The sequence below is a fragment of the Mesocricetus auratus genome, unplaced genomic scaffold (genome assembly GCF_017639785.1).
Source record: "Mesocricetus auratus isolate SY011 unplaced genomic scaffold, BCM_Maur_2.0 Super-Scaffold_100007, whole genome shotgun sequence".
In the NCBI taxonomy this organism is placed as follows: domain Eukaryota; kingdom Metazoa; phylum Chordata; class Mammalia; order Rodentia; family Cricetidae; genus Mesocricetus; species Mesocricetus auratus.
Window position 1 is genome coordinate 61,610,964 of NW_024429191.1, and position 284,807 is coordinate 61,895,770.

Below are 284,807 nucleotides of genomic sequence, written 5' to 3' on the forward strand. Positions count from 1 at the left end.
TCGGAGCCGATGCCCAGCACCTGTTACCCAGGATGTCTCTCTCATTACTAGGTGCAAAAGCCACTTGCACCCGGTGTCCACATGTTCCCAAGCAAATGGGATAGCTGCTGCTTTGAAGAGATCAGCCCACGAAGTCCAGAACCATTTTGTATTGCCCCTGGCAAGTCCCCAATCTCACAAGCATAGTCAGTGATGAGTTTTCATCACTTAGTCACCCAGAGCAGTTGCTTTTGGTGTTGGTGTTGAGACAATGCACTGCCTTTGGCAACTAGGGCCCTCTGCTGGGCTTCCAAGCTCTAGGGGATCCCTGGGAAAGAACAGGTCACGCTACTGAAGACTAGTCTTAAGATCTATCTGGGATAAGGTCACGCAAAGCCCCCCAGAGGGACTCAGCTCAGGTGCAGGTGACCTGCAGAGCTTTCAATGAGTGAGTCAAGGGGAAGGTGAGATGACCCAGTGGTAAAGGGCACCTGGCTGTCTGAGTCACATCCCTGGAACCCACATGTGGGGAGGAGAGAACCAACTCCCAGAAGTTGCCCACTGACCTACACACACACACACACACACACACACACACACACACACACACACACACACACACGGTAGCATGCCTGTATCCCACACATACAAAGACACACTAAATCTTTAAAAATTTAATACCTAAGGTTAATATGGAACCAGACTTGTGCCTGTTCATCTGCTCTCATCTACAGGAGTGCTCGGGTTGCTGTGGTAGATAAAGCTCTCGGTGCCTATAATACTTGTTTATCCTGTTCCCCTGCCCCTCAGAATTCAGCATCACCTGCTTTTCAGGGGAGATATGGCACCACATCTGACTGCATGGCAGTTTCCTCTTTGACTCCATAAAAGGTTCTCCCTCCTACTCACTATATCCGGCTTTGCTGAGCCCTGAGGATGACCATATGCTCAAGAGCAGCTGACCATCCCCCACCCACTCGTCCAATTTAAACCCCAGATTACACTGTTCTCTGCCCCTGGAATGGGTGCTGGGTGCGTTGTTTCTGTGGACTCTCCGGTCTGGGCCTTCCTCCTCCCACTGCATGCGTTAGTACTTCCGGTCTTGCTTGGACCCTGATTTTTCCCTGCCACCCTCAGCTCTTAGAAGCAAGAGCCGGTATATTTTAATAGCTGGTATGGCACTTGGGAAAGATCACACCTCCCCCGTTGTTACCCATTTCTATCTCCTGAACACTAATCCTAGAATCCTAGCCAACCCCCAGACATGGTATTAGCAGCAAGGATGTTTCTTGAAAAGTTTCATGCCTTCTCAATTTCTCATTTAGCTTTTGCCCTGCCATGCTCGATAGCTGCCAACCAGACAAGGTTGGGGTTTGATCAGACTTAGATTCTTGGTTGGAGAAGTGGCTTGGGAGCATTTATTTGGGAACAACACTGCCATTTCTGGGATCTCAGGCTGAACCCCAACACCTTAACTGAGAAAGTACCTGTTGATATAGAAGATGAAGGGTGAATTTCAGGGTTAGTTGACTCTCCTTCCAACACACAGCAGGCCTCTGACATCTCAGTGGGAGTCCTCGGCTCTGATGGGACAGGGATGGGTGTGACCTTTGCCCCTTCCATGCTCTGGCTTCAGATGCTACAGAGGGCGCTTGCTCACCTAGAACCTGCATTTGTGAGATTGCCCCTCAGCCACCAGGTATCTTCAGCTGAACCACAGCCACAAGATCCACAAAGCCAAACCTATCCAAGGACCAAACCCCTTGAGCTTTCCCAACAAGATAATCCTAGTTACACAGAAGAGCAAACAGGTCCAAATAGGCTTTCAGCAAAGCTAAATGAATTAGTTTCAATTCAGGGAAAATGCACTATTTTACAAAGATCTAACTACCACTGTTTCTTAAATAGAAAACAAGCAGCTGGGTGTTGGTGGCACACACCTTTAATCCCAGCACTCGGGAGGCAGAGGCAGGCAGATCTCTGTGAGTTCGAGGCCAGCCTGGTCTACAAGAGCAAGTTCCAGGACAGCCTCCAAAACAATACAGAAAAACCCTGTCTTGAAAAACCAAAAATTAATAACAAATAATAATAATAATAATAAGCAATGCTTTAAATGACATTCCACTGAGGGATAGTATGAGGTCCCATAATCTGTAGGAAAGAGCCTTGCTGGATTTCTTATTTCTAGTCCCACTTAAGCTAAAATGGACCTGTGTCCTGGGGGAATAACAGAAAGCTTCAATCCTCAGGCAAGATGGGGATGGAGGATTTTTGAGATGCAGCAGGAAAGTATCCTGTGTGATTTAATCAAGCTAAGAGGATATCAGTGATTCTACTGGAATCCCTTGGGCTCAGTCACATCTGATTCCCACCCAGCCCCAAAATACTGCTCTAAGAGAGGGGTCCTGACCTTCCCAGTCCTAATCTTGTTCCAGGTACTACCTCAGCCCTTCTCAAACCCACATCCTAACCCTAGGAGCCCACCTAGAATAAGTGGAAATGCTGTCCCCCAGTGGTGTTCATCCTAAAAGATAAGACCACACTGGGACTCCATACCATGCATTGTGTAAGAGGTCACACACCTTGGCTCTGCAACAGTGGGGGAAGGAACAATTTCATAGATATGGATTTCTTCTCACCTTGATCCCACGGTACAGGGCAGGGCTGGGATCAAATACAGAGCTGTCTGACTGGGAAGCCAGGCTTATGACCACTGCTCTTTCTGCCCAGCAGAGATGGGGACAGCAGTTGGGAAAATGCCCAAAATACAGAGCCCAAATGGAGAAGGGAAAGGGACTGTGAGGTAGCTGGAGCCCAACAGAAAGCTTGGGAGGCGGATGAAATCCCAACCAGAAAACCCTTGGCAGATAGACACAAACCAGTTTCTCCTCGCCACCCTAGAGGCATTTAATGCCTGACTGTGATGCCCCGCTCTCCAGTACAGAACTGAGAAGACCTCCTGTGGTTTGGGTCAGTGATAGTTAATTTTCATTGTCAACTTCACTGGATTTGAAATCACCCAGGAAACACATCCCTGGGTGTGCCTTTGAGGGTGTTTCCAGAGAAGTTTAACTGAAGGGGGAGCTCACCTGAATGTAGGCGGCACCATCCCTGCACTAGATAAAAAGGCAAAGGGGAAAAGTGAGCTTTACCTATCCTTAACCTCTGCTTCCTGGTGGCCCACATAGTACCAGCCACCTCTCATTCATGCCACTTTGCCTTCTGGTCACAAGAGACTGTCTCCATAAACCACAGCCAAAATAAGCCACAGCCAAAATAAGCCACTTTTGTCGGGTATTTGCCACATCAAGGGAAGAACTAGAGCAGGGTCTTTGAGACTCTTAGGGGAGCAGGAAGCAGTCAAGAAGGCTTACAAGCCACAGCATGAGGTCAGAAGATGTGTGGGAGTTCTCCCCTTCCAATCCCAGGGGCCAAACCCAGGTCCTCAAACTTAGCAGTAGGCGCCTGCACTGGCGGACATCTTGCAGCTACAGACCTTGTCTTAACCTCTCCCGACATCTTCTGACCCCATTCTTCCAGCCTGTGGGGTTCTGTCAGGTCTCTGGACTCTCTCCTCAAGCCGTACAATTGCTCTGCTGACCTCTCTAAAGACTGGCTGGCCTGCTCAGCCCTCCCAGACACCTTCCTTGACTTAGAACACAGAGCGATTTGTCTTTGGCTCCCCCCCTGGACTGTGAGCCCTCTGCTGAGCTTTTCCGTAGCTGCCTACCTAGTGACTCAGCCTTTGTATTCCACATTTTGCGTTGAAGTACGAGGAGTTACTCATCTTTCTCAACCTCAGTAATCTCATCTGTAAAATGGGGGAAACAAAACCTACTTCATAGAATTAACTTGAGTATTTAGGCAAAGCTCTTGCCACACTGGGATGTTACCTACTGATAAAAGCATGTTGGTGAGGAATGTTTGAGAATAAATACAAGAGAAACTGCGCCCTCAAGCCTGGCAAATGCTGGGAGCTCACAGAGAGGGACTGCAGTTTTAGAGGAGTGGAGGTCATGCTTTGGCAGGGGACCAGCTTTGCTTGGCGCTAGCTTGGCCTGCTGTTCCCTGCCGCAGTGAACGGCGAGAGTGACCACCCTCTATTCCGTCCTCCAGGGGTGGAGGAGCAAGAACCTGGATGTCAGCACCCAGAGCAGGACACACGCTGGGTACCTGCCAGTCTCTGACTGACTAGACCGGTAAGGGTCAGAAGGACACAACGCGGGGAGGAGGGGGATCAAGAACCCAGCCTGGGGGCGGGGATGGTGGGGTGGGGGTGGCAGGGTGAGTGGCTTTGAGAGCTGGGAATCGCAATGAAACCACAAGCTCGGGGGCCTTTCCGGTCCCCGCCTCCAACTCCACCAGGTTCGAGCCACATTTTCCCAGGGGAAGAGTCGGGAGGGAGATGAAGGTCGAGGCTAGGAACTGGGGAGCTGGTCCCGCGGCGCCCGAGTGAATCTGTCGGGCTCGGGGACCCAGCGGAACCCCCCTGCTCCCGCCTCCCCCTCCGCCGGTGCGAGTGGGGCGGCGCGCTCCGCAGGGCGAGCAGCTGAGCGACCCTCGGTGCTGCGGCCCCCCGCGCCCCAGCCCGCCGCGCCCGGGCCGCGGGCGGCGCCCCTCACTCTCCCCCCGGGCGGGGGAGCCCAAGGCAGCGCCGGAGCCCGGGGGGAGCGCGGCCCCGCCGGCCAGGGCAGGGGACAGGCAGCCGGGACGGCCCCGGGTAAGCGGGAGGAGGAGGAGCGGGGCCGAGGGGTGAGGGGCGGCCTGGGAGGTGGGGGTGGCGGAGAAGCGGCCGCGGGAGTGGAGCTGGGGCCGGAAGCTAGAGGGGTTCCTGCAGCCCCCACACCTGCCACCGATCGGGTCATCGGGAGCCCGGCATCCGCCGGTGCCCCCACCCCCACGCGAACGTGGTGGGGACACACGGTGCGAGGACGTATGACCCGGCCTTTAGGATCCCCAGAAGCCCCTGACCTCCCCTGTGTGAGGTAGAGACCCAAGTCTAGGCCGGGGAAGGGACTGGAAAGAGGCTGTGGCCCGAGTGTGTGACCCCTGTCTCTTGCCGGGAGCCGTCTGCAGAATCACTGCAGAATGCAGGCCCTGGGGAAGCTCAGGGGGTCTGAGCCCTGCTTCCTGGGACAGACCTTTTACTCCCATATAACTAGGCATGTAAAACACAGCTTGGACCCAGGATCTGTGCCTGGAAGAAGGAGGGGATATCTTTCCCCTTTGAGTTGGGGACAGGGCCAACTTAGGCCTGGTAGTTCCAGAGGCTGACCCATGCCTAGGGGGTTGTTCTTGCACACACTCCTTGGCTTCCAGACCGTACTTGGTTTTTGTTTCTGCTACTACTAAGAAAGAGTTGGTTTTGGGGCTTGAGAATCTGCAGGTAGGATACATCCTGAAACCTCCAAGCTGCCACACCCAGCGTGACTCCAGAAGCTTCCTTGTTCTTTGCCCTCTCTTAGTGCCCAGGACTCCCCCATCCCCACCTGCCTGTGCTGTTATGTAATTAACCCAGCTGAGTCTCTTTGCCAAGCTGGCAGCATCCAGGGAGGCCCCAGGGGCCTAAGGACTTGAAGGGATGCATTGGTGGGAGGGTTGGTCCTGTCTCAGCAGATGAGCACCTGTTGGGGAAGGGACATGCATGAGGCACATAGGAGGTTAGAGTCCTAGACTTAGCTAGCTTCCCTGACACTCCGGGGTCTTGTTTCGGTGGAGGTGGTTTATTTCTTCAATAAAATGAAAGGCGTCATATACATGCACATGGGTGCCCAGGCACACACACTACAAGTATGTGAGTCCACGCAACAGTAAATAGTGACCTCTTCCAAGATTGCCAGTAGGTCCATCAGAGCATCTGCAAAAACCTTAGATGACCAGTAGCCACTGTTCATGGCATACCTATTCTATGACAGGCACCGGGCTTTCCACAAACAACCTCACAATACCTAGGAAGTTTCTTGGACAAGGTCATACTTCAGGTGAAAGGCAGAGCTGGGAATCAAACCTTGATGGTTCTTACTCCAAGCCCTGTCTTTTATTTATCATTGTGCACACATACATACCTATAGATTGAGTGCTTTGAACCAGGACAACCTAGGGGACATTCAGCTATGAATCATGCATATATGAAAGGAGCATGCTCCTAGCAGAACACACACACACACACACACACACACACACACACACACACACACACGAGAGAGAGAGAGAGAGAGAGAGAGAGAGAGAGAGAGAGAGAGAGAGAGAGAGAGAGAGAGAGAGAGAGAGAGAGAGACTGATAGCCACAGCACTATCAGAACCTAGTAAACCCACCTCCCTGTACCCATTTACTAACTGTGGTTATCATTCAACCCAGGAGGAAGAATGTCTCCTTCCGGCTAAGAGATTTACTTAGGTTGTCTTGGAAGGAGGGGCTGTTGATGCCACTTTACATGTGTGCAGAGCTTGGCTCCAAAGCAGGTGTTTTACCTACAGACCTACAGCTAAAAAAAATCACCAAAGCTGGGGTTTATGTCCAAGCTCTAAAAGTCACAGGCACTGAGCAAGCAGAAAGCTAATGAATTCATCTCAAAGTCCAGCCCCTTCCTGGGCAGCAGCTGTGTGCTGCCAGGCCCTCTGAGCTCCAAGGGATGTCAGAGACTCAAACCCTGTTTTTAGCCTGTCACTGTTTAGAATCCCTAAGCTTAAACATGTTAAGCCCCACAACCTGTAGAAAGTAGCTGTGTGGTTTGGGGCCCACAGAGCTGCTTCTCTGAAGTGCAAATAGGAATACTTTTCCCTTAGGGGTGTTGTATTGACCGAGGATAACCGTGTGGGCGGGCTAGCAGCCAGTGCTCAACTGTGTTGCTCTCCAGAGTCAATGCAATCATCTAGTTCAGTGGGACTTTGGGAAATACTAGGAGCATTTTGGGTCATCGTGGTACCTTGGAGGCTGCTGTGGGCAGTTATCTCCTGAGAGCCATAAAATTAAGATGTCTGGAATATGAGCCCCGCACAAAAAGAGCTACCTCCCTTGAGGATGCCAAGAGGGCCTGCACTGAAATGCATTTGTTCTTCAAGATGTGACCGAAAATAAGAGGTGTTGCCATATACCGCAGACTTGGGGCTGGGACTGGAATTTGAATCCAAGTCTAGTGCTGTCTCCACTGTGCAACACAGCCAGCTTTGGCTGAGGGGAATCAGGCCACAGTGCACAGCTTGGGGACAGATTGAGATAGGGGCTCTGGAAAAGGAAGACTTTCCAAGTGGCAAGTACAGCTTCAGCAAAGGTGCAGAGGTGAAAAATAACAGCACAGGTCTAGGCGTGAGCCAGAGAACTGAGTCCACCTCTTGTCCCCCAGTCTAGGTGGTGGCCGAAGAGTGCCAGAGGCAAGCAGAGGGAGCAATGGTTGGTCCTGACGGTGGCTGAGCCCCCAGCCCCTGGAATATGCAGCCCGGAGGAGCCCCAGGCAAGGACGCGGTGGCGGAGTGGGGCGGGAGGCATGGTCTCCACCTACCGGGTGGCCGTGCTGGGGGCGCGAGGCGTGGGCAAGAGTGCCATTGTGCGCCAATTCTTATACAACGAGTTCAGCGAGGTCTGTGTGCCCACCACCACCCGCCGCCTCTACCTGCCTGCTGTGGTCATGAACGGCCATGTGCACGACCTCCAGATCCTGGACTTTCCACCCATCAGCGCCTTCCCTGTCAACACACTGCAGGTAAGCTGCCCACGTAGGCAGTCAGGCAACCGGGGCGGGCGGAGGACACTCCAAGCCTCTCTAGCTCTCCAGCTCTGGCTCCACTTCCAGGAGCTCTACCCTATGCCCTGGGCCTCCCTCCTTAAAGCCATCCCAAGAAGCTGCTCGGATGTATGCTAGTGAATTTCGAAGCTGTTTGACGGTTGTTTAATGTGTGCCAGGCCTTGCACTGGGCACCAGGACTGAATGGTCAGCACAAATCAGATATGGAATTTGCTTTCAAGGAACTCGTGGTCTGGTGAGGAAAGATAACAGGCAGTTGTTACACAATGTACTGAAGGAGACGACAGAGCTGAAGCAGCCCGGGCTGGAAGGGTCTCACATACTCAGGCGTATGGGGTCACGGAAGGTGAGGTCTCAACAAAATAGAGAAAGAAGAGCAAACGACACCGTTTATACACTGAGTCTGTGTATGCACTGAGCTCTCTCGCCATGGCCTCGCACCCTCATTTTCATCTGTAGAGGGGGAGCAGGACAGACCGAGACCTGAGAAGGGATGTTCTCAATGACTCTGGAGACCCCAATCAGATCTTTGGCCCAAGTCCTCTTCTCTCAGGTACCCTATTCCCCAGCTTCAGGACTGCCTCTGGGCCCCTTGCAGAATTGTATTTAACCATCTCCATTGCCTGTGTCCCCCAGACACCTTCCCCCGTTTTTAGAACCAGGGCCTCTACACCTCTGTCTCCCTCTTGAGAGGAAGTTGGCTGCAGGGGAAGCTGAGCTCCCAGATGTGTTTGCTCGCTGCAGAATTCTCTGGCCAGAGAGGTAGAAAGAAGCTTGTGGGCACATCATAGAGACAGGGACGAGCCATCTCTGGGGGGGCCTGATGGAGCTCAGCAGTGTCTCAGCTATCCTAGGGCCTTGGTCCATCATGCTGCTAGTATTTGACTCAGCACCAGAGAAACCTGACCCAGGCATGTGGTCCTCCGTATGCCTGAGAGGTAAGGGCGGTGAGTCCCAGGCCAGCATCTTCTGCTTCTCACTTGGAAACATTGGTGGAATCTGGTTCCAAGCCCAAGTTACTCTTTTCACTTTCAGCTGTATATTTATCTTTACTAATTTCAGAGTGGGTCAGAGGAAGTTTAAATGTCTGAACTGTGGCCTAGAGCAATCTGTGTCCTGCCTCTGCCCCTTCATCCTATGATTTCTCTCCCTAGCCATTCTCACTGATGGTTCATTGGCACTCCAGTAAGAAACCACATTTTCTTTTTTTTATAATTTATTTTTTAAATTTTATTTGCATTGGTGTTTTGTCTGCGTGTGTGTCTATGTGAAGGTGTCAGATCTTGGAGCTACAGTCAGTTGATAGCTGCCATGTGGGTGCTGGGAATTGAGCCCAGGTCCTTTGGAAGAGCAGCCAGTGCTCTTAACCACTGATCCATCTCTCAAGCCCCAAGAAACCATATTTTCATTCCATTTCCCCATTTCCATAAAAATAAACTCCATGTCCTGAGTCTTGTTCAGGACTATGGTTGTTGTTTGATACTAGGATAGAACCCAGAGTCTAAGTTAGCACTCAACTGCCAAGCTACACGCCCAGATTTTTACCTTGTTCTTGTTGTTCTTATTAAGAGACAAGCAGAGGTGCTATGTTGTCCAGGCTGGCCTTGAATTTGAGTAGCTGGGATTAAAGGCATGCATCTCCAAGCAGGGCCTGTGCTTCTTCAACTTAACATTTTGGTTTTTGTTTGTTTTGTTTTTGTATTTGTTGGGGTTTTGTTGTTTTGTTTTGTTTTTGAAATATGGTCTTTCTATGTAGCCTTGACTGTCCTGGTGCTCATTATGTAGACCAGGCTCAAAGAGATCCATCTGCCTCTGCTTTCCAATCATGGGATTAAAGGTATTTGCCACCACACCTAATATTACAACTGGAGCTACTGTTTCCTGTCCCTGTCTGAAGGACATCCTCATTCTCCTCTCATGACTACTCAAAACTCCACTATGAAGTTTCACAAATCCCCTCTTATGGACAAATTGGTGGGTTTCAATCTTATACTATTTGGCTCAATGCCAAAATGAATAAACAGCCTCATCTGTAAGTCAGTTTGCACGAAAGTCACTATATTTGCAGGATCAGTTGCTGGAAATGGCATTGCAAGTTCAAAATATAAATAGACATGGAATTTGGGAGGTGTCTCCAAAGTCCTGTCTCTGAAAGTTGTATGTGTATCCTATGAAATTCTGGGATTTTTGACACTCTAGAACAGTGGTTTTTCAACCACTGAGAATATGGTAGCATATTAGTTATTCTGCATAACAGATATTGATATTATGATTTATAGCAAAATTACAGTTATGAAGTAGCAACAAAATAACTTTATGGTTGGGGGTCACAACAACATGAGAAACTGTTTTTTTGTTTTTGTTTTTGTTTTTTTTGTTTTTTGTTTTTTCGAGACGGGGTTTCTCTGTGGCTTTAGAGGCTGTCCTGGAACTAGCTCTTATAGACCAGGCTGGTCTCAAACTCACAAAGATCTGCCTGTCTCTGCCTCCCGAGTGCTGGGATTAAAGGCGTGCACCACCAATGCCCGGCATAAGAAACTGTTTTAAGGGGTCGCAGCACCAATGCCCGGCATAAGAAACTGTTTTAAGGGGTCACAGCATTAGGAAGGTTGAGAACCACTGGTCTAGAAGATGAGAGAAGACATTCTTGTCTGTATTTGTACTTCTGATACTGAGTGAAGTTGTGCATTTTTCTATATAATTAAGGCTTTTATGATTCCGGCTTTGGTCCTTTTTATCTGGGAACTGTTAATATCATTTACCTGTTTGGGGTTTTTATTATTGGGACTTTGTTTTTGTTTTTGAGACAGGGTCTTGCATGGCTCAAACTGACCTGGAACTTTTTCTATAGCCAAGGATGACCTTGAACTCCTAAACCTCCAACCTCTACCTCCCAAGTGCTAGGATGAAAGGCATGCTTGTATGATCCTCCTCCTCCTGTTTTTGAGACAGGGTCTCTCTCTACATTCATAGCCCTGGATATCCTGGAGCTCAATATATGGACCAGGCTGGCCTCCAACTCTGACGTGCTGGGCTTAAAGGCATGTGCCTCCACACCTGGTGACCCTTTTCTTCTTGATTGACTCTTATATTAGATGCTAAAATCTCAAAGATTCCACTCCTGGAGCACAGTTACGGGGCTTGGAGTACAGAAGTCCTAAGAAGGGACCTGGAAAGCTCTGTGATCAAATATCAGCCTTCAGAATCTTGATGGCCGCTTTCTAGGAATAGAATAAAGTAATACTTCCCTGAGTCTGAGCCTGTTACCTTCCATAGTCCCTTCTCCTTCAGAGTGAGAAGCTGAAGCTAAAGGGCATGTACTCACTGCCGAGGGAGATGCCCAAAAACACACCAGGTGACTGAGCCCCTCAAGCTGTCTCCCTGGAGCTACTCAATAGCCATTTCTCCTCCTCTGTCCCTGTCTTTGTCAGCTATGGGCTGGGCCCGCCCGAGGCTTTGTGTGGGATAAACACATTTGTCATCACTGGGCTGTGTGTTCAGTTCATCCCTTGACTCCATACAGCCCAGAGGTGGCCTGTTGGTGAACAAATTAGAATGCTACACGGAATACCCTGAGCTTTCTCTGCTCCTCCCTTCAGTGAAGGAGTGGAGAGACAGCCCAGCCAATCTGGAGATTTCTTCTGTTCCCTTTTAGAAGCCTCCTGAAAGGAGTGAGTGGGAGGCATCCTGGGGTCTCCTTGAGGAGGAGGAGGAGGGTGGGGCTGTCACCCTCAGAGTCTGGCAGCCTGTCTCCAGCAGCCCAGCAGAGGGCTTACAGAATGGAGCCTATCCTCCCTCTCCCTTCCCAGGGGTCTCCAGTCCTCATATGGGGTGAGAGAGAAGTTGCATAGGCATGCAGGCCTCTGAATCCCCCTCTGAAGGTAATAATGGTGTCCCACCAAATCCAGTGTTCCCTGGTCTGGGAGGAAACAGGTTTATAATTTCTTACATTTTTAGATCTGTCCTCTGCATCCTGCTTCTGCACCAAAAATTAAAACCTCAGCACAAAAATGCCACATCATCTCCCCAGGGAAACCCAGTGCAGCATCTCCCAAGCCTTTGAGCTGGAAGTGCAGTTCTGAAGTCAGACTTCACAATCCACAGCTGCCACCCAAGTCTGCCCCCTTCTACTTCAGCGGAAACTCTTACCTCGACCGCATGCAAGCTGTGCCCAGAGCTATGCCTCGCATCCTTCTGGTCTTCCTTTTTGTGTGTACTGGAGGTGGAGCTCAGGGCCCCACACATGCCAGGCTGTACCTTGGGGCTGCACTGCGCCCCTTTCCTCCCCTTCTTTTCTGGGGGCTCTCATGAGAAGAGACCCTGGTTTCCTTTGCTCCCACAAGGCCTCCCTGAAGCTTCAGGGACCTCCTTTCTGCACACTGTCTTCCTGAACACCCTTTTGCAATTACATGTGTTGGCAGATTAACTATCTAATTAATCCTTAGGGAACCTTCTCGTTAGCACATTTAGCCTTTCCAAAGTCCTATTCATCTTGAGCTGAAGCCCCTCCATGAAAAGTTCTCCCAGACAAAAATATTTTTAAAGATATTCAGATAGCTAAGCTAGGCATGGTGATGAATGCTTGTAGTCCCAGCGTTTGGGAGGCAGAGGTGGGAGGATCAAGAGTTCAGGGCCAGTTTGGATTACATAGGAAGATTAGTCGTTAAAACAAAACAAAAAAGCAAAACAAAAGCAATCACATGTTTCTGGAACCCCTTAGGCCTCACTCTGCCCCCTTATGCTTCCACACTCTCTCTGTGTGTGTCTCTGTCTCTTCCCTCCCTCTCTCCCTCCCTCCCTCCCTCCCTCCCTCCCTCCCTCCCTCCCTACTCCTGGTTGCTTGTGCTGTGGGGTTCAGCACCATGGAGAGAGCTAAAACAGCAGGATTACTGCAGTTAAGAAGCTAAAAACTCACTAAACAAGGGACAGAAGGAGGGAGTGTGGAAAAAGAAAAACAGGGTCCTGGCCCTCTTGGGTGCTCACTACAGTTGTGAAGAACCAGAAATAGGATAGCTGTAACCAGGGTATAATCCAGGACCTCAGGAGAGGAGGCACAGGAGAGGATGGGCATAGTCCTCCGCTTGCAGCAAGGGTGGCAAATCTTCTGAGCCTTGGAAAGTCGGTACAACCACTAGGTCAGGCCTGTGCTCTTAGGGGGAATTCATAAATGCACTTTGAACAAAGGACTGGATGGATGGATCAGACTGGACAGATGTAATCTCCAGATCCTCACAAGATAGTGTGGTGGGCCAGGAAGTCAGTCAGCCTGTGACTTGTTCTCTCCTGGCTAGGGAGAGCGAGTTACAGCTCTGAGCACCTGGGTCATGGGGATCCTGGCCTTCTGCGGGGGAGGGAATAAAAACTCCGGTGTGGTGGTAGGTGAGAACAGTCTGTTTGGCAGGGTGGTTGGGGGCTGGGAGGCCTTGTGGCTGCTCTGACTGGTACTGGCCGGGGGTGTTGCAGGAGTGGGCAGATGCCTGCTGCAGGGGACTCCGGAGCGTCCACGCCTACATCCTGGTCTATGACATCTGCTGCTTTGACAGCTTTGAGTACGTCAAGACTATCCGTCAGCAGATCCTGGAGACAAGGTGAGGAGCTGTGACAGTCTATTGCTGCCCCTGTGGAGGCCCTAATGCAACCTGTCTCCAAAAAAGGGGGACAGGGGCAAGGGGGGGGGACTTGGGTCACAGGTGAAATGTATGCATTTTCTGGTTCCTTTTTTTTTTTTTTTTTTGGACAGGGTTTCACTATGTAGCCAGGCTGGTTTTAAATTCAAACTCTCCCTGCCTCAGGCCACCTAGTGCTGTAATTACAGGTGTGGGTCACATACCCTCCTTCTGTTGACTCATTTTGGGACCTCTCCTTATGAAGTAGCTACATTAATGATGAAGAGCTGGGGGTACATGGCCTCGTATCAATTGACATAAAGCCTCAGTTTCCTTGTCTGTAAAATAGACCTTTTTGGATCCAAAGACGTGCTCTTTAGAGATGTAACCTTCCCCCAAGGGACTGGGGCTGCAACTGGAACAGAGTCCACGTTAGCGCGGAGTCCAGTGGTTTCTACACTGGCACAATCTTCAGATTTCTGCTTCGACCCGCAGGGTGATCGGCACCTCGGAGACACCCATCATCATCGTGGGCAACAAGCGTGACCTGCAACGCGGACGCGTGATTCCGCGCTGGAACGTGTCGCACTTGGTGCGAAAGACCTGGAAGTGCGGCTACGTGGAGTGCTCGGCCAAGTACAACTGGCACATCCTGCTGCTCTTCAGCGAGCTGCTCAAGAGTGTGGGCTGCGCCCGCTGCAAACACGTGCACGCCGCCCTGCGCTTCCAGGGCGCGCTGCGCCGCAACCGCTGCGCCATCATGTGACGCCGCGTGCGCCCTGCTGCAGCACTGTCCCAGCCGAAGGGAGGGCAGGGCGGGGCCGGCCTTCCTCGGGGACACCTGGGCTAGAGCGGGGACCCCACCCCCCCCACCGAGGAGAACTCTAGGCTCCCGGCCTGAAGCACTCCGGCAGCCACACACCTCCCCACGAGAATCAGAGGGCGAGAGGGAGCCTCCCCGCCACTCCCCAGTCCTTCCCTCCCACGCGGGTCTTCCTGGACAGCCACCTTCAGTGCTATAGTGTAGTGCCCGGCCCCAGGGGGCGCCACAGTCTGTGGGCTGAGGGGTGAGCTTACGCAATGGGGGTGGGGTGAGGAGGTGCTGTCTTGGCCGGGCCCCTGCTCATCTTCCCCACAGTGTGTCTGTCTTTGCCCCGTGTCCCCTTTTCCAATGTCTGTCCTCTCAAGTGTCTGTCCATCCTCATTTGCTCTGTCTTCCCTCCAGTGTCCCTCCCTGTCACCCAGCTCCGCTCACAGGGCTCTCATTTCGTTCATCCCTTTGTCCCAGGTCCTGGCAACTTTGTGAGGCCAGGCCTTCTCACCGGCAGCACCACCGGCACAGGGCAGAGAGATGCAAGTGGCCCAAGGACCGAAGCCAAGGGGTCCGAGGGCTGAGGTCCCACAGCCGTCAGGGAGAGAAGGCAGAGTTCTTCCTCATCCAGGGAGACCTCCCTGCCCAGCAGCCCCCAGAGACGCAACCACCTACCTTCCAGCCTTAACTCAATGGTCCCTGCCGGGTGCCCCCTCACCTCTCCTGACTCCAAAGCCAGATGGCCCCCGGGCTAAAATTCCTTTTGTTGTGTTTGACAGTGTGGAGAGGAAAATTTCCCAAGGGATGATTTTTCTCTCCATGATGCTAGGTCCTATTTCTCTGTTAACTCCTGCACTGGGATGGTCTGCTATCTGTGGGATGTTGAGTTGTGCGGGACTGGTGGTGGTGAGCAAGGTGGTACCCAGGTCAGGTTATGCCGGTGATAGGTGATAATTCTGTGTCCCGGTCCCGCCTCAGTCCTACTGCCTAAGACTCTGCCTCCATCAGGTCTCAGGCTGTCTCGATCAGTCTGCATAGGGGCAGAGCCAAGAAAAGAATAAGGAAGGTTCTTGTGCCTGGGGGAGATAGGCATGCATCCCCACCCTTAGGTGGAGGCCCTCAGGATCTGACCCCTTGTCCCAAAACCAGGTTGGCCCTATGCCCTAACTCACCCACCCCATTTTCCCCGGCTGCCTGGCCGGGTTTCTACCTCTCGTCACCGGAGCTGATCACTGTCAGTTTTGTACCGATTTAGAAATAATAATAATGAAGATTCTAGGAATGGCCTGAGGGATTGATGGGGGACTTGGAGGGAGGGAGGAAGGAAGGAAGTGGTGCCACGTCCCCTGCCCCGGCCCAAGAGAGTTCTTGAGGCTGAACCCTCAGCCTCAGCCCTGGTCCAGTTGGGAGGATAATAAGGACCCTTTGTTAAGAGGGGTACATAGGATGCCCAGCCTTTTCCAGGGCTGCAATTACACAGACCAGGAAATCAGGTACCCAGAGAGGTGATGGGGAGGAATCTGGGGGCAGGGGTGTGGGTGGGGAATTTACAGTGTTCCCATGGGGGTAGGGAATTTATGGTGTTCCCGTGTGGGAGGGAATCCATGATTCTCTGTTCTGCTTCCCCTACTGGATCTCACTCCCTCCACCCAGCGGGGGCACAGCAGTACAACAGCAGCCCTGATGTGGCAGCCCAGCCTTCTGGGTTCCAGTCCTTGCTGTCCTGCACAATTTTGGGCTAGTGACTTGCCCTCTCTGAGCCTCCCTCTGACACAGAGGTGGTGGCTCCCCTTCCCCACACTGCGGAGTGGCTGGGAGGGTAAGGAGGAGAGATGCCCACTTTCCTCTCCTGCAACTCCACCCCTGGTTCCACGGGGCGTGGGGTAAAGATGGCAGCATCTCATGTGCCCGATCACCCCCCAACTCTGAGGCACTTGAGGTGAGGGTGGGGAATCCCAAGCCTCTGGCTGCCCTCCCCACTGGGGGAGCCATTGGAATGTAGCCGCCCTCACCCTAGCCTCTTCATTCCAGGTCTTGGATTTCAGGTCCCTCCACCCACATTCTGAGTGTCTGTCCTTCCCCTCCCCAACCAGGGTTTCCCACACAGGGTCTGGAAGTGTGTGTGACACCCATTGAGCTGTTATCGGAAGTCAGATTAAAAATCAGGGAGTGTTTTCCCTCGTTTCTCTACCTCAGTGTCAGCTCTGTTGCTCGTGGAGGGAGGAGTGGGTCCCTGCAGTCACCTGTGCTGTGTGGAAAGAGTGGGGCGCCCCACCCGGAAGTCCTGGCCAACCCAGGGATCAGAGGGAAACGGTATTGGACATAGCTGTTTTCCCTCCAGCTAATCACAGACACAGAGAAGGCACCATCGCCTGCCTTCACAGCTGTCTGGATGTCTTGACCCTAACAGCTTCTGCCTCTTTCTCCCAGTCAGGGGTCAAATTTAGGACCTCCGAACATAGCTTCTTAGACACAGAAGTGTGATGGATGCTGTCAACCAGCTCTCTTCACCCTAAAGTGACCCCTGTTCTCAAGACCAGAGGCAAATCTTTGAAGTGCACTGCCAGGGTGGCCTTCAGGAGCCTGTGCGAAACTGCACTCGTCGCTGTCCACGGTCCTGACTACCAGGGGCTGGTAGGAAGCCTCCCTTGCTGACAGCTCCCTCACCTCCAGCAGGGACAGTGTTTGAAGCTGCACCTCTACACTTCTACAGCCTTAGGGAAAGGACCCCCAAAAAAGCTGAGACTCAAGGACAGACCCATGTGTGTTTAATAACTTAAGACTGTGGAAATGTTCAGAGGTCGAGGAGCTGTTCAGGGGGCCAACAATAAGATGATATGGGCTCTCCCCACGGCCGCTGGCCTGACTCTGACTTGCAGTGGATGGTGTGGGCTGCCTTTTTGCCCAGCGGAAGAGATGGGGTTTTCAAACCCACTCCTGACCAAGGCCCTGTGCTGAGTGAGGGGCCGTCCTTTCTCACACATACACTGCACTGCATATGTTTTGCAGTGGCCCTCCCCATCTTCAGATCCAAGACTCCTCCTCAGGTGGGAGTGGGGTTCCCTCAGGCTGCTGAGGCTCCTGGCTCTCTGAAGCTTGGGAGCTCTTCTCCAATGAGATTCTGGTTTCTTCCTTTTTCTTTTCCTCCTTTTCACCTGCCCGATCCACCTGGCAGGCGCTCCCTCTCTTGCCACCCAATGTAGCTTTCAATAGCCTGCTTCCTGGGGCTGTCCTGGCTGGACCCAGGCAGAGGTAGGTCAGTGGCTTGGGAATCCTGGAAGGTCTTTTCTCAGGCCTGTGGTCTCTGCGGGGCCGGATCCTGGGTCTCAGCTTCAGCTTGTAAATGGATGGGATCTTCTGGGGCTTCCGGAGGATTCTCTTGCCTTTGCCCTGGCAGACCCTGGCTTTGTCGGAACTGGGGTCTGAGCATGAACGTGTGGGAGCCTCCAGGGCGGCCGGCGCAGTTAGGGTGGATGACACAGTTCTTACTGGGGTTCCCTTGGCAGTCAGGCTTGCCTCTGTCCTTGGCCCACTCTCTCTGGATCCTAGCTCTTCTTTGGGGCTTCTTGGGTCCACAGCTGGCTTAGGAGGAGCTTTGGAGCCTACATTCCAGGCTCTCAGATCCACTTTAAGGAGAGATGGAGGCCCCTGAACTAGTTCTTGGATAACTTTATCATAAGGACCCCCGGACTCAGGCCACCTCCCACCCAGGCTAGGAACATAGACTCCACTTCGAGGGATAACGTGAGACCTTGCACCCTGATTACAGGCATCCCCCACCTCCAGCAGCTTCATGTTGGCCACAATCTCCTCTTCAAGGCTATGGTAGAGGGCTTGCTCTTTAGTCCTGTCTAGCGGCAGAGGGGTGTGCCTCCCTTTCCACTTTTGTGTGCCCAGGCTTCTGGGATCCTCAGTCTCTGAAGGGATCTGGATGTCCCCCTGGTGGTCCCCGTGGCTTTCTTCCACAGGGTGATGCCCATGTCTGGATCTATCCAGGTTCCCTGTGATTACCCTTGATGGGGTGGGTCCTCTCTCCGTGGAACCTCCACCTTCAGTACCCCAAACACTACTTCCTGGAGTTGGGGGTCTAGCAGGGGACAGCCGGATGGGGATCTTGGTGAACCCTTTACTGGGGCATGGGGACTGAATAGACATGGGTTCACTGAGCTGTGGGGAAGCTCCCCGACACAGGAGCCAGAATCTGTGAGGATTGGCTAGGCTGGAGGAACGAGGTGGGGGAGAGGGTTCTCTTGTTGATATCCCTTTACTGGTGGCCTTAGGGATTTGGAGCCTCTGAGGCATGAGAGCCCTGGTATGTGTTCCTCGGCTGTCTGTTTCCTCGTGAACCCAAGATGTGGGAGTCCTTCCTCTGGGAAGTCCACCTGGGCATCTATTCTCTCTCTTTCCTGACAGGGGACTTCGTAGGTCAGGGCTCCTACAGGTAGATATGAATTGGGGATTGGGTGACAACGTCCTCTGAGATTGGGTCATTGGCCTCTCTTGGAACCTGAAAAGGAGAAAAAACAGTCTAGAAAGAGAGACTCGAGGCCATCAGAGGCATTTCCCCTGGGAACACCATTGGGTACTAGAGAACCAGTGTTCTTCCCTAGGACGGACCATGAGGTCCCTATGCAGCTGTTTTTCCTGTCTGTTCTCCCTCGTTCCCTGTGTAGCAGACAGAAGGTGACCTCAGAGGAAGATTCCATCCCCGAAGACTGATGATCAGAGGCTATCCATATTTGAGGCTGGCCTCAGTCTTAATCATGAAACGGAAGGACAGTGAATACGGCCATTCCTTTACTGGGCCTCAGTCTCCTTGGCTGCAAAATGGGTAGCTATTTGGAGAAGCTAGATGATCCTTAAGCCCTGGGTACTGTTTTGATCACAAACGCCTGAAGCTTTGTCTTGTTCTGTGGCCCTGGGCTGTGGAGTCCATGATCTTGTGCACACTTGGGGAGCATTGTCCCATTGGGCTATATAACCCTTCTCTTTTAAATTTGGTTTTGTGATATGGTCTCCTGAAGTAGCCCAGGAAGGACCCAAATTCACAATCCTCCTGCCTTGGCTACCTGAATACCAGACAGCAGGCATATGCTGCCATACCCGGCATATGTGAAGTCTTGTTGGGGTAGGACATTGTTCCCTATATCTTGGTGAATGGGCCACTGAGACTATGGAGGAGACCCTTACATGTCCCTCTCTTGTACCTTAGCAATGGGGCTGTTTACCTGAGGGTCCTACCCCCTGCTCCCCGTTCACCATGGGGTAAGGGAGAAGAGGGAGTGGGAGGCCTCAGCTTTCGGCTGGAAGAGGTGTATGTCTTCCAGTCCACTGGAGGCAGTGGGCTCTGCGAGCGGCTGATGGTCATTGTAGGCTGGGGCTGTGAGGGCCCATCCTGCACCTTCACTTCATGCTGCACCGGTGGCCCCGGGGGCTTCAGGAAGCTGCCTGGTTTGTGGGCTACCAACAAAGGCCCCCGGAGAAAGCAGAAGAAAGAGAGGTTCATTTCCTGCTTATGAAACTCATTGCCCCTCCTCTTCATGCTGCCCAATTCTCCTTATTCCTTCTCATAAGCCCCAGAACCTACAGTGGCAGTCCCAATTTCTATAAAGGGGCTCCAGGGACACAATCTGGTCAGAAAGTCCAATATCAGGATTTGCTGAAAGCTATGATGTATTGCGGATCTGTAGCTTTTATTCAAATTGTGTACTTATTCGGGGTTACTTGACGTACTGAAGAGGATTGGGGAAGGACTAAAAACCTTCCAAGTCAGACTTCAGGCCACCTTGTGGTGGATTCCAGGCCAGGCTCTACTGAACTTGACCTATGCTGTCTCTGCGTGCCTTGCGCGACACCTTGTGCTTATTTGTAGTATTGCACCACGTCCGCCCCCTCTGTCTTAGCCCACAGTTCCTGTACAGCTGGAGTCTCCAGAGATCAGGCCGTCTTCCACAGATGGCCTCCCAATCAGGGGCTATATCTCTCTAACCAATCCCACAGACAAAAACCCTTGGGGAACTCACATAGGGACGTACACCTGCAGGGGTCATGTTTGTCCAGATAATGGCCCAGCGTGTCCCAGCCACCCCCAACACGCACCATCACGTGGCTCCGGAGGATCTGAGGGGGCAAAGGTGAGATTAAGAGCTGAGTGGAGGGTATCCCCTGTTCCTGTGTACTACTTTACACACGTTCGTGATTGGGAGAAAGTCTATTTTTCTGTTTAGTCTTACCCATGACTGCATCCAACAACACTTGTCAAGGGTGAGAGGCAAACTTGCAAACAAGAAGCTGTGCTCGCACAACTGGGGGCACTCTCTTTGCTACACAAGGATTTGCACTTGTCTCTGCTTGCAATTGATATGGGACCGTCATGCCTCTGTGATGTGTGACACAGACAGTGTGAGTTCTGCCCGACTCTGCAATGAGACAGGTCCCATAGTCTTTCCAGACTTTGACTTCCACAGTTCAAAAGCGGGACCACAAATCTCTGGCCCATAACCACATCACAAGACTAGTCTCAGCATCTGAGGGGGGCTCAGGTTGCTGGCTCTGCTAAAGGCCTTAGTCATGCCCAACTGTTGACCACATCCCTGAGTACAGACCATCTCTAGGGAGGCGAAGCCAGGCACGGAGAAGGGCTAGTGGTAAGCCTGTCCCAACCCTGACTGCTGCTTACTCTACGGAATGGACAGGTCCAGGATCTGAGTCGTGTGCTTTGAGATCCACGTGGCTGGGGCCACACGCTGAACACAAACCCAGGTTTTTAGGTCCCTCGCTCTGTCCTATCCTGTGGAATTGGAAAGTGGGGGTACCCTTTTTAGACACCCTATTTTTGCCTGGGGACATCCTGTAGACTCAGCTCTGATGCAGGTGGTGGAGAGTGGTGGGTCCAGGTACATTGATGGGAGGATGGGATAAGCTTGTCAACTTTGTCTGGAATCTCCTGGAAAATTCCAAGGGAGGGGAGAGCCCCAAGGTCTGGAGACTTGGGGTGTATGGTGACTGGCTTCCTGTCCTTGTCCTGGGGCTTAGTCAAGGTTCTATGGAAGGAAACCCTATTTCACTGACACCGGATGTCCCTCCACCTTAGGTCCTACTTACCCTGATGAAGATGAGAGTGTTAGAGTCCCCTACTCGGTACTTCCCCTCAGATATCTTGACCATGGAGAATTGCACTGGGCATGTGCAATGGCTCACGAGGTTCTGCACCTGTGGGCAATGGCGGAGACTCGGCTCTCTTCTCTACCCAAGCACCCAAATCCATTCACATGCTGGATCATACTAAATGGGGTGCCCTTCTGCCTCTAGACAGTCTTTCTGGAGGCTGGAGCTGAAGTCAGGGCTGGGGGCTGAGGGGCGAGTAGGAAGTGGGAGGTTAAAGAACCCATAAGAACAACACTTCTCCTTCTGACAGCGGGAAACTGGACTGCGCTGTTTGACCAGCAGGGGGCAGAGTCCTGTGGCCACTATATTACAGGCCTTCAGCTAAGAAACCTTCCCGGAGGACCGCTTGGGCTCATGAGTTTGAGACCACGTTTGGCAACTTAGCAAGAGAAGGGAAAGAAAAGAGCAAAACAGAATAGGAGAAGAGGCAAAGGGGAGGAGAGAAATAGGGATGGGGCTGGCTTCAGGGAAGTGCCTCCTCCTATGATGGGATTCCACTCTGGAAACTGCTCCACGCAATTGATGTCGATTCACTTAATTCTCACAGCAGTCACAGAAAATGGCTACTGTGCCTCAGTACGCGACAAGCCATGAATGGAAGATCAGAAAAGTTAAAATGATTTGCCCAAAGTCACACGGTGGGTGTTAGCTGTTAACGAGGATGCCATGTCCTTGGCACCTAGCCTACAGGACTAAAAGAGGTGTTCGGTGAAGGGCTTGCGCAAAGGGGGTAAGTGGCAATAGTCACTGTCACATGTGGTAAGGGTGGGGGCCTGGAGTGGAGCAGGGCCGTGAGACTGGGGGAGAAGAGGGCAGGGCACAGGCCGGGCCTGAGGGCGTGGCCGGGCGCCTCACCATCTGGTCCAGGTTGTGGAAGTGGCAAGGCCTGCGGACAGGGGGTGCGGGTGGCGGCGGATCCGGCGAGGGCAGGGCCAGCTCACGCCGCAGCTCCTCATCTATTTCCTCTTCCAGATGCACCAGGGCCGGCGCTGCCACACCGAAGCGCCAGGCGCGGCGGCCCAGCTCCATCAGACACAATAGCACGTTCTTCTCGTTCTTGCGCAGCACAAGGTCCTCTGTCTCGAACATCAGCACCTCTGGTGTGGACAAAGGAGAGAAGGGGACACCGGTGGTTTAAGTCCCCCGCTAGAGACCATCCTGAGATAGACACAGATGGCTCGGGTTTCAGCATCTCAATTGAAGATGCCCCTGGAAGGGGTCCACGCTAAGCAGCCAGACTAACTGCAGAAGCTGGTGAGTGGGCAAAAGTATTTGAAGCCTGACCGATCCTAGGGTAGGGAAGACGACTTTCTCTACCGGCTCTCCTCTGGTCCACTAAGTCACCAAGAAGATCCCAGGAGCAGGAAGCAGTTTCTTCCTCTTCCTACCCATCCTCAGCTCTAGAGAATTGGGCGACTTGACTATGGACTCTGGTACCTCACCATAGAAGGTTCAGTCCTAGCCTGAGGCTGGTGGCGCATGCCTTTAATCCCAGCACTCAGGAGGCAGAGGCAGGCGGATCTCTGTGAGTTCTAGGTCAGCCTAGTCTACAAGAGCGAGTTCCAGGACAGCCTCCAAAGCCACCTGTTTTGAGAAACCCTGTCTCGAAAAACAAAAACAAAACAAACAAACAAACAAAAAAAGGTTCAGTCCTGGAATCTCCCAGTTGCTATGTGACGTCCAGTTAACTCCAGTGTCCCAGTTTTTATCTTCTCAAAAATAGGGGTGAAGCCTGTCTCAACAGGAAGCAGCAGTTGTTTGGGACTTTGGTGCCTGAAACGGTACATCAGCCTCATCTCCAGATAGATCATTAGCTTGAATAACCTCTGACCCAGCCCCTCACCTCCTCTGCCACCATTCAGGAGTCCAAACCTGATCATTTCCCTGTCCCATCCCAGTTACCTTTGGTCTGGAGGATTGTGCAATCACACCTAATCCCATTCCTGGGTTCAAGTCAAACAGCCGTCACTCCCTGAGCCCTACAAATCCCTGCAGGACTGTGTTCCTCCTATAGAGTAATCCCCCCCTCCCCTAACTCCCTACCCAGCCTCTAGACAAGTGGTTCTCAACCTGTGGGTCACAACCCCACTGGAGTTGCACATCAGATATTTGTGTTACTATTCATAACTGTAGCAAAATTACAGTCATGAAATAGCCACAAAGTAATTTTATGGTTGGGGAGTCACCACAACATGAGGAATTGTATCAAAAGGAAGGCTGAGACCCCACTTTAGTCCCTCTTGTTCACTCCCAGTTTCCTGTCTTTCTTGTGTTTTGCCGCCCCCCCCCCCCCAGTTAATTCCCTTCCCCAAACTTCTCTCCTTATCCCAAATCTCCTCCCTCTTGATGCCCTTGCCGGTGCCCACTACTCTATCATTAAGCTGCTGGTTCCCATTCTGGGTCCTATGTGATACACTTGACTTTGAAGCACACGTGCCCCTGGGCTGTAGTTTCTGAACCTATCCATCTATCCATCCTTCCTCGGCCATGCATTCCTGGGCACTGGACCCTATTCGTCTCAGCCCCTGGTACCCAGCATGCACTGGAAACAGAAAAGGTGATTCATCTGTCTTTGTGGACTCATTAATGATGTGAATTTATAATGAGGATTCGCTATGAGGTGACGAGACCAGTGCACAAGAACTGCAGCTACCCATTGGAAAATCTAGAAGACTACCTCAACTCCTGACCCCCAGATCTAGCTTAGCCCCCAAGTCATGCATGCCCCTACAAGACAAGATACATGTGTTACCTTGGATGCCCATCTCCTTGCGACACCACTGGATGAAGTTGGAGATGTTGTCCCTGGCCTGGAAGGTACCTGGCTGAGCAGCCCCATTGCAGAAAACCCCAGCCTGGGGCATGGGAATCTTTTGAGCTCGGTCAGGTGCCTCAGCCAGGAAGGCCAGAGCAGCCTCTGTGACAGTGTTGGCATGCCGGCACAGCACCAGACCAGTCTCCAGCACCTGTAGGAAGTTGGCTGCATCAATGTCCAGCCCGTACAGATCCCGAAGCCACTCAGCCAGGTCTTCCTTCATGGCCTCCAGGTACTGCTCGCTGGACTTGAAGGACCGGATGCTGCGCACAGGAGGCCCTGGGGTCCTGGGCCTCCTCCTGTGTCCCCTGTGCTGAGACATGGCTGGAACTGAAGTACAGGAGGAAGCAAGAGCCTCCTGTCCCCTACTGCTGCCTCTCTACCCCTGCTACCTGCTAGGTCAAGGTCCTGACCCACTTCTCCTTGACTCAATGGGTCCCTTTCTCCCCTCTGAGAGCCCAGGGCTTCTGACTCTGCAGCATGCTGATAGCTTCAGCCTCTGGGCCAGGCCCAGCCCCCACTGCCCACATTCCTCAGTCCCTGCCTGAGCTTTCTGTTTGGTGGCCCTGCAAGCGACCTCACTCTCAGCTGCCCGGTCCACTCAGTTCAACACTTCCCCGGACTGGTGGAAGTGAGAGCACTCCTCTCTCCCCAGGGTCGGGTGGGTCATCTGCTGCCTCCCACCCGCCACTGTCACCGGCCAGGGAGCCCGGAAAAGCATCGAAGCTGTGGCCTCTCGGCTCTGCTTTCCTTCCTCTCCTTGGAGACAGCAGCTGCTACAAACACTCCTTGTTAACTCTTCCTTCCAGCAGCCAAGTGCCTCTGTCCTGCTGTGAGGCCTGAGCAGAGGGAGCAGGACAGAAAGGGCAGAACAGGGTTCTTGAACCCACTGATTCCTTGTGGGGGTGGGGGATTAAGGGAGGTGAGGGAGAAGTGAGGAGTTAGGAGCTTTGAGATCAATGAGCACTGGAGAATAAATAAACATGAGAGAGACATGGCACTCAAGACAGAAGATGAGAGTTTTGCCCTAAATCCCTTTGGGGGTGGCATACGCTCCCTGTATTCTCTGTGCCTTAGTTTCTCAACTGTCAAATGAGAAGGACAATATCTACCCTTCCGGGGTGTTGTGAAAGCTCGAGACCCTCAGAACACACAGGCACAGCCTGGTGAGCCCCAGCAGACCTGTCTACACACTGGGGAATCTGTTTCAGCCATGTAATCCTTCTAGAAGAGTCTCATATCCTAGTCACAGCAATATATTCATTCAATAAAGATTTCTTTTTGTTGTTGTTGCTATTGTTTCATCTTTCGAGACAGGGTTTCTTTGTATAGCTTTGGCTGTCCTGGAACTGGCTATGTAGACCAGGCTGGCCCTGAACTCACAGACATCTGTCTGCTTCTGTATCCCGAATGCTGGGATTAAAGGCATGCACCATCACTGCCTGGCTCAACAAAGGTTTCCTTTTTTTTAATTTATTGTTACTATTTTTTATTTTATTTGAGATTTTGCCTGTGTAAGGGTGTTGAATTTTGAAGTTGTAGACAGTTGATAGCTGCCATATGGGTACTGGGAATTGAACCCGGGTCCTTTGGGAGAGCAGTCAGTGCTCTTAACCACTGAGCCATCTCTCCAGTCCCTCAACAAAGGTTTCTTAAGCCACTACTATGTACCAAGCACTATCATGAGACTGAGAATACAGCAATAAACAAAAATATCACTGCCTGAACTCTAGAAACTACTTATATGTTACCAGGTGATGGGTGGTAGATGAACAAATACGTCTGGTTAGGGGTGCTGTCACACACTGTAATTTCTGTAATTTCAGCAGCTGGGAAGCTGAGGCAGGAGGGTTGAGAGTTCAAGGCCAGCCTACAGAGCAAACTCAGGTCTAGATCGGAATACATGGTAAGACCCCGTCTCAAAAATCAAAAGACGAAACAAATAACAGCAAAACAAATGTGTAGTCAGTCAGGTAGTGATAAATATTGGGGGAATAGTACAGGAAAGAGAGGGTTACTTTATAGGTGGGGATACCTTCCATAAAGGCAGGGCCTTGATGCCAAGGTGTCATCTGGGCAGAGATCTGAGAGAAGTGAGATGTGAGCCCACATGAGGAATAGGAGCAGCCAGTACACTGGCTTGGAGGCAGGAACATGCTTAGTATGTTCTAAGAATAGCAATACTAAAAAAAGAAAGAAAGAACAGCAAAAAGAGGCGGTCGGATAGATGGTTCAGCAGCTCTTCCAGAGGACCTGGGTTTGGTCCCCAGTATCCACATAACAACCAAGCCTGGGGATCTGATGCCCTCTTCTGGCCTCCAAGGGTGTCTGCACACACATGGCATACAGACACACATATATACATAATTTTAAACAACTGTTTTAAGAAAGTGAAGCAGGCTTGAGAGACAGCTCAGCAGTTAAGAGCACTGGCTCTTGGGAGCTTCTACTCTAGGTAAGCATATGAATTATCCACACAGAGCCCTATCTGTGGGTAAAAATAAACTGTCAAAATTTATTTTATCCATTTAATGTATGTTTTGTCTGCATGTATACATGTGCATACCTGGCGCACATATGTGCATACCTGGTGCCCTTTAGGCTGAAGAGGGTATCAAATCCCCTTGGGCTGGAGTTACAGAGGGTCTGAGACACCATATGAGTGCTAGAAATTGAACTCAAGTCCTCTAGAAAAGCATCCAGTGTTCTTAACTGCTGAGACATCTCCCTGGCCCCTTCTCTGTGGTTTCTGAATTGGAACTACAATGACAAGTTCTTTTCCCAAGTGGATGTTAGGGTTTTAGGGATGCAGATGTGAAGCCATGTTCCCTGCACACCAAAAGATTCCTATTGCAATGGGGGGGAGGAATCTGGCACATAAACAGAGACAGAGGGACAGAGGACTTTAGGGTACTGGAGTTATTGCTTTTGTTATCTAGAGGCCAACCTCTTGTCTACCTAGCTGCCTGCCAGTAAACAGGCCAGACAGAAAGCAAAAAGACCACCTAAAGCAGTGTCTCAGACAGAAGGAAAGACACCCGCCCCTAGAGCTTGGCAAATGGTTCTAGGTAGATGAATGGCCCTGTCCATTTCATTGTCCAAAGATCTTTCTAGCTTGTGGCTCCCTTCAGCTATTGCCAGCAGTTACAGGATCAGTCCTGGCTTCCCAGTACTTTGCCTTCTCCAGATTTGTAGGAAGAAGATGCAGAGGTGGTGTGTGCTCTGACAGCTTCCTTTTTAAGGATGTGAAGTGTCGGTTAAACACATAATTTTTTTTTCACATGATTTGGGCCAAGGTTTAGGCATTTGGCTTGCAAGGGAGGCTGAAACTGTAGCCGGTGGTCATGTGTTCTGTCACTATTCTGTGATGGTTCTTTATTAAAAGGAAGAAGAGGAGAATGGAGATAGGGAACAATTTATAGTCCAAACCATACAATAGTCCCACAAACAAAGTCTTTATGAGTCTTGGCCTTATAGTTTGTGTAAAAAGTCAGATAGCAAATCTTTTGACTTTAGATGCCATGTGCTATTATCCTTTGTTTTATTTTATTTTTTACAACTCATGAATATGTAATGCAACATTTGTACAAAATCAGACTGTATATTAATATAGGATCCAACCCTTAAATTACATGAACTAATTTTTAAAGAAATTGTAGTCTTTTTCAGTTCAAAATAATTTTTACCTTAATGCCATATTGAATAGGACATGATTTATTATGAAGATTGAATTCAGAGTCCTATACATGTCAGGCAAATGCCTGACCACGGAGCTGTACTCCCTAACTCCAGAAAATTTTAACCTTTTATTCATTTATTTGTTTTTTATTTATTTATTTGTGTGTGTGTGTGTGTGTGCAAACATGCATACCATAACGTACATGCAGAAGTCAGAGGGCAACTTGCAGGGGTCAGTTCTATTCCTCTACCATGTGGGCTCTAGGGATCCAACTCAAGTCCCTAGGCTTGTCCACAAGTTCTCTTACCCCCTGAACCATGAGCCATCTTGCTGGCCTGACCTCAGAGGTTTAAACCTACCCACAAAACAGCAGAGAATTGTAGTAGACATTTAGTTAAGTGTGAAAGGCAATTGAGTAGACTTATGTTCCAACTGTAAGATTCAAGGATGCAAGTAAAATGTGAGCCAAGTTTTAAGAAAGAAATGAGAAGATTGGAGAGGTTCTTTGTCCCAGCTGGGTTCCGTTGCCGCTTCAGCCCCAAATGAACACACGGATGCTATATTAGTTATAAAATTGTTGGTCGGTGACTTTGGCTTCTTATTGGCTAGCTCTATCTTAATTATTAACCCCTTTATATAAGTCTATGTATTTCTACATGGTCTTGGCTTACTGGAGAAGAGTCTGGACCTGCTACTCCTTTGGCAGGCTACATGGTGACTGCGTCTGCCTGTGTTTCCCAGAATTCTCCTCATCTCCTAGTCCTGCCTGTCTCCTTGCCTCTATTGGCCACAGTGTTTTATTCATGAATCAATAATAGAAACGTAATACAGAAGGACAACCCCCCCATCATAGCTCAGTGGTTAAGAGCATTGTCACTCTTGTAGAGGACCTGGGTTTGGTTCCTAGTACCCACATTCCTAACTCCAGAGGATCCAAACACCCTCTTCTGGCCTCCATTGGCATAAGGGATGCATATGGTGCACACATATACATGGAGGCAAAGCACTCATACATATAAAAGAAAAATTAATAAATCTAGCTGGGCAGTGGTGGTGCATGCCTTTTTAAAAAATGAATACAACATTCTGCCTCCATGTATGCCTGCACTCCAAAAGAGGGCACCAGATCTCTTTATAGATGCTTGTAAGCCACCATGTGGTTGCTGGGAATTGAACTCAGGACCTCTGGAAGAGCAGTCAGTGCTCTTAACCTCTGAGCCATCTCTCCAGCCCATAGTGGAGCACGCCTTTAATCCCAGCACTCAGGAGGTAGAGGCAGAAGGATCTCTGTGAATTTGAGGCCAACCTGGTCTACAGAGCGAGTTCCAGGACAGCCAGGACTACACAAGGAAACTGTCTTGAAAAACCAAACCAAACTAATCTTGTGTTTAAAAAAGAAAGAAATGAGAAATTCTGTCAGAGGGCATGTTGATTCATAGAAATGGGATTAAGACACAGACCCCCATCTGTGACAAAGAAAGGGCACACTCACCCTTTTATCTTAAGTTAATGTAAACTGGTCTGATGTCACTTACAGCCACAACTGTTTTGGAAGCCACAAGTCTACTAGAGGACAAAGTAGCACTCTTCCTGTCTGTGCACAGGCAGCTGGGAAGAACCCTGAATCTCACAGTCTGGGTCAGGATGCTTCTGTGGTGCATCCCCTACCCAGAAGGCACCTGGTCCCATCTTTGGGAGTTCAACGTGCTCTAGTCACTTTTGGTTGGTTCATGAGCATGTGACCTTAGTTGAAACCAATCATACTCATTAATGGGGCCAGTGGTGCCCAGAAGCAGTGAAGAGCTCATTCTTAGGGCAGCTGTGATGGCACACTACATTTGAATCATGGAGCCCTGGGTACAATGCTTCACAATTTTCCTTCTGTGGTAGAAACTTAGCTGTGTTGCCGGGCTCCAAAATTTCCTTCATCCCAACTGGTTGGTAGGTCTATGGACTCTCCCATAACCTCTATTGATTTCCCTATAACCAGAAAAATCCTTTTCCAGCTTGCTTTAGTCAGGCCTGTTTTCTGTTGCTGATGGCTAAAACCCCTATTGACATACTCAGGCATCATTCAATCCCAGAAGACTGGTCTTGTCCTGAATCCCTTTCCTGATCTCCCCCTAGAAGCCACATGTTCCTCTCCCCAGCACTCCAGCTCACCTCAGGGCCAGTTAGCCGGTGATTTTAGTGCAACTCTACCTTAAGAATGGGGACAGCTGACTGTGCTAAAATCACAGGCCGTTTGAGCCATTGATAGGAAGTATGTGCTTGTTTGCTAGTACCACATGTGTCTGGGAGGATGGAGAGATGGTGTCTCAGATCTTGTTCAGTGGATCCTCCTAGAAAGCAAACAGGCTTACCACAGGAACCCTAGGGATCATGGAAGGAACGGGTGATCCCCCAGAATTCATTGTAATTGGATCTAAGGAAGTGCCTGGGTTGGGCCACAGAAGGAGAGGTCAGTGGCTGGCCAGCTGAGGGGGAGAGAAGGCAAGGGAAGAGAGAAAGGGGAGAGAGTCTCCGGCACCCACACCAGCCCATGGCAGAAGAAGGAACTTCAGTGACAGAAGGTTTTCCATTTCCAGAGAGTTCTCAGAACAAGACATAGAGTCTGATGAAGCTTGTGGCCACAGAAGCAGTCCTGCATCCCTGTAACTTTGGCTTATTAAATGAATAAGTGGTATGAAATTACTGGTTAGCCATGCTAATCTTTGACCAGCCAGATACATTTTAGCTGACGTATGTGCAACCTTCCAAAGTCCCACTCCCTTTCTCTACTCAAGTTAGGATGTCCCAGATAGTTCCAACAGAAGCAACTACGACCCTACTGGATAATTTCTAGCTATCTGTATTGCCAAGTAAGATAGATAATGTACGGACTCATCCTCCCACCCCATCCCCTCCACACACACATCAGGGTCTCATATATAGCCCAGGCTGGCCTCAAACTCACACTCACTCTGTATCAGATTCCCGCATGCTGGAATTACAGATGTGCATCTCCTTTTGGTATCCGGCCTCACTTTGCTCTTTGGGCATAAATTTTGAACAGCAGGAAGCGGTGCTTGTGCTTGCTGATAAACGCAGCTCATTCTTTTCCCTGTCTTTGGATGGAGATCAGCCCCTTCCAAGTTTCCAGTCATTCCCAATGGAGGTCTCCCCTCCAGGGGCCTTCTGAGTGTCACTTAGGTGCAGGAGGCATCCAGCCCACATTCTGGTAATATTGCTTGCTCACACACTTTCACTGAAGGCTGTTTTTATTTTGTGACCGTTTTTGTTCTGAGAACAGGTCCTGATATGATTTTATGCTAGCGTTATTTTTATGACACTCTAAAAATTTTTTTAAAGATTTATTTATATCTTAAGAGCATGTGTTTTTCCTGCAATCTGCACACCATGTGCACGCCTGGTGGCCGCAGAGGTCAGAGGGTGGTGCCAGATTCCCTAGAACTGGAGTTGCAGATGGCTGTGAGGCACCACGTGGGTGCTGGGAACCAAACAGGGCCCTCTACAAGAACAACGAGCGCTCTTACTGGCTGAGCCATCTCGTCAGCCCCCTCCCCCCATTAAAAATAAAATTCCAGAAACCCCAGAATTACCCTGAGAAAAGTGAAGGACAAAGGCCTGTTGGGCAGTTGGGCTTGGGGAAGCATGTGAGATGAACAACCAGGCCTTGGGATATTTGTGTCTTAGTAGAATGTTTCCTAAGTCACAGGCTAGGTTTTGTTGGTTCAGGTGTGCCTGCTAAGGGCTACTGGGCCTTAGGGAATGACTCAAGAAGATGATTCCTGGGGCTCATATCTAGGTGTCCTGCCCCCCCCAAGCAATGGCCTAACTGAGCTGTTCCTGTAAAAATGGTTTTTACTGAAGGCCTGACAGGTTTTATATTTATGCAGTAGAGCTGAGATTTGAACCTAGTTGATGTGGGGACAAAGCTATCTTCTATTCTCCATTGAAATCCTCCTTGCAGCAAGGTAGGGGAGAGCTTTGAGTCTGGAAATTCTGGAAAAGGCATCAGTCTCTAAGCAGAGCCCTATGTGCAGTTGAGATTCTAGCCCCATCCCCCACCCCCTGTGATCCAACAGAGGTCCTGGAAACCATATGGAGTTCTATACACACAGGGCATCCCTTACATCCCAGTCCCTGACCAGAGGGAACAGACAGTACAACGTTAGGAAGGATGGATAAGCATGGTGAGTCGCCTTGAAAAGGTGTGAACCAAGATAGGACCACTTGACCCATCTTGGACCAACTCTCCCATCACCATGGTGATAGTAGAAAACTGAACCTTTTCTCGATTACTCATTCAAATTGTTACAAGCACTCTACTTTCTCCTTCCTAAATATTCTTGCCATCTACCATTAATTCTTTTATCTTCACTGGTTTCTGTTCAGACCTCGCTTTGTCTTCTCTGGCCTGGGAGTAAGTGTAAGCATTGTAGCTCAGACAGAAAAGTATCCTGGTAGTCAGGAGCCAAGGAATACCATGAAACCACTATAAGCATAGCAGCTTACAGTTCTGCTCCAGGGAAAAATTTTCCAATGAGAGTATAACAACTCTAGCAGGAGAGGGTTTCCAGGTCGAAGTTGTTACAGCTCTGGTGAAGTGTTTCAGCTCTGCTCCACTAGGAGAAACTTTTGCAGCTCTGTTCAGCTCCACTCTGCTCCAGCTCCAGAGAAAGTTGTTACATCTGGGCCCACTCCCTGGAAAATAGCACATCGTGCAACAAACCTCACTCAATAGATTTATTTGGAAGGAAGAATCCAGGAGGGTGGCTGCCTCTAGGGTGAGAAGCAGCAGCAAATGGACCTGGGTACAGAGATTATATAGGGTTTCTTAGGGGGCTGAGGGTGGAGCTTTCCAGGGTGGCTTTAGATTGGTGGGATTTTGTGGTCTGATTCTTGGGCAAGCTCAAGGATTGGTGGAAATCTATGCTCAGGCCTGGGTGGGATTCTGCAGCCTGATTGGTTCTGGGGTCAAGTCAAGGTCAGTGAGTTTTTCCTTGGCCCAGGTCTCGGTTCTAGTCAGGGGCCGGGTGTTTTTTCCTTGGCCCTCTTCACCCTACAGTAAGGGCCTGTTTCAGAGTAGAAGAAGGCCAGGTGGCACATGCTTTTGATCCCAGCACTCAGGAGGTAGAGGCAGGTAGATCTCTATGAGTTGGAAGTCAGTCTTGTCTACATAATGAGTCTGGTCTACATAATAAGTTTCAGAGCTGCACAGTGAGACTGTCTCAAAAATAAATAAAAATATTTTAAAAATTAAAAAAACCAAACAAACAAAAAAAAAGAGTGCAGGGGGTGGAGACAGGGACTCAGATTGTAGCCCAGGCTGTCCGGGGACCCACTAGATAGCACAGGCTGCTGGTCTGAATTCTCAGTAATCCCCTCGCTGCAGCCTCTCTAACGATGACATTATCAGTATGAGCCACCACCTTGATTGTAATGATCCTTAAAGTCCGCTATCCTGTTGGAGGGAACATTGTACAGTACAGCTCTGAGCATGACTCTGTCAGAACACTCATAGTGACAAACAGCTCCAAGTCCTAACCTCCCTTTCCAACCCCATTCCCTAGCCCCGCTACCGACCCTTCCCAGCATCTCCTTCTGCCTGGCCTTTCAAAACAGAGTCTCCATCTGTTTCCCTGGGTCGTCACCTGTGGCAAGCCCAAGAATGGGCACTTTCTGATACTCTCAGTCACATTTACAGAACCCCACCACGGTCCACCACACTGCCCACATTACAGGTGCCGGGATGACGCAGCCCTGTGAAGAGCTGAACATGTGGGCTGCATGTACTTGGTGCCTAGTAATCTTTTGCTTTTCTCCTTGACAGCATACCCAACACAAGCAAGCAGCTTAAGGAGGGAAAGGTTTGTTCTGACTCCCAGTTTGAGGTGCAGTCTCTTGTGGTGGGGAAATCGCGGAGGCGGGAGCAAGAGCTCACACTGCATTTGCACCCAGGAAACAGTTTACCTTGCTTTCTCCTCTGTGTTTAGTCCCCGACTAGCCCATGGGATGGCTTCACTCATACTCAGGGTGGGTCTTCACATATCAATTAAACCAACCTAGAAACCCCTCACACAAACTCTGTGTTTGATCCTGTCAATTTAACAGTTAAGATCAACCAGCACAACAGTACCCAACACACACACACACACACACACACACACACACACACACACACACACACCTTCTTGCCTGTTACTATCAGTCTATTCAATTCATAACTTGAGAAACAAATGGCCAGTGATCTATAGAAATGGTTCTTGATCTTTCCAGGGCAAACCCCAACGCCCCCCCCTTCTTTGCATTTTAAATCTAGCTGTCTCGGGGTTGCCTATGTGCTAGGTGAATGTCTACTAATGGAATGGATACCTCCCAGGGAAGACCTGCTTAGTTTCAGCCGAGGAACCTGCTTGAGGCCCTGATGTACTACTTGCAGTTATGATGTCTGGGAGCTGAACAAAGTGTCAGTCAGCTAGAGAGGGGGCCATGTGGCTAAAATCCACTTGCAATTGGTCAAGCCCGGGACCAGTTTCTGGTTTGGTCAGCTACATCTGTCCATCCCGCCTCCAGTGACACTGGGTTTCCTACCACCAGGGAAAGACAAAATTAAAAAATATTCAGAAGGCAGAGGCAGGCAGGTATCTGAGAGTTTCAGGCTGGCCTGGTTTATATAGTGAGTTTCCTAGTCAGAGCTGTATAGTGAGACCGTGTCTCAATAATAATAAATATATATATAGGGGTTTTTTTTGTTTTTGTTTTTGGTTTTTCGAGACAGGGTTTCCCTGTATTGTTTTGGAGATTGTCCTGGAACTCGCTCTGTAGACTGGGCTGGCCTGGAAACTCACAGAGATCCACCTGCCTCTGCCTCCCGAGTGCTGGGATTAAAGGTGTGCACCACCAACACCCGGCAATAATGATAATTTTTAAAAACAATCCATAAGCGACCACCTATTGAAATGACAATTGATGTTTATTAACATTGGGCAACCCTCCTTCTTCCGTGTTGGCAATATATGTTCGTTGATTGCTTGCACAACGGCAAGCAGGAAACTGTGTTTCACTCAGACACTATCTAGAGTCAGCCTCACAACCACTCTTGAGGTAGGTGCCACTTTTCCCGCTTCAGAGACGGAAAAATGGAGCTTGGTGGAAGCGAGGTGACTTGCTTAGAATCCTTAGCAAGGAAGCTCAGGAGGGCGGGAACTCCACAGCCCTCCGGGAATCTAGGACTCCGAAGCCCTTTGGCAGGCAACAACTGGCCGGCGGCATCTCCCCCACGCATGCTGGATTCAGGCTCCAGCAGCAAGCTGCCAGGGCAGCGGGCTGCGCTAACCCCCTCCCCGCCTGTAGGCGTGAAGGCCCCTCTGTGGAGGAAGGAGGTGGAGGAGCCTGAGGCCAGGGAGGAGGAGCTGGAGGATGAGTCGTCCTCGTCTTCATCGTCGGAGGTGGAGAGGCCGGACCCGGAGAGCGCTGCAGCAGCGGAGGTCGAGGAGGACGCCTGTGATGCGGAGGAGCGCGAGGCTCGCTCTGTGTCCTACTGCCCTCTGCGCCAGGAGTCCAGTAGCCAGCAGGTGGCGCTGCTGCGACGCTCGGACAGCAGTTTCTGGGGCTGGCTAAGCCCGTTCGCGCTGCTGGGTGGCCTAGCGGGCCCCGCGGACAGGTGAGACGCAAGCACCCTGGGCCGACCTTTAGGGAGGAGAGCCGCAGGGCCACTGAGCACTGACGTCCCCGGTCCGTAGGAAGCGTGGTGCCCCGGAAGAACGGTGTGTGTTGGAGACGCGGCGGCGACCACCGCGCCGAGGGGGCTGTGCGCGCTGCGAGATCCTGTTCTGTAAGAAATGCAAGAGCTTGCATAGCCACCCGACCTACATAGAGCACTGTATTCTGGAGCACCCTGACCCGGGTAATGCGGAGGCCGCTGGGAGTTCTGAGCTCATCTTCTCCCAACCTCTGGGCCCGCAATGCTCCAAACTCTTCTATCTCTAGTGCGGCCCGCAGAGCTGTCCTTTCAAGCCGACGGCCCTAGCGCCTCCTTCCGTTAAGAAGGCCCACTGTCGGTTCACGGTTCCACCTGTTGTCTCTCCGAACTACAACAGAACCTGGCCACTACTCCCCCAGACAATACCCATCACCTACAGCCCTCCTGACCCACGCCTCCAACACAGCCTCACGTGCATTTTTTTCAGGTCCGTCGGAACAGGCGAATAGAGGCATCGCCTGGAGAAAAATAGCCTCGGAATTCCCTCAGCCCTCTAAGAAATTGTTTCTTTCCCTCAAACCCCTCAATAAAGTCTTGAATCAGAGTCGCCTGAGGTGGAGTGGAGTGATAAAGACGGGACTTCTCTCTCTTGAGTACAACCCAGAAAGCAGCGGGCTAGCAGGGAGGTTCCTTCATGGTCTCCTCGGGACAGGGCAAAGCAACTGGTAGTCAAAGGCCATTCTGTCCACCGCACAGAGAAGAAAGGAGGGCACAGGGCCAGCAATGCCTCTGGGAAACTGCAGGCTACTCCCATGCCAAATCATTCTCCCCTCCCTGAGAGCTGGCTCGCGGTGGTCACTGTGTGTATACAGAGGCACTGGGAGGTGGAGGAGGAGGAGGCAGGGCGGGATGCAGACCCAGATGCTAAAATTAATACAGAGACTGGCTCAGACAAAAGGGGGAAAGCTGGGGAGCTGGTTCCTTCTCCAGGAATCCCAGCTATTCTTGGCCAGACAGTGTGCGCTTCGGAATGCTGCTGCGTGTGTGGCCTGGAGAATGGGGCCATTGAGAGCAAACAGGCCTCACCCAACCTGCAGAACACTACGGAGGGTTGCATTCCTAGTGCCTGCGATGGGCAGACCCCCGAAGGGCCCTCTGCCATCTTCCTGCTGCACGAGTCGTCCATCTGGAAGGCAAACTGGGTGAAGACGGTCTGCTTTTGGAAGAGAGATGCACCCCCCCCATGACAACCATACACAGCCGCTGTCCCTTAGTTGAATGTAAGAGCATGGCCCTTGTGTCTCAAGCACTCTGAACCTATCTGAGAGGGAGGAAGAGTCTGCCCAGAGAAGACTGCTACACCTCTAGGCTGGCCAGCTGAGGGGTGATTCTTCATCACCCCAGACAAAATGTCAGGCCCAGTAGGACCACATTCCGCTCTGCTCAGCTCCTTAATTCAACAAAGAGCCTCAGAGTGGAGAGGAGCCTTCACCACACCCAACTTGCCGAGGGTGGGAGGTAGGGTGGAGTCTCGTGGTATAATTCGTGATTTCCCAAGAGCTGGGCCTGAAAGGCATAGAACGGGGAGGGTCCTGCGGAGTAGTCCTCACCCCAGTTGAGATTTGCATCTTCTCTGGGACTCGGCACTGTGGGCGTGGGACTGCACCTTCATCAGAACAGAATGCCCTCGGGAGTGGAAAGGAAAGAGGTCCTTGAGGGGAGAGGCTATGGCAGCCCTATTTTTGTTTCTCCTTCGACCACGGAAATAAATGCAGGCTTCCTGCTGGAGCCGGTGCTATAGGGAAGTTCCTGCGAGGTTCAAGGACTTCCTAGACAGACCCCGCCCCTCAGGCGGGGGCAACCACTGTTCATTCAGTATGGGGAGCCTTCAGAACAGGGCACCTCCCGAGTTGGCATTCCAACAGCCCATCCAGGACAGCTCTGTAGCCCAGCGGCCAGATCTGGTCACCCGCAGTTTGGCTTGATCCAGGTGCCAGTAGTGGTCATCTCTGAAGAAGACGACGGAGCCATCCGGCCTTGGCAGGGCACCGCTGACCTCCTCAGGGACCCCGGCCCAGTCCCTCAGGCTGCGGGGATAGTAGGGCTCCACTTGCTTCCCCCCTCGAGCCAGCACGTAGTAGCGGGCGCCCTTGAAGAGGATAAGGCGGCGCAGAGGCGGGAAGAAGAGAGCAGCGTCCGGGTGTCTGGGCAGACCTCCACTCCGGCACAGCTGTGAGTGCCCCCCCACAGACTTCGCGCCCTGGAACCTCCAACATCGACTCCCTGTGGGGCATTGAGAGAGCCAGGGTGAGCTGGAGGCGCTCACTCATCGGCCTTCCACTCAATCTCTGTCCACTTGGTCCCTACCCTTTCTCAGAGCCAGTCAAAGTGTGGCTAAGAACTAGAAGTACACCGTTGAGGGGAACCGGCTATGGCCTAGACTCCCAGCAGGTGCCAGCATAGAGCAGACTGAACGAACCCATCTATCCCAGGCTGGGGAGGGTAGGAGGGTGTTGGGGAAGAGGGTGTGTGTGTGGGGGGGGGTGGAGGCAGGACAGGAATGGAAGATTGAGAAGGCTTGAATTTTTCATCACTCCCGACTACTAATAGTTCCCCGAGGGAAAAGGTGTCTGTTTTGCTGACCACTGTGTCTCCAGTCCATCGCTCTCCCTGTGCCTAGGACACGAGGTTCTCAGCACTGGTTGAGGGAGCGCTGCTCAACACAGTATACCAGGCGTCCAGTTTTGTGCTCTCCACCCTTGAGTCATTGACTTTTATCTAGCCTCCCCATCACGCCTGCGCATTGCCCCTCTCCCTAGGCAGGGAATGCAAGTTCCAGAAGCTACGTGGCACGCCATCCTCACACTGCCAGCATGCCAGGGCAGACACCTCCGGATTTTCTGCAGACCTGCAGACCGGAGAGCTTTCCTCCCGCTACACGTGTCTACATGGGACAACTTGGACACCTGCTACTTCTAACTCCATCCCCGAAAGGAGTCCTTCCTGGGCCACAGGCTCAACAGCGAGTTCCACTAAGGACTCATTGTTGGGGACACCCTCCCCCATCTCAGTCTTAGCTGACTCAGGCTGATACCTTTGAAGAAGTAGAAGTCTCCATCTTCCAGTGACACTGCAGCAGCCTCAATATTGGGGGGCAGCCCAGGCCACCTTTTCTGGAGTGGACGGGGCTCTGAAACATTGCCATCAGCTGTGACTTCCCAGAAGTGGCTCCCTTTGAAGACGTACAGTCGCCATTGCCCATCTGTCCCGAGACAAGAGATGTGAAGAAAGGCCTTTGGCCTCCCTGCCGACTTTGAGGAGGGGGTGCTGCTCTGGATCCGATTTTCTAGACAAGCTGAAGGAGGAGGGCTGAGGAAAGCATGAGTTCTGTGCTGGGCCTGAGCTTGACCCCGCCCGCCACTCCAGAAAAGCACGTAATTCCCGATATCTATATTCAAGATACCTCCATTCTCCACACCTTGTACTTCAGTTCTGGGAGCCCTAGAGATGTGGAGGAGGAAAAAAAGACACCAGGCATGGCTGGGACCATCTTACCTGCTGTGATGGCATCGAAGGAAGAGTGACAGTATTTAGGACTTCTGGTTTCCGGGCGTATCCTCCGGGAGTTGTGAGGGTCCCAGGCCTCAAAGTCAGTGTATAGCTTTCCGGGGAGTTGGGTGGCCACTGAGCGTCCTATAGGCTTCCCTTAGGAATAAAGAAGAGAGATGGCTGACATGGGTGGGGTACATGGAGGGCTCAAAACCCTTCCCTCTGCTCTGCCCATGATCTGAGACCCAAGGAAGGAGAGAGAAGGGGCAAGTGCAGCCCTGACTGTTGGGTTTCAGCAAGAGCGCACTAACCCAGCAATCTCCTCTCCCACCCAACAGCCCAGGAAAGAGATAACGTGAGATTGGGAGACCAAACAAGCATTCTGAGCTAAAGACAGAGTTTTGCACTCATGAGTTGCTTGGAACTGATGGAGAAAATGGGGGAAAAGCAGAGCCTGCGTATATTCCGATTTCAAGGACGTCTGGGGCTTTAGGACAGAGAAGGACTGATAGGAACAAGGAAGTGACGGGGGAATCCTATTTGAGGAGCCAGAGTCCGAGAACTGAAGACCCTATGGGGAAAGGGTAGAGCCAGTAGCGGGCTGGGGTGCTCACCATACAGGCTCTGTACCGCCAGCACGTCGTCCCAGCTGAGCAGGGCGTCGCGGCCCAACTTCTTATAGTAGGGCGCCATGAGCGCGCGCGGTGCTGGCGAGTGCGCGAGGCCGAGCGTGTGGCCGATCTCGTGCGCCAGCACCACGAACAGGTTGCGCCCAAGGCGACGACGACTCAGGGACCAACGCTCATCTAGGTCGAAATGCGCTTCGCCCCTGCGGGGCAGGAAGGCGTGCGCCAGAGCGCCCCCTGCGAGCGTGACACGAAGGGTTGGGGCGAGCAGGGACCAGGGGCTCCCTCCCGCAGGCACCCTGCCCCCACGTGGGGGGTGTGGCTGCCATCTACTATCCTCCCTAGTATGATAGGTGCAGGAGTGCCGGCAGGTGAGCAGATGACTAAGCAGTGGACTTGTACCAGAAGTGCACTGTAGACTCGCCTAGGGGCCAAACTGCCTGGTTTCCAATACTAAAATTACCATTTACTAGCCGTGTGGTCTTGGGCAGACAGCTTAATCTCCCTGTGTTAAACTTCCTGATCGAAAAATGGGCATGGCGATGAAGAGCTTCTTCCTCATAGGAACAAGCGTGTGTCACACTTGATTCTTAAAACAGTGCCTCGTCTAGGCGCTATTAATATAGGTCACCTCTGGAAGAGGGATGGTAAGGCTTTGTGCTGTTTCCTGACCTGCGCTTGCTGTGTTATGTTCAGGAGTCGGGAAACTGAACACTATGTACTTCTATGTGTATGCACATTTTCTTTTTTTTTTTTAAAGTGGTTTATTTTTTTTAAAAAAAGGTGGTTTATGAGCTGGGCAATGGCGGCCCAAGCCTTTAATCCCAGCACTTGGGAGGCAGAGACAGGTGGATCTTTGTGAGTTCGAGGCCAGCCTGGTCTATGAGACCAACCTGGTCTACAGAGTGAACTTCAAGGCAACCAGGGCTACACAGAGAAACCCTATCTCAAAACAAAAACAAAAATGAAAGCAAAAACAAAGGGGCTTTTATGGCTGGGCATGGCGATGCATGCCTCTAATCTCTGGCTCTCAGGTGGCAAAGGCAGATGATCTCTTCAAGTTCCAGGCCAGTCTGGTCTACAAAGGGAATTCAAGGCCAGCCCGGATTATGTAGTGAGACCCTGTTTTTTGTTTTTGTTTTTTAAAGTATGTGTGTCAAGTGTATCATATGGAAGACAACTTGAGGGACTCAGGTCTTACATTCTGCCACTTGGGTCCCAGGGATCAAACAGTCTGCATGCAGGCTGGAGAGTGAGGGCAAGCATCTTTACCCACTGAGCCATCTCACCCCCCCCACTTCTTTTGGACAGGGTCTTATGCTGACCTGGTGTGTGTGTGTGTGTGTGTGTGTGTGTGTGTGTGTGTGTGTGTGCGTGTGCGCGCGCTCGCGTGTGTCCATTTGTGCAGGCCAGAGGTTGATGGTTGATGTTGGGATGTCTTTCCTCAGTCACTTTTCTACCTTTAAAACTTTTGCCAGTGTCTCTATGTAGCCCCGCCTGTCCTGGAACTCATGTAGACCAGGCTGGGCTCTGCCTGCCTCAGCCTCCCAAGTGCTGGAATTAAAGGTGTGCATCACCACACTCAGCTAAATTATCTTATTATGTGTATGAGTATTTTACCTGCATGTATGTCTGTGGAACACATATGTGCCTGGTACCCTCAGATGCCAGAAGAGGGCATCAGATACCCTAGAACTAGAGTTACAAAATGAGCCATCATGAGATGATAAGAACCAAACTCAGGTTGTTTGGAAGAGCAGCCATACCATTGAGCACTTAAGAGTGTTCTTAACCATTGAAACACCTCCTCTTTTTTTCTTTTTCTTTCTTTCTTTTTCATTTTTTTTGAGACAGGGCCTCTCATTGAACCCAAAGCTTGCTTTCCTGGCTAGATTGGCTGGCCAATGAGCCCCCAAGATTTTCCTGCCTCCACACCCCAGCGCTGAGAATCTGAACTCGGCCCTCACACTGGCACAGCACTGAGCCATCCCTCCAGTTTCACCAGACTGCTGGGGTTACAGGAGTGTGTCACCACACCTGGCTGATATATATGGCTTTATATAAACATATATATCCCTGTGCTCCTGTCTTCTGTCAGGGCTGGTCCGTGGTCCTCTCGCCTGGCTATAATAGGAGCCAGCAGAACTTAAGCACCTCAGTGATTCTCACAGGTGTATATCTGTCCCCACAAAAATGATTAGATATGTAGCTCCCAGGGCCTTCCCCTCATATACACCCACACTAAGGCAGGAGACCCCGACGGAAGCTAGCAAACAACTCTGTGATAATGTTAGCCTAGAAGGCTCATCATGACTCCTTCAGCATTGCCTTCCAGGAGCCCAGGTCGGCAGGGGCTGACAAGGGTGGAGGCAGAGTCCGTTAAATGCAGGAGTTAATTGGTGTTTCCTGAATGTGCTCCAGTACTATCCACTCTGCCCATGTTCAGATTCTGAAGGTCAGCGTTGAGCACAATGGAAGAATGACTTACACTGCAGGAAGCCTGCAGGCTGGGGACAAATGGAAGCCCTGGGAATGCCAGAGTAAAGGCCTCTTGCACTGGCTGTCTGGGGCAGGGGAGGGAAGGGCTGATGGTGGCCTCTGGATATCTTAGGGTCTACTCTGGAGAACAACAGAAGCACAGGCCTGTCTAGAAGCAGGGGTAGACAATCTCAGAATGTTCTCCAAGGATCCAGCCCACTCTAGCGTTACCAAGGTGCTTGCCACACCAAACCTCTGGCTGTCCTTTCAGCCATGTGGTGCATTTTGGACAGAGCTTTTTGTCCCCATTTTACAGATGAGGAGATGGGGGGGGTCCTTTGGAGGAGAAACCTGGCTTGGCCATGGTTTCAAGGAGAATAGAAACTCCACTGCCACCCCTAGGCTGCCTCTCCTAGTCAAATGTGTGGAAAGAGGCTTTGGGGCAGCACCTGGGCCATCGAAGGCGTTGGCCAGCCCATCATTGTGGTCCCCTTGGAAGAAGGTGAGGCGGATATCAGCAGGGCCTGTGGCTGGGGCCTCCCAGAACTCCAACGCTGACACGTTGCTCCACAACTCAAAGGCGGCTCGCACGGCCCCTCGCACAGCTGGCTCAGGCAGGCGCTCAGGCCAGTTCACCAGGCGGTAGGAAAGATGCTGCTTGTACCATTTGTTACCTGTTACCCAGAAAGGCAGTGTGAGTCACACCGGCTGTTGAAGCTAGTCCCCACAGGCTCAGTAGGATGGGTGGGCCCAGCCCCAAGGAGCCCCTGATCTGACGGGGAACAGCAGACTACCCTTCTCCTGGAGAGTCTCCAATCTAGTTGCCTGAGAGCCACCATTTGACGACAGAGACATAGCTTCTGCCAGGAAAAGACCCCCTTCGAGGATCAGTCTGGACCCCTGGTCTTGGGTCTTATTCTTTCCCACAGCCTAGACTGAGCCTGAGAAAACTTCATGCCACTTGCTGACACTCTGAGGCCCATCCTCAATGTGTCCAGATGGAGAGTCAGTGGGGCCACTAAGGTCACAGCTGTACCTGCCCCAGGCGCTCCCTCCACCCTGATGGTCTCCTGTTACCTCCCAGAGACTGAACTCTGCATTTACCAGAACCTAGAGCCTGTGGATGGTCAACAACCACAGAAACCATACATGTGAGGTCTTTCCCTGCCCCCCACCTCATCCCCACCTCCTTAGGAACTCTGGAGACCTCTGAGTTGAAGACAAGAACAAAGGGTGTGTTTTGTCACAGGCCCAGGAAAAGTTTTCCATTTCTTCTTACTTAAGCTTCTTTCCCTTTGCCCCAACCGCCGTTCCTCCCCGAGGACCGGGACTCTGGCCTCTGCCATAGCCCCGGGTCACTCATTACATTGGACCCATCTGCAGTTTGCTGTGCAGCCAGGGACAGAGCTGCCAGAAAGTCTGGCTTTGAGTTTGTCAGGGACGGCCTCTGAGCCCTGTTACTCAGAGACTAAAACCCCAAGTGGAAGCTTCATAGCTTGCAGGCAAGATTCCCCAGGCCCAGATGACTGTGACCCAGGGGAAGGACCCTGCACACAGCTTCGGAGTGTGAGAGGGGCTGAGCTGGGGTCCGACCCCTGGCCCAGTGCTCCTTCTACAGTCCATACAGAGAAGTAGTCCTCCCTGCAGGGACGCCAGGCCTATAAATCTGCCTAAACATTAGGGTCAGCGAGTGAGCGCTGAGATTTCCCCAGATGGGAGGGAGGTTCATCCTGGCCCTCTCCACCCATGGAAGTGGGGGTGGGGTGTGCCCCACTCCATTCAAGGCAATGTATCTCCTTGGGCTTGTTTGGCCGGGCAACAACCCAACCACTGCTTCTCAGCCAGTGACCAGTCAGTGAAGAGGGAGTTATTTTGAGGAAGGGAGGGAGACAGGGAAGGTGGAGGCAAGGGCCAGTGGCCAGTCCTTAGGGAGCTGAAGAGGGGACTATTTTAGGGAGGGGAGGGAGACAAAGGGGCTAAGGCTGGAGTGCAGAGGTGTCCACCCAGGTCGGTTGACTCCTTACCAAGAACACTCTGCTGCTTGCTCTTCCCAGGGCACAGAGCAGCATGCATTGGGTTCTCCTATATCCTGATGTGAGTGACCGAACCTCAGACTCTGCCTGACCACCATCACTATCAAGTGGTATAGGGTGGCTCCTTCTGCAGTCATGGACTGTCACCCCCCCACACCCTCCACCAGGAAAGAAGGAGGTGGTAGCCATTTTAGTAGCCAGCGAAGGTGATAGGTCTCAAGACAAAATCCTCTGTGGTGTGGGGTGAGGTGGGATGGGGGAAGGGTAGGATGAATAGGAACAGGAATTGAGAAGAAACTAGCCCTCTCCGCTGTCCTCTTTACCTTGGCCCCCAGGAGAGGGTGACTGTTTCAGGCCCTAATCTCAAGTCCAGCCTGGGCAGGGCTGCTTTTCATAGTAACTGCAAGCCCCCAGCATGTGGTATTGCCCTCTCTCCAGGATCCCAAAGGGAAGAGGGAAGAGAAGGAGCTAAGGAGGGCAGGGACAGGAAAGCTATAAGTATGGGCTAGAAGGACTATGGAGTCCTGACTCCCAGCAGGAAACTGATGACAGGAATAGGGTATAGGCTGAAATTATAGTCCTGGGCATGCAAGCTCTCAGGAATTGTGGAATGTCTCCAAGCCTCGGTTTCCCCCTCTGTATAGTGGGGTTGGTAATGCTTACCTTTTGGAATAGCATTGTGAAACTGCCTGAAATGTGGTGGAGGCTTAGAAATGCACATTTGCTTTGATTTCCTTTTTCAGCTCAGATGCATACCCTGCTCCCCCCAACCCACCAGCTCTGTGAAGAGACAGGGGAATCATAAATCAGCCCCGTAGGCACAGAGGGGAGCAGGTACTTGGCCTGAGGTTGGCAGATGTAGCACATGTGAGTCCAGGATGCCCAGTCAAATTTGAATAAGAAAACACAAATGCAATTACTTATTGTTTATCTGAAGTTTAACTAGGCATTCTGGCAATCAAGTACTCAAATGGCTAGCTACGAACGCACTCGGTTAGATTCCACCTTGGGGCTGGAGAAGATGGGCTGCAGTCAGAAGGAAGCCTCCCAGAGCTCAGGCTCAAGTGTTGCTGGGCCTGCTCGTTTCCCACTGTGTTCTCATGGGCCCCTTGTGCTCAGTAGCCCTGGATGGTGCTCCTTCACAACCTAAGAAGGTCTGACTCCTACATGAGGGAGGATGAGGGATCAGAACCAAGTGGCATGACTTGGTCACAACAGCTGATATTTGAACCCAGTGCCTCGAGCTCCAAGGTAGGGTTCTCTCTGTTCTGGCCTGTCCTGTGTACCTCTCCTTTCCTGCTCACTCTTCATCTATGCTGCCCAGAAACACAATGGGATATACAGTCTGCTGACACCAGGGACATCTTGACCCCAGTGCTAGGACCCCAGAGCTGACTGTGGATGAATACGGTCTTTCAGAACAGGGCGGCCAGGGTGGATGGACATGTAAATGCAGCAGAAATGGACTAGTGTGTGCTTGGGAACAGATGCAGCTGCCCACAACCTCCTTGCCCATTAACTAAAAAATGAAAACAAATTCTGTGCATTCAATCCCGTGTACAGTGGGTGAGGTCGGTAAAAGCAGCCCAATTAAAAGTGGCCACAATCCAATGTGTACACAGTAAAATTAATTATACTTGAGAATCAGACAGAAAAACATCATCTTGTGAGCAACCTCGAAGGCTGTAAAAATTTATCAAAGAAAAGCTAACTTAGTCAAAACAATCATGATACCATAAATTCTACACAGCAAAACTTATTATTTGTGGAAAATTAACAAAAGAAATTTAATCTTACAAACTGTAGAAGAGTAGCAATGACCCTGGAATTTTGGGGGAAGGGGAGGAGCAGGAGAAAGAAGAGGAAGAGAGAGAAGGAAGAGGAGATGAGGAGGAGGGAGAGGAGAAAATTTTCAATGTAGGTCAGTGGCATCACTCATGGCCCTGGGTTCCAATCCCAGCACTGGAAAGAAAGAAGCAGGAAGGGAGGAGAGGGGAGGGAAAGAGAAGAGAAGGAAACATCCCAACAGGAGAAACCGTACAGCATATACAATGGGCTGTGATGAAATGTTCAACACGGGCGGATCCCTTGAGACACGAAGCAAATTAGTGGTTGCCAGGGCTGGCAGCAGGGCACAATGGGGAGATAAGTGATAATAGGCATGGGGTTTCTTCAGAGGATAATGAAAACGTTCTGGAAGGAAGAATTAGCTTGTGGCAATGGTTGCACAATTCAAATATATACTAAACCCCTCTAATTGGATATTTCCGATGGTAAATTGCATAGCATGTGAATTCCATCTAAATAAAACCTTTTTTTAAAAATAAAAAGGTGCTATAAAAAATAAAACTCATCAACGGATCACATCTTGGTTGAATAAGAGTTATGAAAAGAATCAATTCTTACAGAAATAACTTCAATAGAATATAAACAAAAACTATTGACAACTGTCCTGCATTGAAAACTGATCAGAGAATTAAGTGGACTTGATGGGGCTTAATCTCGAGAATACATGTACAATAAAAATTCATCGGCCGGGCATTGGTGGCGCACACCTTTAATCCCAGCACTCGGGAGGCAGAGGCAGGCGGATCTCTGTGAGTTCGAGGCCAGCCTGGTCTACAGAGCAAGTTCCAGGACAGCCTCCAAAGCCACAGAGAAACCCTGTCTCGAAAAAAAAAATTCATCAATGCAGATAGAATTTAGAGTTAAATATCTGCATTCATGACTATGGTTCTTGAGTCAAAAGATCTGGCCCTTCTCTGCCCGAGGCAAGAGAGGCTTCTCCTGGAGTCCCTGCTCAGCTCAGCCTCTTTTTGTGGTCATGGGCTCTTCTGGGCCCTGCCCTGGGGAATCCCAGACTAATTGGATTCAATGCACTTACCTGGCTTTGCAAAGCGTTTCTTACGTCTCCTTTTGGCCCGGTGTCCAGCAAACAGGGCACTGATCCTCTCTGCCCAAGCTGCATGACTGTCAGTATCTGCAACCCCGCATCGTGGAAGTGTCATCTGGCGCAGTGTGGCCTGGTCCAGCACACCACTGATGGGCAGCTGGGACACCCACTGGAACTCTCTGCCGGGAGGAATTGAGAGAAAGGAATACAGAGGGATGGGAGAGGGCGGACACAGTTGGAGTTATATATCTTGTACCCCTTCACATCCCTCCATCGTACCTGATGGCATTGCTCAACTGAGTGGAGGCTGGAGCTTTGGAGCCCTGCTCACTGAAGTACCCATACTTCTCCAGGAATGCCTGGGGGAGAGAGGACCATGCAGCATCTTAAGAATGTTTGTAAACTACAGCAGGAAAAGTTCTGGGATTAAAGTCAAAAGGCCACCATGACTAGCTGGAGGGTTGCGGGCAAGCTCTTCAATATATCTGAACATCGAGCTTTCTTTAGTATTTCCAACAGGGTGTGCTGGACAGTGACGGGCTCTGGAGGCAGGCTCTAGATTTGAATCCCAGCTCTCAAGTTACTTCTTGCCTATACAGGGAGTTCAAGGCCAGCCTGGAATGAGTGAGACCCAAGAAGAAAGAAAAGGAGAGTGTGAGGCGGGAAGGAGGGATTTGTTTTTCATATCCAAGGTGCTGTTGTGGGGCTTTGTCACCTACCAACTGAGCTTCCTCCCTGCCCTCAGCTGCTTGACTTAAGCTACGTATTTCTCAGCTACAGAGTAGTTATTATTAAGAACTTACTCTCTTATGAGGGCTAGCCACAAAAGCACTCAAAAGGTGCCTGACACACAGGAGGGACCCCACACGAGCAACTAGGATATGTCCTATGCAGCACACACCATTTGCACGCATTACATTTGCTTGGAAACATCTAATGCTCTAGGAGCTGATAAACTAACTGCTGGCTCTGCCCTGCTTGGTCTTGCATAACATTATTCCTCTGATTTTTAGCTTCTTTTTAATTATCCTCTCCCAAAGGCAGAGTCCATTTGATACCAAATGTACTTACCACCAACTTTTTAGCTGGTATAAAAATATGACTTTCTAGAAATGTGTATTTTGAATTAGAAATCTGCTCTTGCCTCTGGGGAAATGAACACAATTGGAAAATGTCCCGTGGTCCCCCAGCCTTTTATTGCCTGCATGCCCTTACATATACAAAAGACAGATTCCCAGTGACCAAATTCTTGGTGCCAGTTGAGAGAAGAGGGTGACTCATTATCCTTATCCATCACTAGTTCAAACCTTTGGGGAGTTGGTACACTTGGTTTCCTGCTTGCCCAGAGCATTGATTAAAGCCCAATAAAACATACCTTGAATATGAAAACAAAAAAAGTCCCTCCTTCTCTCTCCTTTTCTTCCTTCTCAGGTCTCATTTATCCCAGGCTGGCCCTGAACTTCCCATGTCGGCAAGAATGAGCTCGAATGAAGATAAATGACCTCATCTTCTGGCTTTGCCTCCTGGGTGCAGGGATTACGGACACACACCACCATGGCTGGTCTGTGTGGTGCTGACACTTGAATACAGGTCATTGTTCATACTAGGCAAGCATCCTACCAACTGAGCCTCATCCCCCGCCCTTCAACAGCTTGACTCCAACACACAGTGTTTTAAACTTTTGTTTGTTTTGAGACAGGGTCTCACTATGCAGCTCTGGCTCACTCAGAACTTACTATGTAGACCAGGATGGCCTTGAATTTACACAGATCTGGCTGTCCCTGCCTCTTGGGTGCTAGGATTAAAGGGGTGTGCCACCACAACCAGCCCCAATGTCTTCTTTGTTGACTTATCTATACAGAAATAATTTTCTGATTTCCTTGTTCTCTTGTCCCCACCTTTCTTTGCTGTATTTACTAACTCAAAGTAATTCCAGTCATAGCTGCTGCCTCAAGTTAAACACACAGGTGGAAGAGACCAGACCCTCAAAGGACTGGCAAGCTTCCTCAATAGATTTCAGTTACATTCATTTTCCATTTTCCACGTTAGTGCACCCTTGTGATCCCCAGAACTTGGGAAACAGGGGAAGGATCAGAAGGTCAGGGACAGCATCAGCTACATAGCAAGTTTGAGGTCAACAAGGGTTGTATGAACCCTGTACCAAAAAACAAAACAGGAGCTGGAGAGATGGCTCAGTGGTCAAGAGACTTATTGTTCTTTCAGGGGACTCAGGCTCTGTTCCCAGTGCCCATATGGTGGTCCATACCACCTGTAACTCCAGAGGCCTTGATTCCCTTTTCTGACTCCTGTGGGCTTCTGCATGTGTGTGGTGAGCAGCCATGTGCATATACATAAAAGAAGTATTAAAAAAAAAAAACAACGAACAAGCCAGGTGGTGGTGCACGCCTTTAATCCCAGCACTCAGAAGGCAGAGGCTGGCAGAGTTCTCTGAGTTCAAGGGCAGCCTGGTCTACAGAGTGAATCTTAGGGCAACCAGGGTTAAACAGAGAAGCACTGTCTCAAAGAAAAAAAAGATAAACAAAAGTAAGGTAAAAAATGTAAAAACCAACAAAACTCTAGGTGGTGGTAGTGCACACCTTTAATCCCAGCACTCTGAACATGGAGGCGGGCAGATCTCTGTGAGTTTCAGGCCAGCCTGTCTACAGAATGAGTTCCAGGACAGCCAGGGCTACACAGAGAAAGCCTGCCTTGAGAAAAACATCAAACAAACAAACAAAGCAAAACAAAGCAAACAAAACATTTGCATCCATCTTTGGCAACGTCTACTGTAAGACTTCAATAAACAGACACTCTCTGTAAGGAGCCCTTGTTCTGGACGGCAGACCACTTCCCAGACCAGCCTTGCTGTTTCTCTGCTGGTTTAGTAGCTTCTGGGCACCCTTGCTTTCTTCTTTCCCTTTGTTCAGACACTTAGGGGATTAAAGGGCCCTTAGTGTCTCAATCACGAAAATCATGTACTGCTCACGGGACTTGAGGTAGAGAGTATTTCTAACCCTGACCCTACTAGGTGACAGGACATTGGGCATCTTTGGACCTCAGACCCCTCCACCCTTGTGAAAATAAGAGGGACCTCACAGGATCTTACAGGACACAGTGTGGCGGCGCATGCCTGTGGTCCCAGCACTCAGGAGGATGAGGCTGGAATGTCTTTGGCTCAAGACCAGCGTAGGATCATGAGTTCAAGGCCACTTAGAGTTACACTGTAAGACACTACCTCAAACATAAATAACAAATAGAGCAATGCATATCTGGCTCAGTGCCAGGCACACTGTAAATTCCTAGCAAGTACTGATTTCATTGGTTAGCAGGGAAAATTAATCACATTTTGGCATGCAACCAACCCACCTACCTGTTCCTCTTTGTCTGGCCAGGGGCTGCTACCTGGCATTTGCCTCACATCATCCAGATTCAGGTTCTCTTCCTTGCCACTTCCCTTTCCCTTGGTGAGGCTGGGAAGAGGACTTTAGAAAGGAAGCCCTTTAACTGGACCAATGACTTTCAAGAGACCAGGTCACAGGTCAGGCAGGCTGGCACTCCCTTGTTTCTCTCCCCACGAAGCCGCCCAGACTTTATCAAGGAGTTGGCTGAGGTTCTGGGACAGGGGTGGGGGGGTGCGGGGTGGGAAGAGGGGAAGTTGTGTGGTGGGGCCCCTGTTTCCTGGCTGGGCTGCGTTGCCTGGAACTCTGGCAACAAGTTGAGGCAGAGACCAGTTCAGGGGTCGTCAGAGGGGAAGTGCTGGCCTCTGCAGTGGCTTAGCAGATCTGAATTCCCAGGGAACAGAAAGAATGCCCTGCCCAGGCCACCAGCACCAGAGAATGAGAGAAAGGCACGTTAAGAATTTGACATTTTATATTTCCATAACAGTACTCAAATATCATAATGCGGATCATCTAGATTTATGGACTTATGCATAATAATGCATACTTAGACATTTAAAATGACCTACGGGAAGGGCCCTTGCTGCTGTCAGCACTCTGAAGTTCTGGGCAGCAGAGGATTGAGGAGGTAACAAGTTAGACTCCTGCATCTGTAACTAACCTTAACCCTTTGCTATTTTTCTGTGCCCCAGTCTCTCTCTGCCTCACTTTGCATGCGGAAAAAGAGCAGGTGTGGGGTGGGTAGGTAATGGCTTGACAGCGGGGAGCAGAGGAATCTTACAAGACCCAGACTAGTGGCCGAGCACCAGACCTCACCTTTGCCCACCACTGCTCCTTTACGCGAGGCATTTCTCCCACGACTTCCATTTTCCAAGGCTTGGCTTGCCTGTCTTAGGAACTCTGAGCTCCATCTAGGGTCACACAGTTCTGGCTTTATGGAAGGTGGTGCCAGGCAATTCCTCTCTACCTTGAAGTTCAAGTGAATGTCTATCTCTCTTTCCTGGTCTCTACCTGCCTGCTCTCTCTCCTGGGGAGCCCAAGGCTACCTGTAAAGCGAGAGGAAGCCGAGGACCTTGCCCTTTGGGTGACTCACACTGTTTTGGCCTAAAAACCTGTGCCAACATGCCTGGCCCATCCTGAGCAAGGATGGGGTCACTTCCCTGGGGAGTCATCTCTGAAAGTCCCTGGGAGTGGCTGTGGTGCCTGAGTAAAATGAGCATGCTCATAGGCTAAGCAAGCTGGGTGGGACCACTGCTCTACAGGATCCCATCCAGCATGGGTCTCTACTTGCCATGTGAGGGTGTGTGTGTGTCTAGCTTAATCTGTTTCATGCTAGAGGGAAGGGATAATTCTGGCCATTTCTGAGCAGGGTAACTGGGCAGAGTGAAGAAATGAGTCACTGGCTTTTGAATGAGGTGGGTTCCTGCTGCTGCTGCTGCTGCGTCCCCAGGCCTGCTATTCTCTGAGCCTTGGGGTCCTCTTCCATAAAATGAGGGACTGGATTAAATCCCTAGGACTCCAACCCTTCTGTCATTGTAGATAAATGGCCAGTGTGTACATTCTGACAGAACTACCTGACATCAGGTAGAAGGCCATTCACTGCCTGACCTCACCACAGCATCCCCAAATTCAGTAAGGTGCCCCAGGAAAGCTTCAGGGAAACCATCCTGCTAAGAATGTTATTTTAACTTCTGTAGTCACAGGGCTTTATGGCCAGAAGGAACCTTTGCCAGGTGACTCTAGTAACCGGTTTCTTAAACACTCTGTGCATCAATTTCAAAAGCAAAAATAAAGCAAAGAGATTGCCAAGGTGGTTCAGCATTTAAAGGCACTTACCACCGAATTGGATAACCTGGGTTTGATTCCCAGGACCTACATGATAGAAGGAAAGAACTGACTCCTACAGGTTGTTCTGGACCTGCACAAGTGCATAGTGGCACACAGTAGCATGAACACACACACACACACACACACACACACACACACACACACACACACACACCACCACCACCACCACCACCACCATCACCAATAATAATAGTAACACAGCATTTAGAAATTGCAAAATACAAACTCATGCAGAAACCATGTTGTTTTACTCATGATACAGGCCATCTATTTTTCTCCCTTTTCTTTTTCTTGTCATTTCCTTCCTTCCTTCCTTCCTTCCTTCCTTCCTTCCTTCCTTCCTTCCTTCCTTCCTTTCTTCCCTCTTCCCTTCCTATCCCCCTTTTTCAAGATGCTGCTTGCCATGAAACCTGCAGCAATCTTCCTGCCTCTGTCTCTGAGTGCTTGAACCACTACACTGTCACTACACTGGGCCCCATGCCATGTTTTAGTTCATGGTTTCTGTCTCCACATCGGCACACTGCGGGTTCCACTTACTTCTCAAATTATACCTCTATCTATTAACCAAGTTAAGATGTAAGGGACAGCAGCTGGTGTTCTGCCTTGACCTGCTCGCTATATAAAGAGGTTTCTCTGGTGAACAGGAGCACAAGCAGTCCTTCAAATACGTGGAGCTTTCTAGACATATGCCTCCTGTGAACCTTACAACTACCTTGCAGGAATGCAGCCAGAGCAGGTGAAGTTATTCTCATGTTAAGACAGTTAGTGCCAGGGGAGCACAGTGTCCTGTTGAAATGTCCCAGTGAGAGTAGAACCAGTGATGGAATCCAGACCCCTTGACAACTAGCCCAGGCGTTTTGTTAACATCTGCATTAGTGATTCTGCAGCTTTCATGGTGGGGGAGGGGAGACTAATGGGGGAGGGCTGGGCAAGCTGCTATCTCAACCTGAACCTAGGAGCAGTAGCTCCCAGCTACACCAGAGATGAAGCTGGAGTTTTCCTCTGCAGGAAGTGGGGCCAGGGCAGAGAGGAGAAGCTACTTGCTCAATGAACTTCTTGGTTATCAGATGGAGCCCAGGATGGTCCTTCTTTTCACACCCTAGCAGACCAGCTGACAAGCCATAGGTTCCCAGCTGCATGGGCCATGTTCCTTCAAAAAGACCCACATCTGTTCCAGAATGTTCTACTTTCCTGGCTCCAGGGGACTAGGCAAGGCCTTGCAGTTGGGATCAGCCCAACCTTTCTCCTGTAGATTGGACCTAGGTTTCCCCTTTCCATCTGTCTGACTCCTTTCCTTCCTGCCCCAGTCAGGCCATTCACAAGGTTCTGTGGGGGGGGGGGGTAGCCTAGATAACACCTGAGGTTTTCTTTCTTTTTCTTTCTTTCTCTCTTTCTTTCTTTCTTTCTTTCTTTCTTTCTTTCTTTCTTTCCTTCCTTCCTTCTTTCTTCTCCTTCCTTCCTTCTTTTTGTTCTTTGGCAAGATGGAAACCATTGGCTGGCTAATCTCCATCAAGATTCCATTTTATTCCTTCCCTTTCTTAGGGACAAAATCTCACTCTGTAGCTAGGTGGACCTTGAACTATAGATCCTCTTGCCTAATCCCCCAAGGGGTTGGGATTACACTCTTTCTAATGCAGAATTACCTTTTGTGTGGACATGGTTCTTATACTAGGCTTCTGGGGCTAAATTTAGGGTGCCAGGCAATGCCCTGCCATGACTGAGTTAAAGGAGAATCAACAGATTCTCCTCTTTGGTGTGACACTTCCATTACACAGCTTTTACTAGATTTCTTTATTCTCAAACTGGGCTGATAAATGCTTTTCCACCAACTTGTGGTCGTCTGTGACCTTGGAACCTCTCCTTATATTTCACCCTCTCTCTACTCATGAGTCACTATACTGAGTTCCTGGGAATGGCTTCCCCGCCCAGGCTCCTGGCTTCTGACTCACAAAAAAGCAGAGGAATGGCCCAGGGGTATGCGAAAGAGACACTACATCTTGGCATGGACACTCCACAGAAGCCCAAGAGAGTCTCTGGAGAAATAAACAGTGCAGCTTCTTGCATTGTACACTGGGGGAGGCTGTGCGAATATGGGTAGGTCACTGAGTGGAAGGCGGGTCCTGGAACCACTTAGTAGTCTGGTTGTTGTAAAAAGACTTAGTAGTCTGGTTGTTGTAAAAAGACTTAGTAGTCTGGTTGTTGTAAAAAGACGCAAACAAAGCTAAGGGTAGATAGATAGATCTCTTGGGACAGTTTGTCGCCCAACATAGGACAGAACCTGACTGGGAATAGGGGCCAGGGTGGTGATGCCATTCATTAACCACATATTGCAACTCAGCGCTGGGGTTTTTTCCTACTTAGGAGTATTGTTGAGTGGCTCTGGTTTTCCTAAATGCACAACAATGAACTTGTTCATAACGCTTTGGAAGCTGTAAATCTCTGTCCAGGCAAAACCTACCCTGGAAAGCCCTCGACGACGTTATCACTCAGCACACAAAGGAAACATAGACCCAGGCACACTGGATACAGAAACAAATGTGACAATTTAAGAATACAGACACAAAGAGATGGACATGACCTACAATCCCAGCACTGGGAATGCTAATGCAGGAGGATCACAACCTTGAGGCAGCCTGGGATACAAAGCAAGACTCTGTCTCAACAAAAAACAAAACAAAAACTCCAAACTAAACAAAGCTATAGACACAGATATGAACACACAGGCAGATGCTTGCCGTGCCCACACACACACACACACACACACACACACACACACAGCCACACAGGCACAGACAAACACTGAAGTCAAACAACATTTTGGTTAGAGAGAATATCAGAAGTCTTTTGAATATTTTATCTCCTGATTTCACTGCAGCCCAGAGAAGAGAAGGAATTAGCTGATGATCACATATTTTATTTTATCCTTTTTTTTTCCTATTCTTTCAGACAGGGTTTCTCTGTGTAGCTTTAGAGTTTGCCCTGGAACTTACTCTGTAGATAAGACTGGCCTCAAACTTACAGATATTCACCTGCCTTTGCCTCCCGAGTGCTGGGATTAAAGATGTGCACCACGACTTCCTGGGTATTTTTTTCCTTTCTTTCCTCCTTACCCTCCTGTTCTTTTCCTACCTTCTCTAGACTGTAAGTCTAGATCACTGATCTAAAACCCTTTTTCTTAGACTGAGCATGGAAATGTATTCCTTTAATCCCACCACTTGGGAGGCAGAAACAGGTGGATTTCTGTGAGTTCATGGCCAGCCTGGTATTTAGAACGAGGTCCAGGATAGCCAGGGCTACAATGAAAAATCCAGTTTCAATACCCTCTCAAGCCCAAGGAATGCTTTCTTGTACTCTGTGGACATTTTTAAGTTTTACATTTTACTAAGTGAATATTGCTTTAGGGATATCCCTAAATATTGCTGTGCATTGTGTTTTTCAGTTTTTCTTGTGATTCCATTGACTTGTGGGTAATTCAGAAGCATGTTGTCTAATTTTTAAATATTTAGAGCTCTATTGGATATCTTGTCATCGATTCCTAATTTAGTTCTGCATTAACCAGGAGGCATAACCTGCAATACTCCTGCTTGCAAATCCACTTGGACTTACTTTATATCCCCGTGTATCAGCCATCTTGGTGACTAATTCACATGCACTTGAAAAGATTTTGTATTCTGGGGTTTCCAGGGGGGTGTTTTTCCAACAGTATCAGTTAGGTCAGCAAGCACAGTTGACACTGTTGCTTAAGTCTTCTACATTTAATCATTCCTTAGCCTTTTTAATTTATTGTTTGTGAGTGTGTGTGTGTGTGTGTGCACGCACACCCACACACAGTGCCATTAGCATGTATGTGTGGATATCAGAGAACAACTTTCTAAAGTTGTTTCCTTCCACTTTGGGTTTTGGGGATTGAACTGAGGCAGTCAGGCTGTCAGACTTGCTCAGCAAGTGCATTTACCTATTGAGCCATCTTAACATTCTGATATATAATCAAATTCTGATATATAATCAAACCCAGGACCCCATGCTATACCAGCACTTTACCGCCACTTCAAATGTCCAGCTGTTTTTATTTTTATTTATTTACTTTATTTTTTTGAAACCTATTTTATTTTTTAGGGTCTCTTATAACCTTGGCTGTCCTAGAACTCTCTATGTAGCCTTGAACTTACAGAGATACACATGCCTATACCTCCCTAGTGCTGGGAATAAAGGTGTGTGCCATGAGGAGGCCATTGTTTTTTGTTTGAAAAGTATATTTATTCTGCTCTGTTTCGTTTTGGTTTTTTGGGGCAGGATTTCTCTGTGTAGCTCTGACTGTCTGGGAACTTGCTCTGTGGACCAGGCTGGCCTTAAACTCAGAAATCTGCCTGCCTCTGCCTCTGAGTGCTAGGATTAAATGTGTGCATCACCATGCCTGGCTTTGTCTGCTCTTTATTGGATTAGGGATGTTCTAACTCTCCAACTCTCCACAAAATACCACATTTTAGGCAGTGGATACTGACTTATGTCTGTAATCCCAGCCTTGGGGGAGGCAAAGGCAGAGGGTCACCACAAATCTGAAGCCTGGCTGAGCTACACAGTGAATTGAAGGCAGCCTGGAGCTACAGAGTGAGGCTTTGTCTTAAAAAGCAAAGTAAAAATTTAAAAAGCCCCCAACTCCCCCTTCAAAAGGAAAAAAATTCCACCACATTGTATATGATTCCATTTATTCAGAATGTCCAGAATATGCAAATATGCAGAGGCAGATGTTTGCAAGACTTGGCTTTGTTCTGTGGGTGTGGGTGGGGGCATATGTATGACTTCCTTAACCTGTCTCAGCACATCCCTGACCTATTTCAGTCTACTCGCAGTCCCTATTACACCAGTATAGCACTTCCCACTTCCCACTTGACACATCCCATTGTCTGCTTCACACCAGATACTTCCAATTCACAAACCTACTAATCCAGGACAGCACAATTTCATTTTCCTACCCTGTCATTTCTTGTGCAATTGTCAAACATCTTGAATGTGTTACCCAGCCCAACGTACAGGATTATTTTTCCTTAGTCGATTGTCTTTTATAGAAATTCCAGAGAGGGACAACACATTCTATGTTCTCACTAGACTACCTTTTAACACTAAAACATGGCATCACAGCCACTGTAGTTTTTTGTCTGGGCCAGATCTCTCACATCTTCCAGACCTGCTCAGTTTCCAGAATTTTGTTTTTCTGTTCCCAGTCATATAGCTGTTGTCCTCCAGTAAGCCCACATTATCTCGACTTGCACATGCCAGGGAAGTCCTCAGGCCAAAGCTTGCAGTGAGTCCACCTACAGACTATGGCATACCCTTAAGCCTGGTTCCCTTGTCAGCGGTACAGTGCTCCAATCATTCGCGCCGCTTCAACAGCCCTGAACTCTGGATTTTGCCACTTCAGTCCAGCAGAGCTCTGTTCTCTGCTTTTGGTCCTCTTCCCTGCACTGCTGCCATGGAACTGTGTCCCAGCCAAGAACCGGGGATGTGGTGGGCTCGCCCTCAGAGCTGTGATGACCGCATTTCCCTCAGTCACCCAGTGCTCTGGTTGAGAGCCAGGGTCCACTGCCAGCTATGTGAGAGAACTGTCCCAGACATCGTGGAGTGGGGAGAAGCTACCCTGATGTGCCTTAGCTGAAATTTAAATCCACAGTATCTGTGAACTTAATAAAGTGTTGTTTTATTTCACCAAACCTTGGAGGGTAGGTTTTTTTTGTGGGGGTGTTGTTTTGTTTTGTTTGCTTGGTTGGTTTGGTTTTTACTTTTTTATACAGGGTCTCCTGTGTCCCAGGCTGACCTCAAATTCACTATGTTGCCAAAGATGACCCGAACTTCTGATCCTCCTGCTTAGACCTCCCAAGTGCTGGGGTTACAGGTGTGTGCCAGGGTGCTTGATTTTATGAGACATAACTTGTCATAGCCATAGTCACTGCCACACACTTAGGAGCTGCAATCCTCGGCTGCCTGTTGGACATGCTGGAAATAACTGTTTTACATGCTTTGTTCTATGCTATTGTTGGCGAGCTAGACTCCTGGCCAGGAGCAGATAATTCTAACATCAACATTAGAACAACTTCTTTGTACAGACTGCTTTCCACGTACTAGGTACCAGGCTGAGCATTTTAGATACACAATTTCAGTGAAACCATATGACTATCTTGTGATACAGGCATTTTGAGTGCCAACTGATTAAGTGATTTGCCCTGGTGTACATGCAGGTCTGGAAGTCCATGTAAGTCATGGACATTGTAACCATGCACAGAGACACAGATAGATTCTCACACACAACTGTATACACTCACATGTGCTGTTGCATAGACACACAGAGATGTACACCCACTACACATTTCCTGAGCATTTATGATTTTAAAACATATCTAATGCCCAGAGTTTAAAATTCCCTCCCCCCAATATGTTAAACAGATTGGAAGGGACTCAATATGCTGGATATTAAGTTTCCCAAGAATACCCCAAGATGAAATTATCTCCATCTGGGGCCACCACAAGCATGGGCGGCAGAGATACTGTCTCTGTTCCTCTGCCAGGGATTGCCTAGGGGAAGGCGGGGTGGGACTCTTAGCAAGACTTGGCTTTGTAGGCGGAAGCCTACTTCTGGGACCTCATGACTGCACTTGGTGCTGTAAGAGTAAATCCAGAGAGACAAGCAAATCCTTATTTTCGAAACCGGAGAGTGCCTCCTCTTTTGCAAAGCTGACTGAGTTGGACAGTCGATTGCCTGTTAGGACAAGGTCACTTCCAGATTTCCCAAGCTGTGATGGGAGCTAGAGAATGGAAGGAAGCAGGGCAGGGGCGCAAGTACCGGCACAGAACCTGGATTCGAATGTGAAAACTTATTTCCATCTCGTCTTACAATAGCGGAGATCTACGTCCTTTCTTGAGAGGTGAAAAGAACAGATCTTTGTGTGTGTGTGTGTGTGTGTGTGTGTACAATCAAAGTCGAAAACAGACCCCTTTCACCGATTCCCATTCCACCTCACAAAGGTTGAGAAAAGTAAAATGAGGAATCGTTTGAGGTTTACCTCTGTCTCCTTTCCTTACTTTCGGTCCTAAAACACTATTTAAAGCTCCCTAATACCGAGTCTCTACAGATTGTCCCGGTTTAACAGATTAAGCTAGTTCTCAGCAGCTTAAAAGACTTGCTTTTGTTAGGCAGGGCAGTGCAAGCCAGGAGGTCGAGCTTGCTCTGGCCATTGAGCAGTACCCTCTGCACTACACTCAAGGAGCGGGACATTCCGTGGGTTAGCGTCTTAGTCTCCCCGAAGCAGTGACTAAGGTAGGGTTCTCTCTAGGCTCCAGCTTGCCTGCCTGTCCAGTCTGGTCGCTGACTCTTGACCCTGATAGTCAATGCGGGATCGTAAGCCTGTGTGGTCCCACACAGCTCTGGCACAGGGGAAAATCCTGTCTCGTCTCTTTGTGTACAAGTTATCAGAGCGAGGGCACTCAGCTGGTCTCTCGGAGGGGACCGCGGTCGGCGACCCCCTCTCCGCCAGGCACACACCGTACCTCCGCCTCCTGGCGCAGCTCCCGGGGTCCTAGCCGAGCGGGCTGTGCATCCCGGCAGCCCCACAGCAGCAGCGGCAGGGCGCGCAGCAGGAGGCTCACGCCAGCCACCATCGCGGAGAGCTGTGGGGCACTTGGTGGTCAGCTGCGCTCGACACCCTCGAATGCCAGCTCGTCGTGGTCCACGAGCGGACCTGCCAGATCCCGGGGCTCTCTAGAGCCCTGCTCCGCCGGCGCCCGAGGTCGTCCCGCACCCGCGATGCCTGCTGGCCAGTTGGCCGGCCAGAGGATCGAGGGGGAGGAGAGGGGAGGGAGTGCCGGGCGCCGCCCCACCCACCAGCCTAGCAGCTCTTTGGAGCCTCTTCCGCCCGCGGGGCAGCCTCGCTCGGCGCTCGCTGCCACTCTCCTCCTTGGTCCCGGTCTTTCCAGGAAGGTCCGGGGCGGACAGATCTCCTAGTCCATCACTTACCTAGGTCTTTGGAAAAAAGGGGTCCTGGCCTAGGCGAGGCTTGTGGTTTCAGTCAGGTGCCAGGCAAGGTTCTTGATTGAGGGAGGAGAAGCCAGGACTGGGATCAGGGAGCTGGGGGCTTGAGTTTGAGATAGGCTCTGAGACCAGCCCCAGTCACAGCAGGCTGTGAAGACTTGGGCTAAGTAAGCATGGTGCTGGCATCATGTAGAACATAATAAATGGCAGGATGCAGTGGTGTCACCTTTGGCCAAGGATCATCTGTTTCAAGTACCACTTTCTTCATCAGTAGGAGAGTAAATGACAGTTCCCCGAATAGCAGAAAATGAAGGGCATACATAGCAAAATATTCCATATAGTCTATACAGTGTAAGAATGCAATGGGGCCGAGCGGTGGTGGCGTACGCCTTTAATCCCAGCACTCAGGAGGCAGAGGCAGGTGGATCTCTGTGAGTTCAAGACCAGCCTGATCTACAAGAGCTAGTTCCAAAGCCACAGAGAAACCCTGTCTCTAAAAACAAAACAAAACAAAACAGAATGGAATGGAATGGGAAGATTTCTCTGACAGCCTTTGCAACAGTACACATACTGAGCAAGTGAATTCCTTCATGTCTACCTTTGAGAGTGAGCGCAGGTTGCTTTGTCAGTCCATTCATCTGGAAAAAGTAAAATGGGACCCGGACTTAGTCCTTCTGGGATTAGGTGTGGGTTGCAAAAATAATCTGGAATCTATTAAATGCTAAACAAAAGTAACGCAGTGTTCTAAACCTTGAGGCTCAGGGCCTCAATTGCCCTGGAAATTTTGTGCTATTAGAAAAAGACACTACTGGGGTAGAGGAATTGGAAAGAAGTTCTTTGAATACACATCCCCATCTTACAAACAGGCATTCCTTGTGTGGCATTAATCAGAAACAGCATGCTCTTCCACAAATGAAAAAGGGGGCACACATCTCTGGAGAGATCGATTAAAACGCCTCTGGGAAGACATGAGAAAACCCCCCCTTCTGGGGCAGACAGTCCCTGTGCCAGGGAGCAGCTGGGGGCAGAGTTGAAGGTGGGTTTCTTTGCTTAACTATCATGCAGGGGACCCACCTCAGAAGTGCTGCCTGGGGCTTGAGCCTTGTCCTCAGAGAACTTCCAGCCTATCTACATGGCCTACAGTGTAAATTCTCAGTTAAGAACAAAACAAGGGGATGGAGAGATGGCTTAGAGGTTAAGAGCACTGGCTGCTCTTTCAGAGGTCCTGAGTTCAATTCCCAGCACCCACATGGTGGCTCACAACCATCTGCAATTCAATCTGGTGCTCTCTTCTGGCATGTAGACAGAACACTGTATATGTAATAAATAAATAAATCTTTAAAAAAAGAACAAAACAAATGGTGGACAAGCTTTGGTGGCCCACAGGAGAGGTTCTGAAGGGGAATGGGGCAGAGTTGCTAAAGACAGCACAAACCAAATAAACAGACCCCACAATCCTGTTAAACTTCAGTATTACATTGATAGTTGTTTAATATAGGTGGGTGTCATTTGGGACAGGCATACTAAAAATGATTAGACAAAGTTCAACTGGGGATCTTATAATTTAACTGGCAACTGTAGGGTGTATTTATGAATTTTGGGTGTAACAATGGTACGTGGTAGCCTTGACTAATGGGTGGGTTCTGATAGGTCTGAAAGCAATTCTCTGGATGAGGGAGCTTTGGGAATTATCAGAAAGGGACACCTATCTGAGAGTAGACTCCTAAGAGGAGTCAGGTCTGAGCTTGCCAATTCTTCTCCAGTTAGTCTCTCCATTGTCTCTTCTAGTACATGAGTCCATTTCAGCTGCACTATTGAGAAAGAGGAAGAGGGAGCTGTGGGTCTCTAGATAACCAAGCATCTGGAAGAATACAGGCCTGGCCTCACAGACAGCTGATTCTACCTTTCTGTGAATTCCAGGTCAATCCCACCCATGACCTTTCACACTAGTACCACTGCTGAGTCTGGGAGCTACCTTGTTCCATTGTTCCTTGTGCTATTAGGGGAACAAACAAACAACAGCAACAACCTCCCCCCCCAAGTCCCAAACACATCAGGGGCTAGAGTAATGGCTCAGTGGTTAAGAGCACTTGTTGTTCTTGCGAAAGACAGTAGTTTAACTTCCACACTGGGTAGGGCTCACAACTACCTATAAGTGAAGCTCGAGGGAACATGATGCCCTCTTCTGACCTTTGAGGGTATTAGCATCCATGTGCATACACACCTTCACACACAACTAAAAATTAAATGCTGGTCCACAGAGTCATTTCTTGGACAGCCAGGGCTTCAAAGGAAGACCTCGTGACTCCCTTATGAGAAAGCTACTATTCTATGCATTCTTGTTTTAAAGGATGAAGAAAATGAGGCTCTAACATTCCATTATTTGTCCAAGGTCACAGTTCTAATAACGGAGACAGGATTGAAACCTCAACATTGCACTATCATTCATCCAGTGAAATGCATAAAATGTGGTCTTCAGGTTCCTCATAGAAACACTCGCTAAAAATTCCGATTCCTGGGCTGAGCTATAGCTCAGAGGTCAAGTGCTTGCCCAGCAAGCACAAGGCCCTGGGTTCAGTCTCCAGAACACAGCCCCCCTCCTCCCTTCCAGAAACATTCAGATTCCTGAGGATTACTGCAAACTTAAAGAATCACTAAACACTAAATACCAGCGTACAAGAGGAAATCAGCTCTGAGTTTTCCTATGGTCTTGTTTCTGTTTTCCTTCCTACCCCCTCCCATCTCGGCTTGCTGGGTGGTTTCTGTTTCTGAGCCAGCAGTGCTGGTAGCATTCACCACGTGTCCTCTTCAAAGAGAGCTGCATCCCCTCCCTTCCTCCTGCAGAACTTGGGGTTTGGCTCAGCTCCTTAAAGCCTCCCAATCCTCCCAGAGTGGACAACTTGGGCATGCTGTGTGCCAAGGGGTGTAGCTGTCAGTGGCCATTCCTCCTGTTCCGGGAGAAGGTCACAGCAGGTCTCTTGAATCAGGCAATATGTATAAACCTGGACACAGAACCGTTATGCATCAGTTTCCCTCTGTATAATTACAGGAACAACTGCGTTGTCTTTGCCCTTTCCTCCTTCCCAGGAAGGGTACAGAACACAAAGTAGGATTCTATCAGAAGAGATTCTGAGCTCCCCAGTAAGGCATTCATTCACAGGAGGGCCAGCCTCAAGGAACCCCAAGAATAGGAAAATCTAAGGACTAATGAGGACAGGAGGAGCTGGAGAGACTTCCCCTGGGTGGTGAGGGCTGTGATGGAGGATAGACTTATCACTGGCAGTGACCTCTGAGCTTTTAGTGATGCACTTCCCCCACTTTCTAGCAATCACCTCTGCCTATAACAGAGGAAGGTCCCCTCTCTCCAGCACAGTGTCATGGCCTTCTCAGTCTGGGGCACCTGCATAAGTGCTCCTGTCTATATATCTTTGGATCTCTCGCTCCCCTTTCCCCTCCTCCCATCTCTGATTTGGGAAAAGCAAGACATCTGAAAAGAGATAGACCTGGCTTTGAATCTTGGCTTTTTTCACATTGTGTGACCTTTGTAAATTAACTAACAACTCCGAGTTTCTCAAGTAGGACAAGGAGAATTTTTTTCTTCCATGCCCCTGACAAGCAATGAGGAGTGAGCAAGATGAATAGTAACCTGAATCCTGTCAAGTACTGGCGATGGGTTGCCCAGACACATTCGCCCCTGTACTGTGAAGTTTCCACACCTGGCCCTCTCATATTCCAGAGGACACACTGCAGAGCAGTCACAGAACTCACTCCCTAAGTAGTGCACCAGTCTGGAGCAGCCCCACTACCCCATCCCTCATCACAGCTCAGCAAAAGCATCAGCCTCTTCTTGATTTGTTTTTTACTCACACCAGGACCCTGGGGATACATGAGGAACACAATAAAAGCTGGGCCAATCTGGCACTGCGCCTCACTTCCCTTCCACATCAAGGCTGTCTGCCCGCCAGGCATCTGGCCGGCAACACTGGGCTGTGATTTGCTCAGCATCTGCAGCTTTGCTTAAGAGACCTGCTAACAGGAAAGTGTCTGGTTCCTTTCCACCCTAAACAGGAAGCTCCTGCCACGGTGGGAGGACTGGGTAGCCTGGTCATGTATAAGGAGTCTCCTGTTGCAGCTGGAAGGCCTGCTCTCGAGGAAGGCCGGAGGAACTGGGCCCCAGGGACACCACCCTTGCAAGGGTGGAGTGCTGACAACGGCTACACACACTGCTTGTGGCACTTGGCACAGGACAACCATCATTCTTTCAGCACTCAGGAGACATTCACTAGTGCCTCCTGGGAGACATAGGACAGTTCTAGATAAGCTCTTCAAGTTTGAGGAGTTAATATACAAGCCAGAAAGGCAGGCCATTTTTGTGTGGTGCATTCATTGTACACAGGATACCCCCCCCCCCCGACTTCCTTTTAAAAAATGTATACTGTTGGAGCCGGAGAAATGGATGGTTTTAGTTGTTAAGAGTACTTGTTGCTCTTCCAGAGGACCCTGATGCAGCACCCAAGTGGTAGCTCACATTCGTCTATAACTCCCCAGTTCTAGGAGATCCAGTGCTCTATTCTGACTTCTGCAGGCACAGGCACTCACATTATGCACATGCATACATGTGGGCAAAACATTCAATACACACAAAATCAAAATAAATAAGCTTAAAAGTATTTTATGTCTACTGTTTTAGGTATTGTGGTGGAATGCTGTAGGTTGGGAGAGAAATATGCCACATATCACAGAAAAAAAAAAAACTAAAAAAATTGGAAAGCCTCTGTAACTGCCACAGGATCTCACTGTGGCCTAGGTTTGACTCTGTTTTGAGCAATTATTTTGCTCAGCTTCTCTTTGTTTTGTGTCCTGGAGTCTACTGTGTTTTCCAAAAAGCAACCAGAAAAATCCTGGTCAAACGGTCCCACCTCTGCTCAAATAGCTCCCCCTGGCAGCTTCTCCTCTCACCCTACTTAAATCTACAGCCCTAAAAATGTTCTCGCAAGCTTGAACCAATGCTGGGAGAGCTGGGGATCTAGCCTAGCAGTGGAGGCAACTCTGAAGTTGTCAGTGTTAACAGGACTATAGGAGTCATGAACTGGAAGGATAAAGGGAGGGGATGGTTTTTTGGAGCCAGGGATCAGGGCTCTCAACATTCCCCTCCTCCTGGAGGCAGGTGCTAGAGCTCAGGTCACCAGTGGAACCTGGAGCTGTGGTAACTCCCTGTGGAGTGACCTCCATTTCTCCTATCAGTTTCTCATTGGCGAATTCTATTATTACCAATTCCAGTGGGAGCAATCACACAATTTTTTTTTTTTTTTGGCTTTTCGAGACAGGGTTTCTCTGTGGCTTTGGAGGCTGTCCTGGAACTCGCTTGGTAGTCCAGGCTGGTCTCGAACTCACAGAGATTCGCCTGCCTCTGCCTCCCGAGTGCTGGGATTAAAGGCGTGAGCCACCAACGCCCGGCAATCACACAATTTTTAATTTAAGATTTTTTTTTTGCATGGCCGAGGATTAAACCTAGGGCCTATAGCTTGCTGGGCATACAGCCAACCCAATACCCACCCCCATGGGATGGGGGTAGGATGAGGGGTTGCAGAGGACAGTACCTCCTGTGAGGTCATGGGGAATGGATTAGGGGCAAACAGGCCTAGAAAGATGGCTTCCCCAGAAACATTCTGCTAGAGCTGTTTGGATCAAATGTTCCTGCTCTCTTCTCTCAATGTGTACACCGAGGCCAGGTGAGCGAACATCACTAGAGCAGGAACAGTCACCATAAAGCCTTATTTGCCTGGTCTACAAGAGCTAGTTCCAGGACAGCCTCCAAAGCCACAGAGAAACCCTGTCTCTAAAAAGCCAAAAAAAAAAAGCTTGGAAGGAAGGCAGAGGGCACAGGGCTCTATCTGTGGTGGAGAAGGACCTGGAACAGTGTAGACATGGGAGGAGTTTCAAGTTTGGAGAGCGGGAGTCTGTGCACAGATCACTGACCTTAGTTCAAAGGCCTGTAGGAGCTCTGCTTCTATCCCTAATTGGCCATGTGAACTTGATTAAAGTGTTCTCCTCTCTGAGTTTCAGGGTTATCATCCACAAAATATAGATCCCTATTTCACAAGCCTGTCCAGATAATTAGAGATAATGGATATAGAAGACTTATTTGTCACTCCTAAATTAGCTTCCTCAGAAGCTCCTACTTTTCTTCTTTAATTAACTAATTAATGCATGCAGAGGTCAGAGGACAACATGCCAGTCAATTCTCTTCTTCTACCATGCAGGTTCCAAGGATGGAACTTACATTGTCAGGTTTGGCAGCAAGTGTCTTCCTGATGAGCCATTTCACTGCCCTGAAGCACCGTGTTTAAAATTGTGATGTCCAAAGTCATCCACAAAGCATACAAGGCCTTTCAGAGTAGCTTCTGCTTTTTTTTTTTTTTTTCCAGACAGCATCTTTGTCATCCAGGTTGGCCTCACACGTAGGATCCTCTTTGTCTGAGCTTTCTGTGTACTGGGATGCATCTCCAAGTCCACATGTCTACTTCTGTCATGATATTTCTTACCATCCCCCATCCCTGCACCTCCATTGACAAGTCAATCAGGGCTACTTACTGTGCCTTGAAGTGCTCTCTCACAATCACCAATGCGGCCCTTTTTGCTTGAATACCACTGGCTAATGCCTCTTCTTTCTTCAAAGCTCAGTTTAGGAGGCACCTCACACAGGATATCTCCTTGATAATCCTACCTTCCTATGGATGAAGCGCCCTATTTTTAGAACATCTTCCAAGCTTAGAACATTCAAATCCAGTAACTGGTAGGAACCACGGGTCCGCATCATGCCTATTATGTGGCTGCAGTTTCTGGAGGGAAGCAGCTGGGTTTGTTTCTCTATTTTTAGGACTTCCCAGGTGCTACACACAGAACAGGTCTTAGGAAAAGGAAACTGAGGTAAATAAGGCAATAAATAATGATATAAATGTAAGCAGTCAAAGATGAGCAACATTGTTTTTTTTCTTTAAAATTAAAAACAAAACAAAAAACTAAGCCAGGAGACCTTTTTCTTCCTTCTGCAACTTGATTCTCCACTGCTATTGCACAAGCTCTCTCTGGGGTATTTTCCTCAATACACGTGCTAAAGTCATATGGCTTGCAGTGGTGAAAGACTTTTTATTTCTTTAGCCTTGGTTGTTTGGAGAATTCTATCATCTTCTGTCAATACAGTTGAGGGCATAATGAGAAGAAATGACCTCATGCCCTTTTCTGACCTGAAGTATCAATTCTGAACCTTATCTCATCACTCCATCCCAAAGTGTTCCTCTTGGTGTCTATCACCGTGAGTGACACCTCCATCTGGCCATCTGTGTACACAGGAAACCTAGAACTAACCTCACACACAGACTGATCACCAGGCTTTCATATCCTCCTAAGTAAGTGTGCCTATGATTTCTGCACTTACCTCCACAGCTACTTTAAGTCCAGTGCACTATGAGCGCTCACTGTCATCATTGCACTGGTCAATCACATGATCTGTCTGCTTAAAATACTTGTTTTGAGACAAGGTCTCTTTTTGTAGCCCTGTGTCCTGGAACTATGTATACCAGGTTGGCCTGGAATTCAGAGGTCTGCCTAATTTTGCCCCATGACTGCTGGGATTAATAGACCTTGATTGGCTAAATTTTTTTTTAACCAGTGCTGGGTCTTGAACCCAGCAACTCAAGCATGCTAGGCTAGGCTTTAATCACTGAGCAATAGTCTCAGCTCCCCTTTCTCCCCCCACAACAAACATTAGGCATCTCTCCTCTCCAACCTGTTCTTCATTCTGCAGCTGGAAAATACAGATCTGATCTCACCCTTCTGAAGTTCTCCAGTGGGTGGATCCGCTGCCTTCAGGATAAAGTTCAAACTATAAGACCTCAGCTATTTAGCCTCCTATCTTTCCGGCATGTTCTAGTATTCTCCCCTGGAGGTTATGCTCCAAACATACCAAGTTACTTGTTCCACAAGTAGTTTGGACAGATCTTTGGCCCACTTCTTCAACTCATCACGCAGGCTTTGGTTCAGGTGTCACTCACTCCGGGAAATGTATTCACTGATTCTATTTAATTTTCCAAGTCCTTTCTCCAAGTGAGTTTGCTGTACAGCTTTACGGTTAAAGCCCTCAGCAGTGGGGGTGGGGTACTACACTTCCAGATTCCACCTTTGCCCTTTATTAGCACAGGACTTCAGCCTGTTCGGCTTTATCCGCAACCAGGGGGAAATATTTCATCAGTCTGTTCTGCGAATGATGTAAGATGCCGACAATTAGCTGGTTATTATTAGGGCTGAGAAAGCTCGATTCCCGCAGTCAGGTTTGCGCGTGATTTAGACTGAACTCACATTTTTGTCCTCGTCTCACCTTGATTTTTACTGGACAAGGCAGTTACAGCAAGCCTGGAGATGATCGGGTACCGAGCTCGTCACGACTTTCGTGCCGCGCGCTCCTCAAGGCTCGGAACGCCCCCAAGTGGTTCAAGCTCAGCAGCAAGAGCCGGAGCGAAACCGGCCACACCATTCTCGATTTTAGAGGTAGAAACCAGTTTTCCAGGCCAATAGTTCCTACTTTTAAACGGGGAGCCTTCTCTTTCGCTTTTATAGCTTCAAATTCTACCTGACCCAATACAATTAGAACCGGGGTTGTAAATGGGGCGGAGCGAGCCGGCCGGGCTTTCTCCCCTAGTCCCTCGAGGGCATTGGTACTTTCCTTTCTCAATTCCCTCTCAATAATGGTACCGTCGCGGAGGGGAGTACCCGGAGGGACTCCGCGGTCGGAGGACCGGAGGGACGTAGAACCACCCCTCCGGCTTTGGCGCGGTGGTATCGTCCGCCGTGCGCTGATTGGCTGCCGAGGTCCCGCAGTCGGCCTCAGCCCGCCGCGCCGCCCTCAGAACAGCTCCGGCCGCCGCGCCGCCTGGCTTTTCGTTTTCCTTGTTCTCCGCGGGCCGTGGGGGCTCCGCGCCGCGGCTCTTAGTCATGTCGGGTAGGTGACTCCTTCAGCGAGCAGCGGCAGCGGCGAGAAGGGGGCCCGGCGGGTTCGGGAGGTCTTCCCGCCCACCGGAGGGCGGCGAGGGAAAGCCTCCGGCCTGAGGGAGGCTCGGGTGGGGGGGCGGCCGCGTCGCCGCCATGTTGGACCGGAGGCACGCACGCTCCCAACGCTCTCTGGCTACAAATCACCGCGGGAGCTTCCTGGAGCTCTGTCTTTTGACCCTGCCCTTGGAACCCGAGGAGATGTGCAGCTCCCCGGGAAGGGGGTGTGTGAGTTGGGGGGCGGAGGCCCGTCTGCACCATCGTAGGGGGGCGGGGGGAGTCGAGATCTGAGCATCAGCCTGAGGACTGGGGCTTTTGGTCCTCCGCTCCGCCTCAGATCTCTCAGCGAGGCCTCTGGCCGGTCGTCTCGCCGCCTCGTTCCTCAGTTTCCCCATCCGAGAAGTGGAGCTGGGCCTTCCTGACTCACCCATTCATCAGGTGGGGGTCTTAAGCCCTGGGAGTCCTTTTCAAAGCACATTGCCTTCCACGAAGTCGCACTTCCAGTCATTCCCTCGGCTGTAACCACCGGGATTGATTGGGGTTGGGGGTGTCTGTGTATTCGGCTTCACCTTTGTACTTGTTAATCTCCTGGACTTAAGTGAGCCCTGACAGTAACTGATGAGCACTTTTAGGCTTTCGTGGCATTTTCCTTAGAGAGACCAAAGGGAAGACAGCGTCTTCCTGAAAGTGATATATATAGGAGCTACTGATGAGTGGGAGAGAGGGTTTAACCCCTCCTGGACAGCCAGTTTGGATCCTGGTAAACCAGAAAAAGTCCTCTTGATTCTCACAGTTACAGTTGATCGCACAGGTCCTTTATTGTTTGACTACATTTACAGGTGGCAAAGACAGACCCAGATAAGCACTTGATCGATCTTAGAAGCCTTGCCTGAAGCCATATGGCTGGAATAAAATGTGCCTTTTGGTAGTTTTACATTTACTTACTTAATGGAGACAGTGTCCCATTACGTATCCTTGGCTGGACTGGAACTCGCTGTGTAAACCACGCTGGCTTCTAACTCACTGGTATTAAAGGCGTGAACCACTACAACCGTCAGTTTTACGCCTGTATTAATTGGCAGACCTTTTAAAAAGGTACCCCCAGAGGCCGGGCGTTGGTGGTGCATGCATTTAATCCCAGCACTCGGGAGGCAGAAGCAGGCAGATCTCTGTGAGTTCGAGGCCAGGCTGGACCGACAGCCTCCAAAACAATACAGAGAAACCCTGTCTCGTAAAACAAAAACAAAACAAAACAAAAAAAAGGTACCCCCAGTCCACCAAGAGAGGGGGGGTGTGGTTGGGTAAGAAAGACTGGGCAAGGGAAGATTGTCTTTAGAGTAGCATTGCTACTAAGGATCTGGAAAGCTTAGAGGAGGGGGCGTGGCGTACCTGTCTGCTGGAAAAGGCTAAAGCTGCACTGCAGTTAGTTCTTCAAATTCTGTTTCATTCTTTTTCAAGCAAGGGATTTTTCCAGAGTAGGCATTGATATGTCTTCTACCAGGTACATAATTCGTCATGGTGTCTGGTGAAGGTATAGGAGAATATGTACAAATGCTTCCTTAGGAAGGGTATATGTAGGTTAAACATGACTTTAAAAAAATTAAAATTCTACCCTCATGTAGACATTACCAAAATTTAGTGCAAGCAGTGCTCAGTAAAAACTCATGGAGTTGTTTGGAAAGGGGTTTCCAGCGTATCTCCAGACTGACCTTGAATTTATCATCCTAAGCAACCTCTTGAGTGGAATTACAGGCTTGTTGCGCCTTGCCCAAACTGCTCGTTTTTGAGGTTTCAATGGAAAATTTAAATTTAGAGGCATAAGTAAAATCTTTCAGATTCTTTTTTTTAAATATTTTATTTATTTATTGTGTATACAGTCTTCTGCCTGCATGCCAGTGGAGGGCACCAGATCTTATTCAAGGTGGTTGTGAGCCACCATGTGGTTGCTGGGAATTGAACTCAGGATCTCTGGAAGAACAGCCAGTGCTCTTAACCGATGAGCCATCTCTCCAGCCCCTTTCAGATTCTTTTTAGTATTATATACAACTTAACATGTTTTGTGATGTGTGTATAAAATACGTTGACTTTTGTATAAAAGTAATGCTTTTGACTTTTTTTAAAAAATATTTTATTTATTTATTGTGTATACAGCCTTCTGCCTGCAGGCCAGCAGAGGGTACCAGATCTTATTCAAGGTGGTTGTGAGCCACCATGTGGTTGCTGGGAATTTAACTCAGGATCTCTGGAAGAACAGTCAGTGCTCTTAACCGCTGAGCCATCTCTCCAGCCCCTTGACTTGTTTTTTAATGCATGTTTAAATTAAAGTTAACAGAATAAATTCCCCCCAAGAAACTAGTGCCATTAATAAGTTACAGTCTTTAAACATTTCAGAGCACACTTAGACATTTAATTGACTCAACTAATCTAGATACTTGCCGTGTCAGACATACAAACCTATTAAAATATAAGCATTTGGGCTGGAATTAATGCTTAACATGCACAAAACTTAAGGATTTGATTCCCTGCATCAGGGGAAAGAGTTATATACATAGGTTTTTGTCAATAAGTCAAAATTATTGTCAGTCTGACATTTAAGAGTTATTTGCAGGCTGGGTGGCGCACGCCTTTAATCCCGGCACTCGGGAGGTAGAGGCAGGTGGATCTCTGTGAGTTCGAGGCCAGCCTGGTCTACTGAGCGAGTTCCAGGACAGGCTCCAATACAGAGAAACCCTGTCTCGAAAAACAAAAAAACAAACAAAAAAGAGTTATTTGCAGAATCGAGTTACCAGAGCTTTTGAATTAAAATCATGAGTAAAGTATTAGTTACATATAAAATAAGTCAGGCTATTTCTCATTTTGGTAATTAGGACAAATCAAGGTATCTTCTACATACACCTCAAAAAATAGGCAAAAATTTGGGAAAGCTAAGACCCATAGAAAAACAAAGTAGAAGCCAGTATGATATGCATTGATCTATTTTGGCAATTACCCTGCAGAAAGTATAGGTCTTGTGTAGAGTGGTTTTATTATCTAAGGATGGGTGATAAAACCTCGAACTGGTAGCCAGATAATGGAAACTGAAACCCTTATAAATCTTGGATTTACAGATTATAAATTTGAAGGACTGTGTCTTCAGTGAAGAAATGAACAAAGAGGGAAAAAATCCTAGTGTAAGCTGACAAGGAAGTTCAGACACAGTAGAATCTTAGAATTTGTAACCTGGAGCCTCTTCTTTTAGGTACTCATTTAGCCTTTAGGAAACCTTAAAATGATTTAACATAAAAATAAAAAACTGGGCTTATTAATATCTTTGGGTTCCTGGTTTAAAAAAAAAACTGGAGTAATTTTCACAACATAGATCACAAAGAATCTGTGGAAATCCAGACCTTTCAAAGGGTGAGTTCATGGTAAAAACTGAATGAGTCAAATGACAAACTGGATTAGAGCAAATGTTATGTTGAGGGTTAAAAACATGAGTCAACTTTAAGACCAACATTATGTGAAAGACCACATAGATTTGAAAAAGGAACGAAATAATTTAAAAATTACATTAATGTGTGGGTGTGTGTTCTGGTATACCTATGAAAGTCAGAACAAAAGCGTTTCTTGCCTTTTCACCATGTAGGTACAAGATATTGGGTTGTCAAGCTTATGTCAGGCATCTTTACCTACTGAGCCATGTCATCTCTCTCCTTCCCTCCCCCAAATAAAATTTTCAAAAGTGGGAAAAGTGAAATAGCAAACCTAGCAGAATTATAGATGTAGTTATAGTCTGTCTTTCAAAACATTTAGAAGGATAGAGATGAAAATGAAAGTCGGTGGGTATGGAGGTATATGCACTTAGGAAGCTCAGTTGGGAAGATCTCTAGTTTTATACCCAGCATGAGCAACAAAGGGCATTCTTGCCTTAAAAAATATCTAGGAAAGTTGAATTTTTTTTGTCTTTTTTTTTTTTGAGACATGGTCTTGCCAGCTCTAGATGGCCAAGACTCACAGAGATCTACCTGCCTCAAGAGTGTTGGAATTAATGGTGGATAAGCCCAACGAGTTGAAATGTTTAATTAATCATTAGTTTCAAACAGATGGCTAAAAATTTCAAGTAATTATCTGTAGAATTACAGATTATAAAATAATAACCCATAAACAGTTTAAGAAGGGTCATGGAACTGTGGCCAATGCTCTTGGTACAGAGTTGGTTACCAGCACCCACATCTAGGACTCCACAATTACCTGGTATCTCCAGCTTTAGAGCATCTTACACCAATGACCTCTCCTTGCCTCTCACAGTAACTCTCTGACCTCTTTATGCCTTCAAAACTAGTACTGGGAGACTCTAAACAGTACCAAATTCAGCTGCCAGCACAAGATACGACCCAGCCCACCTCTAGAGCACAGCTTATGTTTGTTAACTGGAGAACCACTTTCTAGTTGGTCATTTAATCACAACAAATTTCTTAGCTGACCAGCATCAATTATCCCATTAAAGGAAAGGTTTTACTTTAGTGGTTCTGGTCTCTTGTTAATCACAGCTGACTCTTTAGCCCTAGCTGACTCAAACCACAGATTGTTCACACAAAAGCTCAGCAGAACCTTTGCTTCCCTTCCAAACTTTCCAAGCCAGGCCTCCATCATCTGAATTGCCCTCAATATAATTGTCTTCCAAGTTACAGAAGAACAGCTCACTGAGCTCTTAACACTCAATGGCTTTTCTAGTTCAAAGTTACAAAGTCCTTCTACAATCCTCCCCAAAACACATGGTCAGGTCTGTCACAGCAATACCCCACTGTCCTGGTACCATTTGTTGTTACTCTGGTTGTGATGATCGCCAAAGCAACTTGGGGAGGGTTTATTTAGCTTACTCTAAATGTGTTCATTGAAGAAGTCAGAACAGGAACTCAAACAGGGCAGGTAGCACCTGGAAGCAGGAGCTGATGCAGTAGCCATGGAGGAGTGCTGCCTACTGGTTTGCTACTTATGGCTTGCTGAGCCTGCTTTCTTATAGAATTCAGGACCACCACCCACAAAGTGCTGGGCCTTCCCCCATCAATCATCAATAAGAAAATTCCTTATAGCTTTTCTTAGGGAGGTATTTTCTCAATTGAAGTTGCCTCCTTTCAGATGATTCTAGCTTGTGTCAAGTTGACAAAATAGCCAGTACACTGGTACACTTCAGTAATTTAGAAACATTTCTAAATAGTGAGCAGGTTCAGACACAAGACTCAAGTGTCAGGTTATCTTGACAAGGACTTATTTGAGTTGCCCTAAGTGGCATTTATAAACTGACTTTTAAAAAAAACTGAAAATAATACCTGTATTTTTACTACTGAAATACATATTTTCTGGAGGCTGTGCTTTTTTGTCTACCTTGAAATTTTAATTCAGCTGAAGGTTTATAGTTTCAGAGGACTGTAATTTTTTAGGCTAAAGTAGGACAGGCATAAATACTAGATTTTGAGAGGTCAGAAAATTTAAATGCTATATACTTAAATGGTTTTGTCTGGACCAAAAGGAAATGCTGAGGTATTATAGACTGTTGATAGAGGAATACCTGTGTTTTCAAGTGTTTAAATACCTATCCACCCCCAATATTTTTAACTGTGATTTGGGTGGCTTTCCTTTGCTGTTTGATAGGTATATCTATTTGTGGTTCTGGTAAAATCTGTTCTTTCCCTATTTTCCTTTGGTTGCTAGCTGCAACTCTTATCAGTTATGGAAATAGCTGTAACATGTAAGCTATCCCTCTTCATTTCATGTAACCTGTGTCCTTAGTTTCATAGAAATAATTTATTAGAATCCATTTAATAGTCTTAAGGATTTTAAAAGAAATGTCATGTTGGAGATATTTGCAGCAGAGTGGTGATGTAGCTTTATATGATAATGATATAAATTGACTGAAAAAATAAGCTATTGATTTTACAGAATTGCTCATTTTAAAGATTTTATGATTAGGTAAGGTTGGTAAGGTAAGTGTCAATTTGACACTCCTGTTTCGTAGTTGTAATATTTTATATAACTTCTATCTTATTCATCACAAATTAAGACACTTCATTTGACATTGGATATAAACCTAAAGGGTAGTGTCTCCAACAATTTTTGGTATGACTTACACTTTGAACTATAGAGAAAAGTTTCAAGTCTACCCTCTACTGCCCTCTTTACATAACACATTTGCGTAGGCTTTTTTTCTAAGGTAGTTTTTGTTATTAAAATGCAGGCTAGAAGCAGGTATCATTGCTGGCTGATTGCTTGGAAGTTTGGTAAAATAAACAGTTTTTTTTTTCTTAAGCAAGTCTTAGGAGGTCTTAAGCAAGTCTTGTTGGTGCTGTCAGCCACAGTAGTCCAAGAATGGTTTATATGTGAAAATGATAGTGAGTGTGATTCTGTAGATTAATCATATCAGAGTGCATGTTTCTTCCTTTTTTTGGCCCTGATTGGTTTAAGCATTTTTTGTTTGCTTTTATTAATGTAATGCTACATATATGTAGCTTAAACTTTTGAGGGGTGGGTTGTTGGCTTTTTTCCTTTGAAGCAAGGTGTCACTAGTCCATCATCCAGCCTGGTCTGGAAGTCTGTACCTAGCATAGGCTGGTCTTGAGCCAAGTGCTGGGATGACAGGCATGAGCAACCACGCCTGGTTGAGTTTTTTGTTTTATTTTTAAATGATGAATTTTCACTGATTTCATATTTGTTCTCTTTCTTGTGACCACCAGCAATTTTGAACAGTGGTTTAACAATGTTGTTACTTTAAAAAAAAAAAGTAGTTATTGTTTAAAAAATACACTTTGTAAACCTCATCATGGTTTTCTTTTGGGTATGTGGGTTTTTTTTTCCTTTTTTTGTGTGTGTTTTTGTTTTTTTTTTTTTGTTTTGTTTTTTGAGACAGGGCCTCACTGCAGCTCTGGCTGGCCTGGAACTCACTATGTAATCTAAGCTGGCCTTGAACTCAGAAATCCACCTGCCTTTGCCTTTTGAGTGCTGGAATTAAAGGTGTGTGCCACCATGCCTGGCTTCTAGTTTTTCTTACGTAACTTTTGACAGTTTCTAGCAGTATTTTCATTTGTGTAAACTAAAGTTAGTCTTAGGGTAAAGCATAATTTTAAATATGATTTAAAATTCTTTTTATGTGTTTTAGATTCTGGAAGTTACAGTCAGTCTGGGGGTGAGCAGCAAAGGTAAAGTATACATATGTTTTCATAATATCATGAGGCCAAAATTGAGAAAAATAATACAATTTTCTCTCTAAAATTTGCTATCTGGATGTCTTAAGATAATAAGGCTAGATGTGGTAGTTCAGGCTTGTAATCCCAGCATTCAGGAGCTTGAGATAGGACTCAGAAATTCGAGGCCAGCTTGGGCTACATAGAAAGACCCTATCTCTTAAAAAATTGGGGGGGGAGTTGTAACTAAATAATTAAAACTTGCTAACAAGGAAAGAGCTTGCCTTTATAAAGTAGTCTTGCCTTTTTAAATAGTCTTTTGATTAATATGCCTTGAAGATCAAGACAAATCCTAGGTATTATAAAGATTTTTTTCTTTAGAAATTAAGAGAATTTTAAAAAATTATTGCTATTTTTCAATTATGTGTATGTTTGCATGTGACTGTGCATATTGAGTACTGGTGCCTCTGGAGGTCAGAGGTATCAGATCTCCTGGAGCTGTGGCTACAGACTTTTGTGATCTACCTGATGTGGGTGCTGGGAGTTGAACCCAGGTCAACTGGAAGAGCTGGCAGTGCTCTTAACCTCTGAGCCATCGCTCTGCCTGGAGAATGTCTTAAAACTCACATCAAACTAGTTGTAGAAAAAGCATTTTACTCTTTGATGATATATAATATGCCAATGTGATTTTTAAAAAAAAGTTTATTTGTATGGAGTTCTGAAGAAGGCATTGGATCCCTGTAGAACTGGTGTTAGAGATGGTGGTGACCTAATATGTGAATGCCGGGAATCAAATTTAGGTCCTCTGGAAGAGTAGCGAGTGTTTTTAACCACTGAACCATTTCTCCAGCCCCTAGAGCAGATTTTCTTTTCTTTCTCTCTTTCTTCCTCTCCTTCCTTCCTTCCTTCCTTCCTTCCTTCCTTCCTTCCTTCCTTTTTTTAAAATTAAGCCATTTATTTGAACAACAAGGACAACTGAATCCTGTCGTCCTCAAGTTCAATTGGCAGCCTCCAGTTCCACTGGAACTTGAGTCAGAAAACAGCACTGCACATTAAGGAAGATCTAGAGCTAGAGCAGATTGTCTTACTATTAATTTACTATTAATACAAAGTTTAGCCGGGTGTTGGTGGCGCACGCCTTTAATCCCAGCACTCGGGAGGCAGAGGCAGGCGGATCTCTGTAAGTTCGAGACCAGCCTGGACTACCAAGCGAGTTCCAGGACAGCCTCCAAAGCCACAGAGAAACCCTGTATCGAAAAAAACAAACAAACAAAAAACAACAACAACAACAAAAAAACCAAAGTTTAGCAGTTCAGAAAAATTCTAATATGCTTACAGTGAAAGTTTGTTTTTATGTTTCTATGATGGTCGCTGTTCTTGCTTACCAGAAGTAACAGCTTTCAACCTAACACTACAACTATTGCTGGAAGCATATCAGAAAGAAAACTGATGTGATTTTGTTCTTATAAGATAGTATTAGCCTCTTAGTAGGTACCTGGCAAGTGTCTCTTTATTGCTTGTATTTTTAAAAGTTTGGGATTCTGAAAAAAAAAAGTTGAGGAATTTTAGTATTAGATTGCTCTAAAATAAAAGGTTTTATTTCAGAGAGTTGTTTTTTGACTTGCTAATACTTAGATGATATAATTTTAAAAGGTTAAGTCTTAGGAAGGTACATTTTATTCAAGAACACAATGCATATTTATCAAAATACATGGCAGTTCTGATACAGTATATTTTCTTTCTTTGTTGGGAGTTTGGATCTAATTACTGAAGCATTTAGGCTGAACTTTTGTTCCATATTGTGCCTTTTCTGGGAAGTTCAAGACATTCACTTCAAACAAATAGTATAAAGAAATTCATGTTTCCATAAAGCTTAAAATGTTACATTTTCAACCCAGGCATGGTAGCATATGCATTTAATCCCAGCACTGGGGGAATCTCTGAGTTATAGACTACCTTTGTCTACAGAGGGAAGATAGCCAGAGAAACCCTGTCTCAAAAGACAAACAAAAAAGTTACCTTTTTTCTTTTTCAGATAATTATTATGGATCTTACCATGCATTTTTTGGAAATAGCACTTTCTTAGGAATGGCTGATTGTTCTTGTTTTGAGACAGGCTCTTACTGTGTAGCTTTGACAAGCTTGGAATTGCTATGTAGATCAGGCTAGGCTCAGACTCAACAAAGGTCTGCCAGCTTCTGTCTTTTGAGTGATGGGATTGAAGTCATGGGCTACCATGTGGTCATCAGAACGGTTATTTGTATACACATTTTTAGCTGCAAACAACTGTCTATGCTTTAAGTATTAGAAATCTGTGTATCTGATATTAAATAAAAACCTGTTTATGGAATGATACTGTTCAATGCCTTTTTTTGTTGTTATTTATTCCAAAGCATAATTTTCTTAGTTTTGTAGTTCTAGTGAAATATTTGAGAAATTGTCACAGCAACCTTTGGTACTGACATTCAAGAGGTCTGGGAGTGACTTTTTATATCTTTAGTTGTTGGTCATCAATTTAGATTCTAAGAGATAGGCAGAATTGTTGTTTAGATGTAAATAGTTTTTTATTTTGAATCACTCACTAAGAATAACCGAAACTTTAGTAGCCAGAAAACAATTCAGATGTAAACAGGACAAATACTAGGTTCAGTTGAAGACAGAGTTTTTCATTTAAGCTTTTTAATTTCTTTAAACATATATCTTTCAAGTATTACAATTTTCTTTTACAGTTATTCTTCCTATGGAAATCAAGGCAGTCAAGGCTATGGACAAACATCACAAGTAGGTCTAAAAATCAGTTGTTTTCCTTATAAATGGTTATTTTATTTACTAAGTATAGTTATTTCATTTAGTAAATAATAAAGTTTGAGTGTTTACCTGAATTTCAGAGTTATTCTGGCTATGGGCAAACGACTGATTCTTCGTATGGACAAAACTATGGTGGTTACTCCGGTTATGGACAAAATCAATCAGGTTGGACTGGTTTATTAAATTGCTATTTTAGAGAGTCAGGAATCAGAGCCTTCACTAAATAGTATTCTTATCTAATTTTTAGGTTATTCACAGTCCTATGGTAGTTACGATAATCAAAAGCAGAGCTCATATGGCCAACAATATAATAACCAGGGACAACAAAACACGGAATCATCAGGAGGGTAAGGAAACAGTAAACTATTGAAATTGTATTGGGTATACCTGCCTTTGTAGTTCAATTTAATTATTTCGTAGTGCTGGAAATAGAACCCAGAGCTTTGTATATGCTACATAAGTGAGTACTCTACCACTGAGCTATGTGCCCAAATCCTTTATTTTGTTTTTGTGCCACTTGGATGCATTACCTTTAAAAATATTTTTTAGATACATCTATTTTGATTTGTGAGTATTATGTGCATTCTGTGTACCATGTGTGCTGATGTCTCTGAAGCTGGAGACAGAAGGTAGAGGCCAGAAGGGGGCAGCATTGCATCTTTTAAAACTGGAGTTGCAGCTGATTTTGAGCTACCATGTGGGTGTTGGGAATTGACTTTGGGTCCTCTGCAAAAACAAGTGTTCTCAAACACTGAGCCATCTCTCTAGCTCTTCCTTCCCTTTTTTGTTTGGAATAGTGTTTCACTATGTAGCCATAGTTGGCCTAAAACTATATAGGCCTCTACTACTAGTATTTCATAGTGGAGTTTTTATTGTGATTTATTTGGTGAACTAATCGATATTCCCTAATGTACTTGGTCCTCAGACACCACTGTGAAACAGCACTAGTGGTTACTTCTATTTTGTAGAGGTAAAGAAGGTTAAAAGAACCAGAGCCTGAGGTCTCTAGTCATCTGTCTTTGGCTACAGTGATAGAAGTACTTAAGTGAAGTGTAAATGGCACTGGGGAAAGAACTCGGGGGTCAGATTATTGGTATTAGAGTTACAAAAGTAAGTAGAAGTGCATATGTAGGGAATAATATCTGGAAGCCATGCTGCATTAGGAAAAATCTTTAAGCCTTATTGCTAAGTTTAATGATAAGGGAAATGCTTTTGTAAAGGCTGTATGTTTAAAAAATGAAATAAATGTAAAGCAAAGGGAAATACTTTTGACTATTTTAAAGTAAATAATTAGTGTTCAAACTAGTTTTGTGGTGCTTTGAGTTGGGAGTTGGAATAGATTGTTGTGGTATTTTTCAGAGTTAGATGTGACTGTTGATTTGAGACAATTCCTCCCCCCCTTTTGAGACCAATATCTACGTAACCTAGGTTGGCTTTGAGGTCATGATGCACCTGTCTTCCTCAGTACCAAAAGAATAGGCATCATGCCTAGCTACAAATACAAAAGACATGATGTTGAAAAGTAGTGACATAGAGCCTTGTTTGCTAAAGCATCATACATATTTTACTTTTTTCTTTAAGCTCAAGAAAGTGAAAACTAGATATTTTGTTAATGGTATTTAAAGGTGCTAGTTTTTGTTGTTGGTCCCCAGTGTAGTGCAACAACCCCTTTTCTCCCCTTCAGCATTGTTTTTTAGTGTTTGTGAAATTGTTTTTGGAGTGTGTTCTGTTGATGAGTTTTCATAGATTGAAGAACCAAATAATTAACTATAAGAGCATAGTACTAGACACTGCTGAGGTCTAGCTGATTAGGCCTTTTATATTCGTGTTCTTTAACTTGCTACAGTCAACACAGTTCTGTAAGATCTTATGTTCTTGATTTCTGTTTAGCCAAGGTGGAAGAGCACCTTCATATGGCCAGTCTGACTATGGTCAGCAAGATTCTTATGACCAGCAGTCAGGCTATGATCAGCATCAAGGCTCATACGATGAGCAGTCAAATTATCAGCAACATGATTCCTATAATCAAAACCAGCAGTCTTACCATTCACAAAGGGAAAACTACAGCCACCACGCACAAGGTAAGATTATAATGGCCTCTAAACTTTTTCTTTAGATTATTTGTTAGATTTTACTTGTTGATAAAACTTGGAGATGATTGGACATAGATTTCTCATAGCCATCAAACTACTACTTTCCTTTTTTTAACTTTCTCGAGATTGTCATGTCATGGGACTTTTTGTTTACCTTTCCTTTGTTGTCTTAAACCCTGAGCATTGATTTGGCATTGCTATTGCCAGTTCTTTTTTTTCTTGGTCTCTTTTTTTTTTTTTTTTTTGAGAAGTGTTTCTCTGTGTAACTACCCTGACTGTCCTGGAACTCGCTCAGTAGACTAGGCTGGCCTCAAATTCAGAGATCTGCCCGCCTTTGCCTTCCCAGTGCTGAGATTAAAGACCCCGTGCCGCCGCCACCCAGCTTGTTTGTTGTCCTTCTGTCCTTCCTTCTTTCCTTTCTTCCTTCTTTCCTTTATCTCTCTCTTTCCTTTTCATAATCTTTTAAGGTTTATTCTATGTATATGGTGCTCTATCTGCATGTACACCTGCATGCCAGAAGAGGGCATTGAATCTCATTATAGATGGTGATGAGCCATCATATGGTTGCTAGGAATTGAACTGAAAAAGCTGCTAATGCTCTTCACAGAGCCATCTCTCCAGCTCCTGTTGTCAGTTCTTTTGGTGGTGGTTTACTTGATTTGGGAAAGTTGTCCTATCCTAGCCTTCTCTAATCATGTAAGAAGGTACAGTCATTAATTTTTCTTGTTCCATAGCACTTTATATATATTACTGATATAGGAGTCAGACCACACCATGAAACTCAGTGGCTTAAGGACAAAAGTCTGCCTTCCCACCCATAATGCATTTATTGTCTAGATAGGACCTGGCTCCTATTAAATGGTTACTAAACATTTTTGCTGGAAAAATTATTTTGGTGGTGCTAGGAATTGAATCCCACCCAGGGCCTTTGTATATGTTACGTTAACAAAGACTTCATCACTGAACTTAAAGCACTAGCCATATTGATAATAGAGTGAATGAGTAAAAGCAGAATGTCATTTTCTGAATAACTCTCTTCTCAGTTTGAGAATGTGTGGTGGCTGTGGTTATGCCTGACCTATGCTTGACACATTTAATCTGACGTAGATATAATTCTCAAGCACATTTCTAGAATGTTGTGTGATGGCTTGCATTTTGTTGTATTTGTGTCCTTCTCTGAGGGACATACTATGTGTCTTAAGGTGACAGTTAAAATTATTCTTTGAAACATTTAATCAGAAACGACAATAGATGCTTGGTATGGTGGTATATATCTGTATTCCTATATGAGAGTTAGACAGGAGAATTGTTTTAAGCTTAAGAATTCAATGTCAGCCTAATGTAGGGAGTTGTTTGTTGCAACAGCATAAAATATTGAAGTGACAGTATTATTATGTGTTATATTTTCCTTTTTATAGATGACCGTCGTGATGTGAGTAGGTATGGAGAAGATAATAGAGGATATGGCGGGTCACAGGGAGGAGGTAGAGGGCGTGGGGGATATGACAAGGATGGAAGAGGTCCTATGACAGGATCAAGGTAAGTATTTAGATAGATACCCTCATTTTCTTTCTCTTAGTTTTTTCCTTATTTTGTTCTGGCATTTAATGAGGAGGTATTCAGATATTATGTTGTAGAAAAGAAGAACAAATTAAAACTTTATTTTGAAATCTTTGTCATAAATCACTTCAGAAGAGGCTATGTTGATAGTATTTCATATGGTGTATATTAATGTAAACACCATTAAAGCTCCCTACCATGGTTATGATTCAGTTAAATTACTTGATTGGTTTTCCTGCTGGAGCTAGACTCAAAACTCCTTTGAAATATAACTCTGGAAACCAAAGTATGTTAGCAATGAAAAGGTAAGTTAATCTTTATGGAAGACAGAGTTCCCTTGGACAGGGAAAATATTAGTGAGTAGCAGAGTAGAAAGATGGGATAGACATGTAAGAAAATTTTAAAATATGTCTCTCCTTAAACATAATTATTGAAATAATTAGTATAACATGACATTCTGTAATTTTTCTGATGTAGCCTTAGTGTGTGAAGCCTTTAATTTAGCTTTTCTCATTGCTATTTTTAAATTATTAATGTTTATTCCATGTTTACAGCATAGGTTATAAAAGCTGATTTTAGCATAATTTTTAAATATATCTATAAAGTTAGTACATTGGTCTTGAAAATGGGATGAAAAACTAATTGGTCTATGCCCTAAGAAGAAATTTGTAGATTGTAAATTTGTGAACTACACAGGCTTTAAAATAATTTATGTTTACTGGGAATTGAAATTGTCATTGTCCTGATATTTAATGCTATGGCAATAGCAGTTCAGTCCTCTCATGTCCCTTAAGATGACATGAAAAACAACTTATATATATATATATACTCTTGTTTCAAGTGAGCCATAAATTTGCTTTTATATGTTTTTAATGTACTATATTTTTTGATATTATGGAAATTCCAAAGTCTAATAATTTTGAAAATTTTCGTAAGAGGCATTAAAGGCTGTTTTAAAAAATGAGTTTTTTTGATTGATAGTCATTCACTTTGTCAAGATAAATGATATATGTGTCTTCATTATCAAAAGAGTAGTCAGTTACTATCATTTATTATTTTTATATAAATTAACAGTATAAAGTGAAATGGTACATAATTTTTACATAGTAACCTCTCCCCAACCTAAAACTGAATCCCTGAGACAACAACTGTTAGATACTTAATTTACCAATGGAGTTGTTTTATATAATTGACTATCTGGAATGCTATTGATGTTATATGTGCCATAAGTTTAATTTTCTACATAAGGAAGTTACAGTCTAATAGATTATCTGTTAAAACTGTCTAATTGAATAATGGAGTCCCACTTTTTAGGAGGAAGGCGATGGGTATGGAGTCTATAAATAACATTTAGTTTGTGAGTGAACACCTATCTTAGAACCACAGGGTTGAAAAGGATGTTGAATGATTCTTCCCTGCTGAGGCAAAAGGACCTTAAACAGCCTGGGTCTTTTTTTTTTTTTTTTAATAAAGCAACAACTTCCATACAAACTCCATACAAAGATCCATACAAAGAGCTTGTACAAAAGCCTGGTATATATTAGGTCAAAGTGATGCTGATCTTGTTTAAATGATGGAGAGTGTTTTAGTCTTGACTACTTCCTCTTCCCCCAGTAAATTAGTTTCTAAACATAAAGTCTCTTTAGAAGTCTGGGTAGCTATTACCCTTTGTATTGAGGTAGCAAACTTTTTGTTTTTTGTTTTTTTGTTTGTTTGTTTGTTTTTGTTTTTGCCAAAGGCAAGGTGGTAATGTTTTAGGCTTTGCAGCTCTTCAGACTTGCCCTTAGAGCACCCAAGTAGTCATAAGTGAATGTAAACAAACTAGGCTGTGTTCTAATAAAACTTTATTTGTGAATACTGAAATTAGAACTCTGGGCTGAGTGTGGTGATGCATGCCTTTAATACCAGCACCCTGGAGGCAGGCAGATCTCTGAGTTCAAGGCCAGCTTAGTCTACATAGAATTCCAGGACTACCCTCTCTGAAAAAAACAAATGAAGGTTCATATAATTTTCATGTGCATCTTTAAGATGTGTGCTTTAGCTTATTCATTGGGGTACAGCATTGTGAATTTGATCATAAATGCCCAGTTTTATATATCTCTTTTTTTGAAACACACTTGGTTTTGTGCTTAAATACCAAAATACACAGGAGTTTTAATTAGTCTTTAGCACCGTTATTTGTGTTTCTAATTATCTTAGTATGTTGAAACCTTTATCTGTGGGGGTATAGAAGGGTAGAGGGACAGAATGATTTGAAGACTACCTGGGATTAATTAGGTTTATCATCTTTAAAAAAGGGCCATAGTTTTGAGGGTGAGGTTTGGATATATGGTAACGAATGGGATGTTCTTATTCTGTGATTGGTTGGCTGGAGGGAGACTTCAAGCCAAAAAAGAAGTCATTGACTTAATTTGGAGAGAGATATGTGAAGTTCATTGGAACTACAGGAAACAATCTTTTCATTGAAAAGCAATTGTTGCAATGGGAACTGAATTTTTTACTGTCCTCTGATGTAGACAACTTAGTGGGCTAGAAGCTAAGATAAAAATGTTCCAGGACCCTTTTTTTAGGATTGATTACTATCTTGCAGAATATCTTCTTTTTTCATTGTTTGTATGTAATCAAGTATTTCAAGTTCTTATGGGTAAATTCCAAAGTTGTTCAGAAATTTTGAGTATTTTCTCCCTCTTGCAAGAGAATTTTAATTAGCTCCCTTAAAAAAAAAATGCGTTATGTCCAGCCGGGCATGGTGGTACCTGGTAGCTTAGTGGTAAAGTGTTTGCTAAGCATGGTTGAAAAATGTTGAACCTGCTGTGGTTGCACACATCTTTAATGGCAGGCAGAGTCAGGTGGATCTCTGAGTTCAAGGCCGGCCTAGTCAACAGAGTGAGTTCCAGGGCAGCCAGGGCTACACAGAGAAACTGAGTCTCAAAAAACCAAAAAATAATAAATAAAAGTTGGATTCTATTCCCAGCACTTGGATATGATGGACACTATTTATGGCCTACCTATAGTCTAGAACCGCACTTCATAGAAAACTGTGGGTCATAAATTGGAACTATGTATGCTGTTTTAAATTTCCTAGTAGCCACACTGAAAAGGAAACAAAGCCCAAAGCTATAGCCTCTTGGGTTCAGTTTCCAGAACTGCTGAAGAAAGAGGAAACAGTGAATTATCAATGAAATCAGTTTAATATACTTTATTTAACCCAGTTCTTCTGAAATATACCATGTAATAGATAAGGTATGATGCTAGAACTAGAACTTCATTTCATTTTTGATATTTAAAGGTCATTGCATTTTTGTCTACTTACATTTTATACACTTGTACTAACTATATATTGGACATTACAGCTCTAGAAAGAGAAGATTCTTCTTGAAGTTAATTTATAAATCTTGATTCTGAAAGACTTTTTTTTGCCACATATATAGGACATAGAGGGAAGTCAGACTCTTAAGAATCATTCACATACGATATTGTTGGCCTTTTACTCCCACTTCCAAAATGTGTGTTCTAGATTTATTAGTATGAAAACTCAAGTACAGTGCAAGGTTTTAAATTATTTTATTGCTTTTTAGCTATGCCCTTTTTTCTAAGTTGAGCTTTCTAAGATAAAAGACTCCTGCAGCCCAGTTCATACCTAAGCCCTGCTACTTGGGAGGTAAAGGCAAAAGAATCTAGAGCTTGAGCTGTAGACTGGATAACTTAACAACATTGTTCTGGGCTTATTTCCTAGTGCTAATAAGTTGGTGGTCTGGTATTATTTCTGCATCATGTGACTTCCTAGGAATTTTAGAAGCATGTAGTTGTTGGGCTTTTTGCTTTGTTTTTTAAATTATAAATTGAGAGCTTAATGTGATGACTTACGTTTGCTATCAGTCCCAGTACTTGGGAGCATTGCCATGAGTTTGAAGCCAGCTTGGGCCCCATTGTACTAGCTGATACAAGTTATATAAAATAGGAAACTCTGCCTTCAAACAAGAAAATAATACAAGCCCCTAAAACAAAAACTTAAGCTGGGCTTGGTGGCATGCACCTTTAATCCCAACACTCCAGAGGCAGAGATGGATGGATCTCTGTGAATTTGAGGCCAGCCTGATCTACAAAGCAAGTTCCAAGAGAGCCAGGGTTGTTAGACAAAGAAACCCTGTCTTGGGAGGAAAGAAAAACTCTAAACCTTTTATTTATATGTATGGATATTCTTCCTGCATGTATGCTTGTACACTGCATGCATACATTGCCCATGAAGCCTGAAGAGAGTGTTGGATCCCCTAAGACTGCAATTCCAGATGGCTGTGAGTTATGTGGGTGCTGGGAATTGAATACGATTCTCTGGAAGAGCAGATAGTGCTCTCAACCACCAAGCCATCTTTCCCACCCCAGGCTTTCTTTTCTTCTGAATTTGCCTTTTCTAAATATATGACAATAATACCTACCCTAGAGTCCTCTGTTTCCTTTTGATTTTGAATTTGGAAGACCCATCTCTTTATGTTTCCTTATGTAGGGATTCTCAGCCAGTTAAGTTGAAGATGCATCATCTTATACATATCTCTACTACTTTACCTTCAAATGGCCTTGGGATAGTCTTTCGGGTACATGTTTGTTTCTATTTCTGGGATTGAAAACAAATTTGTGCATCTTGACTCAGCTGTTGAGATATCTTTCTGTTTGAATTTGCTAATGAGACCTTAATGGGTATAAGAAAAAACTTTGTAACTTAACTGCAAGTTTGAAAGAAACATTTGCCACAGGAATATCTCTTTTAGTACTAGTGAATACCCTATGAGGTCTATTTCTGTAGTTAATACAATAAGTTTCTTAGTAAAGAGAGTGTAATATAATTAACAGAAAATTTACTTGAGAAAAAAATGGTTGAATGTCATTTGAATGTACAGGTAAACATTTAGATTAGTACTTCTCAGGTTTAAATACACATATGATTTATCCGGGGCTCTTAATGAAATGCAGATTGTTATTGTATGGAGACTGAGAGACTGAATTTTTCTGAGAAGCTCTTGATATGTTTATGCTTGTGCTAACCCTTTGAATAGTAAGGATATAGAACTGAGTTTTGTAAACAGGGAAGCTCAACCTTAATATCCTTTTAGAGGATGCATCTTTAAAATTTTATTTATTTATTTGTGTTTATCTGTGTAAATATTTGCTACGAGGGTTGTCTTCATACAGAAGAGGTTATTGGATTCTCTGGAGCTAGAGTTATAGACTGTTATATGCAACTGCTGAACATGGGTGCTGGGAAATCAAACTTGGGTCTCTGAAAGTAGCAAGTGCTCTTAACCACTGAGTCATCTCTACCTTTTGTTGTTATTCAGCCATACCACATAATGGCGCACACCTTTAATCTTGTACTTGGGAGTCAGAGGCAGGTGGCTCTCTGACTTTGAGGCCAGCCTGGTCTATAGAGTAAGCTCCAGAACAGCTAGGGCTATGTAGAGAGACATCACCAAAATTGTTCAAAGTTATATCGTTGGCTAGCATGGAAATGAGAGAGTCTATCTCATGTATAAAATTGCATATTTTCCTTAAATTATGGGCCAAATCAGCAGTTTTGTTGACTGCAAAGCAGTTAGGATATATCTTATGAACATCTAGCTTCTAGTTTCCTTAAACAGCCTAACCTCCTAACATGATGTGATGGCACACACCTGTAACCTCAGTGCTGGATAAGTAACTAGCCATTCTAGTTTATCCATGAACTTCAGGTTCAGTGAAAAATCCTATCCTATCTCAAAATACAAGGTGGTGAGCAGAAGAAGACACTAGATGTCTGGCTGCCACATGCAGGCACAGCTGCATACACACACACATGGGTGTATTATATATAAGAAAATAAAGAAATTAAACATTAAACAATTTTTAAGAAATGTGGGTTTGAAATTTTCAAGAATTCTTGTCTGTCATTGGGATTCTGCGGTTTATCTTTGAGGGAACCTTGACTTCTAATATTTTCAAGGGACTTGGAGTATAGCTTAATGGTAGACCACCTACTCAAGCAAGCATGGGACTCTATGTTCAATCCCCAGTACTGCAAAAGAAAGGAAACATTTGTTTTTAACAGTTTGACCTAGTTTATTGGGCTCTTCATGGCAAATGCACTTGAGGAAGAATTCAAGGGCATTTTTATGTACATAGCAAATTCACGATCATTATTAAGACCCTGTCTCAAAATGAAAATGACTAGCTTCTCTTTCTTACAGAGGTAGCAGTGATATACCTGTTATTTAAAGTATAGGGAAGACATAGGTACTGTGCTGAAATAATAATTTCAAATACAAAGCTGTATCTATGAAGGACTTCAGTTTAATATTGTCTCCATAGCCCTGAACTAACCTTATTCTTCTGTTGGAAAAGTTTTCTGTGATTTACACAACAAAAGCAAAGTAAACACATGTATCTTTATGTCAGGGTAATAAAATACAAAAGAGAAAGCTTTCTCATTTAGTCAGTAATTTTCATTGGATGACTTAGAAAAGCCTTCTAGAGTTGGGTAATCACTAGAGCAGAAATTTGTAAGCAGATAGCTTCTATCATGATAAGATGAGCAGCAAATCAGAGACCAGGAAATTTTGTGTTATTTATCAGCACCTGCATTTTAGAAGAATTATGTATTTCAGTCAAGAGAAACAGACTTATGGGTAAATAGAATTTTTTTGTTTTAATTTCTTGATTAGTATGAGCTACTTAGATTTGTTACATAAAGCTGTGTGTATAAGGATCATTGACTTAACTGATACTGTAAATTTGCCAAGTAAAGTCATTTTATGGGCAGCTATAATGTTGGAGTATTTGTATTCTCTAACATATTCTGTTGCTTTGATACTTAGAGCATGTGGTAGCATTTTACCTTAGCTGTGATATGAAAAGATGTTATATTACAATGGATAATGGAGAAGAACAGTTTTGAGTTAAGCTGTTTTTAGTCCTCATTTTATCAATTTTCTCAGAAAAATTCAAATATTGAGACTACTTTCATTCAGGCTCATTTTTGTTTAAATTTATGTATCATTTTAAAGAAGCTCATCTCATAAAACCTATAATTTAATATCAGAGCAGAATCTATACTCAGGTTTTACCTTTCCTGTTCTGCTATCAAAGTTTAACTTTACTTTTTATTATCTCTGGTCTTTTACCTTTTTCCTGTATTTCAAAAATACCCCTTGGAAAAGAATACTTGCTCAAATTTCACATTCTTCATGCTTTTTAAGTTATGGTTTGAGTAGTAATCTTTTGGCCTGGGGTTGGGAAGTGCCTTTTTTTAACATAAAAAGCACATCATAATAAATGCAAACAGATAACTTGTAGAAATAAATCCTAGAGAAAACACTTAGATTGAATCATTGAACTCTGAAATGGAATTTACTGGAAAGTTAGTGGTGCTACTATTTTCCTAGGCACTCTACTTGTGACAGTTAAGTGTAGATTGAGCCCAGGGCTCAGCACATTAGAGACTTAAGGAAGAAATCATTTCTTCAATTTTTCCTCTGCAGTGGTGGTGACCGCGGTGGCTTCAAAAATTTTGGTGGTAAGTGCTGAGTATCCCAAAATGTTTCAGTGGAAATGCTATATAAATCTAAAAGCCACCAATATCTTGCAGATGCAGTCTAAGCCCTTTCTTACTTTGTTGAGGCTGGTGTGTTGTGTGCATTAAAAAAATACTCTGTATACACGTTTATATCAAAGTAAATATTAAAAGCCAAATCTGATCTTCAATAGTCCAGTAGGTTTCTACACAGTGCATTTGCATGAAAGCGTCTGTAACCAATGAATGAGGATTTTACTGGGTTTTGACAGTAGGTTTTTTCTTTCATAAAGGTAGTTGACACGGTGTTTTTAAATTATTAGGCGTTTCCAGTTAGTCTTTTACAATCAGTGTTTGACAAAAGCAATACAAAAATAATGACAAGTAGTAGGTACCATCTTGGACAAGTTTAAGGAAATGTTGATATTCATCTTGATTTCTTAGACTTTTAATAATAAAAATTATTTAAGTAGTTATTTTATGAACCTGTGATGGTTAACTTTCAATGATTTGGAAGTATTGACTTTACATGCTTGGTTATTATCGTCTTTCAATTTCAAAAGAGTTGCCTTAGACAGCCTTGTCTTTTCTTCTCTTGTAGGCCACAGGGATTATGGACCCAGACCAGATGCTGGTAAGATTCTTGATAGTTTGGTTTTGCAGTTACAAAATGTCAGTTTTTCACCCCTTAAAGAGGAAAATGTGTTGGAGGAGAAAATACTAGAGGGAGAGTTAATTTAATGGTGCTTCCAGATCTGGGCAATTTGATTCCTAAAAAAATACCAAAAACTAAAAATTCAGGGCGTTTGATTAGAAAGTTTTCTAGAGAAATTGCCATGTTTGTGTTGTTCTGTACTAATGCTTTTTCTTATTTGAAGAAACATTCAAATTTTTGCTGTTACTAGCATTAATACAGTCCAATTTAAGAGAAGTGTACTACCTTAGCAACATAGAGATAAAAAAATGCTGTGCTTAAAAAACTTTTTCAGCTGGGGAGTGGTGGTGCATACATTTAATACCAGCATTCAGAGGCACAGGCAGGCGGATCTCTGAGTTTAAACCAGCCTGGTTTAGAGTGAGTTCCAGAACAACCAGGGCTATCCAGAGAAACCCTGTCTAGAAAAACAAAAAAATAATAATAGTAATAAAATAAAAGGTTCTTACATTAGATTGGTTTTAGTGAGCATAAGAAATTTAAGTTCATATATAAGAGAATTGTCTTTCTCTGGGCGAAAGGCACTAATTTTAAGTGGCTTTTCATTTTTAGATGAATTCCAGGCTGTAGATTTGCTTTTGGAGCATTTTGAAGTTATGGTTTAGAGGTTAAAATCTATTTGAGTAAAAAATATTTAAAATATATTGAAATCAGAACTTTTGTTTTTATTAAGATGCCAAAGTATTCTATATGGATGGCAATTTCTGAATTATCCCTTGATGGACTGAATTTTTATACAACTTTCTTACTTTGTTGTACTAATCCAAAAGTGTGCGTGTAAGGTAAGGTGTGTGTACCAGGTGCTCTTACCTTCTGATATATATAAGGCTTTTTTTTTTGCAGTGAATGGGAAACCAGCTTGACTATCTGGCTTGAAAGTCAAGTGTCCAGATTGGGGGAATTTTGTACTAGAAAGCCTTTTAAAAGTATTGATTAGTCATTCGAATGACTATATGCAATTGAAAATTCTTCAGAGAAAGGTGTGCTAATTAACTTTTTTCATCTCTTCATGAGCTTTAGTCCTGGATCTGAAGAGCAATACTTTTAACATCTCCCTTAATTTGTCCGTATGTATTTCAGAGTGTAACCTGCATTTTACTGAAGTTTTGTTGTAAGAATTGATTTTCCATACAACTACTATGTATACTTTGCATGTTTATATAAGATTTCATATTGGCCCTTCTATTGGGGCTTAGAAGCAACCTAATACTAGCCAATAAATGGTTTTGATTACTGAACAGGAATAGTAAAACCAAGGAATATGTACGTGAAATTGATTGTAATTTTTTCCCCTTAGATTCAGAATCTGATAATTCAGATAACAACACAATCTTTGTGCAAGGACTTGGGGAGGGTGTATCTACAGATCAAGTAGGAGAGTTCTTTAAGCAAATAGGAATTATCAAGGTAAGTAAAAAGTGTCACATTAAAGATTTCATAATTATTCTAATTAGGATACATGTGTTCCATTGTGAGTCTGTATACTATTTAGTAAGCATTATCTAAATCTTGTAAGGCACATGCTCCTCTATGTCTATAGGCCTTTGCTAAGTGTCTTATTTAGATTTCTATTGCTGTGATAGACTATTTTGACAAAAAACAAAAAACAAACAAACTTGGGAAGGAAAGGATTTATTTTATTTGGCTAATCATGGAGTGAGTTCCAGGACAGACAGCCCCCAAAACAATACAGAAAAATTATGTCTCGAAAAACCAAAAAAAAAAAAAAAAAAAAAATCCATCATCGAGGGAAGTCAGGGCAGGAATTGAAGTAGAGACCATGGAGGAATACTACTTGCTTGCTCCCCACAGTTTGTTTGCTCAGCCTGCTTTCATACACTACTGAGGACCACCTGCTCAGAGGTGGCAAATCCTCCAGTAGGTTGAGTCCTCTCACATGAGTCATTGACCAATCTGACCATTTTCTCAATTGAGATTCTCTTCCCAGATGACTTTAGCTAGAGTCGCTTGCCCCTCCCCCAAAAAACACCCAAAACTAAGGAGCACACTAAGTGCATTTTGTTTCTTGTTCATGTTTATCTTTCTCTGCCTGTGCCTAAGCTTCATTCCTGGATTCTGAAACTCCAGTATATGCAAACTAAAGTTATTACTAATAACTTCGTTTAATGTCTGTACTATATTAGTCCATTATCTTGTAATTGGTTTGTTATGTTGTTCATTTAATTGTTACTTAATTTTGTGCATGTACCTCTCATCTTGAACTGAAAAGTAGCCTTTAGAGCAGAGTTAGGTAGAAAATACTTGGTTGACATTATTGCATTCATTATACCTTACTTTGGCTGTTGAAAAAATTACTCATTTTCCTTGTTGAGGAATTATTGGTTTTTTTTTTTGTTGTTGTTGCTTTTTAAATTTATACATGAAGCACATACAAATTCATAGTTTTTTTTGTTTGTTTGTTTGAGATAAAGTTTCCCATTGTGCCCAGGCGCAATCTATCTGCTTTAGCCTCCTGAGTACTGGGATTTAGAGGAGCAAGACACCATGGATATCCACTCTTTTTTTTTTTTTTTTTTTTTTTTTTTTTAGTTTTTCAAGACAGGGTTTCTCTGTAGCTTTGGAACCATTCTAGACCTCACTGGTAGACCGGGCTGGCCTTGAACTCATAGAAATTCACCTGCCTCTGCCCCTCACCCCCACCCCTTCTGCTGGGATTAAAGGTTTGCGCCACCAGCATCTCAGCCAAAGCCGAATGTATTGCTTAATAACATTGCTTTTTTTGAAAGTTTCTTCCTGGCTTTTAAATGTTTTACGAAATATATATTTTTTATGAAACATTATCCACATAGAAATCCACTTGGTTTTTATGGGTTTAAATAAGTTACACATAAAGAGCATACTATTTTTTAGGGGTTTTGTTTTTGTTTTGGGGGGTTTTTTGCTTTGTTTTGTTTTTGCTGGTCCTGGAAGTGGGATCCAGACCCTCATATGTGCTAACCCTTAATAGACTTTTTAAAAGTCCTGTCTGTTGTGGAACTCACTAGGTAGACCCAAGCTGATCTCAGACTCTTAAGGTTGACCTTGCCTCTGCCTCCAAAGTACTAGGATTAAAGGCATATACCACCATACCTGGCCCTTACAAGGTTTTTATAGTTTGTTTTCACTTAACTATAGCATGGAAAGTTTTCATTGCCCACACCTACAGATAACTTCATTTTCATATTAAGTATATAATATTTTGTAGTATGAATGTGTGGATGCCTTTTAAGAAAATCTTTACCTGGCTAGAGAGATGGCTCTGTACTGTTCTTCCAGAGGACCTGAGTTTGTTTTCAGCACCCTTGCTTGTGCTGCTTACCCCATCCTGTAGTTTTTAGCTACAGGGAATCTAAAGGGTTTCTGAAGGGACTTGAACTCTCATATGCATGCTGCATATATATATATAAATAATCTTTGAAAAAAATCTGCCTGATTGATACATGATCACTTATTCCTGAAATACAACACCAATTTGGTCATTTTCTTTTCTTAGACTAACAAAAAGACTGGAAAACCAATGATAAATCTTTACACAGACAAAGACACGGGAAAGCCAAAAGGGGAAGCAACAGTGTCATTTGATGACCCTCCATCAGCTAAGGCGGCCATTGATTGGTTTGATGGTATGCTTCATTCCTATATTTGAAATTATATATGTGTTTGGTTGTTTTGCCTGCATGTATGTCTGTGCATACAGACATTTGCTCCCAGCTGGTGCCTTTGGATGCCTAAAGAGTACATCACATGGAAATGGAGGTATAGATGACTGTAAGAGGCCATGTGGGTACTGGGAATTGAACCAGGGCCCTTGAAGAACAGCCAGTGCTCTTAACTGCTTAGTATTTCTCTAGCTCCATTCTTATACTTCAGATATGCTGTCTGTCTACTCTGGAAGACAAAACATACTCTGTGAGACAATGGTTATTTTTCCATTTTAAGTGGTCAAGAATACAAGCTTGTGCTTTTATGTGCTTATAGAAATGAGATGAACTGTGTCTTTGCTTGTTTATACTATTTCCTTGTTACCTTGCACATTAATTCTAACCCTGATACAAGTATAGAAAGTTGGCTTAATTGACATCTGCCAGCTAGGTACCTTGTTCAAAACATGCTCCAACCTTCCAAAACAGTGCCATGAGCTGAGGACCAAGTATTCAAATATGATCCTGTTGTGGACAATTTTACATTCAAACTGAGCCCCAACCTTGCTCCCCCACCTGTTTGTTTATTTTTAATTATAAGCACATTAGGAAGCCCATGTACACGCATGTATGTGGAGATTTTATATATATATATGTGCATATACTAGTTCTCTTTAAGAAATAAATGATGACATAGTTGACAATTCTACAAATAGATCTTTATATAAAGTATTAAACATCAATTAGGAGTGTAGGTCAGTGCTGTGTAGAGTGTTTGCATTGGGCCTTGGGTTCAACCTTCAACACTGGAAAACAAACTTACCTGCACTTAGTATTAAAAATATTAGTTTTTTTTTTGTCTTTTAGTAAGAAACAACTATTTCCCTATGGAAGGTCTGTTCTGTTGAGTACATTATGGGTTATATTTTAGCACTATTGAACTGTTTGGAACACACAGCACTAGTTTGGGTTTCTGCAGGGGTGTCTTTATTCTTGTGAAACTAAAAATAGCCAAGATGGTTTGTTTTTTTCTGGAGGTAGAGGTATAGTGTGGGATTGTAGCATTTATTTAAAACTCTCCTCTTCCCTCCATTTCTTTTGAAGAAAGGGTCTTAATTGTTAGCTGAAGCCAGGACCTCAAAATCTCAGTGATCCTCTTGCCTCAGCCTCTTGAGTATTGAGATTATAAGTATGTACCACCTTGTTCAGCCTCAGAAACTTTTTTTTTCTTCTTAGGAAAGGAATTCCATGGAAATATCATTAAAGTCTCGTTTGCCACCAGAAGGCCTGAATTCATGAGAGGTGGTGGAAGTGGAGGTGGACGAAGAGGTATGATTCTTGGCGTTGACTCCCAGCACTGTGTAAATAAATAAAAAGGCCCAAATGCTATACAGAGTTTGAATTTGTGTCTTGATCTGTCCTTGCTTGCATAGAATTGCTTGCTATCCTTTTTTATTTTAAAAACATTTATTTATGTATTTTATGTATATAAGTGCTCTCTCTGTATGTACACCTGCGTGTCAGAAGAGGACATCAGATCCCTTTGTAGATGGTTGTGAGCCACCATGTGGTTGCTAGTAATTGAATTCAGGAGCTCTGGAAGAGTAGCCAGTGCTCTTAACCCCTGAGCCATCTCTCCAGCCCCATAAATTTTACTTTTTTTTATATTTTGGTTTTTAAAGACGTGATTTCTCTGTAGCCTAGGTATTTTGGACCTTGCTCTTTAGACCAGACTGGCCTCAACTCAGAGATCCACTAGCCTCTTGCCATCCCCCCACCCCCATTCCAAGGCTTTTGCATAAGTGGTTTGCTTGCATGTATGTATATGCACCAAGGATGCCCGAAAGGGCTGTTGGATTCCCCTAGAACTGGAGTTACAGATGGTTGTGAGCTATGATGTGGGTGCTGGGAATCAGACCCTGATCTGCAAGAGTACATAGTACTCTAAACCACTGAGGCATCTCTCCAAGTCTACTGCCTTTCATCTTAAAATGAGAATGTTCCAGTCGTTAAGAAAGTGGTAGGAAAGGTTGTAGAAATGCCTTTGCAGTGCTTTTACAGCAGTGTTAAAGGCTCTGGAACAATTGTCTAAATGAAAACTAGTTAGGTAGTTGGTCTAACTTTTTTAAAGCATTTATTTGTGTGGGCATATGCACAAACTCAGTTTTTCAGGCTTAGAACAAGTTCTTTGCCTGCTGAGTTTCACTGCCAGAGCTGACCCAGTTTTAAACTCCAATGCAGCTTCTTGATTTTTTAAAAATCGGGTCCATTTCGCAACTTTGGAATCTACTACTTAATTTTTATAACTGAGGTTCGCAAACTATGTCAACTATTTTGAAAGTAGACTTTGAAGGGTTTTTACTGTAGTATTTATATTGTAATATATACCAGGTCCATTTTTTTTTTTTTTTTTTTTTTTTTGAGACAGGGTTTTTCTGTGGCTTTGGTAGCTGTCCTGGAACTAGCTCTTGTAGACCACGTTGGTCTCGAACTCAGAGACCCACCTGCCTCTGCCTCCCAAGTGCTGGGATTAAAGGCGTGTGCCACCACTGCCCGGCTACCAGGTCCATTCTTAATGTTTGCTGTATTTCTTAAGTGGAGCCTCCAAAAATTAGTCTTGCTGTAATGGAAATTAAGTTTGAAGGGACCTGTCCAGGTATTAATGGGTACTTTATTCTTTTATTTCTTTTCCTTTTTGTTTTTTGTTTTTTGTTTTTTTTTTTGAGACAGGGTTTCTCTGTAGGTTTGGAGACTGTCTTGGAACTCTCTTTGAAGACCAGTCTGGCCTCGAACTCTCTTATTTCTGTCATCTTGTGTTTTTCCTATATATTGTTAATGCCTGATGTTGATTTTTCACTTCTGTCTTGTCCCCAGGCCGTGGAGGATATAGAGGCCGTGGAGGTTTTCAGGGGCGAGGTGGAGACCCTAAGAATGGGGACTGGGTTTGCCCTAATCCGTAAGTATGCCATTACTTTGGTGGGTGTATAGAGATAGTTGGAGGGTATAAGGAAGGATTCCGGGTTTTTTGGAATCTTAGGAACACTTTATTTTCCTCCTTCAGGTCATGTGGAAATATGAACTTTGCTCGAAGGAATTCCTGCAATCAGTGCAATGAGCCTAGACCAGAGGACTCTCGTCCCTCAGGGGGAGGTAGGCCAGCTCTTTCTTTAGTTAGTCCTTTAACTGCATGTATAAGGTACTTATCTTCTAACTAGCATTGGGGAGACTTTGCATTATTAATACTGGTCTTAATTGGTTTGTTATTTTACCTTGCAGATTTCCGGGGGAGAGGCTACGGTGGAGAAAGGGGCTACAGAGGCCGTGGGGGCAGAGGTGGAGACCGAGGTGGCTACGGTGGAGACAGAAGTGGGGGTGGCTATGGTGGAGACAGAAGTGGGGGTGGCTATGGTGGGGATAGAGGAGGTGGCTATGGTGGAGACAGAGGTGGTGGCTATGGTGGAGACCGAGGAGGTGGCTATGGAGGAGACAGAGGTGGTTATGGTGGAGACCGAGGGGGAGGCTATGGAGGAGATAGAGGCGGTTACGGAGGTGATCGAGGAGGCTATGGAGGCGATCGAGGAGGCTATGGAGGTGATCGAGGAGGATATGGAGGAGACCGAAGCCGGGGGGGCTATGGAGGAGACCGTGGTGGTGGTGGTGGCAGCAGTGGAGGCTACGGAGGAGACCGAAGTGGAGGCTACGGAGGAGACCGAAGTGGTGGCTATGGAGGAGACCGAGGTGGGGGTTATGGAGGAGACCGAGGTGGCTATGGAGGAGACCGAGGTGGCTATGGAGGCAAAATGGGAGGAAGGTGAGTATTCAAATGTACTTGTGAACTCTTGCCTCACTGCTTCCAGGTTCTAGGGTTCAAGCCATTTTGTGTTACTTGTTTTTCTTCTTTAACCCTATTGAATCTTTCAGGAAAATGTTTAGTTCTCTGCTTAATAATTTCAAGTTTTGGTTTTATTTTGCAAATAATAAATCTATATTTTTTTACTTTTCTTATGGCTAAAGAAAATTGGGATGAAGAGATAACTTGATAAAATTTAAAGTATCTTGGAGGATTTTCAAAGCCTGTATTTGTTCCTTATATTACTGAAGGTAGTATAAACTAGTGAATTCTAGACAGCCAGCGCTATGAAGAGACCCTGTCAAAAAAATACTTTCTTGGGATACAGAAATAAGTTGTATTGCCAACTTTTATAGAAAGTATCTAGCTGGTACTTGTCACCAGTACTCTGAAGAAATACCTAATGTACCATTGGTTAAAAAAAAAAACAAACCAAATTTATTTTGGTTCTTTGTTTTTCATCCCTAGAAACGACTACAGAAATGATCAGCGCAATCGACCATACTGATGACTGTTTTGAATATTCCTTTGTCTCTGACATGATTCATAATGGAGTTGTCAAGAGTTTGCCTGCTGCTTTCCTCATGGCCTCTTGGGTAGTGAAATTGACATTTGGGTTTTTATTCAGGTGGGAGGGCTGGGGACAGTTTTCCTTTTAGAAATGTCTGTTGAAATTTTTCCTTTTAAGTTTCCCACCTTCTCTTTCCCAACCCTTAAAGCTAAGTGCGTTGTAAAATATTGCCAAAATGGAAAGTGTTTTGTAATACTACAATAAAAGCTGCTTGTTTTTTGTGGACATTGAGTGCATTGTTTATCACACTTAGGACTCAGTACAGCAAACTAACCCTACAGTATTAGAAAATTACTATTACCCAAGTAAATTTAAATATAATTTTGTTATTTCTATTAGTTATTGAGCTCCTGCTTTGTTTAGAATAGTGGTTCTCCAGGATGAGTCATAATCACCCGAGGAATTTAAGATTATAGTCTTAAAATTTAAACTAGTACTGAATAGAATATTTGATCCTCCATATCACCTTCTTAGTCTTCCTCATCTAATATCTTTACCAGCCCACCCAGATCAGATCTAAATTTAGGCTTTTTTGTTTTCTTACATCCTGTATTTATGTAGGCCTTTTGATTCTGCCTTCAAAATATACCCTAAAACAATCTATACTCTAGTTCTGATAATAAGCTACATTTGTTTCTTTATGACAGTTGTTATAGTGTGTTCTCAAGTCTCCCTATACAACTAGATGATGTAAAGATGTAAGTTATACTGTATGTCACTATTTTTTAAAACTTTCAAGTGACTTTAATTTTTTTAATGTTTATTTAATTTTATGTGTATATATCTGCACCATATGTGCAGAGGAGCCTGTGGAAGTCAGAAGAGGGCTTTGGGTCCCCTGGAACTTGATTGTGAGCTGCTATGTGGGTGCTGGGAACCAAACCAAGGTCTTCTACAAGAACAGTAAGCACTCTTTACTGCTGAGCCATCTCTCTTCAACGCTTTTGAATTGCTTTATATTCCATACAGGCTATACCCTAAATTTTTCACTCCAATTTACAAGATACTATAAGATTTGTCTTTCACCAACTTATTACTATAACATCCTTTCGTGCTATTTTTGTTCAGCCACAGTGTTCATTCCTCCCCCCCTTTTCTTTCTTTTGTTTCTTTGATGGGTTGGCAGTATTGAACCAAGAGCTCTATTCATGTTGGTCAAGCATTCTTATCACTGAGCTATATCAACCTTTGGCTCTATAATTCTTGGTCATATTAAATAGGCTTCTGCTTCTGTATCTTAGCATATCTTCTTTGTGTGGTATTTTCAGATACTCATATGACCTACTCCTTTTTCAATATTGCATTAGATTATGGTCTACCATTTTCTTGTTTTTTTTTTAAATCATAGCACACATCCATCCATTCATTTTAGGTAGTGTTCTGCCTGTTTATGTGCTCACCAGAAGAGGGCACCAGATCTCATTATAGATGGCCTTCAGCTACCATGTGGTTGCTGGGAATTGAACTCAGGACCTCTGGAAGAGCAGCCAGTGCTCTTAACCTCTGAGCCATCTCTCCAGCCCATTTTCTTGTTTTTCCTGGCCATTTTATCTAAAATACTGCCCCCACTTAGCCATTTCCATATCACCTTTTGTAACATCTTCATTATACATATTTTCAAGTTATCAATCACCTAATAAGTGGGAATTGAAGAAGTTGTCTGGAACACTTGTTTTCCATGTTAGCTGTATATAAAAGCTAGAAATTTTGAAAATAAAGATGTTTAGGCTCTACTCCAAACATCTGAATGAAGCCTAGGCATTTGAAAAGTCACCCATGGTACTAGTTTGGGGAAGACAGTGTGTAGAGAAAGGCGTTTAGTACAACTCAGACACATTTAATAGATGAGTAGAAGAGGATCCTGGAACTACGAGATAACCTGTATGGCTAATGAGACCCAAGGGAAGAAAGAACTTTTTTTCATCTCTTGTGGTCCCTTTGTAGCTTCAGAGCCTGTACTAATATTCACTTCCACTTACATACCGTACTTTGTGAACTGTACCTACATTTGAGAAGGAACATGATTTTTGTCTAAGTTAATGTAATACTAGGAAGAGTGAATTTCAAGAATTGAAAAGCTGCTAATGTGTTTGTGGTACATCTAATGTTAATACTTGGGAGGCTGAGACAGGAGGGTCACAAGTTCAGAGCCAGTGTGGGCTACATATAGTGTAAGATTCTCTCTAAAGATAGTTCAGTCATGAAGATCACTTGCTGCTTTTTCAGAGAACCCAAGTTCAGTTCCTAGTACCCACATCAGGCGGTTACAACCACCTCTTAACTAGCTTCAAGGGATCTGATACCCTCTTCTGATCGCCACAGATATTCCACACACTGGTATTCACTTACACAAAAAAGTAAATTAACAAAGTGGGTTATATATTCTCTCCACACCCTTGTTTTTTAAACAGGGTCTTGGTATGTAGTAAAAGTCTGAACACTTCTCTTTCCTTAGCCTCATAAGTGCTGACTTTATAGACATACATCCTGATACCATGTTATGTCTTTTTTTTTTTTTTTCTGAGACAGGCTCTGTAAGTAGCATGACTTAGAATTTAAGAGAGCCTCCAGCCTCTGCCTCCTGAGTGATGGATTTAGAGGTGCTTGCCACTACACCCAGGTGGATATTTTTCTTTTGGGGGTTGTCGTATGCATCCCTGATAGCTGCTCACTAGAAGATAATAATAGCCCTTCTGAAGCCGGGCGTTGGTGGTGCACGCCTTTAATCCCAGCACTCGGGAGGCAGAGGCAGGCGGATCTCTGTGAGTTCCAGGCCAGCCTGGTCTACAGAGCGAGTTCCAGGACAGCCTCCAAAGCCACAGAGAAACCCTGTCTCGAAAAACCAAGAAAAAAAAAATAGCCCTTCTGCACACCAAGTCCTGACAACTAAAGGTGTGCAGACACTGCCAGAAGCCTTAGGGCAGAATTGCCCCTTGTTGGGAACTACTTACTGCCTTAGTAAAAATTCTAGTAGAGAATTGAATTCTGAATGCAAAGTAAAATCGGATAATTAATTATAGAGAGTGTAGTTTCCCTCTTCTGGAATATAAGCACTTCCTAGGATCTCTCCTGACAGTGGCACAATGTTCAAAGACAGGAAAGATGTTCTTTCCTTGGCCATTGTGGTTTTGGATACATGAGCAATGTAATTCTTTTTTTTTTTTTTCAAGACAGAGTTTCTCTGGCTTTGGAGGCTGTCCTGAAACTAGCTCTTGTAGACCAGGCTAGTCTTGTCAGAGATCCACCTGCCTCTGCTTCCCAAGTGCTGGGATTAAAGCCGTGTGCTACCAGCTGCCTGGCGAGCAATGTAATTCTTAATTCTCTGGGTTTCAACAGTCTACAGGCACAAACACTGTGTTCTTAAACTATGTTGTTTAAGCTTTCAACTTGTGTAAAACCCTGCCCAAATCCTTAACCCCTTTTTTCCATATATGTGGTGTCTTAGGAGGTATGTCTTCTTACTTAACTAGATAACCAGTCTCCGCATGGTAACATCTTGACCTAATTTCACCAATCCTCAGTAGCAGACTTGATAGCACTGAGCATACATGTCTTCACATAGCACCTACCGTCTGGGTCTATCACCAGTGTGTCAGAGCCTTCTCATTACCTCCTCTCAGAGTTCCAAGATGCCCCCTCAACCATCAGACTCTCTATTAGAACTGATTCTAGGACAACATCAAAATATAACATACCCCTCTGTAACAAATCTTTGAAATGGGATCTCTGCATGCTCCTTAATAAAGTGTATCAATGAGCTCCACTTCTTCAAACATTCTCATCTCTTTGCTTATCTGAAATCTTGTCTTGATTTAGCTACCTGCCAGAGTTCTCAGATGTTGATCATTCTTTGTATTGTATTGTCAACCATTGTACTGCATTTAAAAAAAAATCAGTATTTACATGCTGGGCTTTGGTGACCCACTTTAATCCCAGCACTCAGGAGGTAGAGACAGGCAGATCTCTGTGAGTTCGAGGCCAGTCTGGTCTACAGAGTGAGTTCCAGGACATCAAAGGCTACACAGAGAAATACTGTCTGGAAAAAAAAATCAGTATTTCTTCAAAGGTTTCACACTCCAACCAGCTATATTACCTTCCTCATTTCTTCTCTCTCCCTCCCTTTCACCACTTTTTTTTTTTTCTTGCTGTATATAGTTCAGGCTAGCATTAAACTCACTGTATAGGGCTATAGATATGGCTTGGTGGTTAAAGCCTTGTTGCTCTTGAAGAGGACCTGGGTTTGGTTAAATATTAACAACCCACTCTGTAGAACAGGCTGACCACAAACCTATTATTCTCTTGCTAGCCTCCCAAATGCTGGGATTGTGGGTATTCACTACCACCATATCTGGCAACCTTTTAATATGGTTGTACCTTGTTGAGATTGGTATACTCTCACCAATTGTTGACAAAGGGAAATCCAAATGTCGATAGAAATAAGAAAAACTAAGGCAATTTTACAGTTAATGGGGTCTTTTTAAGTGAGTGAGTGTGAGGTACAGAGGCCGCAGAAAGTTTGATTGGCTTTGACTAAAGCTGAGTATCAGAACTAGTCTGGGATACATAGCTAGATGCTGGCTCAGAAAAACCAATTTTTTTCGAGATTAAAAAAAAAAAAGTCTCAGCATATAAGGGCACTTTTTGTCAACAACTTGAATTGGATACTTGGAACCCGCATGCTGTATGGAGAGAACTGACTTTTCCACGTTATGCTATGGTGCATGGAATCATACATACACAAACAGGTACTCACCAGTGAATGAATAAAAGAAATTTAAAATTTAAAATTCTCACCATTTTAAAGAGATGAATGAGGTTGGGGCAAAGCTAATAAAACAATCTGAGAAGCAAACTTCACAAGATCTCTGCATTTTCTTTTGGCAGAGGCCCAGCTCTGTAGTTTTGTTGGCAGATACTGGGCACTAACAAGGGACTTGATTTAGGGAAGTGTCCTGCTTTTTTTTTTTTTTGTCAACTTGACACAATCTTAGTCTCCTGGGAAGAGAAAACTTCAATTAAGGCATTACCTACATCTGATTGGACTGTGGGCACGTCTATGGGGGGATTGTATGGATTCCAAATTGATATAGGAAGGCCCATTTCACTGTGGGTGGTATCATCCCCATGAACATATAGGAGAGCTGCAGATAGTGTTCCCACATAGTTCATGCCTTCAAGCTCCTGCTTTTAAATCCCTGCACAGATGTCCCGCAATGATGGACTGTGACCTGGAAGTATAAGCCAAATAAATCCTTTCCTCCCAGAGTTGTTTCTGGTAATGGTATTCATCACAGGGCAGAATGAAGCCATAACAAGAAGAAAGCTAGCCACAGAGAAAACTTTTGACTGTCCTTCCCCCTTTGCTCTGATGAAAGGACATGTGACTGCATAGAAACTATGGGAAGGAGTCTGTTCCAGGCCAGCCTTGGGAGTGAATAGCAGTGGTGCTTCAGAAACTAGGTAAAATGACAAGTATTTACTCATGAAAGAACAAACGAAAGTTATGAGGAAGCCATCCTGAAGGAGAGAGTAGGAATTAGGCCCAAATATTAAACCTATTTTGAGGCCTCACCAAGTTGCGGAGTTGTTCCCTGATTTTTGGCTCCCAAGGCCCTGTGACCTGTGGTCTTTGCTTTCTTGGTTTGGAGAAATAGAATGAGAAAGCAGGTGCCTCTTGCTTTTCGCCTTGCTTGTTGCAGGACTTTGTGATGAACAAGGGGCTCAGCTTAGCACGTCGAAAGTCTTTGATACATAAGTCATCTAGGTCCTCAGGCTCCTTCCTGAACCTTGTAGGCTCTACCTTCACAGTTTTAGGTACGTCATACACAAAGAAAACCTTGTTCTGCAGCTTTTTTTGTACCCAGGGGTTGCTTGAGGCCCAAACAAGTAATGTTTCTTGTATCTGCAAGAAAACAAAGACCCTGAGGCTGACTCACTTTGGGCTGGGGCTGGGAAAGGAGGTAGCACTTGGGAGAGGAAATTCTAGACATAGTTACTATGACTCCAAGGAATTAAGCCAAGGGACAGTGTCTGAGGACTTTTGCCCCAATTCCCCATTGTTGACTGTGAACAAATAGTAAGGTGAATGGGAGGGGTATGTGACAGGGATGTCTTACACTCTTCTTCACAGCCTGGGTCTCTTCTGCATCTAGCATGTCCAGCAGCAAGTGGAATACCTGTTGGTTACGGATCCCCAGGGCACCCTGGACAGAGAATGAGTAAGTCTGCCTAAGTAGCCAGCAGGAAGGTAAGATGCCCCATTCTCTCCCATTTTACTCCCTTTGAGGTGACCCTATGGCCTACAGAGAGATTTGGTTTTCCTTTCCTTTGGGGATTTAGATCCCATTATCAGTGAGTCAGTACCTTTTCGGTAATACCTAATAGCGTCCTTTATACCCATCTCTCATTTACCCTACTCTTTCCAAGGCTTAAACCTTCAACAGAACTTGAATTCTGAAATAATCTTCCCAAACCACAGTTCTTTCTTATCCTCAGTAGCTGCTAAATCATCTACTCCCCCATCAACATCAGTATACCTCAAGAACTGAATCAAAAAATAGCCCATCTTACTAAAGAGATGATTGCTTCCTGGCGGTCACTGGCATCTGGACTCATCAGTTGCCTGTGTAGAAGGGATTATGTTGTTCAGTTACAGGGAAGGGAGAGTGACAGGGAGGCTGGTTACATCTCAGTTCCAGAGTAAGTAGGCATAATGGTGGATGGTGAGTGCTGCTAATTTCATTTCCTTCTCTTGTTTCTCAAATCAGAGATGCTGGGATGGACAGATATTATAGTTCACCATGAAACACTAAAATGATCAGGGTTTGTTTGATCGTCACCATAACTCTTGGTCTTCTAAAAATTCCCTTGGGGTTATAGGACTTTTTTTTTTTTTTGGTTTTTATGAGACAGGGTTTCTCTGTATTGGTCCAGCCCGGCCTCGAACTCACAGAGATCTGCCTGCCTCTGCCTCCCGAGTGCTGGGATTAAAGGCGTGCGCCACCACCGCCCGGCTATAGGACTTTTTATAGCAACCCTGAGTGGTATTACTAGCTTTTTTTTTTTTTTTTTTTAACAGATAAAAGCCTAGAGTCAGAATGACCTGCCCCAGAAATCCAGAAATAGAGATAAGGTTTTCAGCCGACCCCTTGGTTGCCTTCTGGCTCTATCTAGTCCAACTCACGCCTCCATCAGCTTCATTATTAAAGGCTTCATCTTGAGAACTTCTGCTGTTTCAGACACAGCCTGCCTCATTGCCTGCAGAGTGGGAAAACAGAAGGAATGCAGGGATATACCATTGCACTACTTCATACACCTTTGTTAAACACTCAGTTTTTGTTCCAAAAGGTATCTGCCTTGAACAACTGAATAGGTAAAGGATAAGCAAACAGGTAACTACAGTACTCTGACAGGTGCACATATTTGATCTTGGGTTCTGGGATATTTCCCTGGAGGAAGTGTTGCCTCAGTTTGTCGTTGAAGAATGAGTGGAAGGATGAGATGGGGGACAGTTTATTTATTGAGGTGGTCAGACCAGGGCTTTTCAGAACGCACTCAGTAATTATACTGGTATATGAGGGCAAATCAGGATATAGCCACTGGTATGTGGCTCTGAGAAGTAAAACTGGAGAGGCTCTGAGCGGGGTAGTGAACACCTATAATCTCAGCCCTTGGGAGGCAGAGGGAGGAGGACTTCGAGTTTGAGGTCAGCTATAATGAGTCTTCAAAGAATCAAGGCCTGGAGACATAGTTCAGTAGCAGAGCACTTGCCTCCCATATGCAGGGGCCTGGGTTTGGTTCTTAGCCCTGGAGGAAAAAAACTATAAAGAGGTAAGTAGGGCTTGAGATAGGATACAAAGTAAGCCATCCTGAGGGCACTGGAAACCACTGAGAAGTTTTATGAACAGGTGAGACAATCTACATTTTAGAACAACGTGGACATGCCAGGGTTCTGTAATATGCAGGGGCCTGGGTTTGGTTCTTAGCCCTGGAGGAAAAAAACTATAAAGAGGTAAGTAGGGCTTGAGATAGGATACAAAGTAAGCCATCCTGAGGGCACTGGAAACCACTGAGAAGTTTTATGAACAGGTGAGACAATCTACATTTTAGAACAACGTGGACATGCCAGGGTTCTGTAAAGTTAAATGCAATGGATGTGAGAAAGGCAGATGCTATTTGGACTATCCTTGCTTATCCCAACTCATGTTGCCCACAGGGTCCTCAAACTTGATAAGTAGTTGAGACTGGCTTTGAATTCCTGATCATCCAAGTACTAGGATTATGGGTGTATACTACCACACTGGGCTTAGAATAGTTTGGAAGGAACAATTGCATTTTCATAGAAAGGAGAAGAAATGAGTAGAAGGAAGCAGTTTGGGTGGCATTTTTGTGCTGAGGAACTGCTTGACCAGACAAGGTAGATTAAAAACATGGACTACATGAGAGGAATAGGGTAAAACCAGTTTGATAACTAGGGTGTGGGGTTTGTTGGGAATCATCACCTCAAGAGAATAAAGAGGAGACAGATTTGGGACTGAGAGCTATGGTCTTACTAGGAAGGGGTCATTGTGTATCTTCCTCTTGAGCAGGTCAAATGTGAGTTCCTCCAGCCCCTGTGCCTGGATCTTTTCCAGCCCAATGGTCTTGAGCATCTGGGTAGCTTCAAAGCGATCCTAAGGGAAGGGACAGGTAGGTGTGAAAGATGATGTATATTTGCACTCTCCAACTCTCCTATGCTAAGGAAGGTAGCCTAGAGCTTACGTTAAGGACATCAGAGTGTAGTTGTTCCAGAATGGCCCTGGTGACCGCAGCTGAGTGAACATTCATCATCTTGACCAGCATCCTAAGTGCCTGTGAAGGATGGAATAGGGTAGGGTATATGGTGTGACCAGAGGTGTGTTGACAGCAAAGCAGACTTTAGGGCTGGGCTTAGAACTCATTTGGGAACCAAAAGAGAGTGCTTCTTTCTGCCCCTTGGCCTTTTGAATAAGAGTACAAGTGGATATGTGCACACATAAATGAAAACTCATATATCAAATATATGTATATGTGCACTTGTCCATATATCCTCATAGTCACATGTTTACATATTCATAAACACACAGAGAACTGTGCTGTGCACCCAGCTGAAGCTTGTTTTCTTTGGGATGTGATGGTAGGACCATACTCCACTCAAGTCAACACTGGCCGTTGTTTGCCAAGCATGCACTTCGCAGGGAAACTGGCTTTCTGCCTCTTTTACCTTCATCCTCTGAGACATAGGCCCTTGGCACAGAAATTGCAGCAAGAACTCTTGTACCATGCTGTTGCTAGGCCTCAGGAAACCTAAGCACAGGGCTGCCTCTAAAGACACTTCGTTCAATGACTTGTCTGTCAGCTTCTGCAGCACAGACACCAGCTCTTCCTCGTTTCCAACTTCAGGTCTCTTAAAGGGAAAAAGTATATGAAATGAGCAGTAGGAGGTGCTGTATCTTCATCTGGCAATCACCTTTTAATTTTTTCTTTTTTTGTGATAGGATCTCATTTCATTTTATAGGTGACCCCAAATTCAGGATCTTGTTGCCTCAGTCTCACAAGAGCTGGGATTTCAGGCACATGCTGCTTGCTATTCCTGGCTCAGGCTTCATGTTTTCTATACTACTTCTCTCTAAGCCTCAGGCCATCACATGGTTTTTGTACTCTTTCCCTTATTTTTTGGCTACCACCTACTTTCTCCTAAGCCATCATTTAGAGTGAATTTTTTTTCTTTAAGACAGGGTTTCTCTGTGTTGCCCTGGTTGTCCTGGAAGTTACTCTGTAGACTAGGCTGGCCTTGAACTCACAAGGGACCTACCTGTTAGAATGAACTTTTAAAATGAAAATTACATTTTGGTTAAGACCTCTAAAAGTCCCTTATATAGAGTAAGAGCCCAGGTATTTAAAAAGCCCACAAAGCCACATACAATCTAATCTGTTAACTTTTTTGACTAGCCCTTCATTTCTGGTTGATTTTTCTATTCTGATTCCACTTCAACAACACTGGCCTTTCTTGCTGATCCTTGACCATGGCAATCATGTTCCTGCCTTTGTGCTGACTAGTCTTCCTGTTGGGAATATCCTCTCTTAGGTAGCTATAAAGCATCTTCATGTCTTACTCAAGTTCACTCACTGTTCATATTGAACCTTCTCTGTTACTGTGTCTAAATTACAGCTCATCTTCATCCCTACTTTGCAATCTTGATGCTACTTACTTCCTCTCACCACACTTGTGATCTCTAACATACTATATACTTTCATAATTAAATTATTTTGTGAGTCTCACAACAAAGGCAGGGCGCTTTGCCTTTTTGTTGTTTTTGCTACTCTCAAGGGACCAACAGTACCTGGCACATGGAAACTGTTTAATATGTATTTGCTGAATAAATGGATGAGTAATGGATTCTTTGAAGCACTGTTGGAATTAGAGAGTGAGGGCTCTAAAAGGGGAAATAAGCAAGAGCTGTATCAGTGGACTCCCTTATTCTCTGTTCCTTTTTGACAGAGATGTTGCTTCAGTGGGCTGCTTTAGAGGTGATGAAAATGATGGCTCCCACTTAAAGGGCATAGGCATGCTGGTTTCTTACGGAATCTCATTTACTCTTTTTCTTTTCAGCTTTACAGAGTTTGTCTAATGGTAGTATATCAGCCTATACTTCTGTTCAACTTTAGAGGGAACTCCAAAATGACAGTGTCTTCTAATACAGGCTACCTTCTTCTGGACTCAAGTCCCAGCCCAAATCACCAATTACCTTGACCTTTCCCCAATTACAGATTATCTTTCCAATCACCTTGCTATTCCGCACAGCAGCCCAGGAGTTCAGAGCTACTCGTAGCCCCATCAGGGTCTCTATCCTTTGACTCTGATTTTGTTTCTTCAACTGTTTGATGAGAGCCCGGATCACAGACTTATTCAAGCAGCCTGGACAGGGAAAGTGCTCAGGTCAGGTCAGGGCCTCAAGAACTGCTCCTCTCTGTAAGGACCCATTTAAAGCCACTTTACTCTTAAGACAGGAGGTCCAAGTACTGGTTTCCAAGGGGTTTCCCATCCTCTCATTGTGTCAGAGAGCAGGCTAAGCGTGAATGCAACTTGTAGAGGCCGCCTTGTCCCTCCCACACGTCTGTTTTCCCTTTTCATCCTGCCTTCTCTCTGCCCAACAGTACCTAGGGTAGTTCCCAGACCCTGCAGAATGCTAGGTTAGAGTGGGCTCATACCCACTTCTCTTCTACCCACCCTCATAGAAGAAAGTGATTGTACTTTAATACCTTCCCAACTCCCTACAAAGGGTGAGAACATACCTAGGATAGCCAGGGCTCTATAGGCCTCATCCTTCACTTTTGCTGAACCAGTTTGAGCCTGATTTAAGAAGGAAATAGTGAAAACATACCATAAAGTGATAGGTAGTCAAAGCTTTAAGGATTGCTTCAGTGTAACTTCCACAAAATAGAAGTCAGAGAACTAGATAGTGACTTGTTTATGTTCATACAGAGTATACTGGCAGGATGATACAATGGGAGCAACACCAAGCCAGGGAATTGACTTCTTGTAGTCACTTGCCTTGGCAAGTACTTGTAGTCTCAGAACTTCTATTTGTGAGATTCTATTTGAGAGTTCTGTAAGATTGTAGGTGTGACTATAAAGAGTGACTAGGGCTCAGGCTGGGTGTGGTGACTCATGCCTGTAATTCCAACACTTGGGGGTTGGAGGCAGGAGGATTGCCCATGGGTTCAAAATCTAGGCAACATAGTAAAAATCTGTCTACAAACACACACACACACACACACACACATACACACACACACAATTACTACCATCAATAATGATAGCAGGGATGCTTAGCTTAATATATGTAAGCCTGGAGTAATGTTTTAAGTCAGAGGTTGGTATATGTTTAAGTCCCAGGGTGGTGTATGTTTCCATATGTGATAATAGAACTCAAAGGCCTAGTATATGCTAGCCAAGGCTTTACTACCAAGCTACCTCCCCAGTCCTTAGTGTTTCTTGCTATGCAACCCAGGCTAGTCATGTAACTCAAGCTCTCATGGAACTTGCAGTCTTCCTGCCTCCAACTCCTGAGTTCTAGTGTTACAGGCATGAGCCACCAATTCTTTTTTGGCTTTTTAGTCCAAAGTGTTTTCATAAACTAGGAGGATTGTAAGATTCTCACTCCTCTCAAGCTGCAGTCTAAAGAGGCCAAAGGCACAAGATGGGGACTTCACCATACAACAGTGGACCTGACTTTTCTTGGTGCTCTGGGAAAAGCATGTACCCATGCTCCCACCCTCTACAAACCTCACACCCTCTTTCCTCTTTCCCTGAACTCCATGCAGCCCCCAGACTCACCACCTGCCACAGCGCTTCTATGACAAACTTGCTATTGATGCCCAGATGGCCTAAAGCCTGCAGGAAGACAGATAGAGGAAAGGAAAAAGACCTTGGATACCAGCTCAAGAGTTATTGTCTTCTGGACACAGCTGAAATTTATACCTGGGGTGTCTCCCACCCCCCCACATCCACCTTTAACTGTTTTTCCCTTTCCATCTCAGCTACCACCCCTGGAAGCTGCCCTCTCAGCATCCCCTTGCTGCTTCTCACATAGGCTGCATAGCACTGTTCATCCTCTCTTGGAGATTTCAGGCTGTTTGTGAGTTCCTGCTCATCCAAGGTTGGCCAGTTCAATGGAAGAAAAAAGCAGAACTCCAAATTGGAATGAGTACAGTCAACCCTGTCCCCATCCTCCCTTCCCTCCATATTGCAGAGAAGGACTCAGGGCTGAAGGGTAGGTATTCTGAACCCAAGGTAAAGGTATCCAAAGGAAAGGAGTGCTCACAGTCCTCATCCCACCATGGTCCTGACCTTTATTCTTTGCAACTTCAGAGGGTCCTTGGTGGGATCTAACAACCTGGGTCCCAACTTAGGTTTTAAAGTCAAGTTGCTGATAGAGACATGGAGGTTTTGTATTTGGGCACTGTCTTTGAAGTACCTGTGTGAGAAATTGCACAGACAGCCTTCTTCCTCTCCTCCTCAGGCCACAACCCCAGCTGTACCACAGAGCCTCAGAGAAGAGACCAGGGAAAGACTGATATCAAAGTGGTCAATGATACCCACTTGATGGAGCTGCTCTTCTAGAACCCCAGGGTCCTCTCTAGCACCTGACTTGGTCCCATTCTTGACCCAAACCATCTTGATTCTTGTCTTTTCCTGGAGGAGTTGTACGGTATAGAGTATGGAGATGGGCAAAGCACACCTTGGGAGCGTTCTCCTTTTCCAAAACACCTTCTGTGATTCCCGTTCCTTGCGTTGATCATACAGGGTGCGCCAATGTATGAAGAGTTCAGGCTTCTTAGTATAGAAGACAGGGGTTGATTTTGGCCTGCTTGGATGAACCCTCCAGCACTCTGGACTTGGGGGAAATGCCTCCTTTGGCAACTGGTAGGGAGAGAAAGTGGCAGAGCAGTCAGAGGGCTCCCCTAGACCATTACTGGAGTGCTAGGGCCAGAGAAGGGGTATTGAAGGGAAGAAAAGGAAACATGAGAGATACCACTTTAAGCCTCTCATCTAGTCTGGAGCCACAACTACCATCTCCCCCATTATATGACTTGGAAAAGTTTACTTTATCAAGGCTTCAGTCTTCTCTGTAAAATGAGTCTAATTTCTTGTTCTGTTCCTCTCCCAAGATAGTTGTGATGCTCAAAGTCACTCTAGATCTTGAAAGGATTTGTAATTGATCTGAGTTCACAGTTTGTTTACTTGAGTATCTCAAAGCCTTTGAAAGGTCACATGGGCAAAGGGGATGGAGGTCAGGGCTGGGGGAATATAGAAAGCTAGGGAAAAGAACTATGTATACTACATAGTTCTCCGCCTCCATGAATTTCATAGGCTTCCTTCAAATACTCTTAACTGTATGACTATTCTGTTGTGTGTATTGCTGAGACTACATGTAGAACCTCGTGCAATTAGATCCCAAGCCTTTAACTTCGTGGTACAGTTATGACTGTAGCAGAGGGGTTCATGTAGGCCAGTGGTTTTCTGAGGATCTGGCCAAGATTCTGCCATCTCTCAAACTTTTCTATCTTTACAACAGATCTCTCTGGGCAAAAGGGAACAATGGACTTCAGCCAGTAAGTCCCAACTTAGTGACTGATAGGATCTTAAGGGTTTCCCAATGATTATCGTGACTTCAATATAGGTTTTCTATATTTAGAAACTTCAAAATAAGAAACTTCAAAAGACTGTCAGCTTAAATTTGAATTTCAGGTGATGAATAAAATATTTGGGGTGTTTATATATTAAATAAACCCATGCATTGCTAATGGGATATTTAAATTTAATTGGGCAGTCTGTTTTACCTGGCAACCCCAAGTAAGGATTGCTGCATTAACAAAATGATTTCTTTTAGCAAGCATTCTGCACAGCCCAGGCCTTGCAGACACAAGGAGGCCAGCACTGTTGACCAAAACGAGGAGACTGTGAAGGCTCTCTCAGAGAAAGAAAGTAACTTGCCCAAGATCACACAGTATTAATGGCAGACTCATAAGAGAATGTCAGTAGTTTTGTGAGCTAGCTTGAATTGGGAGTGAGTTTGGTGCTCTTCCTACTTTGACACAGTTCCGAAGGTAACAAAAGTTACTTACCTTGTAACAGGACAAGGGCAGGTGAACAGGAGCCATGGCTCTTTTGAATTCTGGCAAGAGGAGCAAGGATATATGTGTGGTACAGATGAGACAGTAGTTTAAAAATGTGGGTTCAAATGCTTGTTGAGGCATTCATTTGTTCTGCAGTTAGTAAATGCTAGCACTAGGGATTTTCCCAGAAACCAGGGTGGCCCTTTCCCTTCAGTGTCGTATGGTCTTCTGTTACTGTGCCTACAAGCCTCTCAGAAATGCCACCAGGAACTTCAACCAGATCCCTGGTGCCTTCCATGTCATTGACATTTAAGTAATTCCATGTCAGAATTACTGTAATGATAGTTGAACACACTTAGGCCTTGTATCAGACTAACTTGAGTCAGGTTTGTGGTAATAGAGCCTAGGCATTTTGGGAAGCTCTCCTGGAGATCCAATAGTTTGTTAAAGGTGACAACTGTTGGTTTCATTCGTTTTCTTAGATGGGAATTTGCATTAAACTCATCTGGAAAGCATGTTAAAACCCAGATTTCTGGGATTCATCTCCCTAGTATCTGATTCTCGAGGCTTTGATCTGATCATTCTGGGACGTTGTGAGAACCACCTAGCATTCGATGCAGAAATTCTGGTCTGTGATGATTTACAAAGGGAAACTAATGTGGAAATGAATATACACAGGCAGTGAGGCTGAGAGGCACATTGGGAGCTGGGGATGAAAAATTATATTCCTGAGAAGATGATACAGACCAAGTCTTGTATATAAGCAAGAGTTAGCCAGGTAGTGGTGGTGACTGTCTTTAATCGAAGCTCTCAGGAGGCAGAGGCAGGCAGATCTCTTGAGTTCAAGGCCAGCCTGGTCTATAGAGCAAGTTCCAAGACAGGCAGGGCTACACAAAAACCCTGTCTCTAAAAATTCAAAATTAAAAAAAGAGTTAATCAGAAAAGTCAGGGGTAAGAGCAGTGGACTTAGGGAAGACCTTATGCCAAAGCTGGAGGTGCGAGAGCTGGTGCAGAGAAAAGGCACAGGCAGGCATGGGAAAAGCTGGGGAACACACAGGTGTCCGAACTTGAGATAATCCAGTAAGTCCTACTGAAGAAATAGACTTACTGTGAGGCTGTGGGGGAACCATCAACTGCTCAAAGGCCTACCCTGGCCTTTCCCATGGATTTGTTAAACCCAGGGCTTAACAATCTGGAGTTGGGTCTGGGTAGCTAGCTTTGCTTTAGCACACCCTGCCCCTGACTCCAGTCCTTTCCACCCATCCTCACTTTTGTTCCTGTTTCGATATTCCAGCCATGGATAGTTGAACATTGACTTGGGCATTTGAGAGAAACTGGCCTGTTTTTCATGATCCATCGTTTTTAGTGTAGGCCGGAGGTGAACTAGGACAGCCAAAAATTCAAGGATGTGAAGCAAAGGGGGCAGGGCTTGACAAGGCCCCTTCCTCTGGCACAAGAGAAACCAGGGAGGCACTGGGACTGACTTCTGGAGATGGAAGCTTCCAAGCGCCAACCAGGTTGCCTATGGAAACAGAACTCATTTCCATTGTTGAGCCCCACTGCTGGCCTCTGCTGGCCTGCTGGCTGAGCTGCTCATCACACTTCATTTCCTTCAGCAGAAAAGTGGCTAAGTCACATGTTTGCTGGACTCCAGTGGCTTTGGTGGGGCGCAAAGTGTTTGTGAACCATCCAGCTCAAGTCAGCCCATGCTAGGGACAGGGGTTGTTCACAGGATTGGGCATCAGGAAAGTGACAGGGATAGGAAACCTCTGTTATACGCATGCACATCCCTCCTTGCTGATAGAAGGGAGGGTGTGGGGTAAGAAGCTGCTGTTCAGATCTCTTTTGTTTACTTATGTTGTTCCATCTGCCTTGTAGCCTTTCCCCTCCCCTCCTACCTGACTCAGTTCCTTCAACTACATATCAATGATGTAATTTCTGAAGGCTTTCCTCCCCAAGCTTGCTTCCCCACACGGCTCTGACGTAATCCCTTTCTTCACTCCACTCCAGTGTCTAACAGTATTGGTCAACACACAGCAGGAAGCCTACTGTGTGTCTTTTTCTTTTCTGTTGCTGTGATTAAAATACTCTGACAAAAGTAACTTATGTATGAAAGGGTTTATTTTAGTTCAGGTTATAATCCACTATGGCAGGGAAGTCACAGTAGCCTGTCAGGCATGGTGAGAACACTTTGTGCTTAGCACATACTTTTTTCAGTCCAGGGTCTGGTCCTGTGATGCTGTCCGCATTAAAGGTAGATCTTCCTACTACTGCTAAACTGATCAAGGGGCTGGAGAGGTAGTTCATCAGTTAAGATTATTAATAAAGACCTGAGTTTGGTTCCTGGCACCTACATGGCAACTCACAATTGTTTAAAACTCCATTCCAGGAGATCTAATGTCTCTTCTGACCTGTATGGGCACTAAGAACACACATGGTACACAAACATGCAGGTAAATATTTATACATAAAATAAAAATTTTTAATTTATGTTTGAAAAAAGAAAAAGAATATCCCTTCCAGGTATGACAGTGGTCTAGTTGATCCCAGACTCATTCAGGGTTTCTGTGTGTAACAGCTCTGGCTATCCAGGAACTTGCTTTTTAGACCAGGCTGGCCTCCAGCTCACAGAGATCCGCCTGTCTCTGCCTCCCTAGTGCTGGAATTAAAGGTGTGTGGCACTACTGCTGGGCCAGACTCATTCAGTCTTTCAACCAAGATTAGCTATGACACAGTGTATCAAGAAAATATGGATCATTGGGCTAGAGAAGTGACTCTGGTTAGCACTTGTTGCTTTTACAGAAGACCTGAGCTCAATTCCCAGCACACTCATGGTAACTGACAACCATCTATTATCCCAGTTACAAGGGATCCAGCAGACATACATGTGGTGAACATACATGCATGTTTGCAAAACACTCATATACATAAAGTGGAATAAACAAATCTAAAAACTATTAAAATATGGATCATTAAGTTATCTGTCTTAATATAAGTAAACTGACATTCTATGCTTTCATATGCTACATAGATGAAGATAACATTACTCAACTGGAATTCCTATCAAAATTACTTAATCTGAGTCCAATTATAAGGAAATAAGAAAATCTAAATGACCAAATACAAAAATATAAACATCTAACAATTTCAATGCTCTTAAGGACCAAAAAAAAAAATGTTGTTCAGCTAGGCGATGTAGCACACACTAATTCCAGCCTGAAAGTTCAAGGCCAGTTTGGACTATATATTGAGATCCTGACAAATGACTGGACATGGTGGATCAGCTGTGTAAGCTCAGCACTGGAGAGATGGAGGGAATTATCTTAAGTTCCATGCCACCCTCATCTATATAGGGAGTTCCAGGCAACTTAGGGCAACATAGAAAACCACCCCCCACTCCCCAGCCAAAAGCCAAAACGTGTGTTAAGGAACACTGAAAAGGCCAGTTTTGGTAGCACATGCCTTTAATCCCAGCACTCTGGAGGCAGAAGCAGATGAATCCAAGAGAATTCCAGGCCACCCTGATTTACATAGCCAGTTCTAGGCAGCCAGGGCTACACAGTGAGATCCTATTATGCTTTTAAAAAAATTAATACTAAAAAGATATATCTCTAAATACCATTTATATACTGAATTAGCCCCTCCCCGCTACTGCTCCAGGCAGGGTTTATCTGTGTAGTCTTGGTTGTCCTGGAACTCACTCTGTAGATCAGATTGCACTCAAACTCACAAAGATATGCCTATCTCTGCCTCCCTAGTGCTAGGATCAAAGGTGTGCACCACCACTTTCTGGCCTGACTTAGATTCTTAATTAAAGAGAAATAGCCATCGAGGGCATTGCTGGGACAGTGAGAGGATATGATAATACATATTTGATGATTATGCATTAGGAAATAGTAGTGTCATTGTTAAGTTTCCTGTGTTTTTCACTTTGTAGCTATATAAAATGTTCTTGTTATTAGTAGATAATACTGAAACCCTTAGGGGTGTAGTGATATTGCATTGGCAGCTTTGAGGGGCTCAGAAAAAAATGTATATACCAGAGAATTTTAAAAATTTGTTTGCAAATTTTTGTGTTTAAAAAATTGTAATTTGAAGCTGGGCAAGCATGTAGGAATTTATGTTAGATCTAATGGGTTTGGAAACTTTTAAAACTTGTTTTCCTTTTGTTGTGGAGCTCCATTTTACCATGAGTTTTACTGAGTGTTGAGCTGGTGACATGGCTTAGTGAGTAAAGATGTTTGCTACACAAGCTTGGTTACCTGATTTTTACTCCTGGGCCCCACGAGAAGATAAAAGGAGAGGATGGAACCCATTCACTGTGCGCCATGGCACATATGTCCATTCTCCTAATCCTGTGTGTGTGTGTGTGTGTGTGTGTGTGTGTGTGTGTGTGTGTGTTCAGGTGTGTATGTCTGTCTGTCTCATATACACACATACTTTAAAAATGAAAATAATAAACATCTAATATTAATACCCATTCTAAGGTTATAAAGCAAAAGAGGGCGATGAATGTGAGGAGCTGAGTCAATTCTTGGCACATAGTGCTCAACTAATGTTATCTATAACTATGACTACATCTGTTATCTATATGTGTTCACCTGAAGGGACACATAGGTGGGAAAGGTGGGCTACCCCCCACCCCAATGTGCTGGTACAGTTATCAAAAACTTTAAAACCTTATCCGAAATAATGTAGGCCTCTGAAATTGTCCTTAAGTCCTGTCCTAGGGACAATATAATAGTGTTAGAGGAACCCACTGGAGATAAGGTATGGGTCAGGCTAAGGTAGAAGGGTCATTAAAAGCCTGAGGAAGCAGGCAGGGAGGTGTTGTGATAGGTATCCATATAAATTCTTATAGGTAGTAGTACATCATGATACTTAGATTTTAATCCTAGTAGATAGGCCACTGGTTACTTTACCAGCTTTGCCTATCTATTTTCAGAGGGTGCTTGCTCCCAGACCTGCTAACTGCACAGGCCTAAATTTGATGTTGATACCAGGTATGTGTCTAGATCTCTGCATGCTTAATGCTTGTAGGGAAGAGGGTTTCTTAGAAAGAAATCAAATCAGGAGCCAGCTTTGTCCTTGCATCAGAATTTTAATGAAGTGCTGGTTTCTTGGGTTTGCTGTGCAGAGCCTGTGAGGGCCTAAGGTATGAATATTTGCAAATGGGTCTCCATTTGCTTTCCTTGCTTGAGAGATACACAGGCTTTTTGCTGTTGTTGTTGTTGCTCCCAAACCAAGCTGAGGAGCCTGAAACTCAGAGCCTGGTTACTTCCTGTTGTCACAGGGCAGGGCCTCAGCAGATCTCCCAGGCTCTAGAAGAGAACGTTGTTACAATCTCTATGGTATGGTAGCATCTATGCCCTCCCAGGAATGAGTGGGAGCAGGGGGTTGCTGAGTGGCATCCCCAAGCTGGTTATTACTAGAGCAAGCAATGATAGGTAAGTTATACAGGATGAAGCTGGAGAAACCCTCTATTCTACTTCATCTCCAAATAGTTGATGTATTCTTGAACCCACTTCTTCTTTGGGTTGGCACACACTTGACGGTTCCTTCGGGTGACAAAACTGTAGAAGAGAAAAAGAGGTTAATAGTGGGGCAGCTTTTGGTGTAAGGAGACTGAAAAGCATAAAGGGGAATGATTACAGGGTTATTAGGGCATTTTTGTAGCTCAGAACTGTTTTCTTCCTTTCAGAAGACATTTCTTTTTCTGCTGTAGCTAAAGGCACCAAGCTACAGGCAGAGTTTCATGCATGTTAATTCCCTACAAAAACACACAAATCTGGAACTCAGCATTGAGAAGGCCAAGCACTGGCCTTTTTTTTTTTTTTGGCCCTTGACTTATGCGGAGTGCTGAATTTAATGAAATTGAGTATTGATTGTACTTATATCAGAACCTGAGTTGAGGAAATTAAGTGGGAACCCTAAGATTGGCTAATCGCTCTTCTAGGCACTCTCAGCCTGTAGCTAGCTAGTGAGTCAAAAGACCAGGGTGCCAACTCCTGCAGTCAGGATTGCTCAGACCTCCATTTCCTCTTCCTTTATACAGTATGTGATACCAAGAACAAGTCATCTTGGCTAATTCTTCCCTTCCTTCCTTCCTTCCTTCCTTCCTTCCTTCCTTCCTTCCTTCCTTCCTCCATTTTTGGGACCCTTTGCTCATCTGATTTCCCTTTCTACCTGTCTCTTAAGAGCAGGCGCCCTCAAAGACACTGCCCTTTTGAGTTCTCTTCTTTCCTTCTTTGACCCCAGGCCTCACATATAGTTGATGCTTGGTAACATTTATTGAATGAATGATTAGATGAATGAATTTCATTCATTCCTAACATATGTATGCACACCCACACACCATTTAGATAACAACAATAGCAGGTTAATACTTCTTTATCCTATTATGTGCCAAGGGATGGTCTAAGGACTGTTATTCTCTCTGCAACCTAGTGAAAAAAAGTGCCTTAATTACCTTCTTTTGGAACCACCTCAGAGAGGCTGAGGGGCCCTGCTTACCAAACGGCATAACTAGGATTCTAACATGGCAGACCAGCTCTGTAGCAGGGATGACTAAGACAATATGACATAGCTTCTTTTTATTGGCAGTTCCTGGACTCTCTCCTCAGCCTCTTGCTTACACTCCATCCAACATCTCTTATACTTTTGGTTGTGAGCATAGCCTTTAACGACTGAGCTATCTATCCCTCCAGCCCTCCATCCAACATCTCAATGGATTGTCTTGCTGGAACTTTGCTTGGTTCCTTCCTCCTTTTTCCAATTTGCCCTCTAGATCCATGTTGTGGAATATTACTTTAACTGGGTAAAGATGTGTTACATTTGTTTATGCTGTGGAATATTACTTTAACTATGTGAACGTATGTTGCATTTGTTTATGCTGCATTGTTTATGTAAAGATGTGTTGCATTTGTTTTATCTTGCCTGAGTAAGTTACTTGATTGGTCTAATAAAGAGCTGAATGGCCAGTAGCTAGGCAGAGAAAAGATAGTTGGGGCCAGCAGGCAGAGAGAAAAATAAGTAGAAGGAGAAATCTAGGCTCAAGGAAGGAGAAGGAGAAGAAAACAAGTGAGAAAGAGAGGGACATGCCTGGGGCCAGAAACTAGGCATCCACCAGACAGGAGAAACAGTGAAAGTAAGATATACAGAAGGAAAGAAAGGCAAAAAGCCCAAGGCACATAGATGAAGAGAAACAGGTTAAATTAAGTTGTAAGAACTAGTGGGCCAAGCATAAGACAAGACCGAGCATTCATAACTAATAAGAAATCTCTGCATCTTGATTTTGGAGCTGGTTAGTGGCCCAAAAGAAAAAGCCTGTTACAGACCTGCACACCTGCATACCTCTCCGTCTTTGCCTAGAAAGCTCATTACGTTTATCTCTTGCTCCTGACCATAAATCTCTTATCCTGGCTGATTCATCCTCCTAAGCTCCTGACTTTTGCTCCTTCTTGCCTCTGGGTACCACTCAGCCGATGATAACTACACATGTGGGTGACTTCAACAGCCTCCTGTCTAGATCCCTTCTTCCTAGGCTTTCCCTGATCCAGGCCATTTTACTCTTACCAACTCTGAGTTTTTCTTTAGTTTTGTGACACTCAAGGTACTCTCTGCTTTCCTTCACATGTCCCTACTTAGTAAAGTAGAAGCCTGTGAGCATGTTCTCAGATACATCCCATCCTCCACACACACTTCTCCATGCCTCTCCACTAACAACATCTTTTATAGTAATCACCTCTGAATTCCTCCCCCCCACCTTTGAAGCTAGACACACCTTCTCCTCTGTGTTTTAGTCATTCTGCGTCTCACTTACCACTCTTACTATATAAAATCTCCATAGCCAAGGATGGCAATTTTACTAATCTCTTCCTGCTCCTAAGGTTCAAGGAATGGTTTCAAAAATACTAATTTTTAGAGATAATTTAGTAATACTAAATATTAATATTATACTTTCAGTAATTCACCAGGGCCCAAATTCAACTTTGCCAGGGTCACAAAAGTCTTTGGATTGGAGCTGGAGAAATGACTGAGTGGTTAAGAGCACTGACTGCTCTTCCAGAGGTACTGAGTTCAATATCCAGCAACCACATGGTAGCTCACAACCATCCATAATGAGATCTGGTGCCTTCTTTTGGCCTGCAGGCATAATGCAGGCAGAACACTATGTAAATAATAAATAAAATCTTAATTTTTTTGATTAACACTTCAATCTTTTTTGTTCCATTTTCCTTTTTTTAGACATATGTGTATATTTCATTGCATGTATGTATGTATACCATATATGTATGTGCCTGATGCCTGAGGAGGTCAGAAGAGAGGGCATTGGATCCCCTGGATCTGGAGTTGCAGATAATTGTGAGCCATCATGTGAATGCTGGGAATTGAACCTGGATCCTCTGCAAGAGCAGCCAGTGCTCTTAATCACTGAGCCATTTCTATAGCTCTTTATTTTCATTCTCTAAATCATTAGCATCTTAACTCTCTTAAGCTGTTGTCACTATTGACTTTGTTTTATAACAGAGGGAACCTCAGAGACAGGCTTCAACCCTCACTTGCTATGCAGCATTGAGTAAGTCAGAAAACGCCTCTGAATTTCAGTTTTATTATATGAGAGACTTGTGCATACCAGGCAGGGCTATGCACAATTTAGAGACAGTGCACATAGACACAACACTCCAGTAAGTACTCCCTGTGTGGCAGAGATTATTATAGTTCCCCAAATCTATCCATATGCATACTTAAAGCTGAATCTCATTTTGACTTCTTAAATGGATAGATTTTTATATTTTATTTACTTGACTGAAATTAGGGTTCTGACCTTGACCTGTTCTGAACTTGACTCATCTTGACCTTGACCCTGCCTAGTTCCTTAGAGGATTCGCTGAGCTGGATTGGGTGTGAAATAGGAACTTTTGGGCTCTTAACTGGAGAGGGATGATGGAGTGGATCTTCTCCAGGGCATTTCAACCTGTGCTCAAGTAAAAGTTGGGCTAGCAAAAGTTGCTGTCCTAGGAACTGTGCCTGTCAGGATAGGCAGGATCCTTTAAGGCAGTGGTTCTCAACCTTCCTAATGCTGTGACCCTTTAATACAGTTCCCATGTTGTGGTGACCCCCAATCATAAAATTATTTTTGTTGTTACTTCATAACTGTAATGTTGCTACTGTTATGAACCGCAATGTAAATATTTTTGAGATAGAGGTTTGCTAAAGGGGTCATGGCCCATAGATTGAGAAACACTGCTCTAAGGATACTGTGTCTAGTTCTTTTTATGTTAAGGTTGGGAACTCTGAGCTGGAGATGAGGAGCCATGGCTATCTGAAGTGCCTAGAGAGTGAATGGGGGTGATAGGGGTCACTCTCCCAGAAAGATCATGCAGGGCTGTAGTCAGGGCATGGTGGGGTGGGGTGTTGGCTTCTATACCCCAAAGAAGAACCCGTGGGGTTGAGACTTACACGACTGCAAAGTTGGAGCATTTGCTGCTAGTGTAGAAATACTCCTTGATGTGAACACGAGGCAGTGTAAAGGAGAGGTAGTCAAAGCAGCAGGGAGTGGTGTCCGAGCCACCTGGGAGAAGGAGGAGGAGAAGGAGAGTCTTTTATTAATTGCCAGTTATGTTGGGCATTGTTCTGGGCTCTTTACATGCTTTATCTTGAAAGCAGTGTCCATTGTCTTCTCTCTTGGCAGAAATGGAGGCTCAGCGGACACAGTTGCCACAGTGGAGATTTTTCAGGAGCCTGAAAGGGTCTGTCCAAACCCTATGTGGTCCTAGAGCCTAGCACATGCTTTATGCTCTGTACATAACACTTGCTGGGCTCTTTATCCACTCTGGACCTTCTGCCATGTTCTTTCAGCTCCCCTAGTTGATTTAAAGCTAGGTTTCTTTGAGGTGTAGAATAAGAGCTAGGGAAGCATCCAAAGCCGAGCTCTATAAAAGGCTTCTAAATGGGGCCTGAAAGTACCTCTCACATCCTGGGGCCTGGCTGGACTGTAGTGAAGCACCCTGAACAGAGAATCTCTGGGTGGTCTGTTAATTCAAGATGCCATTAAGTTGTCATCCCACAGCAGAGCTGCGATACTAATTTCCCATCCAGATAGGGTTAATAGGAATACCAGTTTCCACACTCTAATAGTGTGCACCCTTAGAAAAGAATTTGTCTCCTTGGGCCTGTGTTTTCCACCATAAGTCAAGAACAGCCATTGAAAGACCAGTCATATTAAATAGGATGGCACAAGTAACAAGTAAAGGAATCTGCATGATGTCTGACCTGAATAGGCATGTAATTCCCTTCCTTCCTTCCTTCCTTCCTTCCTTCCTTCCTTCCTTCCTTCCTTCCTTCCTTCCTCCCTCCTTCCTTCTTCCCTTCCTTCCTTTCTTCCTTTTTTACAAGCCCCATTTCTTTTTTATGAAAAGAGAGACTATCACACCTCAGGCACTTTAGAAAGTATTAGACGTATCTTAGAAACCATACTGGTTGACAGATATGAGTGAGTCACTTTTCAAAGTCAGTTCGAGCTACCCTGCCTTACGATATACCCAGCACCAGTCCACACTTAAGAAGAGCCTGCACAGTTCATAGTGTAGACTTTGGAGACACAGTTCATCAGGGGGATCCTGCAATAATGTGGCTTAGAGATCTAGTAGGGATGACAGGACACTGTCAATGATACTTAAGAATGTACATGGGGTTGAGGCAGTATACATACTATGATTGAAAAGAGGGGATGGTCTGGGGTGACAGGATGGAGTGGGCATCTAGACAGAGTGTCAACTGTAGTGATCAGAACCCTGGACTTACGTGGGGAGGCAGATGAAGGAGCGTAGAGGGTGGCAGCAGTGAGGATGACAGTGAGGACAGCTGTGGAGATCTTCATGGTACCTGGGGCAGAGATTGTGAGAGATGCAATTGTTGTCTCAGGATCCTCTGCAGGGATGTTCTGCAGCTCAGACACCTTTTATAGGGAGCCAGGGCAGCAGAGGAAGTGCCCCCCCTCCCCGACTGGGGGAATTTCCACAATAGACATGAAACATTAGCTGCTGTCACAAATGAACATACACAAAATGGAAAATGAAACTGAAATCACCTTCTACTGGCCTACAGTCCAAGCATCACTTACCAGCTCCCTCTCTGGCCAAACACAATAGGGGAAAAATCCCTTCCTCTGCTGCATCCTCAGATCTTCCCTTCCCAAGCAGGCCCTCCCCAGATAGCAGGAAGATGCTGCCTTAAGGAAAATGGGGGTCAGTTAAGTTAAGGTGGAGATACAGTGATCTTTACTTGGCAACTTCCCAAGTTCTAGTCCAGGCTTGGTTTTGTTTTCCTGTTTTCTCCATGGAAGGATATTTGTCATGAACACACTATATCAGAAACATAGAACACACTTGTGCCTTTCTACAATGTCAGACTTTATTGATAACAACAAATTAACAAGGGGTAGTGGATTTGTTGACAGCAATTTGCCAAGTAATCCTGATTCCCTTGATAACCAGGAAGATATAGAGATATTTACTGTGTGATGTGTGATCTGAGAGTTAATTTTAGTAATTAAGATAGGAATAAAAGAACTGTATCCTATATATCTACTATCTATCTATCATATTTATCATTATCATCTATATATCTATCATTTATCTATCTAGGAGCTAGAGGAACTGATAGGGAATCCCATAGGCTGCAAAAGAGTCTCTATAGGATTAAAAATTGGAAACTATTGAGATCTGCTGGAGGTCCCTACTGCTTCAGGGTCACAGGTCAGAGCTGAACCTCAGAGTCTAGTCCCAGCTATAGGAGCAAAATGTAAGAACATGGGTTAGAGATAGGGACCTCACTCCATTCAAAAGGATTTGATGCATCATCAATTCAGAATTAGGGACAATTTAGCCAGGGAATAGGGGCTGAAATTGGTTTCTGAATAAGCGATAAGTATTTATCAGCAATGATCAAACATTATTGAAGAGTAACCATACACTGAAAACACTCTTTCCTTTTGTTATTTCCTTCCTTCCTTCCTTCCTTCCTTCCTTCCTTCCTTCCTTCCTTCCTTCCTCCCTCCCTCCCTCCCTCCCTCCCTCCCTTCTTTTTCTTTTTTCCCCCCTCTCCTTTTCATTTTTCTTTTTGAGGCAGACAGCTTCTTTCTATGTAGCCATGACTGTACTAAACTTGTTTTATGGGTGAGACTGGGCTTGAACTTGCAGCAATCCTCCTGCCTGTGCCCCCTGAATACTGGGATTTACAAATGTGTACAGCCACATCCACCATGTAGTCTCAAAACTTGGGAGGCTGAGGTAGGAGGATCTTGAGTTTGAGCCTTTGAGGGGATTGGTTAAGTTTGAAGAGGTTGATTGTGTAGCTTATGGTCATAACTTGCAATGATAAATCTCACTGAATTAGTGATCACTTTCTACCACCCTTCATTGTTGCTCTTGTTAAGGCTCTGAGATGAAGTGGGAGGAGGGAGACAGACAACACACAAGTAAATATATACTTCTTAATTGTGAACCACCTCTTCACTTCCTTGTCTCCTGTCTTTTGTGTTGAGAAAGGGCTCACACTGTGATTCAAGTTGACTTTAAACTTCTTAATTCTCTGCTGTGCTTGTCTCTTAACTCTGTGTTCATGTGACCTTTTACAAATTTATTTATTTTCTCTTATATGTATATGTGTGCACCTGCTGACAAGTATGCACACATACAGTACACATACTGACAAGGGGGTGTTGGATCCCCTGGAATGGAGTTACAGACAGTTGTGAGCTTCCCATTGTAGGATCTAGGAATCAAACCTAGGTCTCCCGTAAGAGCAGCCAGTGTTCTTAACTACTAAGCCATCTGTCTAGTCCTGAGCACAGTATCTTATCATGTTTGTCTTCTATTTGTCTTTTGTATTCTTCCCCTTCTTTTCAGCAAATGTTTTGGATAGGATAGATACTAAATCAATGGTGAATTAGTCTTAATCATTTCTTATGGTATATTTACTAAGTACCTGGACTCCCTAGAGTTGAAAATCCAGATATATTGTTTATTTTACATTTTAAAAATAAAATAATGTATATTTATGGTTTGCCATGAAGTTTTGACACAGTGACATGTTTACAGCAGACATATGAACACACTTGTCTCCTCATATAGCTACCACTTTGTATTTTTGTGTTATGAGCATCTGAAATATCTCAGCAATTTTCCAGCACCAGACATGGTATGACTAATTGCAATTCCCATACTGTGTTTTAGATCCACAGCCTTATTCATCCCGGATTGCTGCAGCTTTGTGTACCCCTGAGCCACCATCCCTCCATGCCCCCACCTCCCTGCCTCTTATAACCGCAAATCTATTCCTTGTTTCTTAAGACTGTACATGTTCATGAAGCCATGCAACATTGTTTTCCCTGTGTGCTCTCTATTGCTTATTAGTGACTTTGAGCAACTTGCTATTTCCTTTGGCCCTAAGTCTTCCTCTATGAATTGAGAGACTGCACAGAATCTGTGTTGGTTAATCAAGCCATTTAAGACAAAATGAAAGCTGTGATCATTTTTTATTATTATTAATTTTTAGAGACCTGAACAGATACACTTGTAGGCTTCTGAGTTCTTGGTGCCAGCTCTTATCAACCTTCACAACTGTGGTGTGTGTTTGCATTAGCCTCACTGATAGGCACACAGCCCTCCAGCTATATGCTACCCATTTCTCTGGCCTGGCCTAGAATTTGTTTTGTTTCCCTTCTTTCATTGACTCCTTTCCTAAGCTTAGCTGGCACTTGGCCCAGTCAAGTTGACAATATGAATTCAGTTGCAGCCAAAGAAAATGAAACTCATTTCACACGAACTCCAGTGCTTTAGTCAGACATGGGGTTTCCCCATGACTGTGTGGATCAGTGCTGGCTCTTCTGGCCATTCCTATCAAAGTGTCAGAAGCAGGAAAAATCCAGTTTCTAGGCATCTGAGCTCCCAGGAAAGTCAGAAACAAAGTCATTTCCTCCCATGGGCTTTTGCTTCTCCATATGCAAATTGAGTATGGTTCTTGATTGGATCTGTTTCTCCTTCCTTACATCTGAGACGGCAAGTTGCTGGCTTTCACCCTCTGCTTCCACAGGGCCTTGTCTCTAATGCCTGTTGTCATAACATTTCCAACCACATTCAGACTCAATGCTTGTCACCTAGCTCCACCAGCTCTTCTCACCTTCACCACACAGGACAGTGGCTCTGAACACCACTTGATCTGCAACTGGAGGCCACATACGGTGTGGTGTTGACGAGAACTGTGCTTGGGTCATAGAGGACCCCCCACCAGGGTCACAGGAATGAGGCTGGGATGGTGGGGAGCATGTGTTCTCCCAAAATTGCTCATCAACAGATAACTGTAGGTCATTTGCATTGTTTTCTTAGGCATGTTGCTTCAAGGATTCCCTTTTTTGTTTCATACCCTCATGAACTTCTTTATCCTTTACTCTTTGGGAAAACTTACTGCCCTTGGTTCAGCTGCTGTCCCCTCCAGAAGGAAGTCAAATGGAGCAAGGGCAGACCTGATTTGAAATCAGATAGCACTTGCAGTCTCTTCACCTTTTGTTAAATCTACCTTTGGTTTTTTGTATGGAAACTGGGTTTCTGACACCAGGATGACCAAATAGAGGCAGTCAGGAAATGGCCTATTTCTGGTTCTAAGTGGGTACTTAGAAACCAGTCCCCAAACTTCTAAGCTCTGGCATTTCTTTCCTTACTCTTCTCTCCTCCCCAATAAAGAAATCATTCCAGTTGAGACTTTGGAGGCACAGGGTGAAAAGTGGAAAGCAGAAAGTGATGGCCCATCAACTCCAAGCCTCAGTCTAGACCCTTGAGTTGGCTCCAAGACTCAGGCTGGACCTTTGATAGATTATTCTACCTAGGGAGAAACCAGTTGTGACTCAAACCAGTCCTCAATACTCTTCCACCATGCCTCTTCTTCCTGGTTGCCTCACCCCCACAGGCCAGCACACAGACCCTTTAGACGACTTTGACGGGCTTCTGAAGGAAGTGAGAAAAGCTCCTGGATTCTGTTCCCTTTTTTATCTGTCCCCACAAAGTCCCTTGTTCTTTATGTTTTTCTTCCAGTCTCATAGATGGGGGTCTTTGATTCCTGGTTTTTCTATGCTGTGTCCCCTTCCTCCACTACCCACCCCTCAGCCCTGAAGCCTTCAGAGTCTTCTGCCCTCAGAGCCTTCCTAGGTTTGTAGTGTTAGGAATGCCAGGATGGGTAGGGAAGTCCTCTTGGGGAGTTTCGTTAGGTTGGAGTTTGGAAATTTGACGCCTTAGTCATTTCTCCTAAAATCAGCTTTGGATGTGAAGCAAGCAGAGGACCTGAATGTAGGGGCATGGATTCTAGTCCCACTCCAGTGCTAAACCCAGCTGTGAGAAGCTGTGAGATTTGGCAAAGCTTTTGTGAAACTTGTGTCTTCAACAGAGAAGTAGAGGTATAACGAGACCACCTTGAGGCCCATTCCTTCTCATTTAAGAAATAAAGTAATAGGAAATTTCTGGTTTCATTTCTGATCTCATTTTCCCTAAAGTCAGCACATAGTACTCCTCTTGTGGGTAAGGCTGGAAGGGTTTTCTGCTCCTTCGTATTCTGGGGCCTGGGGACTCACTGTACCTCTTGACTCATGCACTTCTTCCATAGGCAGTTCTGGTTCCTCCATTTAGCCATGTACCATTCAACCACTGAGCTACTCCCAGCCTCCACCGGTCTATTTTCCATCTACTCAGTCAATTCCACATCTCCCGTCTGTTAACATGCATTGTTCATAAATGATAAAGCAACAGTTGTTGACTCAGTCAAGAAGGTGATGTACTGGGGGTGATGTGGAGTGGTTTGTAGAAAGGTCAGAACACAGGAGATGTAGCTTGGAAGAGGGTCAGATGTCAGAATGCTGTTTAACTGGATATACTCTGGTCTTGTAACAGTAAGGCTCCCCAGTTCTAGGAGAGGAAGCACCAGCTTTGCCATTTGCTTGCTGACAAAAGGCACCTGATTTATAGGATCATTGAGAACAAATACCTTGGGAAGGAGGGATGATCCCATGAAAGAGTGCCAAGTTGACCCTTGAGACTGAAGCATGTATGCTATGTAGAAAAACTAATCCATACCCCACTCACTCACCATCCCTGTATCCATCCACTCTCATCCATCTATTCATCTGTTTCATAGCCAAAGACTATACTTTTACTGAGTTCCCATCATGTTCCCAAAATGAGCTCAGCACTTAGATACAATAAATTTGCTTTCTGTTGCTGTGATAAACACCACAACCAAAGTGACTTGGGGAGGAGATAGCATATTTAATCTTACAACTTAAGATCCATCATGAAAGGAATTTAGGGCAGTAACTCAAGGCAGGAACAAAAACCAATACTCGGGAGGAGTGCTACTTACTAGCCTGCTCTTTTTATGGCTGCTCAGCTTTGTTTTGTACAGCTCAGGACAACTTGCCTAGGGGGTGACACCACCCCTAGGTCTCCAGTAAGAAAGATCTAGGATCTCCTCATAAGGGATTCATCAACAGTTAAAACAGAGGACACAGGGAAAGGAATCTATATACTTGTATCAGTTTACTTGGAGGAGGTGTCCAAAAGCCACTTCCTTCTAGCTATGGAACAGTGAGAAATGAACATATCAGACCACCAGAAGTTTGCTTATCATAGGGAAGCATACAATGTAGCTAGGATTCAACACACGGTGGACAAGGTGTACCTCACTTTCCACATCCTAAAATGAGAAGTATGAACATAAGAATCTCTTCCTTGACTGCCTTAAAGCACTGCTGTGGAGGTGAAATGAGTTAATAGATGTGGAGTCACTTTCCAAGTGGCAGAAAGAGAAACTGAGTCACCATAGTTACATGTATCCCCAGAGTTGCTCCTGTGTTTCTGGCTTTTCCCATACACTCAATGTCTCCCACCCACCGGTGACATTGAAGAGGATTTGTGAAGTGCTTTTGACCCTTTGGTAGGCAGCATAGAGCGTTCAGTACTACTCACTTCTGAGAAGTGGATGAGCAAGGCTCTGGGGGCCTAAGGTGGGTTGAGAATGGCCACCGGGTAAGGATGTAGGCATGGTACTGGGCTTGGTTCCTTGTGGATTCAAATGGTCTCAGCGATTTGAACTCTGAGGCTTTTGGAGTCTCCAACTGTTTCAGCTCATAATAGGAAGGAGTTGGGTTCTCTAAGTTGTAGCCAAGTCAACACAGTGGCTGACATTGACAGCTGTGAAGGAATTCACCAAGATAAGAGGAGGCAAAAGTAGAATTTGTTAGACATTGGGCAAAAGAATAGAGAGAAGCTCCTGGCACAGAGGGATTCCAAGGGCTATTTTTATTTTAATTAAAAAATTGTGAAAGTACAGCCTCACCGTGTAGTCCTGGTTGCCTTCTAGCTTGCTTTATAAACCAGGCTAGTCTCAAACTCACAGAGATCCATCTGCCTCTGCCTCCCAAGTGCTGGGATTAAAGTCATGTACCACTGTGCCTGGCTGCTTTTATGGCAGGGGGTGGTTCTACAAGAGCAGTCAGGCAGTATTTCAATGTTACAGTGTCTAGGAACAATTGCAGCTGGAGCCCATCACATTAATGATTAATCACAGCCTGGGCTTGAGACAATGATAGCTGAGACCTGAGTCCGAAATGGCTCAGTATCACCGTAAATCCTAAAACGATATTCACAGTTTGCAGCTAGGACTTGTTATGGTTAACTTTCCAATGAAATAATGCTTGCTCATACACCTGTGGCCTGGATGTGAGACAGACTGCTTCAGTAGCAAAGGCAGTCTCATTCTGAGGCTAGACCAGCTTCCCATAGTGATCTGTCCCAAAACAGCACTGAGGCCACTGTGTGTGGAGAGGGGCATAGAGTTTTAGAGGAATTAACCTTGGATTTGCAGGATTTGAGGCCATGACTTAGAGTAAGACAGTTCACTTCTCTGAACTTCAGTTTTCTCATCTGTGAAATGGGCAGCTAGATCATGGAGAACAGCCTATCAATGGCTCTTGCTCATCTTTGATGGGTTTCTGGGCTAAGCACAAGCCTGTCTGGCCCTACTCAACTGATTTCAATAGGAAAAGCATTCCCTTAGCTGCCCTTCATTGGTGGTGAGCTGTATATTGCTATAACATCTGTGGAATTTGGCATAATCTGCTAAAAAATTGGAAAGAGCATATTGTTATTAATAAACACTAGGAATTCTACTTTCAGGGATTTATCTCTCATTTGTATTCACACATTGACAACTTACTCTTTACAAGATACCGTGGTTTGTGTTAATGAAGAGTGGTGACAGCTTCATTGTCTATCATAAAGGACTGATGAAATAATTCTGGCACTCCCATATGGTGGCATGTCAGACACCACCATAAGAAGGAGGCAGATTCCACACACAGAAGTAGAATGAGCTGTAGGAGACAGTAACTGTAAGAAGCAAGAGGGGAAGAATGGCTGATACAATTATGGCAATGTGTGTGTATGCTGGGTAAAATAAAACAAAACCAAGAAGAGTTGGGGATAGCTCAGTGGGAAAGCACTTGCCATGAGGGTAGAAGGACTTACTCTCAGTTCCTACATCAAATAGCTTGTATGTGATGGTGTGTATTTGTACATATACTGGGCAGTCCCTGGGACCCACTGAAAAGTCAGCCTAGCCTAGTCGGCAAGTTCCAGGCTGATGAAAAGACCTTGCCTCAAACAACAAGGTGGACAGTGCTGGAAGACATTATTACAGAAGCAGCAATTAATATTCTAGGTATCAACCCACCAGAATTAACTTCTGATAGAGAAAATATACTGGGTGCTTTATGTTCTCAAAAAGGCCCCAGAGAAAGGAAATTCATTCTCACCAGGGTGTCAGTGGTAAAGCTGCAGCCTCGATCTCATACTATGTATCCTTAGTTTTTCCCTTTGATAGTGCTGAGAAATCAGCCTCTTTAATCAGTTAGCAGCACATTTTACAAGTCCCCTCTGAGACTTAAGTTTGCTTGGACATTTTACAAGTTAAGTCCTCTCTGAGATGTGAAGAGTCTGCTTTTCTCAAGATTTCCTGGCTTGAGATATAGTTATGGCCTATTGTTAGAGAGTTGTTAATTATCTGTGGGTATATAATCTGGAAGCCTTGTGGGAAGAAAAGGAGCTTTTAGAGAATTTTTAGAACTTTCAGAGGATTTTTAAGGAGGAAAATTTTTTTTCTAGACAGGGTTTCTCTGTATTGTTTCGGAGGCTGTCCCGGAACTTGGTCTGTAGACCAGGCTGGCCTCGAACTCACAGAGATTCCCCTGCCTCTGCCTCCCGAGTGCTGGGATTAAAGGCGTGCACCACCAACACCCAGCGACAAGGAGGAGAATTTTTAAGAACTTTTAAAGAGAACCTTAAGAGAGAGCTTTTAGAGGGGAAATTATTAGAACTTTTAAGAAGAAATATTTTTTAATTTTTGTCTTATTAATTTATTTTTTACATTCCAATCCCAGTTCCCCCTCCCTCCTCTCTTCCTGCTCCCTTTACTCCCCCCCCCCCATACCCCCTATCTCCCATCTTCTCCTTGGAGAAGGTAAGGTCTCCTGTAGGAAGTCTACTAAGTCTGTCCCATCATCTCATTGAGGCAGGACCAAGGCACCTCTCCACCCCCCACAAGGTATCTCCCCATATAGAATGGGCTCCACTAAGTCAGTTTGTACATTAGTGTTAGATTTAAGGAGATATCTTTTATTTTATTTTTTATGTTTTTATTTAAATTAGAAACATGCATGCTTCAAATGTCAATCCCAGCTCCCTCTCCCACCCCTTCTCCCGTGTCCCTCCACCAGCTCCCCCCTAACCCAATCCTTACATCATTCCCCAGGGAGGGTGAGGCCCTCCTTGGGGGGATCTTTAAGGAGATATCTTAAAGAGAGCTTTTTGAGGGAGAACTTTTGAGAAGAACATTTCTTGAAGACTAATGAGCCATGAAAATATGTGTATGAACTGAATAATTGGCCCCCAGATCTTATTAGTCAGCCTCAACCTTCCTGCTGTAAGTCTCCTGCCTGAACACTCTTTAGGACACTGAGAAAAGGCACCTAAGGTTGATTTTTTTTGCCTCTACACACTTGTGAGCACATATGTACCTACACATATGCACAAGCATGCACACACACACCCACACACACACACACAGAGACAGAGAGAGAGAGAGAGAGAGAGAGAGAGAGAGAGAGAGAGAGAGAGAGAGAGAGAGAGAGAGAAAATCACCTATCATTAAAAACTAGTAAAGGTGAAGGAGGGAGCATGGGTCATGGTAGGATATCCCCTTCCCTTACATACCATTGCATACCTTTAGAATTTATGTCATCTGAAACTGTTGGCACAAACTTGTAAATCCAGCACTGAGAAGGCTGGGTGAGAGAGGGGGGATCATGAGTTGGAGGCAGGCTTGAATCACACACTGAAAATATGTCTCAAAAAACAACAATAAAAAAAGAGAACACATCCTTTCCCCACCAAGCCTCCCAAACAAACAAACAAATTAAGAACTTCGTGTCAGGTAAGTGTTCAAATGTCTGATCAGTTCTAAGAAGTTGTGGCCAGTGTTAAAGGACGAGCTCCCCATAAAGCTTTGCTCAGGCCTCAGAGTTCACTGAGTCCCCTGAACAGACCTCGCTGCCCTCAGCAAAGGTTCTCTGAGGTGGCCTGTCTCATGCAGGGCCTCCCTATTCCAGCCTCCTCACCTCAGCCCTCACCTCACCCTTCACTGCACCAGGGAAGTGGGCTTTTAGAACCACACTTAAAGCAACCTAGCACTGTGCCTTCCTCTCAGAGCAACAGTCAGGAAGAGAGGGAGAGGCAGACCATCACCTTCTCTGGCTTAGGGTGTTGTGTAGGGGAGAGAGCAGTCCCCAGAGTTGCATATGAAAGGTTCAGGCATTACACTGGCCTGCCCTGTTACCTGGCAGGATACACTCAGGCAGCACTCTGGTCAGCCCAGAGTATTGCGAGAACCATGCAGGTTCAAAGGACCCCTTTAAAGGACTGACCCCTGCCTGCTTACGCTCTCTTTTGCTCTTCTTCTTATCTCTATCTCATCCTCTCTCATCTTCTCTCTCTCATGCCTGGCTCCCTCCTGACTCACACTCTCACCCCAGACCTCACCTACTCTCCCCTGTACCAGGTAATGTATAGTATGAGCATTTCCCTTTCAGTCCTCACAGTTAATAGTAGGTAGTATTATCTTCCCCATGTCACAAACAAGATGACCTGGGCCTGAGTCAGCATAGCTACTGAGTCAGCAGCCCAGTGTTAGTTTCTGTTTCCAGCTGCCTTCTTTGAGCAGTGACAGGGCTGCTGTGTCAGAAATGGGGACAGAAAGTGGCAGGAAGAACCACAGGCTGGAAGAGGGAAAGGGGGGCTCAGAAGGTGTTGGATGACAAGGACTTTCACAAGAATATCCCTGCCATTGCAAAGTGTCCATAGACAAGACTCAGCCAAACCTGAGGTATTCTGGGGCTTTTTCTGACAGGGAAAAGTCCCCCTTCTTTGAGGCTGACAGGAGCTGTAGAGTAGTGAGATACAGGAGGCAGGTGGGCAGCCAGCCCGTCCTGCCACAGCAGGTAGAAGAGCAGCAGGCCAAGGGGAAGCCACTGTGGGAATACCTCAGCTCACAGCTGCCTTCCTCGTGGGCCTCCATCTATGGTTACATAGTCCCAGGGTAAAGACAACAACAGCACAAATGATAATTAGGCAAGAAAGCACAGCCATACACAAAGATTCAAAGGAAAAGATACAAATCCTAAGAAATATAAGGGCTGGGACTGGAGAGCTGCCTTGGCAGTTAAGAGCACTTGTTACTCTTGCAAAGGAACTCAGTTTGATTCCCTGCACCCACATAATGGCTCACAGCCTTTCTTAATTCCAGTTCCAGGGGATCCAATGTCCTCTTGTGACCTCCATGAATGTCAGACACATACATGGAACATAGACACACATGCAGGCAAAACACCATACCTATGAAATAAAATAAATCTTAAAAAAGAATAACAAAGACTCCAGAAGTGCAGAGTCATAGCAAGAATCTAAGTGTGCACACTTAAACTGACAGGAAATGAATGCTTACTCCCATAACTTAATTGGCTATATATTTCCCTTGGTATTTTGAGGGCCTGGTGGAACATCCATTTTCTCCTTTCTGGGCCATGTCCAGGTATTTGGGGGCTCATAGGGTTGTCTATGTCCACAGGTTCTTGTTGAACCACTCTCCCCACAGTAAGCATGGCTGTGAGTCTGTCTGCTGGCTTTCTAGTAGTCTGAGGTTCCCCCATGAGAAAGGACATAACTCATCAGTCTGGGTGGTCCCTGCAGCTCTTCCTATCTGGGCTTTCCCTGGACCCTCTAGCTTACACCAGGATCTCCTGTTGGTTTGGAGGACTTCTGCTTTCTTTAATAATTCTGGCAAAGAGGCTGTATGTTTCCTCTTTGGTCCTTCCTAACAGGGTATGTAGCAAGACTCAGCTCTACCCTCTGCCTGCATCATGAACCCTTAGTGTGCTTGAGTATCAGAAGAGATAAAATAGGAAAATATAATTTCCTATCAGAGAAGGGAGTGGCAGAGACGATCTGACAAGGAGTCCTTTCCCACTGATGACACCACAGACAGTGTGTCTATCTGCATGTGAACTTGGCAACCTGTGCTAATCCCTGAGAGGCAGTATCCTGTTACCCCAGAGAAACTTCTCCACTGCTCCCTAAGACCCCCTTCCCCACTGTTCCAAGGAGTGAACCTAGCAGAGCCCTTGGAGCTGAGTACATCAGCCTTCCTGTGCCTTCACTGCATAACCACACCCGAGGGAAGACACACAGGCACCACTAGCTTTACTTGTCTTGTGCAGAAAACCACAACTGCTGTGAGTTCATGAGAACAACCACTGTGTCATATACAGAAGACAGCATTGCACAACACCTCTCCCCATCCTTCAGCTTTTGTGTTCTTCCCTCCCTCTCCTTCTACCACACTCTCAGAGCATTGCTGGGATTAATATAGGTGTTCCATTTAGGGCTGAGCACACCACAGTCATGTATTCTTAGCTGCTTGACTAATTATGAGTCTCTGCATTAACTCTTGTCCACTGCAAAAAGAAGCTTTTCCAACCAAGATCTAGAACAGTACTATTCTATGGGTATAAATATAAATATATTGGGTTTCCTATACTACAGTCTATAATCTTCTTAGCCTTTAGAAAACAAAAAATAAAATTTACTTTTTATTTTATGTGTGTGAATGTTTTGTTTACCTGTATGTGCACCACATGCATGGGTGGTATCTGAGGAGAACAGAAGATGGCATATAATCTCTCAGAACTGGAGTTACTGATGGTTGTGAGTTGTCTTTGTGGAGTGCTAGGAATCCAACCTAGGATCTCTTCGAAAACAAATGCTCTTAACTGTTGACCCATCTCTCCAGCTCTGCCATAGGTGTCAGTGTTCTGTGTTACATGGGTCAGTGGAAGAAAGAGAGTCACTCCAGCATGTTTTACCGATTATACAGCAGCAGCAGCAGCAGCAGGGAGTCAGCTTCTGATGAACTGACTATCACGTGCGTGGCTTTGCAAAAGCCCCTTTATTGTTACACAGAGACACTTTTGGCAAACCAATTTCTGCATACAAAAACCTCTATCTGGAGTTGTTTGAAGGAACCAGTACATAAGCAATTCTCAGCCACATGAGACTTCCTGTTTGCTAGGTTAGTCTCACGACTAAGTTATGCAAAGGTTCTGAAATTCCTCTACAAAGAGTAATTCAGGTAACAATCACTGACTTCAAACTAAAGGTTGTTTCAAACCCTTGGTGCCATCACTCCAGAATTCATGCTGACACAGTGGATCTGTTGAGTCATTCACTACACTTAGGAGTTTGACCAGGTTTACAATATCAGGTATGAATTCCCTTCTGGAGAGTAAGCCTAAGAGCCAATCAGAAAGCTGTTGGTTACCCCAATAGCACCATGCCACCATTGCACCAATAGCCACATCCTGCCTGCCAGGGTCAGTATTGTATCATTCAGTGTTCAGTGCTGGGTAAGACTTTTGGTGTCTTTTCTCCTGCAGTGGACAGAAGTGAATAGCACCTTCTAGCTCTATGAAAGCTAGCCAATAGGGAGGAAGTTTCCAGCTTAGTTCCCTGTTTATTTCTCTATGTGCCACAACCAAACTTTATATGTCTTTGGCAATATTATCTTGCCATCTAGTAATAATGGCCAGCCAAGAGCATTGCCAGGGTTCTTTTGAGAGCCTGTGGGGATCCCTGATCCCATGCCCAGAACTGAGATTTTTTTATTTAATAACCTTTGTCTTGTGCAGAAATCACCCCCCCCCCACACACACATACACATTCTTTTTACAATCTAATTTTAATCACTGTTTCTTTTGTATGTTGCCTAGGTCACCCCCCACTCCCCAGTGATGGACTTACTTCGTGTAGAGGTTGGTGAAAGGGACAAAACCTCAGGCTAAGTTTTTCATTCTAACTCAGCCAGCCCTAGTAAGATTGAATATCTTTCTTTGTCCCTTAGCAGTCTTGAGATGTGACTCCGTCTGGTCGTGTGTGTGTGTGTGTGTGTGTGTGTGTGTGTGTGTGTGTGTGTGTGTGTGTGTGTGTGTGTGTGTGTGTGTGTAGGCCACATCTGGGACTAATCTTTTTGGTCAGTCAGGCTTGGTAAAAGTCCAGAGACACACACTCTCAGGAAGACTATGTACTGGGCAGACACAGAGCAGCCCATTTCATTGTGAGGAGTGAATGTAGAGCAGGACACACTTCCCTCCACTTTTTTCTAAGAACACATCCAGCCAGCGTGTGGGCACAGGTCCAGCTTCCCCTGTGCTGGGGAAGGGACATTAGGTGGATAAAGAAACCATAATGAATGGCAGACATCTCCAGTCTTTGGTGTCTTCTGGTTTGGGCATCACCTGGGATTTATTTTTGTTGGTCAGTCTCTTGTATTTCTGTCTGATCTTTTGTCCCCTAGATATCTCTTTTACCCTTTCTGTCTTCCTTGTTCATATCTTCTTGCTCACATCATACACAATGTAGTTTTGTTTCTTCTCCCCAGCCAGCACATGCATTAAGATTCCTTTCTTCCATTACCTTTTATTTAACAAAAGAATCCCCCCTTTTAAGATCTGTTGGGGCCGGGCGGTGGTGGCACACGCCTTTAATCCCAGAACTCGGGAGGCAGAGGCAGGCGGATCTCTGTGAGTTCGAGGCCAGGCTGGACCGACAACCTCCAAAACAATACAAAGAAACCCTGTCTCATAAAAACCAAAAAAAAAAAAAAAAAAAAAAAAAAGATCTGTTGGGATTCCTGGAGGTTATTTTCGTCTTACTCATCACCTTCAGATGAGGCAGGTCAGTACCAGGCAAGAACCTGGACCCATCACATTAGTGTCAGGCACACATCTGTGATTGTAATGGAACTCACTTGGAAGAAAGAGCTGGCGGCATTTTAATCTACTACGAAAAATCAGAAACACAGCCACTCCAGGCAGGGGAATTGGCTGAGTTTCAACACTGACTGTGTCTGAATTAAAGATTTGCTTGTCAGACAAGAAGCAAATGCTGCCACCAGCGTGTAGACAACATCCACTTCAAGGGTGGAGATTATTGCATTACTTAGTACCTCAATGATTTGCAAATGCCATTTAAAGATGAACTCAGGAAAAGTTTGGGAGTCTTACTAGATATGAAGTAAGGGATTCAGAAGTCATCTTGTCCTTCCTCACACCTTTTCCCCTGGCCTCCCACAGCTGGACTTGCAGATTTCCACACGCAGTCTTGGTTGCTCCTTGTGGTGCATTTCAAGACTGACTTGAAGATAGCTATGGGTGGTGACAAGCCTTTTGAAAGTTGGCCATGGTTGGCCATGAGTGGCAATACCCTAGTACATATCCTGGAATCCACATTATACAGCTTAACTCCACACTATATACCTAGGGTCACACTGGTATGTAGAAGATTTTTTTCTAAATACATTTTTTCTAAATACATTGCCCATGCCTTCCCTTTTCTCACCATTGATTCCAGTTAAAGAACATGGCTTTGACTTTGATCTTTTGAGTTCCTGTTACTGTTTTTTAGTAAATGAGGTCTGGATTTGCCCTAAATTCTTTAAAACAGAATGGTGGTGGTGAGATGGCTCAGGGGTTAAGAGCACTGACTGCTCTTCCAGAGGACTCGAGTTCAATTCCCAGCACCCACATAACAGCTTACAACTGTCTCCAGTCCCAGGAGATGTTATACCCTCCTCTGACCTCCACAGGCACTTGGCATGCTTGTGGTGCACAGACATATATCCAGGAGGTACAGGTGGTTGTGAGCCATTGAGATAGATACTAGGAACTGAACTTGCATCCTCTGGAAAAGTAGTACTTGCTCTTAGTCACTGAGCCATCTCTCCATTCCCCCTTGCCCTGAGTTCTGACTCCTTTGATATTTGTAGTTCATCTATCAAGTGTGTGTACCATTTTTCAAGGCAGGGGTTCTGATCTTCTCCTTTTTTATAAGAAACCTTTTAAAAAGATTTATTTACTTACATGCGCATGTGTGTGTGTGTGTGTGTGTGTGTGTGTGTGTGTGTGTGTACAGTTGAATGCCTTTTTGTGTCACTCTCCTCCTATTCCTCTTCCTCCTCCTCCTCCTCCTCCTTTTTTTTCTTTTTGTTCTGATTTTTTTTTGAAACAAGGTTTCTCTATGCAGCACTGGTTATCCTGGAGCTTGCTATGTAGAACAAATTGACCTTGAATTTACAGAGGTATTCCTGCCTCTGTCTCCTAAGGGCTGTGATTAAAGGAGTGTACCACCACATCTAAAGATTGATTGACAAGGCCGAGCCATGCTCAGGCTAATGGTCTGATAGCTAATCTAATTATGAGACTGATTTGGAATCACCTAGGAGATTAAGGAGGCACACTTCCGTGTGTGCATTTCCAGAGTTGACTGAGGAGGAAGACCTATTCTGAATGCAGCATCACCATCCCATGAGACTTGAAAGGGGAAGAAGAAAACCCCTAAAAAAGTTTTGAATACAGGATTTGTATTTCAGCTGGGGCTGGGACCCTGTACTCCCTGTCTCTACCTCTTTTGGAGCTGGAGTTATAGGTGTTTGTAGGATACAGGGCTTGTAGGACAGACACACACATACACCCACACCCCCCCCTCCTTAATCTAGGTGATTCCAAATTCAGTCACATTAACAATTAAGATTCACCATCATACATGAGCAGTGTCTTGGCCTTGTCAATCCCACAGTTGCTGGGCTTCATGTCCTGAGTGACAGGGCTGGAATTTGAACTGAGGTTAGTGTGATATATGGCTGCTGTGTTGTGCATCACTGCCTTATGGGAGACAGGTGCAAAAGCAGCACATAGCTCTCTGGCCTCCATCATTGCCTGAGCTGTGTCTTTTGACTTCTGCATTTAACTCTACCTGAAAAACCACATGTCCATGGATATGGAACCTGACCTGGCATGGCAGGTCACTTGACGTTTGGGTTCTTGGATGAGCAAAATTTTAGAGCCTGATCTATATGTTTGATCCCTCAGGAAGGTCTGTAGCAGACTTCAGATGTGAGGGCGACTTTTCACATTTATTTATTTATTTATCTATTTATTTATTTATATCACAGCATATGGAGGACAGAGGACAATTTGCAGGAAGTTGGTTCTCTTCTTCCACTGTGTGGGCTCAAGTGATCGAACTCGGGCTTTTAGGCATGGGGTCAAGTGCCTCAATCCAGAGAACCATCTCACTGATTGGGTTTTTGTTTTTACAGGAGCTGCTTTAAAGTTCTTCTCTGGTGATGCCGTTATCTGGTTCACCTCAGAGCTGGTCTCTACTGCTTCCCGTTGAGTCATTTTGGATTGTGTCTTGCACACTATGAATATTATATTGTGGTGACTCTAGATTCTACCATACTGCTCTAATGAGTTTTCTGTCTTTGTTCCACCAGGCCATGAGCTCAGGTTCAAACTGCAAACTGTTGTGGACAGCTGATCTTAGTTTCATTCTTTAGCTGCCAAATGCTTTTATTCTAACCAAATTTGTTTTGCCAGAACTGTGGACTGAATTTGTACAAAGACTTTGGGATTTCCCTCTGCTGGCTTTCCCCATTTCTGTGGTTCCCCTCTATTCTTCATGGCAACTGTTGCCCAGGCTCGTTCCTCTGCTCCATTGTGCAGAAATACCACATCGTTTCTATTGGGTTTTAATGAGCCATATCCATCCTCAACAGCAGCTTCAGTTGACCTCATGTTACTAGAGGTCAAAGCCTGGGTCCTGACCACCCTAACAAGCTCTCAAGACACTTGGTAAAGAGACAAGCCATAGTGAAAAGCAGAGGAAGGAGATTTATTCAGTGTGGCCACCGTAGGAAGAGATCATCGACAATCCCTCTCAGGTCCTTTTTTGGGAGGGAGGAAGTAGAACTGCTCAAGACAGGATTTCTCTGTGTAGCTTTGACTGTCCTGGAACTTGCTCTGTAGACCAGACTGGACTTGAACTCTGAGATCTGTCTGCTTCTGTCTCCCTGAGTGCTGGAATTAAAGACATGCACCACCACTGCCTGGCCCAAGTCCTTCCTTGGGGTACTGACATGTGATTCAGATTTGAGTAGAGGACAATAGGTGTTGATAACTAAGCAGTCCGCTCAAGGTGTGGTGTGGCCCATCATTGACCCATCATTGGCTCTTGTCTGGCTTGCAAGGTGGCCTGACAAGTTGTCAGAACTGGGAGAAAAATTCCTCCTCTAGTGGCACCGATCTTCTTCAGATTTCCCCCCTATCCCCACCAGATGTCTGGGGAAATTTCATTTCTTCAGGCTCATTATTTCAGTAATTTGATAGCTGAAGGGAGGATGTTATAGTATACTTCCTTGTTGCCATAAATAAACACACTGAGCAAAAGCAACTTGGGGAGGAAAGGTTTTATTTTAGTTTACAGGCTATAGTCCACCATCTAGGGGAGTTGGCAGGAACTCAGGCAGGAGCTTGAAGTAGAAACCAATGGAGGAATACTGCTAATTGGTTTGCTCTCTGGCTTGCTCAGCTAACTTTTTATAGCCCAGGCCCACCTGTCTAGGGGTGGTGCTGACCACAGTGAAGATGGGCCCTCCTACATCAATTAGCTATCAAGAAAATGCCCTACAGACATGCCCATAAACCAATCTGTTGGAGATAATCCCTTAACTGAGGGTCCCTCTTCTTAGGTGTCTCTAGTTTATGACAAAAACCAGCACTGAGGAATATAAGTATCTCTTGAGACTATCTTTTATCTGTCTGTCTATTTATTTTTATTGAGACAAGATTCACTTTGTAGCTCTATCTTTAGATTATCTTCGCTAGGGGCTGCTAACTGCTCTTCCAGAGGACCTGGGCTTGATTCACAGCACCCACATGGCAGCTTGCAGCTCACACACAACTCACAACCATCTGTAACTCCAGTTCCAGAGAATGCCCTTTTCTGGCCTCTCTGGTACACAGACATACATGCAGGTAATGCAAAGGCAAAAGCTAACCTGTAAACCTCACTTGTCCAAGGACAGATAACTTCCTAGAATGCTGGAGGCTGTTGTTTTTATGGGAGATAATAAACCACATGATTTCTATCCCCTCGACAATTTTTTTTTTACTCAGTTCCACCGAATGTGCTTGACTACATGTAGGCAGGAGGTATGTGGGCAGGGAATAAGTCAGAATGTGTATGCTTGCCCCTGATTGGATGTGGGCAGGAGGTACACAGGCAGGAAGCACACCAGGATACATGCTTGCCCCCCGATTGGAAGGATGGAAAATATGGTGGCCTTACAGTTTTGTCTTTTTAAGTCTCTGCAAAATGTGACTCATTTTCTGGTAACCCAGGAATGGACCTGGCCATTATCCCGGCCAATATTTAATTAAAGCTTGCTTCAATTTGACTGAAAATTGTGTAATGTTCTTATTCTCGCCTGGTGGGAGTAACAGTAAAGTACTCATATGCATAAAATAAATCTTTTTATTCTGTTTAAAATATTTTTATTTATTCTTTGAGAGTTTCACACAGTATATTTTGATCATATTCTTTTCCCTCCCCCAACTCCTCTCAGGGTGGGGACTTTGTGCCCACTTTCCCTTCCCTGTTGGGTTTTTCATCTGGTTGGAATCTGTGCAGTCTTGTGAATGCCATCACAGTCTCTCTGAATGCATGTGTGCATCCACTCTGTGTGTCTGGAAAATGCTGTTTCCTTCAAGTCATCCACCACCTCTGGCTCTCCCAGTCTTTCTGTTCCCTCTTTCCCATAGATCCCTGAACCTTGACGGGATGGATGTGAGAAAGACTGAGCACTCCAAAGTTTCTTACTGTCTGAAGGGCTCTAACAGGCCCAAGCATCACAGCAAGCATGATGCTGACAGGTTTTGCCTTTTGCTCTTCACGCCCGTACATCCCTAAAGCTAGTCACTAAGGTCTGTTTCCTTATTTGGCCACTTCCTCCTCCTAACACTGACCACCAAGGTCCAGCTATCAAAGTATTGAAGTCCAGCCATCAAAAGCATCCTTTTGGCTGCCCTAATTAACATACCCCCCCCAAAAACAACTCATCCTAACACAATGTTTTTCCCTTTCCCTTTATAAATTGCCTTTTGCCTATGGGCCACATCTGTCTCCTCTATCTAGAGGCAGCCCTTTGTTTCTCCAGGGCAAATAGCCCTTCCCCTCCCCTCTTCCTTATTCTCTTCCCTTCTCTTTCATCCTCAGTCTCCTGTCTTTGTTTCTTATTCACTGCCCTCCGTCCCTCTGAGGCAAATAAATCTTTGTGCTGAGAACTTGGTCATGGTGTGTCCTGTGCTGACTCCAGTCTTCTCACTGTCTGCAAGTGGTCTAGATTTGAATCTCCGTGGTAATTACCATCTACCACGAGAAGCAGCTTCTCTGATGAGAATAGAGTGATGCACTGATCTGCAGGTGTAGCAATGTGTCATTAGGACTCATTTTATTTCTATGTTTGTTTAACAGAATAGTAGCAATAGGTTTTCCCTATAGTCCATGACCTATCTAGTCTTAGCTTCTTTTTTTTCCTCCCATTTTTTAAGTTAAATTAGAAACAAGCTGCTTTTACATGTCAATTCCAGTTTCCTCTCCCTCCCCTCCTCCCCTGCCCCCCACTAACCCTCTATCCCACCCCCTTTCTGCTCCCCAGGGAGGGTGAGGCCTTCCATGGGGGATCTTCAAAGTCTGTCATATCATTTGGAGCAGGGCCTAGTCCCTCCCCCATGTGTTTAGGCTGAGAGAGTATCCATCTATGTGGAGTGGCCTCCCAAAGTCCATTTGTGTCTGAGGGATAAATACTACCAGAGGCCCCATAGATTACCAGACCTCCAAACTGACATCCTCATTCGGGGAGTCTGGAACAGTTCTATGGCATATAAGGTAGTCATCAATCTCATTATCGGAGAAGGGCATTTAAGGTAGCCTCTCGACTATTGCTTAGATAATTAGTTGTAGATCTCTGGACATTTCCCTAGTGCCAGATTTCTCTTTAAACCTATAATGGCTCCCTCTATTATGGTATCTCTATTCGTCCCATGACTCCATCTTCCTGCTCTCTCCTGTCCTCCTCTCCCCTCCTCTTCTCCTTTTCTTTCTTCTAACTCCCTCTCCCCTCCCCCCATGCTCCCAATTAGTTCAGGAGATCTTATCCCTTTCTCCCTCTGGGGGACCATGTATGTCTCTCTTAGGGTCCTTCTTGTTTCCTAGCTTCTCTGGTGGTGTGGATTGTAGGCTGGTACTCCTTTGCTCTATGTGTAAAATTCATACCATTTTTGTCTTTTTGTGACTGGGTTACCTCACTCAGGATGATTTATTCTAGTTCCATCTATTTGCTTGCGAATTTCAAGAGTCCATTGTTTTTTCCGTTGAGTAGTAAGTACTCCATTGTGTAAATGTACCACATTTTCTCTATCCACTCTTCAGTTGAGGGATATCTAGGTTGCTTCTAGGTTCTGGCTATTACAAATAATGCTGTTATAAACATGGTTGAACAAATGTCCTTGTTGTATGAATGTGCATCTTTTGGGTATATGCCTAAGAGTGGGATTGCTGAATCTTGTAGAAGACTGATTCACATTTTCCTGAGGAACTGCTATACTGATTTCCAAAGTGACTGTACGAGTTTGCACTCCCACCATCAGTGGAGGAGTGTTCCCCTTTCACCACATCCTCCCCAACATTGGCATTTTTTGATTTCAGCCATTCTGACAGGAGTAAAATGGTATCTCAGAGTTGTTTTGATTTGCATTTCCCTGATGGCTAAGGATGTTGAGCACTTTCTTAGGTGTCTCTCAGTCATTTTAAACTCCTCTATTGAGAATTCTCTATTTAGTTCTGTACCCCACTTTTTAATTGGATTATTTGGTGTTTTGGTGACTAGCTTCTTGGGTTCTTTGTATATTTGGAAATCAGCCCTCTATTAGATGTGGGGTTGGTGAATATCTTTTCCCATTCTGTGTTGCATCCTTCCCGTGTGGGGGTCTGTTGACCGCTTGTTACTAGGAGCTTTTAGCAAAACATCTTATCCCCTACTCCCAGTAAGGCCTGCATGCAAGTTCCTGTTTATTGTCTAAATGCTAATTCTTGTTTTTGGCCCACCCCTTTGCTGGAGGGCCCTGGGAACATAGGCTTCTGACTTTGGTGTTTTTTCCACCATACCTGACTTTGGTATATAAGGCTCTACCCTTGTAATAATAAATGCCATTCTCCTTGTAAGAATGAGCCGCTGTCTTTGTCTTTATTTTCATTCTTAGCCCTTAGCCTCGGATCGTTGTGAAGTATGGTAGCACTGTAGCTGCAAACACACTGGCAGCTGGCTACAATTCTGTGGGTTGCCGTTTTGTTTTGTTGACTGTGTCCTTTGCCTTACAAAACCTTCTCAGTTTCAGGAGGTCCCATTTATTAATTGTCAATCTCAATGTCTGTGCTACTGGTGTTATGTTCAGGAAGCAGTCTCCTGTACCAATTCATTCGAGTACCTACCTTCACTTCTAAGAAGTTCAAAGTGTGGCTGGATTTATGTTGAGGTATTTGATTCATTTGGACTTAAGTTTGTTCATGGCAATAGATATGGGTCTATCTGTAGTCTTCTACATGCCAGCATCTAGTTATGCCAGCACCATTTGTCAAAGATGCTTTCTTTTTTCCATTGTATGCTTTCTTTTTTCCATTGTATAGTTTTAGCTTCTTTGTCAAAAATCAGGTATTCATAGGTGTGTGGGTTAATATCAGGGTTTTCAATTTGATTCCATTGGTCTACCTGTCTATTGTTGTGTCAATACCAAGCTGCTTTCAGGACTATAGCTATATAATAGAGCTTGAAGTCAGAGATGGTGATGCCTCCAGACGTTCCTTTATTGTATAGGATGTTTTGGCTATCCTGGATCTTTTGTTTTTCCATAAAAAGCTGAGAATTGTTTTTTCAAGGTCTGTGAAGAATTGTGCTGGGATTTTGATGGGGATTGCATTGAATCTGTAGATTGCTTTTGGCAAGATTGCCTTTTTACTACATTGATCCTACCTATCCAAGAGCATGGGAGGTCTTTTCATTTTCTGGTATCTTCTTTAATTTCTTTCTTTAAAGACTCAAAGGTTCTTGTGATATAGGTCTTTGACTTGTTTGGTTAACGTTACCCCAAGGTATTTTATGTTGTTTGTGGCAATTGTAAAGGGTGATGTTTCTCTGATTTCTTTCTCAGCACATTTATTGTCTGTATATAGTAGGGTACTGAGTTTTTTGAGTTGATCTTGTATCCTGCCACTTTGCTGAAGGTGTTTATCAGCTCTAGGAGTTGCCTGGTAGAGTTTTTCTGGGCACTTAGGTAAACTGCAAATAGTGAAAGTTTGACTTCTTCTTTTCCAATTTGTATCCCCTTGATCTCCTTTTGTTGTCTTACTGCTCCAGCTGGAACTTCAAGTACAATATCGAAGAGGTATGGAGAGAGGGGACAGCCTTGTCTTGTTCCTGATTTTGGAGGAATTGTGTTGAGTTTCTGTCCATTTAGTTTGATGTTGGCTATTGGTTTGCTGTATATAGCTTTTATTATGTTTAGGTATGTTCCTGTTATCCCTGATCTCTTCAAGATCTTTATCATGAAGGGGTATTGGATTTTGTTGAAGGCTTTTTCAACATCTAGTGAAATGATCATGTGATTTTTGTTTCTCAGTTTGTTTTTATGGTGGATTACGTTGATAGATTTTCATATGTTGAACCATCCATGCATTCCTGGGATGAAGTCTACTTGATCATGGTGGATAATTTTTGTGATGTGTTCTTGGATTTGATTTGCCAGTATTTTATTATTTTTGCATCAATGTTCATGAGGGGTATTGGTTTGAAGTTCTCTTTCTTAGTTGTGTCTTTGTGTGGCTTGGGTATCAAGGTTATTGAAGCCTCATAAAAAGAGTTCGGCAAAATGACCCTTCTGCTTCTATTGTGTGGAATTCTTTGAGGCAAATTTGTATTAGCTCTTCTTTGAATTTCTGGTAAAATTCTGCACTGAGGCCATCTGGACCTGGGCTTTTTTTTTTTTCTTGGGAGATTTTTTTTTTCAAGACAGGGTTTCCCTGTATTGTTTTGGAGCCTGTCCTGGAACTTGCTCTGTAGGCCAGGCTGGCCTCGAACTCACAGAGATCCATCTGCCTCTGCCTCCCGAGTGCTGGGATTAAAGGCATGTGCCACCACCGCCTGGCTTGGTTGGGAGACTATTGATGACTGCTTCTATTTCATTAGGGGTTATAGGTCTATTTACATTGCTTATCTGTTCTTTATTTAAATTTTGGTAAGTGATATCTATTCAGAAAATTGTCCATTTCCTTTAGATTTTTGAATTTTGAGGAGTACAGGTTTTCAAAGTATGACCTGATGATTCTCTGGATTTCCTCAGTGTCGGTTGTTATGTCCTCCTTTTAATTTCTGATTTTGTTAATTTGCATGTTCACACTCTGCCATTTGGTAAGTTTGGATAAAGGTTTGTCTATCTTGTTGATTTTCTTGAAGAACCAACTCTTTGTTACATTGCTTCTTTGTATTGTTTTCCTAGTTTCTACTTTATTGATTTCAGCCCTCAATTTGATTATTTTGTGGCATCTACTCCTCTGGGGTGAGTTGCTTCTTTTTGTTCTAGAGCTTTCAATTGTGCTGTTAATTCTCTAGTGTGACTATTCTCCAGTTTCTTCATGTGGTCACTTAGTGCTATGAACTTTCCTCTTAGCACTGCTTTTCAAAGTATCCCATAAGTTTGGGTATGTTGTGTCTTCATTCTCATTGAATTCTAGGAAGTCTTTAATTTCTTTTTTTTATTTCTTCCTTGACCCAGGAATGATGAAACTGTGCATTATTTAATTTCCATGAGCTTGTAGGTTTTCTGCAATTAGTGTTGTTGTTGAATTCTATCTTTAAAGCATGGTTATCTGATAAGATACATATAGTTATTCCAAATTTTTTGTACCTGTTGAGTTTGCTATGTTGTCAAGTATGTGGTAGATTTTTGAGAAGGTTCCATGTGCTGCTGAGAAGGTGTATTCTTTTGTGTTTGGATGGGATGTTCTATAGATGTCTGTTAAACCAAATTGGGTCGTAACTTCTGTTAGTTCCTTTGTTTCTTTGTTAAGTTTCTGTCTGGTGGTCCTGTTTAGTAGTGAGAGTGGGGTATTGAAGTCTCCCACTGTAAGTGTGTGAGGTTTTATGTGTGATTTGAGTTTTAATAATGTTTCTTTTATGAACATGGATGCCTTTGTATTTGGGACATAGATGTTCAGAATTGAGACTTCATCTTGGTGGATTTCTTCTGTGATGAGTATGAAATGACCTCATTTAAATCTCTTTTGATTGATTTTAGTTTAAAGTCTAATTTGTTAGATATTTAGATTGCTACCCCCGCTTGTTTCTTAGGTCCATTTAATTGGAAAGTCTTTTCCCAAACCTTAACTCTAAGGTAATATCTGTCTTTGAAGCTGAGGTGGGTTCCTTGTATGCAGCAGAAGGATGGATTCTGTTTTTGAATTCATTGTGTTAGCCTGTGCCTTTTTATGGATGAGTTAAGATCATTAATATTGAGGGATATTAATGACCATTGATTGTTAATTCTTGTTTGGCTTGGATTTGTTGTTGTTGGTGAGATTGTGTGTGGATTTCCACCCTTTTTTTCTTTTTGGCTGTTAGTAAAGTGGAATTATCTGTTGCCTATGTTATTCTAGTTGTAGTTAACTTCCTTGGGTTGGAGTTTTCCTTCCAGAACCTTCTGTAGGGCTGGATTAATGGATATGTATTGTTTAAATCTGATTTTGCTATGGGATATCTTGTTTTCTCATCTATAGTGATTGAAAGCTTTGCTGGGTATAGTAGTCTGGGCTGGCATCTGTGGTCTCTTAGTGTTGGTAGAATATCTATCCAGGACCTTCTGGCTTTTGGAGTTTCCATGGAGAAGTCAGGTATAATTCTGGTAGATTTACCTTTATATGTTACTTGACCTTTTTCCTTAGCTGCTCTTAGTATTCTTTCTTTATTCTGTATGTTTGGGGTTTTGATTATTATGTGGTGAGAGGACTTTTTTGTGATCTACTTTATTTGGTGTTCTGTAAGCTTTTTGTACTTTCACTGGCTTGTCTTTCTTTAGGTTGGGAAAGTTTTCTTCTGTGATTTCATTGAATATGTTTCCTGCCCCTTTGAGGTGGGTTTTTCACTTCCTTCTATACCTATTATTCTTAGGTTTGGTCTTTTCATGGTGTCCCATATTTCCTGGATATTTTGTGTTAGGGATTTGTTGGACTTAAGATTTTCTTTGGTTGATGAATATATTTCTCCTAATGTATCTTCAACACCTGAGATTCTCTCTTCCATCTCTTGTATTTTGTTGGTTATGCTTGCATCTGTAGTATCTGACCATTTACCCAGCTTTTCTATTTCCAGCATTCCCTCAGACTGTGTTTTTTTATTGTCTCTCTCTCAGCTTTCAACCCTTGCACTGTTTGAATTGTTTCTTGCAATTTTTGCTTTGTCTTTTCCTCCATTTCTTGAATTTTTGGTTTGTTTTTTTCTTCCATTTCTCTAAGGGCTTTTCTCATATCCTCTTTGAGGGCCTCTGTCATTCTCATGAAATTGTTTTTAAGGACATTCTCTTCTGCTTCATCTGCGTTGGGATGCTCAGGTCTTGCTGGTGTAGAGTCTCTAGACTCTGGCAGTGTTATATTGGTTTTTCTGTTGCTGAGTGTGTTTTTATATTGTCTACTTCTCATCCTGTCTTCCAGTGGGTGCAGAAGGAGTCTCTTCCTCTTCTGGTGGGTACGGGACCAAGGTTCCCTTCTAGTGGGTGCAAGCAGGTCCGATACTCTAGTAGCTCTCCTCTTCCTGTGGATGGATGGAGTCCTAGTACTGGGGCCTTGGTAGTCTCAGGGTGGGCTGGACCCCATCGGGAAGGGATCCCCAGGCCTCAGGTGGTTCTGCTCAAGGCACCGGAAGATGGGTTGGAAACTGGTCCAGGCTTACCTAGTCCCATGGGCGGAGAAAGGGACTAGGACACTGGCAGTCTCTGGGTGGATTGCCTCCCACTAGGATGGGAACTGCAGTGTGCAATCCCCAGGCCTCAGCTGTAGTCTTAGGTTCTTAGCCCCATTAATGATACCAGGTATGGGTTCCATCCTATGGAGTGTCCCTTAAATCCAGTTTTTAAAAAGTGGCTGACCCTTTACATAACTTTCATGCCACTATTGCACTAGTCAGCATATCTTATAGGCAGATGATTATTATAGCTCCAGGGGTTCATAGCTGGGTGAGATTAATAATTGCTTTTCTCCTCCGGTAGCATGGATAGCACCTTTCAGTTATGAATGCTAGCCGGAAGGGGTGAAACTTTCAGATGAGTACCAGATGTCTCCTTGTTCTATGCCATAAATATGTGGTGTCCTCAGCAATAGCACTTTACTTTTGTAAAGGGTAATCAATAGCATTGGCCTTAGCTTGTGATGTCTGGGGGGAGTCTATGGGGCCCCTTTGGCCAACTACTCAAAAAGATGCAGCCCATTCCTGGCACTCGGGTTTGCATTTGGTAGCATGTGTTGCCTAGTTGGGGTATTATCTCCTCCATTATATGGTAGCTCCACTAAAACTCTCTCTATATATATGTAAAGTTAGGAAAATTCTATAGTAGTGGGTTCCATATGGCTTTTTGTTGTGTAGCCCTGTAACTCCCTCTGTAGACCAGGCTGTTCTTGAGCTCACAGAGTTCTACCTGCCTCTGCCCCCCAAGCACTGGGATTAAATGCATGTGCCACCATGTCTGGCTCCATGTGGCTTTAAAAAAGATCTTTAGTTATCCCTCGTGCTAGAAGCATGACAAAATTATAGGAAACAAGGTTTTAAATTATTATTATTTAAAGTTAGCCCCTTTAAAATTTTATTAAAAGTAAGTTAGCATTCGCAGAAGTGTCTCCTTAGATCATTTTCACTCCTGCAATATATACTAAATTCTCTCTCTCTCTCTCTCTCTCTCTCTCTCTCTCTCTCTCTCTCTCTCACACACACACACACACACACACTCACAAAGGAATTCATGCCTGCTGCTCACTTCTATTTTCAATGCCCCTCCAAAGTCTAACTGCTTCTGTATTTCAAGTTCTCAGCTGTATTTTCAAAACTACTTTTCAGAAGTTATTGCCTTTCCTTTTGGAGTGACCAATTAGTTAGGCATTTTAGGTGCTTGGGTCTCTGGGCTGGACACCTTATCCAGGATGATTGGTGATCAGGGCCTTACTAATATTCTACTAACATTACGTTTCTTGGAGGGTGTAACATGAACAATAAAATCCCAGAGACTGGTATTGGGGTTCAAGCTGAAGATCAGAGAAGCAAAGCAGCCGGCCTCTAGCTCTTACATCTACCTCAGACCTAAATGGGTGATCCTGTCTCCATGAATCCTCAGAGGCACTGCAATCCTCTGAGTTCCTGTCTCCTCCCACCTTATATTCCTTTCTCTGCTCAGCCATGTCATTCCAGCCTCCACCTCCCTAGTGCTGGGATTCAAGGCATGTGACCCCCAAGTGCTGGGGTTAAAGGCATGAACTCTGTTACTCTTTTAGAATGATTCATTCATGTGTAGCCCTGGGTGGCCTTGAACTCACAAAGATCCATCTGCTTCTGTCTCCTAGTCCTGGGATTAAAGGTGTGCACCACCACTGCCTGACCTCTATGGCTTATGGCTAGCTTTGCATTCTGAACCCTCAGGCAAGCTTTATTAAATGTAAATAATATACCACCACAGGAGGGTCTTGTCAGATGGTACAAAACTGTCCTTTTGCAATTCTCTCATTCAGTTTCATTATGCTTTATGGAAGTTGATGTGTATGCATGTTAGTGTATGGTCTCTCCACTCAAAGCTAAGCTCTGGAAGAACAAAGTTTAATCTCCATGTCCTCAGTTCAGATCAAAAGCCTCAGTTCCCTGACAAAGAGAGAAAGCAGGGAGAGGAGGGAAGATGCAGGTAAGGAGATGCCTTGGTAACTGGACATATAGACACACTGGTGTTCTGTAACATGTATTATAGAGCTATAGTCCTGAAAACAGCTTGGTATTGGCACAAAATAGGCAGGTAGACCAATGGAACCGAATCGAAAGCCCTAATTTTAACCCACACATGTATGAACACCTGATTTTTGACAAAGAAGCTAAAACTGTACAGTGGAAAAAAGAAAGCATCTTCAACAAATGGTGCTGGCATAACTGGGTAATGGTATGCAGAAGACTGCAGATAGATCCATGTTTATCGCCTTGTACAAAACTTAAGTCCAAATGGATCAAAGATCTCAACATACATCCAGCCACACTGAAACTTTTAGAAGAGAAAGTGGGAGATACTCTTCAACGAGTTGGTACAGGAGACCACTTCCTAAACATAACACCAGTGGCACAGGCACTGAGATTGACAATTAACAAATGGGACCTTCTGAAACTAAAAAGCTTCTGTAAGACAAAAAGGCAGTCCACAGAATGGGAAAAGATATTCACTAACCCTACATCTGACAGAGGGCTAATCTCCAAAATTTACAAAGAACTCAAGAAACAAGTCTCCAAAACACCAAAGGATCCACTTGAAAGGTGGGGTACAGAGCTAAATAGAGAATTCTCAGTAGAGGAGGCTAAAATGGCCAAGAGACACTTAAGAAAGTGCTCAACATCCTTAGCCATCAGGGAAATGCAAATCAAAACAACTCTGAGATACCATCTTACTCCTGTCAGAATGGCTAGAATCAAAAACACCGAAGACAATTTATGCTGGAGAGGATGTGGAGAGAGAGGAACACTCCTCCACTGCTGGTGGGAATGCCGACTCATACAGCCTCTTTGGAAATCAGTATGGAGATTCCTCAGGAAAATGGGAATTAATCTACCACTAGACCCAGCAATTCCACTCTTAGGCATTTATCCAAATGAGGCAGGTTCATACAACAAGGGCATCTGCTCCACTATGTTCATAGCAGCATTATTTGTAATAGCCAGAACCTGGAAGCAACCTAGATGCCCCTCAACTGAAGAGTGGATAGAGAAAATGTGGTACATTTACACAATGGAGTATTACTCAGCAGAAAAAAACAATGGAATCTTGAAATTCGCAGGGAAATGGATAGCACTGGAAGAAACCATCCTGAGTGAGGTAACCCAGTCGCAAAAAGACAAACATGGTATGTACTCACTCATATATGGATTTTAGATATGGATCAGTCTGCACTTCCACAGATAGAGAGTCTGGGAAACAGGAAAGAACCTAAAAGATATGCATATATGCATAGTACCCAAGAGAAGAGGATGGAGACAAGATCCTCTGAATGGATGGGGAACACGGCGAGGGGTGGGGGGAGTGGGACCTGGGAAGAATAGAGGGGTAAAGAGGAAGGGAGTTGGTCATGGGGGAACAGGAAGTTGAGGGGGTGGGGGTAGAATAGGGGGAAGAGGGAATCATAGGATCGAAGACAGATTAGGCACCAGAGTGACCTCGAGTGATCTAAAGGTATAACATCAATTGGCAAGCTAAGCAATAGTGGAGGGACCACCTCGAATGCCCATTCCTGATAATGAACTTGATGTCTATAACCATCCGGGAGCCTTCATCCTGTGACTGATGGAAGCAGAGGCAAACACACAACTAATCACTGAACTGAACCCAAGGAACCCAGTGACAGAGAGAGAGGAGTGATGAGCAAATTGGCAAAGAATGGGCTGGCAAAACCAGCAGAGACAGCTGATCTGAACAGGGGGAGTGCTCTTGGGGGGGCCAGCATGGGACTGATCTGGACCCCCCAAATGTGAGTGTCAGTGAGAAGGCCTGGGCAACCTATGGGGCCCTGAGCTGTGGATCAGTGTCTATCCCTGGTATACAAACTGTCTTCATGTGCCTATAGCACAAAGAGAGATGCTCTCTCAGCTGGACTCTTAGGGGAGTGCCTTGACCCTACCAAGAGTAAAATGACAGACTCTAGATATCCCCTCTGTGGAAGGATTTGGCAATAGGGTGGGAGGGAGGGGGGGAAGGGGAGTGCGGGAAGAGAACTGGGATTGACATGTAAAACAAGCTATTTAAAATTAAAATAAAAAATGATAAAAAAAGAAAAAAGAAACTAATTGGCATGACTTTTAACCACTAGGTGGCAGTACCCACCAATTTCCCCAGGATTAAGTTAGTCCAATTCCCCCAGGATTGAGTTGATCCTAAATTAGCTCCGAATTCTTCCCTTTCTCCAGGTCACAATTTAAAAGGCTTGTGGTGGCACATCTAGACCCCAACCCCTGGCTTGCAGCCCAAATGGCTGTATAACAATGACTACATGTCTCACCCCAAGCTTTGTGTGACTCTCCTGATAGATGTTTAGTGAGCCTGCTTAATACCAAGGGCCTTGGATAGGCATAGTAAAATGAAAAAAAGTAGCTTGTCTCTACCTAAGGGAACTGGATAGGGAATTGAGCTGGCTTGAGCTGAAGGTAATGGTTCTCTCCTCTGCATCTGAGAATTGGGACAGGTTAGGTGAGAAAATTGTCACTTAAATTTTCTATGCTCTGTGGTGCACAAGAGAAAACCGCACATTTAGGGTTCAGAGGCAAAGACTCTGCCGTGGTCAGGAAGGATGAGGTTCTGAGCACCAGGGTGTGTGTGCTGTTCATAGCGTGACTCCTTTTCCCACTAACCTGTCTGCTGTCAGACAATGTGGGGACCTTATACCACCCCGCGCCTCTGTCTTCCCTTACCAGTGATCATCTGCTAACAAGCAGCCTTTCTCTGGGAAGGTGCCTGGGAGTATGGAATCTGCTGTGAGTGGGGCATGGCACTGGGTACTTCACGCATGTGAGCGTAAACCTACAACTGAGGGAGCCTCAGGCTCCTTGTACATCAATACCTCCTGACGCCTAGAGAGGCAGAGTAGTTTACACATCGGTGCACATACATTCTCACATCTTTAACATCCTCCCTGAGCCCAGTGTGGTGCCATGAGCCTTCAATTCTAGCACTCAGAAGGCTGAGTGAGGCAGGAGGACCAAGGCCAGCCTGGGCTGTGTAGCAACTGTCTATCTCATCAACCTAAACCAAGCAAACATCCCCTCCCTCCCCCCAAGCCCACGCCTGCTTCGGGCTCTTGTTGAAGCTTTGTTTCATTTCATAAAACATCTTAGTGCCATTTATAATGCTGACCCAGCTTCCACGACCCCATTCTTTCCCACCCCTTTGGTTGGGCTTCTGTCAACAATGCCACTGAAACTTCTCTAGCCAAGGTCACTGGTGAGTTTCGAGTCACTTCCAATGACCATGTCTCTATTCTTCCATGGGCCAGTGTAGTGGCCATACACTCTGAGGATCGCCATACTCTCCTGATACTCTTGTGTCCCTGGCCACTTACCCACTCAATTCTTGTGCTGTCCCTACTTTCCACCACGACATGCTCAGATGCTCCTGGGTCTGTGATGCATGACACAGCCTTCTTCTTCAAGGACCCTGGTGCTCCCAAACTCTCTTGTTTTAGCTTGTTTCTTTCCTGGCCCTGCAGACTTACATAGTTTACTTTCTCCTCAACATAACTTCGTGGCCATCAGCAAGTGTTTTCACATTAACACTGTCTAGGCAAAGTTTCTAAGGCCACCCCCTCCAGGGCATTCCCCTTATTTCCATAAATGACACCAATACCCACCTAACTGCTTAAACCTGTCCTTCTCAGTGAGTTTCCAGTTGTGCCCCTCAACCATTTCACTAATTTTCTCATACTCTTTGACATCATCTGTCCCCCAGCCATCATCCCCTGTAGCCTGGATTGCTCCAGGAGTCTCCTAATTGATCTCCAGGGTCCTCATCAATCAATCTCAACATGGAAGTCAGACTATAGACATATATATCTGGTGATACAGCAGCGGCTCTCCAGCATGCCAGAGATATATTGCTCCCACCTTCCTCTCACTCACAAAGCTCTACCGTACTGCCTCCGTCCTTCTCAGTACTCAGACTGCTGCTTTCCTTCCTGCCCTACTCACTGTACTCCTAAGTGCCAAGTTAATATTTCTGCCCCAGGGTCTTTGCACTGGCTGTACCCTCTGCCAGGAAAGCTTTCTTCCCTTAGTTTTCTTCTTATTTAGTCCTTAGGTTAAAGACCATCTCCTCAGGAAGGACTTTGCTACCAGTCTCTTATGAAGTTAGCCCACCACATCCCCAACATTGAGACCTGTTTGTGATTCTTTTCATTTTCCCAGTTCTAGAAACCAAAGCTTTTACACAATGTCTGTCAGTCTTCAAGGGCTGACAACATACTTATCAGTTCCTAACTCCTTGTTCTGGATGCTGGCTGTATCTCCAATCATGTGATGCTGTATGTAAGAGTTATCTCCCTTTTCTCCTTCCCCAGGGGCCAAAGAATTGATGGAATTGAAGGTCTCTGGCAGCAAGGTCCTTGCTGTTCCCTACACAGTTTCTTTCCTTGATCTTTTCACTCCTTCCCCTTAGATCTCAGGGGCTAACCAGTTCCTTCTCTTAGTCCACTCTGGGAGTCCTTCTGAAGTCTCTGCTCTAGTTTATACCCACATCCTGGGAGGGGAGTTTCTTGCCTTAAGTGTGGTTGTCAGTGTGTTTTCTTGACAGGGTTTGTTTCACCCATAGGATCTTGTTTGAGTTTTGAAGAGGATGGGTGTGTTTTCTACTTGCTTGTAAAGTTTGTTCCAGACCTCATGAGGGACATAGCACCTCTGTGATACTTCAACTTCACCTTTCAGATGAGAAAAACAGGCTCACAGAGTTTAAGGCCACTGCCAATGAGTGCTGCACTCTGAGGAGAATTAAAAAGTATTTTTCCCTGTATTTTTTGTGCATTGCTTCTTCAAAGCCTTTTAGCAGGAGTTGGAAAATAGTGGAGGCCAAGCCCCAGGCAGCCCACACCATGGATCAGGAGGTTTCAGGCATGAGCTCAGGAGTCCCTTCATTAGTCAGATGAACCCAGTCTCTTCCAAACTCAGATGAGGCTCAGCTTTGTATAGATTCGAGATTTTTTTGTTTAAAATATGCTTTCAGACAGCTTGGTATCAGCACAAAAATAGACAGGTAGACCAATGGAATAGAATTGAACACCCTGATATTAACCCACACACCTACGAGCACCTGATTTTCGACAAAGAAGCTAAAATTGTACAATGGAAAAAAGAAAGCATCTTCAACAAATGGTGCTGGCATAACTGGATGATGGCTTGTAGAAGACTGCAGATAAATCCATATCTATCATCATGCACAAAACTTAAGTCCAAATGGAACAAAGACCTCAACATAAATCCAGCCACATTAAACCTCTTAGAAGAGAAAGAGGGAGGTACCCTTGAATGAATTGGCACAGGAGACAGCTTCCTGAACATAACACCAGTAGTACAGACATTGAGATCGACAATTAATAAATGGGACCTCCTGAAACTGAGAAGCTTCTGTAAGGCAAAGGGCACAGTCAATAAGACAAAAAGGCAGCCCACAGAATGGAAAAAGATATTCACCAACCCCACATCTGACAGAGGGTTGATCTCCAAAATTTACAAAGAACTCAAGAAACAAGTCTCCAAAACACCAAATAATCCAATTAAAAAGTGGGGTACAGAACTAAATAGAGAATTCTCAATAGAGGAGTCTAAAATGGCCGAGACACTTAAGAAAGTGCTCAACATCTTAACCATTAGGGAAATACAAATCAAAACAACTCTGAGATATCATCTTACTCCTGTCAGAATGGCTAAAATCAAAAACACCAATGAGAGTTTATGCTGGAGAGGATGTGGAGAAAAGGGAACACTCCTCCATTGCTGGTGGAGTGCAAACTTGTACAGCCACTTTGGAAATCAGTATGGAGATTCCTCAGGAAAATGAGACTCAGTCTACTACAAGATCCAGCAATTTCACTCTTAGGCATTTATCCAAAAGATGTGCATTCATACAACAAGGATGTCTGTTCCACTATGTTCATAGCAGCATTATTTGTAATAGCCAGAACCTGGAAGCAATCTAGATGCCCCTCTACTGAAGAGTGGATAGAGAAAATATGGTACATTTACACAATGGAGTACTACTCAGCGAATAAAAAACAGTGGAATCTTGAAATTTACAGGCAAATGGATGGCACTAGAAGAAACCATCCTGAGTCACAAAAAGACAAACATGGTATATACTTACTCATATATGGATTTTAGACATGGATCAGGGGAGTGCTGGCCTACAATTACATTACCAGTGAGTTTGGGAAACAGGGAGGTTCCCAAGAGAGATATGCATGATACCCCAGAGAAGGGAAATGAGGCAACATCTCCTGAGCAGATTGGGAGAATGGGGACAGGGGAGAGGGATCTAGGGGGAAAAAGAGAGGGGTAGAAGAAGAGGGGAGATGAAGACATGGGGGAGCAGGAAGGTTGAGCCAGGGGAAGAATAGAGGAGAGCAGGATGAGAGATACCGTAATAGAGGGAGTCATTATAGGTTTGAAGAGAAAGCTGACACTAGTGGGATTTCCAGAGATCTACAAGGATGACCCCAACTGGCAAACTACGCAACAGTGGAGAGACTACCTTAATAGCCCCTCCCTGATAATGAGTTTTAGGACTATCTTATATGCCATCCTAGAACCTTCATCCAGTGACTGATGGAAACAGAGGCAGATACCCACAGTTAAACACTGAATTGAACTCCTGGAACCCAGTGGCAGAGAGGGAAGAGTGATGAGCAAAGGGGTCAAGACCCGGCTGGTGAAACCCACAAAGACAGTTGACCTGACAAGGGGGAGCTCTTGTACCCCAGAGTGATGGCTGAGAGGCCAGCATGGGACTGATCCAGATCCCCTGACTGTAGGGTCGGTGAGAAGGCCCCCGCAATCTCTGGGGCCTTGGGTAGTAGATCAGTGTTTGCCATGGCATAAGAATGAACTTTGGGAGCCCATTCCACATGGAGTGATGCTCTCTCAGCCTGGACACATGGGGGAGGGCCTAGATGGATGAAATCCCCTATGGAGGGCCTCACCCTCCCTGGGGAATGGTGTGGGGAGCTGGTGGAGGGACAAGGGAGGAGGGGTAGGAGAGGGAGCTGGGATTGACATGTGAAGCAAGCATGTTTCTAATTTAAATAAAAATATATTGGAAAAAATATGCTTTCAGGAGCTGGAGATATAGTTCAGTGGTTAAGAGCACTGACTGTTTTTCCTGAGTTCAATCCCCAGGAACCCACATGGTGGCTCACAACAGTCTACAGTGGAATCCAATGCCCTCTTCTGGTGTGTAGATGTACATGCAAACAAAACAGCCACATACGTAAAGTACACAAGTAAATAAATCTTTAAAAAAATAAACTAAAATATGCTTTTGGAGTTGGAGCAGAGTGGGGACTGACATGATCAGACAGACCAGACTCTATATATGTATAAAATTTTCAAAGAATGAATTAAAAATGCCCACACTTCTAGTGTCAGATGTACTGTGGCTGTTTGAATGAGATGTCCCCATAAGTCTCAGGCATTTGCATACTTTGTCCCCAGTTCTTGGTGTTATTTGGGGAAGCCCAGGGCCTAGATGCTCCTCAACTGAGGAATGGATAAAGAAAATGTGGTACATTTACACAATGGAGTAGTACTCAGCTGTTAAAAAAATGGACATCAGGAAATTCACAGGCAAGTGGATGGATCTAGAAAGCAAATCATCCCGAGTGAGGTAACTCAGACTGAGAAAGGCAAACATGGCACCCACTCTTAAGTGGATATTAACTGTTAAGTAAAGGATAACCATGCTACAATCCAAAGACTACGGCTAAGTAATAAGGAGGGCCCAAGCAGGGACAACACATGGCTCTCCCTGGGAAGGGGAAATAGAGGAGATCTCTTGGGTGGACTGGAGACAGTGATTTAGAACGATATATGTCAAGTGCAACTCATTCTGTAGGCAGCAGTTAGTCATGTGTGTGTTACACGGACTCTACAGAAGGAATGTGTGTTAACATGGCCTCTCTCAAGGCCACTAACATTTGTAAAGCTGTCCTTGGAATACCTGTTTGTCCACCCCAAATCTTCATGGTGGCAGAGAAGGGACATGTGACTAGAAAAATGTTCTTCATATTATCCAGATTTATTTTCCAACTTATCACTCTTGTTTTTATGTGTGACCTTTACTCTCCTGGGGTTAATCCTTCGTGCCACATGAGAATAGAAAAAGTTCAGCCAATATAGTTTTTATATTCTAGTCCCTGCCAACTGGCATCCCATGTTCCACAAAGTTGGTAGTTGCGTAAGATACTTGCAAATAGGTTTATGTGGGTGAGGTCTTTAGGATGGGTAGGGCTTAAATAACCCTATTATAGGAATGGGGAAGTGTGTGTGTGTGAGTTGGAAAAGAATAATGCTTTTAAACAAACAGAACCAACTAAAGTCCTTCTGGCCTAGGAGTTTCTGGCAAGCCTTATATTATGTACTGGGTGGGGGTTTTCCTTTATATATGTGTGCACAATTTCAATTAGGTCTCCAGTTTGATCTAACTTTGAATTCCTTCAATGAACAGGGGAAGAAAGACAATGCCATTTCAATCCCACTCTGCCAGCCATGGCCCCATGCTTCCTATTTTCAGTTCCTTCATGTTCTACAGGACTTCGGCCCTCAGTTCCCTGAGTTGGACCCTGGTACTGACTAAGGACTCTGGTACTTTTTGCTGCCTTGGGTGTACACTCTCATACTCACCTGCTATGGAATCAGCCATGGTCCCCCCCAAAGCCTTTATCATAACAACTATGAGTAGTATTTTAAAAGGGGGGATGTGAGCCAGGTGGTGGCACATGTCTTTAATTCCAGCACTCAGGAGGCAGCAAAGGCAGGCAGATTTCTGTGAGTTCAAGGCCAGTCTGGTCTACAGAGTAAGTTCTGGGATAGCCAGGGCTACATAAAGAAACCTTGTATTGAAAACCAATAAAATAAATAAAAAATGATGCATGAGAGCCAAAGTTATATTTTAATTGCTGTGCCTAAGAGATTCATGGGGAAAAAAGGCCCCTAACCTGTAAGCCTCTTGCCCAAGGTGCTGGAGGCTGTTGTTTATAGTAGTTAACAAGCCACGTGTTTTTGCTCCCTTACACAAGTTTGTTTGATTCAACTGCACTAAATGTGCTTGATCACATGTAGCCTGGAGGTGCATGGGCAGGAATATGTCAGGATGTACGCTTGTCCCTGATTGGACCTGATGGGAAATACATGACCTTGTGAGTGTGCCTTTATAAGCCTCAGCAACATTTGACTTGTGGCAATTTTCTGAGAACCCAGGAATGAATCCAGCCAGAGTTCATCATACTGACCAGTTTTTTAATTAAAGCTTGCTTAAATTTTGGTTCAAAATTGCCCTGTGGGATTGATAGATGTTGGAAGTCCATTCATGGACAGGCAGGAGAAACAGACTGTAGAAGATACACACCATAGATTATTTTCAGCTTTGAAAGAGAGTGACATTCTGATGAATGCTACAACATGGATGAACTTGGAAGACTGGCTATTACTTGACATAAGGCAGTCACAAAAAGAAGAGTACTATGTAAATCCACTTGTATGGTTCTCGGAATAGTGAAGTTCACGGTGACACAAAGTAGAGGGATGGTTAGTTACCAGGGCTGGGGAGGCAAGACTAGTGACTTGGCAATCAACTGGTACAGAGATTCCGAGTAAGATGATGAGAAGATTCTGGGATGAGTAGAAGTGATAGCTACACAAACATGTGGATATACTGAACTGTACATGTAAAAACGGTTAAAACAGAGAATCTTATATGGATTTGAGTACACATGCAAAACCAACCTAAACCAATGAATGTTATTCCAGAGACGGAAAATGGCCTCAGAGGATTTTAATTAAAATTTTTTTTGTTTGGAGGGATAATTGTTAAGATTCTGGGGGAATATCGTGGAACTAAAAGAGGAGCTGAATCCCCAGCCTGGAGCAAGGTCAGGAGGCAGGACAGTCTGGGAACTTCAGGGCAAGAGCTTATACATAGGTCAGTGGTTCTCAACCAGGGGATCCAACAACCCGTTCATATGGGTCACATATCAGGAGAGAGAGGAAGAGAGAGAGAGAGAGAGAGAGAGAGAGAGAGAGAGAGAGAGAGAGAGAGAGAGAGAGAGAGAGAGAGAGAGGAGTTACTTTCTACTTCCCCTAACCCTGACATTTTCTTTCAAAACTGAGACAATTCAAAGCACTGCTCTTTATTTTGGCCACTGGTCTGCTCCTCTGCCCTGACTGTGATGTTGCATGGTTGTGTTCTCATGGGCTTCCGCCTTCCTCCCCCAAACCTAGGCTTTCACAGAAGCATAGTCAACAAGAACTGAGAAGCTGGGGCTGACCACTCTTCTGACAACTGTAGACTAGGCTAAATTCTTGTGAGGCATCAAAGGTATTTTGGGATCCTTGATGTATTCTTTGACCCATTCCTCCTTAGGGTTGGCACAGACTTCTACATTCTTCTTGGTGACAAAGCTGTGGAGACAGAGTTAGACTGTCATGGGCTGTGGAACAGGATGGGGTACATGGTTGACATGTTCTGGAAACTCATGTAGCTCACATTTTCTAGAGCCTTCTTTTGGCTTCTTTGTATGGGTCCTCAAAAGCCTCAGTGGCCTCTATTCTTGACTATCTCTTCTTCAGGTCCTTACCCACTTATACTGGACACTCAGGCTTAGGTTTTTATAATGGTAGCAGTTGGGAGGCACAATTTTAAGTGGCAGAGACCAGGATTGGACCCAGGACCCTGAGAGTCAAAGCCCAAACCCTTAGCTACAATCCAAACCAGTCTAGGTTGGAGACTCTTTCCTATGCATCCCAATTTCTGCTCCATTCCCCCTCCCACCTCCATGGAAATATATGTGGGGGCATGCTTACATGATTGCTGGCAGGTGGCAGTTGAGGGCCTCTTTGTATCCCGCCACCCGTTTCTTCGGCAGTTCTTTCTCATAGTACTTATGGCAACAGTTGGGTAGAGGTTTTATCGACTCAGGCATTCCTGAAGGAGTCACATTATGAGTTGAGTCAGGGAGCAAAAACCATGGTGCTCGCCTCCCTCTTACATCAATCATATCCCACTCCTATGATGATGAAAATTTCCAGTAGCAGGGACTGATGGCAGTGTGATGAGTAATGGTGGAACCGAAAAGGACAAGCTATGGTGGAATCAGGATTCCATCCTATGAGTGGTGGAGAGCCTGAGGGCTGGCAGAGTGTGACAAGGACACAGAGGAGGATGAGTTAGAGCAGGGAAAAAGCACTTGATCCAGGTTTCAGATCAACTTCTATCAGAGTCTTGAATAAAGGATTTTTTTTGGTCTTGTTCTTTGTTTTTTTGACACAGGGATTTTCTGTGTAACAGTCCTGACTGTCCTGGAACTCCCTCTGTAGATCAGGTTGGCCTTGAACTCAGAGGTCTGCCTGCCTCTGCCTCCCAAGTGCTGGGATTAAAAACATGTATCACCACCCGGCATGGAATAAAGGACTTTAATCATGGGTAATTTCTTAATCTCTCTAGATTCTAGCTTTTTATCCCTTAAATGGTATAAACACACACACACACACACACACACACACACACACACACACACACACACACACATTTTTCTCCAGAGTGCTAGGCATAAAAAGTTATTTTTTTAGTATATGTGCTGCCAAAGAGAACACAGAGATACTTTTATCCTAGAATCATGATGAAATATTTGAGAAGATGCCTAATTCAAGAGCCTGAAATACAGAAAAACTCACTCCATGATTAGTATAATTGAGAAAAAATGGTGGTAACTGTTTCTTGCCTTAAAAGCCATTGCTTCCCTTCTCGATATGGCTGGGTGGGTACTGGCCTTTGCTGGTGGTCTGTTCTTAACCCTCCCCAACTACTCACTGGTTGAGACTATCTAGGAAGTCAAGCTGGAGACCATCCTTTGTACCTAGACATTCAGAACACAAATCTTTTTGTAGTCTTATCTCATGCTTGTGGCTGATGATTAAGTCGCGAGCTCCATCTGACTGACTCAGGCTTTTAACGGCTCTGAGATGACTGACTTTCTCAATGGCCACTGTTGCATATCCCAGCCATCACACACACACACAATTCCGTCATAAACACCTTCGTACAGTTCCTGCCAGTGATCCTCATGGCTTTGATTATCAAAGCCGGGGTCATCCTGAGAGTATGTGGACACACTGCACACTGCACTTGACCTTTGTCCCTCTGTGTGTCTGCAGAGGTGGAGCCAGGCTGAGTCTAAGCTTAGGGAAACCTTAAAGGCAAAAAGTAAAGACCATGGCAGCCTAATGCAGTATATGCATAGAGGAGCTTAGTATTTCTGTACCTCCTTTGTTATCAGGGGTGGATCAGTGATGGCAGAGGCAAGGGTTTGGAGTGGCCAAACGCTATCCTCCATAGGTCCCAGTCTCCTCTTTCCACAGCTCCACCACTATCAACTTCTTTCATTTTCTGCAGACTTCATTTAGTCTTGGGAGGGGGGAAGAAGGTGGAGTGGAGAAAGGAATCATAGATCCTCAAACAGCATGCTGGATCACTCCTTAGGGTCTCAGTTTGGTTGTCTAATAGCTATAGCAATCTATGCCAGCACCGAGAGGAAGGGGTACCTAAGTTCAGACATCTCATTCCTTTGCTTAGACCCAGGGATAGATTTGCCTTGCCCCACCCCCTTTTATTATATGCATTTACAATGATTTCTCTAATGCTTCCTTATTTCCCTCCTAAATGATCCCTTCTGATCACAGGATTCTCTAAGGAGACGCGACTCGGCTTCCTAGACTCACCCACCTTTATAATCTCTTGTCTCCGCCAAGCCCAGCTCTACTTACAAGGAGAACGGGAGGACCGCAGCTGGGCTAGAAGGGACCCCAGTGCTAATGTGACCAGAGGCCTGACAGAACCTTTGGCATCACCTCGCAGCCATCTGCCTGTTCTCCCTTTTCGTCTCTGGCTTTATGAGACACGTGACTCACTCTGGCGAATGTAGAGAGCGAAGGCTGTGCTGAGGATGGCGAGGAAGAGGAGGGAGACCAAGGAGACCTTCATCTTCTCGGTGGGGTAGTGCAGCATTGGGATGCCTACCCAGCAGGCCGTCCTCGCTCTACCTGCTCCGATCTCTGGACTCTGACCATTCAGAACTGGTGGAGGAGGAGACACAGCAGACCTCTCTCTGTTGGCTGAGAGAATGTGCTGGAATCTAGAGCTGGTGCACAGTTCAGAGCCGTAGGCCTGAAATCTGTGTCAGAAGGTGCATGGAGGTCTGTGTGACAAGGATTTCTGTCAGCTGTCTTGCATGGACTTCTTTGTTTAGTAGTGTGGCAGTATGACCACCCACTGAGGCTAGGGACACTTAGAGGGGGTAAGGAAGTTGTCAGGGCTGCAGTACTAGGAGGTAGATAGGCTGTACCTAGAACAGAGCCATTGGCTTTCACTGTTCCTTACCACTGTCTCTGTATGGTGGGGGGAGGCCTGGGGAGGAGCTCAGTTTCCCCTCGGTGATTGACCTTTGGGGAAGGGTAGAAAGCAGAGTTAGAGACAGTGAAGATTAAGACAAGGACAGCGTCTAGTAGCCAGTGAGGAGAATGTCCCCCATCTCCAGTCCAGAAATGCTGAAATGAGCTTGGGCTCTCCCATGGCACAGATCCCTGGAGCCCCAGTTGTGTGTGTGTTTAAATGCACATGTGTGTGCAGGAGCCTGCAGAGGCCAGACGAGGGCATTGGATCCTCAGAAACTATATTCAGGGCATTGGGATCTTCTCAATGTGGATGCTAGGGTCACAAACTCAAGTCCTCTAGAAGAGGAGGAAACACTGTTAACTGTTCAGACATCTTTCTGGCTTCTGGAGCCATTTTAGCTGCAACTAACTAGTGTCCCTGGCACACTGCAAGTACATGCTCACCAGGTGTATAGCCATGGCTGATTGTGCCCACAGATGACACAATCTAACATGATGTATCTGACACCCCACTTATGAGGCCCAGGGTTTGCCTTTTGCTCCTATGGCCTGGGCTCCTGACTGATGATTTCCGTAGCATCTTTGTTCTTTTTGTTGTTCCATGGTCCAGTTCCAAAGCAGCATCCAGAGAAGAATTGGAAGATGCAGGCAATTTTGCTGTGAGTGAACTGTGAAGTTTACAGACACAGGTGAGTGTTTCAGGAGATGAGCAATGGGAAGCAGGGGTAGAATAGGATGAAGTGACTATTTTCAGCTGTTTTCTGGCTCTGAAATTTCATAGGTCAGATAGAGAATGCAAGGGAGTAACAATGAAGTCACTTAACCTGACTGTAGAGGTAGTGGGAAGAATGTTGCAAGCCCAAGGTCCTGGACAGCCAAGAACACACTGTAGTTATGCAATCAAATTCAGGTGTGGGTACATTACGAGGCTAAACTGGATAGAAGCATAGGTGTCCATCACCTCAGTGGCCCCAGACAGTGGTCAGGTGCTTGGGTCATCCAGCACCATTTTTGGCAGCATCCCCACTCTCCAAGCACTGGAGGAAGGGTCCTTTGGTCCACAAGACCCACCCAGCTCCCTGAATTCTGCACTTCAGTTCTCTGAACTGACAAATGACTTCAGAGAATCAAATCAGACTCTCCCATCAACTTTAGGCAAGCTTTATCCAGGTCAACTTCTCTGTCCTCCCTTCCTCCCATTTCTGGACCACACATGGAGAGCCAGCTGAGCTTATCTGCTAAGGCAGCTAACTCTAAGGAAGACATAGAGTAGGGCTACACATTGTCATCTCTCCTCTAGCACATACTCACTGCTCAGGGCATGGGTGATGCTGGAGGAGCGGGGAGCATCAAGGGGCTCTAGAGTCTGCTCCCTGGTTCTCCTGGGAATGGCATCACCCTCGTAAGGCAAGCCACCTCATGTTTCATGGTAGACAAGCATGGAGCGAGGGAGTGGTGAGGCAGGTTGGCCTCACCCCATTGTCCCCAGGGGGAGTAAGTACTGGTCTTGGGGACACTGAGGGTGAAAGTTTAAGAGGATTCAGACTGCCTTCTAGACTCCTTCCCCCATCTCCCCAGCCACTCCATTACTGGTCATTTCTCCATAACAACTAGCTTGGAAGGAAGATGAAGGGTTACATTCAGGTAAGGAAGACTCAACTTTGGCCTCCAGATGGACAGTGAAGATGAGGAGGAAGGACACAGTGGCTGCCAAGATAGCAATAGCAGTATTGCTGGCTTGCTAAGGATTCTGAGGCTCTCAGGGTGAGGGGATGTTAAAAATGACCACAGAGGCTAAATATTTTTGCAAATAAGAGAAGATCTTAAAAGGAGGCAAAAAAGCAGTGATACCCCAGCAAATTTACATCTTGCCCACTTGCTAAGGATGACTTGAAGAAAGCTCAGAAAGCCAAGATTTAAAGAAAGAACTCACTCTCTGTTTCCAGTGGAAATAACTCCTCTGCAGGAATCCCGTCTTTAGGTGTTTACTACATCCATAGGGCAGAGTACGGTGGCTCAGACAGCCAGAAATCTCAAGGATGCTGTGTGTGGATACCTGTCCCACGCCTGGGAGCAAGACCACGTGGAGCTTGATGGCTTACAATCTGTTCGTCTGGAGACCTAGGGAGATAAGGTCTGGAGTCCCCCAAGTCAGATCCCATCAATCAGGCTCAGGAAATGTTCATTTAAATCCTGAAATAGGCCTTCTAGTTCCCAGCCGCACCATGGAGTGAAGAAATGCATGATGATCAGGAAAGGATTCCTTCTATAATGGCTGTGGTGTGTTCTAGCGTCTCCAAATGGTTTATGAATATCAGCTCATTTACTCTTTACAGTGGCAGCTGGGGAGACCGAGGCTCAGAAGCAAAGCCTTTGCTTTCATAGTTGGTAAGTGAAACTGGGGTTCAAAGTCAGGCAGTTTGAAGTCCATGAGTTTTAGAGATATGGGCGCGCCAGCTAAGTTCTCAAAAAAAAATCTGGCTGCTTGGGTTTTCTGCAGCCAAGTCCTTAGTCAGAGCTCTTCCTGAGCTTAGGTAGAAGGTGCCTTTAAGGTCTTTTCTTGCTTTCTGACTTTATCATAGAGAGCCTTTGTTTAGAACCTTAGAGGATGCCTAACAGGGATGGATAGCTGATTTCAATGAAAGGTGATGGCCTAAAGCTCTGTGTTTGAAATACCTAGGGCGATGTCCTAATTGGACTAGAAACCCTGTAATTGATGTATGGTTTCTGTTCTGGTGTAGCGTATGCGCTGTGTATTAAAATGGCCATTTATTGAATGAAGCAGGGGAGAGGAAGGCTCAGACAGGAACAGTGACTTGTTTGTTTATATCCACGCAAAGATTTAGATGCAGGACAGGCTCTGCCTCTACCTCTGCAGACTCTGAGTCTAGTGACCTTTGTCTTGCTGTTCTTGGGGCCATTGTAGTTAGGAGGTTGTTTAGCTTCCTCTCCTCACCTGGAATAATCAGTGAAGGAAAATCTATTCTTTATCATTCACACAGAGCCTAGCATAAAGCAGGCTATCCCTCCATCTCCCCCCATCCCCTTTGTGTGTGTGTGTGTGTGTGTGTGTGTGTGTGTGTGTGTGTGTGTGAATGCTGGGGATCAAACCAAGAGCTTCATGTATTACAGGCAAGAATTTGCATTGAACTACAACTTCTGCCCTAAATACTTATTTTTAAAAGAGGAAGGAATAGGATTGAAGGCTTCTAGGTAAGATGATAGAACTAGGCTTGTGTGAACAAGTGGAGGATTATAGTTAGTGAAACAGAGAGAGGGATCGTGACTACTGTGCCACCAGTCAAGCTACTTCTGTCATGCTACACTACCAAATATTTCTTCATAACATCAATGAGCTTTTCTTCATTACTTCAGTAGGAACCTACTGCTGTAGCCACAGTGGTCATAATCACTTGAGATATATCTGGCTAAATGCCAGCATAGACACCCTCTAACTTTGTACTTCTCTACCTAATGACCTACAAAAGATACCATTGTATGCATCATAAGGACATTTTCATCTCAAAGGGATTCTTGGTGTCCACTGTTGCTAGGGACTGCCCCCTCGCAGCCTCTACTGACACTTCAGCCACTGCTTCTGCAAAAGGCGCTGGAAGTGCATCCACTGCTATCCCTGCCTTAGTTGCAGAAGCCTTTTCCAGACCAAAGCAGGATCGTGTCAGTGACCTGCCTGTGAATCACCACCAGTCACCTCCTGAAGGCACAGCTCTGGGAATCTTGGCATAAAGCCTCCACTGCTAAACACCAGATGTAGTCTGTGGGGGTGCAGACTCAAGCAGGGTAAGCCCTGAGAACAGGGCTGTGAACAGGTACCTGGGCACGGTTGTGCACATCTTAAATTCCAGCATTTGGGAGACAGGCAGGTGGATCTCTGTGAGTTCAAGGCCGTCTTGGTCTATATAGCAAGAAGTTCCAGGACAGGTAGGGATACACAATGAGATATTGTCTCAAAACAAGCAAACAAATAAACAAACAATAGCAACACAGCAAAATAGAAAATGAGAGTAAGAGACTTGAGCGTAAATCTGCCAGTCAGAGAACTTCCCTCTCTTCAAGTTCAGGCTATTGTAGGGGAGTGCAGCGCTCTTCCTCCACATAGAAAGGCACAGCTGAGTAGGTCTGGTCTACCACATCCCTTTTAAGCCCTGCTTGTGGAAATTCATGCTCTTAGTCATAGGTATCCTGAGGGGATAAAGAAACCCAGGCCAGGAAACTCTAGTTGGAAGAAGTCTGTATTTACAGAATGAATGAAATAAGGAAGTGGCTTCAGGATATAATAATATAATTTAAAAAAGAGACAGAAAAGGAGTCACCAGGGAGACGTCATGTAGCTGTGGAGGAAAGAGGAGACCCAGGCTTCACCAGTAAGCCAATACCATGTGGAGACACACAGATTAATAGAAATGGGTTAATAATTAAGATAGCTAACCAATAAGAAGCCTAAGTCAAAGACCAAACAGTTTATAGTTAATATAAGCCTCTGTGTGTTTATTTGGGACAGAAGGGACAGAAATTTCCATCAGCAAACTGGAAACAATTCTGGAGATGAAAAATTCAATAATTCAAAAAGCTCACCAGAAAGCTTTGCTGACAGACAAGATCATATAGAGGGCAAGAGAGCAAAAGTAGAGGAATGGATTAGTAAGTCACTATTAATGATACTTTTTTAAATGTAAGAATGGAGCACTGAGATCTTTGGACACCATAGAAAAGAATAAATCTATGAATTATGGGCACCCGAGGAGAAGAATTCCATGCCAGAGGCATAGAAAACATTTTCAGTAAAACTGTAAAAGAAAATTTCCAAAATTCTTGGTAACCAACTAGGGAGAAGCCTGTCCAGGTACAAGAGACAAACAAACACTAAGTAGAGAGCAGAGAAAAGAAACCCCACATCATATCACAGTCAAAACACAAGAGAGAATTGATATGGAAGCACAAAGACCCTAGCTAGCAAAAAGCATAACGCTGGGGTGATTGCTATATGAAACTCTACAGTAGAGCAATAAAAAACAACTCAGTACTGGCACAAAAACAGACAAGCAGATCAATGAACTAGAATAGAAGACCCAGATAATAAGTCCACAGAACTACAGATGACATGCTAGTTATGTATAATGCCAAAAATACACACTGGAAAGAAGACAGTGTCTTCAACAAATGGTACCTGGAAAACTGATCACTGCACATAGAAGAATGAAACTAGGTCCTTATCTCCATGTACAAAAATCAACTCCAAATGGTTCAAAGATTTTAATGTAGACACGAGACTGTAGTAGAGGAAATATGGGATACACTTTAAGATATAGGGATAGGTAAGGACTTTCTAATTAGGACTCTAGTTGCTCAGGGAATAAAGCCAGTTATTGACAAATGGGACTTCATGAAAACCCTGGCTTTAATCACTAACATTGCATACACACATGTGGTAGCACATGCCTGTCATCCCAGCACTAGGAAGGTGGAAGTAGGAGGCTTAGGAGTTCAAGATTATTTCGCCTTTCTGTGCCTTGACTTCCCTCTTCCTGCCATGCCAGTTGGTTTGCCCTGTTCCTGTTCCTGGTGATTCTTTCACTGATGGCAGAACCAGTGTTTCCAAGCTTTCATTGTGGACTAGGGATCAGTGGCTTTCCAGGACACTTCCGGTCTTCTAGTACCAGATTTAGACTACTGAGGCACTGGCCTTGTGGACTGAGTAACAAGCAGTTGTCACCAAGAGAGAGACAGCTATCATGGGGCTACTCTGTCTGTCACCAACTTCAAGGAGTAACTTCTGGGCTCTCAGCATCTCAGATGTATTTAGCTATTGTTACTGCTCCTCCCTACCACCACAAGGGTTCTCTATGTAGCCTTGGCTGACCTGGAACTCTTGATATAGAGTAGGTTGGCCTCAGACACAAAGATCTACCTGCCTCTACCTCCTGAGTGCTGGGATTAAAGGTGTGTGCCACTACACCCAGCTTCATTGTTACTATTTTAAAGCTCACTTAACAACTTCACACGCACGCGCGCGCGCGCACACACACACACACACACACACACACACACACACACACACACACACCCTCAAGGATAAGGATTTGGTCCCTCCAAATTCCAAAATTGTCTAAAAGTATATTTTAGAAGGAATAAAAAAGTCAATTGGTTTCGGAATTTGGCCCTTGTATGAGATGCTAGACTACAACTAGAGGTGTCTGCAGTATTGAGAGGTCTGAATGTAGACTTTTAAATTCTTCCAATTCGTTCTTCAAAGTTAAACAAACTGCTGGGAGTTCGAAGTTCTACAAAGATTATTCTTTGTGTCAGCTGTAGTTCTCTTTGTTGCAAAGCAGTAGAAACTGATGCTGGTTGATTTAAGCAAAAAGAAGCAAATTCAAAGAACAGGATTGTCAGGAAGACTTGGGAGAGGCATAGAAATCTATAAAGATCAGTTCCATGATCTGCTCCAGCTGGTGTGAATGCTGCTCCCCCTGCTGGGCACTGCAATTAGTGGTGCTGGTCCTGGGGTGTGTGAGCTGCCTGGTCTGGAAGTATCATCAGTGTCACAGAGCAAGTTCTCCTCCTCCTCCTCCTCCTCCTCCTCCTCCTCCTCCTCCTCCTCCTCCTCCTCCTCCTCCTCCTCCTCCTCCTCCTCCTCCTCCTCCTCCTCCTCTTCCTCCTCTCCCTTCCGTCCCTCTCTCCCTCCCTCCGTGCCTCCCTCCCTCCCTCCGTGCCTCCCTTCCTCCCTCCGTGCCTCCCTCCGTGCCTCCCTCCCTCCCTCCGTGCCTCCCTCCCTCCATGCCTCCCTCCGTGCCTCCCTCCGTGCCTCCCTCCGTGCCTCCCTCCGTGCCTCCGTGCCTCCATGCCTCCCTCCCTCCCTCCCTCCATTTCCCTCTCTTTCTGTTTTCCAAGACAGGGTTTCTTTGTAGCTTTGGAATCCATTCTGGATATCACTTTATAGACCAGGCTGGCCTCAAGCTCACAGAGATCCGCCTGTCTCTGCCTCCCGATTAAAGGCATGGGCCTCCACTACGGCTCAAAAGTCCTTTCTTTTTGTTTTTGTTTTTCTTTTTAATTTTAAATAGCTTGCTTCACATGTCAATCCCAGTTCCCTCTCCCTCCCCTCCTCCTGCACCACCCACCATCCCCTCCAGCCTCCCACCCTATCGCCACTTCCTTCCACATAGGGGATATCTAGAGTCTGTCATTTCACTCAGGGCAGGGTCCAGGCACTCCCCCTAAGAGTCCAGGCTGAGAGAGCATCCCTCTTTGTGTTATGGACACACGAAGTCCGTTTGTATGCCAGGGATAAATACTGATCCACTGCCCAGGCCTCCTCACTGACTCTCACACTCAGGGGGTCTGGGTCAGTCCCATGCTGGCCTCCCAGCTGTGGGTCTGGGGTTCAAGAGCTCTCCCCTGTTCAGATCAGCTGTCTCTGCTGGTTTTGCCAGCCCATTCTTTGCCAATTTGCTCATCACTCCTCTCTCTCTGTCACTGGGTTCCTTGGGTTCAGTTCAGTATTTAACTGTGGGTGTTTGCCTCTCCTTCCATCAGTCACTGGATGAAGGCTCCAGGATGGTTATAGACATCAAGTTTATTATCAGAAATGGGCATTCAAGGTGGTCTCTCCACTATTGCTTAGCTTGCCAGTTGGTGTCATCCCTTTAGATCACTAGAGGTCTCACTGGTGCCTGATGTGTATTCGATCCTATGATTCCCTCTCCCCCCTATTCTACCCCCCACTCAAACTTCCTGTTCCCTCATGACCTACTCTCTCTTCCTCTTCTCCCCCTCTCTTCTTCCCAGCTCCCATTGCCCCCACCCCTCACCGTGTTCCCAATCTGTTCAGAAGATCTTGCCTCATTCCTCTTCTCTGGGGTACCATACATATCTCTCTTAGGTTCTTTCCTGTTTCCCAGACTCTCTGTCAGTAGAAGTGCAGACTGGCACTATCCTGATCCATGTCTAAAATCCATATATGAGTGAGTACATACCATGTTTGTCTTTTTGTGACTGGGTTACCACACTCAGGATCGTTTCTTCTAGTGCCATCCATTTACCTGCGAATTTCAAGATTCCATTGTTTTTTTTTTCTGCTGAGTAATACTCCATTGTGTAAATGTACCACATTTTCTCTATCCACTCTTCAGTTGAAGGGCATCTAGATTGCTTCCAGGTTCTGGCTATTACAAATAATGCTGCTATGAACATAGTGGAGCAGATGTCCTTGTTGTATGAATTTGCATCTTTTGGATATATGCTTAAGAGTGGAATTGCTGGGTCTTATGGTAGATTGATTCCCATTTTCCTGAGGAATCTCCATACTGATTTCCAAAGTGGCTATACAAGTTGGCACTCCCACCAGCAGTGGAGGAGTGTTCCCCTCTCTCCACATCCTCTCCAGCATAAATTGTCTTCAGTGTTTTTGATTTTAGCCATTCTGACAGGAGTAAGATGGTATCTCAAAGTTGTTTTGATTTGCATTTCCTTGATGGCTAAGGATGTTGAGCACTTTCTCTTGGCCATTTTAGCCTCCTCTATTGAGAATTCTCTATTTGGTTCTGTACCCCACCTTTTAATTGGATCCTTTGGTGTTTTGGAGACTTGCTTCTTGAGTTATTTGTAAATTTTGGAGATTAGCCCTCTGTCAGATGTGGGGTTAGTGAATATCTTTTCCCATTCTGTGGACTGCCTTTTTGTCTTGTTGACTGTGTCCTTTGCCTTACAGAAGCTTCTTAGTTTCAGGAGGTCCCATTTGTTAATTGTCAATCTCAGTGTCTGTGCCACTGGTGTTAAGTTCAGGAAGTGGTCTCCTGTACCAACTCGTTGAAGAGTATCTCCCACTTTCTCTTCTAAAAGTTTCAGTGTGGCTGGATTTATGTTGAGATCTTTGATCCATTTGGACTTAAGTTTTGTACAAGGCGATAGACATGGATCTATCTGCAGTCTTCTGCATGCCAATACCCAGTTATGCCAGCACCATTTGTTGAAGATGCTTTCTTTTTTCCATTGTACAATTTTAGCTTCCTTGTCAAAAAGCAAGTATTCATAGGTGTGTGGGTTAAAATCAGGATTTTCAATTTGGTTCCATTGGTCTATCTGTCTATTTTTGTGCCAATACCAAGCTGTTTTCAGGACTATAGCTCTATAATAGAGCTTAAAGTCAGGTATGGTGATGCCTCCTGAAGTTCCTTTGTTGTATAGGGTTGTTTTGGCTATCCTGGGCCTTTTGTTTTTCCATATAAAGTTGATTATTGTTCTTTCAAGGTCTGTGAAGAATTGTGCTGGAATTTTGATAGGGATTGCATTGAATCTGTAGACTGCTTTTGGCAAGATTGACATTTTTTATTATGTTGATCCTACCAATCCAAGAGCATGGGAGATCTTTCCATTTTCTGGTATCCTCTTTGATTTCTTTCTTTAAAGACTTAAAGTTCTTGATATACAGGTCTTTCACTTCCTTGGTTAACATTATCCCCAGATATTTGATGCTATTTATGGCTATTGTAAAGGGTGATGTTTCTCTGATTTCTTTCTCAGCCACTTCATCATCTGTATATAATAGGGCCACTGATTTTTTTGAGTTTACCTTGTATCCTGCCACATTGCTGAAGGTGTTTATTAGCTCTAGGAGTTCCCTTGCGGAGTTTTTCAGGTCACTTATGTAAACTATTATATCATCTGCAAATAGTGAAAGCTTGACTTCTTTTCCTATTTGTATCCTCTTGAATCTCCTTTTGTTGTCTTATTGCTGTAGGTAGAACTTCAAGTACAATTTTGAAGAGATATGGAGAGGGTGGACAGCCTTGTCTTGTTCCTGATTTTAGAGGAATTGCATTGAGTTTCTCTCCATTTAGTTTGATGTTGGCTGTTGGTTTACTGTATATTGCTTTTATTATGTCCAGGTATGTTCCTGTTATTCCTGATCTCTCTAGGACCTTTATCATGAAGGGGTGCTGGATTTTGTCAAAGGTTTTTTCAGCATCTAGTGAGATGATCATGTGGTTTTTCTTTCGCAGATTGTTAATATGGTGGATTACATTGATAGATTTTCTAATGTTGAGCCATCCCTGCATTCCTGGGATGAAGCCTACTTGATCACGGTGGATGATTTTTCTGATGTGTTCTTGAATCCGATTTGCTAGTATTTTATTGAGTATTTTTGCATCGATGTTCATGAGGGACATTGGTCTATAGTTCTCTTAGTTGTGTCTTTGTGTGGCTTGGGTATCAAGGTAATTGTAGCCTCATAAAAAGAGTTTGGCAGTGAGCCTCCTGCTTCTATTGTGTGGAATACTTTGAGGAGTATTGGAATTAGCTCTTTGAATTTCTGGTAGAATTCTGCACTGAAGCCATCTGGGTCTGGGATTTTTTTTTGTTTGGGAGACTTTTTATGACTGCTTCTATTTCATTAAAGGTTATAGGTCTGTTTAGATTGTTTATCTGTTCTTGATTTAGTTTTGGCAAGTGATGTCTATCCAGGAAATTGTACATTTCCTTTAAATTTTCGAATTTTGTGGAATAAAGATTTTCAAAGTATGCCCTGATGATTCTCTGGATTTCCTCAGTGTCCGTTGTTATGTCCCTTTTTCATTTCTGATTTTGTTAATTAGCATGCTCTCTCTCTGTCTTTGGTCTGTTTTGTTGATTTTCTCAAAGAACCAACTCTTTGTTTCATTGATTCTTCTCAATGTTTTCCTGGTTTCAGCCCTCAATTTGATTATTTCCTGGCATCTGCTCCTCCTGGGTGAGTTTGCTTCTTTTTGTTCTAGAGCATTCTGCTGTGCTATCAATTCTCTAGTGTGACTGTTCTGCAGTTTCTTCATGTGGGCACTTTGTGCTATGAACTTTCCTCTCAGCACTGATTTCAGAGTGTCCCATAAGTTTGGGTATGTTGTGTCTTCATTCTCACTGAATTCCAGGAAGTCTTTGATTTCTTTTTTTATTCCTTCCTTTACCCAGGGATGGTGCAATTGTGCATTGTTCAATTTCTATGAGTTTGTAGGGTTTTTGTGATTTGTGTTATTGTTGAATTCTAATTTTAATGCATGGTGGTCTGATAAGATACAGGGGTTATTCCAATTTTTTTTGTATCTGTGGAGATTTGCTATGTTTCCTATTATGTGGTCAATTTTAGAGAAGGTTCCATGTGGTGCCAAGAAGAAGGTATATCCCTTTGTGTTTGGGTGGAATGTTCTATAGATGTCTGTTAAACCCAGTTGGGTCATAACTTCTATTAGTTCTTTTGTTTCTTTGTCAAGTTTCTGTCTGGAGGTCCTGTCTAGAGGTGAGAGTGGAGTGTTGAAGTCTCCTACTACTAGTGTGTGAGATTTTATGTGCGATTTGAGCTTTAGTAATGTTTCTTTCATGAATATGGGTGCCTTTGTATTTGGGGCATAGATGTTCAAAATTAAGACTTCATCTTGATGGACTTTTGTTGGGGACTGCTAGAACCTTGAACAAAATGGAGTCTGTCAACCGTTTCTTGGCCTTCTGCCTACGTGACTGCGAGCACACATGCCCTTGAGACAAAGGAAAAGGCTAACCATAAAAGTTAAATTTACACAGGGCAGCCCACCCGCCTAGCCAGGGGGAAGTACCCTTACAGAGCAATTGTCTTTGTTAACAAGATTATAGTGTTCTGCTGTACACTCCCTACCCCTCCCTAATTCCTGCACCTGACTTACGCTGACAAGCATTTGTGAAATGCAACTAATGACTGATGGAAAATTACAGCTTTGTCATTACCGTATTTGGTGTATATTTGAATTGAGACTTGATTGACATGCTTGTACCACCCCCTGAGGTCCTTCCTCTATAAGTTCCAGCGCGCCCCAAAAATAAAGGCTCTTGATCAGCGAACGTTGTCTTGAGCCTGATTCCATTAACTTCTTGAAGTTCACTTTCCAGATCGGATCTGCTCGTGAAGGCCCACCAAATTAGTAGCCACCCTCATCACCTCACCCCCGCGGGTCGGGGGTCCCTTCCCGCGGGTCGCAACTGGCGCCCAACGTGGGACACGAGTTACAGACCACCGATCGGACGGCAAAGGCGCGACGAGTCCGGAGCCCACTCATAAGGCGTCAGGTAAGCCCCATCCGGGTGGCGCAGAGTAGGGTTAGTCTAATAACCTAGGTTAACACTGCCGTCCCATCCATCCCGCGAAAATGGGGACTAATATCAGCAAAGAAGCTAGATTTATTAAAGGAATTCAGAAAGAATTAAGAGATAGATGCATTGAGGTTAAAAAAATAAGGAAGCCAGATTTATTAAAGGAATTCAGGAAGAATTAAGAGATAGAAACATTGAGGTTAAGAAAAAAGATTTACTTAAGTTTTTGCTTTTTGTACATGAAGTTTGTCCCTGATTTGTCATTACCTGTCCAAAAATAGTTTGCAGTACTTGGGAACAAGTCGGGGCCGGATTAACTAATTATTTCAAAACCAAAGGCTCTGAAAGCGATAAAAAGATTATGCAGCAGTATTGGGATCTCTTAAAAAGTATCATTGTTAACGTGGAGGAAAGCCCCCGAAATGAACAAATTCTTAAAGATGCCCAACAACATCTAGAGGTCGCTTCCCGAGGGTGTCTTCCTGCCAGCTCCAGGGCAAGTTCTGTCGCTAATCTTTCTAAAGATTGTTCCTCTTCCTCTGCTAACTCTGACTTTGATAAGTTTCCTCCTTCTCCTTCTGATCAACCTACCTCATTTGCCCCTAAAGTTCGCTCTCTAGCCACCGGTATCTACCCTTCCCTACGGGCTGTCGCCTCTGCTCCTCCTGAGGAACCTCTCGATCCTGGGGACGCTCAGGAACTAGAGGAAGAGGCTGCCGCCTACCTTCGGGCGAGAGGTCTCTCTGGCCACGAGACCTCCTGCCTACGATCTTTCCTAGCTCCCTGATCTTCCTCAACCTTTTGCTCCCAAATACTCCTCCACTGTTGAATCTCTTGCTTCCTCTCTCTCGTTCAAACTCTCAACGACAAGTTTTCACAGCTCCTCTCCTTGGTATCACCTAAACTCCACTTCCCTCTTTTTGACCCTGAAGGGTAGGGAGCTGAACCGCCTCTCCCTGCTAGACCTCTAGACCTCTTCCTGCGGCACAGGGGTGACCATGCACTAGACAGGCGGCTCGAGCCGAAGAAGCGGCTCGCCAAAATCCCGATCCCGATGATAGAGCGGGCCTTGGCTATAGCCCACCTGCTCAAAATTTTCAGTGGTTACTACCTCCCCTGTACCCCCCCCCCCGCCCCGGCAGATAAAATCACCTGGATAAATGATGATCCTGTCTGGGTAGGACAATAGCCTCTAGTCAAAGAAAAATTAGAAGCAGCCCAGCAGCTTGTGCAGGAGCAATTCAATGCTGGCCATATAGAACTCTCCATATCTCCTTGGAATACCCCTATTTTCGTTATCAAAAAGAAATCAGGTTTGTGGATGCTTTATTTTTGGAAGCCACAGATGTAGTTTTTCTGGATGAATTGTTTTTCTTATAGATGCATCATTGTGGTATGCTTTTGTATTGATCTGCAGGGTGATTTGAATTTTATTTTTACAAGCAGTTTTTCAATCAAATTCTATATTTGATACAATGTGTTAAAGGTAGATCAGCCTAGAGTCACGCAGCTAACAGCTGGGACCCCTGAGTGTCTAGGAGTCCTTAGAGGCTAGGTGGCCTCTCTTGGTAGTCCCTGTGGTGGTAGCGCTGGCTGGTCACAGGAACGAACCTTCAGGGCCCTCAGCATGACCCTGAACTCTTGGATTGTTACAAGGATTTTTCATGGGCATTTTGCTACACAGGCAGTGGACAATCCCAGTAGTCCCAGGCATGCCATAAGCAACCTTTCTGTGACCTCTCCCTAACTCATTTTTCACACCTATGAAAAAAGGAATGTGCCCTGAGTAGATGTTACACTCCCTTGGTGTTTTTATATGCCTCATTTACAAATGCAAACATTTTGTTTATGTTTTAAACCCTTCCCCAAAGTAACCGTGCTGGCTGGCTCACCATAGACAGTACACGTGTAGCTCTGTCGTGGGCATCCTGTGACAGGCATGCTGATCCTGTAAATTGCACTGATCTTGTGACAGTTTTCCTTATCACATCCAGCAATGAATCTGCTGTACTCATTTAAAGTGATTGTAAACAGACTCACAGTGGCAGGTGTGATGTGGATCTGGGACATTGCCTTGCTTCTACGATCCCAACACATTTCAGTATTATATGCTAGAGTGTGCGGACTAGACTCTGCTCTCTCGAGCACTGTGGAATGGCCTCGTCTGACTTTTCAACAAAAAGTTTTCCACCTCTGAACAGCATGCTCTTTAAGACCTAAAGAGAAGGCTTGAATGTAAACGTATTAGTTAGGAGTCTTTGTGGCACTTTTGGTCTGTTTAGTTTTCTTGTGATCAGCCAGACCCCCAAAAGTATGTCATTCTAGTTCCATGTGGCCTTTGTCAGCTTGGACAGCATCTAAATGGCCCAGCTAGTGTTACCAGGCCATCGCTGCATTTCTTTAGCCAGTCCTAAACTTAAAGCTGTGAGGTCACTGCTGTGTCACACTGTCGTTTATGATACATCCATGGGTGGCAGGGGCACCTGAATGCTTGTGACCCTGCTGGGTTCTAAGTCCATGCTCTATTCAGCCCCACACAAACTGTCTGTGGTCAGGGTACCCAGTGTCTGAAACTAAAGGAGCTTTTACACTCAAACCGCTGTGTATGTGTATGTATGTGTGTGTGTGTGTGTGTGTGTGTGTGTGGTCAGTGCCATTACAGATCCTTCACTTTATGTCTTTGGATTTGTTCTGCCATTTTATTGTCTCTCAAGTTGAATGTATCAGCTTAGCCAAATCACTACAGAAGGTGGTTTCTAAAAACCTTTCAGACAGATGCATAAAAGCTACCTCTGACTTCTCTTTGGTTTGTGTTTGATCAGTCTAATTCTTTACAGTTAGCACAAGCTCATAGATTACATCACCTTAATGCACAAACACTTAGGCTACAATATTCCATCACTCTTGAACAGGCTCGAGAGATAGTTAAATCGTGCAAAGCTTGCCTTTCCCTTTTGCCTGAGCCTCATACAGGAGTCAACCCCCGTGGTCTTGTGCCTGGTGAGCTTTGGCAAATGGATGTTACTCATTATTCTGCCCTTGGCAATCTTAAATATATTCATGTTACAGTGGATACCTTTAGTGGCTTTGTTTGTGCCTTTCTCCAAACAGGAGAGGCCGCCAAAGATGTTATTACCCATATTTTACATTGTTTTACTATTATTCCTGTCCCTATCGCCATTAAAACTGACAATGGCCCAGGGTACATTAGTTCTAAATTTAAGGATTTTTGTAAACCCACAAAACAGGAATTCCCCTTAATCCTCAAGGACAGGGAGCCATAGAGCGAGCTAATCAGACCTTGAAAAATATGCTCTTTAAGCTTTCTTCCGAAAGTTAAACCCTGTACGCTCGCAAAGGCAAGCATCGCCTACTTTTAAATCATGTACTTTTTGTGCTCAACTTTCTCTCTCTGGACAACAATGGCCGATCTGCTGCTGATCTGCTCTGGCACCCTTCCACCCGTGAAAACTTTCGACAGGTTCTCTGGAAGGATGTGCACACGGGCCAATGGCTCGGTCCTCACCCAGTCCTTATCTGGGGAAAAGAACATGCTTGCGTTCATAACACCAACAATGGAGGAACGCGCTGGTCAAGCTTTATAACCCTCCCAGGGAAAGAGCCCCTGAGGAATCTCCTGTTTTCTCTTTCAGATGCTGTTGATAACAAAACTCCCAGTGAAGATAACACCACATCGCCTGCTACTTCTTCCATTTCTCCTTTTGAATTTTAGTTTCCCTCCTTACATCCCCTGGCCAGACAGCTTAATTCTGGCCCACCACCACTTAATCCCCTTTGTTTACGCAGTTGGTACAACCTTTTCCATATCCAGTTTACGGCTGCAGGAAAAAGGTTCCTCTGGGAAGGTTCCCGAGGCGCTTACTGGGGTCTACGCCTATATGTTTCTGGCACGGACCCAGGCCTCACCTTTTCCATTAGACTTTTGAAAGAAATCCCTTCCTTTCGCCCTATTGCTGTTGGCCCCAATCCTTTTTTATACCCCTCTGGTGGTGGCTCATTCCTACCCAAGGCTGCCGCCCCTCGCCCTCTTCCTAATCTCCATTCTCCAGCTCCCGCTGCCACCACCACTGTTTATCAACCCACCATGCCCGCCTGTCCAGTCTCCACCGCGGACCTCATCCTTCAGATGGTCAACGCCTCGGCCCAGGCACTCTCCAACACCACCTATGAGCGCTGCTGGATTTGCTATTCGCCCATCCCTCCATTCTACGAAGGTATTGCAGCCTTCGGCTCACCCATCTACACCAACGACACCAATCTGCTTCTCTGGGGCACGCAGCCACAACCACGTGGCATGACCTTAGGACAGGTCGTGGGATCTGGACTCTGCCTTTTGGGACCATGTATGCTTCCCCCCACCCCGCTGTTAGAAGCATGTACTCAAACCATGCAAGTTGCTGCTCATGCTTCCTTCCTTATTGCCCCCCAACCTCACCTTTTTTGCTTGCTCCACAGGGTTATCCCTGCATATTATTGTAGATGTTTTTCTTGCGCACAAGGACTACTGTGTCCTTGTTGTACTCGTGCCCAAATTGACTGTTTGCCCTGAATCTGATTTATTGCCCCAAAGTGATCCAACTGTAACTCTCTCTCGCCAAAAAAGAGAGCCGGTCACCGCCCTCACATTAGTCATATTGGTTGGTCTGGGTGCAGCAGGAGCTGGCACAGGAATTTACTCCCTAATCCACACAAAGGACTCTGTTAATGCTCTAACCCGCACTGTTATTAGAGACGTAGATGAGCTAAAAAGAGGTTTAGATTACTTAGAACAGACTGTTGGTTCCTTAGCTGAAGTGGTACAACAAAACTGCCGAGGTCTCGACCTCGCCTTTTTGCGGGAGGGGGGAGTTTGTGCCACCCTTAAAGAGGAATGTTGCTTTTTCAAAGACAAATCAGGATTAGTTAGAGATAGTATCAGAAGAGTTGAACAGAGTCTGGAAGAAACAAAAAGAAATTTGGATCAAAGTGAATCTTGGTACAAAAATTGGTTCTCTACCTCCCCCTGGCTATCGACTTTGCTGCCTAGTTTGTTAGGACCCTTTATTGGCTTCATGTTACTTATTTCCTTTGGTCCTTGGGCATTTCGTCACCTTACTGGTTTTGTTAAAAATCAGGTTGATGAGGCTACCAAAAATTCAGTTCAGGTTCACTATCAGCAGCTTTCTCAACAAGACCCCGAAGAACCTGAGGCTGTAGACAAACCTACATTCCAACCTTTGAGCTTTCAGGAGTTTGAGTACCTGGCCAACTGCCCGCGTTCACTCTGCTCCAGGCTGTGGAGATGCTTAAGACGGGGATAGCTTGGTGCCAGAATCTGGGAGCAAACATGGCTCTCTAAACATTGCCGGCAAAAACTTAATTCGTATCCTCTCTCGCCATGTCCAGAACTGGAAGCCCACCAGGTAACCTAAGACAGGCACTTCACCCAATTGCTCTCTTCTTTTACTATATAGAAAAGGGGGAGACTTTTCCTTTGATGAATATGAAATGTCCTTCTTCGTCTCTTTTGATTGATTTTAATTTGAAGTCTAGTTTGTTAGATATTAGGATTGCTACACCCACTTTTTTCTTGGGTCCATTTGATTGGAAAATCTTTTCCCAACCCTTAACTCTGAGGTAACATCTGTCTTTGACGTTGAGATGTGTTTCTTGTATGCAGCAGAAGGATGGGTTCTGTCTTCGTATCCATTCTGCTAGTCTGTGTCTTTTTATAGGCAAGTTGAGACCATTGACATTGAGGGATATTAGTGACCATTGATTGATGATTCTTGTTTGTGCTTGATTTATTGGTAGTGGAGTTATTGTGTGTAGGTTCTCCTTCCTTTTTCTTTTGGTGTTTGGTAAAGTGGGATTATCTATTGCCTGTGACTTTGTGAGTGTAGTTATCTTCGTTGAGTCTAGGTTTTCCTTCCAACATTTCTGTAGAGTTGGATTCATGGATAAGTATTGTTTAAATTTGGCTTTGTCATGGAATATTTTGTTTTCTCCATCTATGGTAATTGAAAGCTTTGCTGGCTATAGTAGTCTGGGCTGGCATCCTTGTTTTCTTAGCGTTTGTAGGACATCTGTCTAGGATCTTCTGGCTTTCAGAGTTTCCATTGACAAGTCAGGTGTAATTTGGATAGGTCTGCCTTTATATGTTACTTGGCCTTTTTCTTTAGCTGTTCTTAGTATTTTCTCTTTATTCTGTAGGTTTGATGTTTTGATTATTATATGGCGAGGTGACTTCTTTTTCTGGTCCAGCCTATTTGGTGTTCTGTAAGATTCTTGTATTTTCATAGGCATATCCTTCTTTAGGTGAGGGAAGTTTTCTTCTATGATTTTGTTGAATATGTTTTCTGTACCTTTGAGCTGTATTTCTTCGCCTTCTTCTATACCTATTATTCTCAGGTTTGGCTTCTTCATGGTGTCCCATATTTTCTGGATATTTTGTGTTAGGGATTTGTTGGTTTTGAGATTTTCTTTGGTTGACGACTGTATATCCTCTAATGAATCTTCAACACCTGAGATTCTCTCTTCTATCTCTTGTTTTCTATTGGTGATACTTGCATCTGTAGTTACTGATCGTTTATCCAGCTTTTCTATTTCCAGAATCCCCTCGTTCTGTGTTTTCTTTATTGTTTCTATTTCAGCTTTCAATCCTTCAACTGTTTGAGTTGTTTCCTTCATTTGTTTGGTTGTTTTTTCTTGGTACTCTTTAGATTCTTTGACAGATTTCTTTATTTCTTGAAAAATTTCCCCCCATTTCATGGATTTTCTTGTTTGTTTTTTCTTCTATTTCTTTAGGGGATTTCCTCATTTCCTCTTTGAGGGTCTCTATCATCTTCATAAAATAATTTTTAAGGTCTGTCTCCTCTGCTTCATCTGTATAGTGCCTTTCAGGTCTTGCTGGTATTGGTTCTCTAGATTCTGGTGGAGTCATGTTGGTCTTTCTTTTGCTGAGTGAGCTCTTATTCTGTCTTCTTCCCATCTCTTCTTCTAGTGGGTGCAGGTGGGGTCTTTCCATTTCCACTGGTCTCCTTCTTTCCTGAAGCTGAAGCTGGGGACACTGACACTGAAGCTGAAGCTGTGCTTGCTGGAGGTTGGGGCCTGGAAGGGCTGATGCCTTTCCTGTGTGGGCGGGTCTTCTGGTTGCCAGCAGTGGGGCCAGGAAGATTGAGGGGTTGGGTGTTGGGCAGGGGATGGAGAGTGGCCCCACGGAGACCCAAGCTCATCTGAAGCTGGGGTTGCTGGAGGTTAGGGCCTGGAAGGGCGGGGTCTGTCTTTTAAAAAAACAGTCCGTTCTTTTTGTATTTGTCTGTAACACTGGTGCCAGGCTTGAAGTGCTAAAAGGGAATATAAGCATGACCAGCTGGGGAGTTGAATGTTCCTAGCCTGCATCCCATGGGCACAAGGGACAGTGTTTGCCTTTGTCATCCTGTACAGAAGGAAGAAGTTCAAGGGTATACTCTTGCAAAATGAAAACTGAGCCCATGGGAGAGACCCTGTGGGCTTCCTATCATAGGGAATGAACTCTGGCATGAGGTTTTCCAGTATGATAGGCTTTTGTTTTTGGCAGGCATAGCATAATTCCTCTGAATTAAATGGAAAGTTAGGAGGTCCTGGAAGAACTTTCCCTGAGAATGAAGTACTTACCATGAAGTCCATGGTGTGACTGGAAACATGGAATAATAGTAAAACAAAACCCAGCATTCTCTGTTGGTCAGTAGAAAAAATTATGGAGAAGTAAAAAATCTAAATGGGATTCTTGATGAATCAAGTAGGTGTAGCAGCATCTGGCTCTGCCAGTGATTATGTGTTAGTGGCCACCCCTTTGGACGTGGCTTCAGGTGCGGACTTGACCAGGAGGTAGAGAAGCGTGGGGTGGGCCCTCTCTCTTGGGTCACAGATTGCACAGGCATCAAACTTTAACAGTGTGACATAAGCAAATGAGGACTAAGAAAAAGCTGTTTTCTGAGATCATAAAGCGATTCATCCCGAACTTGCAGGGATGGCTCAGCAAACATGAATCAATAAATACAATCCACTGCATAAATGGATTTAATTACAAAACCACACAGCCATCTCAGGAGATGCAGAAAAGGCCTGTGACAAAATCCAACAGCTCTTCATGATTAAAGGCCTGAACAATAGAAACAGTGATGAAGGGATTATCATTTACAGAGTCCTGGTAATAAAAATAGCATGTTGCTAGTGTAAAACTGATCAATTGACTAGCATTTAGGACCTCATCAAACAAGGATTACCTTCAAAGGTTTTTAGATACGTTTAGTGGTTTGCTCAGTAGTGGGTAATATACATCTTTGATATGATGTCTAAATCATAATTAGCTGTGTTCTTAGAAATTTAAAAATCATACCATGATGTCTTTTGTTTTGAAGAAAATATACAAAGTTATGTGATTTCCCCCTGTTTTCGACCCCCTACTGGAGATTCAAGTAGAGTGAGTGAGATACCTCCTGCTCAACAGCCCAATTTCAGCCCATAGTCTTATGAAAATGGAAAAAAAAGAGACAAACAGGTCTGTGGTTGCATGGATGATCTTTATTAGGGGGCTTCCTGATCTAGGGCCAGTGGGAAGATCAACTGGGTCCCCACAAAGACAGGGTTGTGTATGGGCTCAGACAGAATTGATTTCATTCTTGTTGAATGTACCTGGCTTGCCTTAAGCTGACATCAGAACCAGACACATTCCCAAACCCACAGACCACTCTCAAGGTTCATCCATGCAGGAAAACCCAAGAGTTATTCTGAGGCAATCATGATGGTTCCAGATCAAGATGGCACTAGTCACATGAAGCTGAATTCATAAAAATACTATTAATTAAGGGGCAAATAAGGCATCAGATCCCCTGAAATTAGAACTGCAGATAGTTTGCACTGCAATGTGAATGGGAATTGAACCCCGGTCCCCCGGAAGAGCAGCCAGTGTTCTTAACTGCTGAGTCATCCCTCCAGACGTTATTTGTAGTCACTGAGGTCAACTTCAGGCCTTTCACACACTTCTCAGTTTTCAGATCACTGGGGTTGGCTTGGCACAGACAAGTTCCCCCTCTGTTTCAAAGTTAGCTGTGTTGCTGTAAACCGGAACAGAAAAACATTTTGTGTATTAATAAAAACAAATGCTTAGAGCCTCCTAGGTGGTCAATGGGGAAGATTGAAGAAAGTGGCTGCCAGTACATGCCTTCCTTCTCAAGCAAGTTATGATTTGCAGATCTGTGATCACGAGCTTTGCTTTAGGCTTTTTATGCACTTCTGAACCTTCAGATCACTGGGGTTGGCACAGATCTGGTTCCTCTTCTTGGTGACAAAGCTGAAGTAAAAGGAGAAGAAAGATTACAAACAGAGGTCTCTAGTAAACAGGGAAGGGGAGCCCCATCCTCTGGACCCTCCGATTTTCCACTCAACAATCTGTTCTTTGCAGGAGGTAGCTCAAGCCATTTCCTCTCTAAGGCCCTCTCTAGGTCTATGAGATTTCCTAATGACTCTTGGAGTGATCTGGTCACCCTGAAGTATCCTCCCCATCACTTGGCAGGATCCAAGGATGGGACTTTCCTGGATACTTATTAAGTCCTTTAATGTCCTAGAGACTCTTTCACTCCCAATACAGTGAGTGAATTTTATACTTACATGATGCCTGGCTTGATACAAGTACCACTGGTGTAGAAATAATATACAATATTTGAACACTTGATCCATGAGGTATAGGAGAAGCAGCAGTCCAAAGGCTCTGCAAAGCCTGTAGAGGGAGAAAGGGTCACTCAAAGGCCAAGTCTTTGCTCTCAAGAGTGCTCTGTGTGTGTGCGTGAGCGGGGGTGGTGGTGGTGGGGGCGGTGTACCAGAGTAGGTGAGAAGGCTCAAAACTCAGGAGATGCTTTCTCCTCCCCCTGCACTTATTGTTATCTCCTTTCACACCCTCTAATGGGCCCAAGGTGGATCATAGCAGGGCTGGGAGCATGTCCATAGAAGGGAAGCCATGCCCAGTTGCCTATAGGCAACTTCTGCCCCAAGTGGGCAGACTCAGTGCTTAGAGAAGGGAATACTGGAGGGAATACTCATGACCCATCCTGATCTTCCTGGGAATGTTGCTGGAATTTCCTTAACATCCCTGGTGATTTCTCAGAGCATCCTCAGCCACCCTCATGACCCTGTTCGGTTCTGTCATCAGGGAGGATGATGTTCTGGCACCATCTGCAACCATCTGGTGCTTCTCAATATAAGCTGTAATGTAATATTTACCCAGGGGAAGCACTAGAGGTTCATCAAGTCCTTGCTTTGCCTTCAGGGCTTCTTCTGTATCCGATGCTGGAAGAAACAGTGCAGAGAGCGGTGTCAGCATCTCCACTCACCACACCCATTCTCACCTAGGCAGACAGGCCCCGATGCTGGACCGCCATCACACACTTAGGTTCTAAGGTCTGTCTAGGCCCATTAGTCCCTTTTGGTGACATGAGATTTTTCTGGGGTCATTTGAAAACATTCTTCTGACTCCGAAGTACTACAAGTGAAATACAAATGTAATATGGTGACATCAATGACGTATCTACATATGGGAGTACATTCACAGCTTTTGTTACATTTCTGGAATCTTTAGGGATTTGGAAGCTGCACATTTTTCCTCATCTCCTCTGGGGACACAAAGTCCTTTGCAGTGAAATTAGGCTCCTAATAGTCTGAGTTTATATAAATGTCTGATGAAGGCATGCTCTGAAGAAATCATCAGGGATGTCATTTGATATCCAGCAACATAAAACTTTTTCCATATATTTTTATTTAATTTTTTATGCATGTCACTTTCAGTTCCCAAACATATAAGTTTTTAAAACACAGAATAATCCTGCATCTCTAAACATATCTAAGCCCAAAGATTGTTGCTAAAGGACTTGGAATTTGCATTGTGCTAAGAAAGGGCAACTAGCCCTTTATATCATGTCTTCAATAGTTGCATTCAAACAATATGTAGTAAGATGTGTGGCTACTTTCTTTTTAAACATGCTTGATGTGATGTGGGTGGGCTTCCAAAGTAAATCTTAACAGGTATTGCCATTTCTTAAGTGCATCACTACTAATTCACCTCTTCGTTTGATCCTTTACTACTTGTGTAGTCTTAAGCTATTAAAGGCTTCTCTGTCTCAGTTTTCTCATTTGCAAAAAGGAGCATGACCATAATAATATACAATATGCAGAATTGCTCCCCCTACCAAGAATGGTGAATTTCCATGTGTCCAGCCCCTCAGGGATGCTGGAGGAGGAAGGAATCAGCTTCTGTAAGGCAGAAAACAATAGCTACCTGGCAATAGGGAGTGCTAAGTGCATTCTTGTGAGATAAATAGAATGGCTAGGTGACTCTATTGTTTTCTGCATCTTAGTATTCTGACTGCTTAAGATCGGGACAGCAGGGAGAGGTTAACTGCTTCTGAACAAAGGGTTCAAACCCACTCATGTTGAGCCCATCACTGCCTTCGTCTCCCTCTCAAAGGCCATGCTGGCTTTCCCCTTGCCCTTGCTCTTCTTACAGCTAGGTCCTAGGCAGTTAGAGACCATCATATATTCAAAGTCTGCTAGACTAGGAAGTCTCAGCTGTGCCCTACCCTGTGCCCTGCCTCTTTCCCTGTATCCCCAGCCAGAAACCAGTACCGTACCTCTATTTCTATTGCTTATACTTCCTGACCCAAGTCCAGTATTCTCCTTGGCTCTGTGGGGTATGATGTATGATGTACCTCTCCTCTTTGGAAAAGTTAAAGAATATATTCTTTTATTTTACAGGATCTGTGTTGAGTCCTAGTCACTTCCATAAACCAAAATACCATGCTTCAAATGAGACAGTGACCTTGGTGAGCCATTTGCTTGCTGGTCCCAATGCCTTAAAAAGGATGGTTTTATACTAACTGATGTTGATCAGTTATAGCATCACAGAACTCTTGTTTATTTTCACAAATTTACAGTTTAATTACAGTTCATTTGAGCTAGTTAAAACATTGGCTAAGATTATCTTAAGCCATCAAATAATTCTAGCTATGGAAAAGGAAAATTATCATTTCTCCAAATGGAAGCAAGTCATCGGTGGATCCACAGCAATGGCTCTCAACCTCTTTAATGCAGTTCCTCAGTGGGTGGTGACCACCAACTGTAAAGTTATTTTCAACCTTACTTCATAACTACAATTTTGCTACTGTTATGAATTGTAAGTGTCTGATATGCAGAATATCCGATATGGGCCTGTAGGTTGAGACCCACTGATCCAGAGTCCGCAGACTGAGGCAGGCCTGTACTTGTGTACTGTTAAGTAAATGCCATTGCTCTGTCTGGGGTAGAGATTATTCTCAGCAATCAATGCTGCCCTTCTGGGGTCTTCTCTCCCGACTTCCAGTTACCCTGGGACTCACCACATACAATCCCAGCCTGGAATCCAAGAGCAGCTGCAAGAATGAAGAAGAAGACAGTAGTGCAAGGCTTCATCCTTTCTGTAGGCAGACCCAACTGGCCTTCAGACTGCTCGCTGTCCCCTGCCCTGCCTTGCTGTTTATAAAAGTAAGAGAACCAGGAAGTCCCAGGTTACAGCTCATAATGCTGTTCTTTGACTACATAATACTCAACATGCTAGTTCTAAAAGAAGGAACGAGGCTCGGAGCACAATGGGAAGTAGAGGGCAAAGGTGACATGGGGCTTTCCAAACTGCTGCAGTCCATTCAGTTAGATAGAGTAGATATTTCCAAAAGGATTCCTCCTCCCAGGAGATTCATCCAGCCCTTTAGCACTGACCACGGGTGTGTGTGTGGTGGGGGAGGAGTAGGGGATGCTTCCAATGAGGGCTTAACTCGGTCCATTTCCAGTGGACCGAGACATACAGACTATAGATGTAAATTTATGTCTTACTAGAGATGTTAGCTTCTTCTTTCATTATTTTCCTTTAATTCTTTAAAGATTTGTTTTATTTTGCATTCATGAGTGTTTTGCTTGTATGTATTGTGTGTGTGTACTACATACACATGCAGTGCCCATGGAGGTCAGAGGAGGACATTAGATCCCCTGGAACTGGAGTTGCAGATGCTTGTGAGCCACCGTGTGTGTGCTGAGAACTGAACCTGGGTTTTCTGCAGGAGCAGCAAGTGCTCTTAACCACTGAGCTGACTCTTTAGCCCTTTGTGTATGTTTAATACCCTTTAACTTAAGAGGGAAAATCTCTTTAGAGCATCTATCAGGAGAAACATCTGAGGCTACGTGTGGTGGTGGTCACCTTTTTTTAGCACTTGGGAGCCAGAGGCAGAGCTGTCTCTGATAGTTTGAGGCCAGCCTGGTCTGTCTACGTAGTGAGCTATTTAATCTCCATGAGTTCATCAATGTTTGCTGTTTATTTGTAGTTTTATTCTGATTCAGTGAAATAAAATAGGAAGAGAGGTCTAGAGAGAAAGCTCATCGTTGCTTTTTGCTTTTGTGTGTGACTTGATGTTTATCTCTTGCTGCTTTTTACACTTTTTTGTTGTGAATAGTGATTTAATTACAATATGACAAGATGAAGTTTTTTTTCCAGGTCTTGTGTATTTGGTGTTAAAATGCCTCTTCTATCTGAATAGATGATTCTTTGCCTAGTGCGGGGAAAATTTCTGCTAGGATTTCATTGGAGATGTTTTCTATGCATTTGGCAAGGTATCCTTCACCCCTTTTACAGCTGTGATTCTTAGATTTTTTATCTTCTCTCAGTGTTCTGAATAGCTCAAAAGTCCAACTCAGGCCTTTTCTTTAATTCATCTTTGTCCTTGCCATGTGCTAGTCCCTGTTCCTTACCTTCAAGCCCAGATAGCTATCCTTCCATTAGCTGATTCTACTGGTGAGGTTTTCTGTAGAACTTTTAATTTGCCTCGTTATAGTTTGGACTTCCAGTAGTTCACTATGGGTTTTCTTCAATGTTTCTATATCTGTATTGAATTCCTTTTTATTTTCATGTATCATGCTCCTTATTTAATTCAGATGTTTGTATTCTCTTGATAGCCCCATTTTAAATATGCATAGAGATGGGGGAGGACCAGTTGAGCTGTAGACTCTTATATTTCCTATGAGTTATGCCAGTATTGAGTCTGTACTGGGCACGTGTGTGACATCCTGTATTGTACCTGTACTGGGCAGGTGTGTGACATTCATCTGCACTGTCTTTTGCTTTCACAGTTCCCATTCTTTGCAGAGTAGAGGTTCTATGGGCCTCATAGGTTTTCTTCTGTGATTGGGCAGATTCTCTCATCCTCCTAAGACTTGCCAGAATGTAACCCTAGGGCAGTTTATGTTTTATCTGGAGGGTGTTTTCTAAATATGTTGGGAGTGTGGGAGGAAACCACAGCACTGAGGTTGGTTTAAGCAGAGGACCTGTCTTCATAATTTCAAGACCTCTTGAGTGTGAATCACCCTGGTGGGGGAAAGCCACTGTGGTTATTGTGTTGGTTACTTTAACTGGAAACACGGCATAACTTAACTTACTGGGGAAGAGAGGCTTCATGAAGAATTATGTAGATAATGTTGATCTGCGTGTGGCATGTGTACGGGGGATTGTCTCATGAAGAATTATGTAGATAATGTTGATCTGCGTGTGGCATGTGTACGGGGGATTGTCTTGGTTGTTAACGTGGAAAGACCCACCCTGGATGTGGATGGCACCATTTCAGGTGCTGAGCCCTGGACTGTGTAAGAGTAGAGGAAGCTGGTTGAGTACTAAGCAAGCAAGGAATGAATTTATTTCTCTGTCTTTGACCATGGATGTGCAAACTCCTGCCACAGTGACTTCCCTGCTATGATGGACTGAGACTTGGATTGTAAGCTAAAATAGATCATTTCCTCCCCCCCCATTGCTTTTTGTCAGTATGTAGGTATCTTGGAAACTCTTGGAACTTCAGAGGTCTTGGGCCCTATGGCAGTGAACAACAGCTGGCTCTAGGATTTGATCTGTCTGCTTGCTTCAGGCTCAGAACTATCAAACCCAGGGTTATTCTCAGTTGATGGGATTGGTTGTGGTCACTGAGGACAGGGCTATACGTCTTATGCATGTCTCAGCCTGAGATAACCTCCTGCAATTTGAACCTTCAACTCATCAGTGTCCAGCCCTCCACAACTCATCAACTTCCCTCACCTAGAGGTTGTGGCAAGTCAAATTATGGCTACCCAACTAGTAGATGTCTCCACCACTGACCCATCCAAATGAGGAATTATTGTCTCAGCTAAACCTACAACTGCATTTGAACCTTGTGAGAGGTGCAGGCTTGCCCTGTGAATGGAAGTTGCTCCTTCCTCCCATTGGGGATCAGCATGACTTAGACTGCACTCATCAGTTACTTATCTGCATCGGTGTTTTCTTTTCTGCCCTCCACCCAGGGTTTTTTCACTTCCTTTCAGGGGTTCTGAAGCTCCTCTTAGCGTTCTCACTGGAATAAAGTGTATTTTTTTTCTTACTCTGATTCTCCACTTGGCTTGCTTATATGGAGGTTGCCCCTAGTCATTCACTTTACCCTCAAATGTGTGTTTTATAAGAGCATAATCTAATATATTATAGCAATACAAAGATTATCAGAGCAGTTGAAGGGAAGGCCTGAGTTTATGGCTGATATTTCCTTTGTTCCTCGGCCTCTCAGAGGCTCCTGTCATTCCTTAACCACACCAAACAGGGACAAACCCCAAAGACATTTTAGACAATTTAATGGTTCCCTTAACAGTGGGTAAAACATCTTTGGTATGAAGTCTACATTGGAATAAACTGTGTTCTTTAGGAATTTAAAAATCATACCATGATGTCTTTGGTTTTGAAGAAAATATCCAGTTACACGATTTCCCTTAGAAATTCAAGGAGAGTGAGTGTGATACCTTCTCCCAACAGCCCAATTTTAGACTAGCCCCATGGCCCTGTGACTCTGAAGAAAGACAGACAGACAGACCTGTGTCTACGTGGATGTACTTTATTTTTGCAGGGTGATGGTGGTGCTTATTGAATAGGGTTGTAGGAAGAACAGCTGGGTCCTCAACAAAGTTGGACATATGTATGGGCTAGGGCAAAATTGACTTCATCTCGGCTGTCTTAAGTTAGTGTCAGAACCAGACACATTCCAAAGCCCCCAGAGATTGCTCTAATAATTTATACATTTATAATCTGCTGAGAAACTATGCAGAAAAACTCAATCGTTATTCAGAGACAATCACGATGGTTGTAACAAAAGATGGCTCTAGTCATGTCAAGACGAGTCCATATAAATACTGTTGACTGCATGAGCTGCTTTCAACCAGAACAGCAGGATAAATGTTTTAAATATCTATAAAAATAAATGCTTAGACCCTCACAGGTGGTCACTGGGGGAAGACAGAAGAAAGTGGCTGGTAATATCTGCCCTCCTTCTCAAGCAATGGCTCTGTTCCTGGGTCCTGAGATTTGTGTCAGGCGTTGTATGCACTCCTGAACTCTCCAATCACTGGGGTTGGCACAGACCCGGTTCCTCCTCTTGGTGACAAAGCTGGAGAAAAGGGGGGAAGAAAGATTACAAACAGAGGTCTCTAGTAAATAGGGAAGGGGAACCCCATCCTCTGGACCCTCTGATTTTCTACTCAACAATCTGTTCTTTCTAGGAGATGTCTCAGCATCGCCTCTTCTCTGGGGCCTTCTTTAGGCCTGTGAGATTCTCTAACTCATGGAGTGATACCAGCAGACTTCTGCCTGCTGTTTTCCTCTCTACACCCTGAACTATCTTCCCCCTTACCTGGTGAGATCCAAGGATGGCTCTTTTCTGGAAGCCTGTCCACTAGGTCATCTAAGGTCCCGGAGGCTCCCCCTTCCCCTAACACCCTGTGAGTGAGTTTGACACTTACATGATGCCTGAATTAATGCATCTACCACTTGTTGGAAAATAATATATAAATTTTGAACATGGAATCCTTGAGACATAGGAGAAGCAGCAGTCTGGAGCATCTTGAATACCTGTAGGAAGATACAGGTCCACTCAAGGGTTAGATCGTTGCTCTTAAGAGTGCTGAGGGGGTCCCATGGAGGGTGAGGAGGCCCAGGACTCGGGACATGCTTCTGCTCTGAACAGTTGACTCAGGGCACCCAGGTATATGTAGAGAAGGTGTCACTGGAGTGAGTCCCATGGCTGTGCTGCTCTTTGCAGAGATTTTCGCCATCCTCAGGGCCCTCCCATCCTGTCCCATCAGTAAGCAAAGTGAAACTATAGTAAAGTATCCACCCAATCCTTTAAAATATGTCATATCTGGTCATTTACCTTGTTGAACTGCTGGAGGTTCAAAGTGATGAATTTCCCTCCTGTTTTCTCTTACCGTGTCTGGAAGAAACAGACAGGGTGGGGAATGTCATGGCTGGCAGCATTATATTAGCCCCTCCACTCACTACATATTTCAACTCCAGTTTTTGGTGCATGAAGAATGGTCTTGCCATTCTTATCAGGATAGCTTTGAACTCTCAATTATACTGATCTGGTCTTCTGAGTGCAAAGAGTACTATGTCCACCACTATGCCCTACTCTCCTCCCATCCAAAGGCAGGCAGGTTCTGTTGCTGGATCTCTGCTAACCTATCTGGGTCAAAGGTCTGTCCCGGAATAGTATGTCCTTTTGCTATGAGATGTTCCCTGCCCTGTGATCCTTCAAAAACATTTGAGAAATGAAAACATTCTGTAGATTCTGAAATAACTAAAAACTAGTGGCAAATCTAATGCAGATAAGTTTCCTGAAAGTGCATTGTGTGATAGGTCTTGTGTCTACACATCTGGAATCTATAGGACTCTAGACATAAATTTTCTAGCAAACCATTTGGTGGTAAGATTTACTCAATAGTGTAGTGAAGGCTTTTTTTGGTGTGTGTGTGTGTGTGTGTGTGTGTGTGTGTATTTACTATGCTTGCTCCATTAGTATAAAGATATATATGTTATAGGAATATTACTTTGATTACAGTATGTTTCCTAGGTCAGAGCTAGGATAACAAGCAGTCAGGTGTGTGTGTGTGTGTGTGTGTGTGTGTGTGTGTGTGGCTGTGTATGTGGGTGTGTGTGTGATGTGGGTGTGCATGTGGAGATCAGAAGACAACTTAGTTTTGGAAGCTATTTCTCTTCTTCCACCTTTATGTAGGTTCCGGGGAATCTAACTCCAGTCACCAAGCTTGCAAGGCAGGAGTCTTTACTACTGAACCATCTTGCCAGTCTCATTTAAATATATGTATTTTAAGTATTTTTGTTTTTTTTTGTGTTTGCATCCCAACTGATGTTTCCTCTCCCTCTTCTCCTCCTAGTACCCCTTACCTCCCCTCTCCCCCCAATTCATTCCTCCTCAGCCTTTTAAATAATTTTAACGCGTACAGTTTAATGACATTCAAACTAGTGTGTAACTACCACCCCATCCACTCATGACTTCTCCAGTCTGCAAAACTGAAATTCAAAACCCATTAAGTATTACCCCCATCTTTCCCACTCTTAACTTAGCAATTATCACTTTACTCTCTGATTTCTTGTTTAAAGACAAAGTGTTGCTGTGTTGCTCAGACTGACCTCAAACTCCCCATCCTTCCACCTTATAGGTTCATGCTACCTTGTGCCCCTTTTGTCTTTACAACTCGACTTCTTTAAGTAACGCATGTGTATGGAATCAGGCTATCTGCCCTTTGTGACTGGCATATTCCACTCACCACAGTAATTCCTCAGTGTTCATCCATTTTGTTGTGCACACCAGAACGCCCTTCCCTCTCAACACTAAGTAGTATTCCCCTGTGGGAGTATGCCTATCACACTGTACTTATCCACCCATCTACTGATGGGTATGTAGTGTCTCCTCCTTCTGAGTAGTGCAAATAATTCCTCTATAAACATGAGTGTCTCAAAATCTTTCCACCTATCCACTTTGGAAGTTTTTGGTCAATACCCAGAAGTGGAATCATTGTGTTATATTAACTTGTCAAAACTCTACTTCTGCACTGCAAAATTCATGTAGCTCCAAAGATTTTGGATAAATTATTGTAAACCTGCCTTGTGATAATTAGTCAAATGCAACTCAACCAGCCCTTCCTTCGTCTTTCTCCCTCCCCCTCTCCCTCCTGTCTTCTATCCTTAGCTCCCTTCCTCCCTCCTTCTTTTCCTTTCCTTTCTCCCTCTTTCACTTCCCTCTTTTCTAACTTGAAGTTAGGTCATCACAGCTGAAAAGATAGCTTTAAAAGTTGATACTGAAGCTGGGTGTGGTGGTGCACACCTTTTATTACCAGCACTAGGGAGGCAGAAGCAGGCAACCTCTATGAGTTTGAGGCCAGCCTGTCTACAGAGTGAGTTTTAAGACCCCCAAGGCCATACAGAGAAACCCTGTCTCAAATTCTATCTCTCCCCAAAAGCTGATATTTGTTGGCTGGAGCGATGCCTCAGTAGTTAAAGCACTTGCTGCTTTCACAAAGGGCTAGAGTTCAGTTCTTAGCACCCATGTCAGGTGGCTTATATTGCATGTAACTCTAGCTCCAGGGAATCCAACACCTTTTTCTGCCTCCAAAGGCATCTGCACACATGTGCGTGCACACACTCAGCACACACATGCACAAAAATAAAACTAAAATCAAACTAAAAAATTAGTATTTGCTTCTTATATCAAAACATAATGAGTTTGGCAGTAAGGATTAAGCTATCACCTCATCCTACTATTGTTTTCCAGCATTCTTAGCTTGTTCCTTTTATAGAGTTGGCCTACCATATTTGGAGCCTCCACATCCAGAGTCAACCATGGAAAATTTTCCTGAAACATAATTGAAGCACTAGAGACCCCTTCTTGCCATTGTTCCCTAAGCAACCTTATAATGAGTATTCACTGGTTGAATTGTTTTAAGTCTTACAAATGTCTAGGGATTTTAAATGCACAGATGAGTATGTGCATAGATTATAAATGGACAGGAAATCTGTGGATGTTGATATTCACATGGGGTCCAGGAATTGTGCCTCCAGGACACCAAGAGATGATGTAGTCAGCATGGCTTACATAAAAGAGGCATGTGGATATGCTATAGCATGCTTCAACTGTTCTAGTGGAGCTTGCAAAACCCAGGAAAGATACTAAATGACCACGTCTTTGTATACCCCATTCAGGATAGCTCTTACTCCAATTCCACCTCTTACCAGCCTTAATCTTAAGACTATGACTTCCATGATCTAGTTTTCTCATTTATAAAATGACAGTAATTACAGTATTATAGAAAAACATATAAAATCACCAACTGTTGTTTTCCGTTACAGAAAGGCCAATTTCCATTGTTTAATATGATGTCTACCCCTCAGGCTTGTTAGGAGGAATCAATGTGCTAACAGCCATAAGACAAACAGAACTGCAGCTGTTTAGCATATAAAAAGTGCTGGATATGCAGTTGTCAAATAAAAGAATAGCATGGTTAAATGATCTTGGGTAGAGTTGATTACCCATCCCACTTCTCCAAAATGAGTTATTGGAGGTGGTGTCTGATACTTTATCATATAAGTTGGCTTCTCCTCAGACTTAAAATTTCACTCCCATTCTTCAGAGTTAGCACAGTCCTATGTCAGCTAAAGGAAAATGTATCAAACATAATTGTTTCCCCAGATGGGGCCCAGCATTTATGTCTATTTTCCTCCAGGGTCTAAAGGCTACAGACAGAGGCAGGTCTGTAACCCAATGCTGTTTCTATGTAAACCCCATCACAATGTCAAGGAGGGAGAACATTTCCAGGAGGACAGTGGCCCCCTCCTCTATCTCCTTTCCAGTTCTGCAGTTCCCACAGGTGTGAAGCTGCAGTGAACTCACCCTGTATGATCCCAGCCTGGGATCCAAGGACAGCCCCAAGGATGAAGAATGACATGGCAGCCCCCAAGTTCCTCATCCTCCTGAAAGGCAGGCCCAGCTGCTCTGAGGACCTTTGCTCACTGCTCTCTGATGCACTGGCTTGCCTTGGTATTTATATGCTAGGAGGAGCAGGAAGTCCCAGGGTTTAGAATGCTGTTCCTAGCTGTATAATAGTCAACATACCAGTTCCAAAAGAGGGAACAAGACTGAAAATGCAACAGGAAGTCGAGGACCAAGAATGCAAGAGGAAGTGGGTGCGAAGATTAGAAAGACAGGGAAAATAAAGGGGATGTGGGAAGGAAAGGAACCCCTCACTGGGGTTGAAGATAAAGGCCTGCGTGTGAGCACAGCTGCTAAGTAGGAGCTAACCTGGAAGTGAGTATGGAAAATTATGGTCATTTGGGATCTTTTCTGGGGTTTTGTAAGCTCTGCCCAGAACATGTGAAGCATGTTACAAACTGAGAGTCAAGAGTTCCAGCATAATTAACAACAAAAAAAGTTGCCTATAGAGAAACGTTTCCTGTATACAGAGATATTTTAAACAAGAGTGTTATTATGGCAACAGATTATGCTGCTTATATACTTATTAAATAGCAATGAACTATGTTCTTTTATATTTGATCCTTAAGCAGGGCCCAATTCTCTTCCCACATGTGAACACGGAATTTTCTGAGAATCTTAGAAATAAGACTACAAATTTGATTATAGTAAAAATGTATCTTAATGTCCTTGGTGGGCTCCTCATGACCTAGGACATTATTATATCAGCTGTAATCCTACCCAATGCACCTCAAGAACCACTCCCTGATTCTCATTTACGGAAAAAGAGAAAACAAAGCTCTTAGCAGCCCTTTGGGATGTAACTTCTGAAGCCACCAAAGTTGTGTGTGGCTGTTGTAACAACTTAATTCTAATTGAACATGACTCTCTTAGGAAGCCCAGGCCTACACCCAAGTGTGTGCTGTCCATTTCCTAAGTGTGTCTGTTCACACATTTGAGTATATGTTTTAAAAATTCTTTTCTTGATAAACCCCAACCCTAGGTCTGAAGAGACTGCGTAATTGTTTAGAGCACCAACTGCTGTTGCCAAGGACTGGAGTTCAGTTCTCAGCACCCACACGAGAAACTTACAACTGCCCATAATTCCAGATCCAGAGGATTTGACTGATGCCTCTGGAATCTGTGGGTGCTTGTACATGCATGCACACACCCACACATAGACATTATATATATATGTATATATATATATATATATATATATATATATATATATATATATATAACTCAGCTTCATCTTGCCTGCCTCTGAAATTCTTTTACGACCTGCAGTCAAACATCCTGTTTCTCCTGTGCTAAGGTTTCTGAAAAGAACTCTCCAGACAGCTCACACCTTTAATCCCAGCACTGGGGAGCCAGAGGCATGCGGATCCCTGAGTTCGAGGCCAGTCTGGTCTACAGAGCTTGTTCCCAGACAACCAGGGCAGTTACATAGAGAAACCCTGTCTCAAAAAATCCAAAACCAAAGCAAAGCTCCCCAGGAGCTGTGTGTCGATTCACACTCTACTGATACTGATGTCTTTCCTGGTGACCACAGAGGGACAGACCATCTCCGAAGCAGTGTTGTTGAATTTCCTTGATGACCACTTAGCTGCTCTGCTCTACCCTTTTGGCTTACACATAGCTCTCATTTCTTTCTCTCTGTTTCTGGCCAGAGACTCACATAGTTTTTGATGAATGATGCTGGCCTTGAAGAGAGGAATCTCCTTGGAGCCATCCATACTCCTCTCCTGGGTCAGATGGCACAATCATGCTGGTCCAAAAGGACACCACTATAAGGACTGTTCCACCAATAACTCACACTACTCTTTGGCCCCTGGAAGAGCCATTGGAGACCCTGTTGGTGGGAACTGACTATGGTGTGACACCCAGAGTCTCAAACTTCATTAAACAGCACGTGTTGTACCCGAAACACCCCAGGAAAGGCTGTTTCTGTGCTTGACATGCTCTAGTTCCTCTCTTTGACCCTAAAAATCTTCCTATTAGTCCTTACAGCTGTTCCTATTTTGTCTGCTTTCTGTATGGGGAACTCCGCAATCTCCTTGCCAGTGTTTTACAAGGCAAAATATTCTTCTGCTGAAGATTCTGATCCCATTTTAATTCCAGAGTCTCACCAGAGGAGGCTTCTAGAACTCTCCAATACCCAAATAGGCAAATTTAGACTCCATGATCTCATTTCCTGAGATGGTTCAAGTCCCATCTGCTGGCTGTAACCATCTCTTTAAACTATTGCAAAGAGACACAGTTCAGACAGAGAAGGTGTCCAGTGAAGCCCAGGGAAGACGTTATTCCCCTACAATTTAGTCTGTTAATGACTGTGAGACCCGTTATTAGATTGTCCAATCTAGGCTGTTTTCATATAGATACACAAACAAACAAAAGGTGTTGGGGAAGTCCTGTGCATTTGTCAATAAAGTACTGTCTGGCCAATGGGGAATCTAGATAGGAGGGACTAGGAGTCCAGGAGGACTCTGGGTAGGAGAAACACAAAGGGTTTGAGATGTAACGCCAAGGGGTAGGAGCCCAGAACTATTCTCCGGTAAGAGACATACTTAGATTAACAATTATGGGGTAATTACTTAAGTCAGAGCTAGCCAGTAAGAAACAAGCAAAGGCCAACAGCTTCATAACTAATATAGCCTCCTGTGTGTTTATTGTTAATCTAAGTATGTCTCTTACCAGAGAATAGTTCTGGGCTCCTACCCCATGGCGTTACATGTTGACTCTCCTGTGTTTCTCCTTCCCAGAATCCTCCTGGATTCCTAGCCCCACCTATCTAGATTCCTATTGGCCAGCAGTGCTTTATTGACATATACACAGGACTTCCCCAACATCTCCTCTTTTCTGTTTAAACAAAAAGAAAGGTCTTAACTTTAACAAAAAGGAACATAGTTTAGTCTCAGTGTAAGTTAAAAAGTGGAAGAATATGATTCAAAATGATATTTCAGTAAATTTTAATCTTTAAAGGCATCATCTCTCCTTCTGTGGTTCAGTATTTAGAACAGGAAAAAACCTGAAGTTCTGTACAAGCCTCATTCGTTGGCTTTCACTGGCTATCTACACAAGCCCTGTCAATAATTAGCTTAAGTTCTATACCTTTGAGATACATTTTTCTAGCTTTTGTTGCTAAGGGTACATGTGGAGGGACAGACTTTAGAATAAGGCTTGTTTTGTGCTGTAGAGGAAATAATCAGATCCCCAATGTAATGTAACTACAGCCTAACAGACAATAAACGTAAGTGAAATCTGTGGTCTGTTTTTACCTACAGCTAATCATGTGTGCTTGTGTTTAGATATTATTTACATGGCACCAAAGTTGTTATGTAAATGAAAATGTTCAATTAGGCCAAATTCTTTTTAGTTCATAGTGTGGCAGGCATTTTAGAACACAGGTCCTGGCCTTGGCAACCCCTGCAGGGTTGGCTTGGCTACTGTTCCCCATTCACAGGTAAAGAGATGAGTTCCAATGAAGGTCAGAAAGCAGGAACAAATCCAGAGGTTTGGTGTCTCCGGGGTCCATCTGGGGACTGACAAGAACTTTAGATTTAAGTAGAGAAGGGATTAAAGCAATTGACAAAAAGGTGTCTGTAACTGGGTAGTCTCGGTCAAGCTGTGATCTTGTTGATTTCTTCTGTTCTGGTTCTACGGTGTGGTTAAAATAATTCCTTATTGCTTGGAGGGACAGCTGGCTTTCAAGGGATAATTGCTCATGCTCTGGGGTGTGGCCCCACTTTCATGGATGACTGTTCTCATCTGGAGTTGGGCCTGCTAAGTTTTATTCTTCCTGGAATCCAAGGCTTTAAACAATAACTTCTCTTTGTGCTTTCAGTCTTCCATGAGTGGCTAGCATGCTCACATGTGAGATACAGCTAACAGGAAGAAAAGGAAACAGATACAAAAAAGGAAGACTTTGTCCTTCATGGGCGGGGTGGGGGGGTGTTGCATTCTGGGCCCAAATAAAGCTGCTGGTTGCCTGTTGACAAAAGCAGCTCCCAAGAGCCTGTGGGAATAGCATTGCAATCCTCACCAAATTCATTAACTTACATTTGTTAGAAGAAAAGGTCGTGTCTTTAAGCTATTAACATGTTCCACCTGTGTTATAGTTACAGTTTTGTGAGTTTTCACCCAAATATAGTTATTTAGAAAAATATTTTCTAAATTTTGTGAAAAGAAAAAAAAAGACAGAATCATTAAGCATGAAAGAGGGAGATGGAAGGCAATAGGTTTGGAAATGTAGGTTGGGTAAAGAAACTTAAAAGAAAAGGAAATACTTTAGATTAAAGGGTTTTAGGTAGTAACTTACTTAAAAATAAAAGGATTGTTCTGAAATGGAACAGAAAGGAGCGTGGACAAAACCTGAAAGTGTGAACACACTGCAGAAGCAGCTTTAAGTAAGTGTGATGAAAGATTCTTTTAAAAAATCTGCGAAGGTCACATTCAGGTTAGTTTGTCAGTTGCTTTGCACTCAGACAATGGGACCCCAAATCAACTCTTAAATTTGTCTTTTCAAGTTTTCAACCACAGAGACATTTTTTATTTTATGTATGTTTTTTATTTAAATTAGAAACATGAATGCTTCAAATGTCAATCCCCTTCTCCCTCCACCAGTCCCACCCCCACTCCCCCACCTCCCCAATCCCCACATCATTCCCCAGGGAGGGTAAGGCCCTCCTTGAGGGGGATCTCCAGAGTCTGTCATTTCATCCAGGGCAAGACCTAGGCCCTTCCCCATGTGTCCAGGCTGAGAGAGCATCCCTTCATGTGGAATGGGCTCCCAAAGTTCATTTATATGCCATGGTGAACACTAGTCTACTACCCAAAGCCCAGAGACTTCTGAGGCCTCCTCACTGACACTACATTCATGGAGTCTGGATCAGACCCATGTTGGCCTCTTAGTCATCATTCTGGGGTTCAAGAGCTCCCCCTTGCCCAGTCAGCTGTCTTTGTGGGTTTCACCAGCACGGTCTTGACCGCCTTGCTCACAAATCCTCCATCTCTCACCGAGACAATTTTTTTCATGTTGATAATTATTGGTACAACTAACAAGTGTTAACTGATCCTATATATAGCTTGTACTATATATTTTAAAATTATTTTAATTTTAAATAGCTTGTTTTACATGTCAATCCCAGTTCCTTCTCCCTCCCCTCCTCCCGCACCCACCCACCATCCCCCCCAGCCTCCCACCCTATCGCCATTTCCTTCCACATAGGGGATATCTAGAGTTCACAGGGACAATTTTATTTTCAGTAAAAAAATGTCCAAGGGAAACAATTCCAGTCACACCAGATGATGGTTTTAGCCCTGGGGATAATACATTTCACCAGGCAGATAAGAACCTGCCCCCTCAGAGAAACACCAGGACAAGAGGTTCTGAAAGGCCCATGGTTGCCACAGCTGTTGTTAGCCTGGGCACTGCAAGGGTCTAAGAAACCCAGGGAATTGCCTCCTCTGCTATGCAGGCAGCTATGGTGAGGGAAGATGTCCCACTTCCCAAAGGGAAGATGGACCTTCTGAAAATGCCCAAAGTGAACTCCTCTTCAAGCCTCTGCAGCCAACCATTGAGGGGCCTCAGGTGACTCCTGATATGGCAGATAAAAATATTAATTTTCTGAAGTTGGAGAGGTGCCTCAGTGGTGGACCTGAATTTGGTTCCCCACAACCACTCCAGCTTCAAGAGATTGGAACCCTCTTCTGAAGTGTGGGGCACATGCATTTATCTCTCCACCCACACAGAACTGAAGAAAAAAAAACTTAAAAATGTGAATTTTCTTTTCAACCCTGGGCCTTTACTCAGGACCCCTAAGGGAACATGTGAAGTAACTAGTGTCAGTGGAATTGTGTCAAAGCCAAAGGTGTGATTATTTCAACTCTAGCCTTGGGATTTGTTTTAAAACATGACACCTAAGGGTTCTGCACAGAGCCAGTGAAGGCAGCTTAGCAGGCAGAGGCCCTGGCTATTCCAGCCCGATGATCTGAGTGTGACTCCCAGATCACATGGAAAGCTGGAAGGAGAAAACCAACTGACTTCCACATATGTGCCATGGAATGCACATACACATGTATAATAATAACAACAACAACAACAAATAATTTAAATTTCCAAAAAAAGAAATTCCATATGGTAGTTGGATGCTCACAAGCGGTGACAACTGCACCATGCTTTGGGGCCACACATGGGTTCTAAACCTCTCACCCATAGTCATTAAACATAGAAACAGAGAACAGGCCTCTCAATGAGATCAACTCATTACAAATGGCTCAAGGGCTCACTTGTGAGAGCAAGAGGATCTTGTTAAAAAACTTTTGAGAGACTTCATGACTCATGGCATCTCAAAAGACAGTCATTAACTAAATGCATTACTCACTTGTGCCTTTGGGGAAAAGAACCAAAATTCCACAGTCCAAAAATGCTTTAATGGCCTGTTCTTTCTTTCTCTTTAGTAACCCAGGAGTTTAAGCGAAATTGCCACCTTTGTATAACCTAGGGCAGAGGGCAGGAGCATTCCAAGGAAAAGATGGAGAAGCACATTTCACTCAAATACTCCCCTGTCAGGGTACATATATGTTCTGACATAGGGTGGTGCCTTTTCAGGCTGGATACAGGTCTGTCCCACCCAAGCCGAGAAGAGCTGAAAAGGCTAGCAGGGAATCGAATCCTATCTGAGTCTCCATGGTCTCAAAAGTATCTTGAAGATAAGGCTGCTTCTGCTTGAAAACCGTTCAAAGAAACTAAAATACTTTTCAAATGAGAGAAAAAGACATTTGACCCTCTTACATGCAAAGGTAAGCCCCATTTTTAAAGGAGCCTCACCGTACATTGTTTGATTCGCTTCATTATTTCTCTTGTAGGCACTCTTGGTGCATACTTGATGATTGCAGTCTTACTCAGTTTTCCTTTTTAATCAGTCTGACCATGGGATTCCTTCTTTTAATTGTCTTAGTATGTAGCCATCAGTATGCTATTTTTTTCCAGCCCAAGGAGTCTCATTCCAAAACTTAGATGCTTCAGATGATGGAGACAGCTGTGCTACAAGTCCTAATGTCCTTGACATTCTAACAGTGGAACTTGTGCCATTACTAGATTGCTGTGCATAGGCACAGGATAATGGGGGAGAGTCCTCAGTCCTCTGAGATGTACGCACCCAAATTAAGGCCCTGCTGTTCTCGGTGTTAATTTTGGGATGAGACATAGCAATCACTTATTGTTTATACACCTTGATATCCAGCTAATACCCTCTCTTCCAGATTCCCATGGAAGGACGATTCAGATCTGCAAGTCCAGGTCCTTCGTGTACTCTCTTCCACTCTAGACCAGCGAGACTTAAAAAAATGTGTGTGTGTGTGTGTGTGTGTGTGTGTGTGTGTGTGTGTGTGTGTGTGTGCATGAGGGTGCTCACAGAGGTCAGAAGGAAGCGTTTGTCTCCTGGAGTTGGAGTCACAGGTGGTTATGAACCATCTGATGCGAGTGCCGAGAACCTAACTTCCATTCTTGGGGAGAGTCATCTTAACTGCCGAGCCATCTCTCCAGCTCCCTGACTGAGACTTTTGAACCCTTAATAGAGGGGTTCTAAATCCCTGTTTAGCAGGGAAGAAGAAAAGAAAATGGATCTTTGTCACCAGCGGTTAAGATTTAAAAACTGAAAGTCTCACAAGGGGACCCTGAGGCACAATACACAAGGTAATTTAAGGAGAAACAGAAAAGGAAAAGAACACCTCACTGTGGAGTTTGGTTGAGACTCTTGCCAGCAGAGAGGCAGGGATTCCAGCACCACTAATTTGCTGTGAGGATTGCCTGCATAGAGGCAATATTTTATTTCAAATAAAAGTGTGTCTTACTTCCCCTGTGTCCTTCATGGCTTTACCTTATCAGCTGTAATCCTACCCAGTGTACCTCAGGAACTGACCTATGATCTCATTTAGTGGAAAAAGAGTTCCTTATCAGTGCTTTGATCTGTAACCTCAGAAACCACCACAGCCAGGCATCTCCATGCTCTAAGCCACACAAGCCTGACTTACTGGAGAAGTGCCTTCCCACACTTCTCTTACATGTTCATCTTCCCATTAACAACTGGGCTTAAATTGATGTTAAACTTCTTTTTTTCTCCATACATTAAAAAAATATTCATGCAATATAGTTTGATCATGTTTTCCCCTCCCCCAATTCCTCCAAGATCCTCTTCACCTCCATAACTATCCAACTTTATGTTCTTTTTCTCTCTCTTTCAAAATAAGCAAGAAACAAAAACCAAAAACAAAAAAGAAATGAAAAGAAACAAAAACCCCCAAAATCAAAACAAACAGCAAAACATCAGTAAGACAAAAAAGAAAATGCCGAAACAAAACAAAATGAAACAAAAAGCCTACAAAAAATACCATTGAGTTCATAAGTAAAACCTCCTCTTTGTAAACTCCATCTCTGTTTCGTGTTGACTCTTCCCAGAATTCTTCCCTGTGATGGGCAAGCATGGCAGCCCCTCCTGGCTGAGTCAACATCTGAAAATGCAGTCTGTGTCCCTGGCTCCCACTCCCACAGCTTCTATGAAGATGACTTGACAGCCTGTTCAGAGTTCCTCAGCTGTCCTAATGGGTACAGGCAAAGCAAATATTTTGAGGAGGAGTCCCTTCTCAGAGGTTCATTTAGCATCCAAGTCAGAGTGGTTCTGTTCTTTTCTCTTCTTTAAGGCTTGACCAACCCCACCACAGGGAACTCTCTCATTTGTAGACCTGGCTGTGTGGTTCCTCTCTCACTGTAGCTTTTATTGATTTCTCCTTTTGTCTGGATCCCACATCTGATTCATAAACCAACTTTGACCTGACCTTCAAAAACACATCTAAAACTTTATTTCTCCTTTGAAGAAAAACTGTTTCTTCTATAACTGGGATGCCAGAGCACTTCGCTGCTGTCACCTGTAGATTCCAATCTGTGGAGATGGGAACCTAATCTTTAAAACTGTGCTTTACAGGGTTCAAGAGATGACTCGGTCACTAAAAATACCTGCTGCTTTTGCTGAGGCCTGGAGTTTGTTCCCCACATTGGGTGGCTCACAGCTGCCTATAACTCTAGCTCCAGAGGATCTGACTCCCTTTTCTGGCCCTCCATGGGTACTGCATCCATGGGTACAAACACCCCCACCCCACATACATACACATAAATTAAAAAATATTTTTAAAACGGTGCTTTATTCAGACAATCTGAGAAAACAGTGTATTAACACCCTAAAACAACTTGAAATATGTATTTCTTATTGCATCATAATGTCACACTCCTCAACTCTGCCTCTTCCTCTCCCTGATGTAAGCCACCCTTGTCTGTCACCAGGATTATTGCAAAAGTCCCCGACTTGTCTCAGTCTCTTCTTCTTTCTCTATTGTCTGAATTGTGGCCACAGCAATCCTGGTAGAGTCATAGATCAAATGAATCTTGTGTGAAATCCTGCAATGGACTTAAAAAAACTAGACAAACAAAACACCCATCAGTGTGCAGCCCCATCTTTATGATGAGTTAACATTTCTAGACATCCCTGATTGATGTTTTCATCACCTGCTACCCTTCCCCATCCTCAGTGTCTCCTGCTCATGCAGGCTGCTCTAGTCTGTAGCTTTCCATTTTCCCTGGCTATATTACTTGGTTTTCTCTCAAATATCCTCAGGTATTGCCTGCCTATCTGCTTGTCTCAACATTATTTTAATAAGTCATTACTTAACCAAGCCATCTAACGTATCGGCTCTCCTACCTAGCTGCCTATTTTCCCTATATATTTAACATTATAATGTGCTACATATTTACTTCTGAAGCTTTTAATGGCTGCCTTTCCCACATGTCTCACTGTGGTTCCCCCTAGCTTTCTACACTCTGGGTATCCCTGTAAACAGAATACACAATAACTATTAGGTGCACTTAGTTTACGTGGGAAGTATTTCAGGGAGCAGGGCTGGGGGACTGAAATTGTTAGGGGGATTTGTGGCAGACTGGCCTTGAATTGATACCATCCTGATGCCACTCATCCAAGGGGCTGGGACTATACTCTTGGGCCTCCATGCCTAGCTGGAGTTTTAAAAGGAAGATAGTGAAGTTTCACCTGAAAGGGTGAAGGGAATGTATCTGTCACCTGCTTTTCACCCATGTGACACTTTAAAAACATAGTTCCAGGGGCTAGAGAGATGGCTCCACGGGTAAGAGAGCACACTGACTTGCGGGAAAACCTCGTTTGATTCCCAGCATCCATGTTGGGTGGTGCATAACTGCCTGTGACTCCAGCCAGGAAATCTGATGCCTCCGGTCTCTGTGGGCACCTGCATTCTTACACACACACACACACACACACACACACACACACACACACACACTTAAGAATAAAGCAAATACTTAAAAATTAAAACATGACCACAAATTCTTAGACACAGCTCATATTGAGCAATAGAGTTTGTGTCTTTCCCCCTTGAAATTGAGACGACTTGTGACCTGTTTAATCATCAGAGTATGTCACATGGCCTCAGAGGCTCATTCATAGAAAACCCTGGAACATTAGCCTCTCTCACTGGGATACTCAGTCTTGATACATTCACCTTCTAGGGGAGGAGGCTGCCTAGTTTGAAGAAGTCACATGCTTGGTGGAAGGTAGTTCTAAATTAATGTAGCCTTCAAGTCATTTCAACCTATGTTCTAAAATTGGGGGTGGGGAAGAATCTAGACCTATAGGTCCCACATTTTGATGAGCAGCCTAATGTGTCTAGATTAAAGCACACTGAAAGTGGGAACTACAAACCTACTGGGTGTCAAAGATTTAATACCTCACATAAAGTATAAAATATCTCAGTAAGTGGTGATGTTTTGGATACACTACATTAAATACGAGATTATTAAAATGAATTTCATCTGTTTCTTTTTACTTTTTAAACTGTAACTACAGTAAGACTGAGGATGTGGCTCAATTGGTGGGATGCTTCCCTATCGTGTAGGAAGCCCTGGGTTTGATACCCAGCATCACATAAAACAGACATGGTAGTCCATGCCTGTAATGCTAGCACCCAGGGGTAGAATTAAGAAGATCAAAAGTTTAAGGCTAGTCTCTGTTATATGGAAAATTCCAGCCCAGTCCAGGATTCTTGAGACCTTGTCTAAAAAAAGACACCTACTAGAAAATTAATAAATCACTTGTGTAATTTGCCTTAAAATTTTACTGGGCAGCACTGGTCTAGATGATTACAGCTGCCAACCATTTGAGTCATTTCTTGCTACTTGTGTCTTAAGTAGAGACAATAATCATGAAGCAGAGACAAGGCCCATCCCTCTGGGCCCTGTGGGAACCTCTTTCCCATCGAATGAATGAACATGAGTGTAATGAAGCCATTACTGTTTGACACCACTGCCCTTGGGGTGGTTAATTCCATGGAGAAGGATAATGGATCTCCTGCCTTATTTCTCCATACCTCTGGTTTGTTCACACATGGATATTGGGCATATTTCTGAAGGTTTCTCTGATATCTCAGTATCAGAGAAGCCCTGGGACAGGAAGGAAGAATTAGGAAGTACAGGCTGAGGCCAGGCCTCTCTAGGAGAGTCATCTAAGTCTAAGGAGACTGCTGGCAGAGGATATGGTATCAATGGAAGGCAATTCATGATTGTAACCCTCCCCGCTTCTCTTTGATATGTTACTGTCTTTATTATGTCCGATCTTTCCCTAAGCCTCCATCAGGTTGGATGCGTAAGTTCTGTCAGGTTTGAGGGAACCCAAATCATGAACTTGCCTGCCTACTATCTCGTACCCAGCCCAATAATCAAGAACTCTAATCCAGTAGAGTCTAATACCACAGGGAAGGAAATGTAGATAAACCACTGGAGAGAGAAAGGCTAAGCCTATGTCACTCCTACTTCCTATTTGGGCTAGCAATTGGAGATATAGCACAATTTGCCAGCTTTTCTTTGGAACATGTACTGCATCCTGAACTATAAGCTCCCACTCTGAAACTTGTATTATTAGCTGAGTTACCAACACTCTGTTACGAGGTACTACCCTCCCAGTCAAGCTACCACCATCTTCATGAGATCAGCTGTGACTATTTGCAAGACTTCATCAGAATAGAGCTTGTGTACTGCTAACATTCCTTCCTAGTAAGAGCAAGCAGGGAGGGTCATTGGACCCTTGTCTGAGTATGCAGATACTCCTCCCAGCCATTTGTACGAAATTCTGTAGACTAGGGAAAGGGAGACCCATCTATGCGGATGTGGGGAAGCCATCATCCATGCTGAGTGAAAACTTTCCAGTGTGGCTGCTTTGGGGTCACCCACACTCCTGCCAGTGACACTTCACCCTTGCTTTATGAGTAAGTCCAATAAATCCATTTGTTCCCCAGGGTAAACTGTGGTGGAATTATACTTTGGTTTGTCACTGGGACCTTAGAAACTATAATGCATGCCTTGTAGACATTCCAGTATGAGTTGTTTACTGTTTCACAATGTTGCCTAGCACACCCCACAACTTCTGCCTTTACAGAAATACCAAATATCCTGTAAACATAGCCCTTGCCACATCCCATGGCATGAGCTTGCACAGAGAGCTAACTTGTAACATTGCATGGGAGTATAGGGCAAGGGTGAGAATATGTGAATGAAAATGTCCCCTCCTTGGGTAGCCAGACTACTTTCAGATCTGCAGTTAATCTAGAATTTTTCTTCTATTATTATTCTTTGAAAAAAGATTTATTTATGTGTATGAGTGTTTTGTTCATATGTTTATAGTGAACCATGAGAATGCCTGATGCCTATGGAGGTCAGAAGAAGACATTAGATATCCTAGAAATGGATTTACTGATAGTTATGAGTCACTGTGTGGGAGCTAAGAAATGAACCCAGGTCCCTTGCAAGAGCAACAAGTGTTCTTAACTGCCAGGCCATCTCTTTAGCCCTTTCTATGATTATTTTCAATTTCACCTCTCACTCCTTTCTTATTGGTCCATACACTGGGGGTTTGTGTCACTGATTTGTCACCATGCCCCAGGATGGCTATCACAAGTACAGCTTCCCACAAAGGAAAAGAGCTGGCTGGCACTGGCTATTCCCTATACAGGCTTCTGTCCCTTGAGTGTCCAGGTGGAAGGATCTCAGATGCCTGAGATCATTGGATGAATCGGGAATTATACAAAGGCCACCATAGATGTCTGTGAAAGGTAGAGTAGGATGTGAGTCAAGTCAGGTCCTCTGAGATGACGTAGCAAGAACTCTTCCTACTAGGCCATAATCTAGATTAAATAGTGACACTATAACCCAAACAATTCTTCTAGCTGTGGAGTCAAAAATTGGTGAGAAAAGTTCCCTTGAGCTCAGAGTGTTGTTCCAAGCTAAGACAAGGAAGTCTCTCTCCCTCTTTGGCCATGGGCCATTGTCACACTCTATGGGAAAAGAGCCATATGCATGCAGGCTTTGGAACTCTGTACAGCAGGACACATAAGGCTCTTGGCTCTAAAACCCTTCTTTACCAACAAGTGAAGAACTCTTACAGACTGAAAGAATGGTCCTTTGTTCTTTCTAAATACCTGTGTCATTTGGCACCTGGCCAACCCCATGATTGTGTCTGCTATTGAAGAGGAAGAATAGAACATTGCCCTGGGTTTATTTTTAGATGGGTCCATTTGCCATGGAACTCCAAAGCTCACTGCTGAAGCTGGTCTTCCTGCTTTTCTTTGTATGAGTGAAGTGCTGTTCTGTCCAGTGCCTGCATAAGCAATGTTTTTCTTGACAGTTCCAACAGCTGTAAACTCTTCAGTGGGTAGACATCCTGAGACTGCAGTCCTAGCCATGCCCAGGCCCCATGCTTTAGGCAACCCCTCCTATTACAAACACTGCTAGATATTATTACAAAGTATCTGAGAAAAGCAACTTTTTTTTATCAAATTTTGTTTATTTGTTAAGCTTCACATAAAATATCAATCTTAGTGTGTCTTGTTACTAAATTAGAGAATTCAAAATATTCTTAAAAATCCAATTTACAATAAGAAAAGAAAACCTGGTTGGTTATACAGCACTAAAATGCAACACTTTTCTTAAGGACAAATAACATTTACCTGTAAGTCTGACCTAACATTCTTTCCACTAAAACACTGAAATCTTTGCAATGCTTTTCTAGCAGATCTCTAGCTTCCACCAAGGGTATAAATATTATCAGATTTATCTAAAGCCTTAATAGAAATTCCCCTGCTGAGAAAAGCAACTTAAAGGAGGAAAGGGTCCAGGGCTGACAGTCTCATGGGCTTTAGGCCATGGTCATCTGGATCTATGGCTTTGACTCTCTGGTAAAGCAGGTCATCATGGCAAATGAAGCATGTCCCAGAGATGGCTGCTCTCCTTATGGTGGACAGAAGGTGGAGAGCTTCTGAGGAATGGACAAACTATACTCTTCAAAGATACCCTGGCAACTCCAGTGAATCACCACCTTCTACTTGCCCATTAGTATATGTATTCTTTAATGACTGATGAGTTTAGTGTCCTATGACCCAATAATTTTAATAGCACAGTTTGCTGTAGACCAAGCTGTCATCATGTGAGCTTTTGAGGGGACTCCTCATAGCCTCTCCCTGCCCACGCATAACAAATGTGTCAGGGAGCACAAAGGACCCAGCACTCAGGGCTGTCACAGTGTGGCTCAGTGACCACACATCCAATTTTCCTGGAATGAACAAGGAAATGTTTGCACCCATGCCATCAATGGAAACTCCTGATGGATGCTGGGTTTCTGAGTGGTGACAGTGCACTGCTACACAGTGGGGTATAGGGAGGAGTTGAAAACCTGGAGTGGAAAGGTTGTCAGGGAAGCTGCCAAAGTCTTACCTTCCAAAAGGCAGATATGCAATCCGTCCTTGCAGGCTGGAGACTTGTTCCCCTGGGATGAATGCTCTCTGCTCATTTATCTTCTTTCTGTCTTCCAATCTATGCAGGAATGTACATGCAGTAGTTGCTATATTAGGCAATTGTGTTTGCTTTTAAATTGTGCATTAGCTTCATTTAATCTTGGAGCCTTCTTTTGGAGTCTTGCCCTGGATCCTGTAGAGATGGGAACAGACCTGACCAGGACCTATAAAGATAGGGTGACTGGTGAGGAGAATCCTTGGGCCACACCACTTCCCATCTCTCCTTACCACAAACCCTAGTGATTGGAAGTTATCAGGTACCACTTCTTCCTTGGCCATGATCTTAAGTGACCTGACTATTGCCTAAGGAAAGATTTCTTAACTAGCAAGGGGGAATCATGGAGATAACCAAGTCATCTTTTTGTTTCTCTTGGTATCTATATGTCTCAGGCTTTCCTTAGAGAGAAGCAAAACAAATCCAAATCCAAGCTGGGTGCAATGGTGCCTACCTTTAATCACAGCATAGAGGCAGAGACAGGTGGATCTTTGAGTTTGAGGCCAGTCTGATTTACAGAGTGAGTTTCAGAACAGTCAGGACCACAAAGAGAAACCCTGTCTTAAAAAAAACAAAACCAAACCAAACCAAACAACAAACAGATGCAAGCAGACCCTCCTGACAAAGGCCCGCCCCTGAGTTGGCCCTGGTGAGGAGAACTGGCCACCAAATCCACAGAATTGTGAAGAGAATAGGTAGTCATCGTCTTTAAGCCACCAGACTTCAGGGTGATGTATTCTGCAGCCACAGCGAACTGATCCATTGGTCTTAGCTGCAGGTTGATGAAAATGATAGTTTCTCATTCAAGAAGTCATGTCCTGATTAAATGAAGCCAGAACTTGCTTCAGGGGGACCATATAAATGTAAGCAAAGATGCTTCATTCTAGTTCAGGTGGAGATGGACAGGAAAGAGGATGCCTCTGCATCCAGAAAGGAGTAGCCTTTGTGCTCAACAGTGTGTGTGTGTGTGTGTGTGTGTGTGTGTGTGTGTGTGTGTGTGTATACCTCCATTGCTCTGGCATAGATATTTAGGAGGCAACTAATGCCTACTTAACATGATCACAACTCTTTAAGAACTGTTTTGTGAAGTGTTGGCATGTGTTTGTTTCTTCCAGCACCCTCTTTACTCTGAAGAGATGTGGTTCCCTTTCCTGAGGAAAAACTGCCCATGCAGTAATTGTTTTCCAAAGCCCTCCGGCCAGTCACGTAATGCCTGCTTCTTTGCTGTGGCATGGACCCACACAGTTGGAAGTCAGAACAGGACAGAACCCAGGAGCACAAGTAAGAGCAGAGAGAAAAGGTGTGTAGAGTAAAAACTTGGGGCAGGGAAATCTCCAAGGTCCAATAAAAGTGAGGGGTGGGTGTAGGAGACTCAGCCTCCTCCTCTTGCTGCATCCTCAGCTGGCATCCCAGATGTGATGTAGCTGCTGGGGTTTGAGTTGCACTTAGGTGCATGTGAGCTGTGCAGCTGCAAGCGTTCTGCTCTCAGCTCACAGCATGGTTAACCATTGTCTTGAAATTCTTAATATTTGCAAAGGGGCTCCATGCTTTCATATTTCACCAGATCAATGTGTAGTCATGGATATAGGAGGCATGGAGGGAGTATCTGTGTTGGCCTTGGGTGATGAAGCTAGGGAGCGAGAAAAGATTAGTTGAACTTCAATGGAGTTCCCATGTTCCTTAAAGGGTCCTGGAAATTTACTGTTCGGCTGGGTCTCTTTTGAGTTCCTCGTTCCCCAGGACCCAGACACACCCAACTCAGTATCTTCCTCTCTTTCCATCTTCCCTCTTCCCTGTGGTTCCAGTTCCCTTCTTCTCCATGCAGGCTTTGCCCAAACTAAAAGCTGCCCTGCTCCTCACTTTGTCCTCACCTGGCAGGTGGTCAGAAGTCTTTGCCACGCCCCCACAACAGGAAGTACCCAGCATTCTCTGCTGTCCCCAGATCCTGTTGTCCCCTTATCAATCTCTGAGGCCAGCAGGCAAAGCCTAATTTGCCTCTCTCTAAAGTCTGCCATTGTCTTGATATCATATCTTGTTCTTGATACAGCAGCAATTATTTTTATGACAGTTGCCATTTATCAAGTCCTCACGCTAGGCAGGTCAGAACCAGGGTGTGGTGTGAATCAGTAGTGTTGGACACCAAAAAAACAAAAAATAAAACAAAACAAAAACAAGACTCACTTGGTAATCAAGACGAACAATAGCTTACTGCAAAGGGATAATTAAACGCAAAATTTTAAAAATATCAAAATCATTGCTACAAATTCCTGGTGAGCAAAATATTTAAATAATTTTATATTTTATCATTTAAATAATGAACTTCTAAATTATTTAAATAATGAAAAATAAATAATTTAAATAATGAACAAAGTTTTAAAATAAAGGTGAACTATTAGCAGTGCCATTCTGAGCCACACAAGAACTTGAGGCAAAAGGGAAAACCAATTCCTGTTACAAATATTCATCCATTTTCTTTTCTATCTATCCATCATCTATTCCATTTTCTAACTATAATCCACCCAACCATCCAACCATCCAACCATCCAGCAGCAATCTATATAATTCACTGAAGGCTTCTATGTGCTAATCATCCTGTCCATGACCAAGTATATTAGCTGGAGACTTAAACAAATGTTCCTTTTATCATTGAAACAAATGATTCATGTAAATAAATATGTGCTCACATAAAGAACAGCATCAACTCTGAGACTTATAAAATAGACAGTATTAGCTAAATTGAAAAACAATTTAAAAAGGAAACAGAAGGGAGAGAATTCATATGGGCAAAGGTCTTGAGTCAAGAAATTCTAGCACATGGAAAGAACTGGTCAGTATTATTTGAGAGTAACTAGAAAAATCGCAGGGTCTGCCTTGAGTTTTACCTAGGGGCAGCAGAAGAATTAGCCCTCAGAAAACACAGTGGGAGATCCAAACTCCATCTACTCTATAATTTATTCTCAAGGTCCTTTCTGCTTAAGGAGTCAGTGGGACATTCACATACTAGATCTACATACATCCTGGGTTGCCTGGCTCTCTTGGGTGGCCTTCTCTAGGTCTGCTCTTGGACATGCCCTGGCAGGGAAGTCCCCTCTAAGTCTCAGGGTCTTTCTCCAAGGCAGAGCCGGACCAGCTTCAGGTCTTAGCAGTGCCCCTGTCAACTTTCTACCAATCTTTTCTTTTCTGTCCCTTTCGTTGCCCCCAAATTTGCAACGTATTTCCTGGACTTGGGCCTCCGGAAGTCCAAAGAGGAACAGAGCAGAGACCCTGACTCACCCAGCCTGTTCTTGCTCTGACCTTAGTTTTCTCTGACCCGTTGACACCAGTGTCCTTCCAATTTAGAAGAAATAAAGTGCTTCTGTTGAAAAGACGTAGCTGTGATTTTCCAAAGGGCATAGAGTAAAAACTTTACCCAAGGGTTTAGAGGCTAAATTTTATGAAATGTAATCTCCCCCTCTGCAGCCAGGCAGGACTGAGGGGAAGAGGTTCCTGCTATAGAATAACCTTATCCTTGGAGAGCCTGGGTACACAGAGAGAAACATTGCACAGCCCTGGGTCTGATTTAACTTCTTCTGTGGTTGAGATTTACAAGATGTTATAACAGGCAAGAGACAGATGTCAAGTGAGTAATAGCCTCAATTCCCTGGCACCCTTGTACCCACCAATTAGCTGGTCCTTTGTAAAGACTGTGTCTGAACCAGGCAGTGGTAGCCCAGGCTTTTAGTCCCAGCACTCGGAAGGCAGAGGCAGGTGGATCTCTGTGAGTTTGAGGCCAGCCTGGTCTACAGAGTGAGTTTCAGGGCAGTCAGGGCTACACATAAAAACCTTGTCTCAAGGGAAACAAAAAGAAAAAGAAAAGAATACATCTGTATCTGGTTGTCTCTTATTTTCATTGCCATTAGCTTACCCCAGTCTTTCTTTCACTTAAACTACTGTAATGGTCTCCCACTTAGTCTCCCTACTTTTGTTCCTATTCCTCTAGAGTCCATTCTCTATCCTGAAACAATGTCTTTCTGAGCCTTTAGTCAGGCCCACTCCAGTTGGCCAACAATCCTTGACTGACAGCACTCCAACTTCCCAACTTCCTTGGCCTTCATGTCACATGAGGAGCACCCTGAGATCACGTCAACAACAGGACCTTTACTGGATTCTCTGCCTGGGGTGCTATTTTTTCCTTGGCTTCATTTTGGCCAGACTCCCATCACTTTCCAGGCTTCAGGAAAGCTGTGACATTCTTACAGAGGCTCTCTGTCGTTTCCTATGAAACTGCATGCCCTGCCTAGTTAAGGTTCTTCAAGGTCCTAGCTACCATCTGTGATCATCTTAATCATCTGCACACTTGAGAACTGACCCCTCCCCTTCCCAGGAAGAGGGAAGTTCTGTCAGGGTGGGAACTGTACCTGTGTAGGCACAACACAGGAGACACTGGAGCAGGGCCAAGGAAATATGGAACCAAGATGGGTGGGGGCTTCTGAGAATGACATCATTTGAAAGACACCTTGAAAAGCATGCAGAGAGTGTGAAGCTGGGAACTGCGGTGAAGTCAGGAACTCCAGGAAGCAAATACATAGAAGGAAGAGACCAGGGTTCAGGTTTGGACTTCTGCAAAAAACAGAGTGATGACCTAACATAACGATGATAGTCAATGTAATAGGGAATACAATATATTTATTTACCAGGTCAATGTAATAGGGAATACAATATATTTATTTACCAGGTCAATGTAATAGGGAATACAATATATTTATTTACCAGGTCAATGTAATAGGGAATACAATATATTTATTTACCAGGTCAATGTAATAGGGAATACAATATATTTATTTACCAGGTCAATGTAATAGGGAATACAATATATTTATTTACCAGGTCAATGTAATAGGGAATACAATATATTTATTTACCAGGTCAATGTAATAGGGAATACAATATATTTATTTACCATAGAGAGAATCACACAAGCTGGGAGTCAGAATCATGGCTGGCTTCCAAACGAGGAGGTCCTTTTTCCTTTCGCTTCCTTTTATCTCTACCTGTGCTAATTTACTTGTCCCCACCCTCATGGGCGGATAACTTTGTGGGGTTCACTCCTACACCAACATGTGTTTTAATTCATGGCCACAATGTGGATCACTTGTGTCCTCTTCATAAGACCTTGCCTCTTCTGGCTTCAGGCCCTAGTTCTCTCTGCTACAATCTGAATTGTAGGTGTCCAGTTGACCTGGTTGGGTCCAACCTGGCTTTCCCATAGCACCCCTCTGCTTTCTTCACTGTTCAGATAAGATGTCTGTAGATTAATGTCTAATGTTGCACTCAAAGGCTCCCAGACCCTTGAGCATCACAGGACTGGAAGACAGAGTGTCTGAGAAAAGCTTCAGAACAGAGCAGAATTCAGCACTCTGGGGACCACTGGGGAAAGTGAGGATTCATTCATCTCACGGAGATGACTGCCAAACAGTGTGGCCCTGTGCATGCCCTTCCTGCCCCACAAGCTAGGCAGCAGGGCTCATCCTGTTAACTCTGGTATGAAGACTGTTTCAGTACCAACCAGGTGACAAGAGGTTTCCTGGTCTCTAGACCGTGAGATAAGGGCTCAAAGGTGAGCTAGTGAGGCACATGAAAGCGGAGGATAGTGTGCCATCCTCCTTCCTGATCCCAGCCATCCTGGATATCTCTGCCCTCTTTTTTATGGGGGGTGGGATGAGCCCAAAGATGGACCAGAGCAAACCAAAGAGATCTCTGACCTGGGAAGGTTCCGTGACATGTTTCAGTAACTGATCCCAAACAACAGGGCAGCCTGAAAATCACCATAAGGATGTCGGAGCTAGTAGCTACCTTGCCCATTTTTAAGTGTGAACTTTCAAACACTGTTTTTTCAAAATCATTACTTGCTGGCTCAGTTGGTCATCCACTCCACTCTCTGCTCCAGCCTCCTCTCAGCCTTCTTCCTTCATCCAATGTCAATTATCAGGTCTGCCTCTGCGTGGCAGGGCCCAAGCCCAAGCCTGAACACCCCCCTCCACAAGGGCTGTTTTCTGCCCCCCCTTGTGTCTGCACTCTTGGCAGACCCCTGCCGACCTGTCCCTTAACAGTCTTCATCCCACTGATGGTAATGGAGTGTGGCTCGAAGCAGGGTGGCCTTGAGCCACACTTTATGGATTGGACAAAAAGTGACACATCAGTTATCTGAAACCTTCTAGAATTCTCTGGGAGATACAGCAGCAGTTACTACACATATATATAGCTGGGAGGAAGCAGGCAGCAGAGTCAGGCTAAGCCATTGCCCAGGGGACTCAGACATGCTACTCTGCTTCCCCCAAATGGCTGGAGGTAACTTATTCTCAGATTAGAAATGGGTCTAAGTCAAAAAGCAAGCAAACAAATAAAACACTAAGCTGAAACAGCAACAACACCAGAGTTGACTTGCAGCCATCAGAATCTGCCCTTTCGCTTTGTGTCAGCCTCGTCATCTTTCACATCATCCCTTTTGTAGGGGGCAGTCAAAAAGCTTTGTGAGGTGTGACGGAGTTAAGGATATGCTACTTGAAAATATGCTGCCCTGGCCTATAGACTATGTTGAATTAGAGGCACTCAGAGAAATCATGGGTGGGTGCAGGTTACTCTGACCTTCATTTCCATTTTTTTTGAGACAGGGTTTCTCTGTATTGTTTTGGAGCCTGTCCTGGAACTCCTTCTGTAGACCAGGCCGGCCTTGAACTTACAGAGATCTGCCTGCCTCTGACTCTCAAGTGCTGGGATTAAAGGCGTGCGCCACCAAAGCCCAGCTTCATCTCCATTTTTGAAGGCAGGTACATTCCCATGTGAAAAATGTTCTCCTCTGTGTAAACTTTGTTATCTTTCCTATTTTCAGAGACACATTGGATTCCAAATTACCTACCTACCCCAAACCCTTTACCATTTTATGACTTCTATTCTTTGCCTAGTTCAGCCTGTAAGTTACTGATTGTAATGGTCTCTTCTGGTCTTCATTTCCTTATGATGGATGCCCTGTACCACCCAACACATGCATTAAATAAACTCCCTCACTTTTCTCCATTAATCTATTCATGCCAGTCTCATTCTCAACCCAGCTGGGACTCTAAGAAGGAGGTAGAGTTTTGCTTTCCCCTACATTTGTTAGATATTTCCTACATAGTGTTTAATGTTCCCTCAAACTCTAGTAGGTTTGGTGAGGGTCAAGGAGCCCTGCCAGTGGCCTGGTTATGAAGAAGTTGGAAACTGAAGATAACATTTCAATTGTGAGGTCCAAAAGTTAACTCCCTGAATTATTAATATCAAAATTTCATTTGCCTATAAAGGTCATAAACCATTCTAAATTAGTTCCCACACTTATGAAAAGGTAACTAGGGCATGCAGATACCTGATGGGTAATTAAAAGGCTAAATCTTGGAATCTCTGCCCTCATTTTTCATGTTTCCACTGTCCTAGAACCTTGGGTTAGACTCCTGCTTGACTCTGCGTGTTGGTATGTTAATCATTTAAGGAGTGTCTGTCTTAACAACAGTGATATAAGGTTGTTTATTTCCAAACTGACCTAGCTTTGCTCAACCTGCCTCAAGATTGAAGACAGCAAGATAAGTGTGACTAAAGTAGTTTATTGTTCACTTACAGCATCATGTTCCAGGTCCCTCAAAAGACGGCATTGTCCCAAACCCAAAGCCATCATGAATTCTAAGAATAGTGTGCTCAGACAGATTGGCACATGATAAGACTGCCCTCCCACACAGTGGGGCAACAACCACACGATAGTAACTTCGGCTGTCTCTCCAAACAGGATTGGTCATTTCATGGGCACAGAGCTGCCTTCTGGGGTGACAGCAGAAGTGACATCTGCCGAGCCACCTCTGTTCACCTGAGACTGCTGATTCAGGCACAGCTCTCATCCTTGGGGAAGAATTGCCCATTCGTGTCAGTACATGGAGATGTCTGGGATGTCTCCTGTCTTTTCCACACTGATTCAGTCCATTTTTCCTTGCTTTCCGCCACTAATTTTCCTCTTGACTTGTATATGCCACCGTTTATAAATATTATAGAGCATACATTAACTTGTAGAAAGACATTACATTATTTTCAGTTTGGGGCTATTTGCAAAGAGGTATTTATGGATATTTGTATGTAGAATTAAAAAACAATTAATATTAGCTTTAATAGCTTTTTATTTCCTGATATACAGAATTAGACCTAAACCCTACAGAAAAAGAAATGGTTAATAAAAAAACCCAGAAAAGTCTAACTCCTTTCTTTTCTAACAATAAAATAAAATATCAAATGAGAAGTCTTTAAGAAAAGTATACTTTCTTGCTTGGATATTAGACTTTAAACAAGGCAAAATTTAAAAATGAAATCCAAACAGAAAACTCATTTTTCCTTCCAAATCATAATTCAGAATACAATGTTGTGATAGTATTCATTGCCTATTAGTTTATTGATTAGTAAATGGATTGAATGGTTGATTAAAACTGGCTCATGGTTCTTGAGACCAGAAGAAGAAAACTGGAATCTAGTGGTGTTTGAAAGGGACATGCACTGTCATGACAGATGGTAAAAGAATGGCTTATGTGAAACACTCAAATCACAAACTGTGAATGGTGGCTGGAAGGAAAAACCCAGGGTGCTTTGCAACAGGATGACAGAAAATCCTACAGTGGATTTCAGGGGTGGAGAAGACCTCTTCTAGGATCCACCTTTTAAGCTAAGAGCTGCAGAGTGGAAATAAGCAAGGGACAGAGTAGGGGAGAACCCTCCAAAAGGAGAGTTAAAAAAGAGTGTGTAAGACTTTGAAGTGAGCCCCACCCTCCCAACAAAAGACCAAAGAGTGTCCTTGGGTTTCTGTTTGGCTTTGCTTGTTCTATGAAGACTTGCCTCTCACATTGTCTTAGAATTATTTTAGGAACCTGTAAAATGTAGAAACTCACAGTGAGATAGAAAGTTTTGTCTGGAGAGGACAAATCTGCATCAGTCTGTAAATTTATTTCAGCTTTCCTGGTTATTAGTAAAAGTGTGTGTATGGATTCTCCCATGAGTTACTTTTCTTTTGCATATGGATATCCAAATGTTTTCCCAACATTTCCTCAAAGGACTCATCCCCCTGAGCCCCTGAGTTGGCTTATGTGTTTGTTTAAAATACGCTTGCTATATAGAAAGAAAATGTGCTATAAATGTAAGGGTTTCCCGACTCTTAGTTCTGTTCCATTGATCAAAATCTTGGTTCTTATGTCCCCACCACATCATCTCCATTACTATAGCTTTGTGGTAAGTTGCAAAATCAGGAAGGGTGAGTGCTCTGGCTTTGTTCTTCTTTTTTTATAGTATTTTGTTATTTTTGTTCTGGGTTCCTTGTGTTTCTGTATGAATTTTTCTCTGAACCTTCATAAGGATCCCGAATGGTAAGATGCTGAGTGGGAGGACCAGGGATGAGAAATAGAGAAAATGAGAAATAAAGAAGACAAAAGCAATAGCTGGGACTAGCAGGTCCAAATTTATTAGAAAGTTTAGCATCATACATGCCATTTGCAGGGATAAGACCAGCCAAAGTCAGTAGAGAGCTAAGTCAGACAACATCGGCAAAGGGCACCTCAGACACAGATGCCTAAGGACTGATAACCACAGCCAGGGGTTGGAAGAGTCTGGTCCCCAGAAACCATATTCTTGACTCCTCTGAGGCCCTGGCTCCAGTCAGACCTTGCTGAGTTTGTTCCTAAAATTCCCTTTGTCCTTTTTCATCAGGGCCTCCAAGAGAGGTTTGGTCTCTCTGACTCCACACAAATTTTATGCTCAGTCTGTCAATTTCTGGTGGGGGAGGGAAGGATCTGGGATTTTGATAGTATTTGCATTGTTTCTGTAGCACGATTAGGGAAACACCACTATTTTAATAATATTGTCTTCAAGTCCCTGAATGTAGGATATCATTGTATTTGCTTAGCTTTTCTTTAATTTCTTCCCATTTTTTTTAGTTTTCAGTATCCAAATCCTGTACTTTATTTTAAAATTAATTTTAGAGTTAATTATTTTAGCATGTAAAGTAATGAACTTCAGCATATCATCTTCACACATGTGCATCATTATGATTTGTTCTGAGTCATTCCCCTCTTCTGCTATCCTCTCCTGTGTCCCCAGTGTCCCCTGTGGCTGGTTCTCTTCAACCCTTCTCAAAGTTCTCACTTCTGCTTTCATGACACATGTATCCACCACCCTCTTGGTTCTCCTTTTTCAAAGGTGTCTTATTCTTTTTGATGTTTTAAATGAAACTCAATTTCACGTTGGAGTGTTTATTGGTATTACATAGAAATACATTTGATTTTTGCATATCAATGTAGAATCCTGTAACCTTGCTGAATCCATTTATTAGTAATAGTAATTTTTAGTGGATCCCTGTGGATTTTCTATGTTTAAGGCTTTGTCTAAGTTCTTCCCTCAACTAATTGTACTGGACTATTATTTACCTTAATAAATAATTTAAAAGCAATCTTGATACTTTTTAAAATGTTCCACATAAGAATCTTTATTTTACTTTTTAAATTTTTTTAAAATTTAAATTAGACACAAACCTGCTTCATATGTCAATCCCAGTTCCTTCTCCCTCCTTCCCCGCCCTCTACCAGCCCCCATCCCATCTTCCCTCCACTCCCTAGGAAGGGTGAGGCACTCCATGGGGGATCCCCTAAGTCTATCACATCGTTTGGGGCAGGGCCCAGGCCCTCCCCATGTGTCCAGGCAGAGAGTACATCCCTCCATGTGGAATGGGCTCCCAAAGTCCATTCGTATATCAGGGATAAATGCTGATCCACTACCAGAGACCCCATAGATTCCCAAAGCCTCCTCACTGACATCCACATTCAGGGTGTCTGGATCAGTCCCATGCTGGTCTCTCAGCCATCAGTTTGGGGTTCATGAGCTCCCCCTTGTTCACGTCATCAGTTTCTGTGGGCTTCACTAGCCCGGTCTTGACCCCCTTGCCCATCACTCCTCCCTCTCTGCAACTGGATTCCAGGAGTTCAGTTCAGTGTTTAGCTGTAGGTGTCTGCCTCTGCTTCCATCAACCATTGGATGGAGGCTCTAGGATGACATATAAGGTAGTTATCAATCTCATTATAGGGGAAGGGCATTTAAGCTAGCCTCTCCACTATTGCTTAGTTTGCCAGTTGGTGCCATCCTTGTAGATCTATGGAAATCTCCAGATTTCCATATCTCTCCTCAAACCTGTAATGGCTCCCTCTATTATGGTATCTCTCATCCTTTTCTCCTCTATTCTTCCCCTGACTCAAGCTTCCTGATCTCCCATTTCCTCCTCTCCCCTCCTCTTCTCCCCTTCTCCTTCTCCCAGCTCCCTCTCCCCTCTCCCCATGCTCCCAATCTGCTCAGGAAATCTTGTCCCCCTTCCCTTCTCCAGGGTACCATGTATGTCTGTCTTAGGGTCCTCACTGTTTCCCACCTCTCTGGCAGTGTGGATTGTAGGCTAGCAATCCCCTGCTCCATGTCTAAAATTCATAAATGAGTGAGTACATATACCATGTTTGTCTTTTTGTGACTGGGTTTCTTCTAGTGACATCCATTTGCCTGCAAACTTCAAGAGTTCATTGTTTTTTCTGCTGAGTAGTACTCCATTGTGTAAATGTACCACATTTTCTCTATCTGCTCTTCAGTTGAGGGGCATCTAGATTGCTTCCAGATTCTGGTTATTACAAATAATGCTGCAATGAACATAGTTGCACAGATGTCCTTGTTGTATGAATGTGCATCTCTTGGGTATATGCCTGAGAGCGGAATTGTTGGATCTTGTGGTAGACTGATTCCCATTTTCCTGAGGAATCTCCATACTGTACAAAGTGGTTGTACAAGTTGGCTCTCTCACCAGCAGTGGAGGAGTGTTCCCCCTTCTCCACATCCTCTCCATCATAAAATGCCATTGGTGTTTTTTATTTTAGCCAAGAATCCTTATTTAACTGATAGAAACCATTACCCTTGACCAGGAAATAGCTTACTGTGAGGATCAGAAGCTGGTGAATTTGGGAACTAAATTCGACTTGATTGGAGAACTGAGAGAATGGGGCAGAGCAGATGGAAAGGAGGGCAAAGGTCACACTGCAGGAGACATTGGAGAGCAGAATAAATAATTCCTTTCTGTCCTAAGAGTGAAGACATGCAGCTGAAGTGTTTTAAGCCCAGAGTTATCTCCAGAAAAAGAACTGTAGGAAGAGCCTCATGTAGTTGGAAGCTCTGGCTGGATGGGAATGAGAGGTAATGCTGGCTGGACTGTATTAGCAATATCAGGGATAGAGCAGATGGGTGAATTCGAGATGCAAGGTGCTTTGAAAATAAGTGACTTGAGAACCTGAGAATTACCAGTTGAGAATGAAGTGTATGTGGAGGAGAACATAGTGGTTTCCAGTTCACCTTATGCCTTCCCACCCTGCCCTCCGCTTTCATTTTGCCAATTACCCTATGTATTACACACACACACACACACACACACACACACACACCACACCACACACACACACATTACACACACACACAGGACACACATCACACACATATACACACATGCTGCACACACACCACACACAACACACACACATCACACACACCACACACATACTACACACACACACACTACACACACACCACACACATCACACACACACCACACAGACACAAACACACACTACAACACCCTACACACCCATCACACACACCACACACACACACCACACAGACACAAACACACACTACAACACACTACACACACATCACACACACCACACACACACACACATGCTAAACACACACACTACATACATCACACACATACACATGCTACACACACACCACATATATCACACACACACACATACACACTACACACACACACCCCACACATACCTGTTTTGATAACTTTGAACTCCCTTTTCTGCCTGCACCTCCCAAGTCTTGAGATTACAGGTGTGTGCTACTATGATAAACTTAAGGTCTCCATTTTCCCATTTGAAAATTGACCTAAGCCTCCCCTTGCTTTTCAGACCCAGAAACCACGACAAATAAGAGTCTTTGGAGACCAGCCCAGAACAGTTGGGTACCCAAAGTAAAGTTCCTTGGGGTTTTTATGGTTCAACTGTCTGACCAGAGCATGAAAAACAACTTTAAAATGAAAACCAAGCTTAAGAGAGCTTCAAGGACCACCATGGGTGGAGACCCCACAGGGGTCACATATCAGATATTTACATTACAATTCCTAACAGTAGCAAAATAAATGAAGTTGCAACAAGCTAATTTTATGGTTGGGGGTCACCACAACACAAGGAGCTGTGTTAAAGGGTCGCAGTGTTAGGAAGATTGAAAACCACTGGACTAAGCTGAGGGCTGTAGTGAGGAGGTTGTCAATAGAAACAGCTGTGGAGACCTATGTGGAGTCCGGCCAGCAGATGTAAAGCCAAGGTGGGGTGCTCAATGCTGAATGCACCCTCTTGGGACTCCACCCATGTTCCCTAGTCAACTGTGGACTATGAGGAGTTGAAAGCTAGGAACAACCAGAGGAAATTACTTAGTGCTGCATACTCTGGGGTATTATGATGACCATGGGTTCAGGATGTACAAGAATAACTTAGTTGCTCATGTGTTGAGGCTGACTGTGTGGAAATGTTGCTGAGGTGAGATGCTAGGTGATGACCGTAAGTAAGTACACAGATGAAGGCTCCCTCCCACAGAGCCAAACTCTGCCCCATGCTGGGCTACCACCTCTCTGACCACAGAGGGTGATGAGCATGGGGATGGCATCATGACCTGGGCAGTATAAGTTACAGTTTCCACCACACCCTGGGTGTGAAGGATTGTGACATCATGTAGCTTGGATGCTTCTAAGAAAAAACAGAAAGTTAACTAATAAAGGGGCCAGGCAAGAAATGCAAGAGCAATGAACTCAGTCTATAACCCCAGCATTCTGGGAGCACAGACAGGAGGACTGCATGTTTAAGTTTGAGACCAGCCTGAGCTACAGAGAAAGATTCTCTCAAAACAAGAGGAAGAGTGATGAGCACAAGCCTTTAAGCAATTGTTTAACTCATCAAAGCAGTGAGTTTCTTATCATAAGCTACTGTGGGTGTTGACTCTGGTTTATAATTACAAATCTGCTTTAGATATGGGACACACATAGGTTCATTTGGGAAAGGTCTTTCTAATACATAAATACATACACATACACATACATATACACATACACATACATATACATATACATATACATATACATATACATATACATATACATATACATATCAGACTGCTGGAACTCACTAGGGAGCATGTGCTGGCCATGGATTCATGCAGTCCTCCTGCTTCAGTCTCCCAACTGCTAGGATTACAGATATCACATACCATACCCATTGCACTCTCAGTCTTGCTTCTTCTGCAGCCATGGCTTCCCGAGTTCTGCTATCTCCATGCAAGGCATGATCTTAGCTTGGGTTGTGCTTTTCAAGACTCTATGGCATCAGCCTCTGCGGCACATGGCATGGTTGGGATAACTGGAGAGGCTGTCTGTCAGGAGGCTCTCCAGAAAGAGCTTGGTATATAGATGTGCTTTGGTGAGAACTCACAAGCTACCCAGCAACATAACATCACACCTTCTCTCAGTGTGAAAACCATTCCCCCAGTGAGTAAGCCGTGGAACCATTCTTGCAAACTGCCTGAAACTTTGTGGTGACCCAAGGCTCTCCTGGTCCATGCAGTGTCAGTGCCGGTAACGTGTTAAAAGTTCCTCTTGGTCTCCCCAGTGTTTCATCTTCCAAAGCCCTGGGATGCCTATAAAGAGAGATGATGTCTTAGACCTAGGAGGCATGCTCTCCACTGAAACCCCCTTTTCTCTCACCTGTGCATCCCCACCCATGAGCCTAACCTTCATGTCTGTGTCTGGCTATGGCTGGGATCACAGTGCCAAAGTATGTGCTTGACATCCCCTAAGTGGAGAACTTCTAGATCATTTCCCAGGGAATTCTCCTTTGAGAAAGGTTTTAGAATTCTGTTTTGTTCTTGGAGGTACAGAGACTGAGCATCCTAATTTCTGCATGGGAAATGGAGAACCAACAGATTTTAACAAGAACATTAGGTCCAAATAGCTCCAGCAGTGTGGCATAGCCTTGACTTTCCTATGAGCTCCAGGTGGCATTTAGCAGAAGTAATTTTGGTCAAAAAACTAAATTCCCTATAGAGAGATGTAGAGTCTCAGACCAAAAACAAGAAACACCCAGAAAGAGGAAAATACACAAATCTAATAAAAATGTCAGGGAAAAGATGCCAGTTTCCTTTGTCCTCACCATGAGTGCTATTGGCACGTTTCTGCCTGTTCCTCAGGGCAAGGGCACAGAGTGGCTAGCTGGCCTTTTCCTCTGCACAGCCACTTAGGTTTTTTCTGTTTTGTCTCTCAGGGAGAACATCCCTAACACACCTGCCTGCAGCTTCTTAATTATCTCATGGAAGATACCATAGAGACTGTGATGGCTAGAATACGACCAGGAAGCTGGTGGAGCTGAGAGGGACTCCCACCTAGCACTTGGTTCTCTATGGCTCATCAGAGAGGCTCCTGGGTGCTCAGACCTGGTCTAGGGCCTGCATTGTCCCTGGGCACTGTGAAGACAGAGAATATCAGAAGGAAGGTGGCTTTCCAAAGGCCTTGTAGATGCTCAGAGTAGATCTATGGGCCCTAAGGGTGGGGAAATTTGGGGAACATGAAGTCAGACCCTGAGATACAGAAGAGAAGGATGCAGGTGTCACTAGGAGTCCCCTGTGGATGTCTTTAGGGTTCCACCATTCTACCCTGCTTTGCAGTTTTCAGGTCAAGAAAGGTTGGCAGTACTGGGTCCAGCTGTATGTCACTGACTTGGAACTGAACTCTGGAAAGGTCTGGGGTCAGGAAGGAAGTGTAACATCTGTGGGCTGAATGAGGAGATGCTTGACTGTGCAGTTCTGAAAGCCACCTCCTCTGTGGTCCCACCCTCAAGCCTATCCATACTCTGGATTCCTCCTTGACTTCAATATTGCTTATGTGTCTCATTTTGTGTTTGCAATGTATTTTCATTTTTAAATGGTGTTACACAATGAGTGCTTTGTGGCTATCTCATGGCTTCCTCTTCATCCTTCCCCCTTTGCCTTCGGCTCTTCTCAGACGCCCTCTCCGAATCAATGAGTGCGATTAGATTTCTGAGGGAGAAATCTGAACCACATGTATCAAGCAGCAGATGCTTTTAGAATCACTTGACTTGGTGCCGTGTTTAACACACCGAAGGCGCTTCAAAAATGTCAAAGTTTTCATTGTGATGATTCTTGATTTTGTTTTCCTCACAAATCCGAGTCACAGATCAACTGGGATACCGCAAGAGGACGTGGAAATATGAGAAGGGGCAGAAGTCACAGGGATGGGCAGCTTACAATAGTACAGCAGATGTTTCCCAGGGGATGCTTTCCTGGGAAATTGAAACTGACTCCAGTATTTTACAAAGCAGATCGTAATTGATATAGTCTAGGGCAGCAGTTCTCAATCTGTGGGTTGGTGGGGGTCAAATGACCTTTTCACATTGTTCACCTAAGACCATTGGAAACACAGATATTCACACTATGATTTGAAATAGTGGCACAATTACAGTTATGAAGCCGCAATGAAATAATTTTATGGTTGGGGGTGTCACCATAACATGAGGAACTGTATTAAAGGGTTGTAGTATTACAAAGGTTGAGAACCACTGGTCTAGGGAAATGCTTCACTGGAATGAATACCAAAGTAGTGTATTCTGTGTGTACACATAAGCTCATTTTCATGAAGGAACAACTGCTGACATTTGTTGAAAGCTTGTGAGGTGCAAGGTTCCGTGTTCAGTGCTTGTTAACATCAGTGCCAGTCTAGCAAACCTGCCCGCAGAAGAGAGGACTCCCTGCTGGCTGCCCCAGAGACTTGGCTATATCCCCTCCTGTCCACTTCTTTCTTTTCTAGGAGAATGTTTTCCATGGCCATCTTGTGGTGAGGCTCAAGTGGTAAACAGAAACACAGAATGAATACTCTTTAAGAATAAGCATGCCTCATGTATATTTAGAATATATAGAAACTGGTTTTTGTTTCAGAATTTGAACTTTGCTTGGTCTTTCTGTACTGCACCTGTCCACCCTTTCTGGAGTGAATACCCTTATTCAGGCATCTATTTCCTGATGGAGACGTCTGCATAAGGGTTGGCTTAACTGTAGAGAGGTAATTCCAGAGTTGAGCTCACATTAGAGTCAGTCAGGACCTTCCCTCAACTCCAATGTTGGCTCTTACTCCCAAAACTTAATTTGTACCTGGGTTTGGTAATTTAAAACTCCTGTGGTTGTATTAAAGTGTGTCAGAACTGAGAACCACCATAGGGTTACAATCATGGACTGGATTGAGTCGGAGGCAAGTCAGGGCAGTCTCTTCTGAGTTTTGGTGCCTTAGATCGGGTAGGTTTTGTTAACACTGTTGCATGGCTAATGAGAGGCACAGATCTCCACACATAGTGTATGTCTCCAGCAGGTTTGGGAGCCTCCCCGAGACCTGGTTATCCTCTAGCTTCTCCTTTGTATGAATTTCTATCCCCATGTTACCCCCTGCTGGTGGAACAATGCCACAGTCGGGGCTGGCTGGCATTGTTGCTTCCTGGCTGTTGTACACCAGCTGCACCTTCACAAAGATCACAATTGTTCATAAAACATTATTTTGGGGTGTGTCTGGGAGGTGTGTTTATAGGAGATTAGCATTTCAGAGGGCAACCTGAATTCGATCCCCCAGAATCCACAGAAAGGAAAGAACTATTCCCCAAAGTTGTCCTCTCACCTCCATACGGGCACCTTGGCATGTGCATGTCCATACATATGTATCACACACAGTGATGATGATTATAGTAGTAAAGCTAAATACATTTTGAGATTGGAATGTTAATTGGAAAGGGATTTTATCACTGGGTATGACCAGAAAGTGTTGAATATACCTGAGATGCTTAGGTAAGCACCCAGTATTCTACTCTACAAGAGTCAGGGTATGTTAGGCTAGCCCAGGTAACAGCACCAAGTGGGTTTTTGTTATATATCCAAGTTTCCTGTTCACACACTATCTATGTGGGTTAGGTAATTGGTTTCCAAAATTCAGCTACATCAGAATCCTCTCTAGGGTTTGTTTTAACAGATTCTCAGAATTCTCCCAGAAGACCCCAAGTCTACAGGCTGGTGACATGACTCAAGCTTGTGCCTTTCTAGTGAATGCTCAGGTGATGCTGCTTCAATGGGACCAAGGATTACACTCTGTGTGATTCATTCCCATCTCATAGCAGCTCCCTTCCAAGTGGTGACTCTGGCTTTTAGGATGCTATGTCTTCACCTGTAGACTCTATGAGGGGAAAGGCTTGAAGGGCACACTGACTTAACTGTGTTTGTCCAGAAGTTTCACTTAGGTTTCCAGTTGATTGGTTGACCACAATTAGTTACATGAGCTTCCTGGCAGTGAGATGAACCTCCAAATATTAGCCAGAGTAAGCTCCATCTTCAACAATGTTCCATGCCATTGTCCTATCGTGCCAGACTAAAGCAAAACAAACCTCCCACAGCCAGACAGTGTTTACTGAGATCAGCAAAGTCCCCTTTAAGAACAAGGGCAGAACACACTGAGACACTTAACCACTAGAGTCTGTCTTTGCCTGGGCCTTGTGTTGGCTAAGCCTTTTGTCACCTCTGTAGTTTTAATACTAGCTAAAAGCTCTGAATCTCGGTTTGCACCAACCCTGCTGCAAAGTCATAGCCATCTAAATTAAGAACTCAGGAGATAAGACATTTGGTGACTTCAGGAAAATATTGCCATTTAGAATTTTCCATTGTTCTGTAAGGAACCCCAATAAACCCATTTTACCTATCCAGAGGAGTTTATGTGATGGCTAACACTGATTGTCAACTTGACAATATCCAGAATCACTGAAGACACAAGGTTCTGGGCATTTCTGTGAGGAATTACCTGCATTAGGTTAATGGAGGCAGAAGACCCACCCTACATGTGGGTGTTACCATTTCATGGTTTGGGACCCTGAACTGCACTGAAAGGAGAAGCTTGGCTGAGGGCGGGGACCAGTCTCTACTTCCAGACTGCAGCTGCCTGTGATCACTCATCTCCAACTCCTGCCACTGTGTCTTCCCCGCTGTGATAGACAACCAGCCTCAAACCATCATCCAAGACACATCCTTTCCCCTTCATCTTGTTTCTTGTCCTATGTTTTGGCAGCAATGAGAAAAGTAACTAGTTCAGCGTGAGGAGCTGTTCTTTGGTCTTTTTCATGGGATCCTTTTTCAGAAACAGATTTTTTTGTCTCCCTGGTAAGGCACTCAACCGTCTTGCATCAGCCTCCTGAACAGCTTCTTCTATTTACTCATTAAAAAGTTTTACCAATAAAAGGGACCCAACCAATATGAGCTTATATGCTAGAGAATCATTTAGCTCCATTTCCCCTTCCCTCTTTATTATAGGGTGTCAGTTTAGTATTCTTGTTGTGTATAGATACTTCATGAAATATTCTTGAATTTTCCCTTTTTGAATTTATAAAAAGGGTCTTGGCTCTATCTGATTTTCCCCCATGTATTTTATGTATACAGTGTTCTACCTGTGTGTATGCCTGCGTGACAGAAGAGGGCATCGGATTCCATTATAGATAGTTTTGAGCCACTATGTAGTTGCTGATAAGAATTGAACTCAGGACCTTTGGAAGAACCGAGAGAGCTCTTAACTGCTGAATCATATTTCCAGCCTCTTCTGTCTGATTTTCTTGTACTTAAAAACACAATATAGGCCACACATCCCCAAACTTTTCCTATAAATATGTTTAGATTTGCATTCTATGTAGTTTCTGTTGCAGCTATTCATTTCTGTCTTGCTAGTAAAGAAGTAAAAAACAACACTGGATGAATGGGCGTGACCCTGTTTCAATAAAACTTTATATTCAAAAAACAGACAATATTCTGGATTTCTTCTGAGGATCAGCATTGGTGAACCTTGATCTAGGCAGTTGGTTTAATAGAAAATTTGGTTGCAACAAAAACAGTATTGTCGAATATTGCTATAGGTTGAGTGAATTTCCCCCCCACTATGGAGAGGTGATGGAATCTTTAAGTGCCTGGTAGAATGAAGATAGGTCATTGGAGAAATGCCCTAAGGGATTGCAGTCCTCATCTCTGTCTTTTCTAAGGTAAAAACAGGAGTAATCAGTATTTTTGGTATGTGTTCTCATCATGATGTACCATGCTGCCATAGGTCCAAAGCTATAGGACCAACAACCTTGAACTGACATCTCTCAATTAGTCAAAGCTGAATTAGAATTTGTCAGGGATGGAGAGACTTCTCAGTGGTTGAGAGCACTGGCTCTTGGATTTTTGGAGACATGGGTTTGATTTTTCTGGCCTCCTCAGGCACCAAGTATGTAATAACATAGTGCACTATACATCCATCCATACACATGCAGGCAAATCACCTACACATGTAAAATTAAAAAATTTTTAAAAGGTTGACTTTAATCTAGTACAGAAACATATAGACTAGGTGTATAATATTTTATAAGATGATCATTGTTTCATAAAAATAATATTTTATGTTTCAGAAATATGAAACTTGAGGCACTATGGCCCTTTCCTCCCTCTGACCCCTCCTTTTCCACCCTGCTCCCCGCCCCCATAATTTTTCCTACCAGTGATGCTGACTTTGCAGAGTAAATACCACAAAATCATCAGTCTTGGGAGTGGGACATTCAGAAAGCTAAGTCATTATCTCACACATCTGGGTTCGGAAACAGTAACTAACAAGCTGTAAGACATGTTGGTTGGTGGCTTTGGAATAAGGTCTTACAGAAAAAGCAAACAATTACTGAACTATATATAGAGTAGGTGTCAACCACTTTGTTATTGGCAGGACTAGGGGAGAGGAGGCATGGACACTTACAGGAATCTCTTCAGCAAGCAGCCAGAACACATAAACATGCTTTACAAAATCTTAGACTAACTCTTAGGTGCAGATCTGTGGTGCACCTAGGGAGGAGAGGCAGGAAGTTTGGGAGTTCAAGGCTGATCTAAACTATATAGTAAGTTTGAATTTAGTTTAGACCAGTGTTTCTCAACCTGTGGGTCTTGACCCTTTTGGGAGTTGAATAACCCTTTCACAGAGGTCACCTAAGACCATCAGAAAAAAAGCAGATATTTACATTATGATTCATTACAGTAGAAAAATTACCATTATAAAGTAGCAATAAAAATAATTTTATGGTTGGGGTCATCAAATCTTGAGTGACTGTATTAAAGGGTCACAGCATTAGGAAGGTTGAGAACTACTGGTCTCGACTACATTAGACCCTTTGTGATATACTTTATATTGGCAAATTCTTGTGTATTGTTTAAGCACATTGAGAAGCTGGCCTTGAAGGAGGATTTCCACCTCCTCTGCCACAGCCAAGAATGCTCCTGTCAAGTGTCCTTCAAGACCCTTTTTCTGAGGCTGGCCTGGCCCCCACCTCCTGCCCTAACAGGAGGAGAGAACAGCAAAGCAGTACCAGAATGAAAACACTGTGTCACTGAGAGCAGCTAAAAAGTAAACCATTTCTAACCAACCTAACTATTGTTTAACCCATAATACAAAAGTGCCTACTGAGGTAAAGGAAAGGCAGAGGCTCATCCTGGACCCAGAGCTCTGGATTGGGAACTTCAAATGGTTGCCCAGGTGTTTCTGTGCAATGATGCTAATGGCGTTACCTTTTGTGTGCTTTCTCCAGTGGACTACTACAGCTGTAGAGACAGCAACTGGATTTAGTGAGTATTTTGCTTTCTATTGTGTCTATCTGCTTACTTGCCATGCATTCTTTCACTTTGCTTGTTACATATTTAATAAACTCATCAGAATGGAAAGCACAGCTGTCACAGATCATTCTTCCTGCCTCACAGAACATCTGTCTCAAGGCAACAACAACAAAATTAATAGTAGCAATAACTAGGCTATACATAATGGGATAAATATCTCTCCTGGCTCTTCATATAACAGAGGATTAGTATCCAGAGAAAATAAGGAAGCTAAATTATCTAACACAAAGAACTGCAAGTAATTCAGTCAATAAGTGGGCAAGTGAACTGGACAGACACTTCTTAAAACAAGTACCAGTGGCAAATAAATACACAAAATGTTCAATCTTTAGCTGCCAGTGAATTACTAAACAACATGACACTGAGACTCTGTCTCGGTCCTGTCAGACTGACTGAAACAACAAATACGGGTGAGGGGGTGGAGGCCGAGGAGCCCTTGTACAGAATTGCACAGTATAGCCATGATGGAAATGAATGTAGGGATGCTTCAAAAACAAGAGGAGCCACCACATGATGCAGCCACACTGCCTTTGGTACACACTCAAAGATGTCTAAGTCAGCACACAGCAGAGGCAGACCCAGGCTTATCATGACGCTATTCACAAAAAAACCAAGTTTGGAATCAACCTATGTGTCCATCAACAAGCTAATGAATAAAACCCGGTGTAGTGGTGCACACCTTTAATCCCAGCACTCGGGAGGCAGAGGTAGGTAGATCTCTGACTTTGAGGCAAGCCTGGTTTACAGAGTGAGTTCCAGGACAGCCAGGACTACACAGAGAAACCCTGTCTCAGAACACAAACAAAAAAAAAGTGTATGTATGTATGATCATTCTTCTATAAAGAAGAACGAAGTCACACCATTTGCAGGAAAATGGAACTGGAGATCATCACACTAAATGAAAAGAGCCAGCCCCGGGAAAACAAGTGTTTCATGTTTTCTCTTATATGTAGGACATAGTGGGAGGGAAAAGATGAAAAGAAAGCAGATGGGGACTGTCAGGGAAGAGGCAAGGAAGAAATGGTAACAGGGGAGTGTGTACGATCAAATTATGTTACACACATGGATGAAAATGTCCTAAAGAAGTCCATTGTTCTGTACAATTAATATACACTGACAAATTTTTAATTAATTTGGTTAAATCAATATTCATTAAGTATCCAGAGTGTAGTTTCTTGTTAAACAGCCCATCCTTGGGTCTCTGTTCCCTAATCTGTCTAGAGATGTGACTGGCCTTTTTGTTGTTTCCAGGGCACAAAGGAATTCAGTGCTTGATGGACACCAGTGCTGGGTAGATACAGACCTATCAGTTTTTGAGTTAGAAGCTGTGAAGAGCAAGGAACAGGCAAGGGAATTTCTGGTTTCACTACACTCTGCACCTTCTCTGGCCTGGGAAGCTAAGCTCAGGGGCATCCCAATGTGTATAGACTGTCTCCCCAACATAGGTCATCCCTAGACCTTTCTGTAGTGACTGGGATGGTGGCAGTCTCATAAGCCAGCCTCTTTTTCCTCTGCCTGAGACAGCTCCTCCCTGACTCCCTACTCCTACTGAGACAGCTGTTCCCCGATTCCCTGCTGTGTCCAGGCCAGGGCAGAAGTCCTCTCCTGTCCTTTCTCTGCATTCTCAAAGGTCAGGAGTCCCTGAAACCACCCCCACCCATAGCCACCCTGCGGGTCTTTTTAGACTCTCCTATCCTCATTTCTGGTGACTTCACATCTCCTGCCTCTTCCAGAGATGGACAAGAAGATCTGTTTTTACCTCACCTTGACTAGTACTTTCATAACAGTCAGCTACCGATTTGTTAGGGACCAACTGGGGGGTGGCGTGTGGTCACAGAAAAAGCCACAGATGCTTGAGGGTCTGGGCCAACTCTGAGGGTTGAGTCCAAGGCAGTTTTCATTGAAACAAATGAATCACTTCCATTTTTAATTTATTTTTTTTTCAGCAAATCCTACCAGCATGCGCCAGCACAACTGGCTAATTTATTTTCTTAACTAAGAAAAGAAGAAAAGTAGCCAGGACGATGCTGTTAGAGGGGGAGGACTGGGGATGACTGGAGATTGTCCTTTAACTCTCTGGCCCCTCTTCTTTCTCTGCTTTACAGTTGGTCACTACCTCCCCCTGCAGGAAATGCCGCTACGTGACTGGTCTGTCTCTTTCCAGCTCTACTGAGAACTCCATACTAAGAAGAGACTGACGCTGAAGATCACACGTGACACAGACTGAGGAACCTGTATTACTCAGATGGCCACTAGGAAGCAAGTGTCCCAAACAGGACAAGACTCAACCCTTCTTCTGAGATATATAAAATAGGAAGCTAAAATATTATGGAAAGAAAAGCCCCTAGAACCTATTATCTAAAGCATTTTGAAAATCCCTAATGGAGTTGTTTCATGTGGTTGCATTTGTCTATAGTATTTTGGCGATGTGATCTGATCCAAGCTAGAGACAATAACCACAGTTGAAGGTAGATTCCATGAGGAGGCCCAGGAATGGAGATGGCGAGTGAGTGAGGAGAACAGCAAGGGCCTCAGAGTGTGGGCAAAATGAGATGAAGCCTGGACACTCACTCGCCATCATCCTTCGTGGGGCCAACTTGCATTCTAGTGTCTTAGTAGGGAAACCCTGGGCTGTAGGGAGACGGGTTGTGATGGAGAGGAAGTGTTTTAGCACAGCTGTGTCCTGTTGACTTGTACATGCAAGAGGGGTCTTGGGTAACCGCGGGACTCAGAATGTCTGCAAGCATAGGTCAGGTACTCACTAAGCTTGGGCTGTTTACAGGGAAGTGGTTTCCACTGCACAAGGAGGTGAAATGTCGGTGTCATCCCAGAGTCACACTTCGAGGGCTCCTTCTCAGTAGAGTTCTGCAATCATAGTTTCCCCTACAGAGCAGAAACTTCTGTCATATTTCACAGCTGTTCTAACCACACAAATTTAATAAATGAGCAAAGATACCACAACTCTTGGAGAATACAACTCATATGATTCCTCCCTAACCTGACTAGAGCAGTACCGGGGAAGTAAGGGTTGAGCTAGCAAGCAATGAGAATATAGCCAGCTTTTCAGATGGCTGCTCCTTCCATGAGCCTCCCCCACCCCCACCCCCCACACAAAGTGCTCTAATCAAATGGCATTAAAATCTGTCAGATATTGTAGTTCATGTTCTTAGCCTTTGATCAAGTAAGTCTGCTCCTAAGAATCTATTTCCTACCTAGAAAAATCCTACCCTGGAGGGAGGGGTCATATGCATACACATGTTTAATCTCCAGACATTTACCCCAATTTAAAATTGGATGTAATTTAAATCATCTACAGTATAGAAATGGCTAAGAAAAATGCTGATGTCTGTGAGGTGGCTTTTATAAACAGTGTGATGGCATGAAACATGTTCACATTATGATAATACATTTGAAAAGCCCAAGATGCAAATTTTAAGCAAGACCCATCCGCCCAGGACCTCAGGATCTGATGAATCTTACACAATCCTTTTTTGTAGGTGTTGCTCACTGCCCCCATCCTCCACTACCTGCCAGTGGAAGTGGGTGGTGCTGGTGACAGCCCAGCCCTGCCCCCTGAGTGTGTTCATAGTGGGTGTGGAGCATCGTTTTCTGGTGGTTACCAAGACATAAAGAATACCATTTAGTCTTAGATTTGAGCAACAGTCTTTTATGGGCCAACATGAAGTACACAACTCAATACCTCCAAGATAAAGGGCCCCCAATGACTGAACTCTTCTAACTACAGAGCAAAAGAAAAGAAATATATACACCGCATACAAAATGTGGATGCCTTCATATGCCAACAAAGAAAATCAACAATAACCTACACCTGAATCTGTTATATCCTTTTCCAAAACAGAGGCCTGTATTTCTTTTGGGAAGACACGCTTCCTTGTATTTCTCCAACTTTAAATTGATGTGACATTATGTAGACATATGTACCTTGATTTACCTAGCAAACACCAAAACCCATCACTACTAATTGGTTAGAAAGTTGAATTAAAAGAATCTAAAGTTTGTGTGTGTGTGTGTGTGTGTGTGTGTGTGTTTTCAACAGTAACAAACTCTTCCCTGAGCACCACCACCACCACCACCAACAAGAAGATTTATGTAACTCTGGCAGGTTCTGGCTGTCTTCCCAAAAATTCATCCAAGGGAGAGATTCCAACCTGGCAGCTGCATCGGGATGCTTGGGGCCAAGGCTCACTTTGTACCTGGCAGTCAAGGTTCAGTAGTAGCTCAGGCCTCTTCAACTTAGGTTGGATTGACTTCCTCCTCAAAACAGCCTACAAACACCCTGAGAAAGGCGGAGCCCTCCACGGTACAGATGCACGGCCCTGGCTGAAGTACAGGATGGTCTGAATAGAAAAGGGCCATTGAGTGGTTTTAATCGCTAGTGTGCCAGCATGCCCCGGAGGCTCATGAAAACACAGCTTGGTGGGTCCACTGACTAAAGGTTGGGAACTTGTGTTTCTAGTTCCTAGGTGATACTCAGTCCACTGTCCAGGCACCACCTTTGGAGAAGCCCATTGTTTCAGCAATCTGCTTTGGACCTTCTTGTTCTATTCAGATGGAAATCACAGATAGCTAAGGGGAGCCTCTCAGTGTCAGAACTGATGTCTATAGCCTTGTCAGTCACCTTCGCTGGCTGCTCTTCAGCAGCCCTCCTGCCAATGCAGCTCTTTTCTTCTTCAGTCTTTCTGTTTGCTGGGGCTTTCTCTGTTCTCTGTGGTCTCTCACCTTCTCTGAACTTCTGCTGTTGTTTGAAGACACAGCTTAAAGGCACTGCTTCCAGACGCACTCTGAAGCTCTGTGCTCCCTCCTAGCTGCTGTGTTACCAACTCAGCCCACTGCATCAGTGATAAAAGACCACAAGTCACCAATAAAACCGCTTAGATGAGACTTTATTGGCCTTACCTGCAGGACAACTTGGGGTCTCTTGGACAGACCTAAAAAAAAGAAATATGAGGAGGGCTGTTTGTTTGACCAGTCACACAGATGGATAGTCTCCTGTCTGCTAACAACAAGCCTTTTGCATAATCCCCTCAGTCTATACTGGGCCTGTCTATTCTAGCTGCCATGAACACATGTTTCTCCCCTTTCTACGAAAGACATCTTAAGGATGGCAGAGGCATCAGATCAGCTATAGACAGTGTCCTCTGAAGCTGTTAGGCTGCTAAAGGCAAACTGATATCTTCTGGAACCATCTCAGGGTATCTGGAATGATGGTGACTGAAACAGAGACACCCACAGAATGTCCCTTAGAGCTTATGCAGGAGTGCCATGCAGTGGCCATGAAACTGTGGCAGTTTCTGCAGGTAGACTGACGTCCTACACTTTGGGAAGCAGGAATGGAGTCTCCCTGGACAGCCATGAGACATTTAAAGCATCCAAAGTTCTCATGTCAGCTTCCCCGATTAGAACAGAAGTGACTAGTTGATTGACAGCTCCATAGTCTGTAGGTAAAGTAAGAAGCTTAAGTAACTATCTCCTTTGCTGGTGGAACTTCTTCAGGTTAGCAACAATGTCACTTACAACCCTGTAAACTTGGGGACAAGGAGGCTACAGTAGTGGTAGCCTCTCCTTTTTAAAAAATACTTTTTATCTGTTTTGTGAGCATGTGGGGATCAGAGGATTATTTGAGGGGAGTGGGTTCTCTCCTTCTACCACATGGGTCCTGGGCTAAACCCGGGTGATGAGGCTTGGTGGCAGGTACCTTTACCCACGGACCATCTTGCCAGACCCAGTAGTGGTTCTCTGTTGGCTATCTGCTTGATCTGGGGTAATAGCTTGACTGAGCAGTTGTTACAGATCAGTAGTTAACAGACTAGCCTGCAGGTAAAAGTTGAGTTTGGTGAGTGGCTGCATCATTCGTGCTCTCATCTGGGCCAAACTGTTTAGGCTGCGGTGGAGATGATTAACCGTGCAGCCTGAGGTGTACGGCTGCACTGGCAGGCGTTGTAGTCTGCTCTTGATGGCTGTGACGGAATACCTGAGGAACTCAGCTCAAAGGAAGAAAGGTTTGTTTCAGCTCCTGGTTTCTGAAGATGGCCAGGGCACACTTCCAGCCAGATGGTGAGGCCCCATAATGGCAGAAGCATGTGAAGGAAAGCAACCAAGGAATATGTCTTGCTTCTACTACAGAAATCCCACCTAACTCCCTAAACCCATTAAAGTATGACTTCAATACAGTTTACAAGGTCAGAACCCTCGTGAGTCAGTCACCTCTGAACACTACTAGACTGGGCACCAATTCTTGGATACATAAGCTTTGGGGGGATGTGTGGCATGGTGGTGCACTCCTTTAATCTCAGCATTCAGGAGGCAAAGACATGTATATCCCTGAGTTTCAGACCAGAAAGAGCTACAGAGTGAGACTGTCTCAAAATAAAAACAAAAAGCAAGATCAAATGGACAATGGATAAGAACCACTGAGTTTAGAGTAGTCCTCAAAACTCTTTGTTCTTAAGAAAGCTTGGTTTATGGTATGCATAACCAATACTCCATTTGATGATATTTATTTAAATGTTGGCCTTTTCTAGAGCAGGGTCATTATGAGTTGACACACAAAATAGTCCCCATTTCAGTGTTCCAGAACCATACTTCCAGTATGAAGTAGAGTGCCTCCATGGAAGCCTGACGGGGGATGTCCTTCTGTACATATGTTTCTCTTATTGGTTGATGAATAAAACACTGTTTGGCAGGAAGATAGGCAGGACTAGGAGATAAGAAGAATTCTGGGAGATGTAGGCAGAGACACGCCACAAACAGTTGCCATGTAGTCTACAAAGGAGTAGAAGGTCCAGACATTCTCTAGTAAGCCAAGATCACGTGGAAATAGATAGATTAAAAGAAATGGGTTAATAATTAAGACAGAGATAGCCAATAAGAAGCCCTAGTCATTGGCCAATGATTTAATAATTAGTATAGTGTCGTCTGTGTTTATTTGGGCCTGAGAAGGGCGGCAGGACCTGGCGGGGTAAGAAAACCTTCAGTAACAGAAGTCTACCCATTTCCACCTTCCCACGCCTTGCCACCACCCCCAGCTTCTACTCACATCTTTTTATAGTTTACTGTTATTCCTCTTTACCAGTAATTCTGACTTTCCAGGAAAAGAAAAAATAAAGTAAAATAAAACTCAATTCCAATCACTTTTAAAAGAGCATATTTATTATTTCTCTGGTAGAGTAGAGACAAAGTGTGTACTTTTATTTGTCAGTCTGTGACCTTGTCACCATATCTACCTAGAATGGGCTGGTAGCAGCTACTCCCACTGTCACCAAACACAGTGTGAGCAAAGGGGAGGAGGATGGGTATTGGAAAATGCCCTGGGATCTTTCAGAACAAATAGTCACAAATACAAATGTGACAATAAAATAAATTACAAAATTAAATAATATTAAATTAAATTAGGATTCAAGTGAAGACTCCCTGAGTGTGGCTACTTGGCAGCAAACAGCTTGAGGAAATGGAGTTGTGGAGGTGGCAAGGGTGTTCTGAGGCTTGGGCCCCGGCTCCACACAGCGCCGGTGAAGGCTTCTGGGTTCCTCACTGACTCGAAGCCTCTCCAGCATTCAGCTCCAGGTCAGCGATGTACTCTTGGACCCAGGTTTCTTTGGGGTCAGCGCAGAACTGCCGGTTTCTCTTGGTTAGGAAACTGTGGAGAGAAAGGAGGGTCAAACGCTGAAACATCGGATGGGAGAGTCTGAAGTCCTCCATGGCCTCTCCATCCCACCCATCCTCTGCCATGCTCCAGAGAGCCTCTCCCACTGGCCCCCTTTAGAGGACCCTGTGCTTCCCTTTTGTGCCCTCCTCGCCCCCTGTCCCATGGCTGAGGATCCCTCGCCCCCACCATATCAGGGAAAGCAGAAGAACGGAACTTACATGACACCTGGCTCAGAGCAAAGGCTGCTGGTCTCAAAATAGTCGGCGATGAATTTGCGGGAAATCTGCCGGCCATAGAAGAAGCAGCAGGAGGTTGGGGTGTCAGCACCATCTGCAAAGGGGAAAGTCAGCCAACACATCTTCTTTAGAGGGCGAGGAAGGCTAGGGCCCTGACAGCATTTGGAACCAGAAATGCCCCTGTGTCTGTCTTCATTTCTGTCTGTATTTTCTCTGTCTTCACTGTTGGCTTTCTCTCTCTCTCTGTGGGTTACCCCATGCTCCTTCCACAGCTTTCTCTGATGCAATGAAATCAGGACACCTGGGGCATGGCTTAAGGCATCCCAGAGACAGAGCTCCTTAGGCATCCTAGAGCTGGCTGGGAAGTATATGACACCACCCCCTTCACGGTGACTCCAAGTCCCGGGTACCTACAAAAGGTTAGACACCCCCACCCCACAGAAAGAAAAATAAGAAACTTAAAAAGAAAGATGGGTTTCTTTTCTCTTGTAGACTCTGAAACCACAGAAGACTGATGTGGTCTGCACAAGACCAGAGAGTGGGGACTACCGCTATAGCCGTGTGGACTTACATGGTGCGGAGAAAACTTGGTTACAGAGAGCCATGGTGCAGAGAAGGACAGCAAGGGCAGCCGTGGGGACCTTCATGATGCAGAGCAGGTGATGGAGAGTGGGCTTGTCAGCAGAGACTGGTCCTCACTGCCGCTTGTGTCCTGGTGTCTGAAGCCGGATGCCCCTTCTCTTTATAGGAAGCCCTGGCAGATGGGGAAATGGAATCGGGGGTGTGGAGGGAAATTTTTAAACACAGCAATGTTGTCATGTTGAATATTACACAACATAGGGTCCTCAGTGACCACATGGGGCTCAGGATATCCAAGAATAGAATCTCTGAGATATAGTCTCAGTTCTCAACTCGTGATCTATTCTTGCTTCTTGTGCGGAAATTAGTTTCTCTTATGAGCAGGAGGAGCTAGTACAATGTCAACTCAAGGCTATTCTTAGCTGGTCCCTTCTCATAAAAACCACTTTGTGAATGAATGCTTCAGCCCTGTTCCTTACCATGGAACCGAAACTCTGTCATTTCTCAGCATCTCTAACCTCATGGATGGAATAGCTATGGATGGTGGCACAAAAGCCCCTCCCACTACCACCATGAGGGGCCAAGCTAAAGCATTCCCAGCTAGAGTGACAGGGAACATGAAGTCATGTTTGAGATATTTGCTCAATCATCAGTCACAGAGTGACTAGGCCACTGCATTGAACAGTAGCTGTGGAACATAATGATACTTCACACGTGGGTGTTAAAGTGTGAGGAGCCTAAAAATATTAATGCCCATTAATCTAGAAAAAGCCTTTCTAGGAAAGGGCTTTGTGGAAACAACCCAAATATGAAGGCATCTTTAAACATAGAGACAGCTGGCCAGGTGTCATTATAATTCTGATCTAAGGAAACTGAACTTTCATTATGAAAGATTTATAAATTAAATTATAATATGTACATTGGATTGCTTATTTATGAAGCTCTTAAAATTAATAAAATTACATAAATACAGTCATAGCATCAGCGTTAAAAATATCAAGAAAAATTGTACAACTTTTACAAAGTAAAGAATTCTACAAACATCTAGAAATATACACAGATTTCCATGCCAAGTCCAGGCATTACAAATAAATAATATTAGAATATAAATCATTAGAAATAAAAGCTTTTAAAAATTATTAATACTTTTTGTGATGGGCCCATGGGTGATTAATTTTCTTATATTTTGAGATTTTTTTCTTATTTTATTTTGTGAGATTATTACCTTTCTGGCCAGTTCCATACTTGTGAACTCATTTTGTTTAAAACATTCTCAATATCACCAGTTTAAAAGTAAGCTGTTATTAAACGTCATAATTTTAATTGCTTTTAATTTCAGGTTTTTGGAGGCAAGGTGTCACTAGGTAGTTAAAATTATGATCCTTCTGATTCAGGCTTTCGAGTGCTAGGACTGCAAGCATGGGCACCATGCCTGAAAGAAGGTGTTTCGTGTGTGAGTGTGTGTGTGTGTGTGTGTGTGTGTGTGTGTGTGTGTGTAGTCTGCATGTGTGTGAGTAATGCGTGTGGTCTACCTGTGTGTGTGTGTGTGTGTGTGTGTGTGTGGTCTGCCTGTGTGTGAGTGTGTGTGTGGTCTGCCTGTGTGTGAGTGTATATGTAGTCTGCATGTGTGTGAATATGTGTGTGGTCTGCATGTGTGTGAGTGTGTGTGTGATGTGTGTGTAGTGTGTGTGGTTTGCCTGGGTGTGACTGTGTGTGTGTGGTCTGTCTGTGTGTGAGTGTGTGTGTGGTGTGGTGCGTGTATGGTGTGTGTGTGTGGTATGTGTGGTCTCCCTGAGTGTGACTGTGTGTATGTGTGTGTGTGAGTGTATATGTATGTATGTGCATGAAGAGGCCCAAGATTAATGTCAGAAACCATAATACCATCAATCTTCCCTATAATTCACTGAGGCAGGGGTTCTTAATCAAATCCAAAGCTCACTAATATGTCTGGTTTTGCTAACCAGCTTGTTCTGGGGATCCCCAATCTCTGCCTTCCAAGACTAGAATTAACAGGCAGGCTGTGGCGATGCACCATTATGATAAAAATGTCTCATACATTCTAAGAGACTGGAACTTTTGCTGGAGCTCACACCCAGAGTTACCAAAGTGACTTGAGGTCACTTAAGACTTCAGACAGATATTCTACTGTGTTCTCAGCCTACTGGCTTAACCTGCCTTTAAGAGAACAATGTAACTTATTTGCCTTGGATTTCCCATGCAATCAGCTTTTATAACCTAAGAGGATGCATGGCTTTAGTATTAAATTATGTACTCTTCCATGTCCTGATTGAGGACAATGCATGTGTATCATTTGCTAAAAGCAGCAAATACAGAGGTTGAAAGCACCCTTCTAATGAATGCCCACTTATGGATATTGATTGATTAACAATGATACTTGAATAGCCATTTATGGATATTGGTTGGTTGATAACAGTGATGCTTGTAGTGCTGTTTGTTGTTCAGGTCAGTTGGAATCAGTGACTTAATCCCTTGTAGCACTCTGTTAAAGATTTCTGTAACATATCCCATTCCTTCCCCATGGGATGCTTCCTGTTCAATAAAGGCAGAGCAAAACCTGTGTTAGGGACAGTCACACAACTAACACAGAAACACAACAGTCACACAACGGACAGAGGCTTACAGACCTAGACAGACATACAGTCATACACAAATACAGACATGGAGGCAGACTAGCAAGATAATCTTCAGACAGGCCCGGATTCAGGCTCTTGTTACAGACAGACAGACAGAAGACAGAAGAGACACAGGGAGCATGAAGAAGAGAATTCAAGTCTGCACTTGCTCTTCATTAAATGACTCCAAGAGGAAGTGTTTTTATTTTGTTTCTTAATGTGATAACAATGTATTACCAGTGACAGGGAGCTAATCACTAATGTGTTTAATCCAGTCCCCTGGCCATCATGACCACAGACATTTATGTGGGTACAGGGGATCTGGATTCTAGTCATATTTTCAGAGCAAGCATGTTAACCACTGAACCATCTCTGTAGCCCTTGAAAGAGGTTTTTGTCCAACTGCGTTGAGTTCTTTTTAGTGGCCTTTATCTTTAGATTCCACAGTCTAGTGGGGGCAGGAGGAGTAGGTGAACAGGGACCATAGCACTTAGCAGAAGAGCTAAGGGAAGAAGAAAAGTGTTGCCAGCTCTCGAAGAGGGGAGGAGTGACCTTCTGCAGAGGGATGCAGGGGTCCTTCATAGAAGGGCTGCAACTTTGATAAGTTCTTAAAAGCACACAGTCAAGGAAACATTTCCTTTCAACAAAGATCACGGTAGAAAACCACAAGTCATCAAAATGGAGTCACACAGTTACTATACTCAGGGAGCACTGCAGAAGAGGGTTTGGAAAGATTGTAAAGGCCAGAGGAACAGGAAGTCTGCAGTGACATTGTGTCTCCTACATACATCAGAGAAGCTACACCAACAACGTTCCACTACCGTGGCTGCCGGACCATGATCTGAAGAAGGATGACACCAATAGACAAGCTACTGGAAGAAGGAGAGCTTAGGAGGTCTCAACACCAGACAAAGAACTGCAGACAGCTAAGGAATGCTGGGAGGGAGAGGAAGAGTCTTCCTCAGGGGAGAGCACACCATTTGGTTATCCAATACTAAATGGTCAACCCTGAAAACATGCATACAAGTCATTTGCAGACTGAGCAGGTTGTAATTATGTACTTAAGGGGACACACACACACACACACACACACACACACACACACACACACACGACAATTAAAGGAAAAGAGGTCATGAATTTGAGAGAAAGCCAAGGGGTAAATGGAGTGTGAGAAGAATAAAAGGAAGATGGAATTTATGTAACTATAGTATAATATCAAAAAATACTTTAAAACTCACACAAGATCTGAATTACATAGATGGAGTGGGACTGTGTGACTTTGTGGGTTCAGTATAATGACAGGGCATTTTGGGGAATAGGGATTTTTGGGAAACAGGGACAGTGAAACTAAACTGAGGTGAGCTGAACCAAGGAGGCTTCAAAGTCTCCCCAGAGGAGTTGAAGTTCAGAGATTAGATACAAGAAAATGGTGAAGGGTTTCAGGCATAAGAAAAACAAGGACACATCTTAGAAAGTCCATCCTTTCCAAATGTGTACAGAGCTGCATTTCAATTTTCATTTTATTGTGGTTATGTGTGTACACGTGCATATGGAATGTGTGTGTTTATGCACATGTGAGTATGCCATGTGCCATAGCATGAATGTGGAGGTCAGAGGACAGGGTTCATTCATCATTTTCCTCTTTTCAGGGATTGAATTTAGATAGTCAAGTATATGTAGCGAATGGTGTTGCCTGCTGAGACATCTGCCAGCCCTCTACGGCATTTTGAAATGAGGTTCATTCCAACACCTGTCTCCCTGAAATGAAACCCCACCAGAACAATATGAGGTGCTGCTGTGACATCATAAACTTGCTAAGACTGAACTTTCCTGATTATAAGATTTCCTATCAAGAATTCTTCTATTATGCCAGGTGGTGGTGGCGGCGCACGACTTTAATCCCAGCACTGGGGAGGCAGAGGCAGGTGGATCTCTGTGAGTTTGAGGCCAGCCTGGTCTATAAAGCAAGCTCCAGGACAGGCTCCAAAACTACACAGAGAAACCCTGTCTTGAAAAACAAAACAAAACAAAGAAACAACAACAACAAAAAAAGAATTCTCCTATTAGGGGCTTGATCGATAATTCGGCAATTAAGAGCACTGGATGCTCTTGCAGAGGACCTGTGTCCAGTGTCCAGCACCATCACGACAGCTCACAACCACCTGTAACTGTGGTCACCAGAGATCCAATTGCCCTCTTCTGGCTTTCTCGGGCACAAGGCAGTCACATGGTGTATATACATACATGCAGGCAAAACACGCATTATAGCATGAATAAATAAATGACACAGAGACTGATATTGGGGTTCAAACTTCAAGCTGAATATCAAAAAAATAAAGCAGATGGCCACTAGCCTCTTACCTCTACCTCAGGCTGAATGGACCGATCCTGTCTCCATGAGATCAGATTGTAATCTTTCCTCAGTATGGCTGGAGAACTAATGCCTCTACTGAGACCTAGTTTCTGTCATTTATTTCCCTAATTCTGGGATTGAAGATGTGAGCTACAGTTCTCTTTTAGACTGATTCACTCTTGTGTAGATCTGGGTGGCCTTGGACTCACAAAGATTCATCTATCTCTTAGTCCTGAGTCCTAGAATTAAAGGTTTGTACCACCACTACCTCCTAGCTTCTGGCTGTTAAGGTTAAAGGTGTATGCCTGGCTTCTATAGTTCATGGCTGACTTTGCTTTCTAAATCCTCAGGCCAGCTTTAATAAATCATACACAATATATCACCACAATGCGTATGATACAATAAGCATTAATAAAGTTTAAAAAAGAATTCTCATCTGAAAGGGAATGAAAATTAATTACTAGTGACTAGTAACTAAGTTTAATGGCTTACAATATGCTTCACTTCTGTGTCCTTAAACATTTCTTATTGTTATGGGACAGCATTTTTCACTCAATTCTTTCAAGAATTTCCACATTACTGTTGTTGGGAACACAAATGTCCTTGTGCTCATGGAGAAGCTCTGGGAAATCAGGAATGCTAAACACACAGGTCTGTCTCTTCAATGGGAGAGATGCAGGACCTGTTTTCCACCCATAAGTATTGGGAATGGAGGTGGTTAATAGCCTGGCGATCTGTGCTATGAGTAGGGCCAGGTCATATCAAGGTCCCACAAGCTAGACCAGAGGTAGATATGGTCTAGGTGACCTTTTCATTATTTGTATGGCCAGGGGCTTCTCTAGCTCCCCAGCCACCACTGGAGACACTTAATAGTCTAGGTAACCTTTGTATAATCTGTATGTTCAGGGGCTCCCCCTATGACAGAAAGTGGCTAAAAGCCCAAATGACCTCAGTTCTATCGGTGTGACTGAGACCACACCAGATCCTCCCCTGGGTCCTTAAGACAACACTTGTATCTTATCTCTAGAACTCATCTTCATGCAAGAAGTGACATGTATTTTGACAAGAGTTTCAATGTAATTAGGCTTCTTCATGCACAGGGGTTTGTGTTATACCAGGAAACTTTTTTTCCAAATTGTGCTGCACTCAAATGTGCCTAAAATAAAGTGCCCGGGGTCAGATTCTAGAAGTGTGAATCAACACGGGCTATTGGGTAGTGTTGAACTGAATTTCCTTCCTGCCTCATTTGGATTGACACTAGGCTGGCCCCATATGCTGTGTTGCATCATTTCCACTCCTCCCACTCCCCAACGTCTCCCATGGCCCTCAACTCCCTCCCAAATTCATGACCTCTTCTTCTATAATTACCACTGTAATACATATTGTATACACAACCTACTGAGTCCATTCAGCATTGCTCTTATGTACATGTGTTTGGGGCCCATCACTTGGATTTGGATAACCCATTGGAGGTTCATCCCCAGAGAAAACCGATGGCCCCTCTCTCAGCAGGCATTGCTTGCCTGTAGTTTTTCATGTAGGGGGTGGGGCTTTGTGAAATATCCCCCATTCACATTGGCACGTGTCCTAGTCCTCTGGCTCTTAAAGTCTTTAAAGCACACAGGCTCTGTTTGCATTACTGATGATGCTAATGCTGGTGGCAAGAGGCCTAAATAAGGCAAGATCAAGAGCAAAGGCAGTGTCACCAGTGACAAGGCACCCAACTTTCTTCCCATTTGCTACCAATTCTAAAGAAAAGTGTCATAATCACTTGCTTCATTAGAAACTACATCCCAGGAAACCCAGGAGTGGTGAGACATACACTCTCAAGCTGGAGGCAGGAGAATCAGAAGTGCAAGGTCATCCTCAGCTACACAATTAGTTTGAGGCCAGCCTTGGGTATGTGAGACCCTGTCTTTTCCAAACAGCACAGTCATCCCATACCACTTGAATGTGCTGGGTCTCATCAGGACCTTCCTAACAGACCATGTTTCTTTATCTGTCTACTGTTTCTGTCTCCCACCCATCAGTCATCCACTTCCCACCCCCATCGCTCTCTCGCTTCTTAGGAAGCCACCTTCATACCTATGATTCAGTTTCTGAGTGATGGATTCTAAGAGCTGAGGAAGGTAGAAGAGGAAATGAAAACTGCTGTGTCAGTCACTTTTCGGCAATGGATACTTTCTACATCCAGCATTACGGCACTTATGCAATGGATCCCCAGTCATCTATGCAAAGTTTTGCTTTAAAATTTGAATGATGCCCTGATGGTTTTAAACAAATTCAGACTGTATTTTATTGGTGGAGTCTAGATTAAAAAATCCTAGCACATGATGAGTCTAACATGGTACATCTCCTGACTAGTCTCTAATTCTTAGAATTTCATTCTTTTAAATGTAGACCATTGGTGGAATATAACCTTAGTGTCTATAGAGTTGTAAGACTTTTTATATCAATCCCTAAACCAGGAATTAGCCCTTCACCATGTGATGGGGGAAGTCCTGTGTATATGTCAATAAAGCACTGTTGGCCAATAGGGAAGCAAGATAGGTGGAACTAGGAGTCCAGGAGGACTCTGGGTAGGAGACACACGGGAAGTCAAGATGTAGCTGCCATAGACCACAGTGTGTCTGGAACACTTCTCAGCAAAGCAGGAAATTTCGAACTGTCCATCTGCATCAGCAGTCCGTCAGCCATTTTTCTGTGTCCTGTAGAAAGTCTCATAGACTCTTCCATGAAGCAGGAACCCTGAGGACTATTTGAGTTCAGCAGTCACTTTCTTGTGGGTCCTGCATATCCAGCTTATACAACAACAGTCAAGCAGTCTAGGCAAGAGCAGTTTCTTGCCCAAATGGCTAATCTTGCCATGTTGAAAGCAAACTCCATAACGAGTTTCTTCGATGCCCATCTTCCTCTCAGACGTAATTGGTGCTGCCAGGAGCAGACATTTCTCATTGTCAAGAAAAATCTAAAATATTTTAAATGCCATTTTCTGAAGGTCTTTGAAAGGTTTGAAGACTGTCTATCTCAAATATATTTCTGTATATCTAGAAAACCTAACTATAAGTTCTGATTATTGTAAGTAACTATCTATAGTCTATATTTAATTATGCATTATTTTTAAAAGATAGGTATAAGCACAATACTTAATCAAGAGGAGAAATATACACATCACAAAATTGACCTTGAATTTGTATCAATAAATAAAAAATCATACCCATACCATAAGTCCCCTTTGTACCATTAAAAAGAGATTGGCTGTGATCATTAGCCAATTATAAACAACCCCATTCAAATGAAAACAAAGATTTATAAACAATATGGGATTTGGACGTCGCTCATTCCAAACTGCTTCGTGCTGGAAGGGGGCGCTGTTCATACTGTGGGTATCATAACAAAACTCAAAAACCTGTAAAGTCCTTATTTTCTGTCTGTAAAGCTGTATCATCTTAGCTGTTTTAGATGTTGAATTACTTGGGCTATTGCTTCCGGGGGTCTTGGTTCATCAAACCACAGAAGCCTGGAAGGAATCTTCAGCTTTTCATTTTCTGTAGAAACATAAACAAAAACTCCTTTCCCAAGTAACATATCCTTATACTTAAATTTTGAAGTCAAGGCATTTTCAAAAGATGTAAGTTGAATTAATTCAGCAGCATTGGATTGGAAAATGACATGCTTATATTCATAGTATGTGTTTAACACATGCATTGGATGAGTCATGGAAGGATTGAGTTAGAAGAGTCTTAGAAATGCTCTAGGTGGCAAATTGATGTTTCCAGGAAAAATGGCTTACTTAGTGTCACACGTAGAACTGGTCAGCAATGTGCTTCACCATCGGCATTATTTCCCGTCACATCTGCAGCAAAGCCTCAGAGCCTGACACATAGAGAAGGTTAATACATATTTAGTAAATGAATAAATCACAGATCGGATAAAATGTATTATACTTTAAACCTCATCATAGAGCTGAAATTCTAATGGGAACAGAAGGATAAAAAAGATTATAATGGCAAGATCTTCATCTTTGGAGGAAACACCAAGATCAATTAGGCAGCCATGGCATAAAGCAGCCAGTAGCGAACACAGTGGAGTCCCCTTGATGTGTAGGGGCTTAATCTGTGCCCTAGATTTCCAGTTCACTCCAGACTTCTCAAGGCCCCACCCACAGTCGAGCAGAGTATTTCACCTATGAGTCGGGGAATTCTGGTGGGGCAATTCATCTTCTTTACCATTGCCTCTGACTGTCTGCTTATCTCTTCTCACTTCCCACCCTTCCCATGATGTAGCCCTGCCAATTGGTTTCTTTCTAGGTTCCCCACCATGGTTCCACTTCCCTGGATACCAGTCTCAGCCCTTGTTTGGCAGCAGTGGCCCCATGAGTGGGCTAACTGGTAATAAGTCCCTTGTTAGATCTGCCTCGGGCTGTAGGCAAGGACACATCACTCATAAAGGCAGAAACAGCATCCTGGATTCAGGCCTCTTTCTCACATCCAGGAGAGACAAGGACTCAACGATGCCATTCCTTCCTTTTACAGTGAGCCCTTCATTTCCTGCCTGAGTTCTTGCCATTTCCTCTGGTGTGTGTGTGTGTGTGTGTGTGTGTGTGTGTGTTTCATCCACTGTAAATCAGATTGTATATCTTGATACTGGACTCCATCCACCCTCTGAATCCTGTATCACCTCTCCTCAGAAAACATCTTATTTTATCCAGCTTGCAAACCAGAAACCAGGAAGTCACAGTCACTTTGACTCCTCCCTTTGCTCCCTCAACTTCCAGCTTCCTACATCTATTTAGCCACTTACCCTAATCTATACTGTAAATTAAAACTGGGGTGTAGGGGATGTGCTGGGGAGATGACTCAACCGTTAAGAAAGGGCTCTTGCAGCACCCATGTGGACAGCTCACAAGCCTCTATACTTCAGCACTAGAGGCATCAGATGACCCTGGCTTTCATGAGCAACTGCTTTCAGGTGCACATACCTCCACACAGACACACATGCCTACATGTAATTAAAATAATAAATCTTTAAAAAACAAAACCAAAAATAAGACAAAAGCAACCCGAATATTTCTTTTTAAGAATTTAAAATTTTCTTCTCTCATATATAACATCTTGACCACAATTCTCTTTCCTTTCCTCCCTGTTCCCCCCATCCACTCCTTCTCCATTTCTCTTCAGAAAAAGTTAGGCATCCCATGGATATCAACCAAAGATGGCATGTCAAGTTGCAGTAAGACTAGGCACCTTGTGGAAAAGGTCCCCAAAACAGGCAAAGGAATCAGAGACAGTCCTCCACCCGTTGCTAGGAGTCCCACAAGAAGACCAAGCTATACAACCATAACATATATGCAGAGGGCCTAGGTCAGTCCCATGCAGGCTCCCTGGTTGTAGGCTCAGTCTCTGTGAGCCCCTTTGTGCCCAGGTTAGTTGCTTCTATGGGTTTTCTTGTGGTGTCTTTGACCCCTCTGCCTCCTACAATCCTCCCTCCCCCTCTTCTGCAGGATTCCTAGGCTCGGCCTAATGTTTGGCTGAGGGGCTCTGCATCTGCTCCCACCAGTTGCTAGTTGAAGTCTCTCTAATGATGATTGGGATAGGCACCAATCTATGAGTATAGCAGAATATCATTATGAATCATTTCATTGATTCTTTCTTCCCCAGTCATGTTTGGTTCTGTCCCAGTCTCTGAGTTCTGGTGTTCTAGGCGGTGTCAGGCATGGGCTCCCTCTCATGACTTGGGTCTCAAGCTGGGCCAGTCATTAGTTTGCCACTCCTACAATTGCTGAGCCATCTTTACAGCTTGTGAAGCCACCCAGAACATCTTGTAGGCAGGGCAAATTGTAGGTCAAAGGGTTTGTGGCTGGATTGGTGTCCCAATCTCTCCATTGGAAGGAAGGCTTGCCTGGTTACAGGAGATGGCCAATTCAGGCTCCAAATTCTCCATCGCTAGCAATCTTAGCCAGGGTCACCCTTGTACATTCCTGGGAGTTTCCATTGCACTAGGTTCTTCGCTCTTCCTAGAGATACCCCCACCCCAATTCCACTTGTCCTCCCCCAGTACTCTCTTCTCCATCCTCCCCAACTTTATCCCTCCTGTTCACATGCCCCACCCCACCCTCTATCTCCCACCCCCATCCACCCACAATACCCATTCTATTTCCCCTTCCCAGGGAGATTCCTGCATCCCCCCTTGAGTCCTTCTTGTTATAATTTATCTTTTAAAAAAAAAAAGAGGCAGCAATTCCACATTGCTCACCATCCCCATGACTGATCCCTCTGAGTTACTCAGCAGAGGCACAAGCAGGGGTTCCCAGCTTCTCGGAAGTGGTCTTGCTAAAGCCCAGGACAGTCTGCTTTTCCTGTGACATTCCTCAAATCCACTCTGCTGTTGTTTCCAGGGACATGGAAACCTCCTTGTGACTTGACGCCTGCCTGCCTACCTGGCTTTCAAGCTGTTCTTCAGACTTCCTGGAAGGCATGACCATGTCTCTGTGAACTGCCTGCAAGTCTGAGTGCCAACTTGACAAGGCAGAGTATCCCATTTCTGCAAAGCACACACAGGGCAGAGTGAAACACCATGGGGACAGCCCATCCCATGGCAGCCATCAGGATCCGTATTTTGGCCAATAAAGAAAACTCCTATTTTTGAATACATATAATTTTATTACTTAAAAAAGATTACATAGATGTTTTGTCTGTATGTCTGTCTGAACACCAGAAGAAGGAACTGGATCTCAAGTACGGTTATAGACAGTTGTGAACTGCCATGTGGGTGCTGGGAATTGAACCCTGAACCTCTGGAAGAGCAACCAGTGCTCTTAACCACTGAGCCATCTCTCCAGCACCATAATTTCATTACTTATTAAAGAATAAAAAATTGTATAATTTTGTCATTTTAATATAAAGATTAAACTTTGGCTAAGCATTTGTTACCAGAGATCATACAATATCTTCATTCTTTTTTTATTTTAAGTGCATTGGTGTTCTGCCATGGGTGTCAGGTCCCCCCGGAACTGGAATTACAGGCAGTTGTGAGCCACCATGTGGTTGCTGGGAATTGAACCTGGGTCCTCTGGAAGAGTAGTCAGTGCTCTTAACCACAGAGCCATCTCTCCAGCCCCCAGCATCTTCTTACTTTAAATGTAAATCATTTTCCACTCCCATTCCCTGTGGCCTCCATCCTTCCCCTGGTGTACACCCCTCCCCCCCTCCCGTTCTGCTAACACATCACACGTGTTTGCTCACCAACCCCACCACCATGTCTTTGAAACTACTATTAAAACTACCAAAACAAAAGATTAAAAAAAAGAGAAGTTCATAGATTCTATTGCTCAAAATCATGTGAAAGAGACCGAGGCACACTGACCGGACATGGCCAATAAGCTTTTAACAGAAATTTATAATGAAGTGAGTTTCCTTTTCAGACTTGCTTATCTTAGAGTCAGACTTCCTTGGTTTCATTTCCCAATCTGTGGTGTGCCAGCTGTGTCTTTTTCTGTAGCTTCCTTACCTTTCTGTGCTCAGTGCTTTCATGTGTTAATAGGAACTAGTAACCATCCCTACTTCAAAAGAGCCCTGGGAGAATTAAACAGGCTAGTACTTAGGCTAGTACCAGTTCATGGTGAGTGCTGTGTTAAGTGCTAACCACAATTACTGCCATTTACATGTTTGTTTTTGTTTTTTGTAATTCACCAGGTTTTAATTAAAAGTAATTTTAAATTGAAACACATATTTTACATATTTACAGACACCTTGTAATATTTTAATATGTATAACTGCATGATGTCCAAATCAGGGTCTGCATATCCATTAGGTAATTTTTGGTGATGAAAACATTCACAGTCTTTCTTCTTACTCTGTTGAAATACACAGTATATTACCAATATCTTTACCTGCCCTACTGTGAAACAGGACATAATAAATATATCTCACTTTATAAGAGCACACTTTTCCCTGAATAACCAACACCCACTCTCTGGCTAGCTAATCACCCTTCAGTTCTCAGTTCCATTTAGAGAAATTTCAAAACAATTGAATGGATGGAGCTACCAAATACAAATGTTAGTACTTCCAGGTGATGGAATGCCACATATTCATCAGTACTGTAATGACTAAGTCTTTAATAACTCTGGTAAATATTAACTAGCAATGTGAAGACATGCCTATGTGAGAAAGAATATTAGTACTAACAGCTAAATACATAATAATAGAGAATTTTAAGTCTTAAGTCTTAAATCTTAAGAATTTGAAGATTCATGTCTTCCTATAATTTCTAAAATTTTTTACAGCCACCACACATACTTTTGGTAAAAGAAAGACAACCTAATATAATTTTCTTTTAAAAATTCACACTTCACATTTTTATCTTTTATCTTTTGTTTGACAAATTGACACATGCATACATGGATCCTATCCATCTCTCATCCCCCTACCCCTGTGATGATCCCTCAACACGCTCCCTCCCAACCCTGTCATAGCTCTCTCCTCTTTCCCTCCCATCTCTTTCTTTCTCCCCTTCTTCCCCAGTTCTCTCTCCTCTCTTCCACTACCTCCTTTCCCTCTCTCTGGTAACCCACTAAGTCTATTAGTGTGTCTACCTGCTGACATTTTGACTGCTTTGTTGGCTTGACCTTAACCAGATCTTGTGGAGGTAGGCATAATTGCAGTGAACTCATGAGTACAACAGCCAAAACAGTGTTCCACTGTTCCCTCCCCACCCCACACACACTCTGGCTCTTATACTCTTGCTGTTCCTCTTCTGAGGCCTCACATTTTTGGAAGCCTCTCTCAACACTTTGTAGCCACCATTTAAAAGAGGAACCTCCAACACTGACACAGCGCCTGTCACATAGTAGGTGCTCAGTAAAGTTTTACAGAGCCTCCAACACTGACACAGCACCTGCCACATAGTAGGCACTTAACAAAGCTTTACAGGGCCTCCAACATTGACACAGTGCCTGTCACACAGTAGGTGCTCAGTAAAGCTTTATCGGATTGTTGTCTTGTCTCAGGTAAATGGGAAGAGAGCAGAAAAACACGTTCAAGCATCAAAGGGAGAGGCTTCCTAAGAAATGTTCAAAGTTTCCTGAATCCACCAAATACTGGTGAGATTGGTTGCTTCTCTCAGGAACTTAACACCCTCTGAAGTCATTGCTCTCTACCCCAGACAGCCAAGGAACAGGCTGTGGCTGGTGACTAAGGCCTGGTGACCAGGCTTTGGTAGTCACTGATGAGCTGCTTCAGCTGATGCCCTCTGCTACAGATGCCATTCCAAAACTGCACTCTGCATAACCATCTCGTCTCTTCCATCCACAATTCAATGTCCGCTCCTGTTTCCCCAAAGTGACTTAGATACCACAGTGACAAAATCGCTTCTTGATTTATTGTCCTTAAAAATGGTTTGTGTCCCAGCTCACCGTGGCTCTCTCATCTCAGCATTTGTCCACTAGGAGCACCTTAGTTCCAAGCATGCTCCCACTCTTGGCCCCCACTGATCAGTGTCTCCCTAACAGTCCTAACCCTCACACTGTCCGGAGGAAAATCTAGGCTATCCACATGAACATATCCTCTGTTTCTTCCATGGATCTTTAATCTCCCCCAAGAGTCTACTGCCCTCTGGTACTCTGCAGATACTCATAACACTCAAGTTCCAACTTCCCAAGAGTGAACAACTGCTGGAAGAAGGACCAGCTTGGAGTCAGACTGCTGTCGGGCTGTGCCTACACTACTGGTTTAAGAGAGTCCTCAGCATGCCCCAATTTTTCTGTCTGTAACATGAAGGAAATGTGATATAGTCTGAGACTCACTCCAATTCTAACCTTCTAGAACAGTCTTCACCCTCTCTGAGGATGCTCCACTTCACAGATCATCTATTCACATCTGCCATCCTCCCATGCCCCAGAGCAGGTGGCTCCACAGTCCCCCAGTCAAATGGAGATGAACACCTTGGCTGATGTAGGCAGAGGCTCCTCCTTAACACAGCAAGTTTCAACTTTGCTCAGAATTCTCTACCTACACATGAGGGACAGCCTTCATCCTCAGACTCCCTGATGCCCTGTTACTACCTCTCCAGTGTCACCTTATTCCACCTCATGGGACAGTTGTTTCTATCATTGCCCATGCATCAGTAGGTTAAGATCTCCTCGAGGGAACGATGAGGCTTTATTGCACCGTCTCTGTCCTGACAAACAGCAGATGAGTAGGAAGTCGGCTGAATTGAAATGTCATGATAAATGAAGTCCATGGGGACCAAGAGCCCAAGACACAAGCCTTTGATGTGTTGAAGCTGCATCAACCCTGAAAGGCCACAAGAAAGACTAGCTTCTGTGCTTTCAGTGAACACAGAACACAAGACCTGGGGAGCTTGGTGACTAGGCTGAGGACAGAGAGAGAGCAGCAGAGATGGAGGAATGTAGTCTGGGCTTTGGGAGAAGAGTAGCATTGAGTGAAATGACCATGAAGTGCCCCAGGATGCTGTTCCACCCCTCCCTCCTGGCCCCTCGGAAGCACCAAGGGGGTCTGGCTCCATCTTCACTCCTTTATCTTCTGTCTCTGAGAAGATCATGCTGCAGTGTGAGGTCTGGGGCTAGCAAGTGAGTTGGGGTGATTGAGCTAAAGGTAAGCGAGACACATCATCCAGTTTCCCTCATTTACCTTACTTTAAGTCTGACTGTGTCCCCAGGCTTGGTAGACTGAATCTCCTACACAGGTCCCTGAAGGCTAGGAACATGAGTCATTTTTTAGGGACTGGCTAGAAAACACCCATATGCTTAGGCTGGGTACACATTCTGTCTGCAGGATATTCTCATCATTAGTTATCAATCATTATGTGTGTACCTAAACAGTCTCTGTCTGGGTCTTCCAAACTTGGTTTCTTTTTCTACCTCTCTTATCATGCCTCTCTCTCTCTCTCTCTCTCTCTCTCTCTCTCTCTCTCTCTCTCTCTCTCTCTCTCTCTCTCCCTCCCTCCCTCCCTCCCTCCCTCCCTCCCTCCCTCCCTCCCCCTGTCCCTGATATTTTTGTGTGTGGAAGAATCTGGCGTGGTCAGTGTCTTCTGTCTGTGGTCACACCCCACGTTTGTTCTAGAGATTCCAGACAACCTGGAAAGACGGATGTGAAGGCCCCACTGTCTGAAGGTGCCCACCACCAAGTACAGTGCGTGCCTATCCACAAGCCCTTGCTAGCAGGTGTGAACGCTGCATCCTCCCTCTCAGGTTCTCTCTGACACACCCACCCACCTCGGTCACCATCTTTGGCGTACCACTTCCCCTCAGCGCGCCCCGGACTTCTCCGCTCCAACTCCCTCCTCTTTTCCCGTGATGTCACTGTTGGGGGAAGACAATCTGTGAGGAACTCCTCACTTTCGGTCAACTTCAGTTTCCTTCTTGATGCCATGACATCAGCCTTACTCAGGAAATTCCGTTTTCCTCCCTGCACCCTCGCCTCTGTCTCAGGCCTCAGAGTCCCTATAAAGAGGGGTTCCCAGCTCAGATCAGCACAACACTTAGCCAGCTTCTAAAGCTTCTGGGCTCTGCACTCTCAGCTCTGTATAAACTTCCCCGGCCCCAGCAGCACCATGAAGCTCTGCGTGTCTACCCTCTCTCTCCTCCTGTTCGTGGCTGCCTTCTGTGACCCAGCGCTCTCAGCACCAAGTAAGTAGGGTCTTCCTTTGCTGCTTTGAGACTCAGTGGGTTCAGTTTCCCAGCTTGGGCCAGCCCAACAGTGGGGGTTAGGCAGGAGGCAAAAAGGGAGCTGGGAAGATTCCTGAGTCTGCTATTAAACATAGAGACTATCAAGCATCCATTGATATGTAATAGAGGAAAATGGTGGACTGGAAGCCAGGTGATGAATTAGCTTTCTCTCTGGTTTAAGCTTGCCTGTCTCTGCCTTGATTTCCCCACCTGTAACATGAAGGAATTGAGACTCACTCCAGTTTCAATCTTCTAGAATTTTTTCCCCTTCTTCGAGGACCGTCTTTTTAGAGTAAAAGTCTCACTCTGGGTGGATGGCCATGCGTTCAAGGGACCATGTTTTTTGTTCTAGTAGTCCATAGGGCTTCTCAGTGAATAGCGCCAGTCACAGGTTTGACCTTACCCTCCCTTTTTCTTCCAGTGGGCTCTGATCCTCCCACTTCTTGCTGCTTTACTTACACCTCTTGGAAGATTCCTCGAATGTTTGTGACAGATTACTATGAGACCAGCAGCCTTTGCTCCAAGCCAGCTGTGGTGTAAGTATACAATGGGGTGAGGGCCAGGGGCACTAACAGAAGAGGTCCGGTTCTAAGGGTCCAAGCTAGGTCAAAGAACAGTGAGGTGAGCACCCACATGCATAACTTCATGAAAACTAACTGTAAACACACTCGCTGAGCACCTACATGTATAACTTCATGAAAACTATCTATACAACACTTGGTGAGCACCCACATGCATAACTTCATGAATACCTACTATACAACACTTGGTGATCATCTACATGCATGACTTATAAAACCTAACTATACAAACACACTTCATGAGGTCACTTTTTGTATTTTGATGGTCATTAAAATGGGGGAGGCAATAATGGAGGATGATATCCAGAGGCTATGAAACCAGAAACAGTCAAAATGCTGCATATTATACATAGAAAGACCATTTCAAGGAGCAATGAAAAAATTGAAGACATATGTCATATTGATCATAAACCCCATCATTTGCTAATATAGGGAACCCCTAGGGTCACAGCTACACATCTAGGGGTCAGAGTTACAGAAAATCTAGTGCCAGAGTTTTCCGTGAAGGATCCCATCTACCATGGTTACCCAATGCTCAAGCAGAGTGAGATACCTACCATAGCCAAAAGACAGTGGTAGATGTCCTCCAAGGTCCTGTGGGATTCTCATCTGTCCTATCCTTCTTCTACAGATTCCTGACCAGAAAAGGCAAGCAAATCTGTGCTGACCCCAACGAGCCCTGGGTCAATGAGTACGTGAATGACTTGGAGTTGAACTGAGCTGCAGGAGGAGCCTTAAGGGAGGGCCCCCTGAGCCCTGACACTTCTCATTGAGAAGTGCCTTGCTCCTTCCATTCGGAATTCCTGTCCCACTTCTTAATTTAAACCTTTATATTGACACAGTTATTTTTTAGGTGTTATTTCTATTATTTATATTTGGTTGAAGGACATGTGTCTCCCATGGGGATGGTCCACCATTACAGTTTCTCTGCTATTGTGGATATGATCATGTAATCGATTTCATGCGTTTTCATAATAAACTTTCTTTAAAATATAGCTTGTGGTTTTTAAATAGATTTTCATTTGGATTGAAACTGCCTGGTGCTATTGGGGATAAACTACAATTTGCAAAAGGAGTGAGAATGAGTGAATACTGAGTCCTTAACATATCCATTTGGCTACATGAACTCAATATATTCTCTCAATGCTTCTAATGGGAATGTTAACACCTGTATGAGGGTGGGGACTGATGCCTACAGTTTTACAAATTAAGACAGAGATGGGATTTTCTGAGGCTTGTAGATTTTCTTGGGAAGCACCATGAAAGAATGATCCAGAATGACAATGTTGATCCAAAGGGGTATTAGATTGTCTTTCTAGGTGGAAACTGTGACTGGGACAACAACACAATACAGAGGGAAGGGGGTATGGTTCAATCAGAAAGGGGACTTCATCATCTTATCACTGTGACGTTAGAAAAGTCACTTTACCTTACTAGAGTTCAGATTTTCTGGCCTGTAAAATGGGGTGATAGAGCTCACTGTGTTGGAATGCATAAAGCACCCCCGAAGGTTTATCTCCTTCTCTGAACCCCAGCATGTGCCCTTGTGGGAAACAAGGATTTCTGAAGTTCATGTGAGCTCATGGGTCAGCAATCTAAACCATAAAACAATGGGATAATGGGTGCCCCAGTGTCTGGTTCAGTTGTAAAATATTGTGGATCTAAGCCATGACTACTTACTTCTCAGCCATAACTGACTTTACCTAGGACAGAGAGAAAAGTAGAATTAAATAAACAGTAGCTCTGATCAATGGTTTATATACTGGCAGCATGTCGAAGCTGGGAAGATAACCCTTAGGCCATCCAGCCTAACTCTCATCTTGTGGAAACTGAGGTTAAAGGCTGATAGATAACTTTCCAAAGGCCACTCAGTGTGTGGCAGAGTGGCACTGCAGCTGATGTCAACCCCAGGTCAGTACCCTGTGCTGGGTGTCTTCCTAGTGACACACTTCTGTGGTCCCCAAAAGGATGAACCCCCTGAGTAATACAGACAAGGAGAAGGTGACCCTGAAAGCCATTTCAGCATTGCCTTCTGTGTGGACCCTCTTCTCTGAACCAAGAAGCACAGTTGCCTTCCTTGTCCAGCCCTCAGTGGTGGACCCTCTTCTCTGAACCAAGAAGCACAGTTGCCTTCCTTGTCCAGCCCTCAGTGCTCCTAGCATCAGGGCTACTCCATAGAGCAGGTCTGAGAGGTTGGTGGCTAAGAACTGTCCGTGTCTGGTTTCCTTTGTCTAGATTTGAGCTATCCAATATGTTAGCCACTGGCCAGAGTGCCTACTTAAATTTCAATGAAATTGAATTCAGCCTCTTTGTCACACAATTCACAAGTGCTGATGGTGACCGTGTTAGGAAGTACTAGTGTAGAGCCCGACCAAAACCCGCCTGTCATCACAGAAAGCTCCATTGCATGGCACCTTCCTAGCAACCCTGGTCTATTGTAAAGTGATGGTCAGGGAAGCCCGGCTATCTAGAAAGTTATAGTGTGGATTCAGAGATGCACAGCTCCATTCTGAATGGACGGGGCAGGAGAAAGAACGGATGGCCCTCAGAACTGAGACAAGGTTCAGATCACTGTAGAAGACTGAACAATGGCTCCCCGATATGACCACATCCTAAGCCCCAGAACCTGTCATTGTTACCACACATGGAAAACGGGATTCTGCAGATAGGGTTAAGTTAAGGATCCTAGGGTGAAGACCCAGTGAGCCCCCCCAATGGAGCATGCACCCTGATGGGGGCAGAAGGAAATTGGAAGGCAGGAGAGTAGAGAACAATGTGACGACTGAAGAAAATGCCATGCTGCTGCTTCTGAAGGGCAATGGAGGCCATGGGCCAATGGTTGGAGTGATGACTCCGAGGTGAAGAGGATTTGCTGCTCTTGTAGGGGACCTGGATTTTATTCCCAGCACCCACATGACAGCTCATGGTCATCTGTTTTCAGGGAATCCAATGCCTTCTTCTCTTCAGGGCTCCACAGGTAGCAGGCACCATATATGGTGCATATACATACATGCAAGCAAACACAGAATGTTTATTTTTAATCTTAAAAATAATGAGGCTCGCCGGGCGTTGGTGGAGCATGCCTTTAATCCCAGCACTCGGGAGGCAGAGGCAGGCGGATCTCTGTAAATTTGAGACCAGCCTGGACTACCAAGCGAGTTCCAGGACAGCCTCCAAAGACATAGAGAAACCCTGTCTCGAAAAAACCAAAAAAAAAAAAATAATGAGGCTCTAGAAGCTGAAAAGGGTAAGGAAATGGTTTCTCCCCCAAGCTGGTGAAACCAATTTTGGACTACTGATCCCTGTCTCCAAAATTTAAGGAATTAAATGTGTTTTGTTTTAAGACACCATGATTTGTTATAGCAGTAATAGGAAACTGGTACGACTGACACCTCAAGAACCACTCACTGACAGGTGCAGAAGAGAATGGAACATTCTAGAAAGTAAGCCAAACATCCCTAAAGGGTAAGGTGAGGCGGACATACTCCAAAGAAGTGGACTACAGTGAGACAAGGCTGTCTGTTTCAACAGTTAAAGATGAGAGTTGAGTATTCCCCGAAGGTACCCGGCCCTCAAAGAGAACATCTCTTGAGATTCCTGTGGCATGCTGGGAATCTTGAATTCTTATCTGGAAAAGAATCCGCCTTCTCATTTGTCAGCTGAGGCCTAGAGTAGAGGCAAGGCCTATTTGTTTTTGCATTATTGCTGAGAGAGCCGGGTTGGGATCAGAATCAGGATCTCCTCCTTCTTAATTAGTTCTTGTCGACATATGGCCCTACCCTGGGCAAACAGGGAGGGAGGAGGTCAGCTCTACCAAGGCGGGATTGCAAAAATTCGGGGACAGTTCTGTGAAGAAAGGTTTCACCAGGAACAAAGGACAGCCTGTGGGGCAATGTGGGACTCCACCTGTTGCATCATGTAAAACTAGGTCTCTCCCTTCTCCTCTTGGCGAGTGACCTCGTTTTTTTTAGCCTACTATGAGATATTTTATCTGCTTGCATGGCTTTTCGTATGGACTTTCTCCAGGTTTCTGGGTGTGTAGCAGAGCAAGCGAAGAGACCCGTGGCTTCTGGAGCAACGTCTATGTGCTAGCCTGTGCTGTTCCCCTCCCTTAAGTCTTCCTCCCACATCCTCTTTCCAATAAGCTTGGGGTGCAGGTGTTCCTATGATATGGTATGGAATTCTCTGGGTATACGGCCAGCATCAAAATAGCTTGGTCACATAGTAGTTCTTTTTTTTTTTCTTTTTTAAGATCTCAAACCAATTTCTACAATACCTGTACTAATTTACAACACACACACACACACACACACACACACACACACACACACACACACACACACACACACACTAAAACTTTGTGTTTTTAGATCCAGGAGTTTTCCAGACTTAGTAATCTGCAAATAGAGACATTTTGAGTTCTTCTCTTCCTATCGTCGTCTCTTTTAAGTGTTTTTCTAATTGCTATAGCTGAGACTTAAGAGATATATTGAATAATAGAGAGGAGAATTGGCATCCTTGTCTTGCTCTTGGTTTAAGAGGAAATGCTCTCAGTCTGTCACCCCTTAATATAATGTCAGCTAGAGTTTTGTCGTGTATAGCCCTACTCTTCTGAGGTGTGTTTAATTTATTCCTAAAGTCTCTGGAATTTTTATCATGAAGTCATGTTAAACTTTGCTAAATGCCTTTTCAGATCAATTGAAATAATTATGTACTTTACTATGTTCATGAGAGAAATTGGTTTGTAATTTTTTGATAGTCTTTACCTGATTTGGGTATCAGGATAATCTGGTTTTGTAGAATAAGTTTGGTGGTATTCCTTCATTTACAACTAGTGGTAAAATTAAGAAGAATTATATGAGACCTTCTGTGAAAGTTGGCTAGAATTCAGCAGTGAATGTCTGACCCTATGGCCTTTCTTTGAATGGAGACTTTAATAACAGCTTCAATTTCATTTCTTATAATGGGTCTTTTGAGTTACTTATTTCTTCAGGGCTTAATTTTGGTATATGATATGTATTGAGAAATTTTCTACTTTGGTCACTAGGACTAGACAGGAGGAGACCCACATGCTTGCCTGGGGCAGCTTGCCCTGGGCAGGTACTAACCACCCACCCGCCCCGCCGCCCATCACCTTGTGGCACCAGACAGTTGAGCACCATTGTGTGACAATACTTTATGACTTGGACATTGTGATGTGAAAACACATCATAATATACTATGGAAGAGGTGTAAATCTCTTGAAGGACCTTCCCTAGAATTTTTTGTAATTATTTGTAAGGATTCCCTCTACTGATGTGCCATAATGTTCACTAAATAAAAGTATACATATACAAATAAACTAGTTTCATCTGTGGGATGAAAAAAGGAAATTCTTCTAGCTCTTCTGAGCTGTCCAGCTTTTCAGAATATAAGTTTTCATAGTGGTTTCTAATAATATTCAGAAGTCCTTAGAGTCAGTTGCAATGACTCCCCTTTGATATCTACTTTTACTAATTTGTATCTTCTCCCTTTTTCTTTTTGTCAGATTAGCTAAGGGCTTGTCAATCTTATTAACCTTTTCAAAGGACCAACTCTTTATTTAATTGGTGTTGAGTATGATGTAGTGTTCTTTTAATCTCTGTTTCATTAATTTCGCCATTAATCTTTATTATTTCTTGCTGTCTTCTGTGGTTGGACTGACTTGTTTTTCAGGAGTCCTTGGATGTATCATTAGGTTATTTATTTGATATCTCTTAGATTTTTAAACACAGGCACTTCCTATTTTAATCTTTCCTCTTAACACTACCTTAGATGCATCCCAGAGGTTCCAATTGAATATGTTTTCATCTTCATTTGTCTCTAGGATTTTTTAAAATTTCTTCTCCGATGTCTTGGATAAAACACTGTTCAAAAATGTATTGTTTAGTTTGTAGCTTCTCTTATTGTTGATTTTTAGTTTTATTGCATTATGATCTAATCAGAGGCAAAGATTTACCTCAGCTTTTTGTATTTGTTGAGGCTTAATTTCTGTCTTGTGATGTAGTCAATGTTAGAAAAGGTTACATATGCTGCTAAGAAAAATTCTATTCCTTCTCTGTTGGGTGCAAATATATATCAAATAAATGCTAAGTTCAGTTCACTCATAATATATTTTAAGTCTGAAGTTTCTTTGTTTTTAATTTAGAAGATCTATCAAAATATAATGCTGGAATACTGAAGCCCCCACTATGATTTTATTGGGAATTATGTGCCTCTTTGTTTTTTTTTAATTAATTTTACATACCAACTACAGTTCCCTCTCTCTCCGCTCCTCTCCCACCTCTCCCCCAAACCACTCCCATCCACTCCTCAGAAAGGGTAAGGCCTCTTATGGGGAGTCAACAAAGCCTAGCACATTCAGTTAAGGCAGGACCAAGTACCCTCTTCCTCTGACATCAAGGCTGAGCAAGGCATCCTACCACATGGAATGGTTTTCAAAAAGCTAGCTCATGCACCAGGGATACATCCTGCTCCCACTGCCAGGGGTCCCACAAACAGACCAGGCTACAAAACTGTTGCCCACATGAAGAGGGCCTGGTTCAGTTCCATGCAGGCTCCCCAGATGTCAGTCTAGGGTTCCTGAGCTCATGCAAGTTTGGGTCAACTGTCTCTGTGGTTTCCTGGTCATGATCTTGATGCCCCTTGCTCATAGAATCCCTCCTACCTCTCTTAGACTGGACTCAATAACTCAGCCTAGTGCTTATATGTAGATCTCTGCATCTGCTCCCATCAATTACTGGATGATGATTCTATGATGACAGAGTAGTCACCAATCTGATTACAGGGGAAGACCAGTCTAGGCACCCTATCCACTATTGCTAGGGATCTTAGCTGGGGTCACCCTTGTGGATTTCTGGGAATTTCCCTAGCATCAGGTTTCTCCCTAGCCCCATAATGGCTCCCTCTATAAAGATATCTCTTTCCTTTCTCTCCCACCTCATCCCTCCCCCAACTTGACCATCCCAGTTCCTTCATGTTCTCATACCCCATCGCTACCCCTTTACCCCCTCCCACCTGAAAGACCTCGGCACCAAAGCGCCGGGCACTGAACCGAACCCTCTACCCAAGAACCGGGGCCAGACCACTGGATGCAAATGCAAGAGGTGATTTATTGAGTACACAGGCGCCTGCGGATGCTACTGCAACTCGGGTGCAGAGCATACCGGGCTTGCAGGGAGCACAATATTTATAGAGTTTTAATGGTTACATAAGTATCAGCATAGCAACAGGCATTTCATTGGCTCATCTTGGGGGCAGGGGTAGTTCCCATGGACTAAGTTTCCTGGTATTACCTCATGAAAGACCCTGGCACGCTTCAGCAATTATTATCTGGGTCCCATGACTACTATGGTGATCATAGACACAACTGGGGGCAGGGATAGTTGCCAAGGACTAGGTGTCCTGGTATTGCCACATAAAAGACCCTGGCATGCTTCAGCAATTATTATCCGGGTCCCATGACTGCTCTGGTGACCACAGATCCTGTTTGACATCCTGCCAGCTGGGCGAGGCACCTGGTCTGGGTTTTCTCATTAGGCAACAGCCTGGCCTTGCTTTTCTTTTCCTAGGGGGCCCTGGGTAGGGGTCTTTCACACCCCCAGTTTACCCAGGAGAGCTGATCTATTTTCCCTTCCCAGAGCTATCTATGAAATTCAAGGACCCAATATGTTGTGCATTGAAGTTACAAATGCTGTATCCTCTTGATGAATTGTCCTTTTTATTAATGTGTACTGTCCCTTTTTAAAATCTCTTTTAATTAGCTTTTGTTTGAAGTTTACTTTGATACAAGGCCAGCTATGCCTGCTTTTTATGTTTTCCATTTTCATGATTATTTGTTTTCCACCCTTTGATAATAAGTTTTTGGTATCTTCTTATTTTTTATAAATGCATTTGTTGGAGACCTCATATAGTTGGTTCTTGGCTTTTCATGCAGCCCATTAGCCTGTATATTTTGTGGTAAGTTAGGCCACTTACTGTTATTTACAGAAAGAGGTTTTCTGTTTCCTGTAACTGTGTTAGGTGATGTTTTGTTTTGTTGGCTTATTGGTGTTTCTTCCCTCCCCCGTGTTAATTTTGAGGGTTTGCTGAGATGCTGTGTTGGGCATGGATGTTTCTTTTCAAGGTCTAGTCTGTTTGTTTGTATTTCTGATGGAGTGTACATGTTGAAGTGTTTGCATGAAGGCTCTCTTTCTTCATCCCTATAAAGTATCCCACTAGGAACTTTATGCAGTTGTTATGGGTTGCCTTAATTTGTATTTGTCTCAAAATATCTCTACTTCTTTATAAATCTTGAAAGATAGCTTGGGAAAGAGCCTATAATAATAGGCATTTTATAAATTTCAAAAGGAATTAAAATATATCCAACCAAAAGTAAGTGTCCCCCAGCTCTATCCTCTACACATCTGATTCCCTTCTGGAGAATGACAGCTGTCACTCCTGGGAGTGCACTCACACATTTGTAAACCTTCACAAGGTGTCAGGGACCAGGACAACATAAGTAACAAGAAGTGACCACTCCTTCAGACCTTAGCTTTGCTGTTTTGCATTTGTCCTGAAGTGGATAGGCCTTCTTCCTACAGGTCTCAGCAACAAAACTTAATTCAGACTTAAGTTTTGAAAATGTGAGTGTCCACACAGCAGCTCACAACTGTCTGTAACTCCAGTTCCAGGGGATCTGACACCCTCACATGAACACACACATGCAGGCAGAACACCAATGCACATAAAATAAATAAAATTTGAAAATGTTACCTTTTCTTTCCTTTATTTAGTTCACTAAACAAGAGTTATTAGAAACATCCTCAGTAAATTTCACAAGTTTGTCTTGCTTCATGAGATGCTCATGCATTTTGTACTCACCAATTCTGATATATAAAAATCTAACTTTATACTTTGCATACTTTAATCCAGCTCCCAAATCTCCATTTCTTCTGGTGGTAGAAAATTTTGTCTGGCTGACAAGGTAAACATAGTAGCTTCATGGTTGTTTTCTCCTATTGAGAAAGATCTGCTGCCTGTCTTTCTTTCTTTCCTTCTCCTTCTATTCCCACACATGCTTATTCTCTGATGGCATCCGCTTAGATGCATCTCAGCACTTTGTACCACTGGATATTAGCCCTGCTGCTTATTCAGTTATTTTACCATGCATTCTTAGGTCATGCTGTGTCTTTGTCCCACTTGTCCCACTCCAAGCCATTCTGAACAAGCATGGTCCCAGCTATGACAACTAGAGACAAGGAAAAGGCTAAACTAGCCACCATCAGTGATGAGAAATAATAAGCAAGGGCTATAATAAGATCAAGGACTCGGAAGGGCTACTTGGCAACTCACTCTTTAGAAGGTGTTGAGATCAGGCTGTAATCTATCCTAAATTCTCCGTATTGTGTAAAACAATTGTTTTTCAGACTGTTCACTGCCCCGAGAAACTCCATGATTACTAAAAGTAACTTTGGCTCTGTTTTGAGGATGAAGAATGACTGTGAGCCTGGGTGGACACATTAACGGCACCACCTGTCTGGCACACTCATACCACATGGGAAAAATGATTTTAGGAGTAGAAATGGTGTCACAACATAAATTTATTTGAGGTTATGTGGGGCACATGAAAGTACATAATATCAGAAAAGCCAAGGCCAAGAAATTCCTGGGCACATCAGATTAAGGAAAGGATATAACTTCTCATTGGAAACCAGGTAGAGAACTTATGACTGTCCCAGGAGTTTATGGCTTCATCTGTGCTATTGATATAGCAGACTCTACTGTCATCTGTCTATCTTCTTGAACACCCACCTGGACCTGCCATCCATTTGTCCTCCAGTTCCTTCATCCAGGCCTGGTCCTGCTCTTTGCTTCTGCAGCTAAACTCAACTCCACAGCTTTTCTTTCAACGAGGGGACCTGACCTGCAGTTAACATATTTTCTCCAGCTTTTCCTCTCCACCCTGGTTCGTTATCTTGTCGTTATCTATTTTCTAATTAGATTCCCCTGTTTCTCTGTCTTTGGGACTTCTCCACTTCTGCTGTGGCCTATTAACCCTTTACAGATATATCTGTAACACATACATGTGTATTTATGTTTAGACAAATAAGAGATTTACTTATGATGTGTTGTGTAGTATGTGATCTGAGAATTAATATTGGTAATTAAGGTTGGAATAAAAGAACCTGTGTTTGCATTGGCCAGGGTTACCAACAGAAGAACTGCATAGCTACTAGTAGCTTGCTTTAAAACTGGTGTATCTTAAGCCAAATGGTGATGGCCCATGCTTTCAATCCCAGCACTCTGGGGTTCAGAGACTGGAGGATCTCTGATTCAAGGCCAGCCTGGTCTATAGAGCAAGTTCCAGGATAGGAGAATTACACAAATAAATCATGCCTAGGAAGAAAACTCAAAACAATGCTGTATCTTATGAACAATGGATATTACATAAATTATGAATTTGACAATATTTTTGACATAGCATGCTTACAACACAGGGGAAAGTTACAGGCACCCAGGCTTGTCTCCTCAGTCTGAAGAAAGGACTAGAAGCAAAAGAGTAAAGCATCTTACCAAACAAACTCCCCTCAATCTCTGAGAAGTAACCCTACACAGATAATGCATAAGCCAACCACACCATGAGTGGGACATTCCACAGCTGTTGGCATTTTCCCACTACAACTCCTTCTCCGAGAGTCTATAACAGGGACAGCAAAGGAGGCGGCTCTCTACTCAGGGACTAGGGACAGTGTTGCTCTCCTAGGCTTCCCATCCCTCCTCTGCTCACCTGTGCAGCCTTCTTTCTAAAGACCTGTCTTACAGAAAAGCGTTGGTCTAAGGAGACCGACCATCACAGTGAGGCTGCCTACTCACTGTCAACTGCCTCTAGCCACTTTGAGATCTTAGAGTATCCATCTCTTCCAGGAGAGACTTCATTGCCTACTTCTGCAGGTAAGAGGGGCCCAGATCCACACTTGTGTAGGAATCTCACCCATAGAGCTACAAAAAGCACAACCACCATATCTCCCAGAAGCATGCTACATCCTTATATAACTGGATGTCCAGGAAGGCCCAGGTGGCCCCGACACTCCACAGTGGCTGCCTTGTCTTCAGCTCTCACCCTGAACTGCTGAATGACGCAGAAACGATTATTATTTTGTTCGCCATTCACAAAGCTGTGCTGTAAGGAGGAACACAGTGCTAAAATGGACTTGAAGCCGGGCGGTGGTGGTGCATGCCTTTAATCCCAGCACTCGGGAGGCAGAGGCAGGTGGATCTCTCTGAGTTTGAGACCAGGCTGGACCGACAGCCTCCAAAACAATACAGAGAAACCCTGTCTCGTAAAAACCAAAAAAAATGGACTTGATTTTTTTTGGTGATCATTTGCATCTACCAAGGAACAACTGGATAGAAAACAGTTATGAAGTAGAAAAAGAGCTAGGCTATTGATGGGCAGTTTCAGAAGAGCTCTTGTTTTTATAGACTTCCTCATTGACTGCCTGCTGTCACACCCAGGCTTCTACCATTACTGAGGGTATAAATTGATTTGTGCCTTCAGCCAGCCAGAGCCAAGATGAAGACAGCCACAGTCTTGGTTCTGCTGGCTTTAATCACCATGGAGATGGACAAGGTCTGTGCTCTGAGAATTTATCTCAGAAGTAAGTGTGTTGTTTTTTTTTCTGTGTATTGTTTTGGAGCCTGTTCTGGAACTTGCTTGGTAGACCAGGCTGGTCTCGAACTCACAGAGATCTGCCTGCCTCTGCCTCCCAAGTCCTGCGATTAAAGGCATTTGCCACCAACACCCGGCTCAGAAGTGTGTTAAAAAGATCCAAGCCCAAATCAAAGAGGGATCATAACCAACAAGGGTCTGAGGCTGAGTTGCCACAAGGGAAAGCCACGTGCCTACTGCTTGGATCAAACTCATTTCCTGTGGCCTATAAGAGTGGTCACTCTGCATTTCTTATCTTTCTTTAGAGAGATGGGGGGAGCGGCATCTGACAGAAACTGAGTTAGAGATCAGGGAAGCTCATCTACTTTGCAGATGTGCCTTGAATGTGGAGGTCACTGGAGCTGTTGCTCAGAGATGAGCCTGGGGTATGGTGGGATGAGAGAGGACTGGCTGTCATTAGAGGGTTTGCAGCATCTTCTCAGATGTATAGGAGGGGCTATGACTATGGATAGCTCTTTCTACTGAGTCTGTATAGGCTGTGGGGAAGGAGAACACTCTCCCATGGCCAGGTAACACTCATGCCTAAGAGAAGGACTGGAGCTGGTGGAGCTGAGGGACGATCCCTGGGGTGCAAAGGAGAAAATAGAGTGAGCTAGTTTCCTTCAGGAGATCAGGCTTTCAGACCTCTAGCATCAATTCCCAACCTTGTCTTTCTGACTGCTTCAGCCTCCATAAACACCATTGTGTATTTCAGAATCACCAGAACCTGGAGCTTGTCCCAAGATACACACACTAGGTATTGGAACTTGTCCTGAACTGTGCTCAGAAGATGAATCGTGCCCTGGCAAACTGAAGCTCTGAAGCAATGGGTGTGGACATGAATGCGTGCTACCTGTCTTTGAAGTGAGTATAGTATCCAGTATTGCTTTTCTGTTTGTTTGACACCAAGAACAAGACGACTTGTAGAAGAAATAGTTTATTGGAGTCTAAAGCTTCAGATCATGGTGGGGAGCATGGTGGCAGGCACCACACAGGCATGGCACCTCAGTGGCAGCTGAAAGCTTACATCTTGATACACAATCATGAAGTAGAGAGCAAGCTAAGTGGGAATAGCGTGAACCTTTGAAACCTCCAAGCCTGTACCCAGTCATACATCTCCAACAAGGCCATAATGCTTAATCCTTCCCCAAATGTTCCAATAACTGTGGATCAAGAATTCAAATATAAGTCCTTGGGGGCCATTACCATTCAAAACACCACATCCAACCAAGGTAGGTCCAAGGGAATGAGTGTCTGTGAGGATTTGCTAAGACAGTCTCATGTTGAGAGAGTCAAGATGTAACGCCATGGGGTAGGAAGCCCGGAACTATTCTCCGTTTTTCGATTGCTCAGGAAGGAACAACTGCTAAAGTACACTTGATTATTAATGCTGCTGAATTAATTCAACTTATATCTTTCAAAAATGCCTTGACTTCAAAATTTAAGTATAAGGATATGTTACTTGGGAAAGGAGATTTTATTTATGTTTCTACAGAAAATGAAAAGCTGAGGATTCCTTCCAGGCTTCTGTGGTTTGACCAACCAAGACCCCCGGAAGCAGTGGACCAGGTATTCCAACAATTGAGACAGCTAAGATGATGGAGCTTCACAGACCCTGAAAATAAGGACTTATACAGGTTTCTGAGTTTTGTCATGATCCCCATGGTATGAACAGCGCCCCCTTCCAGCACGAAGCAGTTTGGAATGAGTGACGTCCTAATTCCCATCTTGTTTATAAATCTTTGTTTTCATTTAAATGGGATTGTTTATAATTAGCTAGTAATCACAGCCAATCTCTTTTTAATGGTTAAAAGGGGAATTATGGTATGGGTATTGTTTTTCATTTATTGATACAAATTCAAGGTCAATTTTGTGATGTGTATATTTCTCCTCTTGATTAAGTATTGTGCTTAATCTTTTAAAATGTAATGCATAATTGAATACAGACTATAGATAGTTACTTATAATAGAATTTATAGTTAGGTAAGTTAGGTTTTCTAGATATACAGAAATATATTTGAGATAGATAAACAGTCTTCAAACCTCTCAAAGACCTTCAGAAAATGGCATTTAAAATGGTTTAGGGTTTTTCTTAACAATGAGAAATGTCTGCTTCTGGCAGCACCAATTACGTCTGAGAGGAAGATGGGCATCGAAGAAACTTGTTATGGAGTTTGCTTTCAACATGGCAAGATTAGCCATTTGGGCAATAAACTGCTCTTGCCTGTATTGCTTAACTGTTGTTGTATAATGTGGACATGCAGGACCCACAGGAAAGTGACTGCTGAACTCAGTCTTACAGGGTTCCTGCTTCATGGAAGCGTCTACGAGACTTTCTGCAGGACACAGAAAAATGACTGACAGACTGCTGATGCAGATGGACAGTTTGAAATTTCCTGCTTTGCTTAGAAGTGTTCCAGACAGACTGTGGCCTATGGGCTGAAGATGAATGCCCCAACGTTACAGAGGAACTTTGGGTGACTGTCCAGGCAGTAAGATGTCTCTGTCAGTTCTAGGGTTTATATATTATCCTTCTGTGGTCTTTGACAGAGTTGAAGGCAGATAGTTATAATTATAGTTTTCCTTAATTATGATAAAAGATAAGCTACATATAGGACTTTGGACTCACAAGAATGAGATAGATGATATTTTCTTTAAATCTTGCTAAAATATTGTAACTATGTTCTTATTTGATTACTGTTCTGTTATATACAATTTGACTGTATTAAAGTTAAGACCTTTCTTTTTGTTTACATAGAAAGGAGGAGATGTTGGGGAAGTCCTGTGTCAATAAAGCACTGCTGGCCAATAGGAATCTAGATAGGTGGGACTAGGAGTCCAGGAGGACTCTGGGAAGGAGAAACACAGAGTGTCAAGATGTAACGCCATGGGGTAGGAAGCCTAGAACTATTCTCCAGTAAGAGAAATACTTAGATTAACAATTATGGGGTAATTACTTAAGTCAGAGCTAGCCAGTAAGAAACAAGCAAGGCCAACAGCTTCATAATTTAAAAAAAAGACAGTCTCATGTTGCTTTGTCCACTGACTGCACTCAATGTGTCCAAGGGAAAGGAGCTGCAAGTAAATGGCAGCAGGACACTGGGTCACATGATCTGTGGCCCTCTCCTCTGCAAAGACAGCCCCACAGTGACTAAAGGGGCACAAGTCATCATGACTTAGGTCCACATGGTCATGAACTGGGACATTCATGCTTCTTCCTCTCTCCAGCATAAGACGTCTGACTCCCCATGAAAACCGGTGGGCCAGGGAAGGAGAGAGATAATGAAGTAAATGGGAACATTCATTCATTTGAGTACCTTATGCATCAGGCCAGCCTGTGCTGGAATGAGAGTAAAATGTAAATATACGGTGAGAAACAGGCCTGTGTCTGAGCATGAGCTCTGCATCAGTGTCTACTAAGTTCTGATAATGGTCATTTGTAAAGAGAAGCCTTTTCCTTGCCAGCGGCTTGGTTTTTCCCATCCGCCGGTTGCCTGGGCTCTGCCACGTTGTAGTCCCCAAATAACACACAGGACGCTGTATTAATTATGAAGCTGTTGGCCTTGCTTGTTTCTTACTGGCTAGCTCTGACTTAAGTATTTACCCATAATTGTTAATCTTAAGTATTTCTCTTACCGGAGAATAGTTCCGGACATCTCACTTCTCTGGCGGGCTACATCGTGACTCCCTGTGTTTCTCCTACCCAGAGTCCTCCTCAACTCCTAGTCCCAGCTATCTTGCTTCCCTATTGGCCAACAGTGCTTTATTGACATATACACAGGACTTCCACATCAGTCATTAACTTTGCCTGGGGCGAGGCAGGAGAGATGTCAGAGTGGAGATCAACAAAGAGAAAGCTTGAGTTAGGATGCTAAGAGCCCAACAGAGAAGGAAGGCAAGTTCACGTGGTAGGAGACCTGCTGCCCCTCCTAGGGAGATAGGGAAATGGTTGCCCTGGATAGCTGTGGTTTCTGGGGATGAGGGTGAGGGACACTACAGCAAGGCCACATTCAAACAGCAATGAGATGACCAGCATAGAGTTAGGGCTGAACATTTGGACCTTTCTAAGCAGATGAAAATAATCATCAAATGTGTATTACAGAGAACTGGCAGCCATGTGAAAGATGGATTAGATACTAATGAAGATGGCTGATGACCAGCTCCAGAGTTTTTTTTTCTGGATCCACAGAATCCATGGTTACTGGTCTCTAGCCCTAGAATTGCATCTATAGATGAAAAAATCTATAATTTTGTGACTGCTTCCTAGTGCCTTTGTGTCCAAAATAAATTATTCTTAGCACGGGCTTGTTGAAAAGCTTTTCCCATTTGTGCATCTTATTGACTATTCAGATCAGCAGAGCCATCCCTAAAGCCTCCATAAAGCTCCATGAACACTGACCCCCAGGATCCCAGCACATCAGGGATAAGTTGCTCCTCAATAATCCCACTTCCCATGCCATATCTGTTCCTCCAAACAAGGCAAAGAACATATCAATATTTTCTGGTGCATTCTGTGACCACAAGTCTGCTCAAGCAAACAAAATGAACTGAGCAAGTCCCACAGAGCAGGCCTGCTGGAGCTGCATTTACCGGGTCATGATGTGCCGGAGAAGTAGGAAGGGCTCAGGGATTTCCCCACTCTAAGGCAATACATCCTGCAGGACTGGAAATCTATCTCCAGAAGCACAATAATGACTTCTGTGGTGTGGGTTCTGCTGTGTATGTTTTAAGAGCCCAGAGAGCTGACTCAGTGTTTAAAGTCACATGCTACTCTTCCAGAAGGCATGAGGTGAGTTCCCAGTATCCATACACATAGTTCCCACTTCTCATAGCTTCTATTCCAGGGACCTCTAAAACATCTGAATCCTTCACCCATACAAACATGTAATTTAAAATATTTTTGAATCATTAAGAAACACGGATTAGTAGCACCATTACTTTCTATATTAGGAGTTAGAACTTTTAATTGCTGTTTGATTCCCCTTGCTCTGAAAACACATAAATTTTTACAAGTTCATACATATCTGCATTAACACTTGAAATGTGTGATGTGCACAAATCAATTAAAGATGATTTTTGTTTTATGTTTGAGCAGGTAAAATATTCATCACCTGTCCAGTAGTTTTTGCTTAGGCTTTTTTAGTTTAGTTTTGTTTTGTTTTTTCTTTTGTCTGTAGCCAGGATTTTCAAGGGGTTATCCCCTGATCAACCCTGATTTTGTTCAACTCTGAATGAGCCCTCAGCCTTTCATTTTCTTTTTTTTTTCTTTTTTTTTTTTTTTTTTGGTTTTTCGAGAAAGGGTTTCTCTGTGGCTTTGGAGGCTGTCCTGGAACTAGCTCTTATAGACCAGGCTGGCCTCGAACTCACAGAGATCCACCTGCCTCTGCCTCCCAAGTGCTGGGATTTAAGGCGTGCGCCACCAACACCCGGCTAGCCTTTCATTTTCTATATGAACAAAAGCATAACCTCTTTCCCAAAACAGCACACCTTTTGACTTCCACTTTGAAGTCAACACACTTTAAAAATATACAAGTTGGTTTAATCCAGCAGCCTCCATAATCCAATGTCTCTCAGCAGCTATCACTCATTCATCAGCAATCCAAAATTTGAAAGTCAATACAATACGTTACAGGGTTCACACTCCCCGTATATTTTCCATCTTTCTGTGGCTTGTTCTTTTTTTTTTTTTGTAACTTCTCTCTTTAAAGACTTTATTGTTTTTAAACTTTTATTTTTTCTATGACATTTTAAAAAATCTACACACATTGTTAAACACACTGTAATCTGTTTAGAGGGCTTTTTTCCATCTGAGTCTGATTTACTAGTTATCCCTAACTTTTCTTTCTGCATGAGCAAAACCTTCGACCTGCCACTCGGCTTGGTTCATGGTGCGGTGGCAGCTCAAGCACACAGGCAGCTGCTCATAGACATGTCTCTCTATGGTGGCCAGCATGGGACACACCAGACTACAAGGCCATGATTGGCTGGCTTTGTGTGTTTAAACCACTATTTTTAAAAGATTTACTTATTATGTACACATTATTCTGCCTGCATGTCAGAAGAGGGCACCAGGTCTCATTATAGATTGTTGTGAGCCACCATGTGGTTGCTGGGAATTGAACTCAGGACCTCTGGAAGAGCAGTCAGTGCTCTTATCCCCTGAGCCATCTCTCCAGCCCCTTAAACCACTTTTTAAGATTTCTCAGGTCTTATGTGGATATGTGTTGCTACATATCGGGCACCATTTATAAGTATATATTATTGTCTGACCTTGCCAGCTCACAAATAACAACACAGAGACTTCTTATTAATTGTGAACGCTTGGCCAACAGCTTAGGCTTGTTTTTAACTAGGTCTTATAACTTAAAATAATCCATACCATTTTATATATGTTCTTTCACTTGGCTTGATGATCTCTACAAAGACCATGCTGCTTGCTCTGATTGCCACTGGCATCTCCTCATGACTCTTCCCTTCCTCTCCCCAGTATCTTCTATGACTGGAAATCTTGCCTTGCTATTGGATATTTTGTTCTTTATTGAACCAATCAGAAGGTGCTTGGGCAAAGACTCATTTTCACAGTGTACAAAAAGATTATTCTACTACATGCCTCCTTACTCTAAACTGGCTCAAGCCACTTTGAAATCTTTGAGTATCCATCTCTTCCAGGGAAGAATTCATTTTCTACTCCTCCAGATTCCATTTCTATGTAGGTATCTCACCCATAGACCTAAAAGGACACAACCCCCATACATCGCAGATGCAGGCCACATGCTTACATAACCGGATGTCGAGGAAGCCCTGGATGGGGCCAAACTCTTTGCAGTGTCTTAGTGCCCTTCTCTGCTTCAGTTCCCACTCTGACATGCTGAAGGACACAGAAACAATTATTTTCTTTGGCCATAACTTTTACAGGATCAAACTGTGCTCTACGGAGGAACACATTGTTAATTTGTGATCTTGATAGTTGTCTGGTTATCATTTAATCTACCAAGAAACAATTGGAAAGAAGCAAGTAATGAAATATAAAAAGGATCCAGGTTATCAGCAGGCACTTTCTGGAGAGCTCTTGTTTTTATAGACTTTTTCATTGAATGTCTTCTCTCACACCTGTGCATCTAGGGTTACAGAAGCTATATATTGATTTGTGTGTTCTGCCTGGCCAGAGACAACATGAAGACAGCCACAGTCTTGGTTCTACTGGCTATACTTGCCATAGGGAAGGATTCCACTGGTGCTCTGAGATCTTCTCCTGGGAGTAAGTGTCTTAAAGAGATTCTATCTGAGAGCAGAGAGGACTCACAGCCCACTAGGGCCTAGGGCTGAGCTGCTACAGAGAAAGCCATGTGCCCACTGCTTGAATCAAACTCACTTCCTTTGGCCTGTAAGAGTGATCACTCTGTATTTCTTATCGAGAGAGAGAGAGAGAGAGAGAGAGAGAGAGAGAGAGAGAGAGAGAGAGAGAGAGATGCATTTGATAGAAGCTGTGGAAGAGATCAAGGCAGCTCATCTAGATTGGAGATCTGCCTTGAATGTGGGGTCATTGGAGTTATTGTTTAGAGATGAACCTGGGGTATGGTGGGATGAGAGAGGACTGGCTGTCATTAGAGCATTTATAATGTCTTCTCAGATATAAAGAAGGGGCAGTAACCATGGAAGTTTCTTTCTACTGAGACTCTGTAGGCTTTGGGAAGGGAGAACGTTCTCACAATGGCCAGATAACACTCATGCCTAAGAGAAGGACTGGAGCTGGTGGAGCTGAGGGACGATCCCTGGGGTGCAAAGGAGAAAATAGAGTGAGCTAGTTTCCTGCAGGAGATCAGGCTTTCAGACCTCTAGCATCAATTCCCAACCTTGTCTTTCTGACTGCTTCAGCCTCCATAAACACCATTGTGTATTTCAGGTTTACAGAGACCTGGAGCTTGTCCCATTATTCCCCCAAATTATTTCGGAGCTTGTGATTATAACTGTATAGCAGATGAATTTTGCCCTGAGCAAATGAAGTGCTGCAGCAATGGATGTGGACAGGACTGCATGCTGGCTGTCTTTGCAGTGAGTATAATCTCTGCCTTACTTTCCTAATGTGGTGACACCATAGCAGAGGCATCCTATAGAAGAAAAGTTTATGGAGACCTTACAGATTCAGAGAGTGAGTCCATGATCATCATGGTGGGGAACATGGCCGAACATGGCAGTCAGGCATGGTGCTGCAGTAGCAGCTGAAAGCTTATGTCTTGACACACAGTCATGAAGCAGGGAGCAAGCTAAGTGGGAATAGTGTGGGACTTTTGACACCTCCAACTCTGTCCCCAGTCATACATCTCCTCCAACAAGATCATACCTCTTAATCTGCTGGAGGCCATTATTACAGGAACTAAAAATTAATATTCAAGGTATCAACCCACCAGGAAATAATTTCTGATAGAGGGAAACTCATATTTGCAAAACTTGTGAGAAATTCCTCCTCCAGAATATCTTTTTGCTTCTGCCTGTAATTTTACATGTGCTAATTTGCATTCTATCCCTATTGACTATGGGGAATTCCCCATAGCCTGTATTCTAAGGTGCGTGCATCTCATGAATATGATCCCTGTCTGTTTGGCATCTTTTTATTTGGATTGTCCTCCTTCGCTCTATTGTTCAATTGATATAAAAATGTTAGATTATAAAGACTTTTGATGAATAAAATAAATACAAAAAGATGCTACCCAGGTCAGGGATTACAAATTTCCACTAAGAGTTGTCTTAGAGCACAATTTAGGAAAACAGTTGTCTTTTCCCTAGCCGCCAAGATAGCTGTATACCATCAATTGTTATAACACTTTAAAATAGCTTTAGATCAGACAAGATTCCTTGTTACTGGATTTTAAGATAAACTATTCACAGAAAAATACAATCTTACTCACAAGCACATGTAGCCAGCTGTCAGAATTGTTCAGCCAAGGTAACCAGTGAGAAGCAACTGGATTGTGGTGCCAAATGACAGTGATCAACTCTCTGTACAATTTATTCCCTCAGTTTTAGGGCCTTTGTTTAGACACCACAGGAAAATATTCCCTAACTTGCTAGGGTTACAAAGATAGTTTATATATCTTCATAGCTATGAAAAAGAGTTGTAAGTCTCCCTTCTTATGGTTAAAGGTTACACATAGGACACAAAAATATATTTTAATATTTCAAAGGCTGTTAATGTCACTATGCCTCAGAGAATGCTGAGTATGCTTGTCTTATGTGCCTCTGCCCCCTCCCCACACCCACCTGAAGCTCACTTGCTCTGAAGGGTCTCTTGCTTAGGCTCTGCACTCTCTTTGGCAACACACTGCTCTTTGTAAACAACAGTCTCCAGTCTGAGGAAGTTGAGCTTTTAGGACCACTAACCATAAAATGCTTAATAGTTTATACACATAAAAGTTAGGGTGTAACACACAATTTCATTATTTCTCTTACTCTCCTAGATAGTTAATTTTTACATGGCTACCTCAGTTGATAGATAACAAAAACACTTCTCCTTTTGCAGTTGTGGTTACAGTCCACTAATTAGGGAGTTGGTTGAAAGAAAGTGCTCTTCTCTTGCTCAGTGCATATCTGATTTATTGCTTGTTAGCTGCTGGAATGACTTTGTTTCTTATTATTCACTTGCAAAATGGAATGTGACCTTCAGATATAATAACTGAAAGATTTTGTGGGTCTTTCTAAGCTGTGAAGAACAAAGAGATCTGGGAAGGAACTTGGGGCATATCATGAGTGAAACGTCATGAGAGAAAGATTAACATTGTGTATGAGAGAATTAGCAGGAAAACACCAAGAGGAAAGATGCAGCTAAAATGAGAGATAGAAGAAAGAAGCAAAGAATCATCATGGCAGAAACTGGCAGAATTCAATATGAGAGTAAAGAGTGATACCATCATAAAGTATATGCTTGCTCCTTTTTCCTTACTCCCTTAGATAAAAAATTGTTTTATGCCAACTCCATTGGATTCCTTGAAAGTTCTGTGCTGATGGAGGCTGGTGCACCAGACAGCAGTACTAATCCTTCCCTTAATGCTCCAAAAACTGGGGACCAAGTATTCAAATATATGTCATGGGGTCATTACCATTCAAACAACCACAACCAATCAAGCTAAGTAAGTGAGTGTCCAGGGGATTGTGCCTGGGCAGTTTCATTTGGTTTGGTCTCTGACTGTACACAATTATCTGAATGTATCCAATAGAAAGGAGCTGGAAATACATGGCAGAGGGCAAAGGGTCACATGATCTGTGGCCCCTGACTCTTCAAAGAGGGTCCCACAGTGACTAACGTAACACAAGTCACCATGACTTAGGTCCACATGGCCATGAACTGGCATATCTACTCTTCTTCACCTCCCCAGCCTGATTCTCTCAGGAGGGCTGGTGTTCTGGGAAGGAGAGAGATAATGAATCAAATGGGAATATTCATTTATTTTAATTCCTTACACATCAAGCAGTCCTGTGCCTGAATAAAAAAGGTAAAAGTATCTAGACTAGAAAAACAGGTCTGAGTGTCAGCAAGAGCTCTGTGTCAGTGTCTACTAAGT

General features: G+C 44.3%; 12 protein-coding genes and 1 long non-coding RNA gene across 24 annotated transcripts; 5 read left to right on the top strand and 8 right to left on the bottom strand.

The window, feature by feature from the left end:
• The first annotated feature begins 3,784 nt into the window (after positions 1-3,784).
• Positions 3,785-16,328, top strand: Rasl10b (RAS like family 10 member B). 3 transcript variants are annotated; one of them, XM_005076939.4, is made up of 4 exons: positions 3,785-4,178; positions 7,323-7,679; positions 13,185-13,309; positions 13,823-16,328. In XM_005076939.4, exons 2-4 carry the CDS (start codon positions 7,464-7,466, stop codon positions 14,091-14,093), a joined length of 612 nt encoding a protein of 203 aa, XP_005076996.1. In that variant the 5' UTR covers positions 3,785-4,178; positions 7,323-7,463; the 3' UTR covers positions 14,094-16,328. The 3 variants fall into 3 exon arrangements, with proteins under 3 accessions (XP_005076996.1, XP_040605267.1, XP_012973840.1); XM_040749333.1 differs by lacking the exon at positions 3,785-4,178 and adding an exon at positions 4,268-4,344; XM_013118386.2 differs by lacking the exon at positions 3,785-4,178 and adding an exon at positions 4,559-4,699.
• A 561-nt stretch (positions 16,329-16,889) lies between these two features.
• On the bottom strand, positions 16,890-24,895 carry Gas2l2 (growth arrest specific 2 like 2). Of its 2 annotated transcripts, XM_040749331.1 has the most exons (7): positions 24,698-24,894; positions 24,058-24,271; positions 22,161-22,402; positions 21,243-21,350; positions 20,162-20,258; positions 19,367-19,598; positions 16,890-18,645 (listed from the first exon to the last, which is right to left on the bottom strand). In XM_040749331.1, the coding sequence occupies exons 2-7, from the start codon at positions 24,167-24,169 to the stop codon at positions 17,163-17,165; spliced, it is 2,274 nt and encodes a 757-aa protein (XP_040605265.1). In that variant the 5' UTR covers positions 24,170-24,271; positions 24,698-24,894; the 3' UTR covers positions 16,890-17,162. The 2 variants fall into 2 exon arrangements, with proteins under 2 accessions (XP_040605265.1, XP_040605264.1); XM_040749330.1 differs by having other exon boundaries at positions 24,058-24,895.
• A 6,993-nt stretch (positions 24,896-31,888) lies between these two features.
• On the top strand, positions 31,889-36,111 carry CUNH17orf50 (chromosome unknown C17orf50 homolog). 2 transcript variants are annotated; one of them, XM_040749342.1, is made up of 3 exons: positions 31,889-31,995; positions 35,159-35,468; positions 35,548-36,111. In XM_040749342.1, the coding sequence occupies exons 1-3, from the start codon at positions 31,983-31,985 to the stop codon at positions 35,792-35,794; spliced, it is 570 nt and encodes a 189-aa protein (XP_040605276.1). In that variant the 5' UTR covers positions 31,889-31,982; the 3' UTR covers positions 35,795-36,111. The 2 variants fall into 2 exon arrangements, with proteins under 2 accessions (XP_040605276.1, XP_005088456.1); XM_005088399.4 differs by lacking the exon at positions 31,889-31,995 and having other exon boundaries at positions 34,945-35,468.
• Positions 34,760-68,893, bottom strand: Mmp28 (matrix metallopeptidase 28). 6 transcript variants are annotated; one of them, XM_040749337.1, is made up of 8 exons: positions 68,730-68,893; positions 47,366-47,445; positions 47,078-47,265; positions 42,610-42,834; positions 39,671-39,919; positions 39,063-39,212; positions 38,602-38,769; positions 34,760-37,790 (listed from the first exon to the last, which is right to left on the bottom strand). In XM_040749337.1, exons 3-8 carry the CDS (start codon positions 47,199-47,201, stop codon positions 37,396-37,398), a joined length of 1,311 nt encoding a protein of 436 aa, XP_040605271.1. In that variant the 5' UTR covers positions 47,202-47,265; positions 47,366-47,445; positions 68,730-68,893; the 3' UTR covers positions 34,760-37,395. The 6 variants fall into 6 exon arrangements, with proteins under 6 accessions (XP_040605271.1, XP_040605270.1, XP_040605268.1 ...); XM_040749336.1 differs by lacking the exon at positions 68,730-68,893 and adding an exon at positions 68,319-68,723; XM_040749334.1 differs by lacking the exon at positions 68,730-68,893 and adding an exon at positions 59,872-60,171.
• Positions 68,894-69,208: 315 nt separating this feature from the next.
• Taf15 (TATA-box binding protein associated factor 15) lies at positions 69,209-99,415 on the top strand. Its single transcript, XM_040749341.1, has 16 exons — positions 69,209-69,350; positions 76,530-76,569; positions 79,284-79,335; positions 79,443-79,527; positions 79,610-79,709; positions 81,253-81,443; positions 82,874-82,994; positions 90,524-90,558; positions 91,157-91,189; positions 92,568-92,677; positions 94,764-94,893; positions 96,148-96,240; positions 97,786-97,867; positions 97,973-98,061; positions 98,188-98,722; positions 99,230-99,415. The coding sequence occupies exons 1-16, from the start codon at positions 69,344-69,346 to the stop codon at positions 99,267-99,269; spliced, it is 1,743 nt and encodes a 580-aa protein (XP_040605275.1). The 5' UTR covers positions 69,209-69,343; the 3' UTR covers positions 99,270-99,415.
• Positions 99,416-104,789: 5,374 nt separating this feature from the next.
• Heatr9 (HEAT repeat containing 9) lies at positions 104,790-115,473 on the bottom strand. Its single transcript, XM_005076937.3, has 15 exons — positions 115,242-115,473; positions 113,982-114,031; positions 112,595-112,776; positions 112,204-112,330; positions 111,943-111,999; positions 111,691-111,747; positions 110,646-110,703; positions 110,138-110,268; positions 108,574-108,756; positions 108,093-108,182; positions 107,885-108,004; positions 106,516-106,589; positions 105,903-105,954; positions 105,449-105,535; positions 104,790-105,234 (listed from the first exon to the last, which is right to left on the bottom strand). Exons 1-15 carry the CDS (start codon positions 115,327-115,329, stop codon positions 104,869-104,871), a joined length of 1,722 nt encoding a protein of 573 aa, XP_005076994.1. The 5' UTR covers positions 115,330-115,473; the 3' UTR covers positions 104,790-104,868.
• LOC121141441 lies at positions 107,901-143,916 on the top strand. Of its 2 annotated transcripts, none has more exons than XR_005878356.1 (3): positions 107,901-108,020; positions 116,362-116,425; positions 141,783-143,916. It is a non-coding gene; the product is annotated as an uncharacterized LOC121141441 (long non-coding RNA). The 2 variants fall into 2 exon arrangements; XR_005878357.1 differs by lacking the exon at positions 116,362-116,425 and adding an exon at positions 138,397-138,438 and having other exon boundaries at positions 107,908-108,020.
• On the bottom strand, positions 119,054-124,929 carry Ccl5 (C-C motif chemokine ligand 5). The gene is made up of 3 exons (XM_005076936.4): positions 124,779-124,929; positions 123,435-123,546; positions 119,054-119,545 (listed from the first exon to the last, which is right to left on the bottom strand). Exons 1-3 carry the CDS (start codon positions 124,852-124,854, stop codon positions 119,458-119,460), a joined length of 276 nt encoding a protein of 91 aa, XP_005076993.1. The 5' UTR covers positions 124,855-124,929; the 3' UTR covers positions 119,054-119,457.
• An 18,911-nt stretch (positions 143,917-162,827) lies between the features above and the next one.
• On the bottom strand, positions 162,828-168,477 carry Ccl16 (C-C motif chemokine ligand 16). Its single transcript, XM_013118284.3, has 4 exons — positions 168,473-168,477; positions 166,515-166,777; positions 164,412-164,532; positions 162,828-164,009 (listed from the first exon to the last, which is right to left on the bottom strand). Exons 1-4 carry the CDS (start codon positions 168,475-168,477, stop codon positions 163,898-163,900), a joined length of 501 nt encoding a protein of 166 aa, XP_012973738.2. The 3' UTR covers positions 162,828-163,897.
• A 19,179-nt stretch (positions 168,478-187,656) lies between these two features.
• LOC110342183 (C-C motif chemokine 6) lies at positions 187,657-191,728 on the bottom strand. Of its 2 annotated transcripts, XM_021231104.2 has the most exons (5): positions 191,519-191,728; positions 189,372-189,437; positions 188,763-188,871; positions 188,317-188,445; positions 187,657-188,209 (listed from the first exon to the last, which is right to left on the bottom strand). In XM_021231104.2, exons 1-4 carry the CDS (start codon positions 191,589-191,591, stop codon positions 188,355-188,357), a joined length of 339 nt encoding a protein of 112 aa, XP_021086763.1. In that variant the 5' UTR covers positions 191,592-191,728; the 3' UTR covers positions 187,657-188,209; positions 188,317-188,354. The 2 variants fall into 2 exon arrangements, with proteins under 2 accessions (XP_021086763.1, XP_021086764.1); XM_021231105.2 differs by lacking the exon at positions 189,372-189,437.
• A 3,323-nt stretch (positions 191,729-195,051) lies between these two features.
• On the bottom strand, positions 195,052-200,069 carry LOC101843608 (C-C motif chemokine 6). Its single transcript, XM_005077068.4, has 4 exons — positions 199,913-200,069; positions 196,379-196,438; positions 195,969-196,077; positions 195,052-195,616 (listed from the first exon to the last, which is right to left on the bottom strand). Exons 1-4 carry the CDS (start codon positions 199,986-199,988, stop codon positions 195,502-195,504), a joined length of 360 nt encoding a protein of 119 aa, XP_005077125.1. The 5' UTR covers positions 199,989-200,069; the 3' UTR covers positions 195,052-195,501.
• Positions 200,070-244,247: 44,178 nt separating this feature from the next.
• Ccl3 (chemokine (C-C motif) ligand 3) lies at positions 244,248-245,361 on the bottom strand. Its single transcript, NM_001281338.1, is given in 3 exon segments — positions 244,248-244,461; positions 244,689-244,800; positions 245,278-245,361. Coding segments are annotated over 3 exon segments (297 nt in total). The 5' UTR covers positions 245,354-245,361; the 3' UTR covers positions 244,248-244,352.
• Positions 245,362-261,705: 16,344 nt separating this feature from the next.
• Positions 261,706-263,539, top strand: LOC101831947 (C-C motif chemokine 4). Its single transcript, XM_005076934.4, has 3 exons — positions 261,706-261,924; positions 262,385-262,499; positions 263,176-263,539. The coding sequence occupies exons 1-3, from the start codon at positions 261,849-261,851 to the stop codon at positions 263,261-263,263; spliced, it is 279 nt and encodes a 92-aa protein (XP_005076991.1). The 5' UTR covers positions 261,706-261,848; the 3' UTR covers positions 263,264-263,539.
• The last annotated feature ends 21,268 nt before the right edge of the window (positions 263,540-284,807 follow it).

Coding starts and splice junctions, on each gene's coding strand:
- Rasl10b (XM_005076939.4), top strand. CDS start 7,464: ATGGTCTCCACCTACCGGGTGGCCGTGCTGGGGGCGCGAGGCGTGGGC. Junction 7,680..13,184: donor TCCCTGTCAACACACTGCAG/GTAAGCTGCCCA, acceptor GGGGTGTTGCAG/GAGTGGGCAGATGCCTGCTG. Junction 13,310..13,822: donor CAGCAGATCCTGGAGACAAG/GTGAGGAGCTGT, acceptor TTCGACCCGCAG/GGTGATCGGCACCTCGGAGA.
- Gas2l2 (XM_040749330.1), bottom strand. CDS start 24,442: ATGTCTCAGCACAGGGGACACAGGAGGAGGCCCAGGACCCCAGGGCCT. Junction 22,403..24,057: donor CAAGGAGATGGGCATCCAAG/GTAACACATGTA, acceptor TGTCCACACCAG/AGGTGCTGATGTTCGAGACA. Junction 19,599..20,161: donor CTGCAGGTGTACGTCCCTAT/GTGAGTTCCCCA, acceptor CTTTGTTGGTAG/CCCACAAACCAGGCAGCTTC.
- CUNH17orf50 (XM_005088399.4), top strand. CDS start 34,945: ATGGAGCTTGGTGGAAGCGAGGTGACTTGCTTAGAATCCTTAGCAAGG. Junction 35,469..35,547: donor CTAGCGGGCCCCGCGGACAG/GTGAGACGCAAG, acceptor CCCGGTCCGTAG/GAAGCGTGGTGCCCCGGAAG.
- Mmp28 (XM_040749334.1), bottom strand. CDS start 59,982: ATGGTGGCTGGCGTGAGCCTCCTGCTGCGCGCCCTGCCGCTGCTGCTG. Junction 39,920..42,609: donor CAACGCCTTCGATGGCCCAG/GTGCTGCCCCAA, acceptor TCACGCTCGCAG/GGGGCGCTCTGGCGCACGCC. Junction 39,213..39,670: donor GGCGGTACAGAGCCTGTATG/GTGAGCACCCCA, acceptor TTTATTCCTAAG/GGAAGCCTATAGGACGCTCA.
- Taf15 (XM_040749341.1), top strand. Junction 79,710..81,252: donor AACACGGAATCATCAGGAGG/GTAAGGAAACAG, acceptor ATTTCTGTTTAG/CCAAGGTGGAAGAGCACCTT. Junction 94,894..96,147: donor GGCCATTGATTGGTTTGATG/GTATGCTTCATT, acceptor TTTTCTTCTTAG/GAAAGGAATTCCATGGAAAT.
- Heatr9 (XM_005076937.3), bottom strand. CDS start 115,329: ATGGATCATGAAAAACAGGCCAGTTTCTCTCAAATGCCCAAGTCAATG. Junction 108,005..108,092: donor TACACTCTGATGTCCTTAAC/GTAAGCTCTAGG, acceptor CCCTTCCCTTAG/GATCGCTTTGAAGCTACCCA. Junction 105,955..106,515: donor ATAATGAAGCTGATGGAGGC/GTGAGTTGGACT, acceptor CCTTCTACACAG/GCAACTGATGAGTCCAGATG.
- Ccl5 (XM_005076936.4), bottom strand. CDS start 124,854: ATGAAGATCTCCACAGCTGTCCTCACTGTCATCCTCACTGCTGCCACC. Junction 123,547..124,778: donor TCCTTCATCTGCCTCCCCAC/GTAAGTCCAGGG, acceptor TCCTTCTCCCAG/GTGGCTCGGACACCACTCCC. Junction 119,546..123,434: donor TGCTCCAACTTTGCAGTCGT/GTAAGTCTCAAC, acceptor TCTCTTCTACAG/TTTTGTCACCCGAAGGAACC.
- Ccl16 (XM_013118284.3), bottom strand. Junction 164,533..166,514: donor CGCTCTCTACATTCGCCAGA/GTGAGTCACGTG, acceptor TGACTCCTTCAG/GAATGCCTGAGTCGATAAAA. Junction 164,010..164,411: donor TGCCACCTGCCAGCAATCAT/GTAAGCATGCCC, acceptor CTGTCTCCACAG/CTTTGTCACCAAGAAGAATG.
- LOC110342183 (XM_021231104.2), bottom strand. CDS start 191,591: ATGAAGCCTTGCACTACTGTCTTCTTCTTCATTCTTGCAGCTGCTCTT. Junction 189,438..191,518: donor CCAGGCTGGGATTGTATGTG/GTGAGTCCCAGG, acceptor TGTTTCTTCCAG/CATCGGATACAGAAGAAGCC. Junction 188,872..189,371: donor ACCTCTAGTGCTTCCCCTGG/GTAAATATTACA, acceptor CTCCCTCTACAG/GCTTTGCAGAGCCTTTGGAC.
- LOC101843608 (XM_005077068.4), bottom strand. CDS start 199,988: ATGAGGAACTTGGGGGCTGCCATGTCATTCTTCATCCTTGGGGCTGTC. Junction 196,439..199,912: donor CCAGGCTGGGATCATACAGG/GTGAGTTCACTG, acceptor TGTTTCTTCCAG/ACACGGTAAGAGAAAACAGG. Junction 195,617..195,968: donor TGCATTAATTCAGGCATCAT/GTAAGTGTCAAA, acceptor CCTTTTCTCCAG/CTTTGTCACCAAGAGGAGGA.
- LOC101831947 (XM_005076934.4), top strand. CDS start 261,849: ATGAAGCTCTGCGTGTCTACCCTCTCTCTCCTCCTGTTCGTGGCTGCC. Junction 261,925..262,384: donor CCCAGCGCTCTCAGCACCAA/GTAAGTAGGGTC, acceptor TTTTTCTTCCAG/TGGGCTCTGATCCTCCCACT. Junction 262,500..263,175: donor TGCTCCAAGCCAGCTGTGGT/GTAAGTATACAA, acceptor CTTCTTCTACAG/ATTCCTGACCAGAAAAGGCA.